At 44.7% G+C, this 288,358-nt stretch overlaps 3 protein-coding genes and 1 long non-coding RNA gene across 7 annotated transcripts; all 4 read left to right on the forward strand.

Annotated features, from left to right (window-relative positions):
- Positions 1-644: 644 nt before the first annotated feature.
- LOC141055789 (uncharacterized) lies at positions 645-123,871 on the forward strand. Of its 4 annotated transcripts, XR_012221534.1 has the most exons (10): positions 645-722; positions 6,409-6,558; positions 6,688-6,867; positions 6,950-7,073; positions 7,154-7,248; positions 7,443-7,533; positions 13,161-14,346; positions 22,949-23,071; positions 23,663-23,826; positions 24,172-24,901. XR_012221534.1 is itself a non-coding variant. In XM_073552494.1 (7 exons), the coding sequence occupies exons 1-7, from the start codon at positions 696-698 to the stop codon at positions 14,060-14,062; spliced, it is 1,569 nt and encodes a 522-aa protein (XP_073408595.1). In that variant the 5' UTR covers positions 645-695; the 3' UTR covers positions 14,063-14,586. The 4 variants fall into 4 exon arrangements, 2 of the variants coding, with proteins under 2 accessions (XP_073408595.1, XP_073408594.1); XM_073552494.1 differs by lacking the exons at positions 22,949-23,071; positions 23,663-23,826; positions 24,172-24,901 and having other exon boundaries at positions 13,161-14,586; XM_073552493.1 differs by lacking the exons at positions 6,950-7,073; positions 7,154-7,248; positions 7,443-7,533; ... (2 more) ...; positions 23,663-23,826; positions 24,172-24,901 and adding exons at positions 90,553-90,676; positions 90,758-90,855; positions 91,052-91,142; positions 110,331-123,871 and having other exon boundaries at positions 666-722.
- Positions 69,508-83,450, forward strand: LOC141055832 (uncharacterized). The gene is made up of 3 exons (XR_012221540.1): positions 69,508-77,410; positions 77,516-78,779; positions 79,496-83,450. It is a non-coding gene; the product is annotated as an uncharacterized lncRNA (long non-coding RNA).
- Positions 123,872-203,828: 79,957 nt separating the features above from the next.
- Positions 203,829-264,277, forward strand: LOC141055952 (uncharacterized). Its single transcript, XM_073552649.1, has 7 exons — positions 203,829-203,888; positions 216,027-216,176; positions 216,306-216,485; positions 216,568-216,691; positions 218,002-218,099; positions 221,594-221,684; positions 262,625-264,277. Exons 1-7 carry the CDS (start codon positions 203,829-203,831, stop codon positions 263,545-263,547), a joined length of 1,626 nt encoding a protein of 541 aa, XP_073408750.1. The 3' UTR covers positions 263,548-264,277.
- On the forward strand, positions 224,550-240,365 carry LOC141055919 (uncharacterized). Its single transcript, XM_073552634.1, has 3 exons — positions 224,550-224,858; positions 224,969-226,048; positions 240,362-240,365. The coding sequence occupies exons 2-3, from the start codon at positions 225,018-225,020 to the stop codon at positions 240,363-240,365; spliced, it is 1,035 nt and encodes a 344-aa protein (XP_073408735.1). The 5' UTR covers positions 224,550-224,858; positions 224,969-225,017.
- Positions 264,278-288,358: the final 24,081 nt, after the last annotated feature.

Consider the following 288,358-nt stretch of genomic DNA (forward strand, 5'->3'; position numbering starts at 1 on the left):
CGTAGACACACGGCTCTGCTCTGTACACCTCGTACACACGCAGCTCCGCTCTGTACACCTCGCACACACACAGCTCCGCTCCGTACACCTCGTACACACGGCTCCTCTCCGTACACCTCGTACACACGCGGCTCCTCTCCGTACACCTCATACACACGCGGCTCTGCTCCGTACACCTCGTACACACGCGGCTCTGCTCCGTACACCTCAGACACACGCGACTCCGCTCTGCACACCTCGCACACATGTGGCTCCTCTCCGTACACCTCATACACACGCGGCTCCGCTCCACACACCTTGTACACACGCGGCTCCGCTGCGTACACCTCATACACACGCGGCTCCGCCTTGCACACCTCGCACACATGCGGCTCCTCTCCGTACACCTCGCACACACGGCTCCGCTCCGTACACCTCGTACACACACGGCTCCGCTCCGTACACCTCGTACACGCGGCTCCGCTCCGTACACCTCGTACACACGCGGCTCCGCTCCGTACACCTCGTACACACACGGCTCTGCTACATCCCCCCTGTAAACCCCTCCTGACCCCACACAGAAACTTCCCCTCATCCAGCACCATGACAACCAGCACAGCAGAGTCCTGCATACACTGAGGCCCTGATCATGTGACCCCTGACTCCTCCCCTCCTGTGACCTCATCCCAGGTCCTGTGCGCACAGAGCAGCCATATATGTGGAGTGCGGCTCTGCAGGTGGAGGTAGGTGCTGGGGCCCCGTTATTCTCTCTCAGGATTAGCCGCTGGTCACACTCGGCCATTTTTCCTCCCCATATAATAAATGCTCTTTACCATCTCTGTGCTGTTCCGTTCTCCATGTTTCCCCCCTGAATACACACGTTCTCCCCCGTTGCTGGTCGCTGGGGTCTGACCTGTGACTTATATGACTACATGGAGGCCAATATTGCTGTAATTGTTAAGAACGTTCGCTCCTTAGTAACTTTCCCACACAAGGTCTCCTCGTCTCTCCCCGTTCAGATGTTCGGCACATGGAGAGGTCATTAGTGATAAGCACCGTCCATAGTAAAGGTCACCGTGACGTGGTTGGATGGATTTTTACTCCATCAAAAAATACTAGCAGCACCTTATGTTTTTACCATTTACAGTAATATTGGAGTTCATGTATTAATCGCTGTGTGCTGACACAACGCGTATGTATATGTTCTGATAGCAATGATAAGTCTCCGAGTACAGATAATGTAGTGGATGTTACCTGCAGTCCCATCTAACATTACAGATAGTGTAGTAGATTATTTCTGCAGTCCTATGTAACACCACAATGATAACTATTATTACAGACAATGTAGTGGCTGTTATCTGCAGTCCTATGTAATACCACAGATAATGTAGATGTCATCTTCAGTCCTATGTAACACCACAGGTAACACAGTGATACCTTTTAGAGTACAGATAATGTAGTGAGGGCCCTGTATGTGGGAATAGTACTGATTGGTCAGTATGGTGAGACACTTCCTAGCTGGGGCACAGTAGATGGGTAAGTCTCGGGCTTGGGCATTATTCATTGTCTATGGGACTGCAGGAATTATATGAGCGCTATACTCTGCTTTCTCTGGCAGTCCCATATACAGTGAATGATGAGAATGAGCCTGTGCACCTTTGCTTAATTTAATATAGAGTGCTGAAAGTCTTGTTTCAAGGGGCTTTACTCTCAGGATTCCTGGGGGGCTATCAACATAAGTTATTCACTATGCAATGGATATGGGATAAATTACTATAATTAAAATGGCCCTTTTTTGGGGTTTTCTAGTTATGGTAAACCTACACCCCAGTCTCAGGTTTTCCTCGAGGATTGCCCTGTTTTTAGCTCCATCCATTTTCCCATGAACTCTGACCAGCTTCCCTGCCCCTGCTGAAGAGAAGCCTCTCCACAGCATGATGCACCATGTGACAGTGGGGATGGTGTTTTCAGGATGAGGTGCATTGTAAGGATGTGTTTCCACGGTAAGTAAACACTGCGGGTTTGACGCTGCGTCCAGATGTTACAGCATAGTGGAGGGGATTTCATGAAATACCATCTCCACTGTGTTCAGAGATGCAGGCAGTAAACTTGCGTAACTGGAATTGCAGCACGTCTTTATAGACCGCAGCTTGTCTATTTACAGTGCGGAGACGCTCCGTCCCCGCAGCGTAAATTTCCCATAGACTATCATTAGATGTGGTAAAACCAGATCTAATGATTAGTCACATGCGTAATAACTGTGAAAACACAGCTTATTACGCATGTCTACTAATTTACATAAGGTCTTACCTGTCCCACCATCAGAAGTCTGTGTCCACTGCAGTTCTCGCAATAACTTAGCTTACCGCGAGAACTGCCGTGCACGTGACCGGGGGTTATCTCACGTCACCCTAGGCTAGTTCTCCTGGTCAGCTGACCGCGAGAAATAGAGTGTAGGTGATCGCCAGAGATCTTCGGTGGTCATCTACTACAAGCTCTGCTATGTCTGGATGTCAGGCATCCAGATCTAGCAGTGCTGGGACTCATCGTGGGACACTCATTATTAAGGACTACGTCGGAACAGGAAGTATTTGTCTTTATTTATTGTTTTTTTTATCAGGAGATCGAGGGCTTCACATGGATTAGGAGTATAATAAAATGGGAAAACTGTGGTGTTTTATTTCATTAAAATACTTTATTCTTACTGTGTGTGCGTTTATTTACCCCTTTACAAACTTTAGGATTAGTAATGGATAGGTGTCTTATTGACACCTCTCCATTACTAAGCCGGGCTTAATGCCACCTTACAATACAAAGGTGACATTAACCCCTTATTACCCCATATGCCACAGCTACACAGCAGTGGAAAGAGAGAGACTAAGTGCCGTAATTGGCGCATCTTAGAGATGCACCATTTCTGGGGCGGCTGTGTGCTGGTGTTTGTAGCCGGGGGGGCATTAACCATGGTCCCTTAATACGCTATGAATATCAGCCCGCAGCTGTCTGCATAGCCTTTTGGGCTATAAATTATAGGGGGACACCACATCATTTTTTTGGGGTGTCCTCCTATTTTAATAGCCAGTAAAGGTTAAGTATACCATTGCGGGCTGATATTCATAGCCTGGGAACATCCATGGTTATTAACCCCTTCCCAGATTATAAACATCGGCTCCCAGTCACCGTCTTTCCTTCTCTGGCAATGAAAATTGCACGGGAGTCCACACCAATTTTACAAAAAAATTAAACCGATATTGCATTTAAAGCCAGGATCACACTTGCAAGAAACTCACACAAGTCTCTCACCTCAATACCCGGTTAAGCTGCATAGAAATACATGCAGCTGCACACTCTGGTCCTGAGTGCCCGCGGCAGTGCCAGGTACTGAGGGGCGAGGCTCATGTGAGTTTCTTGCAAGTGTGATCCCGGCCTAACACAGATTTCGTGTGTGTCTTTATTTAATGCAGGGATCACTCATGTGAGAAACTCAGATGAGTCTTGCATCTTAATACGTGGCACTGCCGCCGACACTCGGGAGCGGAGCGTGCAGCTGCATAGAAATACCAGCCCCCGCAGTTCCATGGTTTCCTATACGGTGGACTCCAGGAAAATGACTGCCGGGGGGGCGCTTCATTCGCAGATGGAGATCTAGGCAGCCATTTTCCCGAAGCCCACCGCATAGGAAACCATGAAACTGCGGGGGCTTTGGCCTTTCACAAAATGTCGGCAGAGCCCCAGCAGCACCGCCGGACACCCCTGCAGCACCGCCGGACAACCGAAGTGGCGCGCTGCACATCCGAACACCCCCTCATCCCAGCCTGCAGCAACGCTTCAGTCTTGCCTCTTCCAGCAGCGAGCCTGGGACCCCACTTCACCACAGCCACCACCACAGGTAAGCAATTACACACATAGATTATAAGAAGCACCACCATTTTATTAAAAACAAAGGGTTTTTTTTCTTATTTTTCTCAAAATTTGGGGTGCGTCTCATAATCCAGAGCATCTTATAATCCGCAAAATACGGTAACTTCATCTTCGCCATTGTCTGTGTTCCTGGTAATCAGACTGACATCTGAGCGCAGTCCATTGTTTCATATTCACCCATAGACTTGTATGGGGGTGCATGATTCTGTTATCGGATGCACTTGCAGCATGCTGTGATTGTTTTCTTATGCCAAATCGTCATGAGAAAAAAATGCAGATCTGCATTGTCCCATATCAGTCGGCCGTGTTATACTCTCGTGTGGGCGATCCCTAATAGTTGTCTTTTGGACAGATTCTCCCTCATGAGTTGTGGATCTCTGTAGTTCCTCCTCCAGAGTGACCATGGGCCTCTTAGCTGCTTCTTTAATTAGTGCTCTCCTTGCTTGGGATGTATGTCATTTTAGGTGGACGGCCATGTCTTGGTAGTTGTCATGAGTGAACGTGCTCAGATAACGTGCATGCTCTGGTGTTATCCGAGTATCTTGGGCATGCTTGGATAATATGTTCGAGTCCCTGCGCTGCATGTTTTGCGGCTGTCAGATAGCTGAAACACATGCGGGGATTGCCTAACAACCACAAAACAAGCAGCCACAGGGACTCGAACATATTATCCGAGAATGTCCAAGATACGCGGATAACACTTGAGCATGCTCGGATAACATGCTATTCGAGCACGTTCACTCATTACTACTTGGTAGGTTTGCAGTTGTGCTATACTCCTTATAGGTTTTGGATCATGGATTTAACAGTGCTGCGTAAGATGTTCAGAGCTTGGGCTATTTTTTTTTATAACCTAACCCTTCTATACTCTTCTGCAACTTTATCCCTGACTTGTCGGGTGTGTTCCTTGGTTTTTATGATACTCTTTGATTTCCAATGTTCTCACCTCTGACGTCTTCACAGAACAATTGTAGTTATACCGAGTAGAAGTTACACACAGATGGACTTAATTTACTAATTCTGTGACTTATGGAGGCAATTGGTCACTCAGGATTTCATTTAGCAGTATCATACTACAAGGAGCTGAATACAAATGCATGGCACAATTGTTACATTTATATTGTTAAAATAATAATAAAACATGTATCATTTCCTTTACACTTCACAAATACTTGCTACTTTGTGTTGGGGGATCACATAAAATCCATTTAAGTTTGTGGGTGTAACATGAAAAAATATGAAAAATGTCAAGGGGTATGAATTCTTTTTCAAGACCCTGTATGTAGGGCTGCCTTATACAGTGTGTCCGTAAAGTCATGGTGCACTTTTGACCAGTCACAGGAAAGCAACAAAAGATAAAAATAGAAATGTGAAACTGGACCAAATAAAAGGAAAACCCTCCCAGTGTCTGCAGGATGATGTGGCAGCGTGTGCACCTGCCAGATGATGGCGTAACACCGAAATCAGGGGATCACAGACGTTATTCACTCTGTTACACCAGACGTCCTTACACGTGTGTGGCGAGAACTTCACTATCGTTGGGATGTGTGTAGGGCAACAAATGGAGCCCACATCAAACTGCTCTGAATAAGTATGAAACTGAGAGAGTTGTTCTTTTATTTGGAGCAGATTTCACATTTCTATCGTCTTTTGATGCTTTCCAGTGACTGTCAAAAATGCACCATGACTTTACGGACACACTGTATATTGCCAAGGGGATAAAAAGTCAGAGAAAAGAGGGAGACACAAAAGTGCAAATAGGGTCTTATCAAACGTTACACAGAGTTTCCCACCAAGAGAACTACTCACCTGGTGAGAGTGAAGGAAAGACATATATTAGTGGTGGCTGCTGCAGATCCACAGGTCAGTGCAGGACCTGGTTGAAGCATACACTTAGGTTGGAAGGAAGGATCATCCCCGCGCTGCCGCAAGAAGAATTACAAATATTGTAGTGGTTTATTCTACGCGTTTCAGGGTTCAGGTGACCCCTTTATCAGGACATACCACAAATATTGTTAATATTTGTGGTATGTCCTGATGATGGGGTCACCTGAACCCTGAAACGCGTAGAATAAACCACGTTGAAACCTCTACAATATTTGGATTTCTTCTTGCGGCAGCGCGGGGATGATCCTTCCTTCTTACCCAAGGGGATAAAAACACAGACATGCATTAGGCGGTTTCCCAAGCAATTCCCAGCAAGCAGTCTGTAAAGAAAAGACTATCACACAGATGCCATCTATATGCTGACTAGCTTTTTTCTCCAATCTATTCATTTGAATGACCGAATTTGGTCTCCAGACTGGCCAAGAGTAGAACATTTCTTACTTTTTTATGTGAACAGGGCATAACTAAATTGCTCTGGGTCTCAGGGTAACTTTTGGGCCTGGGTGCCATACATGTCAGCATCATTTCTTCTGCCAGTGATTGAATATAAAGTTTCTAGTAATTGTGTTATTACACCGGATTCTTTATGATGTTACATTAGCTCATCTTCTTCCTATTCAGGTCTCTACAATATCTTATCATCTCAGTGGAGATCTTCTATGTAAGAGAATTTTCCTGATTGACCCATCAAGAATGGAAAGGAAAAGTGACAAGATGGCAGAGAGGATATTACACCTCACCCTAGAGATCCTCTTCAGGCTTACTGGAGAGGTGAGAGATTCTGATGACATCACATTACATCATTCTTATCTATGGGAATAACAGATGGACAGAACTGGAGAGGTGAGGACTCTGGAAATGTCTGTAGTGAGATTTATTAATGTGTCTCTCCATAACCAGGATTACACAGTAGTGAAGAAGACCTCTAGTGAGCGCTGTAAGGACCCTGTGTCTGAGGGATGGGGAAGACCGCTGAGCCCAATCACGGGGCCTGCACCTCAGCCCCTGATACATGAGGACATCAATGACCAGAAGATCCTAGAACTCGCCTACAAGATGATTGAGCTGCTGACTGGAGAGGTGACACTGCTGGGAATGCTGGGACATTATACAGTAACGCTATAAAGGGATCGGGGCATGACTGTATCATTGTATGTGTCAGGTGCCTATAAGATGTCAGAACGTCACCATTTATTTCTCCATGGAGGAGTGGGAATATTTAGAAAGGCACAAATATCTGTACAAGGACGTCATGATGGAGGTTCCCCAGCCCCTCACATCACCAGGTAATATACAGCGACTGAATTAATTCTTTGCATACAGATAATTATGACCATGTGTATTTAGTCTTGTCTGTTTCCTCCAGTTCTATCCAGTAAGAGAACAGCAGCAGAGAGATGTCCCCATCCTCTTCTTCCACAGGACCGCAAAGAAAATCCCAATGTTCCTCAGGATCATCAGGTAAATGGAGAGATGTCATGAGATCTCCCCTATGATGTGTAGACGGCTGTGAAGGTCTTGTGCTCAGTCTTGTTTTATCCACAGTATTATATGTTTTATACTTGTGTAATGAGAATGGCGGAGATGGCAGGATTAGAGCTGATCATAGATGTGACTTCTCCATCTGTCTGTGACTTTTAAAATATTTGTTTCAGGGTGAAGATCTGACCCTTATTAATACTACAGAGACATATGTGAGGATTGATGAGGAGTGTAGAGAGGAGATTCTTTCAGACGAAAGGACAAGTGAGTAGTGGCCTCTATATTTTACTTATTCAATGATTGGTATAAATATATATTTGATTCTCTTGAACTCACACTATGTTCTGTACTGCTATGTATGCCAAATGACAAGTAATGCATAATTTTAGCTATGAGAAATAAATTTTGGGGGGCATCTGTTTAATGTCTTGCTAAATTTGTATTCTGAGCTGGGTAAGCATCCTTTCCAAGAGAAGGACATTGGGGGCTGTGAAAAAGCAATGACTTCTTTTAACCGTCCAAAAATTATCCCTTTTTGGGAGTTTTTTTCTTAGATCTACCCTGCACAGGGCAGGGTTCCATCTTCGGGGCAGCACAGTATGGAACATAATGGACAGGCGAAAGATTTCTGGTTGTTTAAGGGCATTAGCAGCAGCTGTAGTGCAATTTGAAACATAATGGACAGGCAGGAGATGTCTTTAGCACTGGCTGCCTTTTCAGTACAGGTTGGATCTTGATGAACAGGCAGGTAGCAGCAGTTTCATTATTGCATTGTTGATAAGGAGTCAGTCCCCCCTGTCCCCATTGATAGATCTAATCATTGGAGATAGCTCTGTTAATCACGTGTCCTATCCAGACTTGGTTACTTTTCCATACAACTGATGTTCTTTGCTGTGCTCCGTGCCAAGGTTTACAAGTTGCCTGATGCCTCTCTGTGACATCATCTTCTTAGGCCAGGTACCCTTGCCTTAGTGTTGAGACTTCAGAGTTTAGTTATTCAGAACGCTCCAACAATTCTTTTACATTGTGCTGCCATCTTGTATTTGTGTATAATTCTTGCATACCCTCACTCCTGTTGGATGATTCTCTGCTACCCAGTTTCTGGACTAACCCATCACTGGCAGTAAACATAACAAAATTTATAAGTTGAAAGATACCGCACTACAGTCCTGGATTTCAGGTATATGTTCTGTGTGCAAATAATCACAGGTCAAATAGATGGGTATACAGAGTGGTACAGGGCTCCCAACCATCCTGGATCCAGCGGAACAGTCCCAATTTTGAAAGTCTGCCCCGCTGTACCGGCCGGGAGCTTACTTTTCCCACAGGAGTACACAGCGGAGCCCCGAGGAGCACTTTAAATCTCGCACGTGACGTTTCACCAGAAGTGATGTGCTGGAAGCTGACTGGAATGCTTCAGATCCATCACCGTGTAATCCTCAGAGTGTAAGGTTGTGAGCAGGAACACAGGGTGCAGTGACGGTACACAGGCAGAGCAAGGGTTAACAGGTTTATCTACAGGGGAAATACTCCAGGCAGGGAGGTAAAGAATTAAACAGTATTGACAGAAACAGTATTAAAGGCACAGTACAATACAATGGTTCAAAAATTCGCAAACATATAAGTAAGTCAATACTGCAGCTCCTGCTGCGAAATCAATGGTGTCGGCAACGGCCGACGCAGTGTCCTCATTAATGGGTCAAGCAGACAATACCCCCTGTCAGGGTAAGGGGGTTATATGACCTTTGGCCGCACACGGCTATCACATGTGCAGGGGGCTTATCTTAGTTATCCCACCTCTGCCAATAATGTGATGAAAAACAGCAAGCTAGTCTTGCCCTACCAATTTACCGCAGGGGGCTTATTTTAGTTATCCCACCACTGCCACACCATATCACGAACTGCCGGGATTTATGTATATCCATAATCTGTCTTCAGAATATACCAGAGTGCTGATATAAGGAACTGAAGTCTAGCGACTTCAGGGTTTTTGTTATCAGAAAGTGTTGGACATTTTTTGGCAGGGCTTTGTGCGTGATTGCAGACAGCATCTTTCCTTTCCTGTCCTTTCTAGTTAGTGTGGGCCCCATCGTTTGCTCAGCCTATTTTTCTATCTTTATTTGTGTTTTCATCTTGTCTCACCGACAATACATGTTTGGGGGCTGTCTATTGCTTTGGGGTCTACTCTGGGGCAGTTTAGATTTCCCCTTTTCTTGCTTTAGGCTTATTTAGTTCTCCGGCTGTGACGAGGTGTCTAGGATCATCGTAGGTACGCTCCACGGCTACTGCTAGTTGTGTGGATAGGATCAGGGGTCTGCAATTCGCTTAGTTACCAACCTCTCTGGTTTTCTGTGGCTCAGCTTGTTTTTGTTTTTCCTCCTCGGTGACTCATTCATAACAGGGATCGCCTTGGAATCGGGGATGCTGGCCATGTGAGCAGATCATATGTCCCACATCGGGAGGTTCTGGTGGGCATTACAATGGGAGCCGGGCTGCTATAGTATCTTTATAGAATCTTTCTTTCTTTCTTTCTCTGTTTCTGTGTTTCTCTCTCTCCTTTCTTTCTTTTTTCTTTCCCCTCTCTCTCTGCTTTCTTTTTTCTCTCTGTTCTTTCTCTCTCTGTTCTTTCTTTCTCTCTCTGTTCTTTCTTTCCCCTTTCTTTCTCTCACTGTTCTTTCTTTCCCTTTTTTTCTTTCACTGTGCTTTCTTTACCATTTTTCTCTCTCTCAGTTCTTTCTTTCCCCTCTTTCTTTCTCTATTTCTGTTCTTTCTTTCACTCTCTAATCTTTCTTTCCGCTCTATTCTTTCTTTGCCTCTCTCCTTTCTTTCTTTCTCTTTTCTTTCTTTCTTTTCCTCAGTACCAGTGTGCCCATAGTACCAATAGTTCTCTCTCTCCTTTCTTTCTTTTTTCTTTCTTTCCCCTCTCTCTTTCTTTCTCACTCTTTCTTTAATTTTTCTCTCTCTTTCTGTTCTTTCTTTCTCTGTTCTTTCTTTCATTCCCCTTTTTCTTTCTCTCTCTGTTTTTTCTTTCCCCTTTTTCTTTCTCTCTCTGTTCTTTCTTTCCCCGCTTTCTTTCTTTCTCTCTGTTCTTTCCCCTTTCTTTCTCTTCTTCCTTTCTCTCTTTTCTTTCTTTTTGTTCTTCCTTTCTCTCTCTTTTTGTTCTTCCTTTCTCTCTCTCTCTCTTCTTTCTTTCCCCTTTCTTTCTTTCTCTCTTTCTCTCTTTCTTTCTTTCCCCTTTTTCTCTCTCTCTGTTCTTTCTTTCCCCTCTTTCTCTCTCTCTGTTCTTTCTTTCCCCTCTTTCTTTCTCTTTCTTTTCTTTCTTTCGCTCTCTGTTCTCTTTCTTTCACTCTCTAATCTTTCTTTCCCTCTCTAATCTTTCTTTCTGTCTCTCTCCTTTCTTTCTTTCTCTGTTCTTTCTTTTCCTCAGTACCAGTCAGTGTGCCCATAGTTCTATCTCTCCTTTTTCTTTTTTCTTTCTTTCCCCTCTTTCTTTCTTTCTCTACTTTCTTTCATTTTTCTTTCTTTCTGTTCTTTCTTTCTCTGTTCTTTCATTCCCTTTTTCTTTCTCTCTCTGTTCTTTCTTTCCCCTTTTTCTCTCTCTCTGTTCTTTCCCCCTTTCTTTCTCTCTGTTCTTTCCCCTCTTTCTTTCTGTTCTTCCTTTCTCTCTTTTCTTTCTTTTTGTTCTTCCTTTATCTCTCTCTGTTCTTCCTTTCTCTCTCTGTTCTTTCTTTCTATCTTCTTTCTGTCTTTCCCCTTTCTTTCTTTCTCCTTTCTTTCCCCTCTTTCTGTTCTTTCTTTCGCTCTCTCTGTTCTTTCTTTCACTCTCTAATCTTTCTTTCTTTCTGTCTCTCTCCTTTCTTTCTTTCTCTCTGTTCTTTCTTTCTTTTCCTCAGTACCAGTCAGTGTGTCCATAGTACCAACCACTGTGGCCCCAGTAGGAGTGATTATCAGTGCTAAATGGGTGCGATTGGGGTGTGGATATGGGTGTGACTAGTTGTGAAATGGGTGTGGTCAGGGGCATGACCTAAGCCCTTATACCTCTCTCTTCTTCAAAAGTTGGGAGGTATGGTGGTAGCATATAAGAATATAATCCCAGGCTCCAACCTTTCATCTCAGGATCATAGTGATGGACCCAGCTTTCATCCTGTGGGATCAGTCCATTTAAAAAGTCCTCCTGGTTTCCATGGCACATCATCAATAGTGCCTGAGAGCATTCGACTCGTTCCTGCTTCTGGAAAGGTGTGAGCAGTCGGGGAACCCAGCGAGCAGATACCTTTTGCAAGTGAAGATGGCCTTGGATGATTTTTATCATGGACTGCACACTAATCTTGACGTTTTGGGCTAGGTGGCGAATGGTTATGCGGTGATTTTCCAAAATGGCGACCTTCACTTGCTGAATGGTGTTTTCATCAATAGCAGAGTGGGGTTGCCCTGGAATTTGAGTGTTTGCACCAAAGTCCAACCACATTTAAATTTACGATACCAGTTCTTGACTACATCATATGATGGGCAATCATCACCATAAACCTCTTTCATCTCATCCCACATCTTCTTTGGTGTGCAGCCTTTCAAGTAAAAGGAAATTAAAAGTTGCAAAATTGCAAAAGCTGTAAAAAGTTTTTGCAAAAATTCAGAAATTTTCCCAGATAAACGCAAAAAATAGCCTATATTTACCACTAACGTGAAGAACAATGTGTTGCAAAAAACAGTCTCAGACGATATCTATAGGCTTCTATTGGATAGTGATCCGGATATACTTTCCCCTTTTTGTAAGGCGTGGGAAAGGGAGCTCCATCAACAATGGTACAAATGTTTCCATCTCTCTCATGAATCTAATATAGCCACTAAAGCTCAGAAAACTAGTTCTAAAATAGTATCTAGATGGTATTGTGTTCCTTCGGTTTTGCATAAATGGTTCGCAGGAGTATCCAACTTGTGCTGGCGGGTTCAATGTTGCATATATGGTGAGCGTGCCTGGCCTTGGTGAGCTTCTGGTAAGGTGTTCTTAAAATGATTAAAGAAATGATGGGGGAATCAATCTCTAAAAGCCCGGAAGCAATTCTACTATTTGTTTCCCATGGCTAAAAATGCTTTCAAGAAATCGCTATTGAGGCACCTTCTTCAGGCCAATAATGTGGTAATTCCATGACACTGGAAGTCCTTAGACACGCCTTCGCTAGAGGAATGGTTTGGGGAGGGGTGAAGGGGTTAATATGATTTTTTTTATAAGATTCAGTACTTAAAACAAAAATCGGAACTCATCTTGACGCAGAAATGGCCAAATTTTTCTGCAAGGAATATAAAATACATTTTATGTAGCTGAAGCTGGATAATAACCCCTAGGACCAGAGACTGGCAACCATGACAGGATAACAACACTGCTTCAAATTAATTTTCAGGTGCCCCAGTCCTTCCAAATAGGTCTTAAGTCAATGTTTCACTTGTCCTCCTTTTATTTCTCTTTGCTCCTTAATTTTGTAATGAAAATACATACAAAAATACATACAAATAAAGTCATGGCTTCTATGTACACGACTATCTTGCTCCTCCCCATTGCCTTTTTCTGTGCTATAATTCATGTATATGTCAGGGAGTGTATGAGACAGACACCACCTAATAGCACTGACTTACAGACCTCTTTATGATTCTCCACTGAATATTTTCATTACAAAAATGTATTGACAAGTACATTGAAACTTAAAGCTATAAAAAGGTAGCATTAGAAGAGGAACTAAAAATTATGCAACGTCTTGGCTTAAAATCATAAACTACTAGTCCTTGTATTGAAGTCTACAGATTGTACCCGTCTTCATCAGCTAGTAATTAAATATGAATACAATTTGTTGCTAAAAGCAGAATTTATGAAAAAATTGTTTTTTTTTTCTTGGCAGATGACTGTACATCAGAGGGACATCTCACAGTTACTGATTTTGAAGCAGCTGATTATAGTGTCAAACCATATATATATGAAGAGCATATTCCAGATAAACCGCCAGCCGTTCATAGCAAAAATATATCATCTATTCCTTATCAACAAGTCCAATCTTCTGATTTATTACAGACTGATAAGCAAAATAAAAACATCAAAAGGGATGCTGAACATCAAAAAGCTCATACAAGGAAGAAGCCATTTTCATGTTCAGAATGTGGGAAATGTTTTACCAAGAAAACAAATCTTACAGCACATCAGAGAACTCACACAGGGGAGAAGCCATTTTCCTGTGCAGAATGTGGGAAATGTTTTACCTCCAAAACAAGTCTTGTTGCACATAACAAAATTCACACAGGAGAGAAGCCTTTTTCTTGTTTGGAATGTGGGAAATGTTTTACCAGGAAAACGAATCTTGCTGTACATCAGAGAACTCACACTGGGGAAAGGCCATTTTCATGTCCCGAATGTGGGAAATGTTTTACTTGCAAAGGGGATCTCATTAAGCATAAAAGCACTCACACAGAGAAGCCATTTTCATGTTTAGACTGTGGAAAATATTTTACCTTTAAAACAAATCTTACTGTACATCAGAGAATTCATACTGGGGAAAAGCCATTTTTATGTCCAGAATGTGGGAAAAGATTTACCCAGAAAGCAAGTCTTACTGTACATCAGAGAATTCACACAGGAGAGAAGCCATTTTCATGTGCAGAATGTGGAAAATGTTTTAATTGCAAAGGGGATCTCATTAAGCATAAAAGTACTCACACAGGGGAGAAGCCATTTTCATGTTCAGAATGTGGAAAATGTTTTACCAAGAAAGCAAATCTTACTGTACATCTGAGAATTCACACAGGGTAGAAGCCATTTTTATGTCAAGAACGAGCCGAAGAGCCCGGCGTTGCCCGGGCATAGTAACTAACTGGTTAGTTATAACAAATTATAATGATTATATTGCACACAAAAACATTTCGCATCATATATTCAACACTGCCAGAAGAAAATTTACAGGACGGCTACCCTCACAAGCTACCCCCTCCTTTTCCCGATGGGTCAGATCTTTTTTTAATCATGTGTGTCGAGATATCCAGGCTTTGCATCTTGATAACCTCACAGATAGGAATCTCAGTAAGGAAGAACTTAAGGTATTATTGGATCTGCAAAATAACAATGAGTTTTTGGTCTGTGAAGCGGACAAAGGGGGCAACATTGTTTTATGGCCTAACTCCTTGTATTTTCTGGAAGTTGTATTGTAAGGGTTCCAATGGATTGTAATGTATAAGAAAATGTTTACACAAGAATTGAATTTACTAAATTGATTTACTTAATAAATGATAAGATCAAATAATAAACAGTATAAACAATAAATATACACGTGAATTAAACATACATTACATTATTCAGGTAGAATTCAGGTCCATCTCTTTCTCATCTCCGTGTCCTCGTCTGGTCCGATCATCTCCCCTCTGCCCTGTCTCTCTGTGTTTCCCTCTGCTAATCAGTCCCCTTTTTATATCCCCCAAAAGCATCCAAATGTGTCTTAGTTAAAAGCTTTGATCTATCCTTGAATGCTAATGAGAAAGTCCCCTGAAACCAAATAGATGAGAATTCACCAGATAACATCCTTGGGAACGTTTACACACCCAATTTAATTATGGCAACAAAGGTCCTTTGTTGGTAGATAAGTGTAAACCAGTTATTTGCTCTGCTTGGACAATTTGACCATCTGGTTGAACAAGTCAATTACCTTCTAGGAAGGATCAAAGAGATGAGACTATATATACATATATATACAGCAGATTGTAACCATATCAATAGTTGGTATTAATTAATTGGAGTGTTGAAACCATTAAAAACAACTCATAGTATACAGAAGTAAAAAGTTTTTCTGCTAATGTTCACACTTGATTTTGTTGGTCTATTCAGTTTTTTGTGAGATCAGCCAGCCCCGGCTGGTGGCTGTGCTGAATTTCCACTCTTATTTATCAGTATTTTGCCAATTGGCTTTTTGTCCCTTACTAGTTCGGTCTCTTTTTTGCTCTGTCTCAGAATATTTCAGAGTCCTGATATAGTGGGAGAAGTCTAGTGACTTCAGGGTTAATTTTGCTATCAAAAGTGTTGGACTTTATTTTTGTAGGGTTTTTTGCAGGTTGCAGACAGTGTCTTTTCTTTCCTTTCCTGTCTAGTTAGTTTGGGCCCCATCATTTGCTCAGCCTATTTTCCTGCCTGTGTTTGTGCCTTCATCTTGTTTCACCATCAATACATGTGTGGGGGCTATCTATTCCTTTGGGGTCTGCTGTGGGGCAGTTAGTTTTCCCTTTTCTTGCTTTAGGCTTATTAAGTCCTCCGGCCATGATGAGGCGTCTAGGTTCATCGTAGGCACGCTCCACGGCTACTGCAATCTGCATAGTTACCAACCTCTCTGGTTTTCTGTGACTTAGCTTGTTTTGTTTTTTTCTCCTCAGTGACCCATTCATAACAGAATCACCAGCCATACCGAAGATTCTAGGGTACTCAAAAGCAGGAAGAAGTTTAAAAAAAAAAGGAAAAAAAAGTGTCAGATTTTTTTTTTGTATTCTTTCCTCTTTTTTCTCTGGGGCCGTAGGAGGATTTTTTTTTTCTTTTTCCTAATGGAGATTAAGCAATTGTCTGATCGTGTGGAGCAGCTGGCTGCTGAAGTGCAGGGAATTTCTACCTACCTCATTCAGTCACATGCTGCTGAACCTAAGATCCCTACTCCTGATTTGTATTCTGGGGATCGGTCCAAATTTCTGAATTTTAAGAATAATTGTAAATTATTTCTGGCCTTGAAGCCTAGTTCATCGGGGAGCTCTGTGTAGCAGGTTAAAATTGTCATCTCCTTGCTGCGCGGCGATCCCCAGGATTGGGCTTTTTCTCTGACACCTGAAAATCCTATTCTGACTAATGTGGATGCATTTTTTCAAGCCTTGAGGTTGTTGTATGATGAACCTAATGCTGTTGATCAAGCTGAGAGAACCCTGTTGGCATTAAACCAGGGTCAGGATTCTGCAGAGTTATACTGTCAAAAATTCCAAAAGTGGTTGGTCCTTACTACATGGAATGATAGTGCATTGGCAGCTCTCTTTTGGAAGAGTTTATCAGAGACCATAAAAGATGTTATGGTGGGATTTCCTGTTCCCTCTGGTCTGGATGATTCTATGTCATTAGCCATTCAAGTTGATCGGCGTTTACGTGAACGTAGGACTACACGGGAGGCGCTGCCACCATTTGAACAAACGTCTGAACCTATGCAATGTGATGGGGTTTTGTCTTGGGCGCAACGTCAGGAGTTTAGAAGGCGTAATAAGCTGTGTTTTTTCTGTGGAGACATCTCATACTATTTCTGTCTGCCCAAAACGAGAGAAACGTTTTGCACACACATTTGCTGTGGACAGTGTACAACCTAAGTTTCTTTTGGCAATTACTCTGATCTACTCCTTATCCACATTTTCCACGAAGGCTTTTGTGGATTCAGGAGCAGCATTTAATCTGCTGGATTTGGACCTTGCTAAACGTTGTGGTTTTTCCATGATGCCTCTGCAGACGCCTTTTCCTTTGAGGGGTATTGATGCTACTCCTTTGGCGGAGAATAAACCTCAGTTTTGGACCCTGGTGACAATGCGAGTTGCCGCAGACCACCAAGAAAATTGTACATTTTTGGTGCTGCATAATTTGCATGATACTATTGTTCTGGGTTTTCCTTGGTTGCGAACTCATAATCCAGTTTTGGATTGGAAATCTGGGTCTGTGGTGAGTTGGGGTTGTCAGTGTGTTCTTAGGAACGCTCCTGTTTTCTCCACCTCTCCTCAGTCTCATGATATTCCTGATTATCTAGCCGATTTTTCTGATGTATTTAGTGAGAGCAAGTCTGCGTCTTTGCCTCCTCATAGGAGTTATGACTGTGCAATTGAGTTGATGCCTGGGTGTAAATTTCCCAAGGGTCGGCTTTTCAACTTATCAGTACCCGAACATGATGCTATGCGATCCTATATTAAGGAGTCATTGGAGAAGGGTCATATTAGACCATCCTCGTCACCTTTAGGTGCTGGGTTTTTTTTTGTGGCCAAGAAAGATGGTTCATTAAGACCGTGTATTGATTATCGTTCCCTTAACAAGATGACGGTTAAATATCAGTACCCGTTACCTCTGATGTCTGATTTATTCTCCAGAGTTAAGAGTGCCTGCTGGTTTACTAAGCTTGACCTCAGGGGGGCATATAATCTTATTCGCATCAAGCACGGGGATGAATGGAAGACGGCGTTTAATACTCCGGAGGGGCATTTTGAGTACCTGGTGATGCCTTTTGGGCTCACTAATGCCTCTTGTGTCTTCCAGTCCTTTATGAATGATATTTTCCGTGACTTTGTGGATAAGTTTTTGATCATCTATCTGGATGATATTTTGATCTTTTCTTGTGATTGGGATTCTCATGTGGAACACGTCCGGACTGTGTTCCGGATATTGAGGGAGAATTCCCTGTTTGTTAAGGGATCGAAATGCCTCTTTGGTGTACAGAGGATTTCATTTTTGGGATTTATCTTATCTCCATCGACTATTGAAATGGACCCGGCCAAGGTACAGGCCATTTATGATTGGGTTCAGCCTACTTCTTTGAAGGCCCTCCAGAAGTTTTTGGGTTTTGCTAATTTCTATCGTAAATTTATAGGTAATTTTTCTGGTATTGTCAAACCACTGACTGATCTGACCAAGAAGGGCGCTGATGTGCTGAATTGGTCTCCTGAGGCTATCTTAGCATTTCAGGAGCTTAAGCAGAGATTTACTTCAGCTCCAGTTTTACGGCAACCTGATGTCTCACTTCCATTTCAGGTGGAGGTAGATGCTTCTGAGATTGGTGCAGGAGCTGTTTTGTCCCAAAAAGACCCTGTGACTTCTAAGATGAATCCCTGTGCCTTCTTTTCTCGAAAGTTCTCCCCATCTGAACGGAAGTATGACGTGGGGAATCGGGAATTGTTGGCCATAAAGTGGGCATTTGAGGAGTGGAGACATTGGTTGGAGGGAGCTAGACATCAAGTTGTGGTCCTCACCGATCACAAGAATTTGATTTATCTGGAGTCGGCCAAACGCTTGAATCGTAGACAGGATAGATGGGCCTTGTTTTTCACGCGTTTTAATTTTGTGGTCTCTTTTCTTCTGGGCACTAAGAATGCTAAGGCAGATGCCCTTTCTAGGAGTTTCTTTGCCGACTCTCTTAGTGTGACCGAGCCTACTACCATCCTAGGTGAGGGGGTAGTTCTCTCTGCCATTTCGCCCGATTTGAGATGCGCCCTGGAGGAATTTGAGGAGGATAAACCTGAGCGTTGCCCTATGGGAAAATTGTATGTTCCTGACCAGTGGAGAAAGAGAGTGATGTCTGAAATCCATTGCTCCGCATTGGCTGGTCATCCAGGTATTTTTGGTACCAGAGATTTGGTGAGTCGGTCCTTTTGGTGGCCTGCCTTATCTCGTGACGTCAGGAATTTTATACAGTCCTGTGGGACTTGTTCTCGGTCTAAACCCTGTTCTCGTTCTAGTGGGTTGCTGATGCCCTTGCCGGTGCCCAAGAGGCCATGGACCCATATCTCAATGGATTTTATTTCTGATCTTCCTGTCTCTCAGAGAATGACTGTTATCTGGGTGATTTGTGATAGATTTTCGAAGATGGTCCATCTTGTACCACTCCCAAAGTTGCCATCTTCCGCTGAGTTGGTGCCACTGGCGTAGCGTGGGGGGGCGGGGGGGGGGCGGTTCGCCCCAGGCGGCATGTGTGTGGGGACGGCGCGGCAGCAGCAATTCCACCCTGCAGTGCAGTGCAGCGGCGGGCAGGGAGCGATGCGATCACGGCAGCTCCGCTGCCTGCAAGAGTGAATAGCAGGAACGGAGCGGCAAGGGTCCGTCCTGCTTCCTGCCCGGAGGCTGCGCTTCCTGTTTCACACAGAGGAGCGCCGCTGAATGACGTCATCATTCAGCGGCCGCTGCTGTGTGAGGGAGGAAGCGCTGGCGATGCTGCGGACAGGTGAGGAGAGAGGTGGTGTCTTGTGTGTATGTATGTGTGTATGTATGTATGTTTGTCTCTGTGTGTGTATGTCTGTGTGTATGATGGAGCAGGCAGTGATGGGAGTGATGGTCTAGAAGGCAGTGATGGGGTGAAGGAGCAGACAATGATGGGGGTGATGGAGAAGGCAGTGATGGGGTGATGGAGCAGGCAGTGATGGGGGTGATGGAGCAGGCAGTGATGGGGGTGATGGAGCAGGCAGTGATGGGGGTGATGGAGCAGGCAGTGATGGGGTGATGGAGCAGGCAGTGATGGGGTGATGGAGCAGACAATGATGGGGTGATGGAGCAGGCAGTGATGGGGTGATGGAGCAGACAATGATGGGGTGATGGAGCAGGCAGTGATGGGGTGATGGAGCAGACAATGATGGGGTGATGGAGCAGGCAGTGATGGGGTGATGGAGCAGGCAATGAGGTGAGTGATGGGGGTGATGGAGCAGGCAATGATGGGGTGATGGAGCAGACAATTATGGGAGTGATGGAGCAGGCAGTGATGGGGTGATGGAGCAGACAAAGATGGGAGTGATGGGGGTGATGGAGCAGGCAATGATGGGGGTGATGGAGCAGGCAGTGATGGGGTGATGGAGAAGGCAGTGATGGGGTGATGGAGAAGGCAGTGATGGGGTGATGGAGAAGGCAGTGATGGGGTGATGGAGAAGGCAATGATGGGAGTGATGGGGTGATGGAGCAGGCAATGATGGGGGTGATGGAGCAGGCAGTGATGGGGTGATGGAGAAGGCAGTGATGGGGTGATGGAGAAGGCAGTGATGGGGTGATGGAGAAGGCAATGATGGGAGTGATGGCGTGATGGAGCAGGCAATGATGGGGGTGATGGAGCAGGCAATGATGGGGTGATGGAGCAGACAATGATGGGAGTGATGGGGTGATGGAGCAGGCAATGATGGGAGTGATGGGGAGAAGGCAGTGATGGGGTGATGGAGAAGGCAGTGATGGGGAGAAGACAATGATGGGGTGATGGTCGAGAGGGCAATGATGGGGTTGTGGGTGAGAATGCAATGATGGTGGTGGTGGAAAGGGCAATAAATGGGGGTGGTGGAGGAGGAGGAAATGATGGAGGTGGTGGAATGGGCAATGATGGGAGTGGTGGGGGAGAAAGCAAAGATAGTGGTGGAGAAGAAAATGATGGAGGTGGGGGAGAGGACAATAATGGGATGCGAGGGGAGGAGGACAATGAGGGGTGTGGGGGATTGGGATATACATAATAAAGGAGACTATGTAATATATACCTGTATGTGTGTGTGTGTGGCTATATAACATCAATAATCTATATATATATATATGTATATATACACACATGTAGCTTTGACGCCATAAAAGGAGGGGGGCCCGGACACATTTCTTGCACAGGGACCCCAAGCTGTCAGTGTCCGCCCCCTGTCCGCCAAAATAATTTGTACTTTCTGTTTTTTTTTCTGTCACATTATTAAAAATTAGTATTAAAAAAAGCCATTAGGTCTTCATCCAGCATCATCAAGCTAATACATACATATAGAGAACTGCAAGAAGTTGAAAGTCTAGAAATTTAGAAATAATAGCAGAGTTAGTAGCAGACTAAAAATTAGATCTTTGAGTGTAGTGTGGGCTCTTCGGATGCTTCCGAATTATCAACGACCAAAGGGGCGGCAAATTTTTCGACCGCCCCGGGCGCCACAAACAGTTGCTACGCCACTGGTTGGTGCCCTTGTTTTTATAACAGGTGGTTTGGTTACATGGGATTCCTGAGAACATTGTGTCCGACAGAGGAGTCCAGTTTATTTCCAGATTCTGAAAAGCCTTTTGTTCCAATCTGGGAATTCAGTTATCCTTCTCCACGTTTCATCCCCAGACTAATGGACAGACTGAGAGAACAAACCAGACCTTGGAGTCTTATTTGAGATGTTTTATATCTGCTGATCAGGATGATTGGGTCTCATTTTTGCCCTTGGCCGAATTCGCACTAAACAATAGAGCTAGTTCTGCCACTTTGATGTCACCCTTTTTCTGTAATTTTGGGTCTCATCCTCGATTCTCTTCAGGGCAAGTGGAATCTTCGTCCTGCCCAGGTGTGGACACTGTGGTTAAGAGAATGCAGCAGCTATGGGACCAAGTGGTGGATAAGCTGTCACTCTCTCAGGAAAAGGCCCAGCGATTTTCCAACCGGCATAGGACCATTGGTCCCCGGTTTAAAGTGGGTGATATGGTTTGGTTGTCATTTAAGAATATTCCTATGAAGGTTGCATCTCCTAAATTTAAGCCAAGATTTTTTGGTCCTTATAAGATTTCGGAAATTCTTAATCCTGTTTCGTTTTGATTAGCTCTTCCAGTTACATTCAAGATCCATAACGTATTTCACAAATCTCTGTTGAAGAGGTTTCTTGAGCCAGTGGTTCCTATGGCAGCACCTCCTGACCCTGTGTTGGTCGAAGGCAATGTGGAATATGAGGTAGAGAAAATATTGGATTCTCGTTTGGTTAGACGGAGACTCCAGTATTTGGTCAAATGGAAGGGTTATGGTCAGGAGGATAATTCTTGGGTCTCTGCCTCCGATATTCATGCCAATAGATTTTTTTCGTGCTTTTCACCGGGCCCATCCTGATCGGCCTGGTGGCGTGGATGAGGGTTCGGTGACCCCTCCTCAAGGGGGGGTACTGTTGTGAGTTCATTCTCTGGTTCACCAGTTGTGAGTTCCCCTTCCAGACTCCCTCTGGTGGTAACAGAAGGTAGTGAGGCTGAATTGATCGGTGGAGGTCTGCCACCTGAGAATGAGGATGACGATTGGACCTCACGACTCTCAGATTGGATTTAAGACAGCCGACGCCCTATTCAGTTGCTGGTGATTCCTTCTGGCTTGTCAGCTCTTGGTTTTCAGTTCTGTTCCAGTTATCTAAAGCTAAGTTTTTCTGCTAATGTTCACACTTGATTTTGTTGGTCTATTCAGTTTTTTGTGAGATCAACCAGCCCCGGCTGGGGGCTGTGCTGAATTTCCACTCTTATTTATCAGTATTTTGCCAATTGGCTTTTTGTCCCTTGCTAGTTCGGTCTCTTTTTTGCTCTGTCTCAGAATATTTCAGAGTCCTGATATAGTGGGAGAAGTCTAGTGACTTCAGGGTTAGTTTTGCTATCAGAAGTGTTGGACTTTATTTTTGTAGGGTTTTTTGCAGGTTGCAGACAGTGTCTTTTCTTTCCTGTCTAGTTAGTTTGGGCCCCATCATTTGCTCAGCCTATTTGCCTGGCTGTGTTTGTGCCTTCATCTTGTTTCACCGTCAATACATGTGTGGGGGCTATCTATTCCTTTGGGGTCTGCTCTGGGGCAATTAGTTTTCCCTTTTCTTGCTTTAGGCTTATTAAGACCTCTGGCCGTGACGAGGCATCTAGGTTCATCGTAGGCACGCTCCATGGCTACTGCTAGTTGTGTGGTAAGATCAGGGATCTGCAATCTGCATAGATACCAACCTCTCTGGTTTTCTGTGACTTAGCTTGTTTTGTTTGTTTCTCCTCGGTGACCCATTCATAACACAGAGCACTGGCACCGCGATGGGGGAGCGGTGTGCGCCATCCTATGCAAAAATTTTTTGGGATGGTGGGAGGATCTGGTGGTATATCAACATCAAGAGTATGAGATACATTGCCACAAGTGGCTATGGTATATCGATGACATTGTCATGTTTTGGACAGGTACGGAAGAGGAATATAAGCAGTTCATTGCAGAGCTGAACATTAACTCTCTTAACATCGGACTTACCTCCAATATTTCACAAACCATGGCTGAATTTTTGGACCTCAAACTCATCCTTGAGGGTTCGTATATTTCGACAACTTTATACCGTAAACCAACTGCCACAAATAGTTTGTTACACTATTCTAGTTGTCATCCTAATCATTTGAAGAATGGCATCCCCACAGGCCAATTCCTCTGGCTGAAGTGCAACTGTAGTAAGCCATCAGATTTCCATACAGAAGCAAGTAAATTAACAATGCTTCAAACATCGTAGTTACCCAAAGGCCATCATTTCTCCTGCTTACCAGTGAGCCAACACCAGCACATGCTCAGAATTACTTCAGAGGCAAACATGTGAGTCTTCTAGACTTTTAGGTATCATCATCACATATAACAACCAGTGGCCAGAAGTGCACAAGATTTTGGACCGCAGTTGGGGGATCCTCCTGTCTGAATCCAAATTGGCACCACATATTTCTGTTAAGCCCAAATTAATAGCGAGACGGGCTAGAAATCTCAAAGATCCGTTGTGCCATAGCCATTATGTACGCCCAAGGACCAGGCTGAATAGGGGAATTAGGACCACGGGCACTTACCCATGTGGCAATTGCAATGTCTGCCAGTACACTATTGCACAGGAGGATTTTATGTTCACTGTTTCTCCTTTCCAGATAAAGCCTAAGAAGACTTTTTCAACTGCAGGACCCGATGCCTACTATACACTCTAATCTGCGATTGCCAAAGATCGACGTGGGTCAAACCACTCAAGAGCTGCGCAGAAGAACACAGCAGCATCTATCCAATATCTCAACTGTTCTTAGAGATCGCGAAACGGGTAAAAGCATTTCATCAGTGGCTACACATTTTTTAGATATCCATAATGGACGTACCACAGAATTGAAAATCATGGGCCTGGAGGAAATTCCAATGAACATTAGAGGAGGTGATGTAGTTAGGAAACTCCTGAGATGCGAATCCAAGTGGATTCATAATTTAAACAGTCTTGCCCCCCATGGGTTGAATGAGGAGCTGCTATTCACGGGGTTTTACAAACAGCTGTTACCTGTTATACTGCCTAAGGAGTGGAGTACTACTTATAATATCCTCCTATTTTACTAATTGTTCGATTTTTTTTATTTATTTTTTTTCTTTTAATTTTTTTTTCTATTTTTTCCTCCAGATTCCAATTGAGAACCTCCAAGTAACCATCTGGACACCATTACACTTTTTCCATGAGAAGCTTGGACATTCATAATGGAAAACTTGAGTCTAACTTGGAATATCAGACACACTTTATTTTTAATCTGGACCACTTTTCACTTGTACCCATATCTTAAATTTTCCATCTTTCCCCACTTCCAGGATTCCTTTTAGGACTAATCTCGTAATACAGCTTTGTACGATTTTTTGGTAGAATTTGCGTCCGTCTTTCAAATCATATACCGTATATGTCCCTCATCCTGGTATCAATATAACCCCTATCCTGGCACATTGCCCCCTTGTGCTGGCACATAGCCCCCCATCCCATCCTGGATATGGCCCCCGCCGGTCACTATATTGGCCCCCTTCTCTCTATATGCCCCCCTGCTGGCATGTACATGGCCCCCCTTTCTCTATATACCTCCCTGCAGGTACGCACATGGCCCCTGCGTCCCTATATTCCCCCATGTTGGCATTCACATGGTCCCCCAACCCTATATTGCTCCCTGCTGGCACACATCGTCCTGCCGTCCCTATATTCCCCCCTGCTGGCACACATGGCCCCTCATTCATATATTCCCCCCTGATGGCAAGCACATGATAAAATAATAAACAGTTAACTCACCTTCTGATGATGGCTTCTGCTTCCAGCTCCCCCCGTGGCTTTCCTGTGTCTGTGCTGAGTCTGCTGAGATCCTCCTCCTGCCAGGGCGCGTGCAGCTGCTGCTCATTCAGGCAGCTCATTGTAACTACAGGACCTTCCATGATGTGACCAATAGGACCTGCGGTCACGTGACTCGCAGGGCACACTGGGAGTCACGTGACCGCAGGTCCTATTGGTCACATCATGGAAGGTCCTGAAGCGATGAACTGCCTGAATGAGCAGCTGCTGCCACGCGCCCTGCAGGAGGAGGACAGACACAGCAGACACAGGAAAGCCACGGGGGGAGCTGGGAGCAGGAGCCATGATTGGTAGGTGATTATAGGGGTGGGGGAGGGGAGAGTGCAGGCACATGTAATAGGCACCGCTCCCCTGTCTACCAACTCGGCGCTGCTTCAGCACGGAGGTGATGGACAGCGCGTGCGTGAATATTACATGAGCCTAATGAGCGGGAGCACAGGAGCTCCCGCTGTCTCTGCAGCCAGCCCACCCCAGCCCCCTGACACCACGCCAGAGCCGCCCCCCCAATCTATAGCACAGCAGCACACAGATTCGCATTATAAGACGCACACCCCACTTTCCCCCAAAATTTGGGGGAACAAAAGTGCGTCTTATAATCCGAAAAATACAGTCGTTGTTGACATACTAACTACTATCATATTAACACAGTTTTGCTTTTCTGTATTTATATGTGGTATTCCCTTGGACCTTTTTTGATCATTATTTTTTTAGCAGGTACTTTGAGAGATCATTTGTTTAAGAGTAATCCATTTACATAACACGGATGAACTGCGTTCTATCCGGTGAAAACCATGGTTTTCAGTATAATAGCACATTACTTTTCTGTTTGGTTATAAAGCAATACATTTATCGTTTGTTTCAAAAGAAATTTTTTTCAATTTGCTCTTTTCATAACTGGTTTATATGTAGTCTAGGGTGCCAAGGTAAAAATTAAGTAGCAAGTTTTTGAAGGTCTTACCTCCTAATTTTGTTCCTTTTTGGTCATAGATATTTTATAATTATTTTTTTTTAAGATTAGTTATCATTTACTGGTTGCTCAATGGCACATCATATTGCAGTTTTAAATGTTTGTTTAGTATTTATCGTCATGCATATTCCGCGTTATGTATGGTATGTAATGCCGTTTACCGATCAGATTAATTGATTTTATATTTTGATAGATTAGGTGTTTCTGAACGCGGCAATACCAAATGTGTGTATATTTTTTCTAACCCTTTAATTTTAAATGGGGCGAAATGTGGGTGATTTGAACTTTTAGGTTTTTTTATTTTATTTTTTTTACATTTTTTTTTTTTTTTTTTTTTTACTAGTCCCCCTAGGGGGCTAAATGTATCAGCAGTCCGATCACTCTTCCATATCTGCAGATCACAGCTACATACACAGCTGAGATCTTCAGATATGTTGCTTTACTTTCAATGCATACTTACAAGCCAAGAGGAACAGAAACAATTTTTATTGCAGGTAGTGGAAAAACACAGATGTGAGTTTCCAGATCCGAACAAGTCAACACTGGTATGCAGTCCAGCTGCCGCAGGTTACGCAAAAATCTGAACGGATTGCTACACTGCTACTAAGTACTGATACATGTAAAATGTACATAATTGTGTAATGCATATTTTACTGTAATAGAATGCTTACTGCCATTCTAAAAGAATATTTAGAATTGAGAGTCCTCAGTGGTTGATACCTTTTAATGGCTAACTGAAAAGATGGTAACAAATTGCAAGCTTTCGAGACTACTCAGGTCTCTTCATCAGGCTAGACTAATACAAAATCTGAAGAGTCACCTTTATACACAAGACAGCACAGAAATAACGCAATAGCTAAGACAAGTGATTGAAGCGGAATAGTCATGTGAAGCGGAATAGTTTATAATGACCACAGACAAGATAAAGATCCCCAACTCACATCAGGACTACAAGATCCCAGGTACTTTCATCTGCATTACATCTAATGTGGTGTACTTAATTATTTGTACTAAATGTCCAACTGGGGGTCTGTATGTGGGGGAGACAGGGCAAAAACTGAGAACAAGGATGAATGCTCATCGCCACTCAATAAGAGAAAATGGATCAACCTGTAGCAAAACATTTTTGTATCCCTGGTCATAGCATGATGGACATTAAATTACTTGTATTAAAAGGTAACTTCAAATCTCAGAGAGAGAAAAGAATCGCGGAGTACAAATTTATGAAAACTTCCCCCACATTCAGTGTAGGAATGAATGTGTCTTATGGATTTATGTCTTTTTACATCAATTAAAGAATTTTCTCCTCAGACCTTCTGGCGTCATCACAACACAGAACCAGACCTCAATCAGAGGGCAATAAAACCTTCACACTGCTCATCTATGAACTGCTCCAATATTTACTGTATGTTTATCTCTCTCCCACAATGACTATTCCGCTTCACATCACTTGTCTTATCGTTTGCGTTATTTCTGTGCTGTCTTGTGTATAAATGTGTTTCTTCAGATGTTGTATTAGTCTATGCCTGATGAAGAGACCTTAGTAGTCACGAAAGTGTGCAATGTGTTACCATCTTTTCAGATAGCCATTAAAAGGTATCAACCACTGAGGACTCGCAATTCTAAATATTCTTCTATCTACTGGCTAACACGGTACAAAGATATATATCTTTCCTGTTACTGCCATTCTTTGTTTTTGAGTGGTTATTGTGTGTACAATATTGTGGAAAATGAGAAACATGGAATAATTCACATGCCTTGAGCAAGTGGTAAATCTAAATTTAATGTCAACATATTTTACATGGTGAATCCTTAAGGTACTGTCACACTTAGCGATGTACCAGCGATCCCGACCAGCGATATGACGCGGTCAGGATCGCTGGTACATCGCTAAGTGGTCGCTAGTGAGCTGCCACACAGGCAGATCTCACTAGCGACATCGCTGGGGACGGGGGTCGCTACTTACCTGTCACACCAGGCGATCCTGCGTCCTCCCGCCCGGCTCCACGCGTCGCTCGTCATCACAGCAGGAAGCGCCGCAGGAAGCTGACGACGAGAAACAGTCCTGAACGTTCTCGCGCGATCAGCGATAACCAGCGGGGGAGCCGGTCGTAGGTAAGTATCAGACACAGAGATATCGCTAGCAATATCGCTATAACGTCACTAGTTATAGCGATATTGCTAGCGATATCTCTTAGTGTGACAGGCCCTTTATGCCAAAAGGAACAAATTTGAGGGGTAAGACTTACCAATTTGCTAAGTTCATTTTTCCTTGGCACCCTAATGTAGTCCTTATGGATACTGGCACTGTATTTAATTTATAACTAGTATTTAATCTTGGTAAGTGGCTATCTTAATATAGTGAATTGGTATGGTTTATTACTTTCTCCGTGGTTCCATTGTGGATAATCCACATACAGTATGATGCAAAATCTATATGCTTCTCTATAATTGTTTTACTGGCGGCTGAACACTAGGCGCTGATTCTTTGAGTCAGCGCTGTATATTATGCCTTTATAAATTAAAAATTAAAGGGGCTTAGTCCATTTATAACGGCTAGCTTATAGAAGCAAACACATTCCTCTTTAATGGCTCTAGTTTAAGCTTGATTTCCAGAGCTAAAATCGTATTATCTGCGCAGGTGCTGAGTGCGATGTCACTTAGAGACGAGAACGCTCAGCTCACTCCGCTAGTTGGTGCGCATGCACCAATTGATACACATGTGATGTAGTTATTTCTGCTTAGAACATCGCCACTGCCTACTGCGCATGTACCGAATTGCGCAGATGCAGATCGTCTTATGTTGGCCATATTCATACACCACTGGATCGACTTCTTTTGCAGTACTGCACATAGTAACTACTTGCGGTGTGGCCAGCATTTCCTCTGTGATCATCTATGCCCGCGTTCTCCAGCTGTTTCTCAGCCAACATTTAATTTCAAGGTATTTAAGACCTGACTTTACACACTGCGTTTACCGCCCCTGAAGAAGCCAGGCTTTGTGGCGACACACCTCGGGCAAATTTGCGCCCTTGCCTACTCCACTTCGCCTAACTTCTACCATACCAGGATTTTTCCAGGCACTGCTCCATGAAGGTTACACTTGAGAGCTCAGGTCATATGAATTTCCTTCCCCTTTATCCTTAGGGGTTTATTATTTAGGCCATAGGGGTTCATTTTCACGGAAGATTTTTGTCCGTGCCCCATTGAAAATTAGCCTATACCATAGGCCCAAAAAGTGGCTTCTGTTTATAACCGCTACTCATACTTCTTGCGGCTCCCTGTTTGCTATCAGGGCTTCAGTTAAACTCCGCTTTTTACAGTTTCATCTTCATTGGATTCAGTCTAGTTGGGTCCCATTTTGGACTCATTTTCTGAGCACTAAGAACACTTCCTTGGTAATAATAATATCATGCATTGTTACAGTTGCCACGAGAGTGGTTTATTATTGTAAGGTGTTTTCTATAGAAAATTACACCAGGTATATGCTTACAGCTGTGGAGCAGTTGCCCCTTTCTGTGTGCATTTTGTTCTAAAAACTGGAATTCAGAACTGTATATTTATTTCTGCATGTTAATCTGACTTTCACTGGCCTTGTTAACAGTGCTTGTGTATATAGAGCGCTATTGTACTGTGGAGTGGCAAGGGCATGACCCTATTGTGGGCCATGGATAAAGTTCGCTTGCATTTTTGCAATTTTACTTGTTTTTAAATAAGTGTTTGCAGTGTTGTGTTATTGTAATAAAATTTATATATATTTTTTCACTATTATCTGGTGATCCCTTTGGCACATCCTGTTGCTGGTCTGTGTATCTAATCCTATCCTGTGTGATACCATCTGCTGAGCTGTGTATCTAATCCTGTACTGTGTGATACTGTTTGCTGAGCTCTGTATCTAACCTTATCCTGTGGGATGCTGTCTCCTGGGCTGTGTATCTAATCTTCTCCTGTGTTATACTGTCTGCTGAGCCGTGTATCTAATCCTATCCTGTGTGATACTGTCTGCTGAGTCGTGCATCTAATCCTATCCTGTGTGATACTGTCTGCTGAGTCATGCATCTAATCCTATCCTGTGTGATACTGTCTGCTGAGCTGTGTATCTAATCCTATCACCTATCCTGTGTGATACTGTCTGCTGCGCAGTGTATCTAATCCTATCCTGTGTGATACTGTCTGCTGAGCAGTATATCTATTCCTATCCTGTGTGATACTGTCTGCGGAGCAGTGTATCTAATCCTATCCTGTGTGATACTGACTGCTGAGCAGTGTATCTATTCCTATCCTGTGTGATACTGTCTGCTGAGCAGTGTATCGAATCCTATCCTGTGTGATACTGTCTGCTGAGTCGTGTATCTAATCCTATCCTGTGTGATACTGTCTGCTGAGCCGTGTATTTAATCCTATCCTTTGTGATACTGGGCTCCCCCTGGGCTCCCGCTGCAGTCTGTGTTAGTGGGTGGTCTGTGTTGGCACGGTAATAAATTGTGTTATTTCCGGCTTTACAGAAGGACGATAACACCATAGAAATGATAAGAATAATAGGCCTCAGTTACCACAACTGTCTACAAGGAAAACTGTTGCTCATAGCAACCAATCACAGCTCAGCTTCTTTTAAACAGCTCTAATCAAATGAAAGATGCTTAGTGATTGGTTGCTATGTGGAGTGCATGTGGCTGATACACTCATTGTTCTGCCCTCTGGATGAAGGGCAGTCTGTTGTGTTATGTGCTCTGAATAGGATAATATGTTTGTATTATGTGCTGGGTTAGTTATAGCACCATCTAGTGGTGGCTGAATTTATAGCAGTGTCTTTGATAACATTTACAGTCTGTGACTTTAACAGAAGCAATGCACTATGTTATTGAAGCAATGCTTTGTGGGAAGGAAGCAATGTATTCTGGGAAAAAGAAGGTGCCATTTTATTCTTGTATTTCATAAGGACACACATATTTATCTGTCCTCCTGTTCACCTTTGTTTTCCTGTAACTTGCTATCTGGGTAAAGCATATCTGATAAGAATCAGTGTTTTCTTGCAATGCAGTGATTTACAGAGGTGTTATTTACTATTTTAGCAGCCAGATGTCATTAACTGTTTAGATGCCAGTTCACAGTATATGTAATCAGAAACATGTATTCCTATGTAATGTTTGCATCACTGTACACTTCCTGTAATTGTGTTAGCTGTGTGATCATCTGCCCAATACTTACCCATGTCGTTTGTATTCCTTATAGTTTTACTGCGCATGTTCTATACTGTTCAGCAATAAACAAGTTAGACTACAGAACAGTGGTTTATGCTGTATGCTAGAGTGCACACCGTGTCAACGTGTATGAAGGCAGACCAGTAAAACAGATGCTAGACACCTGTGATAGTGAATACGACTTAAGGAGCCGCTTGTACCCACACCGCCATACAGTCACAAGTACCGAGAGTGTAGCCCGACAAGTGCTTCATCTTTCCCGCCATGCGGAATCCGCCGCACATAGACTGTTTCCCTCTAATATACTCAGCATTAATCGGCTAAATGCACAATGTCTCAAAACAGCACATCCTCACTGAAAATGAGGTCACGAGAAAGCTCCAGCAGGTCGTCATTAGCAGAGCTCGCTGCTGTCGCCCGTGCCGAAGCCGAGGCAGGCAAAGCAAGATCCTCCTTCGCTGAAAGAGAGATGCACTTAAAGCTGAGACAGGCGGAGCAAGATGCAGAAACCGCACGTTTGCAGGCAGCGAGAGAGACGGAAGCCGCACGTTTGCAGGCAGAGAGAGAAGCCGAAACTGCACGCCTGCAGGCACAGCTAGAAAAACTTGCGGCAGACAAGGAGACAGCAGCTGCAATAGCTAAGGCAGAGTATTTGGAAGCTATGAAGGATTCTGATTGTGACAGATGCAGCATCATTCCCGGACCAGATCTAGAGTAGCAAGATCCAGCGTAGCGCATCCCAGAGTACATCCATCAACATTCCAGCATGGTTGACAGCCCTAATGCACTACATCAACCAGCCTACGCCGATTACCAGTGATCCAACCCCGAACTTCACTACGATGAGCGAGGAGACGTCCATCGCAGAGATGTCTACCACAGCTACTGTTCCACAGAACAGAAGGTACAGCCTCCACCCAGACTGAAAGGAACAGCCTTTGCATCAGAACGGTATTATACAGACAATCCTAAGCCAGAAGCTCCTTACAGGTATGAGGATACACCACACACACAGCATGACAACAGCACACCAGCTCATGTTGGCGCTGACCCAGCCACTATGAACTTTGCGAGGTTCTTTGCTCGCCGGGACCTGGTGACCAAGGGACTTGTAAAGTTCACCAATCAAGCTGAGAGCTATAGATCATGGCGAGCCTCCTTCCGGAATGCCATTAGAGACTTAGATCTTTCTAGTAGTGAACAGTTAGATCTACTGGTAAAGTGGTTTGGGAATGAGTCCGATGAATACGAAACATTAACATAAATTACCCACACAGAGGCCTCTGTATGGTGTAGGAGAGTCTTGATGAATGTTTTGGGTCAGTAGAAGCTATTGAAAATGCTTTGTATAAAAGACTTGATGATTTTCCCAGAATAGAGAATAAGGGTTATCAAAAGCTCATGGAACTAAGTGACTTGTTAATGGAGGTACGGGTTGCTCAGATAGAAGGAGACCTGTCAGGGTTGGCATTCCTGGACACTGCCAACGGTGTCAACCCAATTGTTCAAAAACTCCCTTACAACCTACAAGAGAAGTGGATCGGTCATGGGTCCCATTACAAACAGACTCATAAGGTCTCATTTCCCCCTTTCAAGGTGTTCATAGACTTTGTTACTAAACAAGCAAGAGTTAGAAATGACCCCAATTTTGAATTTACTATGTCATGTAGCACTGCCCCTGGTGTCAAACCCTGTAAAACACCAGTGGTAGTTAACAAAACTAATGTTACTCCCACAGACTTTCCTTACAGGGCAAGCAAGACCTCCCTGGAGGAAGACAGGGTCCTCAGGATCTCAGCAAAAACTGACGACGACACATCCTCTGCAAAAATGCAGAGCCTTCAGGTAACGGTCTCTAGATGACCGCAAAAGTTTCCTCAAAGAAAACAAGATATGTTTCAGGTGCTGTGCGATGACCTCGTACTTGGCTAAGAACTGTGAAACCAGTGTGAAATGCGAGTTATGTGGTAGCATGGAACACAACCTAGCCTTACACTCTGGACCACCCTCAGGGGTATCATTGCAAGTAAAAGAGTGTGGCGAAAAGCCAGTGGTCACCAACGTAGACACTCCAGTAATCACTTCTCAGTGTACAGAGATCTGTAAGGAACTTGTGACAGGACGATCCTGCTCGAAGATCTGCCTTGTCAGAGTCTACCCAGCGAGCCACCGAGATAAGGCGATCAAGGTGTATGCAATCTTGGCTGATAAGAGCAACAGGTCTCTAGCCAAGTCCTTTCTCTTCGACACCTTCAACTTTGCTGGCCCTGGTTCTCCTTACTCCTTGAAAACATGTGCGGGTACTGTTGAGACGGCGGGGAGAAGAGCAACTGGGTTAAAGGTAGAGTCTATAGACGGTCAAACCTGCTTAGCCTTGCCATCAATACTGGAGTGCAACCAGATTCCTGACAATAGGTCAGAGATACCTACACCAGAGGTAGCAGGTCATCATCCTCATCTGAAGCGTATAGCCCATTTGTTACCGGAACTGGATCAAGAAGCTCCAATATGTGTCTTCCGAGGAGTAAGACAATTACGAGTCCATAAGGTTAGAGGACAGATTAACGGCCTACAGAATGTCCCATATGATCAGAGACTTGCCCTGGGATGGGTCATTGTAGGAGACATCTGTTCAGGTGGAGCACACAAACCGACCTCAGTCAGCAGTAAGTTCACTAATACTCTAGAAAATGGACGTCCGTCTCTCTTCCAGCCATGTAAGAGTAGCTTCCTGATAAAAGCGTTGCCACGCAATGCTCCTCTACCTTGTCCATCAGCTGATCCTTCCTGTGAAGACCACTCATGTGACGGCGATCCCTAATTTCGACCCTAGACCACCCTACGTATACAAAAAGGGACCCAAAAAGAAAACACTCACACCTATGGTACCGAAAAACAAAAGTGAAGAGACAATGGGTCTCATATAAAAGTGCTATAGTGCTGTAAACCTTATCTCGTAGATTAAATGCAGTCTTATCTCGAAGGTTTACAGCACTATAGCATTTTTATATGAGAGCCATTGTTTCTTCACTTTTGTTTTTCGGTACTATAGGTGTGTGTTTTCTTTTTGTGTCCCTTTTTGTATACGTAGGGTGGTCTAGGGCGTAATTAGGGACGCCGACGTTGAGCGAGGGTGCCATATCGTCTACAATTAGGGTGCCAACCTCCGCAGTTAGGCCTCTTTCACACATCCGGTTTTTGTCATCCAGCACGATGCGGCGAAATTTTTAATAACCGGATCCAGCACCGGATCCGGTTTTGTCCCATAAGCTTTCATGGGCGCCGCATCGTGCCGGATGGTTATGCGTCGTGTCCGGTTGTTGCCGGACACGGCATAAATTAGCCGTCCGGCATCTGCAAAAAACGTTCCCTGCAACGTTTTTTGTCAGCGCAGGACCGGCTTTTTCCACAGCGCATGCCCGGACTCTGTGAATGTTAACCCCACAAGTGCCCGGCGAGAGAGAGATCTCTCTCTGTCACCCGGACACTTGTGAGAGATCTCTCTCGCCGGGCACTTGTGGGGTTAACACTCACAGTGTCTGGGTGAGAGAGAGAGATCTCTCTGTGGGGTTAACCCCACAAGTGCCCGGCAAGAGAGAGAGATTCTCTTGCCTGGACACTAAGTGTTAACCCCCCATGTCTCTCTCTCTCCACCCCCTCCCCTCTCCTCCCCTCCCCTCTCCTCCCCTCACCTCCCTTTCAGCAGCTGTCTCATTGGCTGCCTCTGTCCACCTCATCCTGCGGCTCCTTTAATAATGTCCGAGCCGTATCGTCTCGCCGCACACACATCCGGTGTCACGGCTGCAGGTCGGATCCGGCGGCCCGGCTTTTCGCCGTACGCCGCCGGACCCCACACACCGGATGTGTGAAAGTAGCCTTAGGAAGGGTCATTTTAGGGCTTACTAGGGCATTATAGATTTTTCTGCCCTGTTATACATATATATCCCTGTCTATATTAGTGACTGACCTTTGACCCCCTGGTATCTAGATATGTCCAATTAAATGGGCTTTTTTAATGATTCTATTAAAAGTTAAATTTTAAAGGGTTTTTGTTTTGGTGCTCTCTGGTCTTCGTATTTGTTTCTCGAACCCTGAATATTCTCTTTTTGAGGTTTTTCTTCATTGCTTCCTTGTCAAGAACATAGAAACTATCTGAGGATTTTCTGGTACCGCGATAATGACCCCTTCAAAGTCATTGTGGAATATCGGATGAGAGTACACATCTTCGGGAACGGCCCTTCCCCTGCTGTCGCAATCTATGGTCTTAGACATTCAGCCAGAGAGGGCGAAGCAAAGTACGGGTTGGATGTTAGATTGTTTGTAGAGAAGGACTTCTATGTGGACGACTGCTTGAAATCCACACCCACAGATGAATAGGCAGTCTCCTAAAAAGGACACAAGAAATGTTCGCTTTGTACAATTTGAGACGCTCCAGATCATAAGACGCACCGGATCATAAGACCCACCCCAAATTTTGAGGAGAAAAATAGAAAAAAAAACTTTTTTTTAATAAAATGGTGGTGTGTCAGGACTCTGGATTCTCTATTCATCTGTGGTGCTTTATTGCCCTTTTTCAAGATGGCGTTTGCTGCCTCGCCTCTGCTCATGTGATCCACCTTCCCTGTCTTTATAACCCTGGTTTGCCTTCCAGTCCATGCTTGTGTATTCTGCTTGAATCCCTGGTTTTGTGCAGCAAGAGACTCTCCTCTCCAATAGATCCGATTCAGCCCTTCCAGCAAACCTCTCCAGTTCTCGGTAGGAAGCTGTGTGTGAGTTCCTCCGCATCGGCATCTGTTTCTAGCTTCCTGCTTAGGACACTTAAGCTTGGCCTACTTCAGCTAACCTAGCTGGTGTGCTGTGGCAGTATTTGTGACTGTTCTGGACTTCCTAAAGAGACTACAGCCCTGTTGTGAACTGTGACTTCTGCACGGCTTTCTCTAGTGTGTGCTTCACCCAAGAGACTTCGCCTGTAGCAGTGCTGCATATGAACTACTTCACTATCACCTGCAGCAACAAACACCTGCAGCGGTGCGCTGCATATCCGAACACCCTGTCATCCCAGCCTGTGGCCTGTAGCCATGCTCCACTCTTGCCTCCTCAAGCAGCGATCCTGGGGACCCTGCTTCGCCGCGGCCAGTAAGGTATATCCACATTATAAGATGGCCCCCATTTTCCCCAAAAAATTTTTGGGAAAAAAGTGCATCTTATAATCCGAAAAATACATTTATTAGAATAAAATAATAATAATAATATAATAATAAAATAATAATAATAATAAAAATAATAAAATAATAATAAAAATAATAATGCTGTAGATAAAGCCCCGGTCCGACCTGCAAGAGAAGAAAAATAAGTTTTATTATAGTCACCTGGGGGACAGTCCAATGCGGTCCGGTCTGATGGGTGTCGCAGGTCTGGGTCTGGGCAGCTCCCATCTTCTAGTGATGCCGCCCTCCTGTTATTTCATCGCTCCCTGGCATCGCGCTTCTGCACAGGCGCAATTCTCTGCCCTGTTGAAGGCAGAGCAACGTACTGCAGTGCGCAGGTGCTGGGAAAAGTAAGAGAGGCCCAGCGCCTGCGCACTGCATTACTTTACTCTGCCCTAAACAGAGTAAACAGGGCAGAGAAGTGCGTCTGCGCAGAGGCGCGATGCTGGGGAGAAACAAAGCAAGCAGGAAGACAGCGTCGCAAGAAGATGGGAGGCGCCGGACACGGACCTGCGACACCCATCGGACTGCCCCCCGGGTGAGTATAATAAAACTTATTTTTCTTCTCTTGCAGGTCGGACTGGGGGGCTTATCTACAGCATTATAGAATACTGTAGATAAGCCCTGAAAGGCAGTGGCCACATCTTATAGTGGCTAAACCTTTTGACAGGTTCCTATTAAAGACATGATACAAAAAATTACAAGACCTCTAGTGTGAGGGATGGGAAGGATTAAGACCTCATTTACATTAACAAATCATAGAATTGTAAGATTACATATGTAGATAGAAGGCAGGATTATACATCACTCAAAAGAAGGCACCAATACAATACTGCATTGTATATTAAAATTAATTATGTATATATAAAATAGATCCAATTCTCTACCAACGCTGTATTGATGTCTTTTAAAGTGCAAGTGCTTATGCCTCTAATAAGAACTAATTTATAGCAATGATAAAGATTCTTTATTGCACAAAAACCCTATTGCAGCCATTCAATATTTCACATGAATCCTAAATCAATGTTTGTGCAAAGTAATGGATAATCTTGTTTTACGTCATCTAAAAGTACATATGAGGAGAGTAATGCCTGCAGGGTTTTTTGATTATTACAAGTTCATAGAAATAACATAAAGCCCTGCTGGGTGTACTTACAAGTAATGTATGGTAAAGCGGTCTCTCCTCTGTCCCGACGCTCGTTTCATCCCACACTTCCTCAGGGGGCGTGTCGGGGATGAGGGACGCAGGACCTTTGAATGATGATGTCCCAATGGGAGCTTGTATGTTGCGATCACGTGGGTCCAGTAAATTGCAAGGAACATGACGCATTTTCATTGGCTGTAAGCCATAATCATTAACATTAACAGAAATAAACACTTGAAATAGATCATTCTGTTTGTATTGAAAAACTGAAATAAATTAACTTTTTGATGATATTCTAATTTTCTGAGAAGTGCCAGAATATGTGTGTGTGTGTATATATATATATATATATATATATATATATATATATATATATATATATATATACATAGTGTGAGGTAGCACTGTTATTCAGTTAGGGGATCCTCGCTAGGCGGCGAACAAAACCAGATCCAGCACAGGTTTTCATCAACCAAACATAGTCCATGCGGTTTATTTCTCCATCATAAACCCACAGAAGCAACATAAACAGCATATAACAGCATAGCATCCATTATAGCTTCACTCTGGTAGCAATGTCCAGCATACACAGGCTCTTCAGCCTCATAATTATCTCACCCACGTCAGGGTTCTCTCATGGCTGTTGCTCCACACTGCAGACATCCACTCTCTCCTCTGGGACTCTCAGACGCTGGCAGCCATTACACCCAGCCACACACAGGCTGTTAGTGAGGAGACAACTCTCCTCACGGGACCTTCCGCTCTGGACCAACCAGGTCCCTGCATTATAGAATCATAGAATCGTAGAGTTGGAAGGGACCTCCTGGGCCATCTGGTCCAACCCCCTGCTCAAAGCAGGATTCCCTAAATCATCCCAGCCAGATGTCTGTCCAGCCTCTGTTTGAAGACTTCCATTGAAGGAGAACTCACCACTTCTCGTGGCAGCCTGTTCCACTCATTGATCACTCTGTCAAAAAGTTTTTTCTAATATCTAATCTGTGTCTCCTCCCATTCAGTTTCATCCCATTGCTTCTAGTCTTTCCTTGTGCAAATGAGAATAAAGTTGATCCTTCTACAATGTGACAGCCCTTTAGATATTTGTAGACAGCTATTAAGTCTCCTCTCAGTCTTCTCTTTTGCAAACTAAACATTCCCAAATCCTGCAACCTTTCCTCATAAGACAGGGTTTGCAGACCGGTCACCATTCTGGTCGCTCTTTTCTGAACTTGCTCCAGTTTGTTGAGGTCTTTTTTAAAATGTGGTGCCCAAAACTGGACACAATATTCCAGATGAGGTCTGACCAAAGAGGAGTAGAGGGAAATAATGACTTCACGTGATCTAGACTGTATGCTTCTGTTAATACATCCTAGAATTGCATTTGCCTTTTTTGCTGCTGCATCACACTGTTGACTCATATTCAGTCTGTGATCTATTAGTATACCCAAGTCTTTTTCACATGTGCTGTCACTTAGCCCTATTCCTCCAATTCTATATATGCTTTTTTCATTTTTATTGCCCAGATGTAGTACTTTGCATTTCTCCCTGTTAAAAACCATTCTGTTAGTTGCTGCCCACTTCTCCAGTTTATTTAAATCTTTTTGAATCCTCTCTCTCTCTTCTCTAGTATTAGCTATCCCTCCTAGCTTTGTGTCATCAGCAAATTTAATCAGTTTACCCTCAATTCCTTCATCTAAATCGTTGATAAAGATGTTGAACAATACAGGGCCCAGGACAGAGCCCTGTGGTACCCCATATGAGACATTCTTCCAACTGGATGTGCAGCCATTTACGACCACTCTTTGGGTCCGATCACTAAGCCAGTTATGAATCCACCTAACAGTTGCCTTGTCCATTCCATACTTAGTCATTTTTTCAATAAGGATTGTATGAGAGACTTTGTCAAATGCTTTGCTGAAGTCAAGATATACTATATCTACAGCATTTCCTTGATCCACCCAATCAGTGATACCGTCATAGAAGGAAATTAAGTTAGTCTGACATGACTTATTAGTTACAAACCCATGCTGACTCTGTTTGATCACTTCATTCTTATCCAGGTATTGACATACATGTTGTTTAATAATTTGTTCAAAGATCTTTCCTGGTATAGAAGTCAGACTCACCGGCCTATAGTTGCCTGGGTCCACCTTCTTCCCCTTTTTGAAGATAGGAACAACATTTGCTCTTCTCCAGTCTTCTGGCACTTCTCCTGTTCTCCATGAATTTTCAAAGATTATGGAGAGGGGTTCAAAAATTTCTTCTGCTATCTCCTTCAGTACTCTGGGGTGTAATTCATCTGGACCTGGAGACTTGAATTCATTTAGGTTAGCTAAGTGTTTCCTCACTATCTTTCTGTTTATAGATATTCTGGATTCTTGTATTCCCTTAATAGGACAGTGAATAACAGTTGATGTTACATTTCCTTTCTGAGAGAAAACAGATGCAAAATAGGAATTTAAAAGTTCAGCCTTCTCAACATCCTGTCTTACCATTTCATCATTTTCATCCTGTAAAAATCCTATAGCATCTTTGACTTTTCTTTTACTTTTGACATATCCCCAACATCCTTTATTATTGCTTTTGACATCTCTTGCAAGCCTCAATTCATTTTCAGCTTTAGCTAATCTGATTTGTGCCCTGCAGGTTCTGCAGACAGCATTATATTCTTCTTTAGATATGCCTCCCTCTTTCCATTTTATAAACATTTTTTTCTTCCTTTTTAGCATGTGCTTAAGTTCTGTGTTCATCCATCCTGGTTTCCTTAAATGCTTCCTATTCTTCCCTCTTTTCGGAATTGTTAACAACTGTGCTTTGAGAATTTCATTTTTCAAGATTTCCCATCCTTCCTGGACATTTTTGTCTTTAAGGATATCCAGCCATTGGATCCCTCCAATTATCTTTCTGAATCCCTTAAAATCTGCCTTTCTGAAATCTAACCTTGACGTCTGAGTCTTCACAGGTCTTCCGCCTCTAGTTATCCAAAATTCTAAAATAGCATGGTCGCTACCTCCTAGGGTTCCAGCCACTTTTACCTCCTCAACCATTTCCTCCCTGTTTATAAGGATTAGATCCAAGGTAGCAGTTCCCCTTGTTTTCTCCCCTACCTTTTGGAAGATAAAGTTGTCAGCAAGAGAGGATAAGAATTTCCTTGACCTGTTAGTTTTGCCTGAGAGAGATTCCCAACAAATGTCTGGATAGTTGAAATCTCCCATGACAACTATGTCATATTTTTTGGAGAACTTGGCCATTTGATGCATAAAGAGTTCATCCATATCTTCAGCTTGCACAGGCGGCCTGTAGTAAATGCCTACAATGGTGTCCTTTCCATTGTTCTGTCCTTGTATTCTTACCCAAACAGTTTCCACAGAACTCCCAGTCTCTGAAGCTTCAATCTCTGTGCAGATATACGCGTTTCTAACATACAATGCGACACCCCCTCCTCGTTTATCAAGTCTGTTTCTTGCAAATAAGTTGTATCCTTCTAGTCTTGTATTCCAATCATGTGTATTGTCCCACCAAGTTTCAGTGATTCCAATGACATCATATTTCTTTTCCTGTGTTAGTAGTTCCAATTCTCCTTGTTTGTTGCCCATGCTTTGTGCATTAGTATAGAAACATTTTAGTTTGTGATTGGTTTCTCTTTCTCCAATATTTTTATTAATTAGATTCTTTCGTCTTTGTTCTTCCTTTCCACTTCTAATAGCAGAGTTCTCAATAGCATTTGTCAGGTGTATGGCTTTTTCTGGTCTTTTGCTTCCCTTCCCATATTGTTCTAGTTTAAAGCTCTCCTTACAAGTGTAGCAAGGCGACTTCCAAATACTTGCTTTCCAGTCTTCGTAAGGTGCACCCCATCTCTAGCAAGTAGTCCATCGTATAAGTAGTTCACTCCGTGATCCAGAAATCAAAATCGTTGCTGACGGCACCATCGACGTAGCCAGTTGTTCACCTGCAGAATCTTATTCCACCTCCTTGTTCCATGGCCATCCACTGGGAGGATGGAAGAGAAGACCACCTGCGCTCCCAGTTCTTTCACTTTCTTGCCTAAGTCTTTAAAGTCTCTGCAGATGGTTTCCAGGTCGTTTCTTGCGGTGTCATTTGTCCCCACATGTAGTAGCAGGAATGGGTAGTCATCTGTAGGTCTGAAGAGTCCTGATATTCTGTTAGACACATCTTTAATTTTTGCACCTGGAAGACAGCACATTTCTCTTGAAGTTATATCCGGTCTTCAGATAGCGGCCTCTGTTCCTCTCAACAGGGAATCCCCCATGACCACCACTCTCCGTTTCTTCTTCACAACATTTTTCTTTCTCCATTCAGGAGGACTCTGAAGGCGTACAAGGTTGCTGTTTGTTGGCAAAGTCTTATCCTGATGTATTTCTTCCTCGTTTTCCTGCGTGAGAGCCTGGTACTGGTTTCTGAGCAGTATGGGTGCTGACTGGGTCCTGATCCTCCTGCTTCTCTGGGTCACATGTCTCCATTCCTCTGTTTCTTCAGGTGCACTTCGAATTTCTTCTCTTTCTGTAACATGAAGAGATAATTCTGCTCTGTCCAAGAACTCTTCACCTTCCTTAATGATCTTCAACGTAGCTAACCTCTCTTCGAGATTTTGCAACTTTTTCTCCAACAGTGACAAGAAGCTTGCATTTGTGGCATGTGAAGTTTGGCTTTTCCACTGGTAAATCTGTGAACATGTAGCAAGAAATGCAGCTCACCAAATGGCTCCTGGCCTCTTCCATCTTGAGATTTCTTAAAGACGATGAAAGATGAGCCAAAATTCGAGCGCCGATTCGTGGAGACTCTTCACTTATCCCAGAAGGCACTGGGAATATGCAAATGATCTCCTCAAGACTCTTCCCCTGGTTTTCCGATTTCCTCTTTTCAGCTGCAACGGCCAAAACCCAGTGATCGTTGAGCTCGCGGAGACTCTTCACTTATCCCAGAAGGCACTGGGAATATGCAAATGATCTCCTCAAGACTCTTCCCCTGGTTTTCCGATTTCCTCTTTTCAGCTGCAACGGCCAAAACCCAGTGATCGTTGAGCTCGCGGAGACTCTTCACTTATCCCAGAAGGCACTGGGAATATGCAAATGATCTCCTCAAGACTCTTCCCCTGGTTTTCCGATTTCCTCTTTTCAGCTGCAACGGCCAAAACCCAGCGATCGTTGAGCTCGCGGAGACTCTTCACTTATCCCAGAAGGCACTGGGAATATGCAAATGATCTCCTCAAGACTCTTCCCCTGGTTTTCCGATTTCCTCTTTTCAGCTGCAACGGCCAAAACCCAGTGATCGTTGAGCTCGCGGAGACTCTTCACTTATCCCAGAAGGCACTGGGAATATGCAAATGATCTCCTCAAGACTCTTCCCCTGGTTTTCCGATTTCCTCTTTTCAGCTGCAACGGCCAAAACCCAGTGATCGTTGAGCTCGCGGAGACTCTTCACTTATCCCAGAAGGCACTGGGAATATGCAAATGATCTCCTCAAGACTCTTCCCCTGGTTTTCCGATTTCCTCTTTTCAGCTGCAACGGCCAAAACCCAGTGATCGTTGAGCTCGCGGAGACTCTTCACTTATCCCAGAAGGCACTGGGAATATGCAAATGATCTCCTCAAGACTCTTCCCCTGGTTTTCCGATTTCCTCTTTTCAGCTGCAACGGCCAAAACCCAGTGATCGTTGAGCTCGCGGAGACTCTTCACTTATCCCAGAAGGCACTGGGAATATGCAAATGATCTCAAGACTCTTCCCCTGGTTTTCCGATTTCCTCTTTTCAGCTGCAACGGCCAAAACCCAGTGATCGTTGAGCTCGCGGAGACTCTTCACTTATCCCAGAAGGCACTGGGAATATGCAAATGATCTCCTCAAGACTCTTCCCCTGGTTTTCCGATTTCCTCTTTTCAGCTGCAACGGCCAAAACCCAGTGATCGTTGAGCTCGCGGAGACTCTTCACTTATCCCAGAAGGCACTGGGAATATGCAAATGATCTCAAGACTCTTCCCCTGGTTTTCCGATTTCCTCTTTTCAGCTGCAACGGCCAAAACCCAGTGATCGTTGAGCTCGCGGAGACTCTTCACTTATCCCAGAAGGCACTGGGAATATGCAAATGATCTCCTCAAGACTCTTCCCCTGGTTTTCCGATTTCCTCTTTTCAGCTGCAACGGCCAAAACCCAGTGATCGTTGAGCTCGCGGAGACTCTTCACTTATCCCAGAAGGCACTGGGAATATGCAAATGATCTCCTCAAGACTCTTCCCCTCGTTTTCCGATTTCCTCTTTTCAGCTGCAACGGCCAAAACCCAGTGATCGTTGAGCTCGCGGAGACTCTTCACTTATCCCAGAAGGCACTGGGAATATGCAAATGATCTCCTCAAGACTCTTCCCCTGGTTTTCCGATTTCCTCTTTTCAGCTGCAACGGCCAAAATCCAGTGATCGTTGAGCTCGCGGAGACTCTTCACTTATCCCAGAAGGCACTGGGAATATGCAAATGATCTCCTCAAGACTCTTCCCCTGGTTTTCCAATTTCCTCTTTTCAGCTGCAACGGCCAAAACCCAGTGATCGTTGAGCTCGCGGAGACTCTTCACTTATCCCAGAAGGCACTGGGAATATGCAAATGATCTCCTCAAGACTCTTCCCCTGGTATAGAACCTCAGGTTGCTTTGATAGCAGCCTTCAGTTTGTCTACATTGTTGGGTCTGGTCCCTTCATCTTCCTCTTGACAATACTCCATAGATTCGCTATGGGGTTAAGGTCAGGCGAGTTTGCTGGCCAATCAAGCACAGCAATACTGTTGTTTTTAAACCAGGTATTGGTACTTCTGGCAGTGTGGACAGGTGCCAAGTCCTGCTGGAGAATGAAATTTCCATTTCCAAAAAGCTTGTCGGCAGAGGGAAGCATGAAATGCTCTAAAACTTCCTGGTATACGGCTGTGCTGACTTTGGCCTTGATAAAACACAATGGACCTACACCAGCAGATGACATGGCTCCCGAAACCATCACTGATTGTGGAAACTTCACACTAGACCTCAAGCAGCTTGGATTGTGTGCCTCTCCACTCTTCCTCCAGACTCTGGGACCTTGATTTCCAAATTAAATGCAAAATTTACTTTACTCTGCAAACAACACCTTGGACCACTGAACAGCAGTCCAGTTCTTTTTCTCCTTGGCCCAGGCTTCTGGTGTTGTCTATTGGTCATGAGTGGCTTGACACAAGGAATGCGACACTTGTCAAAGATCTCACTTGCTTCTTACATTACATGAGTGATATCTAGTGAAAATTCTACAATAGCTTAGAAACCAGACAGTATAATACTCTATACAGTGTTATGGGCACCACATAGTGCTCCATACAGAAAAATAAGCCCCATATATTGCTCCTTACAGTATTATAGGCACCACATAGTGCTCCATACGGAATAATGAGCCCTATATATTGCTCTTTACAGTATTATGGGAACCACATAGTGTTTCATACAGAATAATGGACCCCATATAATGCTTCATACAGTATAATAAGCCTCATATACTTCTCCATTTATTATAATGGACACCATATATTTCTCCACACAGTATAATGAACCACATGTATTGCTCCATACAGTATAATGGGCCCCATATATTGCTCCATACTGAATAATGAGCCCCATATATTGCTCCATACAGTATTAGCCCCATATATTGCTCCATACCGAATAATAAGCCCCATATATTGCTCCATACAGTATTAGCCCCATATATTGCTCCATACCGAATAATGAGCCCCATATATTGCTCCATACAGTATTAGCCCCATATATTGCTCCATACCGAATAATGAGCCCCATATATTGCTCTGTACAGAATGAGCCCTATATATTGCTCTATATAGCTTCATATATTACTCCATTCAGTATAATACATCTGTGACCTAGTCCCCTGGTGCTTACCTGCACGCAAACTCTGATCTTCACGAGATCTCCTTCTTTCCTCCCCTCTTTATCTCCTATAATAATAATAATCTTTATTTATATAGCGCCAACATATTCCGCAGTGCTTTACAGTTTAACAGTTTCAAAACACAAGTCAGAAGTAACAACGTTAACAATACAGTAATTAAAGTAAAATAAGACGACCCTGCTCGTGAGAGCTTACAATCTACAATGAGGTGGGGGAGATACAAAGTACAGGTGTGTATTTACAATGATGTATTTACAATGATGATCCAGCCTTCTTGAGAAGGTGGGGGACAGAGATAGTGAATGGGCTACATACTCACACTTGCACATAAAATGACTGATTAGTGAACGTGATAGGCTGCTCTGAATAGATGTGTTTTGAGAGAGCGCCTAAAACTGTGCAAAGTGTGGATAGTCCTAATTTCTTGTGGTAGAGCATTCCAGAGGATTGGCGCAGCGTGGGAAAAGTCTTGGAGTCGGGAGTGGGAGGTGTGGATTAGTGCAGAGGTTAGTCGAAAGTCTTTTGCAGAGCGCAGCGGTCGGCTAGGCCGATAGACAGAAATGAGGGAGGAGATGTAGGGGGGGTGCTGCACTGTGGAGAGCTTTGTGGGTGAGAACAAGTACTTTGAATTGGACCCTATAATGAATGGGCAGCCAATGTAAGGACTGGCGAAGAGCGGACGCGTCCGAGTACTGATTAGCCAGGTATATGACCCTGGCTGCTGCATTAAGTATGGACTGGAAAGGTGATGAGTCTGTGATTTGATCTTTATCTCTCAATGGGAGATTGATATGCTGGAGGGTTGCCAGATGATTGGTTTGAGGCCTACTCGAGTAGTGGTGAACAAACACACACAGAGACAGGGTATGTATCTGTAGGATGTCACCAACACCTAATTTAAATAGGTAGCTTATATATTCATTTGAGTAGGCGGTTACATTACATCATCGTATTTCATTGGACAATTGATTATTCAACAGTAAGCATAAATGGTTTCAACCAATCATATTCATTAACCAATCAGATTGTATTCGGCCGTTAATTATTAGATACATTCGGGAATTTCCAGAAAAAGGTTAATACAGGTGTTTGTTATACAATACTCTAATATTACCCTCATTAACCTGTCTTACTAAGGGTTCATAGCCCCTTTATCTGTAGTTCTAAGACTCTGTACCCATTAGAGGTACGTGGAATTACTGATATATCCTTCAGCTACATGAATCATAAGTGTCATAGAGGTGAGAGCACAGAATAACAAGATTAGGGTGAGAGTTGATTTCTGCAGTCAGCTAATATTATAGGAATATGAAAAATATGGAGTATGAGTATGAGGGTATGAGACCCTAGAGTGTATGAAGGGACCCCATAGTATCATGGTTTCCCTATCAATCCCCCCTTTTGAGAACAGATATGACTCTACCACTCACATATAGGTACATTCAAAGGCCTAATGCCAGTGTCGGACTTCCTAACCCTTCTTCTGCCGAATTCCCCATATGGAAAGGGAGATCATATCTAATTCTCAACCTCATACCATTTGCTCATATTCATCACTACTGGGTTACAATGTAATGTACATAGTTTTTGCAATAGATGCATCAATCAATCTTTGAAGTAGTCCTCTGATACATGGTATGCAGCAGCATCCACAGGTCACAAGTACTGCTGCTACTACTGCGAGAGAGATGAGAAGGCTGGACACAAGATGACTCCATCTACCGAACCAGGATTCCAACCAGTCCATGAACGGATTGTTGATACCCGAATTTTCTGCCAATTCTTCGGACAGGGATGTAAGACCCTCCAACGCCTTTGTGATACTGCCATCTGGTGAAGTATTGTTGGGGATAAACGTGCAACAAAACGTTCCAAACATTTTACATACGCCCCCCTTTTCCGCTAGCAACATAGCTAAAGCCATTCTATTCTGATGTGTCATTAAAGAAGTTGGACCTAATTGTTCAGCTATCCCTTTTACTGCATCCCTTGTATAATTTATAAACCTTTGCTGATTATAATAAATATAATTTATCCAATCCACATTTTTATTAACTGTCACCCACCAGAAGAAAATTGATTCAAAACCTGCTGCTATCTGGTTTCTTGCCTTGTACTCATCAGGTACCCCTCTGGGTACTCCTATATTGTCTATATAAACTCTAGGATCAAAGGTCCCAGCAGGTACTGATCTTCTATTTCTGTGCAGGGTTTCAACATTCATTCCACCTCCTTTAATCTCTTCTGATGAAATTATTTTAAATGGCATGAGCACCTGAACTAGAGCACAGCTGCCAACCCAACTTGGTGGCAACCTAGGCCTTAATTTCATATCTCCACATAACCACCATATGTCACTCCTTGCTATAGTTTGGTTTTGAAACCAACTGGCTTTAAAACCTCCTGTATCTGTATTTATGGGGATGGTGATGTGACAAAACTCTGAAGTTAGATTTCCTACCCATCTCCCTGGTCCTGTCCTCAGGAAACAAGTGTAGTCACCTGGATTTGCATAAACTCTAGGTGGCACTTGATCAATTTTTGCTATTGGATACCGGACTGATAGAGATTGACACAAAACATTATCACTAGGGTCATATGTGGCGTTATACAAAGCTAGAATACACTGTAAATCTACTTGATCCTGTTCTGAATATCTGAGGGGAATAGTCGCTAAATGGGGCCTAGCGGTTGCACATGCAATACAATCAGTTTTGTTATTTTGCTCTGTAGTATACTTCATCCATAGCAGCCATTCATTCCTCTCTGTGTAGCCTGTTTCTATGGCTAACTTCTCCTCATAGCCTAATTCCCCAATTCCATCAACATCCAACATTTCTCCTGACCTTTGGGGTTTGTCCTCCCCTTGTTCCTTGTCCTGTGCAGGGACAGTTTTTAACCAAAATGTTCCCTGTTGAACCTGTCTACCTGGGATATACAGTCCCAATACATAGAGACCTTCATCTCCAAGAGAGGGTTCATCCAGGGTTGTAAGGAGAGGATTGCAAGAGAATCTCCAGTCCAAAACCTCTGGATCACAACCCCATTTTGGAATGGGTACAGCAATATTCATCCTTTTGAGAAGAGGCTTTCCTGATGAACTAACACGAGTCATGGCTTCCTCTGGCTTATACCCCCATGAAGTTCCCGTGTTCCAAGCTGCATCTGACCAAGAATTACAGTTCTCATTCCCAGGTCTAGTTACACAGATATATATCACCGCCCCTTCAGCTCCTGTTAGATATTTATAATTGGGGTTGCTACTTTTCTTCCCAAATTTAAGATTCCATTGACACTTCACTATCTGACACAAGTCCACCCTAAATGTAGCTGTTGCTACCTTGGTGCCAAACCACAAGGTTACTGATGTGTTATTTTGAGGTGTCTCGTCCATTTGTCCTTCTTGCAGTAAAGCTGCCAGCATTATCAGGGGAAGGACCCTCATTTTTCCGCTCCAGGACCTCATAGTAGCTTGTATGGACCGGTCTTCCTTTAAGCTCTACGGACATGGCTTAGCGGGTACCATCAACCAGTGGCTCCAGTGGTCTTCGTGTCTTTTGGTCAGCAACCAATGTCTGGATTAACTAGAATAGAATCAAAAACTTATTTATACACAAATGGGAGTCCCTTTTGGACTCCGGACCTGCTGCAGGGGTTGTCAAATAGTTACAACATCTGTGTAGACAAAAGAGTACCTCAGTTGTGGTAGTTTCTGACATCAGGAAGGCTTCCAGTCCCCTGAAAAGAGATCAACACACACGAGCACATACTTCATACATCTTACCTTGGGCAGCCTGTATGAAGTCAATCTGCAGTCATTGAAACGGATAGGAGGGCCCAGGTGCACGTGTGTGTTTATGGCATCTTTCTAGTCTATCTGTGTTGTGCGCATTTAATCTATGTTAATGTAAAACTAAGCAGGTGGACCTAACATCTTTCTTCAGAGCACATAGTTTTGTCTTCACTCACATGCATTGAGTCATGAGCCATCACATGGTGCAAGGATTTTGGCAAACATACCTGCTGTCCCGCCATCCATGGTTCTGAGCTCCAGCTTCCGACCAGACTTCAGTCTCTTCCCCGGTTGGTGACCGAGTCAGAGCCTGTAAGATACTTAAGTCTAACTGGTTATTTTTAATGCTCACAATGACCAGTGGAGGCGCCTCAGGGGTCTTCCAGTACTTTGGTCTTCTGGCTGATTCCCAGCCACCTTGTTTGCTTCATGCTCCATGGGTTCTTTTTCTCATGTGTACCCTCACCTTCACTATGGCAACCTCTTTCAGGGCCTGTTGGTGTAAGAAAAGACCTTTCCTCCCCACATGGGGCCGTAGTTGTGGGTTCACCTGAAAACAATGACTTGTATATGTAGTATCTTGCTTACCTTAAGGCCCCCTAAACGCCTCAATGAGTGCTGTCATCTCCACCTCCCCCGTAGAGTTATGAGGGAGGAGTGGTTCTGCTTTCTACTATCTCATATTGTGTGATCGCCATACAACCAGGTTCTTGGACCTTCCGGAAAGAAAAACTCAACATCCAGATTAGTGAGAGATACCCTTATGGATTAGCATATTTTTAAAAATAGTGGATTCTCCTCTCTTCGGAAATCACCATGCTAGTACCGAATAGGGGGCAGAGTGGTGGATTTCCATTACACATATAACGGGATTTTTTTTTTTTTTTTTATAAACACACTAAAAGCATTCCTTATCTTTGCTACCTGACAATTGCCTTCCATGGATATCTGACACTGCTTCAAGTCAAAGGCAAAGTTGTACTTTGAACCATCTGCCTCTACTGTCCTTATCAACATGCATTACACACTCTAAACACAACAACTTAACCAGCAAGACAAATCCAGCTGTATACCTTTTTCAAATACGTATTATGCTACAGTGTGAATCCAGTGAGGAGAGCTGCAAGCTGCGCTTGCACCAGGTAAGATTCTGGCTCTCCATTATTTAAAGGACATCTGACAAGATTATAATTCCCTATGTCACTTAGCAAAATTCCATTGACCCAGGGAATTGCAGGAATTCCATGTACATTAAGCCAGAATACTTTATACTCTGGAAATCTGTCTGACAGAAATCCAAAACCAGTGAGCTGTTGGCCGTACCCTCCTGGCACAATTTTGACAGTTCTCCAACCTTCAGGAGATATAATCAACATTAACCCAAATGTGCAATTAAGGCACGACATTTTCTCATGGAATACTTGGCACACACACACAAGGCAAGCTCAGACCACCAAACAGAACTTTCCTATACAATGCAACCCACAATATACACCATACACTCAACGGGGGGGCTCTATTCCTAACGCGGAAACGTCTATTGTGGAAAACTTGTCCGTCTGGGCTTAGCAATATAAACTGTTCATTAAACCTCAGGTCTTGTAAAGTGTGTCCCTTCAGTGCATTACTTAAATGGATATGCGCGTTTAATGCTAACAGCGCCCACCAATCATCTCCTCGCTGTATGTAATGAAATTTCTTCACATTCGTGCCTGGGAGTGTCCCAGCAAATATCCATCTATCATACAAAACATGATTTGCATCTGATTTTCTTTTGAAAATCGCAGTCTGCAGACAAAACCTGCAGTGGCCTCTCATTCACACAGAATTTCTTTTACACATGAGATCATGCACTTTCACTTTATCAGCAGAGAGTCTTAAAGGTCATTAACATTATTTCACACAGATTCAGTAAACTTTTAACTCATTAGCTTGTTACATCTGTCTTCTGCTTCTAATCACTGCAGCCCCTCCTTTCTATTTCCTGGTGCTTGCTTCCTAAAGTCCTATCTTTGTTTTCTGGTTGATACTTGACTATATTGGGGGCTAAAAATTCTCCTGGCCTATCCTAAAATGCCTAAATGTCTGTGGCTTGCGGACCCATACTGACTGCACTTCGCTAACTCAATGTACAGGCCGCACCTAGGCCGTATCTCTCTATCTATTTTCCTCTCTGTCTGCCTCTTTCTCTGGTTGCTATTCACTATTCTCTTAATATGCGCTGTTATTTTGTGCCCCCCTCCCTACTTCCTTATCACTTTGCTAGCAATTTCTTGACCTATGCCGACTGCACTTCGCTAATTCGATGCATAGGCTTGCATGCCGTTGTTATAAGGGGTTCCTGCTCAGTGTCTGAACTTGCGTGTCCTAAACTGACGTCATCAGTTAATAGGCATCAAAAACCCATAGGAACCCTGATAAGAAGTTTAATTATTTAGTGGTTTGGCCAACGTGACCCACCCGGTCACCTAACACTAAATCTCCACGTGCTCAGTATGAGATGGCACTTCTCTGCAGTTATTCCTAGTATCTTCAATAAAACTATATATATACAGTATATATATATATATATATATACCAGAGAGCAAATCCAATTAACTATAGGCAGACTAATATGACCCAAATTTTCTCATTAGCCCAGTAAGAATCTTTCCCCTCAGCTAGACCTGCTAGGCCTTGTATACTCAGAGATCTTATTTATCAACCAGAAGACGAGAGCTATCAATATGCAGGCTAATGTAATCCCTACTACCTCAAAGTTCTTTAGCACCATTAGGGGGCAGTTTGTGCGTATCAGACAGGATAGAAGGTAGATAGACCTATCCTGTCTCAACGGCGTTGTAACACCGTAACAGTACCTCTAGCACTCCCCAAGAGGACGTACGCAGCCTTCTTTATGCATATGCCGCCAGAGACGTGTCCTCACATGAATCCTGGCAAGCCAGTTATCATGGAGGGACGCTCCCAAGGGGCAAAAACACAGTAAAGAATTCTTAGTACCCTCAAGGTTGGGTCATTCATTCATGTTGCAATCATACGTAGCAGCTTTTAGGTTTCTCCCTCCAGTATACGGTTTGCGTATCACAAGGATATTCTACGGTTCTTGGCACTGGTATGTAAGAAGACAAGACTATACTGTACCCCAAGAGCCGGCTTCAGAACATGTAGCAAAGGGGAGACACAGAATTGTAAGAAACAATGGCTCTTACCTTCACCGGTGATTTTAGTCTGTGTGTCTTCTAGGCCTCAGTCTGCGGGTGTCGGATCTCAGGATACTGGGGTCTTCTGTTGTGACCAGCCCGCCCAATGGGATGCCACTGATGAGTCTGTGATTTGATCTTTATCTCTCAATGGGAGATCGATATGCTGGAGGGTTGCCAGATGATTGGTTTGAGGCCTACTCGAGTAGTGGTGAACAAACACACACAGAGACAGGGTATGTATCTGTAGGATGTCACCAACACCTAATTTAATTAGGTAGCTTATATATTCATTTGAGTAGGCGGTTACATTACATCATCGTATTTCATTGGACAATTGATTATTCAACAGTAAGCATAAATGGTTTCAACCAATCATATTCATATTCGTTAACCAATCAGATTGTATTCGGCCGTTAATTATTAGATACATTCGGGAATTTCCAGAAAAAGGTTAATACAGGTGTTTGTTATACAATACTCTAATATTACCCTCATTAACCTGTCTTACTAAGGGTTCATAGCCCCTTTATCTGTAGTTCTAAGACTCTGTACCCATTAGAGGTACGTGGAATTACTGATATATCCTTCAGCTACATGAATCATAAGTGTCATAGAGGTGAGAGCACAGAATAACAAGATTAGGGTGAGAGTTGATTTCTGCAGTCAGCTAATATTATAGGAATATGAAAAATATGGAGTATGAGTATGAGGGTATGAGACCCTAGAGTGTATGAAGGGACCACATAGTATCATGGTTTCCCTATCAGAGGGGAAAGTCGAGTAGCGGGGAGGCCAATTAATAGAGCGTTGCAGTAATCCAGGCGGGAGTGGATCAATGCTACAGTGAGGGTTTTTGTTGTTTCCATGGTGAGAAAAGGGTGAATTCTGGAGATGTTCTTTAGGTGTAGGCGGCAAGAGCGGGCAAGACATTGTATATGGGATGTGAAGGAGAGGTTGGTGTCAAACATAACACCCAGACAGCGTGACTGCTGCCGGGGTGTTATTATGGTGCCACCCACAGAGAGGGAAATGTCAGATTTAGGGAGGTTAGTAGATGGCGGGAGCAGAAGTTCAGTTTTTGAGAGGTTAAGTTTCAGATAGAGAGCGGACATGACGTTGGAGACTGCGGACAGACAGTCACTGGCGTTCTGTAGTACAGCGGGGGTAAGGTCGGGGGATGACGTATATAGTTGTGTATCATCAGCATAAAGATGGTACTGAAAGCCAAATCTGCTGATGGTCTGTCCAATTGGGGCCGTGTAGAGAGAGAAGAGAAGGGGGCCAAGGACTGAGCCCTGAGGTACCCCGACAGCGAGAGGAAGAGGAGATGACGTGGAGCCAGCAAACAAAACACTGAAGGAGCAGTCAGAGAGATAGGAAGAGAACCAGCAGAGAGCAGTGTCCTTAATGCCTAGTGACTGGAGCCTATGGAGTAGGAGACGGTGGTCAACAGTGTCAAAAGCTGCAGAAAGGTCGAGAAGAATGAGCAGAGAGGGTTCACAGATACATTTTGCTGTCAGAAGGTCATTGGTCACTTTGATGAGTGCAGTTTCAGTCGAATGTAGGGGTCGGAAGCCAGACTGACGGGTCTAGGAGGGAGTGAGTGGAGAGGTAACGGGTCAGGCAGCAGTAGACTAGGCGCTCCAAGAGTTTAGAGATGAAGGGGAGATTGGAGACTGGTCTGTAGTTGTTTGTGCAGGATGGGTCGAGAGCAGGTTTCTTTAATAATGGAGTAATGATAGAGTGTTTGAAGGAGGATGGGAAAATGCCAGAGGAGAGGGAGAGATTAAAGAATGTAGTTAGGTGAGTTGTGATGACTGGAGAGAGAGACTGGAGGAGTTGTGAGGGAATGGGGTCGGTAGTGCATGTAGTTGGGCGAGAAGAAGAGAGGAGTCTGGAGACGACTTCTTCTGTGATGGGATCAAATGTGGAAAGTGAGCCAGGGGAGATGCAGAAAGGGATGTGAGTCACAGCACTTGGTGGTTGGGAGCGGATTTCCTGACGGATATTATCTATTTTCTCTATAAAATGGGAGGCCAGGTCATTTGCACAAATGTCTGAGATAGGAGCTTGTGTTTTTGGCCTGAGGAGGGAGTGAAAGGTGTCAAAAAGTTTCTTGGGGTTGTTGGCTAGTGAGATCAGGGTGGTGAAGTAGGTCTGTTTGGCGAGGTGAAGGGCAGAGTTGTAGGTTCTTAGCATAAATTTGAAGTAGATGAAGTCTTCTGGTGTGTGGGTTTTTCTCCATTGGCGTTCAGCACTCATAGAGCATCTTTGGAGAAATTGAGTTTGCGATGTGAGCCAGGGCTGTTTTAATCTGTGTTTGGAGGATCTGAGGGTGAGGGGCGCTACCTGGTCAAGGGTGGTTGTAAGAGTGTTGGTGTAGTGATGAAGAGCCAGATCAGGACAGGAAAAAGAGATTGGGGACAGGGAAGATTGTAGGGAGTCTGAAAGTGTTTGAGGGTTAATGGCTTGTAGATTTCTGAATGTGTGATAGGTAGGAGTGTGCTGGGGTGGGCGAGAATTTGTGAGCGTGAAGGAGAGAATGTTGTGGTCAGAGAGGGGAAGCGGTGAGTTATTTAAGTAGGACATTGAGCAAAGCCGGACAAAGACCAGGTCAATGTTTACTGTCTTTGTGTGTTGCAGAGGTTGAGAGCTGTGAGAGGCCAAGAGAGGTGGTTAGTGATAGAAGCTGGGATGCAGATGTGGAAGTAGGGCTGTTAATGAGGATGTTGAAGTCTCCCAGGATAAGAGTTGGTAGTTCTGAGGACATGAAGTGCGGCAGCCAGGCTGAAAAGTGGTCAAGGAAGTGAGTGGGTGAGCCTGGGGGCCGGTATATGACCGCTACTTTGAGGGAGAGGGGACGGAAGAGCCTGATGGTATGGACCTCAAAAGAAGGGAATGAGAGTGATGGAACTGGGGGGATGACCTGGAAAGTCCATTGTGGGGACAGGAGTATGCCGACTCCACCACCAGGTCTGTTTGTGGATCTCGGGGAATGAGTGAATTGTAAGCCACAATAGGAAATGGCAGCAGGAGAGACAGTGTCAGAATCCTGAATCCAGGTTTCAGTGAGGGCCAACAGATTAAGAGAGTTGTTCAGAAAGTAGTTATGCAGGAAAGGAAGCTTGTTACATACAGACCGTGGATTCCAGAGGGCACAATTGGAAGATGGAGATGAAGGAGTGCAAGTAATATTAATTAGATTATTTTGGTTTTGATATGGGGTAGGGTAGGGGTTGGAGGATGGTGGACCAGGGTTGGGGGAGTTGTCCCCTGAAATCAGTAGGAGTAAGAACATAAAGAGCAGGTAGTTATTTGAAATGTTAGCAGTTTTTGTTGAATGTGTTTGGGCAAGATGGACTGAGGTTTTTCAGGAAGGTGAGAAGTGCATGGGAGCTGTACATGGGAGAGGAAAGTATACAGGGGCTGATGTGTATGAGTGGTGATGGGGGAGGGATGAGGCGGTGAATGTGGATGGCAAGGGAACACAGGAGGATAAAAATAAAGCACATGGCTAAAATTACAGCAAAGTGTGGGTTACCTGACTCCTTTACTAACTGTCATGGAGTAATTGTCTTGCAAGATGCTTAGCTAATGCGATGCTTTGCTTATTACATGCTGACCCCTCACTTGCATGCCCATTAGAGTTAGTCTACATTTATACACCCCACTACAGGGCCAAGAGAGAGGGATTGTGGGAGCTGCCTAGTTATAAATTTGCAACAGCTGCTCTGCACCTCTTGGTGTGCAAAAGAAGATCAAAGAGTCAGTCCTGATTCCATCTCTATGGTAAAACACTTCTCCTGAGATAACATCTCCAGTGATTCCACCCCATTGATATACAGCAGTAAGTCCTGAGAACAATGCAACAGATGAATTATAGCAAAGAAGTTGGATAATATGGTTACCATTCACACTGCTTGCTAACATTGAATGGAGATACATGCAGGCTGGTGCAGATCAGAAGTTGAATAATATGGTTACCAATATGGTTACTCCGCTTTCCACAATCGCATACAAGATTCCTCCTGCGCATTCCCCCACTCTGCACCTCTCTACCCCAACATATCAGACTCTTGCCTACCAAGGAAGCCTTCAAAATAATCCTGAAGACCTACCTCTTCCAACAAGCCTACAACCTGCAGTAACCACTGATTCACCAAACCACTGCATGACCAGCTCTACCCTCACCTACTGTATCCTCACCCATCCCTTGTAGATTGTGAGCCCTCGCGGGCAGGGTCCTATCTCATCCTGTACCAGTAGTGACTTCTATTGTTTAAGATTACTGTACTTGTTTTTATTATGTATACCCCTCCTCACATGTAAAGTGCCATGGAATAAATGGCGCTATAATAATAATAAATATTAATGGACCCCATATAGTGCTCCATACAGAATAATGAGCACCATATATTGCTCCATACATAGTGGTTAACCAAATAACAATAACAGGCCTATATTGGCCACACTTCCACTTCCAACAATTCCAGTATCCAAAGAAGAAAGGAAGCAAAAAGCAGCTATAGATAAAAGGTGTACTTTATGAAATTCAGACAGAAAACAGGTTTTTAAAATTCATAAAAAAGTGGTAAAGTGAGTGACAAGGAGGCCCCATATATAAAGGTCAGCAGTGAGTTAATACTGCAATAGTATAATGTCTGGAGACACCAACCTATAGGGCAATCATATCTCTATGTGGAATATCCTTGCATATTGGAGGTGCACTCCTATCCAATGCACAGTACTAAGTAAGAATTACATCAGTGTATAGCAATAATCAAGGAATCCATGTTTAATCCCATAAAGTAATAATAGATTTGATTACCTATCATGTAGAGAGATTAGGAACCACAAATGGAAAAGTACAATATGCCTGAATAAGTACAATCATATGTCCATGTCAAGATGGGTGGTACTCGCATGTGCCAAAAAAGTAAACTCTTAAAGTAGAAAATAAGGAAGAAGACTCCTAGGCATGTGACAATATAAATAATCAAAAGTCCTGTAAGCCCCACACATCCTGACCACTCTAGTAGGCATGACAAATGGAAAAGACACCTGGGCCATAGGCATAAAGAGAAATCAGATACTCATCTGTAACCACCTTAATATATATATGTACAAGTACAGTATATCAGAGGGCAATACAGAGATCTTTCCAATGAACTGTTTGCACCGAGGACTGTGACAAGAACAAGGGGGCATTCTCTTCGTTTGGAGGAAAGACAATTTCTGCCCCAGCATAGAAGAGGGTTCTTCACGGTAAGAGCAGTGAGGCTCTGGAATTCTCTTCCTGAGGAAGTGGTGATGGCCAACTCACTGAATGAATTTAAGAAAGGAATGGATGCTTTTCTTGTGAGTAACAGTATAGAAGGTTACGAATAACAGAATATTATAGGTAGATGGTTGACCAAGCTTAGGGAAAGGAATTTTTTTCCCTATGGAGAAAATTGGCTTCTACTCTGTGGGTTTTTGCCTTCCCCAGGATCAACAATGCAGAACAGCTGCACTAAAAATAGGCTGAACTAGATGGACATAAGGTCTTCCTTCAGCCTTCAAAACTATGTTACTATGTGTTACTATGTATGTTAATGGAGTGGGGTATGGGTTCCGTTACCTACTGTACAAAAGTGGCTCCGTTCCATATGCTCCATACACATGGCTCTGCTACATACGCTCTGTACACACATCTCCGCTCTGTACACACGGCTCCACTACACACGCTCCGCTACATACGCTCCATACACACGGCTCCACTACATACGCTCCATACACACGCTCCGCTACATACGTTCCATACACACGGCTCCACTACACACGCTCCGCTACATACGTTCCATACACACGGCTCCACTACACACGCTCCGCTACATACGCTCCATACACACGGCTCCACTACATACGCTCCATACACACGCTCCGCTACATACGTTCCATACACACGGCTCCACTACACACGCTCCGCTACATACGTTCCATACACACGGCTCCACTACATACGCTCCATACACACGGCTCCGCTACACACGCTCCGCTACATACGTTCCATACACACGGCTCCACTACACACGCTCCGCTACATACGCTCCATACACACGGCTCCACTACACACGCTCCGACACATACGTTCCATACACACGGCTCCACTACATACGCTCCATACACATGCTCCGCTACATACGTTCCATACACACGGCTCCACTACACACGCTCCGCTACATACGCTCCATACACACGGCTCCACTACACACGCTCCGCTACATACGTTCCATACACACGGCTCCACTACATACGCTCCATACACACGGCTCTGCTACATACGCTCTGTACACACATCTCCGCTCCGTACACACGGCTCCGCTACATACGTTCCATACACACGGCTCCACTACACACGCTCCGCTACATACGCTCCATACACATGGCTCCACTACACACGCTCCGCTACATATGTTCCATACACACGGCTCCACTACACACGCTCCATACACACGGCTCTGCTACATACGCTCCATACACACGGCTCTGCTACACATGCTCCGCTAAATACGCTTCGTACACACGGCTCCACTACATACGCTTCATTCACACATCTCCCATTCACACGCGGCTCTGCTCTATACACCTCGTACACACGCGGCTCCGCTCCGTACACCTCGTACACACGCGGCTCCGCTCCGTACACCTCGTACACACGCGGCTCCGCTCCGTACACCTCGTACACACGCGCGGCTCTGCTCCGTACACACGCGGCTCCGCTCCGTACACCTCGTACACACGCGGCTCCGCTCCGTACACCTCGTACACACGCGGCTCCGCTCCGTACACCTCGTACACACGCGGCTCCGCTCCGTACACCTCGTACACAAACAGCTCCGCTCCGTACACCTCGTACACACGCTGCTCTGCTCCGTACACCTCGTACACACACGGCTCCGCTCCGTACACCTCGTGCACACGCGGCTCTGCTACATCCCCCCTGTAAACCCCTCCTGACCCCACACAGAAACTTCCCCTCATCCAGCACCATGACAACCAGCACAGCAGAGTCCTGCATACACTGAGGCCCCTGATCATGTGACCCCTGACTCCTCCCCTCCTGTGACCTCATCCCAGGTCCTGTGCGCACAGAGCAGCCATATATGTGGAGTGCGGCTCTGCAGGTGGAGGTAGGTGCTGGGGCCCCGTTATTCTCTCTCAGGATTAGCCGCTGCTCACACTCGGCCATTTTTCCTCCCCATATAATAAATGCTCTTTACCATCTCTGTGCTGTTCCGTTCTCCATGTTTCCCCCCTGAATACACACGTTCTCCCCCGTTGCTGGTCGCTGGGGTCTGACCTGTGACTTATATGACTACATGGAGGCCAATATTGCTGTAAACATTAACTCCTTAATGACCGGGCCAATTTTTACAATTCTGACCACTTTATGAGGTAATAACTCTGGAATGCTTCCATGGATCCCGCTGATTCTGAGATTGTTTTTTTCCTGACATATTGTACTTCGTGATCGATATACAAAAACCCAGACTCATAGTAAAGCCTTAGCCAGGAAACCTAAACTTGGCCGCTCACAGACAACTCCAAAAAAAACCATATTCAAAAAGGGGGACGATCGAGTGTGTAAAAGACCTGCAGAGTGCAGGATGAGGACACGATAGGTGGCATCCACTACTGCACCAGTCACAGAAATCACGTGCCAACCAGTGATGGGCGAGCACTAAAACGCTCGGGTCGAGGAAACTGGAATACTCGGGTACTCGGACAGAACAACGAGCCCAATGTAAGCCTATGGGAGACCCGAGCATTTTTACCGCGATCCCCCCCCAGGGTCCTTATAAGATCTAAAAACGTCTGAAAATGATGGAAACACTGCTCAAATGACACAGAAACATCATGGGGATCGCCCCTGGAAGCAGTCCTGACTCCTAGGTCACAGCTGTAAACAATGTTGTCAGGGTTTCATGCCATTTTTACCGATGCACCAAAAAACATACCAAAACGAAACCAAATCGGATTTTGCTGGGAAATATGTTACGGTGCATCCTTTCCAGGTTAATTACTTGTATATAAGGCAAAATAAATAACCCCAGACCAAAATGTTCCTCCCCCACTTGGGCTATGTTCAGACGCAGCGTTTTTGAAGTCTTTTTCAACTTTAACATTTATTTCAACCAATACAAATGCATTCACTGGGAAATATCATTGTAAGGGTATGTGCACACAGTTTTTAGGTGCTGTGCATTTCTCCCCGCGGATTTTGTAAAATCCGTAGGTAAATTTCAGGTCAAAAGATCTGCGGATTAGGCTGCGGTTTATCACCTCTACAATGGAGGAGATGGTAAACAGCAGCGGAATCCGCAGAAAAGAAGTGACATGTCATTTCTTTTTGCGGATTTGAAACCACAGCAACACCGCGCGGAAAATTCCGCAGCACGGCGGAGTAAAATGGTACTGTACAACGCAGCAGATTCCCAGAAGTGACACCATTCTAAAAACTTCACCCCTCAAGGTGTTCAAAACCACATTCAAGAAGTTTATTAACCCTTTAGGTACTTCACAAGAATTGAAGCAACGTGGAAGGACAAAAATGAACATTTAACTTTTTTTTTCCCCAAAATTTTTCTTTGGACACCATTTTTTTTTATTTTGTCAAGGGTTTCAGGAGAAAATGAATCAAAATATTTGTTGTGCAATTTCTCCTGAGTACACCGATACCTCATGTGTGGAGGAAGACCAATCTTTAGGCAGACAGCAGTGCTCAAAGGGAAGGAGCATCATTTGAGATTTTGAGATTCCCAGCAATAACACCAACATACCCCTAACACACCCTAATCCCAACCCTAACTTTATCCCAACTCTAATCCTGATGGAAAAATAGAAATAAATGATTTTTCTTTTCTTTTTATTTAACTAAGGGTGTGATAAAGGGGAGATCTCGGTAGGCGCACTGCGTATGCGCCCGCCATTTTCTTCCCAGAAAAAGATGCCGGTGGCAAAGTGACTTCACGTGGGGATGCAGAGACTCTGGAGGTACCGAGGGGAATTGGGTGATCCCATTTCTCTCTCCTCTGATGTGTGATCACATCAGAGGACAGAGAAATTAAATGGGGAAATAGGACATTTTTTAATTTTTTTGCAGTCGCCGTTATTCTGTGCTATATGTGTTTTCAACTATGCAAGCTTATATCTGGTAACCAGCTCTTTCAATCTCTGCTCTGAATCAACTCCTGTGTGTCTCCACTCCATTCAATGTCAGCAAGCAGTTAATCCTGAATGCTACATATGTGTTTTCAACTATGCAAGCTTATATCTGGTATATAGTTATTTCAACTTACTCTGCTTGCCCCCTTATGTTGTGAGGTCAAGAAACTTTTCAAAGTGCTTTATGATCCATGTAGTGCTGGACATTTGTTTATCTGACCACAACATTTATTGGGTTGTGCTGTCTCCATTTAGTTTGCTTGATTAACGAGAAGAGAGAGAGCAAAAAAAAAAAGATCTAAGCCTTAGCCTCCTATATATTTAGACATACAGTTAGGTCCATATATATTTGGACAGAAACAACATTTTTCTAATTTTGGTTCACATGTTAAGGAGCTGAAACTCCTAAACCCTTCATCCAATTTTAATGCGGATACCCTCAAATGAAAGCTGAAAGTCTGAACTTCAACTGCATCTGAATTGTTTTGTTAAAAATTCATTGTGGTAATTAGAGTTGAGCGACTTTTGGTTTTTTAGGGTCGCGTTTCGTTTCGTGAAACCCGACTTTTCCAAAAGTCGGGTCGAGCAAGATCGTCCGATTATAGGGAAAAGTCGGGGTCGTCCCGAAACACGAAACCCAATGTAAGTCAATGGGGAATAAAAGTCGGCAGTGAGAGGATGACAGGAAACACACCTACAGTGCCCATTTGAATGCCAAAAGCATCAATTCTTCTTACTTAAGCTTGTCAACCTTAATTAACTTCATAATATAAGTTACGCACTGAAAAATGGGGGTTATTTGGCTAAAGTTGTGGGGGGGGGGAGGGCTGGCTGCAGGTTTTCATGTGCCCTGGGCGAAAGAGCGCCCCTTTAACACATACCACAACTCATCATGCTCCGATACGGCAGATAAATAGCGGTATAGTACAATGAAAAATACCTCAATTTTTACATCTCATGACGAGGCCCATCTATTTCTCCATACAGAATCATTGGTCCCATATAATGTTTGAAACAGTATATGATGAGCTCCACATAATGCTACAGTATATGTTGGTCCCCATGGATGAAGCTCCACTGTCTTATGGGCCCAAATAATGCTCCAAACATAATGGGCCCCATTTCTAATGCTCTAGTGTATAATGGGCCCTGTAAATGCTGCTCCAGTGTCTGATGTCCACCTTTGGAATGTTCCAGTGTATGGTGGGCCCCATCTATCATTCTCCAGAGTATAGTGCTCCCCAAAAATTGCTGTCCCAACATTGAAAACAATCAAATAAGTCTCCTCGCTAGGGAATCCCTGTACTTGTCTGGACAGGTGCTGTAGCTTGCTTAACAGCTCGCCAGCCGTTCTCACGCCCAGTATGGATTGCACGTGATTGCACAAAGGTTAGAAAGGGTACCGTATCCCTGGATAACATGTATGGATAGCGTACACATTCAAAATATATGTCTATACAGCATGAGGCAGGCTCAGACGGTGTTAGGCCCAGTATGGATTGCACGTCATTGCACAAAGGTTAGAAAGGGTACCGTATCCCTGGATAACATGTATGGATAGCGTACACATTCAAAATATATGTCTATACAGCATGAGGCAGGCTCAGACGGTGTTAGGCCCAGTATGGATTGCACGTGATTGCACAAAGGTTAGAAAGGGTACCGTATCCCTGGATAACATGTATGGATAGCGTACACATTCAAAATATATGTCTATACAGCATGAGGAAGGCTCAGACGGTGTTAGGCCCAGTATGGATTGCACGTCATTGCACAAAGGTTAGAAAGGGTACCGTATCCCTGGATAACATGTATGGATAGCGTACACATTCAAAATATATGTCTATACAGCATGAGGCAGGCTCAGACGGTGTTAGGCCCAGTATGGATTGCACGTCATTGCACAAAGGTTAGAAAGGGTACCGTATCCCCGGATAACATGTATGGATAGCGTACACATTCAAAATATATGTCTATACAGCATGAGGCAGGCTCAGACGGTGTTAGGCCCAGTATGGATTGCACGTGATTGCACAAAGGTTAGAAAGGGTACCGTATCCCCGGATAACATGTATGGATAGCGTACACATTCAAAATATATGTCTATACAGCATGAGGCAGGCTCAGACGGTGTTAGGCCCAGTATGGATTGCACGTGATTGCACAAAGGTTAGAAAGGGTACCGTATCCCTGGATAACATGTATGGATAGCGTACACATTCAAAATATATGTATATACAGCATGAGGCAGGCTCAGACGGTGTTAGGCCCAGTATGGATTGCACGTCATTGCACAAAGGTTAGAAAGGGTACCGTATCCCCGGATAACATGTATGGATAGCGTACACATTCAAAATATATGTCTATACAGCATGAGGCAGGCTCAGACGGTGTTAGGCCCAGTATGGATTGCACGTGATTGCACAAAGGTTAGAAAGGGTACCGTATTCCTGGATAACATGTATGGATAGCGTACACATTCAAAATATATGTCTCAGGAGGCAGGCTCAGACGGTGTCAGGCACAGTATGGATTTGACGGCCCAGATTACACAGCGGAGGAGCAGGGAGAGGTAAAGATTGCAAATGCTGGGGCCCTGCCCAAGCAAGGGGGGCCCACTCGTGGGCGTCGGTACTGGCACTGGGCCCCTCATAGTACAGCGGTGTGTCTGACGGCGGGTGTGCACCACCACCGTCAGAGACACTTGATTGCACTATGAGGGACCCTGTGCCAGTGCCCGCGCCCAAGAGTCGGCCTACCCACCTGTCCAGGGCAACGGCACTCGCACGGTGTCGTGTGCTAGGTGGTTACCCTGGCCATGGGGGGGGGAGGCAGCACAGTTAGGGAGTTTTAGAAAGTGGCATATGTTGATGTTGGACATTCAGCTGATGCAAAAGGCGAAATAGGTGAAGTACCAGGAAGAGGTGGACCAAAGCAAGCCATTTTTCTGTCACCCTATGTGTCATCAGGGGAAGGTGGGACAAAATCCTTGGAAACCCATGCGTGGTTCATTTTAATGAAGGTTAGATCATCCACATTTTGGGTTGACAGACGGGTCCTTTTTTCTGTCAGGATTGATCCAGCTGCACTGAAGACTCTTTCCGATAGCACACTTGCAGCTGGGCAAGCGAGCTCCTGTAAGGCATATTGGGCCAATTCAGGCCAGGTGTCCAGTTTAGCGGCCCAATAGTCAAAGGGGAATGACCTGTGTGGGAGAACATCGATATGGGAGGAAAAGTAGTTTGTAACCATAGTTGACAACTGCTGTCTCCTGTCACTTTCCATCGATGCAGTATTACCAGTTGTGTGAGCGGTATTTGAAAAATCAGTCCACAACATTGTCATGAAACCCCTGTCTCCAACGCCACTTCTGCTGTGTGCACCACGAACACCTCTGCCAAGCTGCCCCCGGCCCGTACGGCTCGTGTGAGAACCATCACCGCTGCTGTGTGCTGGGAATGCCTCAAGCAACCGATTTACCAGAGTTGCTTGTTTATTAGCCAATATTAGGTCAAGGTTCTCCTGTGGCATGATGTTTTGTAATTTGCCTTTATAGCGTGGATGCAGGATGCTGGCCAACCAGTAGTCGTCATCGTTCATCATTTTGGCAATGCGGGGGTCCCTTTTTAGGATCCGCAAGGCATAATCTGACATGTGGGCCAATGTTCCCGGTGTCAATGATGCACTGCGAGTGCTGGGTGGAGGAGCACTTTCTGGCAAATCCACATCCCTCCAGTCACGCACAAACCCTGTACCAGACCTTGCCACGCCAACGTTTTCACTTTCCCCACGAGATGCATCCTCCTCCCCTAAGTAATCATCCCCATCATCCTCCTCCTCCTCCTCCTCCTCTTCTTCCTCCACCTCGTCCAGGAGAGGTCCCTGAGCAGACAATGGCTGAATGTCATCAAGGATTCCCTCCTCCTCTTCCTCCTCATCAACATTGGCTGCAGACGCCTGCTCCTTAAGGTGCGTCAAAGTTTGCATGAGCAGACGCATAAGTGGGATGCTCATGCTTAGGATGGCGTCGTCTGCGCTTACCAGCCGTGTGCATTCCTCAAAACACTGAAGGACTTTACAAAGGTCTTTCAGCTTCGACCACTGCACGCCTGTCAACTCCATGTCTGCTCTCAAAGTGCCTGGCCGTGTATCCTCCCACAAATGCAATATGGCCTGCCTCTGCTCGCACAGCCGCTCCACCATGTGCAGGGTGGAGTTCCACCTTGTTGCAATGTCGATAATGAGGCGGTGGTTGGGAAGGTGGAGCAATCGCTGCAGCTTCTGCATACGAACGGAGTGTACAGGTGACCGGCGGATGTGCGCGCACAGTCTTCGCACCTTCTGGAGCAGGGCTGTTAACTCCGGATAATTTTTGAGGAAGCACTGCACCACCAGGTTCAAGGTGTGAGCCAAGCAAGGTATGTGGCTGAGTTTTGAAAGGGCTATGGCTGCCACAAAATTACGGCCGTTATCACTAACTACCTTGCCTGCCTCAAGATGTACACTGCCCAGCCATGACTCAGTTTGTCGCTTCAAGTACTCGGCCAGCACCTCGGCGGTGTGTCTGTCGCCCAAACACATCATCTGCAACACAGCCTGCTGACGCTTTCCACTAGCTGCTCGATAGGGGGACACATCGTGTGCAACAGTGGCAGCTGCAGATGGAGTGCTCGTACGACTGCGCTCTGTGGACGAGCTTTCGCTTCTGGAGGAGGAGGAGGAGGGTCGAACGCCTACAGCCAACTGTTTCCTATACCGTGGGCTAGGCAGCACTGTCCCACCACCGCTGTCCCCTGTGGACCCTGCATACACCACATTAACCCAGTGCGCAGTGATGGACACGTAACGGCCCTGGCCATGCCGACTGGACCATGCATCAGTTGTGAGGTGCACCTTTCCGCTCACTGACTGCTTGAGTGCATGGACAATGCGGTCTTTCACATGATGGTGGAGGGCTGGGATGGCTTTGCGAGAGAAGAAGTGGCGACTGGGTAGGTCATAGCGTGGTACTGCATAGGCCATGAGTTCGCGGAAAGCTGTGCTTTCCACCAACCGAAAGGGCATCATCTCAAACGAGATTAGTTTGGCAATGTGGGCGTTCAAACCCAGTGTACGCGGATGAGAGACTGAGTACTTTCTTGACCTACTCATAGTGTCTGGGAGGGTGAGCTGGACTTGAGAGCTGCATATGGTGGAAGTAGCGGTGGACAGGGCGGACTGAGAGAGGGTTGATGATGGTGATGGAGTTGGTGTTCTTTCTGATGGCCTAGAATCAGTCTTTCGTTGATATAACAGTGGGATTCCCTGACTGCTGTGGCCTTGCAACGACACCTCAACATTTGCTGCTGTGCTAACCGGTGGGCTTACAGTGGGGGAAACAATGTAGCGTTGCTGACTACCTTCGTTGTGATCAGTTGCACATGTGGCACTTGAGGTTTGGTGTTGTGTCCACGCTTGCAAGTGCATGCTGGTTAAATGTCTAAGCATGCAACTGGTATTCAAATTTTTCAGATTTTTCCCTCGGCTAAAGGTCTTTGCGCACTTCTTACAGATAACCTTGGCCTGATCATGAGGATTTTGTTCAAAAAAGTGCCACACTGCACTCTTCCTACTTTAAAAACACACATGTGACATGCACAATGTGAACAAGTCTGTTGGACCATGTTCACTCCACCCTGACTGAAACACAAACAAAAAGCACAGAATGACAAATGTGCAAAAATACCTTGCAATAAGATATAACAGTAGTCAGCAAGTGCTGATAAAAGGTAATAACAAACACAGGGTATTTAGTCTATACGTTTTTTTGCAAAAAAATGTATACATTTTTTCATGCTTATGCATGATTTGAGAGACCCCACCCCTCTCTTGTGTGACATGCACATAAGGAGCTGTCTTGCATCACGTGCCCATACCAGAAAGCGCCTATCTTAATCCTGCTCATTTAGACACAGTTCATATGTTCAGGTATTAAATACATTAGATAGGGACTGCTTCAATACGGGTTACCTTGACGTTGGTGAGGCAGCTTGGTATACATTTTTTTGCAAAAAAACGTATAGACTAAATACCCTGTGTTTGTTATTACCTTTTATCAGCACTTGCTGACTACTGTTATGTCTTATTGCAAGGTATTTTTGCACATTTGTCATTCTGTGCTTTTTGTTTGTGACTCTTCCTACTTTGGCAGACATTTTGTGGCCTAGCACGCTGTGATCTTTTGACCCTCTGGACAAGCTGTCCAGCAACTCTTTTGATGTTTGGAACCTGTCTTTGGAGTGCTCCGGGCCTGCCAGATAACAGCTGTTGCGATGTCGATGTCTGCTGTGGATGCTCCTCATCTGAGCTATTGGAAGCAGCACCCTCTTCCCCCAATGGATGCCAATCTGGGTCAACAACTGGGTCATCCATCACCTCCTCTTCTATGTCATGTGCACCTTTCTCTGTGTCACCGTGTATGGTGGTATAGTGTGCGGGAAGGGGCACCTGAGTCTCATCAAGGTCAAAATCTGGCTCTGTACACTGCGAGGACAATGTAGTGCTCTGAGTGAATGTACCAGCAGAATCATCCATCAGCGGCTGTGCATCAGTGCACTCCATGTCAGATTCATCTTGGCCTGGGTAATTCACCATTTCACTTGATAATCCAGGCATGGTATGTGAAAACAGCTCCATGGAGTAATCAGTAGTATGGCCTGCGTCATCCTTCAATCTTGGTTGGGGTGAAGGACACAAGGAAAGGTGTGGTTCATGAACATGAGCCTCCAATGACGACTCAGTGCTTTTACTTTTTACAAATGAAGAAGAGGAGGCGATAGAGCTGGAGGCTGAGTCAGCAATGTAAGACAAAACGTTTTCCTGATGCTCTGCCTTTAAAAGCGGTTTGCCAACTCCTAGAAAACTAAGCGTTCGAGGCCTTATGTAGCCAGACGATGACGCAGGGTCAGCACCTCCTGCATTCGGTCCTATTTTGCTCTTGCCACTACCATCAGATCCACCACCAACACCATCATTACCAGCTGCCAACCCCCGCCCAATTCCACGGCCTCTTCCACCAGCCTTCCTCATTTTTGGTAGAAATGTAGACAAAATCCAACAAACTATATAGTAATGTAAAACAAGGTACAAGGTGTCTATAGGACAGGGGAGATTTAGAATTTCTGCACACACTTGTGGACAGTGGACACTTTTGGATTGTGTGAGGCCCACTGATATCTGAGCGCTATGTGACACGCTCGATGGCACAGCTGCCTGTGACCAAAGTGACGAGAGGATAATGGAGATTTTGAATCTCTGCGTACACTTTTGGACACTGGACACTTGTGGATTGTGTGAGGCCCACTGATATCTGAGCGCTATGTGACACGCTCGATGGCACAGCTGCCTGTGACCAAAGTGACGAGAGGATAATGGAGATTTTGAATCTCTGCGTACACTTTTGGACACTGGACACTTGTGGATTGTGTGAGGCCCACTGATATCTGAGCGCTATGTGACACGCTCGATGGCACAGCTGCCTGTGACCAAAGTGACGAGAGGATAATGGAGATTTTGAATCTCTGCGTACACTTTTGGACACTGGACACTTGTGGATTGTGTGAGGCCCACTGATATCTGAGCGCTATGTGACACGCTCGATGGCACAGCTGCCTGTGACCAAAGTGACGAGAGGATAATGGAGATTTTGAATCTCTGCGTACACTTTTGGACACTGGACACTTGTGGATTGTGTGAGGCCCACTGATATCTGAGCGCTATGTGACACGCTCGATGGCACAGCTGCCTGTGACCAAAGTGACGAGAGGATAATGGAGATTTTGAATCTCTGCGTACACTTTTGGACACTGGACACTTGTGGATTGTGTGAGGCCCACTGATATCTGAGCGCTATGTGACACGCTCGATGGCACAGCTGTGACAAAAGTGACTAGAGGATAAGGGAGATTGGATTGCTTTTAAAAAAGCAGTTTGCGGAGCAGTGGGTAAACAGCAATGCCAGCGTGTCAGGAAGCCTTAAAAGGCAGCCCAACAACCAACACCACTGATACACCACAATATAGCCTCCCCTTGCTTTGCACACACAGTGACTTGTGTGTTGTGCAGGCCAAATCGCTAGCAGCAGAAGCAGTTTTTTTGTCTTCTTCCCTGCCTAACGCTCTCCCTACAGAATCAGCAGCAAACTCTCCCTATACTAAGATCGGCAGAAGTAAGATGGCGGTCGGCGTGCACGCCCTTTTATACCCCCTGTGACGCCCACCAAAGCAAGCCAATCACTTGCATGCCCTTCTGAAAGATGGTGGTGACCCGTGCCTAGGTCATCACGTTGCCCACAGTGTCCGTGGATCCTGATTGGCTGAAAAAGAGCGCAAAACAAACTTTTGAAACGCGACTTTGGCGCGTAAGTCGCCGACCTCGTGGCCGACCTCATCCTAGGGTCGGGTTTCGTTTCATGAAACCCGACTTTGCCAAAAGTCGGCGACTTTTGAATTTTTTCGACCCGTTTCGCTCAACTCTAGTGGTAATGTCTAGAACCAAAATTAGAAAAATGTTGTTTCTGTCCAAATATATATGGACCTAACTGTAGCTTGGGGAAGGCATTTATGCAGGGGGCATTTATGCACATTTAATCGAAGTATGAGGCAGTTATAACATGGCAGTTAGACAGGGCAGGAGACAGGCAAGACATTTATATACATCTACTCCCTGTACATTTGGATTACAACAAATATATACCTTATGCATTTGTGTAATTTATATCCTGGCCGCTGCATTCACACACATCCACTGCCCTGGCATTAACTCTCTACACTCCATCTATATTGGCCCCTCACTCCTTTCCTCTCCAATGTATAGCACTCACGCACTTTTCACATTGCTACACAGCACAGATCCATTCAGTTCCACCATTCAACATCAGAGACACTCTCACAAATCACTTAACCATATGCTCACTCTTTCTATTCTCCTTCTCCTAGTCGCAGGACCAAATCTGGTCCCCCATGTTATAGAAAGTCAAACCGCCCAACTGCTACACTCAGAAACCCCTCAAATCTTATTAATATTCCCTGCATGCCATCTGTCTCTCTTAATTGTGCCCTTTGGAATTCTCGCTCAGTGTGTAACAAACTCTCCTTCATTCATGACTTTTTCCTTTCTAATTCTCTTAACCTCCTGGCTCTTACTGAAACCTGGATCCAGCAGTCAGTCACTACCGCTGCTGCTGCTCTTTCATATGGTGGACTACAATTCTCTCATACCCCAAGATCAGACAATAGAGCAAGTGGAGGCGTTGGTCTGCTCCTATCACCAAAATGTACCTTTCAGGTTATCCCTCAACTACCCTCACTTGTGTTCCCTTCTTTTGAGGTCCATGCCATCAGACTCTACACTCCCTTCTCCATGCGAGTGGCGGTGGTGTATCGTCCTCCCGGCCACTCCCATCAGTTCCTGGATCATTTTGTCACCTGGCTTCCACATTTTCTCTCCTGTGACATCCCTACCCTCAGGGAAGAGAAAACAGCTGCACTCTGGGAAATTTTGATTTTCAATGCAAAAAAATGTTTTATTGAAGACACCACAGGGGAATAGTGTGTTGAGGTAATGCTTTGACCCTATGTCGGGTCATTTTTAAACCGCACTAGAAAAGACACATACAAAGATAGACATTAGGCTATATACAGTGATAATCACAAAAATGTACAAACTCTGTAGACGTTTAAACAGATATACATATTTACACAATTACATATTTACACTATGTACAAAACCATCATGTACAGGATCGCTGTGTGCAAAATCATTGTAGAACAAAATTGTACAAATCAATGAGTTAGCCCATAGGATGTTGGAGTTAGATCCAGTAAATATTGATGGAAGCAGCCGTGGAGCTGGGTTACGGCGAGGCCGGCATACTAGAGCAAATAACATAAATGCAACATAATCAGGCAGTGCAAGCATGGAGACTGACCTTAAAGCACAAGAGAAAAATAAGCAATCACAGCAGTATGAACGTGCAGGAGGGGATGAAAAAGGAGGAAACAAACAAGAGGTTTGGACCAGTATAGGACACTGCAGTAAGGAAAAGAAAGGGGGTAGGAGGGACAGAGGAGAGGCATACCTAAAGTGCCATATGTAGAAGTCCGGTCTGGCAGGGACCAGGCAGAGGTCCTGAGATGAGCTGAGGGGACAGGTAATGCGAGAGTTAACAGCATGAAAGCTTTCTAAAGTAGCTCACAGTGCAGCAATGCTGCAGGACATACCTGGAAGCGTGGGGCAGCAAGCGCCGTCTGTGGTGTAGTGTGCAGGCATTGGTGGTAAGTGGGTTAAAGTACCCTGAAGACCGGAAGTCAGTGGTAGTGTCTGAGGTGTGCTACTGTGTGGGAAACATAAGTGGTGTGTACTGAAGCTAAGGCTTGTAGCGCTGTTGGTGGGGGCGCCTGTGCTGTGTGCTCCAGGTAGAAACTACAAGGAGAAGACGAGACATAAAAGTGTGCCTGGCGTCTGCGTAGTAGCACTGGGGGAAGGGAGGGGGGAGAGAGAGAGGAAGGAGTGTCAGACTGAGCCCTGAAGCAAGAGAGAGAGGAGAGAGTGAGGGCACAACACAAGGAGGGAGAAGAGGTAGGGAGATAGAGCAGAAGTGATAGAGGAGTGGGAGGAGAACATAAAAGGAAGGAATTAATGAATGAGGTGAAAAAAAATGAGTATAATGAGAGAAATGGATGAAATGGATCAAAGGGATTGAAGAGGACAAGTAAATAAAATAGAATGAAATAAATCTGGAGTAAAAATGATGAATGAAAAATGGGAAATAAAAATGAAAAAAAATGCTGAAGAAAATGAAAGAATGAAAAGAAACAAATGAAAAGAAAAAAAAAATGAAGAAAAAAATAGTAGAAAAATATAAAATAAATAAATATATAAAAAAATGAAAAATGAAATGGAAAAAAGGACAAATGGAAAAAAAGGACAAATGGAAAAAAAAGGAGTGAATAAATGAAAGAAATGAAGTACAAATATTGATAATAAAAATAAAAGAATGACAAAATAAAAATAATAAAAATTGAAATAAAATAATAATGATGAAAAAATGAAATGATGAAGATGAAAAAAATGGAAAAAAATATTAAAGTAAATGGGAAAAATGGAAAAAAAATGAAAAAGGAAAAAGATAAAAATTGAAAAACAGGAATAGAAAAATACCAGTACTTACCCTGATGGGTGTAAAATGTAAGGGTCAAGGAGCCTGAAAAATTAGGAAGAGTTAGTTGTTACACCTGGTCCCCGTCCTGGCGCTGTGCCCAGGCCTGCCGTTGTTACACCTGTCCCCCGTGTCCTGGTGCTGCGTTCCATTCTGGGCACTCACCTCGAGCCTCTCATGCTGCTGCTCAGCATTCTGTCCTCCCTCCTGCCTCCTCCTGCCATCCTGTGAGGAGATCTGTAGCTAAGGCTATTAGGGCACGCCCACCCGCTCTCTTGCCTTCTTAAAGGGGCGGTGTGCATTATTCAAAAAATGCAATCAATCAATGGCAGCGCACTGGCTGCTATTTCTGGCCCCTCCTCCATAGGGAGAGCGCCGGAGCAATGAGTATTTCTCATTGCTACAGCCGATTCTCATGCTAACCTGTCTGCGCTGCATCTGCAGTTTCTGTGTATTGTCTAATGCTTTCTGTTTCCACAGCATATCAGTATCCTGTGTTACCTGGTTATATCAGCAACCATCTGGGCCTAAGCCATCCCGTTCCGCCTACAGCCATCCGAGTCCAAGGACTGTGTGAAGGTCACTGGAACCGACTACCAACTAACCGGATCCAGGACCCAGCGCATTACGGACTCTGCTGTAACTTTTGTTATACCTTTTGGTCCCACTGGGACAGCTGCCATGTGTTCGGGGTCTAACTGGAGGTAGCACCTGTGTCCTCCGGGTATTCCATTCTGGCCCTACCTGAGGGGTGTTACTACGGGTGCCTGGGGCTCACTAGTCACGCCCCCTTCGGAGCCCCCCGGACCGTGGTCCCGACGTTCCACTTAAAAAATAAAAACGAATGTGAACTTCACCATCTCTGCCTCCGCTTCCATTCGTTACAGATTTCTCCGGCCATGGAATCCGCTGGACCCCAGAGGACTCCGACGTTGGAGTTGTGCCAAGAGGTGACCCGTTTAAGAGATCAACAGGATAAGATCACGATGTATCTACGTAACCTGTCCACCCGCATGGATTCTCTGCAGAACCCGGCTGCTCCTGATTCACCTAGCAACGCCCAGGCACCTGCTGCCACGACAAGCAAGGGCCCCCGCCTGGCGGCTCCTACCCGCTTCCATGGTGATCCCACTCAGTGTCAGGGTTTTCTCAATCAGTGTACCCTACACTTCAAAATCTTGGGGCATACGTTTGCTTATGACCGTGCCAAAGTGGGCTTCATTATGTCACATCTAGCAGGAGAGGCTCTCGCCTGGCTGAATCCGTTATGGGAGAGAGGAGACCCGCTGGTTAATGATCTTCCATCTTTCCTAGAAACTTTTCGCAGGACCTTTGATGAACCTGGCCGGGTCACGTCGATCGCTTCTGCCCTGCTTCGCTTACGCCAAGGAACCCTCACAGTGGCTCAGTATGCTGTTCAGTTCCGCACCCTCTCATCTGAGTTATCCTGGAACAATGAGGCCTTGCTGGCTACCTTCTGGGAGGGCCTATCTGGAAAAATTAAGGATGAGCTGACGGGACAGGCCTACCACTTTGGATGACCTGATTTCCTTGGTGACCCGGATTGACCTGCGTTTTCAGGAGCGTTCCATGGAGATTAAGCGTGACAGGAGGTCCTACCACATGGACTCTAATTCTTCCAAGACGTCTACCTCATCCTCTTCTCCCGAAGCTATGGAGGTAGATCGTCTGGCCAGCCAGCCACAAAAACGGAAGCTGTCTGTACTGTGGTAGTTCCGAACACCTGATCCGCTCCTGTCCAAAGAAGTCGGAAAACTACTGTGCCTAGGCTCGGTAGGAGAGGCCACCCTAGGTAGAGAACGTTCCTCTCCTTCTTGGCAGATCTCAGTCTCCATGACCTGCGGAGCAATAAAATTTTCTCGACTCTGTTGGACTCCGGAGCTGGCGGAAGCTTTATCCAGCAGACGCTTGTGGATCGCTAACACTTACCAGTTCAGGCTCTTCCCAACCCGTTGCTGGTAACCACTGTCGATGGCCAGCTGCTGATCGAATCCGTCCAGTTCCAGACTGAGCCAGTGGAACTCCGGGTAGGTCTTATGAATTCTGAAAGAATCCGTTTTTATGTGTACCCTGGTTTGTCTCACCCCTTGCTTCTAGGTTTGCCTTGGTTTCAGAAACATGAACCAGTCTGTGGTGTAATGACCACTGTGTCCACTAGGGGGCGCTGTGTGGATGTCCCAAGAGAACGAATGAGTGGCAGAATCCTGAAGGATAGTTATGTATCTCAAAGTGGGTGGCTTTGAGATGGAGACTTGTGAATGTGTGATCAGCAATATCATTGCTGAGGTGTTGTTTCTAAGTGTAAGGGAGAAGTCTTCAGGTAACTAGAGAGATGGGCGGGTTCTGGTTACCTACAAATCCACCCAGGGGTGTGTCTGAAAACGCCTATCGTAAAAGGCTGTGTAAGTGTGTGACGGACCTGTGATGAGGTCATAGCCATGTGACCCAGTTGGCGTGGCTACGGACCATATAAGGTGGCCAGGGTAGGTCACAAGGTGTGAATGCTGGGATCTGATTGGTTCAGTTTGGAAGGTCCTGTGAGGAGAAGGATCTCCTGGCTAACAGCTTGTGGAGCGGCTGTGTGTGTAATGGCGTCTAGTGTCTGAGAGTCCCTGAGGAGTGAGTGGATGTCTGCAGCCTGGAGAAACAGCCATATGGGAACCCTGACGAGGGTGAGATAACACTGGGGCTGAATAGCTTGTTTAATGGACGCTATGCTGTAATGTGAAGCTATATAATGGACGCTAAGCTGTTGTATAATGCTGCTGTGGTTTATGATGGTGAATAAACCTCACGGACTGATATGGTTTTATGGAAAACCCATACCGGATGTGATTGATTTGCTGCCAAGCGAGTGTCCCCCCAACCTGGAATGACAGCGCTACCTCACAAGTCCTTAATTGGAGAACAGACGAAATTCTATGTTGGGAAGATTCCTGCTCGGACCGTTTAACCCGGATTGAACCAGCTTCACCCCCGGTCCAACCTGCTACCCTGCCTGGATTACCATCCGCTTACTGGTCCTTCTTGGATGTCTTCGGGGAAAAAGGAGGCTGGAAAACTTCCTCCCCACAGGTCGTATGACTGTCCAATAGACCTTCTTCCTGGAACATCTCTTCCCCGTGGGAGAGTTTACCCTCTTTCCCAGGCAGAGACTCGGGCTATGTCGGACTACATCCAGGAGAACTTGGCCAGATGGTTTATCCGAAAATCATCGTCACCGGCAGAAGCAGGCTTCTTCTTCGTGAAGAAAAAGGACGGATCCCTGCGGCCCTGTATCGACTACCGAGGACTGAACCAAATCATGGTAAAAAACAGGTACCCTTTGCCTCTAATTTCAGAACTGTTTGACCATCTCCGAGGGGCCAGGATCTTCACCAAGCTGGATCTCAGAGGGGCTTACAATTTGATCCGAATCAGAGATGGAGACGAATGGAAAACAGCCTTCAACACCCGTGATGGCCACTACGAGTACCTGGTAATGCCGTTTGGTCTAAGCAATGCTCCCGCTGTTTTCCAGGAGTTTGTCAATGACATTTTCAGGGATCTGCTTTACACCTGTGCTGTTGTCTGCCTAGACAACATTCTGACTTTTTCTCTACTGACTTGGTCTTGCATCGCAGACAAGTGCGCCTGGTCTTACAGAGGCTCAGGGAGAACAGACTGTACGCCAAGTTGGAAAAGTGCCTCTTTGAACAATCCTTTTTGCCTTTCCTCGGTTACATTGTTTCCTCCACAGGATTAAAAATGGATCCAGAGAAGTTATCGGCTGTACTCAAGTGGCCTCGTCTGTCTGGTTTGAAGGCCATACAGCGATTCCTGGGCTTCGCCAACTACTACAGGCAATTCATCCCTAACTTCTCCACTCGAGTGGCGCCCATCTCATCTCTAACCCGGAAAGGTACAAATCCGAAGGATTGGCCTCCTGAGGCTGAGGAGGCCTTTGTTTCTCCCAAAAAGGCCTTTGCTGTCGCACCTGTTCTTCATCGTCCTAACTCCAATGAAAAAATTTTTCTTGAGGTCGATGCCTCTTCAGTAGGTGCGGGAGCTGTACTAACCCAGAAATCGTCCTCCGGGCGAATGCATTCCTGCGTTTTTTTTTTCCAAGGTTTTTTTCTTCCGCAGAGAGGAATTATTCTGTTGGAGATCGGGAATTGTTGGCTATCAAATTGGCTCTGCAGGAGTGGAGGCATCTTCTAGAAGGAGCCCTTCATCAGGTAATCGTATACACCGATCACAAAAACCTTGCTTACCTCCAAACTGCACAAAGGCTAAATCCTCGTCAAGCCCGCTGGGCTTTGTTTTTTGCTCGTTTTAACTTTGTTCTTCATTTTCGCCCAGCTGACAAAAATGTCAAAGCAGACGCACTTTCCACCTCCTGATCAAGAAGAAGAACCGCAGCACATCATTGAACCCTCAAGGTTAGTCGCGGTCGCTTCTACTGATCTTGCCCGGCTGCCTCCCAGGAAGACTTTTGTGTCAGCTACTGAGCGTACTCGTGTCCTTCGGTAGGGTCACTCGTCCAAGTTGGCTGGTCACGTCGGCCAGAGAGACTCTGCAACTCATCTCCCGGTACTACTGGTGGCCTGCCATGGCTAAGGACATTCTGGAGTACGTCACAGCCTGTCCTTCCTGTGCTCGTAACAAGACGTCCAAGCATCTACCCACAGGTAGGCTTCAGCCTCTTCCAATTCCGTCTGCTCCCTGGCAACATATCGCGATGGACTTCATCACAGATCTCCCTATCTCATCTGGCTGTTCTGTGGTGTGGGTAGTGTTGGATCGCTTCTCTAAAATGGCTCACTTCGTTCCACTACCTGGTCTTCCAACGGCTCCTGAGTTGGCGGACCTGTTCATCCGGCACATCTTCGGTCTCCATGGTTTCCCTCTCCACATCGTGTCCGACAGAGGAGTCCAGTTCACCTCAAGATTCTGGAGAGCAGTTTGTAAACTGGTAAGAATTGAACTGGATTTTTCCTCAGCGTACCATCCCCAGTCCAATGGACAAGTGTAGAGGACACATCAAATCCTGGCTGGATTCCTGCGTCACTTTGTCAACGCCCATCATGACGAGTGGGTAGACTTACTGTCCTGGGCCGAATTTTCTTACAACAAGTAAGTGAATCTTTTGGAAAGTCTCCCTTTCAGATTGACTTCGGATTGCAGCCCGGAATACCTCTTCCCATCTCCGGATCATCTGGCGTTCCAGCTGCCGATACTTTCTCCGAAGATTTTTCTAAGGTCTGGAGGGATACCAAAACTGCTCTGGAGAAAGCCTCCTAGCGTATGAAAAGACATGCGGACAAGAGACGTTTGGATTCGCCTATCTTTCGTCCCGGAGACAAGGTATGGCTCTCTTCTAAGTACATTCGGTTAAAGATGCCATCCTACAAATTGGGTCCCCGGTTCATCGGACCATTTGAGATCTTGAGCCTAAGTCCTTTCATGTTTCTCTCCTCAAACCAGTAGTTTTGAGTCCCTTCTTTAAGGATCCGGGTACCACTCCTGACCCTGTCTCGGAGGATGATGTTTTTGAGGTAAAACATATCCTGGCCGTAAAAAAGTAAGGGGTAAGACCTACTACCTGGTGGACATTTCATCGAAACGTTCCGTCAGAAGCTGTGGGTTTGATACTATGCGCGTCACATGTTTAAACTGTGAGTGGGGCAAGCTATGTTTGATGGAAGTAGGATGGCAACTGTCAGTTTCTCAATTACGCTTCCAAATATTGGAACAGGTCGAAAAACCACGACGGGGTGGTGACCACATTAAACGCTTACGAGAAAGGGAATCCTTTTGGATTTACACCTTACAGACCTTATCTCTCATGGGCCTTAACAGGGAACTAGATATGGTTTTTAGATAAGTAATAGCACTGGTTTCTTGCTTGCCTGCTTGTTATCTGATTCTGTTGCATACGTAAAATGTGAACTTTATATTTGCAGGTATGTGTATAGCATGCTGACTTTCACTTCTTCTGTATACTAACTCTTCCTAATTTTTCAGGCGCCTTGACCCTTACATTTTACACCCAACAGGGTAAGTACTGGTATTTTTCTATTCTTATTTTTTATTTTTTTATTTTTCTTTTCTCCTTTTTCATTTTTCCCCATTTACTTTAATATATTTTTTTCCATTTTTTTCATCTTCATCATTGTATTTTTTCATTATTTTATTTCAATTTTTATTTTATCAATATTTGTACTTCATTTCTTTCATTTTTTCACTCCTTTTTTTTTCCATTTGTCCTTTTTTTCCATATGTCCTATTACCATTTCATTTTTCATTTTTTTTATTTATTTTTTTTATATTTATTTATTTTATATTTTTCTACTATTTTTTTCTTCATTTTTTTTTCTTTTCATTTGTTTCTTTTCATTCTTTCATTTTCTTCAGCATTTTTTTTCATTTTTATTTCCGTTTTTCATTCATCATTTTTACTCCAGATTTATTTCATTCTATTTTATTTACTTGTCCTCTTCAATCCCTTTGATCCATTTCTCTCATTATACTCATTTTTTTTCACCTCATTCATTAATTCCTTCCTTTTATGTTCTCCTCCCACTCCTCTATCACTTCTGCTCTATCTCCCTACCTCTTCTCCCTCCTTGTGTTGTGCCCTCACTCTCTCCTCTCTCTCTTGCTTCAGGGCTCAGTCTGACACTCCTTCCTCTCTCTCTCCCCCCTCCCTTCCCCCAGTGCTACTACGCAGACGCCAGACACACTTTTGTTTATGTCTCGTCTTCTCCTTGTAGTTTCTACCTGGAGCACACAGCGCAGGCGCCCCCACCAACAGCGCTACAAGCCTCGGCTTCAGTACACATCACTGATGTTTCCCACACAGTAGCACACCTCAGACACTCCCACTGACTTCCGGTCTTCAGGGTACTTTAACCCACTTACCACCAATGCCTGCACACTACACCACAGACGGCGCTTGCTGCCCCACGCTTCCAGGTATGTCCTGCAGCATTGCTGCACTGTGAGCTACTTTAGAAAGCTTTCATGCTGTTAACTCTCGCATTACCTGTCCCATCAGCTCATCTCAGGACCTCTGCCTGGTCCCTGCCAGACCGGACTTCTACATATGGCACTTTAGGTATGCCTCTCCTCTGTCCCTCCTATCCCCTTTCTTTTTCTTACTGCAGTTCCCTATACTGGTCCAAACCTCTTCTTTTTTTTCATCCTTTTTCATCCCCTCCTGCATATTCATACTGCTGTGATTGCTTCTTTTTCTCTTGTGCTTTAAGGTTAGTCTCCATGCTTGCACTGCCTGATTATGTTGCATTTATGTTATTTGCTCTAGTATGCCGGCCTCGCCGTAACCCAGCTCCACAGCTGCTTCCATCAATATTTACTGGATCTAACGCCAATATCCTAACTGATTTGTACAATTTTGTTCTACAATGATTTTGCACACAACGATCCTGTACATGATGGTTTTGTACATAGTGTAAATATGTAATTGTGTAAATATGTATATCTGTTTAAACGTTTACAGAGTTTGTACATTTTTGTGATTATCACTGTATATAGCCTAATGTCTATCTTTGTATGTGTCTTTTCTAGTGAGGTTTGAAAAAGACCCGACATAGGGTCGAAACATTACCTCAGCGCACTATTCCCCTGTGGTGTCTTCAATAAAGAAAATTTTTTGCATTGAAAATCAAAATTTCCCAGAGTGCAGCTGTTTTCTCTTCACTGGATGACCGTCTGGACTAAGTTCCAGGTTCAGCTTGCACCTACCTCATATCCACAGAGTGCACGCCTTGTCTGTATCACCACACATCCCTACCCTCATCATGGGCGATTTCAACATCCCCTTTGCTCTTCCCCTCTCCCCATCTGCTACTCATCTTTTATCTCTAACCTCCTCGTTTGGCCTTTTGCAGCTTACTAATTCTCCAATACATGAAGACGGAAACTCCCTCGACTTGGTCTTCTCCCGGCTTTGTGCAGTGGATGATTTCACAAACTCCCCTCTCCCGCTCTCTGACCACAACCTTCTTTCATTCTCTATCAAGAACTGCCAATCCGCTCTGGTCACCCCCACTGTCCATACTTATAGACACATACAGGCCATTAACACCCAGAAACTTATGAAGAACTTGCAGTCTTCATTGGCCCCTATCTCCTCCCTCTCATGTCCTGATTCTGCATTGAAGCATTACAATGAAACACTTCACAGTGCCCTGGATGAATTTGCACCTCCTATAAATAGAACACCACAACACAGACGGCGACAACCCTGGCACACCCTGCGAACACGTTTCCCGCAGCGGTGCTACAGGTGCGCCGAACGTCTGTGGAGAAAATCCAATCTACACGAAGATTTCATCCATTATAAGTTTATGCTTAGAAAATACAACCTCACTATCCAATAACCCTAAACGTCTCTTTGACACTTTTCATTCTCTACTCAGCCCAAAAGTACAGGCCCCAACTTCGAGCTGACGATCTGGCCAATTACTTCAAAGAAAAATTGACCAGATCTGACAGGAAATTATCTCCCAATCACCTCATACCATGCACTGTCCTCCCTCCCCCACTGCATCTAATTCACTCTCTGATTTTGAACCAGTCACAGAAGAAGAAGTAAGCAGGCTCCTTGCACCTTCTCGCCCAACCACTTGCACCAGTGACCCATTTCTGTCACATCTCCTCCAGTCCCTTTCCCCTGCTGTCACCCCTCACCTAACTAAAATATTTAACCTCTCTTCTTTCCCTCCTCATTTAAGCATGCCATCATACATCCACTACTTAAAAAACCATCCCTCGACCAAAACTGTGCCGCTAACTATAGACTTGTCTCTAATCTTCCCTTCATCTCTAAACTCCTGGAACGCCTGGTCCACTCCCGTCTTATCCGCTATCTCTCAGATAACTCTCTTCTCGACCCTCTCCAATCCGGTTTCCGCTCTTTACACTCTAATGAAACTGCCCTTACTAAAGTCTCTAATGATCTACTAACAGCTAAATCAAATGGTCATTACTCCATGCTAATTCTCTTGGATCCATCTGCAGCATTCAACACTGTGGATCATCAGCTCCTCCTCCTCACTATGCTCCGTTCCATTGGCCTCAAGGACACCATTCTCTCCTGGTTCTCCTATCTCTCTGACCACTCTTTTGCTGGTTCCTCCTCCTCTCATCTTCCCCTTACTGTTGGGGTTCCTCAAGGATCAGTCCTAGGCCCCCTCCTCTTCTCCTTGTACACTGCCCCTATTGGTCAAACAATCTGTAGATTTGGTTTCCAGTATCATCTCTATGCTGATGACACCCAATTATACGCTTCATCTCCTGACATCATGCCAGCCTTTCTAGAAAATACCAGCGATTGTCTAAACGCTGCGTCTAACATCATGTTCTCACTATATCTGTAACTGAACCTGTCAAAGACTGAACTCCTTGTGCTTCCTCCCGCTACTAATGTACTTATACCGACTTTGCCATTTCGTGTGTGGTTCCACTATTACTCCCCAGCAACATGCCCGCTGTCTAGGGTTCATACTTGACTCCGAGCTTTCCTTTGCCCCCACATCCGATCACTGGCTCGCTCTTGTTATCTGCACCTCAAAAACATTTCTAGAATTCGACCTTTTCTTACTTTTGACTCCGCAAAAACTCTTACTGTTTCTCTTATTCATTCTCGTCTCGACTATTGTAACTCTCTTCTAATCAGTTTCTTACCAAACTCTCCCTCCTCCAATCTGCCTTGAATGCTGCAGCCAGGATCATATTCCTCGCCAATCATTACACCGATGCCTCTACCTTGTGCCAGTCATTACACTGGCTACCCATCCACTCCAGAATTCAGTGTAAACTTATTACCCTCACCCACAAAGCTCTCCATGGCTCAGCACCACCCTACATCTCCTCCCTTGCCCTCCGTTCTGCTGATGACCTGAGGTTAGCATCCTCAATAATCAGAACCTCCCACTCCCGTCTCCAAGACTTTACACGTGCTGCACCAATTCTATGGAATGCACTTCCCAGGTCAATACGATTAGTCCTCAGTCCCCACAATTTTAAGCGTGCCCTGAAAATGCATTTATTCAGACTGGCCTACTGCCTCAACACATTAGCCTAATCTATCCCGGTGTGGCACAGCCAAAAGTTTTACCATAACCAGGTTCCCTGCATCATGCTCCCACATGCTTTATGCATCCATTAGCCCTCTGTGTCCGTACTGTTACACACTTATTATGGCTGGTTCATACAATCAGGGCAATTGTTACATCCACCTTTCGTGTCTACCTTTTTCCTCATAGGTTGTAAGCTTACGAGCAGGGCCCTCATACCTCTTGGTATCTGTTATGATCTATGTGATTGTTATGCTGTAATGTCTATCGTCTGTAGAAGTCCCCTCTGAAATGTAAAGTGCTGCGGAATATGTTGGCGCTACAGAAATAAAATGTATTATTATTATTCCGTAAGTAACAGCGATCGCAACACTGGGGTAGGAAAAACCAACCTGAATCATGTTCTCTGGGGTCTCAGCTACCCCTGGTAACCGAGACTCCGGAGAAATTCCGACTCTGGAGAGCGCTATACACTTATTTCTCAGCGCCGTTATAAAGCTGTGCTGAGGCACAAGTACCCTTAACTGCCACCGTTAAAAGGTGCATCGGCAGTCGTTAATGGGTTAAGAACTTTCGGTCCTTAGTATCTTTCCCAGGCAAGGTCTCCTTGTCTCACCCCATTCAGATGTTTGGCACATGGAGAGGTCATTAGTGATAGGCATCGTCCATATTAAAGGTCACCGTGACGTGGTTGGATGGATTTGCACTCCACTCCATCAAAAGATACTAGCAGTATCTTTGTTTTTACCATTTGCAGTAATACTGAAGTTCGTGTATTTATTAATCACAGTGTGCTGACACAATATGTATGTACACTGCTCAAAAAAATAAAGGGAACACTCAAATAACACATCCTAGATCTGAATGACTGAAATATTCTCATTGAATACTTTGTTCTGTACAAAGTTGAATGTGCTGACAACAAAATCACCCAAAAATCATCAATGGAAATCAAATTATTAACCAATGGAGGCCTGGATTTGGGGTCACCCACAAAATTAAAGGGGAATGTAATGTCCTTAAAACAAGTCAAAATGAGACTCAGTAGTGTGTGTGGCTTCCACGTGCCTGTATGACCTCCCTACTGTACAACGCCTGGGCATGCTCCTGATGAGGTTGCGGATGGTCTCCGGAGGGATCTCCTCCCAGACCTGGACTAAAGCATCCGCCAACTCCTAGACAGTCTGTGGTGCAACGTGACTTTGGTGGATGGAGCGAGACATGATGCCCCAGATGTGCTCAATCAGTTTCAGGTCTGGAAAACGGACGGGCCAGTTCATAGCTTCAATGCCTTCATCTTGCAGGAACTGCTGACACACTCCAGCCACATGAGGTCTGGCATTGTCCTGCATTAGGAGGAACCCAGGGCCAACCGCAGCAGCATATGGTCTCACAAGGGGTCTGAGGATCTCATCTCGGTACCTAATGGCAGTCAGGCTACCTCTGGCGAGCACATGGAGGACTGTACGGCTCTCCAAAGAAATGCCACCCCACACCATTACTGACCAACTGCCAAACAGGTCATGCTGAAGGATTTTGCAGGCAGCAGAACGTTCTCCACAGCGTCTCCAGACTCTGTCACGTCTGTCACCTGTGCTCAGTATGAACCTGCTTTCATCTATAAAGTGCACAGGGCGCCAGTGGCGAATTTGCCAATCCTGGTGTTCTGTGGCAAATGCCAAGCATCCTGCATGGTGTTGGGCTGTGAGCACAACCCCCATCTGTGGACGTCGGGCCCTCATACTGTACCATCCTCATGGAGTTGGTTTCTACTGTAACCGTTTGTGCAGACACATGCACATTTGTGGCCTGCTGGAGGTCATGTTGCAGGGCTCTGGCAGTGCTCCTCCTGTTCCTCCTTGCACAAAGGCAGATAGCGGTCCTGCTACTGGGCTGTTGCCTTCCTACGACCCCATCCACGTCTCCTGGTGTACTGGCCTGTCTCCTGGTCGCTCCTCCAGCCTCAAGACACTACGCTGACAGACACAGCAAACCTTGCCACAGCTCGCATTGATGTGCCATCCTGGATGAGCTGTATACCTGAGCCACTTGTGTGGGTTGTAGAGTCCGTCTCATGCTTCCACGAGTGTGAAAGCACAACCAACACTCAAAAGTGACCAAAACATCAGCCAGAAAGCATTGGTACTGAGATGTGGTCTGTGGTCCCCATCTGCAGAACCACTCCTTTATTGAGGGTGTCTTGATAATTGCCAATAATTTCCATCTATTGTTTTTTTCCATTTGCACAACAGCATGTGAAATTGATTGTCAATCAGTGTTGCTTTCTAAGGGTACCGTTACACCTAGCGACTCACCAGCGATCCCGACCAGCGATATGACGCGGTCAGGATCGCTGGTGAATCGCTAGGTGGTCGCTAGTGAGCTGCCACACAGGCAGATCTCACCAGCGACATAGCGGTGGTCGGGGATCGCTACTTACCTGTCAGACGCGGCGATCCTGCGTCCTCCCGCCCGGCTCCACGCGTCGCTCGTCGTCACAGCAGGAAGCGCCGCAGGAAGTGGCCGACGAGGAATGGTCCAGGAGCTTCTCGCGCGATCAGCGATAACCAGCGGGAGAGCCGGTCGGAGGTAAGTATCACATGTAGCGATATCGCTAGCAATATCGCTGCAACGTCACAAAATCGGTGACTTTACAGCGATATTGCTAGCGATATCGAAGTGTGTAACGGGGGCTTAAGAGGACAGTTTGTTTTCACAGAAGTGTGATTGACTTGGAGTTACATTGTGTAGATTAAGTGTTAAAGATAAATGTCCAGCTCCACGATATAGTGAAAATGCAATTCTTTATTCACTTAATCCATACACGTGAGGTTAAAAGCCAGCATGAGGTTACAAGGCTAGCGTTCATCATTGATTAAGTGTTCCCCTTTATTTTTTGAGCAGTGTATATGTTCTGATAACAATAAGTGTCCGAGTACAGATAATGTAATCGATTTTACTTGCAGTCCTATGTAACATCACAGATAATGTAGTAAATTTTACCTGCAGTCCTATGTAACACCACAGATAGCATGGTGATACCTCTTAAAGTACAGGTAATGTAGTGAGGGCCCTGAATGTGGGAATAGTATTGATAGGTCACGGTATGGTGAGACACTTCCTAGCTGTGGCACAGTAGATGGGTAAGTCTCGGGCTTGGGCATTATTCATTGTCTATGGGACTGCAGGAATTATATGAGCATTATACTCTCCTTTCTCTGGCAGTCCCATCAGTGAATGATGAGGAGATTGAGCCTGTGCACCTTCACTTTATTTAGTATAGAGTGCTGAAGGTCTTGTTTCCAGGGGCTTTACTCTCAGGATTCCTGGGGGCCATCAACATAAATCACTATACAATGGATATGGGACACATTACTATAATTAATAATTTACACTTCACAAATACTTGCTACTTTGCGTTAGGGGGTCACAGAAAATCTAAAATCCCAATAAAATCCATTTAAGTTTGTGGGTGTAACATGAAAAAAAATGTCAAGGGGTATGAATTCTTTTTCAAGGCCCTGTATGTAGCGCTGCCTTTTATATTGGCAAGAGGATAAAAACCCTGCTAATCTTATTAACATTCAGTGCATGCCTTCTCCTATCACTTTCCAATGTGCTCTCTGGAATGCACGGTCTGTGTGTAACAAACTGACTTACATTCACAATCTTTTTCTCTCTAATTCCCTTAACCTTCTGGCTATTACAGAAACCTGGATCCAGCATTCAGACACCACCGCTGCTGCCGCTCTCTCGTTTGGTGGGCTGAAATTTTCACATACCACCAGACCTGAGAACAGACAGGGTGGAGGTGTTGGTTTGCTCCTGTCATCACAATGTGCTTTCCAGGTCATCCCCCCGGTTTCCTCACTTACATTTCCTTCCTTTGAAGTCCATACCGTCAGACTCTTTAAGCCCTTCTCCTTACGAGTGGCGGTTGTTTATCGCCCTCCAGGCTCCTCCCGCCAGTTTCTAGACCACTTCGCCACCTGGCTTACTCACTTTCTATCCTGTGACATCCCCACCCTCATCATGGGAGACTTTAACATCCCCATCAATGATCCGCTCTCCCAGTCTGCCTCTCATCTTCTTTCTCTAACTTCTTCATTCGGCCTCTCACAGTTTACTAATTCTCCTACACATGAGGACGGGAATACTCTGGACCTGGTTTTCTCCCGTCCTGGCTCACTGCACGACTTTACTAACTCACCTCTCCCGCTCTTGGACCACAACCTTCTTTCCTTCTCAGTCAAGAATTGTCTCCTCACTTGGGACACCCCCACTTACCACACTTATCGGAATACACGTACCATTAATACCCAACAGGTTATGGACAATCTCCACACATCTTTAGCCCCCATCTCCACCCTCTCCTGTCCAGACATAGCATTGTCACACTTCAATCATACACTGAAGAATGCCCTAGATGAAGCAGCACCTTCTATACGCAGAAAGACCCGACACAGACAACGGCAGCCCTGGCACACAATGCAAACACGCTTTCTTCAGCGCTGCTCAAGGTGTGCAGAGCGGCAGTGTAGAAAATCTCTCTTGGCAGAAGACTTCACCCACTATAAGTTCATGCTCAAAACCTATAACTCTGCCCTTCATCTGGCCAAACAATCCTATTTCACCACCCTCATCACCTCACTATCCAACAACCCAAGACGACTTTTTGAAACCTTAAACTCCCTCCTGAAACCTAAAGTACAGGCCCCCATCACCAACCTCAGCGGTGAGGATCTGGCCACTTATTTCCTAGAAAAAATCAACCACATCCATCAGGATATCTCAGCCCAATCTCCTCAGTGCCTGGATCCCCTTCCCTGCCGCACCTCAAGCTCACTAGACATCTTTGAGCCTGTTTCAGAAGAAGAAGTTTCCAAGCTCCTCGCTTCTGCTCAGCCTACAACCTGCAACAGTGACCCCATTCCTTCACAGCTACTGCAGTCTCTCTCACCAGTGGTCACCACTAACCTGACTAAAATATTTAACCTCTCTCTTTCTTCAGGTATATTTCCCTCCTCATTTAAACATGCCATCATAACCCCTTTACTTAAAAAGCCATCCCTGGACCAGAACTGCACTGCTAACTACAGACCTGTCTCTAACCTTTCCTTCATCTCTAAACTCCTGGAACGCTTGGTCCACTCCCGTCTAATCCGCTATCTCTCGGATAACTCTCTTCTCGACCCCTTACAATCTGGTTTCCGCTCTTTACACTCTACTGAAACTGCCCTCACTAAAGTCTCTAATGATCTAATAACAGCTAAATCGAAAGGTCATTGCTCCCTGCTGATTCTCCTGGATCTCTCTGCCGCATTTGACACTGTGGATCACCAGCTCCTCCTCACTATGCTCCGCTCTATAGGCCTCAAGGACACAGCCCTCTCCTGGTTCTCCTCCTACCTCTCTGACCGCTCCTTCACTGTATCTTTTTCCGGCTCCTCTTCCTCTCCTCGTCCCCTTACTATTGGGGTCCCGCAGGGCTCAGTCCTAGGCCCCCTCCTCTTCTCTTTATACACTGCCCCTATTGGACAAACAATCAGCAGATTTGGGTTCCAGTATCATCTCTATGCCGATGACACCCAATTATACACTTCTTCCCCTGACATCACCCTTACCCTAATTCAAAATACCAAGGATTGTCTGTCTGCTGTCTCTAGCATCATGTCCTCCCTCTATCTGAAACTAAATCTCTCCAAAACTGAACTTCTTGTGTTTCTCCCCTCTACTAACCTCACTCTACCTAACATCGAAATAACCCTGGAGGGTTCAACCATAACTCCCAAGCAGCATGCCCGCTGTCTTGGGGTCATATTCGACACTGAACTTTCCTTTACTCCCTACATCCGATCACTCGGTCGCTCTTGTCACCTGCATCTTAAAAACATCTCCAGAATCCGACCTTTTCTCACCTTTGAAACTGCTAAGACTCTTACTGTCGCTCTTATTCATTCTCGTCTGGACTACTGCAACTCTCTTCTGATCGGTCTCCCTCTTACCAAACTTTCTCCTCTCCAATCCATCTTGAACGCGGCAGCCAGGGTCATATTTCTGTCCAGCCGCTTCACCGATGCCTCCATCTTGTGCCAGTCATTACACTGGCTACCTATTCGCTACAGGGTCCAGTATAAACTCATCTCTCTCACCCACAAAGCTCTCCACTGTTCTGCACCGCCTTATATCTCCTCTCTCATCTCTGTCTATCGCCCTACACGTGCCCTCCGTCCTACAAATGACCTAAGACTAACATCCCCCGTAATCCGAACCTCGCACCTCCGTCTCCAAGACTTCTCTCGTGCTGCTCCAGCTCTCTGGAATGCACTTCCCCAGACGATCAGACTGATACCTAGCCCTGACCTATTCAAGCGCGCTTTGAAAACCCATCTCTTCAAACAAGCCTACCACATCAACTACTCAGCAAACTAACTTTGCCCTGTTCCCTCCTTCCAAATATTATTCTGAATCTGCACCCTACTATTCATCTGTCTCCACACCCTCCATGCACACGATAACTGCACTTGATACTTGTCTATTGCACTTAAACACACGGGCTGATGACCGGATCATGCAGCTTTATATGAAAATCCCTATTTATTATAATTGCCAGACCTGAATTAACAAGCACTTCTCACCTACTGTGTCCCCCCATTTCCTTGTAGATTGTAAGCTTGCGAGCAGGGACCTCACTCCTAATGTCACTGTTTGAATTGTCTTAACTTGTATTGAATTTATTGTCTGTACATGTCCCTGCTTAATTGTAAAGTGCTGCGGAATATGTTGGCGCTATATAAATAAAAAAATATTATTATTATTAAAAACACAGAGGTGCATTAGGCGGTTTCCCAAGCAATTCCCAGCAAGCAGTCTGTAAAGAAAGACTATCACACAGATGCCATCTATATGCTGACCATATTTTTTCTCCAATCCATTCATTTGAATGACCGAATTTGGTCTCCAGACTGGCCCAGAGAAGAACATTTCTTACTTTTTTATGTGAACAGGGCATAACTAATTTGCTCTGGGTCTCAGGGTAACTTTTAGACCTGGGTGCCATACATGTCAGCATCATTTCTGCTGCCAGTGTTTGAATATAAAGTTTCTAGTAATTGTGTTATTACACCGGATTCTTTATGATGTTACTGATGATTATATTATTATGTTTATGATCTAGCTCCCATTAAGGTCTCTACAATATCTTATCCTCTCAGTGGAGATCTTCTGTATAAGAGAATTTTCCTGATTGACCGATCAAGGATGGAAAGGAATAGTGAGAAGATTGCGGAGAGGATATTACACCTCACCCTAGAGATCCTCTTCCGGCTTACTGGAGAGGTGAGAGGTTCTGATGACGTCACATTACATCATTCTTATCTATGGGAATAACAGATGAACAGAACTGGAGAGGTGAGGACTCTGGAAATGTCTGTAGTGAGATTTATTAATGTGTCTCTCCATAACCAGGATTACACAGTAGTGGAGAAGACCTCTAGTGAGCGCTGTCAGGACCATGTGTCTGAGGGATGTGGAAGACCCCTGAGCCCAATCACAGGGCCTCCACCTCACCACCTGATACATGAGGACATCAATGACCAGAAGATCCTAGAACTCACCTACAAGATGATTGAGCTGCTGACTGGAGAGGTGACACTGCTGGGAATGTTGGGACATTATAGAGTAATGCTGTGAAGGAATCGGGGTGATGACGGTATTATTGTATGTGTCAGGTTCCTATAAGGTGTCAGGATGTCACCATTTATTTCTCCATGGAGGAGTGGGAGTATTTAGAAAGACACAAAGATCTGTACAAGGACGTCATGATGGAGGTTCCCCAGCCCCTCACATCACCAGGTAATATACAGCGACTGAATTAATTCTTTACATACAGATAATTATACACCGTGTGTATTTAGTCTTGTCTGTTTCCTCCAGATCGATCCAGTAAAAGGACAACACCAGAGAGATGTCCCCATCCCCTTCTTCCACAGGACCGCAAAGAAGAAGATCCCAATGCTCCTCAGGGAGATCAGGTAGATGGAGAGAAGGTGTCATGAGATCTCATCTATGATGTGTAGACGGTTATGAAGATCTGGTGCCCAGACAGTTTTATCCACATTATTATATGGTTTATACTTGTGTAATGAGAACGGAGGAGATGGCAGGATTAGAGCTGATCATAGATGTGACTTCTCCATCTGTCTGTGACTTTTACAATATTTGTTTCAGGGTGAAGATCTGACCCATATTAGTACCACAGAGACATATGTAAGGGATGGTGAGGAGTGTAAACAAGAGATTCTTTCAGATGACAGGACAAGTGAGTAGTGGCCTCTATATTTTACTTCATATATTCTTATATTTCACTGATTGGTATACATATATGTTTGATTCAGTTGAATTCGCACTATGTTCTGTACTGCTATGTATGCCAAATGACAAGCAATGCATAATTTTAGCTATAAGAAATTAATTTTTAGGGGGCATCTGTTTAATGTCTTGCTAAATTTGTATTCTGAGCTGGGTAGGTATCCCTTCCAAGAGAAGGACATTGGGGGCTGTGAAAAAGCAATGACTCCTTTTAGCCAGGGCTGTGGAATCGGTAAGCCAAACCTGCGACTCCGACTCCTCAATTTCCCTTACACCGACAATGACTCCGACTCCACGACTCCCACATATATTGCTTATATTTAAGTGAAAAATTTATTGTAGTACAATGTGAACATCAGACATTTAATCATTTCTATGATCCAATAATCAAGATATTTAGAACAGAATATATATTTATTGGAATACAACTTTAGAACACAAAAAACTGTAATAAATTGTAAATATGTAATACACTATGTAATATCGATTACATATATACAGTACAGACCCAAAGTTTGGACACACCTTCTCATTCAAAGAGTTTTCTTTATTTTCATGACTATGAAAATTGTAGATTCACTCTGAAGGCATCAAAACTATGAATTAACACATGTGTAATTATATAATTAACAAAAAAGTGTGAAACAACTGAAAATATGTCTTATATTCTAGGTTCTTCAAAGTAGCCACCTTTTGCTTTGATTACTGCTTTGCACACTCTTGGCATTCTCTTGATGAGCTTCAAGAGGTAGTCACCGGAAATGGTCTTCCAACAGTCTTGAAGGAGTTCCCAGAGATGCTTAGCAATTGTTGGCCCCTTTGCCTTCACTCTGCTGTCCAGCTCACCCAAAACCATCTCGATTGGGTTCAGGTCTGGTGACTGTGGATTCCAGGTCATCTGGTGTAGCACCCCATCACTCTCCTTCTTGGTCAAATAGCCCTTACACAGCCTGGAGGTGTGTTTGGGGTCATTGTCCTGTTGAAAAATAAATGATGGTCCAACTAAATGCAAACCGGATGGAATAGCATGCCGCTGCAAGATGCTGTGGTAGCCATGCTGGTTCAGTATGCCTTCAATTTTGAATAAATCCCCAACAGTGTCACCAGCAAAGCACCCCCACACCATCACACCTCCTCCTCCATGCTTCACGGTGGGAACCAGGCATGTAGAGTCCATCAGTTCACCTTTTCTGCGTTGCACAAAGACACGGTGGTTGGAACCAAAGATCTCAAATTTGGACTCATCAGACCAAAGCACAGATTTCCACTAGTCTAAGGTCCATTCCTTGTGTTCTTTAACCCAAACAAGTCTCTTCTGCTTGTTGCCTGTCCTTACAAGTGGTTTCCTAGCAGCTATTTTACCATGAAGGCCTGCTGCACAAAGTCTCCTCTTAACAGTTGTGGTAGAGATGTGTCTGCTGCTAGAACTCTGTGTGACATTGACCTGGTCTCTAATCTGAGCTACGATTAACCTGCAATTTCTGAGGCTGGTGACTCGGATGAACTTATCCTCCGCAGCAGAGGTGACTCTTGGTCTTCCTTTCCTGGGGCGGTCCTCATGTGAACCAGTTTCTTTGTAGCGCTTGATGGTTTTTGCCACTGCACTTGGGGACACTTTCAAAGTTTTCCCAATTTTTCGGACTGACCAACCTTCATTTCTTAAAGTAATGATGGCCACTCGTTTTTCTTTACTTAGCTGCTTTTTTCTTGCCATAATACAAATTCTAACAGTTTATTCAGTAGGACTATCAGCTGTGTATCCACCAGACTTCTGCACAACACAACTGATGGTCCCAACCCCATTTATAAGGCATGAAATCCCACTTATTAAACCTGACAGGGCACACCTGTGAAGTGAAAACCATTTCCGGTGACTACCTCTTGAAGCTCATCAAGAGAATGCCAAGAGTGTGCAAAACAGTAATCAAAGCAAAAGGTGGCTACTTTGAAGAACCTAGAATATAAGACATATTTTCATTTGTTTCACACTTTTTTGTTAATTCCACATGTGTTAATTCATAGTTTTGATGCCTTCAGAGTGAATCTACAATTTTCATAGTCATGAAAATAAAGAAAACTCTTTGAATGAGAAGGTGTGTCCAAACTTTTGGTCTGTACTGTGTATATTGTGTGTGTGTGTGTGTATGTGTGTGTGTGTGTGTGTGTGTGTGTATACCTAGATCCTCAGGCTACATTCACACCATGGGCGTAGCCAGGCTCAAACCTAGGGGGGGGGCAGAACCTCATACTGCACACCTCAGCTGCTGCAGAACCTCATACTGCACACCCCTACACTTAAAAATAAAGCCTGCACCTTAAGAAGATGTGGTGATGAATGCAGTCTATTTATTCCAACTATCAGTTGATGTTGATGTGTTACTGAAGATGAGCAATGCCTGTCCTGGGCATCCTTATGGGTAGCTATGAGGTGTACCTGGCTGGTGCTAAAAAAAAAAAGTGTTAGTCTGTGTGCTACCCGGCTATTATTCTTTTAGGTACAGACAAGATATGGATAGACAGATATGGATAAATGGATAGATAGAGCAAATTTCTAATCTGCTTTTGCTATTGAAATTATCTATGAGCTCAAAAACCTTTCAGGTGATGCGGTTTTTTAAAAAGCTGATCTGCTTTTGCAGCTGAAAAGCGTATCCTCAAAAAACGCAGGAAAAACGCTGTGTGTGAATGTAGCCTTAGATCAGGAATAGAACAGTCATTTATAGGACATTTTATAACTTTCCCAAATTCCTATGAAAAAAATATTCAGCACATTCTGCATTGAACTACTGTACCCAATTTATTATATATTTTAGGAGTTGGTCCATTTTATTCCAACTCCGACTCCACCAAAATGAGCACCGACTCCGACTCCACAGCCCTGCTTTTAGCCGTCCAAAAATTATCTCTTTTTGGGAGTTTTTTTTCTTAGAACTACAGGTTGGATCTTGATGAACAGGAAGGTAGCGGCAGTTTCATTACTGCATTGTTGGTAAGGAGCCAGTCCCCCCTGTCCCCATTGATAGATCTAATCATTGGAGATATCTGTGTTAATCAGTGCCCTAGCCAGGCTTGGTTACTTTTCCATACAACTGCTGTTCTTTGCTGTGCTCCGTGTCGAGGTTTACAAGTTGCCTGATGCATCTCTGTGACATCATCTTCTTAGGCCAGGTACCCTTGTCTTAGTATATAACACAAATCCCATGAAAAATAACATGGAACAAAGAAGAGATCCCAATAATATTAAAAAATCATTTTAAAATGATTTTTTAATATTATTGGGATCTCTTCTTTGTTCCATGTTATTTTTCATGGGATTTGTGTTATATGATTGCATGAAGTGCCCTTCTTACTAGGTTTTGGACATTGTGACCCTTGTCTTAGTGTTGAGACTTCAGAGTTTAGTTATGCAGGATGCTCCAACAATTCTTTTACATTGTGCTGCCATCTTGTATTTGTGTATAATTCCTGCATACCCTCACTCCTGGTGGTTAATTCTCTGCTACCCAGTTTCTGGACTAACCCATCACTGGCAGTAAGCATAACACACTTTATAAGATGAAAGATACCGCGCTACAGTCCTGGATTTCAGGTGTATGTTCTGTGTGCAAATAATCACAGGTCAAATAAATGGGCTTACAGAATGGTAGCATATAAGAATATAATCCCAGGCTCCAACCCTGGGCATATATGATAATCCTGTGTGTGAGCGGTCACCAACAATATATAAGAATAAGGGATAATCAAGAACTACTTACTGGGATAGCGGTGAGCGCGATGCACATGCTGGGAGTCCAGTGAAGGTACAGGATCCGTGTGGAGGGTGAGAGGTCTGAGGAGCGTCCTTCCATGGCTGCAGGTTCCCTACCAATACCGGAGTTGAAAAGCCGGCAGTGTATTCTGTCTGGAAGCACAACCGTGCAGTGGCGAGGTTGGGGTGTGGTGTGGTGTGGGTGACATCACCAGAACTGAGCGACGGGTGCGCGAGAGGGCCAAAGAAACGATGCGCTTCAAAGGACTCCGAGCTTCTTCATCAGGGTTGCTGTCTGCACCAAGATGGCTTCGGGGTCCTGCAGGGAGGTGGCTTCTCAGCACCTGCTGACAGCAGGACCTGAGAAGCCTCCTTCCCTATCTGTCAGATGGCTGATCTGATACATTGTAGTGCTAAGTGTCATATCAGCGATCTGACATTATATAGTAATGTTCCATACTGGGACAATGTAATAAAGTTTAAAAAAAAAAATATTGTGTAAAAATATATATTTTTAAAATCTCCAAATAAATAAAAAAAAATTAAAATAAATGTATTTATTGGTAAAATATGTATGTAAATAAAAAAAAATAAAAGTACACATATTTGGTATTAATGCGTCAGTAACAACCCGCTATAAAACTGTCTCACTAGTTAACCCCTTCAGTGAACACCGTAAAAAAAATAAAAAAACGAGGCAATGAACAATGGGTTTATCATTATAGCGCCGAATAGAAAGTGCAATAAAACGAGATAAAAAAGATGGATGTAAATTCAGATGGTACAGCTGAAACCGTCATCTTGTCCCGCCATAGGACTTGTGATCCGGCTGTGTCCATCTTTTTAGGATTGCATAAAAGTGCCGTCAGCCACAGTATTGTGCACTTCTGAAAAAAAGGAAACCGCGGAACAAAGGCCAGACGGAGTCCAGAGTAACTCTGCTGCCTCAGTATTGTGATTGGATCCATCGGGGATTTCATCTGAATCATGTCACTCAGAGATTTAGATGGAAACCCCAAAGTAAGTGGTCAGTGTAGAGCGCTGGATAACTGTGATCCCAATAAAAGCTTCCTCTCAATCCACAAAAAAGCAAGTCCCCACTCAGATCTGCCATCTGTTACTGGAAATATAGGGGGCTTCCATGTTAGTGGTAGGACAAAGCCTCTGGAAAAGCTAAATGGCTCCTCACCCGCCAAAAGAAATTCAGCAAATTCTCTGTTCCCAAATCCAAACGCTCCCTCCCTTCTGAGCCCCATTGTGCGTAAACAACATTTAGCGCCCACATATTTGGCATTTCTGTAGTGATGAGAGCTAGCCTAATTTACAGGTGCGTGTCTCCAGAAGCATGAGCTGGGCATACTGTACTGGTCACTTCAGCGTACTGGTCTCTACAACGGGAGTTTACAATTTTCACTCAGCAACATCCACTGCTGTTGGTTTCTGGAAACCACCCATGGAGTCAAAATCGTCACTACATCTGTAGATAAATTCCCAATGGGTTATACCTTATTTTATGGATTATAAGACGCATTTTTTTCCTCCAAATTTGGGGGGAAAATGGGTGTGTGTCTTATAATGCGTATACCGATTCCGATGATGCAGGCTAGCAACCGCCGGGCACCCGGAGACACTGGGCACTGCAGCAGCACAAGACACCCGCTGCACATCGGAACACCTCCTTATCTCAGCCTGCGGCATCACCCCACTCCTTCACCGCAGCCACCACACCCGGTAAGCAATAAGACGCATGGATTATAAGAAGCACCACCATTAAAAAATATTTTTTTCCATTGCATACCTCTGGACAGCATCATGGAGGTAGACCTTCCTTGACCTATAGCGGGACAGGATCACAGAGAGGTTAAAAGGCCCCTCCCACCTCCACCCTCCAGTGTTTTTTCTATCCCAACAGGGGACAGTTGTATGAGAGCTTGCTCCTAGAGTGAAGATAGACTGTGAACGTTTTGCGGAGCTCAGGGGGATCTTTCCCACTGTCAAGCAGCGGGAGTCCCTCAGCAACAGAGACCAATGAGTGGAAGAGGCTCCTGGGTAGAGCCGCTTCCTCCTGCAGTGGAAGCTCCGACGCCGGCAGGCAAGCCACCACTATTTCCGGAAGTCGCTCAGTGAAGAAGGCCATTGCACTTACGGTGAAGTCCAAGCAGGCACACAGTCAGCATGCATTCCACGTTGAAACGCAGAAGTGCAGAACGAGACAGGCATCAGGCTGGTTTCCTGGATCTCATGGGGCACAGGAGAGGAAATCATTGGCAGTAATGCAACATTCATGACATAATGCCGCTTCCCTTCATGGTGGGCTCTCGGTTTTCCCAGCAGGTATGTGTTGATGGCCTAGGCCTCTAGGCAGATGTTAGTCCCATGCCTTTGTGCCAAAGCTGGACCTAGAGCCTCATGTGATGAGGTGGGCTTTCCCATATACGCAGCTAGGCCTTGGACATCTAGGCAATAGTTAGGCTATATGTCCCGGCTACATCTCATGATTTGACTTCAGTTAGTTGTCTGCGCAGAGCCTTATGATCGGGCTTCAGAGTGACTTTGTAAGGCATGTTTTCCATTTTTTGGTTCAGTAAAGAGGTGATTCACTTGTCTTTGCAACTTAACTACTCCATGTGATTAACATGGTGTTAATACAGCACATTGTCTCCATGAAGACTGCCCTTCAGCTATGGCTCATTAATTGGCTCCTTACAGTGGAGTCAGTCTGACAATTGAGATGTAATATTCAGAGTGGAGGTTTATCCTGAACTCGCTGAGAGATTGCTCACTTGAATGTAACTGTGCATCATATTGCATCACAGTGCTTCATAGTGCCTCTATGCATCATATTGCATCACAGTGCTTCATAGTGCCTCTATGCATCATAGTGCTTCATAGTGCCTCTATGCATCATACTGCATCATAGTGCCTCTGTGCATCATATGGCATCATAGTGCTTCATAGTTCCTCTATGCATGATATTGCATCATAGTGCCTCTATGCATCACATGACATCATAGTGCTTCATTTTGCCTTTTGCATCATATTGTATTATAGTGCTTCATAGTGCCTCTGTGCATCATAGTGCTTCTGTGCCTCATGGTGTATCATTAGTGTGTCATAGTGCCTCTGTGCTGCATAGTACCTCGGGCGTTGTGGCTTTGTGCCTTTTTGCCTCTGGTGGTGGCCCTCTGGCTTAGACCTTCTGACTTGTGCCTTGTTGTGTGTCTGCACCTTGTATTATTGGCATACCACTTTACATTTTGTCTCGGGCCCCAACTCTGGTTATAGAGTCCTTGTGTTTATGGTCCCAGATCCAGCTTCTGTTGCTTCATTCTTTGCATCATAGTGCAAAGAATAAAGCACTAGCTTAGCCAGATGAACAGCTGTGCTTGATTTGGCCTAGTAATTTAGCATTTCTTCTGTTTGGAATGGAACGCTCAGGTGAGCTACTGCCTTGAGTGCTAAAGTCAGGTCTCTTTCACAGTTAACTTTAACCCCTTAACGACCACCGATAAGCCTTTTAATGGCGGTAGTTAAGGGTACCGTATTTTTTGGACCATAAAACGCACTTTTTTCCCCAAACATTTTGGAGGAAAATGGGGGTGCGTCTTATGGTCGCAATATACTTAAAAATCCTGCGGCTGTGGCGGTGCGGCCGGGGCTCTGTGGTGTTGTGGTGGCGGGCTGTGCTTCGGGGCAGTGGCAGCAGCTCTCTGTGCTCTGGGGGGGGCTCTGCCGGCATTTCCCGGCGGCCACTGCAACATGGCAGCAACGAATGTGCGGGGGCCTCAGGGCTTTGACGAAATGCCAGCGGAGCCCCCCATGGAGCACAGAGTACCTCTGCCCCGGAGCACAGCCCCCATGCCCCGGAGCACAGAGCCCCTGCGCTAGCACAGAGCTTCAGCCACCGCACCAACTTGGGATGGGATTTACCGGAGGCCACCGCACCAGCCTGGACCACCGAACGATCCCTGTGAACACTCCTCCACCTGTGCCGATCCCTTTCCTGGTAAGCTGAATTCGGACTGTAAGACTGACCCCCATTTGACACATTATTTTTTTTCCCCTATTTTCCTTCTGAAACTTTGGGGTGCGTCTTATGGTCCGGTGCGTCTTATAATCCGAAAAATACGGTACTTAAACCACAGCGCCGTAGATTCACGGCTCTATGGAAAAAGTGTATAGCGCCCCCCAGAGCCGGATTTTCTCCAGGGTCTCGGAGAACTTGGCTCGGGTCGGTTTTTACCGACCTTGGTTTTGCGATCGCCGTTATTAACTGTATAAGTCGACTGCAAAAAAAATAATGTGTGATGGGCACCCGGCAACAATAGAAAGATTTTTCCTAATGGTTAATTTTGGTCAAAATAAAAAAAAAAATAGTAAATAACCCCCCATCCCCCTTTATCACCCCCCATAGTTAGGGAAAAATAATGAAATAAAGAAAATATATTTATTTTCATTTTCCTATTAGGTTAGGGTTGGAATTAGGGTTAGGGTTGGGATTAGGGATAGAGGTGATTTTATAGTTAGGTTTGTGGTTAGGGTTGGTATTAGGGTTACGGTTGTGGTAAGGGTTATTGTTAGGTTTGGGATTAGGGTTAGGGGTGTGTTGGGGGTTAGGGTTGGAGTTAGAATTGAGGGGTTTCCAACATCAGGGGGATTCCAAATGCGACAAGGCGCCACCATTGATTACAGCCAATTTTGCTTTCAAAAAGTCAACGGTGCCCCCTCCCTTCCGAATCCCGACGTGTGCCCAAGCAGTGGTTTACCCCAACCTATGGAGCATCAGCATACTCAGGACAAATTTGCATACCAACATTGGGGTCTAATTTCTCCTGTTACCCTTGGGAAAATAAAAAATTGTGGGCTAAAAAATCATTTTGTGGGAAAAAATGATTTTTTTTCATGGCTCTGCGTTATAAATTTCAGTGAAGCACTTAGAGGTTAAAAGTTCTCACAACACATCTAGATAAGTTCCTAGGGGTGTGTTGGGGTTAGAGTTGTGATTAGGGGTGTGTTGGGGTTAGGATTGGAGTTAGAATTGAGGGGTTTCCACTGTTTAGGCACATCAGGGGGTCTCCAAACGTGACTTAGCGCCACCATTGATTCCAGCCAATTTTGCATTCAAAAAGTCAAACGGTGCTCCCTCCCTTCCAAGCCCCGACGTGTGCCGAAACAGTGGTTTACCCCAACATATGGGGTATCAGCGTACTCAGGAATAATTGCACAACAACGTTGGGGGTTTAATTTCTCCTGGTACCCTTGAGAAAATAAAAAAATGGGGGCTAAAAAATTATTTTTGTGGAAAAAAAATGATTTTTAATTTTCACAGCTCTGCATTATAAACTTCTGTGAAACACTTGGGGATCAAAGTGCTCACCAGACATCTAGATAAGTCCTTGGGAGGTCTAGTTTCCAAAATGGGGTCACTTTTGGGGAGTTTCTACTGTTTAGGCACATCAGGGGCTCTACAAACATAACGATGCCCGCAGACCATTCCATCAAAGTCTGCATTTCAGAACGTCACTACTTCCATTCCGAGCCCCGACGTGTGCCCAAACAATGGTTCCCCCCACATATGGGGTACCAGCGTACTCAGCACAAACTGTACAACAACTTTTGGGGTCCAATTTCTCCTGTTATCCTTGCGAAAATAAAAATTGCGGGCTAAAAAAATCATTTTTTGAGGAAAAAAAAGATTTTTTATTTTCACGGCTCTGCGTTATAAACTTCTATGAAGCACCTAGGGGTTCAAAGTGCTCACACATCTAGATAAGTTCCTTAGGGGGTCTAGTTTCCAAAATGGGGTCATTTGTGGGGGAGCTCCACAGTTTAGAAACACAGGGGCTCTCCAAACACGACATGGTGTTCACTAGCGATTTGAGCTAATTTTCCATTCAAAAAGTCAAATGACGCTCCTTCCCTTCTGAGCCCTGCCTTGCCCCAAACAGTGGTTCCCCCCACATATGGGGTACCAGCATCCTCAGTACAAACTGGACAACATTTGGGGTCCAATTTCTTCTGTTACCCTTGGGAAAATAAAAAATAGCGGGCTAAAAAATCATTTTTGAGGAAAAAAAGTGATTTTTTTTATTTTCACGGCTCTGCGTTTATGAACTTCTGTGAAGCACTTGGGGGTTCAAAGTGCTCACTACACATCTAGATAAGCTCCTTGGGAGGTCTAGTTTCCAAAATGGGGGGATTCTCCTGTTTAGGCACATCAGGGACTCTGCAAACGCAACATGGCGCCCACAGAACATTCCATCAAAGTTTGCATTCCAAAATGGCGCTCCTTCCCTTCCGAGCTCTCCCATTCACCCAAACAGTGATTCCCCCCACACATGGGGTATCTGTGTACTCAGGACAAATTGCACAACAACTTTTGTGGTCCAATTTCTCCTGATAGCCTTGTGAAAATAAAAAATAGTGGGCTAAAAAATCATTTTTGAAGAAAATGATTTTTTATTTTCACTGCTCTGAGTTTTAAACTTCTGTGAAGCACTTGGGGGTTCAAAGTGCTCACCACACATCTAGATAAGTTCATTGGGGGGGGGTCTAGTTTCCAAAGTGGTGTCACTTGTGGGGGGTTTTCACTGTTTAGGCACACAGGGGCTCTCCAAACGCGACATGGTGTCCGCTAATAATTGGAGCTAATTTTCCATTCAAAAAGTCAAATGGCGCTCCTTCCCTTCCAGGCCCTGCTGTGCGCCCAAACAGTGGTTTATGACCACATATGAGGTATCCGTGTATTTAGGAGAAATTACCCAACAAATTTTAGGATCCATTTTATCCTGTTGCCCATGTGAAAATGAAAAAACTGAGGCTAAAAGAAAATTTTTGTGAAAAAAAGTACTTTTTATTTACGGATCAATTTGTGAAGCACCTGGGGGTTCAAAGTGCTCACTATGCATCTAGATAAGTTCCTTGGTGGGTCTAGTTTCCAAAATGGGGTCACTTGTGGGGGAGCTCCAATGTTTAGGCACACAGGGGCTCTCCAAACACGACATGGCAACCGCTAAATATTCCAGCATATTTTCCCTTCACCCATGACAGCACACCTGAGAGAGGCATCCGCCCCGCCAGGTCAGGAACCTACTGAGACATAAGGGGCGGCACCTCTCCCCCGCTTCAGTTGGGTTCCTGTCCTGGAAGGAATCCCACTGTGGCGGTGCCTGTCATGGGCGAAGAAAAAAAAAAAAAAGGAAGAGAAAGAGACCCAGGCTGGTCCCGGCGCAGGAAGAACAGGTAACTTACCTGTAGTGCCGGCCGTCGGGTCCTGGAAGCACAGTCCCCGAGCCTATAGGCCCCGGGTTCGTGTGGGCGCGGGTGGGAACCCGGTGGCTCTGGGGAGCCCCCACCGCGCCGCCCTCCCCTTGCGCGCACTGCATCTCGCAGGCTTCTTCCGGCCGCTGATGTCAGCGGCGCTATGGATTCTGGGTGCGCTGGCTGATGTCAGCACAGGGCGACAGTGTCATGGCGCCGGGTGCGACGCCGGCCGGCTTTTCTGAAGCGGTCCGCCGGCGGTCGCAGGGGGGAAGGGAGGAGACACCACCGGCAGAGGCTGCATATAATCAAGGACCAGCGGCGGGGGTGGAAAGTGGAGTCGGAGCAGTAGTGATCGCTGTCTCTGCCTCCCTCACAACCCTCAGGCAAACATGGAAGTCGCTCAAGCAGCAGCTGCCTCAGCCGCAGATCGGGAGAATCCTCAAGGTCCAGAGAGCACAGGTCATGTGCTCCGACGCAGCCTCCGAGTCCGGTACCCTTGATTATGGGTGGTGAGTGATCTTCGTGAATGCTAGCATTTATGTTAATAGGGATTCTCTGTTGTATGCTTTACCCTGTAGGAAAGGCCCAAAAAAGCAGGAAGCAATAAGAATAATAGGGACTGTGCTATATGTAAAACTCCCCTAGCAAGAGACTGGCAGAAAGATCTCTGCGCCTCTTGCATTCAGCGAACCATGGCGGAAGAAGCGCCTAGTTTCGCAGCCAATTTGATATCCGCCCTTAGGTCAGAAATGGAGGGTTCAATTAAGACCCTATTGAAAAAAGGGAAGAAAAGTAGGAAGAACCCCCTTAGTTCTCCCACAGATTCCTCATCAGCCTCGTCTCATGTGGAACAGGCATCCTCCTCAGACAGTGACACGGGGGTAAGCCATGTTTCCCTGTAGAAGACACAGATGCTCTCCTAAAGGCCATTAGAACCACAATGGGCCTACAGGAAGAGAAGGCGGCTAAAACCATAGAGGATGTCATGTTTGGGGGGCTTCAAGAGAGGAAAAAATGGACCTTTCCAGTGAATGAGAAGGTCCAAGCGCTTATTGACAGAGAGTGGAGGAAACCCGAAATATAAGGGGCCCTTCCGTCCACCTCTAAGAGACGATACCCCTTTGAGCACAAGGATGCGGAGATATGGGACAAAGTCCCAAAAATAGACGCAGCAGTATCCAGGTCTTCTAAAAAGTCAGCCCTGCCCTTGGAAGACTCAGGGATCCTTAGAGACCCGCTGGACAAAAAGGCGGACTCATATTTGAGGCACGCGTGGGAAGCGACAGCAGGAGGACTAAAGCCGGTGATAGCAGGCACCTGCACGGCACGCTCCCTCATGATCTGGCTGCAGCAGTTAGAAGACAAGCTAGCATCAAAGGTCCCAAGAGAGAAGATATTAGCAGATATGTATCTCTTGCACAGGGCAGCAGCATTTTTGGCAGATACCTTGGCGGACTCTGAGGTTGACAGCTAGGGCAGCGGGATTATCAAATGCTGCCAGACACGCGTTATGGATAAGGGCTGCCCAGGTGACCTACAGTCTAAAGTTAAATTGTGCTCTCTCCCCTGCGATAGTCAGTTCTTATTCGACAAGAACTTGGACGATATCCTGGAGAAGGCAAGCGATAGGTAAAAAGACTTCCCCAGTTTCCCGGCGGAACAGAGAAGACAGCCCTTTTGGAGGGGAAGATTCAATAGAGGGCGTCCTACGGCTGACAGGAGAAGATGGGAGGCTAAAAGGAAAAAAGAGTCGGGATTTATGTTTGGTGGAGGCACCTCCACCTCAAAGAAATCGCCACAATGACGCCAGTATTCCAGTGGGGGGGGGGGATTGACACTCTTTTTCCAGGCCTGGGAAAAGATCTCCTCCAATACCTGGATCCTGGGTATCTTAAGAGAAGGCCTGAGAATCCCCTTTGTGCGCCAGCCAAAACCCGTGGTCGTCATTACACCCATCAGGAAGGTGACCGAAGAACAGTTGGCCTTAGAAGCGGAGATCTTGAGCCTGATAGACAAGCGGGTACTTTACGAAGTCCCAAACACACAGGAAGGAAGGGGGTTCTATTCACCCCTTTTTCTGATTAAAAAAAAACCGGATCAATCATTCAGGACGATTATAAACCTCAGATGGCTCAATTGGTGGATAAGAAACCAGACCTTCAAGATGGAGTCAGTGACTACGGCTGTAAAGCTACTACATCAAGATTGTTTTATGGCCGTAGTCGATTTAAAGGATGCATATTATCACATCCCTATCCATCCAGATTACCAAAAATACTTGAGGGTAGCGCTTTATATCCAAGGCGTACTGAAGCATTTCCAATTCAGAGCTCTTCCATTTGGCATATCCATAGCCCCGAGGATTTTCACCAAGGTCATAGCGGAGGTGACAGCCTTTCTCCGGATTCACGATACGGTCATAATACCATACTTGGACGATTTCCTTATAGTGGGCAGCTCAGAGGACCACTGCACGGCACAGTTGAGCCGGGTGACCGACACCTTGCAAGAATTAGGGTGGATAATCAATTTCAAAAAATCAAAACTACAACCCCTAAAAAACAGACCTTCCTGGGATTTATACTAGATTCGGAACGGCAGGCGTGTCTGCTCCCAGAGACCAAAATAGAGAAGGTACAGAATCTGGCTTTGGCGGCCCGAAATCAACCATGTATGACATTGAGAAAGGCGATGTCCCTACTAGGTACCCTAACGTCCTGTATTCCGGCGGTCAGGTGGGCTCAATTTCACACCCGACAACTCCAGGGGAGATATTATCAGCACAAAGATCGCTAAAAGGGCGTTTAGAAGGAAAGCTGGAGCTTTCCTTAAAAACCAGAGACTCTCTCAACTGGTGGCTGGATGGTACAAATCTGACCTCAGGAATACCTTGGGACAGACAGACGACAGATGTGATTTTAACAGATGAAAGCTCCTCGGGGTGGGGGGCACACCTAAGGGGCCTCGTGGGCCAGGGCTCCTGGACACCTCAAGAAATGGGGGCATCTTCCAACCTAAGAGAACTGTGGGCAGTTAACAAGGCCCTAAGCCACTTCATTCCGCTACTCAAGGGTCGCAATGTACGCATCATGTCGGACAACAAGGTAACAGTGGCGTACATCAACCACCAAGGAGGGAAAAGATCACACTCCCTAATGAAAGCGGCGAGCGACATTCTGAGCAGAGCAGAACAACACCTACACTCCTTGACAGCCTTACACATAAAAGGGACAGAAAACCATAGAAGCAGATTTTCTGAGCAGCAATGCCCTGAGGCAAGGAGAATGGGTGCTAAATCGGTCCATTTTTCAAAAAATAACGCAGCTTTGGGGGAAACCAGTAATAGGCCTCTTTGCCAACAAGCGCAACAGGCAAACAAAGGTTTTGCTCTCTAAACCCGAGGGAAAAGCCATGGGCAGTGGACTCATTGCACATTCAGTGGAACTTCAGGCTAGCTTATGCGTTCCCCCAGTGGCTCTGATTCCAACAGTTGTCAAGAAGATCAGAAACGATCGAGCCAGGGTGATCCCTCTCCGATCCATGGGCTCTGCCAGAAATCCCGGACCTACTAGCTCAAGGCCCAATATTCCACGCGCAGGTCAAAGGATTCCATCTGACGGCGTGGAATTTGAAAGGTCGCTTTTAATGGATAGAGGGTTCTCCCCCGGGTTGGTGGCCACCCTGCTAAAGAGTAGGAAACCGGTGACGACTAACATCTACGGCAGAACATGGACTAAGTTCCTACAGTTCCTAGGTAAGCCGTTAGAAAAAGAACCCCCGATTAGTGCCATCTTGGAGTTTTTACAATCAGGGTTGCAGCTGGGGTTAGCGGTGAACACGCTTAAAGTTCAGGTGTCTGCACTGGGGGCGCTCTACAACTTGGCATCAAATAGATGGGTTGCCAGATTCATTAAATCCTGCCATAGAGCTAGGCCTATCCCAATACCCAGAATAGCCCCCTGGGATTTATACCTAGTGCTAGAGTCCCTTACAAAGGAACCGTATGAGCCATTACACCAGCTACCCCTAAAGGTTCTGACCCTAAAAACAATCATTTTAGTGGCCCTTACGTCGGCCCGCAGAATAAGCGACTTACAGGCTCTCTCGGTAAATCCACCTTATACACAAGTTTTTCAGGATAGGGTGGTGTTAAGAACAGACCCCGCTTATCTACCTAAGGTAGCATCAGATTTCCATCGGGGTCAGGAGATTGTCCTCCCATCCTTCTGCGAGAATCCAAAAAATTTGGGGGAGGAAAAATTCCATAGTTTGGATGTTAAGAGAGCTCTATTGGAATACATATCTGTCACTAGCCAGTGGAGGAGGTCCCAGTCCCTATTCGTAGCTTTTCAGGGTGCCAGGAAAGGCTATGGGGTTTCGAAAGGGACTATTGCTAGATGGATTAGGGAGGCCATTAGTGTAGCCTACTCAGCTAGTGGTATCCCGATTCCTGACGGCATCAAGGCTCATTCCACCAGAGCCGTGGCGACCTCCTGGGCTGAAAAGGCAGAGGTATCGATTGAACAGATTTGTAAGTCCGCTACCTGGGCCTCACCTTCAACCTTCTTTAAGCACTGTAGATGAAATCTATCCTCCTCTGCTGACTTAACCTTTGGTAGAAGGGTGATGCAAGTGGTGGTCCCTCCCTAAGGTGTTTCGAAGTCTCCAAAAATCTCTCAGGTGTGCTGTCTTGGGTGAAGGGAAAACCACCATGGTTACTTACCAGTAGCCGGTTTTTCTGGAACCCATGACAACACCCGTATCTTCCCCCCCTTTTTCACCGTATGGGTGTGCACAATTAGTAGGGTGCTTTTGAGTGATGTGGTGTTGGATTAAACATGTAACTAACCGGGAAGTCCTCTCAATGCTCTGTAACCCAACTGAAGCGGGGGGTGAGGTGCCGCCCCTTATGTCTCAGTAGGTTCTTGTCCTGGCAGGGAGGATCCCTCTCTCAGGTGTGCTGTCATGGGTTCCGGAAAAACCGGCTACCGGTAAGTAACCATGGTGGTTTTCCATTCAAAAAGTCAAATGGCGCTCCTTCCCTTTTGAGCCCTGCCGTGCACACAAACAGTGGTTTATGACCAACAAATTTTACAATCCATTTTATCTTGTTGCCCATGTGAAAATGAAAACATTGATGCTAAAAGAAAATTTTTGTTGGAAAAATTAAAATGTCCATTTTTTCCTTCCACGTTGCTTTAGTTCCTGTGAAGCACTTGAAGGGTTAATAATCTTCTTGAATGTAGTTTTGAGTACCGTGAGGGGTGCAGTTTTTAGAATGGTGTCACTTTTGGGTATTTTCTGCCATATAGACCCCTCAAAGTGACTTTAAATGTGAGGTGGTCCCTAAAAAAATGGTTTTGTAAATTTTGTTGTAAAAATGAGAAATCGCTGGTCAACTTTTAACCCTCATAACTTCCTAACAAAAAAAAATTTTGTTTCCAAAATTGTGCTGATATAAAGTAGACATGTGGGAAATCTTATTTATTAACTATTTTGTGTCACATAACTCTCTGGTTTAACAGAATAAAAATTCAAAATTTGAACATTTCGCCAAATTTCCATTTTTTTCACTAATAAACGCAAAAATTATCGACCTAAATTTACCACTAGCATGAAGCCCAATACGTCACGAAAAAACAATCAGAATCGCTGAGTTATTACCTCATAAAGGAACACTGGTCAGAATTGCAAAAAATGGCCAGGTCATTAAGGTCAAAATAGGCTGGGTCATGAAGGGGTTAAGGGCATACAAACTAAAAGATTTGCAAAAATTTTTACATTTTTTGCCAAAACTCAGATATTTTCCAAAATAAACGCAATAAAAATCAGCCTATATTTACCACTAACATGAAGAACAATGTTTTGTCGTCTCAGACGATATCTATAAGCTTCTATTGGATAGTGATCTGGATATGCTTCCCCCTTTTTGTAAGGCATGGGAAAGGGAACTCCATCAAACCTTTACAAGAGAACAATGGTATAAATGTTTTCTTCTCTCTCATAAATCTAATATAGCCACTAAAGCTCAGGAAACTAGTTATAAAATAGTATCTTTCATAAATGGTTCCCGGGAGTATCCAACTTGTGCTGGCGATGTGGGGCCCATGTGTGTTCGATGTCGCATATATGGTGGGCGTGCCCGGCCCTGGTGGGCTTCTGGTAAGGTGTTCTTAAAGCGATTAAAGAAATGACGGAGGTATCAATCCCTAAAAGCCCGGAAGCAATTCTACTATTTGTTTCCCATGGCTAAAAATGCTTTCAAGAAATTGTTATTGAGGCACTTTCTTCAGGCCACTAAGGTGGTAATTCCACAACACTGGAAGTCCTTAGACACACTTTCACTAGAGGAATGGTTTGGGGAGGTGGCTAGACTTCTCCGGATGAAATCCCTGATAGCTGCCGCTTGTGTATGGGCTAACAAAGTGGCTGCAAAATGATTTAATTGGGAGTCCCTCTTTCCCTCATTGATGTACCAGAGAAAGCTAAGATAATTGCTACCTTATCCTTTTACGATATTTGATATGCCGGTATCTTAACATTTCATAAATACGGAGGGCACCATCAAATTATGGAACTCATTAAGTGGGATCCAACCACAGTATGTCTTAGAAATAACCAACATGACAAATTGAGAGGCAAAAGAAGACATACATTTCAAGTAGGGATCACCGTAAAAAATATACTATCAGGGCTTTTCTACATAGACTGTGGTATTATTTCATAATTGGGAATCTACCTATTACTGTATTATAAAGCTATTATGAATTTTTTACACTGTCTTTGTAGTTATGCTGCATGTGGGATTTATGTACACCTAGTGGATTTATTATAGGATGTGTTTGCTGCTCTCATCTATACAGATATTGGTTCAAAAACCTCTGTATATTTTAAATGGTTTTATATTCTTGTGCTTTTTGGTGTTAAGTATTGCCTTTGAAATAAAAATGATATATTTTTTACGGTGATCCCTACTTGAAATGTATGTCTTCTTTTGCCTCTCAATTTGCCATATGCTGGTATCATAGTTCATACTCCGTCTGCCTTTGTGATTTGTCCTCATGGTCCCTATAAACATTTCTTCTCTTTTCTCTTCTCCTTCTTGTTATTTAGTTTAACAGGTTGTCAGTTGTCTTTTGCAAACTACTGTTGATATCTTATGGAGTTGTTGGTTTTGATGTAGCTAAACAACTCTATTTTAGTAGCTAGTATGCCATATGGTGTGTTTGTGTGAACCGGTTGATATGAGTGCTTTTTGTTGTGTTTTATAAAGCAATTAAATTTTGAATAAGAAAAAAACAGTCTCAGAATCACTGGTATCCGTTGAAGCTCTCCAGAGTTATTAATACATAAAGTGACACTGGTCAGAATAGTAAAATTTGGCCTGGTAAGGAAGGTTAAAACAGTCTGAGGGGTGAAGGGGTTAATATGATATTTTTGTATAAGCTTCAGTACTTTGAACAAAAAAAAGGAACTCATCTTGATGCAGGAATTGCCAACCTTTTCTGTAAGGAGTATACAATACATTTTATGTAGCTGAAGCTCAGTAATAACCCAAGGACCAGAGACTGGAAACCAAGAAAGAATAACGACACTGCTTCAAATTAATTTTCAGGTGTCCCAGTCCTTCCGTAGAGGTGTCAAAAGCCAATGTTTCACGTGTCCTCCTCTTATTTCTCTTTGCTTCTTAATTTTGTAATGAAAATACATACAAAAATACATGTACTAGTCAAACCTTACACCTGCTCTAAAGTCATGACTTCTATGTACACGACCATCCCGCTCCTCCCCTTTGCCCTGTTTTGTGCTATAATTCATGTAGATGTCAGGGAGTGTATGAGACGGACACCATCTAATAGAACTGACATACAGGCCTCTTTATGATTCTCCACTGAATATTTCATTACAAAAATGTATTTACAAGCACCTTGAAACATAAAACTATAAAAGGTAGCATTAGAAGAGGAACTAAAAATTGTGCAACCTCTTGGCTTAATATCATAAACTACTAGTCCTCGCATTGAAGTCTACAGTTTGTACCCGTCTTTGTCCGCTAGTAATTGAATTTTAATACAATTTGTTGCTAAAGGCAGAATTTATGAAAAAATTGTTTCTATTTCTTGGCAGATGACTGTGCATCAGAGGGACATTTCGCAGTTACTGATTTTGAAGCAGCTGATTATGGTGTCAAACCATATATATATGAAGAGCATGACATTATTCCAGATAAACCACCAGCCCTTCACAACAAAAATCTGTCAGCTATTCCTTATCAACAGGTCCTATCTTCTGATTTATTACATACTGATAAGCAAAATAATAACAACAACAAAAGGGATGCTAAACATCAAAAAGCTCATACAGGGAAGAAGCCATTTTCATGTTCAGAATGTGGAAAATGTTTTACCAAGAAAACAAATCTAACTGCACATCAGAGAACTCACACAGGGGAGAAGCCATTTTTATGTCCAGAATGTGGGAAAGGTTTTGCCCTGAATTCAAATCTTATTGTACATCAGAGAATTCACACAAGGGAGAAGCCATTTTCATGTCAAGATTGTGGGAAAGGTTTTACCCAGAAAGCAAATCTTATTGTACATCAGAGAATTCACACAGGGGAGAAGCCATTTTCATGTTCAGAATATGGAAAATTTTTTACCAAGAAAGCAAGTATTATTGTACATCCGAGAATTGACACAGGGGAGAAGTCATTTTCATGTGCAGAATGTGGAAAATGTTTTATCAAGAAAGCAAGTATTATTGTACATCAGAGAACTCACACAGGGGAGAAGCCATTTTCATGTCCAGAATGTGGGAAAGGTTTTGCCCACAATTCAAATCTTATTGTACATCAGAGAATTCACACAGGGGAGAAGCCATTTTCATGTGCAGAATGTGAGAAATGTTTTACTTACAAAGAGGATCTCATTAAACATAAAAGAACTCATACAGGGGAGAAGCCATTTTCATGTTCAGAATGTGGAAAATATTTTACCTACAAAGCAAATCTTGTTGCACATAAGAAAATTCACACAGGAGAGAAGCCTTTTTCTTGTTCGGAATGTGAGAAATGTTTTACCAAGAAAGAAAATCTTAGCATACATCAGAGATCTCACACAGGGGAGAAACCATTTTCATGTCCTGAATGTGGAAAACATTTTACCACCAAAGCATATCTTATTGTACATAAGAAAATTCACACAGGGGAGAAGCCTTTTTCTTGTTCAGAATGTGGGAAATGTTTTATCAAGAAACAACATTTATGTGTACATCAGAGAATTCACACAGGGGAGAAGCCATTTTCATGTCAAGAATGTGGAAAATGTTTTACCTACAAAGCAAATCTTGTTACACATAACAAGACTCACAAAGATAAGAGGCCATTTTCATGTTCATAATTTGGGAAATGTTTTACCAACAAATTAAATCTTGCTGCACATCTGAGAACTCACACTGGGGAGAAGCCATTTTCATTTCCAGAATGTGGGAATGGTTCTTGTAAATCTACTCGTTTTATAAATCAATGCATACACACAGAGGAGAAGCCATTTTCAGATTGGGAATTGGAAAATGTTTAACCCCTTTCCTACATTGGACGTAATATTCCATCGGTGTCACCTGGGACCTAAGTCCCAAGGATGGAATATTATGACACACGCGATCAGCGACGCTCACAGGGGGAGCGCCGCTGATCGCGGCTGGGTGTCAGCTGATTATCACAGCTGACACCCGGCACTATGTGTCAGGGGCAGTCACGGACTTCCCCCAGCACATTAACCCCTGGCACACTGCGATCAAACATTATCGGAGTGTACCGGGGGCATAGGAGAGAAGCACGCAGGGAGGGGGCTCCCTCCGTGCTTCCTTGCGACCCCCGGAGCGACGCGTTGTGCTGCGTCGCTCCGAGAGTCCTCCTCCCTGCAGGCCCCCCGGATCCAATATGGCTGCAGGGACCTTCGGGGTCCTGCAGGGAGGTGGCTTCCTCACTGCTGAAGAAGCCTGCAGTAGCGCCTGTCAGATCGCTGATCTGACACAGCGCTGTTCTAAGGGTCAAATCAGCGATCTGACACAAGACAGTGATGTTCCCCCCGGGACAATATAATAAAGTTAAAAAAAAAATACTTGTAAAAATAATTTTAAAAAAATCCCTAAATATAAATAAAAATATTCCTAATAATTTTTTTTCTAAATGAAAAAAAATAAACAATAAAAGTACACATATTTAGTATCGCCACATCTGTAACGACCCGCAATATAAAACTGTCCCATTAGTTAACCCCTTTGGTGAACCCCTTAAAGAAAAAAAAAGCAAAAAACAATGCTTTATCATCATACCGCCGAAAAAAAGTGCAATAACGCTCAATCAAAAAGACGTAGATAAATAACCATGGTACCGTTGAAAACGTTATCTTGTCCCGCAAAAAACGAGCCACCACACAGCATCATCAGCAAAAAAATAAAAGTTATAGCTTGTAGAATAAAGCGATGCAAAAATTATTTCTTATATAAAACTGATTTTATTGTATAAAAGCGCCAAAACATAAAAAAAAGACATAAATGAGGTATTGCTATAATCGTACTGACCTGAAGAATAAAGCTGCTTTATCAGTTTTACCACACGCGGAATGTTGTAAACGTCCCCCCCAAAAAGAAATTCATAAAATGCTGGTTTTTGGCCATCCTGCGTCCCAAAAATTGGAATAAAAAGCGATCAAAAAATGTCATGTGCCCGAAAATGGTACCAATAAAAACGTCAACTCGTCCTGCAAAAGGTAACACCTCACATGACTCTGTGGATCAAAATACGGAAAAATTATAGCTCTCAAAATGTGGTGATGCAAAAACAATTTTTACAATAAAAAGCATCTTTTAGCATGTGACAGCTGCCAAACATAAAAACCCGCCATAAGTAGTAAATCAAACCCCCTTTATCACTCCCTTAGTTAGGGAAAAATAATAAAATTTAAAAAAATGTATTTATTTCCATTTTCCCATTAGGGTTAGGGCTAGGGTAAGGGTTAGGTCTAGGGCTGAGATTAGGGTTAGGGTTGGCATTAGAATTGGGGGTTTCCACTGTTTGGGCACATCAGGGGCATCTGATCTCAACTCCAGCCAAAAAAGTCAAATGGCACTGCTTCCCTTCCGAGCTCTGCCATGCGCCCAAATTGTGGTTTACCCCTACATAATAACTTTTGGTGTCCTGTTTCTTTTGGGAAAATAAGAATTGGTGTGAAAAGATCATTTTTGTGGAAAAAACATGATTTTTTTAATTGTACGGCTCTGCGTTATAAACTTCTGTGAAGCCCTTGGGGGTTCAAAGTTCTCACCACACATCTAGATAAGTTCCTTGGGGGGGGTCTAGTTTCCAAAATGGGGTCACTTGTGGGGAGTTTCCACTGTTTAGGCACATCAGGGGCTCTCCAAAGGTGACATGGCACCTAGTCTCAATTCCAGTCAATTTTGCGATGAAAAAGTCAAACGGCACTCGTTCCCTACCGAGCTCCGCGCCGAAACAGTGGTCCCCCCCCACATATCAGGTATCAGCGTACTCACGACAAATTGCACAATAACTTTTGCAGTCCAATTTCTCCTGTTACCCTTGGTAAAATAAAAAAATTGGACCTGAAGTAATTTTTTTTGTGAAAAAAGTTAACTGTTAATTTTTTTTAACCCCTTCACGACCAATGACGCCACATAGGCTTCATGAAAACTGGTACCAATCTGACCAGTGACGCCTATGTGGCATCATGACTTTAAAGCCCCCCTGCGGGTTGGGTGACCTAGGTCACGGAAAGGTTACCCGACCCGCAGATACAGGGGGCTTTGTACTTCACCACGGGGGGGCGTGGCTTCACCCCCACATGGCTACGATCGCTCTGATTGGCTGTTAAAAGTGAAACAGCCAATCAGAGCGATAGTAATATTTCATCAATGAAAATTGATGAAATATTACAATCCAGCCATGTCCGACGCTGCTGTAGCATCGGACATGGCTGGTGACAACGATCCGCCCCCCCCACCGGTTAACGGGGGCAATCTGTCCCCCGCCACTGAATGACAGCGGCGATGTGCCGCCGCTGTCATCATCTGCCCCCCTGCCTTCCCTCCACTCCCCCCCACCTTCCGATCGCCCCCCCTCCCACCCCCGGTACTCACCGAGTGCCGCTATGGCTCCCGGTGTCCCGCGGTCCCGGATCATGGGCGCCGCCATATTGGAAAATGGCGGGCGCATGCGCAGTGCGCCTGCCGGCTGCAATTTCCTTTCATTCATTTTGATCACTGTGATAAACTCTCACAGTGATCAAAATAGAATGAAAAGTAAATAAACCCCCCGTTTATCACCCCCATAGGCAGGAACATCTAATAAAATAAAGAAATTATTTTTATTTTTCCATTAGGGTTGGAAAGAGGGTTAGGGTTGGAACGAGGGTTAGGGTTGGAAAGAGGGTTAGGGTTGGAAATAGGGTTAGGGTTGGAGTTAGGGTTAGGGTGGAATTAGGGTTAGGGTTGGAATTAGGGTTAGGCTTGTGGTTAGGATTATGGTTATGGTTGGGATTAGGGTTAGGCATGTGTTGTGGTTAAGGTTATGGTTAGGGTTGGGATAGGGTTAGGGATGTGTTGGGGTTAGGGGTGTGTTGGGGTTAGGGTTGAAGTTAGAATTGAGGGGTTTCCACTGTTTAGGCACATCAGCGGGTCATCCAAACGCGACATGGTGCCACCTTTGATTCCAGCCAATTTTGCGTTCAAAAAGTCAAACGGTGCTCCCTCCCTTCCAAGCCCCGACGTGTGCCCAAACAGTGGTTTACCCCAACATATGGGGGATCAGCGTACTCAGGAAAAATTGCACAACAACTTTGGTGGGTCTAATTTCTCCTGTTACCCTTGGGAAAATAAAATATTGGGGGCTAAAAAATTATTTTTGTGGAAAAAAAATTTTTTTTCACGTCTCTGCGTTATAAACTTCTGTTAAGCACTTGGGGGTTCGAAGTGCTCACCAGGCATCTAGATAAGTTCCTTGGGGGGTCTAGTTTCCAAAATGGGGTCACTTGTGAGGAGTTTCTATTGTTTAGGCACATCAGGGGCTCTGCAAACGTAACAACGACCGCAGACCATTCCATCAAAGACTGGATTTCAAAACGTCACTACTTCCATTCCGAGCCCTTACGTGTGCCCAAACAATGGTTCCCCCCATATATGGGGTACTAGCGTACTCAGGACAAACTGGACAACAACATTTGGGGTCCAATTTATCCTGGTACCCTTGTGAAAAAAAAATTGCTAGCTAAAAAATTTTTTTGAGGAAAAAAAAATTATTTTTTATTTTCACGTCTCTGCGTTATAAACTTCTGTGAAGCACTCGGGGGTTCAAGGTGCTCACCACACATCTAGATAAGTTCCTTGGGGGGTCTAGTTTCCAAAATGGGGTCACATGTGGGGGGGTTCCACAGTGGTCCCCACCCACGTATGGGGTACCAGCGAACTCAGGACAAACTGGACAACAACTTTTGGGGTCCAATTTATCCTGGTACCCTTGTGAAAATAAAAAATTGCGCACTGAAAAATTTTTGAGGAAAAAAAATATTTTTTATTTTCACGGCTCTGCGTTATAAACTTTTGTGAAGCACTTGGGGGTTCAAAGAGCTCACTATGCATCTAGATAAGTTCCTTAGGGGGTCTAGTTTCAAAATGGGGTCATTTGTGGGGGAGCTCCAATGTTTAGGTACACAGGGGCTCTCCAAACATGACATGGTGTCCATTAACGATTAGAAGTAATTTGCATTTCAAAAAGTCAAATGGCGCTCCTTCCCTTCTAAGCCGTGCCATGCACCCATACAGTGGTTCCCTCCCACATATGGGGTACCAGCGTACTCAGGACAAACTGAACAACAACTTTTGGGGTCCAATTTCTCCTGTTAGGCCTCTTTCACACTTCACTTATTTGCATCAGTTAAAATCCGACAAAAAGGCAGACAAGCGGATCCGTTCTGAACTGATGTGAACGGATGGCACAGGATCCGTTTTTAGACGGATCCTGAAAATGAGGAAATTTAAAGGAACCGCTGGCCGGGAAGGGGAGAGAGAGAGATTTTTTTTTTGTCCGGCACCCAGAGAGATTTTGGGGTTAATTCAGTGTCTGGAGGATCCGCCGGCCAAAACAACGTTGCAAGCTCCGTTAGGAAATCTTTGAGGATGTTGACGGGCACTAACATTGTGGCGGATCCTCAAAACAACGGATGCAACGGATGGCGATCAGTCACGATCCGCCAATAATGAAAGTCAATGGGGAAAAAAACGGATCCGCAAAGAAAAATGGCGGATCCGTTTTTTTTCAAAATTGGCGGATCTTGACTGATTGTCAAAAACGGAAGTGTGAAAGAGGCCTTAGCCTTGTGAAAATTAAAAATAACGCGCTAAAAAATCATTTTTGAGGAAAAACAATTATTTTTTATTTTCACTGCTCTGTGTTATAAACTTTTGTGAAGCACTTGGGGGTTCAAAGTGCTCACCACACATCTAGATAAGTTCCATAAGGGGTCTAGTTTCCAAAATGGGGTCACTTGTGGGGGAGCTCCAATGTTTAGGTGCACAGGAACTCTCCAAACGTGACATGGTGTCCAATAACGATTGGAGCTAATTTTCCATTCAAAAAGTCAAATGGTGCTCCTTCCCTTCCGGACCCTGCCGTACGCCCAAACAGTGGTTTATGACCACATATGAGGTATCGGTGTACTCAGGAGAAATTGCTCAACAAATTTTAGGATCCATTTTATCCTGTTGCCCATGTGAAAATGAAAAAACTGAGGCTAAAAGAAAATTTTTGTGAAAAAAAAGTACTTTTTTTTTTACAGATCAATTTGTGAAGCACCTGGGGTTTCAAAGTGATCATTATGCATCTAGATAAGTTCCTTGGGGGGTCTAGTTTCCAAAATGGGGTCACTTGAGGGGGAGCTCCAATGTTTAGGCACACAGGGGCTCTCCAAACGCGACATAGCAACCGCTAAAAATTCCAGCATATTTTCCATTCAAAAAGTCAAATGGCGCTCCTTCCCTTCTGAGCCCTGCCATGCGCCCATACAGTGGTTTATGACCACATATGAGGTATCAGTGTACTCAGGAGAAATTGCCCAACAAATTTTAGGATATATTTTATCCTGTTACCCATGTGAAAATGAAAAAATTGATGCTAAAAAAAATTTTTGTTGGAAAAATTAAAATGTCCATTTTTTCTTTCCACGTTGCTTTAGTTCCTGTGAAACACCTGAAGGGGTAATCATCTTCTTGAATGTAGTTTTGAGTAGCTTGAGGGGTGCAGTTTTTAGAATGGTGTCACTTTTGGGTATTTTCTGCCATATAGACCTTAAGTGGTTCCTAAAAAAATGGTTTTGTAAATTTTGTTGTAAAAATGAGAAATCGCTGGTCAACTTTTAACCCTTATAACTTCCTAACAAAAAAATATGTTGTTTCCAAAATTGTGCTGATGTAAAATAGACATGTGGGAAATGTTATTTAGTAACTATTTTGTGTCGCATAACTCTCTGGTTTAACAGAATAAAAATTCAAAATTTGAAAATTGCAACATTTTCTAAATTTTTGCCAAATTTCTGATTTTTTTCACAAATAAGTGCAAAAATTATCAACCTAAATTTACCACTAACATGAAGCCCAATATGTCCCGAAAAAACAGTCTCAGAATCGCTAGGATCCGTTGAAGTGTTCCTGAGTTATTACCTCATTAAGGGACACTGGTCAGAATTGCAAAAAATGGCCTGGTCATTAAGGTCAAAATAGGCTGGATCATGAAGGGGTTAAACATTCAAAAATTTCCTGTGAAGCACCTGAAGGGTTAATAAACTTCTTGAATGTGGTTTTGAGCACCTTGAGGGGTGCAGTTTTTAGAGTGGTGTCACTTTTGGGTATTTTCCATCATATAGACGCCTCAAAGTGACTTCAAATGTGATGTGGTCCCGAAAAATAAAATGGTGTTGTAAAATTGAGAAATCGCTGGTCAACTTTTAACCCTTATAACTTCCTAGCAAAAAAAAATTGGTTCCAGAATTGTGCTGATGTAAAGTAAACATGTGGGAAATGTTACTTTTTAAGTATTTTATGTGCCATATCTCTGTGATTTCAATGCCAGAGCACACTGTCATGATCCAGTGTTGGATCTGGCGGTATTAAAAGCACAAAGTGAACTTTTTTTACTTTGGTTGAGTTCAAAGGTGTTTTGACTGTCCCCGGTGGTGCTTAGCGGTATCGCACCTTAGGTTTAGGTTAATGTTCACTTAATTAGGGATCAGGTGTGACTCCCTATAAAGGTGTGCTTAGGGGGTTCACTCACGGCTGGTGATATTTCTTTCTGAGTTGTTGGAGAGCCTGGTGGAATGATGGAGCTGGATAGGAGTCCTGCGCAGTCGGCCAGAGAGAATGAGTGCCAGCTAATGGTGTCTGCAGGAAGGACTGGCATGGCTTGGTGGAGTCGCAGTTTATGGTGTCGGCGGGAAGTGCGGGCATGGCTTAGAGGAGTGGCGACTAGGAAGAGAGTTGCACTCAGCATGTTCGACTTGGTTGCTGAGAACTGGACTCGAGCATGCTCGGATTCTTGGCAGAGGCTGGACTCATCTTGGGACTCTGTGTACTGGACTGCTGCAAGTGGTGATGGACTCTACTCCCAGGCTGCACGATGGTGACGGATCCAGTTATGGTGATGGATCCAGGTGGAGGAGAAGATGCACACAGGTGGTGGGCTCTGTTGCTAGGAGCACACGCAACAGAGCAAAGATAAGTGGTGTTTCCCCTGTATTGTCTCTTTCCTCATGTGTGTTGTTAGTGCGGTGGTGGGATTAGTCTCCGCACCGACCTATTCCCTAGTGAGGGTTTAGGCTCAGGGCAAGCAAGGGCGTTAAGGTACGCGTGCGGCGACAGGTGCGGAGCCTGTTTAGGGAATGTAAGGAGTGCAGGGACACTGGCTCAGGGGAGCTTAGGAGGTCTCCATATCCCCCATTCCCTATCGCAGGGCCCACCATTGTTAAAGTTACCCAGGTTCCCCCCTTTATTATTTAAATGCGCCTTACTGGAGGCGGTGTTTCCAGATATTGTATGTATAACGTGTAATACCTAAATTCGCCAGGTGGAGGCAGCGTATCCACCTGCACGTTTTATTATTTAAATGCGCCCCACTGGAGGCGGTGTATCCAGGATCATGTGTGTTATGGGTCCGCCTTGCGGAAACATCTGCGTCCTGACACACGTGATCATGACATTATCACAGGCCCTACAGTTTTTTTTTCTGGTGAGCTTTGGCCATGTGGAGACCGCTGAGTAATTGCTGCCGGGCCTCACTGATGTGAGTGGGGAGCGGCAAGGTGTTTAGAGCCGCTGCAGCAGCAGTTATCACGGTCTGGGGCCTCTGCTCAGATAACCAGAGAAAAAAAAAATGGCGGCTGCGGTCTGGCAAAAGCCCCTAGAGTCGCTGCTGGGGAGCGGGACTTGCTCTCGCACGGGGAGGTACCCAGGCAGGTGGGAGGAATGGTGCCCCACGGAGCTGCCTGGTATTCCCCGAGGTGAAGGGGTACATCCCTGTGGTGAGCAGACTAGGTGTGTAGTCGCTGCTGGGGAGCGGGACTTGCTCTTACAAGGGACGCACCCAGGCAGGTGGGAGGAATGGTGCCCCACGGAGCTGCCTGGTATTCCCCGAGGTGAAGGGGTACGTCCCTGTAGTGAGCAGATTGGTGAATAGTCCGCGGGGCTCGTGCCAAATCTTCGATGCCGCCCCTCCTGGTCGTGTGGAGGCGACCAGCGAGTATATATATTTTCCTCCATATTCCTGCGGCTATGGTACTAAAACCCCCTAGAGTCGCTGCTGGGGAGCAGGACTGGTTCATGCAGGCGGGCGCACCCAGGCAGGTGGGAGGAATGGTGCCCCACGGAGCTGCCTGGTATTCCCCGAGGTGAAGGGGTACGCCCCTGTGTTGAGCTGACTGGTGTGATAGTCCTCGGGGTTTACGCCATATCTTCTATGCCATCGAAGAAGCCGCCCTCCTGGTCGTGTGGAGGCGACCAGCGAGAGTATATTTCCTCCATTTCCCAGTCCCCTTCTCCTCCTGGTGTGTGCAGCAGGTGTGCTGCGGGGGAGTAGGGACAAATCTCTACCCTCGCCATTAACCAACCCTAGGAGGCGCAGTCCTCATGGTGAAAGGGTTGGAGGGTGTGTCCCTTGGTGAATAGTGGGGGTGTGAGTGTGGTGACACGGGGACGCCTCTGTTGAGTCCAGAGTGAGTTCACCAAGTTATGACATATGTATGTGTGCAATAAACGTTCAGGTCCGGACCTGTGTGTGAACGAGCATGTATGGGTTCCACCAAAAAACATCTTGTGGAAATGTGTTGTGGAGTCTGATCAGCTCTTAGCATACATACACATACATAATCTCGTTCCCCAGGTCGGCGCTGTGGAGATGAGTGGTGCCTCCAAAATGAACATGTATTGCCAATATCAGCGGTGTTTGTCATAAACCTGAAGTGTCAGGGAATGGTGGGGTGAACTCAGGGTCTGGGCGTCCCCGCTGTAGGTGTTTCCCTAATGAGGGGTGGTCTTGAGGGTCCAGAGGCCCCTCATTAAGGAGGGGGTACTGTCATGATCCAGTGTTGGATCTGGCGGTATTAAAAGCACAAAGTGAACTTTTTTTACTTTGGTTGAGTTCAAAGGTGTTTTGACTGTCCCCGGTGGTGGTTAGCGGTATCGCACCTTAGGTTTAGGTTAATGTTCACTTAATTAGGGATCAGGTGTGACTCCCTATAAAGGTGTGCTTAGGGGGTTCACTCACGGCTGGTGATATTTCTTTCTGAGTTGTTGGAGAGCCTGGTGGAATGATGGAGCTGGATAGGAGTCCTGCGCAGTCGGCCAGAGAGAATGAGTGCCAGCTAATGGTGTCTGCAGGAAGGACTGGCATGGCTTGGTGGAGTCGCAGTTTATGGTGTCGGCGGGAAGTGCGGGCATGGCTTAGAGGAGTGGCGACTAGGAAGAGAGTTGCACTCAGCATGTTCGACTTGGTTGCTGAGAACTGGACTCGAGCATGCTCGGATTCTTGGCATAGGCTGGACTCATCTTGGGACTCTGTGTACTGGACTGCTGCAAGTGGTGATGGACTCTGCTCCCAGGCTGCACGATGGTGACGGATCCAGTTATGGTGATGGATCCAGGTGGAGGAGAAGATGCACACAGGTGGTGGGCTCTGTTGCTAGGAGCGCACGCAACAGAGCAAAGATAAGTGGTGTTTCCCCTGTATTGTCTCTTTCCTCATGTGTGTTGTTAGTGCAGTGGTGGGATTAGTCTCCGCACCGACCCATTCCCTAGTGAGGGTTTAGGCTCAGGGCGAGCAAGGGCGTTAAGGTACGCGTGCGGCGACAGGTGCGGAGCCTGTTTAGGGAATGTAAGGAGTGCAGGGACACTGGCTCAGGGGAGCTTAGGAGGTCTCCATATCCCCCATTCCCTATCGCAGGGCCCACCATTGTTAAAGTTTCCCAGGTTCCCCCTTTATTATTTGATTATTGTATAACGTGTAATACCTAAATTCTCCAGGTGGAGGCGGCGTATCCACCTGCACGTTTTATTATTTAAATGCGCCCCACTGGAGGCGGTGTATCCAGGGTCACGTGTGTTATGGGTCCGCCTTGCGTTAACATCTGCGTCCTGACACACTTGACCATGACACACCCCCCCCCCCCCGGACGTTTCTCTTACAAGCAAGAGCTGATATCTAGCAAACCCTGCAAACTGGCCACAGAAGGTAAATTACTTATTGTCAGCATTCTGCAGCGCACTGAGATTATGTGACAAGCCCGGACAACCCCTTTAAGGGCATAAAAATTCAAAGTTGGAAAATTGTGAAATTTTCAAAATTTTCGCCAAATTTCTGTTTTTTTTTCACAAATAAATGCATATATATATATGAATGAAATTTTACCACTCACATGAAGTACAATATGTCACAAGAAAACAATGTCAGAATCACTGGGATCCATGGAAGCGTTTCAGAGTTATAACCTCATAAAGGGACAGTGGTCAGAATTGTAAAAATTGGCCCAGTCATTAACATGCAAACCACCCTTGGGAGTAAAGGGGTTAACAAAGAAATTATATTTTCTATTCATCAGAGAAATTACACAGGGAAGTAGCCACTTCATAATTTATACATTTATTTTGTTGATGAAGAGTACCAGAAAATGTACAGTAAAAGTTAAGTCACAAGCCTGAAAGGGAAAGCAATTTAGATCACTAAATGATAATGATTAGGATATATGCTGTATGCAATGACCAATAACCATCAGCAAATAGAATGGATATAACAATCCGAAATATTTCACCATGTATATAGAATACTTTATTTTTTTGTGAACACTACAACTGTATCTTAAAGAGGTTGACCAGCACTTCTCTTGTATACATGATCGGGACAGTTGCTGAGGCAAACATCAGACAATAAACATCTAATAATTATGGTGTCTTATTAATCAGATGAGACCAACTGGATGGTTCCCTTTCCTAATCAAGTTCAACAGCATCTACCCATACCTGATACCAGACTACATTGAAGAGAGAGGTGTTGGAAGGCTCCTTTAAAACTTGTAACCAAGGGTTAATTAACAACTGTTTCTAATACTAATATCAAGGGTAGGACCTGTGTAGTTGAGGGACAGCTGGTATGGCTTGTTTAGAAGTACTGAAGGCAGAATTACATGAAGGAGCTCAAGTTTGTTAAGACACTTTTCCATTTTTGAAATTATCCTTTTATAGGAAACAAGTATAATTACCCAGATTTGCATTGCTCTATAAGATTTTCAGAGGACCTTTCACCAGTTTAGGCATTTTAACTGGCCACATCATGGAATGTTGACTATAGAGCTGAGTAAAACTTGGCTTTTATTTTTTAATTTTTCCTTTCTGTTGCAGAGATAATAGCTTATAAAGTTTAGGCCAATATTTGTTATATTTCAACTGGGTGCTACGAGAGATTTATCTGTGGGGACTTGTACTTCTTCCCTTTCATGGGGTTAACAATCATAAGTAGGCATCATCATGCAGGAGAAAAAAAAAGAATACACCCTTCTTTTATCACTGATGTCTACAGCTACTATTTAGATATACCGCAGAGCTATGTATCATTATAAACTCTTCCAGAACTTATCGAGCGGCAGTCAGTGTGGGGGGAGGATTAGAACTAAGAGCATTGTGAGATAAGATCTGGAAGTGTTTGATACTGTTTTGTCTCAGGTGGTGAGGTGAATCCTCCAAGCCTTAGGACCGGGTGAGCATGGGCCATGGGCATTTGGGAAATGGGTATTGGAAACACTGGAGACTACTGGGAGACAGTACATCAGTAGGCAGATACCGGAAACACTGGAAGTCGTAGGACATATGACGAAGGTGCTGGAGTGCCTGGTAACACATACCAGACAAGTCACCATTTACCCTCAGACACGCTTCCTGTTTTCAACAATTGAATTTGTCAGCCATTTGTCTCCAGCGACAGTATGAATAAGACCCTGGCAAGGTCGAAACATTAAGTTTTTTGTCGCTATTTTTTGTCAATTAATTTTCTGCACCTTCTTCCATATCAGTTCTTTTATCTTATTTGATATATGTGAAATAAACTTTCTGCAAATGTTCAAGAGTGTGCGATGATTCATTACTACTCCTGTCAGGTGTATAATTGTACTCCTTTCCCCCTCTTACGGCTCCTTCCAAATGGGTCCATAACTGCCAAAATAGGATAAAATCAAATTGTGAGAAAAAGAGTGAACATCGAGCTTGACGGCGATTAAGCTTACAAGCAGACTGAAGATACTCCAGGTTTTTGTGGCATAGATAGTCACTAGGAAATAAGCTTGTTCAAATAGAAGTCGCCAATCCTTAGTGCCCAATTTTATGACTAAGAGTTCATGGTCACTAATGGAATAATTGTTCTGGAGAAAATTTAGTGGAGAAAAATCCACAGGTATGATTTCTTGCTCTAGAGATATTTTTAGAGAAGTGCTCCTACTCAAATACTCAAATAGCAGAGACATCCACTTCAAGGAGGAAAGGTCTGTACCAGGGGTGAACTTAGCCTCTGTGCTGCCTGAGGAGAAGTGCAGAACGGCACCCCCCATAGTAAGTTTTTTTTTAAATCTAGGAATAAATTGGGTTCATACAGATTTATATCTATCCTGTAAAAATGAGGACAATAGTGGACATTTTAATTTAGAGTGACTATACACACTGAATATGGGGGAAAAAAACCGGCAAGGTAACAAATGGATGTAAATAAAATGTATGCAACAACACGCAAAAATAATTAAAATACCCTTTATTAAAATATGGGTGTACACATTAGACAATTAAAAAGAAAGGCATCCCAAATGTATACATGGTATAATAATGTGATATGCTATAGCATAGAGCTTAATAATAACCATGTAAAAACAGGCTCAATAATGAACAGGTAATAATTGTATATTTGTATTGAGACCCCCAAAGAATTAAATAAAGTGATGTGCAACATGAAAAGAAAAAGAGAAAGAAAAATAAAAAATATTTAATAATGCACAAATAATGTGACAGAAGATGTCAATGCATGACAAAAATATGTGGAAAAACGAGTGCACAAATAATGAAAACAAAAAATGCCAAAATGTGTCCAACAGAAACCACACTGGATGTGTGGAAACCACAAAGAGTGAGGATCAGGGAATAAAACAACTACCTGGTGAGCCGTTAATGGTGCCTGTAACGCGCCCCGACGCGCGTTTCGGAGTAAGTCTCCTTCGTCAGGGGGTGGAGATGCTAATGGCCGGCACATACATTTATAATGAGTTCAATATCGGGCAGGTCACAAAACGGCGCATGCGCCGCCGCCGCAACCCGGAAGACCCATCGCGCGCGGCGTCACATGACAAAACACCGCCGGGTGAACCCGGCGTGTCAGGGCATGAAGAGACGCCGTCGCCATGTGAACCCCCGGCGCCGAGGCGGCGCACGCGCACAGGTGCCTGTCCAGGAACAAAATGAGAAGGAGTGTAAATGCAGCAACAGCTGCAAGAGGACCGCTTGCCCAGCGTATCGCCACAATATATGTATGGTTCATGGGGACACAAATATATTTTTATCTGGCCAAGTTGAACAGATGGAGCGTGTCCTTTTCTGGACACGCTATATTGACGACATATTTTTTATTTGGCAGGATCCCATCGGTATGTTGCCTGATTTTATTGATGTATTGAATTCCAATAACATCAACGTACATCTTACATATCACAGTGATTTTAAAACCATTGAATTTCTTGATGTTCTAGTTATGAGGGATTCTGACAATCATCTTCAGACAGATTTATTTAGAAAACATACCTCCGTTAATGCCCTTCTCCATGCTTCATCTTCCCACCCCCGTACGCTTATCAATTCAATACCCATTGGGCAATTTTTACGTTTAAGACGTATTTGCTCTACAGACACCGATTTCTTTAAACAGGCCGATCTCCTAAAGGAAAGATTTCTTGAACGTGGCTATAGCAGGCGATCACTGAAGAGAGCCTTTAACAGGGCCAAGCACACGTCACGTCACAATTCACTTTATACGAACACGAATAGATCCGAATCTAAGGAAGTGGTAAGATTTATCACTACGTTTAATGGTCACAATGAACAAATGAGATTTTATTTTAAAAAAATTTGGCCCATTTTAAAAAATGACCCGATAATCTCTAAATACATTGGTGACTGTCCTAACATCGCTTTTCGTAGATCACCCAACCTTGGTGACTGGTTAGTGAAAAGTCACTACATTTCCAAACCAGTCAATAATTTCATGTCTCAACACACACGACCCGCAGGATGCAAACCTTGCGGCTCTTGTGTTGCTTGCTGTAACATTGCCAGAGCCTGCACTTTTGCTAGTTCAGATGGATCGTGTGTCTTTAATATCAAACAATCCATCACCTGTTCATCAACAGCTGTGATCTATTATGCCACGTGCCCATGTTCCCTCATCTATGTTGGCCTCACCACTCGCCAGCTCAAGGTGAGGGTTCGTGAGCACGTTTTGGGCATAAAGGCAGCGAGAGAGGTTGAGGATATTGCTTCCCTTAAAACCTTGCCAAAACACTTTAAAATGCATCACAATTGTGATCCTACTCTATTAAAAGTGTTTGGCATTGATATGATCCGTAAAGGGATTAGGGGAGGCAACGTCAGCAAACGTCTTGCACAGTTAGAAACCCAGTGGATCTTTTATTCCGTTTTTATAAAATACCTTTGTACTCTTTTTAATTTTCTTTGTGCTTATTTTAGATTCTTTGGTCGGCACTCTGTATCCTTGTGGACCGTTTATATCTGAGAAAGAAGAAACAGTGACAAGATTTTCTCGCTTGTATATATTATGATATTGAATATGGAAGGAGATATATATATATATTTTTTCAGTAATATGTATATATATATATACTATTATGTAGAATATGCAATTCCCCCTTTTTCTGCACCTCACACATTTATCACCTTGTTACAATGGTGCACCTTGAGTTTTAACAATATCTAGATATATACTATTATGTGAAATGTGCACCTCCCTCCTTTTTGCACTATATATACTTATTATTTTGCAACAGTGATATACAGTGGGGGAAAAAAAGTATTTAGTCAGTCAGCAATAGTGCAAGTTCCACCACTTAAAAAGATGAGAGGCGTCTGTAATTTACATCATAGGTAGACCTCAACTATGGGAGACAAACTGAGAAAAAAAAATCCAGAAAATCACATTGTCTGTTTTTTTTTCATTTTATTTGCATATTATGGTGGAAAATAAGTGTTTGGTCAGAAACAAGCAATCAAGATTTCTGGCTCTCACAGACCTGTAACTTCTTCTTTAAGAGTCTCCTCTTTCCTCCACTCATTACCTGTAGTAATAGCACCTGTTTAAACTTGTTATCAGTATAAAAAGACACCTGTGCACACCCTCAAACAGTCTGACTCCAAACTCCACTATGGTGAAGACCAAAGAGCTGTCAAAGGACACCAGAAACAAAATTGTAGCCCTGCACCAGGCTGGGAAGACTGAATCTGCAACAGCCAACCAGCTTGGAGTGAAGAAATCAACTGTGGGAGCAATAATTAGAAAATGGAAGACATACAAGACCACTGATAATCTCCCTCGATCTGGTGCTCCACGCAAAATCCCACCCCGTGGGGTCAGAATGATCACAAGAACGGTGAGCAAAAATCCCAGAACCACGCGGGGGGACCTAGTGAATGAACTGCAGAGAGCTGGGACCAATGTAACAAGGCCTACCATAAGTAACACACTACGCCACCATGGACTCAGATCCTGCAGTGCCAGACGTGTCCCACTGCTTAAGCCTGTACATGTCCGGGCCCGTCTGAAGTTTGCTAGAGAGCATTTGGATGATCCAGAGGAGTTTTGGGAGAATGTCCTATGGTCTGATGAAACCAAACTGGAACTGTTTGGTAGAAACACAACTTGTCGTGTTTGGAGGAAAAAGAATACTGAGTTGCATCCATCAAACACCATACCTACTGTAAAGCATGGTGGTGGAAACATCATGCTTTGGGGCTGTTTCACTGCAAAGGGGCCAGGACGACTGATCCGGGTACATGAAAGAATGAATGGGGCCATTTATTGTGAGATTTTGAGTGCAAACCTCCTTCCATCAGCAAGGGCATTGAAGATGAAACGTGGCTGGGTCTTTCAACATGACAATGATCCAAAGCACACCGCCAGGGCAACGAAGGAGTGGCTTCGTAAGAAGCATTTCAAGGTTCTGGAGTGGCCTAGCCAGTCTCCAGATCTCAACCCTATAGAAAACCTTTGGAGGGAGTTGAAAGTCCGTGTTGCCAAGCGAAAAGCCAAAAACAGCACTGCTCTAGAGGAGATCTGCATGGAGGAATGGGCCAACATACCAACAACAGTGTGTGGCAACCTTGTGAAGACTTACAGAAAACGTTTGACCTCTGTCATTGCCAACAAAGGATATATCACAAAGTATTGAGATGAAATTTTGTTTCTGACCAAATACTTATTTTCCACCATAATATGCAAATAAAATGAAAAAAAACAGACAATGTGATTTTCTGGATTTTTTTTTCTCAGTTTGTCTCCCATAGTTGAGGTCTACCTATGATGTAAATTACAGACGCCTCTCATCTTTTTAAGTGGGAGAACTTGCACTATTGCTGACTGACTAAATACTTTTTTTCCCCACTGTATCTTGAGCCTTGCAATATGGATGGAGATATATATAATTTTTATTATTTTTTTTTTTTTAGCATTATTTATTCATATATCATTTTGTGTAATGTACACTTTCCCTTTTTGCACTATTTTTATTCATCACTTTGTAATTTGTTGTCACATATAGTGTCATTTTCTCTTTTCTCTCACATGTCATATGTGAATTGCTCATCATGTATTTATATACAGTATTGCGTTCTTCATCCATTATTATTATTATCATTCCTATTTTTCACCATGTCCCTTTTTTTCATATTATTGGATTCTATATTAGTGTCCCCATAAACCATACATATATTGTGGCGATACGCTGGGCAAGCGGTCCTCTTGCAGCTGTTGCTGCATTTACACTCCTTCTCATTTTGTTCCTGGACAGGCACCTGTGCGCGTGCGCCACCTCGGCGCCGGGGGTTCACATGGAGACTTACTCCGAAACGCGCGTCGGGGCGCGTTACAGGCACCATTAACGGCTCACCAGGTAGTTGTTTTATTCCCTGATCCTCACTCTTTGTGGTTTCCACACATCCAGTGTGGTTTCTGTTGGACACATTTTGGCATTTTTTGTTTTCATTATTTGTGCACTCATTTTTCCACATATTTTTGTCATGCATTGACATCTTCTGTCACATTATTTGTGCATTATTAAATATTTTTTATTTTTTATTTTTCTTTCTCTTTTTCTTTTCATGTTGCACATCACTTTATTTAATTCTTTGGGGGTCTCAATACAAATATACAATTATTACCTGTTCATTATTGAGCCTGTTTTTACATGGTTATTATTAAGCTCTATGCTATAGCATATTACATTATTATACCATGTATACATTTGGGATGCCTTTCTTTTTAATTGTCTAATGTGTACACCCATATTTTAATAAAGGGTATTTTAATTATTTTTGTGTGTTGTTGCATACATTTTATTTACATCCATTTGTTACCTTGCCGGTTTTTTTCCCCCATATTCAGTGTGTATAGTCACTTTTCCCGGATGGTCTGCCATCCATTGTTTCAGAGGGGTGGTTCCAATTTGTATTTTATTATATTCTACTATATTGCTTTATTAACTATTAAATTCATCTAGGTTATCACCCTCACTGTTTTAATTTTAATTTAGAGAAATAGAAAAAAATATGTCCAAATACAAGGATGTCAGCGTCATCACACACACAAGAACCTCACAGAAGAATCCAGAACAAGGGTCATTAGTGGCAATGGCAGGCCTGGCACAAGCATACAGACACACAATGATGGCTGGCAGTGCTGTGGCCCTGTAGCAGACACAGTCCAGCATCTTTATAGCACAGGAGGCAGCATTGATTACAAACCTATTATCTCTGGCACACGCCTACAAAACTGGGAGCTCCAATGTGGCCGCTGCATAGCACTAACTAGTCAGACATGTCCAAAATGCAGCACCGTCCACACACCACATGCAACAACCTGCAGTCTGAGCATCAACAAGCCGCTACTGCACTAAGCTGGTAAAATGGCGCATCTTCCTCAACAGACCATGCCTCCTCCTGGCATGCACCACACATGGGGCTGTCCGGAGGCAGGGGCCTTCCTATTGGGGTGAGTAAGGGATGTGAGAGCGGGAAGGAGGACAAGTGCAACTGACCAACTGATGATCAGGGAAAACATGACTGAATGCCTGCATGTACTGAGGGGCAGCACTGGATGTGGTGTGTAAGTTATGGGCAATCAGTCCTGCAGCAGAGACATGTGAAAGGGACAATGCATCCTGCACCAGGGCATACAAAGAGATCATGGGGACGCAAAGCAGAAGTTCTTATTGCTCCCCACAAAAAAAATTGGGTCACATAAGTACATATCTCACAACTTTGCTGCCGTTACAAAGTAATTTTGCTCCTATTGAAGCCCCCAGATTCCTCTTTCATTGCCCCCATAAAGTATGATGCCAACAAAGGTGCCCCACAAACACTATGACCCCCATAGTGAGTCCTCCACATGCAGAGCATGATGACCTTACTGTAATGCCTCAACTATCCCGCCACAGTATTATCCCAATTGTAAACCAGATACAGCCCTCCATACTGTATAAAGGACCTACGTATAGTGTAATAGCCCCCAACAGAGACCTCCATAAAGTATAAAAGCTTCCTCATAGCCCTTCAAGTATTATCAGGTCCCCCACAGAGCCCTCCAAATATATTAATTATTTGCATATGTAATGGTGTGTGCGACAGAGCATGAAGGGACACCAGGCCGAAGATCAATCCAACGGGATTTATTGAGACAGCATAGAACATAAAATATCAATAGCGTCTCTTAAAGTCCACAATGAGTCCACACCAAGTGAGCAGATCCGGGGGCGCCACGGTAATCTGGCGCCAGGGAAAAGACAATAATCCTGGGATGAGTTCAATGGATCCAACAGATGAGGGACATAATACCATTCCATGTGGCAGCTTTTAACTCTCCACACACGGGCACTAGGATCTTGCCTCAGCATAAGATCCTAGCCCCTGACCAGTCAACACCCAACTGCCTGGGCCAAACATGTGTCTATTGTTCTGTGTCCTGGGATCCACCCCTCCATGGGGAAGGGCGCCCACCTACTTTTGACTATGTGGCTACCTTAAGAAGTTTCAAGAAGCTACACACTTGTTTTGGATAAGTCCTATGCTGAGGAGAACAAAGACAGACTCCCCCACTGGTTGTTGATTCGGGCCTGATTACATTGCAGTTCAGGGACACAGGCCGGGGGAGGGACACGCTTTTACAACCACTTCCCCCCTCAATTTGTGTATGGACTAGTGACCTCAACAGGTCACTTGTCAAGTACATGTAGACCACTTGTCAAGTACATGTAGACATGGCTGACATGACTCATGGCTCCTGTCTGGACAATCCATCAGCATTTGTGTTGACTGCCTCATCTTTATTGCATGGGGAAGTTATAGGGTTGAAGGCCGAGTTCCATTTTACCTCCTATTTGACTTAAACTCAGCTTCCTGCACCTACAAATCGACATTGTAGCTCTCCCACATCATTTCCTAGGACAATATCTGTAGACAGGATCCTCATCACCCCAACCACGCATTGCTTGACCCTTTAGCCAAAATCCAGTTCTACACTTGCTTTTGGGATACTTGTGATGAATGAGCGGCCGCCATCTTAGATGTGGGGCCACATATCTGAGCTTGGCATCCATTTTGGTCTAAGTTCAGAAATTATAGGCAGCTAAAGGCTTCTATGCCCCCAGGCACTGTGTACTTAGTGAATACAAGCAGGATATAGTGTTCCAATGCTAAATAGCCAGGGCATTGGTGTGATAATGAGGATAGGCCCAAAACAGAGCTTCAAAGCCAAGGTACGGAGCCGTGCCAGCAGGGGGCCAGATAAAGCCTGAGGGCTTCAATTAGAATGTGCCTGCTAGCAGACACAGGAATATGCATCCTTTGTGTGTCCCAGACACACTGGCTCCATCCTATGAACACGAATTATGAACTCATCTTTCGAGTTATGGACACATGAAAATATCCGAGTGACCCTGAGGGAATCGTGCATCTGGCAGTGTGACTCCCGAGTCGATGAGAGCACTGATTCCTGAGATATAGAGATTGGCCCTCTACAGTGACCCAATAGGGCCATGTTTGCACTCCACATGACCGGCAAAGCAGACCGCATTTACTGGTACCTCTCATGTTCTGATTCGATCATGCTGTAGAAAGTTATCCCCTTTCTTAGATATTGGAAATAAGTTCTGCAAAGAGCTAAAGGGTGGAGATTATTATCCCACCCTCTGACACAGGGGGAGGAACCCAGCGTGTTTAAGGGCTGGCAGCCCCTGGCATTCAGTCATTCATAAAGAAGATCCAGACGATGATGATGTAAGAAGGACCTGGGAACAGACCTGCCGAGGGGAGCAGCGGCCCATGCTTTGGGGGTCTGTCCAGCAACTAAGATTCTTGTACCTGTGGTCTGCAGAGCTCCCCCGCAACCGCATGCACCCTACAATACAATCTGGTAAATTGACCTCCAGCTTAATATCTCTAAGTCTTGTACCCTTATTGTTATATCTTTTCTCTGACTGCAAGTTTACTGTATATTTCTGTAATTATCTAGTTCACCCTTAAGGCAATTAAACTATAAACTTAATCTTGGGCTGATGCTTTTACTCTGATCACGAAACTTAGAACCCCCAGCGGGTAACAGGACCTCCTCCCCGGCGACCATTTGCTCTAGGTGCAGTTCCCTTACTGACCTGAGAGACAAAGGGAGGCGCCGGAGAGCTGTGCCTGTGTAGTTACGTCACGGTGGTGACGTGGGAGGAACGGGTCCGTGTGTGTGTTCCTCCACAATACTCTTCCATTGGCCTCCAGCTAATTTAATGGTAATCGCAGGTCCATGCTGTATTGCCTCTGGCTGTACCACTCTGGGATCAGTTATGGTGAGAAATGTCCCAGAGTCACAAAAATCTAAAACACTCTGACTGTCCAGCACGACCTCTTGTAAGTGCTTTCCTTGAGGGTTAAAGGAACTCGTAGCTGTGGCCCGCACCCCATAAACCCCTAATGGTTGACCATGGGTATCTGAGCCATTAGGCAAGTCAATTTGTGGCGGTGGCACCTCTTCATTCATTGTATTTGGCTGTACATAATTGATAGGCCGATTTGGTGTAGGGTCACTCCTCAATTGACCCTGAGGGCAGGTGTCTTGCAGATTCCAGGCTGCCCACATCGGTAACATCTGCGCTGTGTCGCACCTCTTCTCATTTGCCATCTGGGGATAGAGGTAAGGGAACCTGGAGGCTGATATCCATGTGAATGTGCAGGAGTTAGTTGTTGGGTTTGAGAACGATTTCTCCACTTGATAGCTGGGCATGTGGCCTGCAGATGCCTGGGATGCCCACATCCATTACACCTTTGTTCTACAATTTTTCCTCCACGTCGTATTCCCAAAGATGAGGCAGGAGTAATGGGAGGCACATTCACACAGGCTTCCCATGAGTTGGTAGTCTGATGGGACGGTGAACATTGGAGGCTGCCAAGGTTGGGGATGTTAGGAGTCTGATTTCTTCCTTCCCTATGATGAAATCTTGACCCTTACATGCTGCAGTCTCCTGCGTTTTATCTGCGGTAGAGGAGATTGCAGAGGAGACTGCCTTGCGGAAACTCTCTCCAGAGGCTAAGTCCTCTGTTCCCTCCACTGAGCATGCTCATGGGACGAGCTCCCATTGGAGTTCGGGAGTCACATGCTCAGGTCCTGTGTCTAATCCTATTGGCTCCTCCTGGAGCCTTGGAGACTTCCGGAAGGTCCTGTTTGGTATTAAAAGCGCGCATGGCTGTTCTGCCATGCCCTAGTATTTCATACTTGCTGCTGTATGTATGGTGATGGATGCTTGGACTGGTGACTGACTTATTAAGAAACCCCTCTGATAATACGATTGTGTCCATCTTGCTCAGCAGCTTAGCATCTGCATTGCGCCAGCGTTATTGCAGCGCCTTGCCAGCGGCTCAGTTCTTGCCGCGTTGCAGTTGCAGCTTTCTCTGCGTCCACAGTTGCGACGCTTCGCACCTTATTTGACGGTAGGTCTAGACGGAGTAGTCCTGGTGGACCCCGGGTGGCGAAGGCACTTTATTTTTTTATTTAGTGTCTTCTGCCACTCCTAACATAATACTATCGCCAGGGTCTGGCTAGAGATGGCAGATCAGCAGCAGCTGGTGCAGTGTGTGCGACAGCTCGAGGCTCGCTTGGCAACCCTTGAGAGGTCTCTCGCAGCTCCGCAGGCCACAGATGCTGCTGTTCAGGCACTCACAGATGCCGTGGGGCGTATGTCTGTGTCCTCCATTGTGCCGACAGTTACCCGCCTCCCGTTGCCGAAAAATTCTCTGGGGATGGCGCCTCCTGCAGGGGTTTCATCAGCCAGTGCTCTATACACCTGGAGCTGCTGGCTGCACAATTCCCTACAGAGCGGGTTAAGGTGGCCTTCATTATCTCCCTACTGTCGGGCAAGGCTCTGGAATGGGCTACGCCTCTATGGGAACATGGTGACCTCGAGATTCGGACTGCTGCCAACTTGCTAACAGCCATCAAGCAAGTATTTCTCGGTCCTCGAGTCACTCACAATACGTCTCTGCAGCTGCTCGCTCTTACTCAGGGGTCGCTCTCGGTTAGCCAGTATGCCGTCTGTTTTCGGACACTGGCGTCCGAGTTGGAATGGTCCGACAGAGCGCTTATCCCCATTTTTTGGTGAGGTCTAGCAGAGCACGTGAAGGATGCTCTCTCCACTAGAGAGATCCCCACCAGTTTGGAAGAGCTAATTTCCGTCTCCTCACGTATCGACCTCCGTTTTTCGGAGCGCGGTATGGAGAGGGCTCACTCCAAGTGAAGAGCTGCCTCAGCTCCTAAATTTTTTGTACCTCCTGAGCTGTCTGAGCCAGAGGTTATACCCCCTGAGCCCATGGAGATGTCTCGTACCGATCTCAACACAGACTCTGATCAGGAATCCATTTGCGGTTGTCCCCATGTATGTGCGGTTTCTCCGGAAGCCAGCTCCTCGCAATGGTCAGAATCTGAACCGGTCACCGAGACTTTTGTCCCTCCTCATCTTAGGGCTCAAGTTCTCGCATGGGCGCATGCCACCCATGCGCCTCAACATCGATGTTACATGCAAATCTCGAAGCTCTTGGCCGGAGCATATTGGTGGCCTCATAGAGCTAGGGATATTAAAAAATTTATCCAGGCTTGCACTTCATGTGCCCAGGTTAACCTTCCTAAACGGAGAGTCGTGACGGTCGCTGATTCGCGGCGTCGTGCAGTTGCATTGCCAGCTCCTGCCAGCTCCCAGGTGTCTCTGTTGAAACCTGGTGACTTTACTTCCACTGATGCCTTCCAGGTGTCCCGGTTTACTGTAACACCTACCAGGACATCAAGCTCGCCTTCGGGTGAGTTTGAGCCCAGGTTGATGGCTCGGAAGGCTCAGGGAGGAGGGGGCCCTAGGAGGGGGGGTAATGTTAGGAGTCTGATTTCTTCCTTCCCTATGATGAAATCTAGACCCTTACATGCTGCAGTCTCCTGCGTTTCATCTGCGGTAGAGGAGATTGCAGATGAGAGTGCCTTGCGGCAACTCTCTCCAGGGGCTAAGTGCTCTGTTCCCTCCACTGAGCATGCTCATGGGACGAGCTTCCATTGGAGTTCGGGAGTCACATGCTCAGGTCCTGTTTCTAATCCTATTGGCTCCTCCTGGTGCCTTGGAGACTTCCGGAAGGTCGGGTTTGGTATAAAAAGCGCACATGGATGTTCCGCCATGCGCTAGTATTTCATACTTGCTGCTGCATGTATGGTGATGGATGCTTGGACTGGTGACTGACTTATTAAGAAACCCCTTCCCTCTGATAATACGATTGTGTGTGTTTGGGTTCAGCCAGTAGCAGCGCTAGCGCCAGCGCGCATATGCTCCATCTTGCTCAGAAGCTTAGCGTCTGCATTGCGCCAGCGTTATTGCAGCGCCTTGCCAGCGGCTCAGTTCTTTCCGCGTTGCAGTTGCAGCTTTCTCTGCGTCCGCAGTTGCGACGCTTCACACCTTATTTGACGGGAGGTCTAGACGGAGTAATCCTGCTGTTTAAGGCTACTCCTGTGACCGCGAATACCGCGACTGTATCGCTGTGTGTCTGTGACTCTGAACAGACTCAGCGTTTAATTTGAGCTTATTTGCCTGCAGCTCTGTGAGTATAACAGAGCTTGCTTTTGTGCACTGGGTGCCATCTAACCCTTGTGCACATTACCGCCTTGTGCTCTGCCTCTCTAGCAGCGGTTTTTCCATCCACCGCACGGTGGACCCCGGGTGGCGAAGGTACTTTATTTATTTTTTATTTAGTGTCTTCCGCCACTCCTAACAGGGGAGCTGGTTTGGTTGTTTTTTTCTCACCGACAAGTAGATTTTTCCACTGAGGTTTGATGATGAGAACCTCATCAGCTAGAGCAGCAGCTTGCTCCACTGTCGATGGTTTCCTCTCACGCACCCATTCCCAGATCTCAGCAGGGCATTTGGCGTAGAAACTGTTCTTTTAGGATGACCTGGAGGAACGTATCCAAAGTTAAGGCCCCCTCTCCCTCCAGCCAGTGGTGACATACAGTACAGACCAAAAGTTTGGACACACCTTCTCATTCAAAGAGTTTTCTTTTCATGACTATGAAAATTGTAGATTCACTCTGAAAGCATCAAAACCATGAATTAACACATGTGGAATTATATAATTAACAAAAAAGTCTGAAACAACTGAAAATATGTCTTATATTCTAGGTTCTTCAAAGTAGCCACCTTTTGCTTTGATTACTGCTTTGCACACTCTTGGCATTCTCTTGATGAGCTTCAAGAGGTAGTCACCGGAAATGGTTTTCACTTCACAGGATTTATTGAGACAGGGAGTATAGAACATAAAATATCAATAGCGTCTCTTAGAGTCCACAATGAGTCCACACCAAGAGAGCAGAGAAAAGACGAAATAATCCTGGAATAAGTTCAATTGATCCAACAGATGAGGGACATAGCACCATTCCACGTGGCAGCTTTTATATTTCCACATAGGGTTGCTAGGATCTCGCCTCAGCATAAGATCTTAGCCCCTGGCCTGTCAACACCCAACTGCCTGGGCCAAACATGTGTCTATTGTTCTGTGTCCTGGGATCCACCCCTCCATGGGGAAGGGCGTCCACCTACTTTTGACAATGTGGCTAACTTAAGAAGTTTCCAGAAGCTACATGCTTGTATTGGATAAGTCCTATGCTGAGGAGAACAAAGACAGACTCCCCCCACTGATTGTTGACTCAGGCCTGATTACTTTGCAGTCCAGGGACACAGGCCGGGGTAGGGACATGCTGTTACACTATATAGTATAATGGGCTTCATATAGTCCTCCATATATTATAATGCACCCCCATAGTCCTCCATATATTATAATGTACGATCCATAGCCTTCCATATAACATAATGCACCCCCTATAGTATTCCATAGAGTATAATGCCCCCCTAAAGTCTTCCATATAGTATATTGCCAGCGTGCGGAATTGTATCAAAGGCAAGGATACAACCTTTGATGTATATGTACATTACATTATATATTTGTATGCAGCACACATACACTAGACAACACATGCTAATAACATACACATCATACAGTTACACAGACACATCATATATGTCCTTAGTACACACATGCTATATATCAGATGCACAAAAGGTACACATCATATACACAGAGCATGCATGCAGGACCAGCATATATACACACACTTCAGTATACTCAAAAGATATCCAAACACACGCTCACAGAGACAACCCACACACACAGACACATAGACACAACCCACACACAGTCAACACAGAGACACAACCCACACCGACACAATAGACAACCCACAAACCACACATAGACACAACCCACACACCACATAACACAGAGATGCAACTCACACACAGACACAATACACACACACAGACACAACCCACAAACAGAAACAACCCATGCTACACAAACTCACAACAGACACAACCAATGCTACACAAACTCACAACAGACACAACCCACACAACACACAGAGTCACAACCTACACACAAAGACAGAGACACAACACAGACATAACCCATACAGAGAGACACAACCCACACACACAGAGACACATGGAGACACGCACATCTCTGTGCTATAGGGGTGGGGACTGGTATACATGTGCACCTTCCCCTGCTCACAGCAGCTGAGCCTCACACCCACTCTCTCTGCCGGGACTGCCCAGCACGAGATCTGTCACCTTGTGGATTGGAGATGCTTCTTGGTATCTTCCAGCACAAATCCAAAGAAAAATAAGAGTTGTGCTGGATCTTTGAATTAAAAATATCCTTGTTTATATTAGAAAATCATTTTAAAAAATCACATCAGGGTAGACAGTAACTGGTTGACGCGTTTTGGCGGAAGCCTTAGTCGTAACAAATTACGGAATCTGGTGCAATCGCTTAAAAACACAATACCACTCCCATTTAGTGAGATCATACATATAATTATTTATAAGGAACCTATGTGAGAAGCCATGCAATTGAGAGGAAGCAGCCTTAAGCCACAATGGCATAACAAATGAAACAGAATAAATATAAAAATATACACATCTTAGTAACATGAATGGAGAGAACAATTATTTCACCAAAAAAAAAACACAAAACAGACACAAAACTGATGGTAACTTTTTTCACTTGTGACATAGTAAATCTTTATTCGTGTATGCCCCATATTTTTGCACTTGAAGCAGTGTTTTTTTTTTTCAGAGATATACTGATGCCACAGGGGAAACTCGAGAATTTGCATTGACTTCCATCAAATATTTATTAGAACATAATTAATTTTTTTATGTTTAATGGAAGATACTATAAGCAGCTAGTGGGAGCCCCAATGGGCTCGAAATTCCCTCCTTCTCTGGCAATTCTTTTTGTAGCTCGGTGAGAGAGAAAATACATTTATAACATTAACAACCCCTTTAATCAGTATTTGAGATGGTACGGACATTTTCTGGATGACATTCTGATTGCTGATCAGGTGAGGAAGCAGCTGCCCACGAATTTGTTGGTTAAATTAACAACAACAACTTAAATCTTAAATTTACCTTCTTTAAAATTTGGACCATCAATTTCTTTTTTGGACATTTTATTAATAGCAGATTCTCGTACAGGAAGGGTTAATACAATGATTTACCGCAAGCCTAATGCCGGTAATACCATACTCAGGGAAAATAGCTGCCATCTAGTGATGAGCCAGTATGCTCGTCGCTCAGGTTTTCCCGAGCTTGCTCGGGTGTCCTCCGAGCATTTTGGCGTGCTCGGAGATTTAGTGTAAAATGCCTGTTTGCTAGGGAATTCCCACATGTATTCAGCTTGTCCAGCAGCCGTAAATCATGCAGCTGAGACGACGTCACCTGTCCGTCATTCATTTGCCGCGCTTGCGCATTCAAAAAGGCCTGCGCAGTATGCTTTGCCCAACTGTGGGCAAAGCGTATAAGCGGTACTGCGCATGCGCCGGTATTTTCCAGCGCAGTCTATGCCCCGGAAGTGTGTCCTGCATGTGAAGACTTCCGGGGCATAGACCGCGCTGGAAAATACCAGTGCATGCGCAGTACCGCTTATATGCTTCGCCCACAGTTGGGCAAAGCATACTGCACAGGCGCCGGAGGCCTTTTTGAATGCTCAAGCGCGGCAAACAACGTTATCTGTGATATGCACAGATGAAGATTACGCTCAGCAAGCCGAGGAGGAGGAGAAAGAAGCCGACTAAGCCACTCTCATCGGACCGGACCGCGGCAATTTGCATGCCTCTTCACCAAGATAACAACGGTATTTCTGCATCAAAGGTGCGAGGTCGGGGGGAATAAAAAATCCTAAAAGAATCCTTATGGGACGCACAATTGGGTGATATCATTACATGATATCACTAAAAAGGTGACAGATTCCCTTTAATGCCCTTCCTAGTTAGGATTGTCAGCAGAGCAACCACTTCAGAGTAGTTTTTATTAAACTGGTGGTAATAATTATCAAAGTCAAGGAATCTTTGAGAAGCCTTGAGACCGACTTGCTGTGGACAATCCAGCATGATGGAAATTTTCTCTGCGCCTATAAACTGTGTTCCAAATTATTATGCAAAAAGTGTTTAGGAGTGATAAGGTTAGAATTTGTTTGTTTGTCATTTAAACTCATTGATGGAGATGTGTGTCAGGGATCTTTATATCACTGAAAGCAATTGCAGATACCTGTGCAAATTAGTTTGGCAGGTGTGTCCAAATAAAGGAAAGACTACTTAAGAAGGCTGTTCCACATTATTAAGCAGCCTACATTTTTTGCCAAAATGGGAAAGAAAAAGGATGTGTCGGCTGCTGAGAAGCAACAAATCGTGGAGTATTTAGGTCAAGGCATGACTACAATCAACATTGCCAAGACACTTCATTGTGATCATCGCACAATCAAGAAGTATGTAGCTGATTCCCAGCACACACGTGTGCGTGCTGATAAGGAAAATTTGAGGACTCTTTCCTGCAGGCAATTGCGTCAGGTTAAAAGAGCAGCTGCAAAAATGCCTTGTCATAGCAGCAGACAAGTTTTTGAAGCTTCAAACAAGGAGAAACAACGAGTATATGTAGCCAAAAATTCAGAGAAAAGTTGTATCTATCAAAAGTTATGCTTTAATAAATATATATGGTACAAACATTATGTAATAACAAACATGCATGGCATATATCAATGTCATGTAACTAACTCCATGGGTCAGTATAATGACCAGGAAAAGCGGGACCCAAAAATATAATAACACATGCACCATTCAAAAAAGGTCACATAAAAGGTTAGAAGTTATTAAAGGACACATGTTATTTAGCGATAAGGAAAGAGTAAATGAATAAAATTAAACAATACTATGTTCCCTAAAGCATATCAATCACTATACCGCTAGGTGAACATTATATAGTGAGGGTAAATAGACATACCAATACTGTGAATACCTCCCATTGACACAAAATAGCGCCTTTACATGTGTATAAACCAGTGCATGGTAAAGCAGGAATTAATGAAAGATTGGTAAAAAATAGTTACCCATAGTGGTGTATATAACGTCCCGTCTGGACCTTGGTCATATACCCCGACGCGCATTTCGCGTACACAGGATGTCGCGCGTCGGTGTACATGACCAAGGTCCAGGCGGGACTCTTTCCTTATCGCTAAATAACATGTGTCCTTTAATAACTTCTAACTAAAAGGTGACCTTTTTTGAATGTGCATGTGTTATTATATTTTTGGGTCCCGCTTTTCCTGGTCATTATATTGACCCATGGAGTTAGTTACATGACATGGATATATGCCCATGCATGTTTGTTATTACATAATGTTTGTACCATATATATTGATTAAAGCATAACTTTTGATAGATACAACTTTTCTCTGAATTTTTGGCTACATATACTCGTTGTTTCTCCTTGTTTGAAGTATGATATTGAGTCGCCTTGTAGCATGGACATTTGAAATTTTTTGCTGGTGTTTCTATTTGCAAGTTTTTGAAGCTGCTGGTGCCTCCAACGTCCCCCAAACAACAAGATGCAGGGACCTTCAGAGGTTTGCAGCTGTGCATAAGCCATCCTGTGGACCACCTCTATCCACTGCACACAAGCAGAAACGGCTCCAGTGGGCCAAACGATACATGAAGACTGACTTCCAAACTGTTTTGTTCACCAATGAGTGCCGTGCAACGCTCGATGGTCCAGATGGATGGAGTGGAGGATTGCTGGTTGATGGACACCCCATGAAAACACAGCTAAGGCGCCAACAAGGAGGAGGTGGAGTAATGTTTTGGGCTGGAATCATGGGGAGAGAGATTGTCAGCCCCTTTAGGATCCCTGAAGGGGTAAAGATGAACTCCATAATCTGTGTGGAGTTTCTAAAACAGCATTTCCTGCCATGGTTCAAGAGGAAGAACCGTGCTTTCCGCAGCAAGATCATTTTCATGCATGATAATGCACCGTCTCATGCTGCAAATAACACATCTGCATCTCTGGCTGCTATGGACGTAAAAGAGGACAAACTTATGGTGTGGCCACCATCTTCCCCTGACCTCATCCCCATTGAGAACCTCTGGAGCATCATCAAAAGGAGTGTCTATGATGGCGGGAGGCAGTTCACATCTAAGCAACAGCTCTGGGAGGGTATTCTGTCCACATGCAAAACAATTGAAACACAAAACATCCAAAAACTGACAAATTCAATGGACGAGAGAGTTCAGAAGCTTCTTTCGAACAAGGGGTCCTATGTGCAAATGTAACATCACCTAGAATAAAGTTTTGACTTGAAAACTGTTTGATTTCATTTTGTAATAAGCTGATAATGCTTATAATTTCACAATTGACCATTTTTTTGTTCAAAAAAGGTTGAAAACTCTGCTGTGCATAATAATTTGGAACATGCATTTTGAGTGTTTCTTATTTTAAAAAATATACTGTTTTCATAGGCAGTTTGTTCAAAAACATTTCAATTATACTAGAATAGTAGATGACTGGAAAATAACAATGACTGCAATTCATATGGGTAATTTAGAGAAAATATGAGGAAATATTTTTTGCATAATAATTTGGAACACAGTGTATAAAGACCACCAGAAGAAATGATGGAGCCAAGGAATGGTAATTCTTGTTGCTCAAACAGACATTGCTTTATCTTGGCATAGAGGAGGTTTTGTCGTAATGGAATGAAAAGGAAATGAAGGCAATTAGAATCCAAGTCTCTAGAAGATTAGGATGTTGTACAGATAGACAAAGATATATTGATGAATAATAGCACCGTATATACTCATGTATAAGCTGAGTTTTTCAGGCCCTTTTTGGGCTGAAAAAGACTCTCTCGGCTTATACACGAGTCATACGCCAGAAAGCCGGCAGGGGAGGGGGAGTGGGGGAGCAGAAGACATGATACTCACCCTCCTGGCGGCTGCATATCATGCTCTACTACATCTCAGTCCCGGCGTCTGCATGTCCATTCCTGTCTTCCTGTGCTGGTCACATGGTATCACTAATTACAGTAATGAATATGGACGCGTCCATAGGGGTGGAGAGCATATTCATTACTTTACTGAGTGGTACCATGTGACCAGCACAGAAAGAAGACAGGAATGGACATGCAGACGCCGGGACTGAGATATAGCAGAGCCTGATATGCAGACGCCAGGAGTGTGAGTTTCACTGGGGGAGGGTGAGCCATGCCATATTCACCTGTCCCCGATCCACCGCTGCGCTGTCTCCCGGGTCCTCTGGCAGTGACTTCAGGTCAGAGCGCGATGACATGATTAGAGCACACCCTCTACCTGAACAGTCACTGCAGAGAGCCGGCGACACTGAGGAGCAGCTGGCAGCGACGAAAGGTGAGTATGTCATTTTTTTTTTAAATCGCAGCAGCATTATATGGGGCATATATTAATATGGAGCATGTTATGGGGCCACCATTAACCTTTGTGCAGCATTATATGGGGCATATATTAATATGGAGCATCTTATGGGGCCACCATTAACCTTTATGCAGCATTATATGGAGCATATATTAATATGGAGCATCTTATGGGGCCACATTAATCTTTCTGCAGCATTATATAGGGTGCATTTTAATATGGAGCATCTTATGGGGCCACCATTAATCTTTGTGCAGCATTATATGGGGCATAAATTAATATGGAGCATCTTACGGGGCTACCATTAACCTTTGTGCAGCATTATATGGGGCATATATTAATATGGAGCATCTGTTGGGGCCACAATTTTACTTTTATTAGTATCTATTTTTATTTTTGAAATCGTAGAGTTGGAAGCGACCTCCTGGGCCATCTGGTCCAACCCCCTGCTCAAAGCAGGATTCGCTAAATCATCCCAGACAGATGTCTGTCCAGCCTCTGTTTGAAGACTTCTATTGAAGGAGAGCTCACCACCTCTCGTGGCAGCCTGTTCCACTCATTGATCACTCTAACTGTCAAAAAGTTTTTTCTAATATCTAATCTGTGTCTCCTCCCATTCAGTTTCATCCCATTGCTTCTAGTCTTTCCTTGTGCAAATGAGAATAAAGATGATCCTTCTACAATGGGACAGCCCTTGAGATATTTATAGACAGCTATTAAGTATCCTCTCAGTCTTCTCTTCTGCAAGCTAAACATTCCCAAATCCTGCAACCTTTCTTTATAAGACAGGGTTTGTAGACCGGTCACCATTCTGGTCGCTCTTTTTTGAACTTGCTCCAGTTTGTTGATGTCTTTTTTAAAATGTGGTGCCCAAAACTGGACACAGCATTCCAGATGAGGTCTGACCAAAGATGAGTAGAGGGCAATAATGACTTCACGTGATCTAGACTGTATGCTTCTGTTAAGACATCCTAGAATTGCATTTGCCTTTTTTGCTGCTGCATCACATTGTTGACTCATATTCAGTCTGTGATCTATTAGTATACCCAAGTCTTTTTCACATGTGCTGTTGCTTAGCCCTATTCTTCCCATTCTGTATATGTGTTTTTCATTTTTATTGCCCCAATTTAGTACTTTGCATTTTTCCCTGTTAAAAACCATTCTGTTAGTTGCTGCCCACTGCTCCAGTTTATTTATATCTTTTTGAATCCTCTCTCTCTCTTCTCTAGTATTAGCTATCCCTCCTAACTTTGTCATCAGCAAATTTAATCAGTTTACCCTTAATTCCTTCATCTAAATCGTTGATAAAGATGTTGAACAATACAGGGCCCAGGACAGAGCCCTTTGGTACCCCACTTGAGACATTCTTCCAACTGGGTGTGCAGCCATTTACGACCATTCTTTGGGTCCGATCACTAAGCCAGTTATGAATCCACCAAACAGTTGCCTTGTCCATTTCATACTTAGCCATTTTTTCAATAAGGATTGTGTAAGATACTTTGTCAAATGCTTTGCTGAAGTCAAGATATACAATATCTACAGTATTTTCTTGATCCACCCAATCAGTGATCCTATCATAGAAGGAAATTAAGTTAGTCTGACATGACTTATTAGTTACAAACCCATGCTGACTCTGTTTAATCACTTCATTCTTATCCAGGTACTGACATACATGTTGTTTAATAATTTGTTCAAAGATCTTTCCTGGTATAGAAGTCAGACTCACCGGCCTATAGTTGCCTGGGTCCACCTTCTTCCCCTTTTTGAAGATAGGAACAACATTTGCTCTTCTCCAGTCTTCTGGGATTTCTCCTGTTCTCCAAGAATTTTAAAAGATTATGGAGAGGGGTTCAAAAATTTCTTCTGCTATCTCCTTCAGTACTCTGTGGTGTAATTCATCTGGACCCGGAGACTTGAATTCATTTAGGTTAGCTAAGTGTTTCCTCACTATCTTTCTGTTTATAGATATCCTGGATTCTGCCGTTCCCTTAATCAGACAGTGAAAAACAGTTGATGCTACATTTCCTTTCTAAGAGAAAACAGATGCAAAATAGGAAATTAAAAGTTCGGCCTTCTCAACATCCTGTCTTACCATTTCATCATTTTCATCCTGTAAAAATCCTATAGCATCTTTGACTTTTCTTTTACTTTTGACACATCCCCAAAATCCTTTATTATTGCTTTTGACGTCTCTTGCAAGCCTCAATTCATTGTCAGCTTTAGTAATCTGATTTGTGCCCTGCAAGTTCTGCAGACAGCATTATATTCTTCTTTAGATATGCCTCCCTCTTTCCATTTTATAAACATTTCTTTCTTCCTTTTTAGCATGTGCTGAAGTTCTGTGTTCATCCATTCTGGTTTCCTTAAATGCTTCCTATTCTTCCCTCTTTTCAGAATTGTTAATAACTGTACTTTGAGAATTTCATTTTTCAAGATTTCCCATCCTTCCTGTACATTTTTGTCCTTAAGGAAATCCAGCCATTGGATCCCTCCAATTCTCTTTCTGAGTCCCTTAAAATCTGCCTTTCTGAAATCTAACCTTGACGTCTGAGTCTTCACAGGTCTTCCTCCTCTAGTTATCCAAAATTCTAAAATAACCCTACCTCCTTAGGATTCCAGCCACTTTTACCTCCTCAACCATTTCCTCCCTGTTTATGAGGATTAGATCCAAGGTAGCAGTTCCCCTTGTTTTCTCCCCTACCTTTTGGAAGCTAAAGTTGTCAGCAAGAGAGGATAAGAATTTCCTTGACCTGTTAGTTTTGCGTGAGAGAGATTCCCAACAAATGTCAGGATAGTTGTAATCTCCCAAGACAACTATGTCATATGCTTTGGAGAACTTGGCCATTTGATGCATAAAAAGTTCATCCATATCTTCAGCTTGCACAGGCGGCCTGTAGTAAATGCCTACAATGGTGTCCTTTCCATTGTTCTGTCCTTGTATTCTTACTCAAAGAGTTTCCTCAGAACTCCCAGTCTCTGAAGCTTCAATCTCTGTGCAGATATACGCGTTTCTAACATACTATGCGACACTTCCTCCTCGTTTATCAAGTCTGTCTGTTTCTTGCAAATAAGTTGTATCCTTCTAGCCTTGTATTCCAATCATGTGTATTGTCCCACCAAGTTTCAGTGATTCCAATGACATCATATTTCTTTTCCTGCGTTAGTAGTTCCAATTCTCCTTGTTTGTTGCCCATGCTTTGTGCATTAGTATAGAAACATTTTAGTTTGTGATTGGTTTCTCTTTCTCCAATATTTTTATTATTTAGATTTTTTTGTATTTGTTCTTTCCTCCCACTTCTAATAGCAGAGTTCCCACATTGTTCTAGTTTAAAGCTCTCCCGATGAGTGTAGCAAGGCGACTTCCAAATACATGTTTTCCAGTCTTCGTAAGGTGCACCCCATCTCTAGCAAGTAGTCCATCGTATAGGTAATTTACTCCGTGATCCAGAATTCCAAATCCTTGCTGATGGCACCATCAATGTAGCCAGTTGTTCGCCTGCAGAATCTTATTCCACCTCCTTGTTCCATAGCTATCCACTGGGAGAATGGAAGAGAAGACCACCTGCGCTCCCAATTTACCAGTAGCTGCTGCATTTCCCACACTCGGCTTATACTTGAGTCAATAAGTTTTCCCAGTTTTTTGTGGCAAAATTAGGGGCCTCGCCTTATACTCGGGTTGGTTTATACTCAAGTACATACGGTAAATGTCCACAATCCACACTAATTCATACTGATGAGTGGCACTTCTATATTGCCTTAGATTCACATACAAAATATTTGCCATAGAGACCACGAATAGGTACCTATGAGCAAAAAATGAGAAGTGACAAGTAAAATTAAAATAAACTAGATGGGCATTTCCTGAAGTAAATACATGGTGCTTGAACAGCGCTGCCAGCTTTACAGCAGTGTATCAGGTGTCGACTGTAAGAAAGTAAAGTTAGAATATGAATGTTGTGTATAGCGATGGCACAACCTGGGATGGGTTGTATATGAAGCCAATGGGGGTGATGTAGTGATGTCACCATCATATAATATTGGGTGCAGGCTAAAGCACCTGTGATGTCACCACCATTTGCTTCAAGGTGATGCTGGGACCCACAATGATGAAATGAACGGGGTCCGGATACTTGTGAAGAACAGGCAGACTGTCCTAGGCAGAGTCTGTATATCTCAACTCACAACACTCAGGGATTCAACAACTTGAATCTTACTGGTAAGGGTTAAAGGAAGGATCCAATACACTCAGCGAAGTAACTAGCAAGAAGACGCTCAAACAAAGGTAGATAAGGCCTCTTTCACACTTACGTTTTTTACAATCAGTCAAAATCCGCCAGGTTTTGAAAAAAACGGATCCGCAATTTTTTTTGCGGATCCGTTTTTTTCCCCATTGACTATCATTATTGGCGGATCTTGACGGATTGCCGTCCGTTGCATCCGTTTTCATGCGGATCCGCCATAAAGTTGCTGTCCGTCAACATCCTCAAAGATTTCCAAACGGAGCTTGCAACGTTTTTTTGACCGGCGGATCCTCCAGACACTGATTTAACCCGAAATTCTGTCTGGGTGCCGGACAAAAAAAAAATTCTCTCTCTCTCTCCCCCTCTCTCTCTCTCTCTCCTTCCTGGCCAGCGGTTCCTTTAAATTTCCTCATTTTGCGGATCCGTCAAACAAACGGATCCTGTGGCATCCGTCCACATCAGTTAAGAATGGATCTGCTTGTCCGCCTTTTTGGCGGATTTTAACTGACACAAAAAACTGAAGTGTGAAAGAGGCCTAGTCCACATGTACACATTACCTAGATCACAGCAGCATGCAACACAGTGGGCAGGAGCCTTGTCACCCGACCCCGACGTGCACGTTTCGCCCTGCTTCTTCTGGGGCCGTGCACATTGGGGTCGGGTGACAAGGCTCCGTGTGTAGTCCTGGTGGGGGTCCGGCGGCGGCATCCCTCACATTACTCCCCCCTCATTACACCCTCTCATTATACCCCCTTCATTACATCCCTCTCGTTATACCCCCTTGTTACTACACTTTCACAGCCTCGTGATCGGAGCGGCGGCCTGGATCCAAGCGGCAGCTGGGATCCGAGCGGTGGCTGGGATCCAAGCAGCAGCCGGGATCCCAGCGGCGGCCGGGATCGCAGTGGCAGCCTGGATCCGAGCGACAGCTGGGATCGCAGCAGTGGCCTGGGTCCGAGCAGCAGCTGGGATCCGAGCGGTGGCTGGGATCCAAGCAGTGGCCGGCAGCTGTGATCCCAGCGGCGTTCGGGATCACAGCAGCGACCTGGATCCGAGCAGCCGTCGGGATTGCAGCTGCGTGGTGGTGGTCGAGATCGCAGCTGCATCCTGGATCCAAGCGGCATCACTTGGGTGTTCCAAAATAGCGGTTAGCGTATTTCCGGTCAGCGCGGTGGATTGTGGGATTTGGGGACATCAAAATAAGTATACCATAATTTGTGGATTATAAGATGCTCCGGATTATAAGACGCACCCAAATTTTGAGGAGAAAAATAGGAAAAAAGCCTTTTTTATATAAAATGGTGGTGCTTTTTATATAACCATGCATCTTGTTGCTTACCAGGGGTGGTGGCTGCGATGAAGCGGGGTCCCATGGTCGATGCTGGAGGAGAAATGAGTGGAGCATTTCTGCAGGCCGCAGGCTGGTATGAGGGGGTGTTTGGATGTGCGGCACACCGCTGTGGGTGTTCGGTGCTGCAGGTGTTTGGATGTGCAGCGCGCCGCTGCGGGTGTTCGGTGCTACGGGTGTTAGTTGCTGCGGGGGCTCTGCTGACATTTTGTAAAAGGCCCAAGCCCCCACGGTTGCATTGTTTGTTGTGTGATGGACTCCAGGAAAATGGCTGCCGGGGCGGCGCATGCGCAGATGGAGATCTCGGGAGATGAGATCTCAGCGCTGAAATGTCATCTCCCAAGATATTGGTGCCGAGATCTCCATCTGCGCATGCACCGCCCCTGGCAGCCACTTTCCTGGAGTCCATCCCATGGGAAACCATGCAACTGCCCGGGGAGCCATTTTCCCGGCGTCCACCCCAGAGGAAACCATGCAACTGCGGGGGCTCTGGTCTTTCACTAAATGTTGGCAGAGCCCCGTAGCACTGAACACCCGCAGCAGCGCACTGCACATCCGAACCCCCCTTGATCCCAGCCTGCAGCCTGCAGCAACGCTCCACTATTGCCTCCTACAGCAGCAGTGCTGGGACCCTGTTACACCACGGCCGGTAAGGTATATCTGCATTATAAGACACCCCCCCATTTTTCCCCTCATATTTTGTGGAAAAAGTGCATCTTATAATTTGAAAAATACGGTACTATATTAGAATAAAATTAAACACATATACAAAAAACTACAAGACCTCTAGTGTGAGGGATGGGAAGGATTAAGACCTCATTTACATTAACAAATCATAGAATTGTATGATTACATATGTAGATAGAAGGCAGGATTATACACCGCTCAAAAGAAGGCACCAATACAATACTGTATTGTATATTAAAATTAATTTTGTATATCTAAAATAGATCCAATTCTCTACCAACGCTGTATTGGTGTCTTTTAAAGTGCAAGTGCTTATCCCTCTAATAATAATTGATATATAGCGATGATAAAGATTGTTTATTGCACAAAAACCTCTATTGCAGCCATATGATGTTGCACATGAATCCTAAATCAATGTTTGTGCAAAGTAATGGATAATTTTGATTTATGGCATCTAAAAGTACATATGAGGAGAGTAATGCCTGCAGGGTTTTTTATTATCACAAGTTCATAGAAATAACATAAAGCCCTGTTGGGTTTACTTACAAGTAATGTATGGTAAAGCGGTCTCTCCTCCGTCCCTCTGCCCCGACGCTCGTTTCATCCCACACTTCCTCAGGGGGCGTGTCGGGGATGAGGGACGCAGGACCTTTAAATGAAGATGTGCCAATGGGAGCCTGTATGCCACGATCACATGGGTCCTGTAAATTGCAAGGAGCATGACGCATTTTCATTGGCTGTAAACCATAATCATCATCATTAACAGAAATAAACACTTGAAATAGATCACTCTGTTTGTAATGACGCTATATAATATAGGAGTTTCACTTCTTGTATTGAAGAACTGAAATAAATAAAACTTTTTAATGATATTCTAATTTTGTGAGAAGCACCAGAATGTGTGTGTGTGTGTGTATATATACAGTGCCTTGCGAAAGTATTCTGCCCCTGGAACTTTTCAACCTTTTCCCACATATCATGCTTCAAACATACAGTCATGGCCAAAAGTTTAGAGAATGACACAAATATTATATTTTCACATGATCTGCTGGCCTCTGGTTTCTATGTGTGTTTGTCAGATGTTTTTATCACATACAGAAATATAATTGCAATCATATTATGAGTAACAAAAGGTTATATTGACAGTTAGAATGAGTTAATGCAGCAAGTCAATATTTGCAGTGTTGACCCTTCTTCTTCAGGACCTCAGCAATTCTCCCTGGCATGCTCTCAATCAACTTCTGGATCAAATCCTGACTGATAGCAGTCCATTCTTGCAAAATCAATGCTTTTATTTTGTCTGAATTTGAAGGTTTTTGTTTGTCCACCCGTCTCTTGATGATTGACCACAAGTTCTCAATGGGATTAAGATCTGGGGAGTTTCCAGGCCATTGTCCCAAAATCTCTATGTTTTGTTCCCTGAGCCATTTAGTTATCACCTTTGCTTTATGGCAAGGTGCTCCATCATGTTGAAAAAGGCATTGTTGATCGCCAAACTGCTCTTGGACGGTTGGGAGAAGTTGCTCTTGGAGGACATTCTGGTACCATTCATTATTCATGGCTGTGTTTTTAGGCAAGACTGAGAGAGAGCCCATTCCCTTGGCTGAGAAGCAACCCCACACATGAATGGTTTCAGGATGCTTGACAGTTGCCATGAGACAAGACTGGTGGTAGTGCTCACCTGGTCTTCTCCGAATAAGCCGTTTTCCAGATGTCCCAAACAATCGAAAAGGGGATTCATCAGAGAAAATGACTTTAGCCCAGTCCTCAGCAGTCCACTCCCTGTACCTCTTGCAGAATATCAGTCTGTCCATGATGTTTTTTCTGGAGAGAAGTGGCTTCTTTGCTGCCCTCCTTGAGACCAGGCCTTGCTCCAAGAGTCTCCACCTCACAGTGCGCGCATATGCACTCACACCTGCCTGCTGCCATTCCTGAGCAAGCTCTGCACTGCTGGTAGCCCGATCGCGCAGCTGAAACACTTTTAAGAGACGGTCCTGGCGATTGCTGGTCTTTCTTGGGCGCCCTGGAGCCTTTTTGGCAAAAAGGGAACCTCTCTCCTTGAAGTTCTTGATGATGCGATAGATTGTTGACTGAGGTGCAATCTTTCTAGCTGCGATACTCTTCCCTGTTAGGCCATTTTTGTGCAGTGCAATGATGACTGCACATGTTTCTTTAGAGATAACCATGGTTAACAGAAGAGAAACAATGATGCCAAGCACCAGCCTCCTTTTAAAGTGTCCAGTGGTGTCATTCTTACTTAATCATGACAGATTGATCTCCAGCCCTGTCCTCATCAACACCCACACCTGTGTTAATGGAGCAATCACTGAAACGATGTTACCTGGTCCTTTTAAGGCAGTGTTGCAATGATGTTGAAATGTGTTTTGGGGATAAAGTTCATTTTCTAGGCAAATATTGACTTTGCAAGTAATTGCTGTTAAGCTGATCACTCTTTATAACATTCTGGAGTATATGCAAATTGCCATTAGAAAAAATGAAGCAGTAGACTGTAAAAATTAATATTTGTGTCATTCTCTAAACTTTTGGCCATGACTGTAAAGATACCAAATGTAAATTTTTGGTGAAGAATCAACAACAAGTGGGACACAATTGTGAAGTTGAATGAAATGTATTGGTTACTTTAAATTTGTGTTGAAATTCAAAAACTGAAAAGTGGGGTGTGCAATATTATTCAGCCCCTTTAACTTAATACTTTGTTGCACCACCTTTTGCTGCGATCACAGCTGCAAGTCGCTTGGGGTATGTCTCTATCAGTTTTGTACATCGAGAGACTGAAATTCTTGCCCATTCTTGCTTGGCAAACAGCTCAAGCTCAGTGATGTTTGATGGAGATCGTTTGTGAACAGCAGTTTTCAGCTCTTTCCACAGATTCTCGATTGGATTCAGGTCTGGACTTTGACTTGGCCATTCTAACACCTGGATACGTTTATTTGTGATCCACTCCATTGTAGATTTTGCTTTATGTTTGGGATCATTGTCTTGTTGGAAGACAAATCTCCGTCCCAGTCTCAGGTCTTTTGCAGACTCCAACAGGTTTTCTTCAAGAATGGTCCTGTATTTGGCTCCATCCATCTTCCCATCAATTTTAACCTTCTTCCCTGTCCCTGCTGAAGAAAAGCAGGCCCAAACCATGATGCTGCCACCACCATGTTTGACAGTGGGGATGGTGTGTTCAGGGTGATGAGCTGTGTTGCCTTTATGCCAAATATATCATTTGGCATTGTTGCCAAAAAGTTCGATTTTGGTTTCATCTGACCAGAGCACCTTCTTCCACATATTTGGTGTGTCTCCCAGGTGGCTTGTTGCAAACTTTAAACACCATTTTTTATGGATATCTTTGAGAAATGGCTACCTTCTTGCCACTCTTCCATAAAGGCCAGATTTGTGCAGTGTACAGCTGATTGTTGTCCTATGGACAGACTGTCCCACCTCAGCTGTAGATCTCTGCAGTTCATCCAGAGTGATCATTGGCCTCTTGGCTGCATCTCTGATCAGTCTTCTCCTTGTTTGAGATGAAATTTTAGAGGGACGGCCGGGTCTTGGTAGATTTGCAGTGGTATGATACTCCTTCTATTTCAATATGATTGCTTGCACAGTGCTCCTTGGGATGTTTAAAGTTTTGCAAATCATTTTGTATCCAAATCCAGCTTTAAACTTTTCCACAACAGTATCACGGACCTGCCTGTTGTGTTCCTTGGTCTTCATGATGCTCTCTGTGCTTGAAACAGAACCCTGAGACTATCACAGAGCAGGTGCATTTATACGGAGACTTCATTACACACAGGTGGATTATATTTATCATCATTAGTCATTTAGGACAACATTGGATTATTCAGAGATCCACAATGAACTTCTGGAGTGAGTTTGCTGCACTGAAAGTAATAATAATATTGCACGCGCCACTTTTCAGTTTCTGAATTTCCACAAAAATTTTAAATAACCAATAAATTTTGTTCAACTTCACAATTGTGTCCCACTTGTTGTTGATTCTTCACCAAAAATTTACATTTGGTATCTTTATGTTTGAAGCATGATATGTAGGAAAAGGTTGAAAAGTTCCAGGGAGCCGAATACTTTCACAAGGCACTGTATATGAGAGAACAAGAGAGAGGTTTATACACACACACATATATAGATGTGGAATTAATCACCTTACACCACTGGGCCAGGATAGGGGGCAGCTATAGATCCATCTAATCTAGTAAAATGTTTCACATATCAATATACCAGTATGATGAAGCCACTTCTCATGACCAAGAAGACCAAGCAGGCTTATCTCAGTAGTAACTAGGACTCGAGGTCGGACCACCTCAGACAGGTCCGTCATTTTTCAGTCTAAAAGGTATATATTTATAATATCAGTAATAATAATATCACATATTCAGGAGCAGTTTGATATTTTTTAGAAAAACACGAGGGTAATTTGGATAGCTTCAGGTTGAAGAAAGTAACTAAGCCGACTCAAGGTGGTAGCTGGTTGTCTTTCCCATATTATATTAATGGTCTGTGTTTGGTAATCACTAGTACATGTCGGTGTATATACCATATGCCAACAAGCAGGACTTGAGAAAGAGTCAGTGGATGCAAAATGGTTATCACCCCTCATACACTTTGCTACTCTCCCCTGTGAGGAAATATTATGATTTATGAATTCAGAAATTAAAGTAGATTTTTTTTGTCATTTGCTGAGTGCTTCATTATCTCTCTACTATTGTTGGATCCTTAACTAATGATCTTTTACATAGTTTTCATAGTTATTAAGGTTGAAGGAAGACTTTAAAGGGAATCTGTCACCTCAGTTTGGTGCTATATGTAAATGAGTTGTGTCTGGTCCGATGGGCGGAGTTTTGGCTTCTTCCCTCCACCCCTCCTTGGCCGCTGTACGCAATCTTTCAGGTAATTTCCGTAGTTGTCATCCATATTACGCCCGTGCGCATTGCAATCTCCAATCGCGCATGCGCAGTATGCTTTGCCCAACTGCGGGCAAAGCTGAAAAGCATTAGTGCACATGCACCGGTAAACTATGTCCCGGAACACAGAAATGGCAGCAAAATACTTCTGCATGCGCGTAATATGGATGACAACTACGGAATTTACCTGAAAGATTGCGTACAGCAGCCAAGGAGGGGTGGAGGGAAGGAGCCAAAACACCGCCCATGCGACCGGACACAACTCATTTTCATACAGCGCTAAATTGATGTGACAGATTCCCTTTAAGTCCATCTAGTTCCACCCATATCCTTTCCTAACCTGCCCTAACATGTTGATCCAGAGGAAGGCAAAAAAAAAAACCCGTGTGACAAACAGTAAGCTTCACATTGGGGAAAAAAATTCCTTCCCGACTCCACATACGGCAATCAGACTAGCTCCCTGGATCAACGTAATATCAAGGAAACTAGTGTATATATCCTCTAATATTATACTTTTCAAGAAAGGCATCCAGTCCCTTCTTAAATTTTAGTAGAGAATCACTCATTACAACATCATATGGCGGAGAGTTCCATAGTCTCACTGCTCTTACAGTAAAGAATCCGCATCTGTGAGTATGCATAAGCCTTCTTTCCTCCAGACGTAGAGGGTGCCCCCTTGTCCCCGTCACAGGTCTAAGAGTAAAAAGATCATCAGAAAGGTCTTTGTATTGTCCCCGCATATATTTATACATTGTAATAAGATCACCCCTAAGCCTTCGAATTTCCAAACTAAATAACCCCAAGTGTAATAACCTGTCTTGGTATTGCAGACCCTTAGTTCCCTAATAACCTTGGTCGCTCTTCTCTGCACCCGCTCCAGTTCAGCTATGTCTTTCTTATACACTGGAGACCAGAACTGTACACAGTATTCTAAGTGTGGTCGCACTAGTGACTTATATAGAGGTAAAATTATGTTCTCATGAGCATCTATGCCTCTTTTAATGCATCCCATTATTTTATTTGCCTTTGCAGCAGCTGCCTGACACTGGCCACTAAATGTGAGTTTGTCATCCACACATACACCCAGGTCTTTTTCATTGACTGTTTTGCCCAGTGTTTTACAATTAAGCACATAATTATACATCTTATTTGCTCTACTCAAATGCATGACCTTACATTTATCCCCATTAAAGCTCATTTGCCATTTATCAGCCCAAGCTTCTAGCTTACATAAATCCTCCTGTAATATAAAATTGTCCTCCTCTGTATTGATTACCCTGCAGAGTTTAGCGTCATCTGCAAATATTTATATTCTATATACCCTTTAAGGCTGGAACTATCGGGGCTGTCACCACTGCTAGCAGGGAGAAACCATTCAGTCAGACTGTAGGGGGCTCAGGGTACTTAAGGGGGCCTGAGTGCGGGAATGGGGCAGACTTGGTGGGAAGGCGACAGGAAATGGTTGACTCCCTCTCCCCAGCTCCTATGGACAAATCCTTTGCTCCTGAACCTCTGTACACTGACGTGGAAGTCACCCCTAACGTTACCGAGTTGCCGTCCGTGAAAAGACTGCTTCATACTGCTTCCTCACCTGAAATATTGTTACCATTGTATAGAGACTGCTCTGAGAGGCCGCGAACTGCTGCGGCCAGTGTACGTGCTTGTGACCCGTGCCCAGTGCCATTTTTGGGACATTCGTCTGGAGGATTGTTTCCATCGATCAGCGTGATCAAGACAAAGAGGACTGCATCCTTCGGTACTGTCAAGCAACAGTATTGTTCTTTCCTGCAGAATAGAGCCAGAGACTTTGTGCACATTTGCGACACCGCCGTGAGATATTCCAGCTTCCTCCTTGCCAGAACGTCTACCGATAAGTGCACTGTCTATTTTGCCTTTCTTGTTCTTGCCTTTGCCTCCCTGCGAGGAGTATTGCTGTTATTAACTGTCTAGTAAAAGTTGTTAACCATTCTCTGTCTCCGGTTGCCCACTGCATCACACGAACTGCTTGTTATTCTTACACTATGACAAGCCCTTCACAAGGAATCCTTACCCAACATGATGGGAGTAAACTCTTTGGATATTACTTTTACGTCTGTCTGAGGCTGTAGGCTCAAAAAGGCTACCTTCGCTAGCCACGCCATCTGCCAGATTCCAAAGCAATCCCAGCCTTCGCCAATTAACCCCTAAACAGGGATCTGGTGTTACAACGGAGTCCAGTGGATTTCTTCCATGGAAGAGCTGCAGTTAGACCGGTCAGAACAAGGAAGGCAGTCAATGCACAAAATCAGAAGAAAAGAATGGTCAGGAGAAAGGTTGTGGTCAGACAACAAGAATTTAATAAGTAAAGCAGGAAGAGATAGTACAATACAGAGTCTTAGAAGAGAAGCTTTAACTGGCAATGAGAGTCAGAGGATCAGGGGTTTGAACAGATGACAGCTTCCCCCAGAGCTCACAGAAAGGAGCCAAGAATTAACCCCATAGCAGCTTGACTAGGCAGCACCAACAGATACAAGAATTGAACAAGACCATCGCTCAACATCATCCGCAACAAAGGCACGGCACTTCTTTGCGACCAAAGTGGAAATAGGGGGACGATGTCACGCTGCAGCTATGCAGGTAGATGCACACTCCACTAGATGGCAGTAGAGTGAAAGGAGGATTGCAACACTGCCAGAGCAGACCTGCAGCGCTGCAGCGAGGCTACCACCAGGTGGCAATAGGATAGTCAAAGAAGCCGGGTCAAAACCTAGAAAGTCACATAGTGCAAAGGAAAATAGCAAACTCAGAGTCAGAGGCATGCTAGAGGGTCATTACCGGTCAGAAGCAGAAATACCAGAAGCAAGAGACAGAGTCAGGTCAGAGTCAAAGCCGAGTCGAACACCGGGAAATCCATATCCGAAGGGAAACACAGAGTCAGGGCAAGAAGGGAGGAAGGAACAGACACGGTCAAGGTCAGATAAACACAGCAGGAAAAATCAGGGTATCACAAGAGTCAGATACTCACACCGTAGGCAGGAAATATAACTGACACCGTCTGCAGGATGCAGCGGTGATAAATAGCAAGCCTGAAACCAGACTGAGGCCGAGAAAAAATAACCCCTAACATAACCAGACAGGGAAAAGGGGAAGACAGGACTCAAAACCTGGTCTGGATCATGACAGTAACCTCTTCTCAAGGGAGGGCCACCGGACCCCCAGGTTTCCCAGGATAATGTGCATGAAACGCCCGAACCAATCGATCAGCATGAACAGACTGCGTCGGGACCCAAGATTGATCCTCAAGACCGTAACCCCTCCAAAGGACCAAGTACTGAAGTGAACTGCAAACAATCCAAGAATCAACAATCCATTCAACTTCATACTCAGTTTGAACATTCACAGAGACAGGAGGCAGAGGGGATTTAGACCCAGCAGAGGAAGGTACACATGACTTAAGAAGGGACTTATGGAACACACTGGGTATCCGAAGCGATGGAGGTATGCGTAAACGAAAGGCACCTTTCAGACGCAGCGATCCTGACGTCCACCCGCCCGCGTCCACGCATTGCTCGTCGGCGCCAGCAGGAAGCGCCCGACGAGAAATGGACGTGGACGATCTCGTGCGATCAGCGATAGCCAGCGGGGGAGCCGGTCGGGGTAAGTATCACACATAGCGATATCGCTAGCGATATCGCTGCTGCGTCACAAAATCTAGCAATATCGCTATGTGTAAAACCCACTTAACTGTGATGTTTTGGTTCATTTTTTTCTATAGAGGCTTCTTCTAAGGCCGGTTTCACAAGTCAGTGGCTCCGTTACGTGTGGTGACATTTTTCTCACGTACTGGAGACACTGACACATGTAGACCCATTAAAATGAATGGGTCTATGCAGATGTCAGCCTGTTTTCACGGACCGTGTAACCATGAGCAAAACTCAGAGACGTGTCAGTGTTTGTGGGCGCGCATGGTTCGCAAAACGTGCTGAACACGTGCACATGAAGAACAGTTCACACAAACCAACAATATCCATACCTGTCCGGCGCTCAGTTACGTCCCACGGCGTAAATCCATCTCGGGGGTTAATCAGTTTACAGGCGGAGCGCTGCTAATACAGCCGCTCCAACTGTAAACTACTGGTGAATAAATGGAAGCAGCCGGCGCATGCTCAGTAACTAGCGGTGACGTCACAGAGCCTATGCACGCTTTCCCTCTGCTGGTTATGAAAATTACGCAGGAGCCCACACAATTTTTTTTTATTTTTTGAAAAATAAACAGATAATTGCGTTTCACGCAGATTTCATGTGTGTGTGTGTCTTTATTTATCTCTTTATGTACTGTTTTATTAATGACGGTAACTGACTGACACCTGTTTATTACTAAACCTGGGGCTTGGTATAGCATGTATAAAAAAAAACTTGCTGGGCGTGGTCGTTGTTGTCCTTTCTCATTCTTGAGTCCTCTACCAGAGGCCTATGAGTTTGAGGGTTCTACGCAGGATCTTAGTTATTCCCAGCATTGTGCTTTTCTGGACAGAGAGCTCAGATGTTGCTCCTGGTATCTGTTGTAGCCATTCTTCCAACTTAGGGTTCACTGCTCCAAGTGCTCCTATCACCACTGTAATCACTGTTACCTTCACCTTCCACATCTCCAGTTCTCCTTTGAGGCCCTGGTATTTCTCCAGCTTCTCATATTCCTTCTTTTTGATGTTGCTATCACTTGGCACTGCCACATCTATTATCATTGCTGTCTTCTGATCCTTGTCTACTATGACAATGTCTGGTTGGTTAGCCAACACCTGCTTATCTGTCTGGATCTTGAAGTCCCACAGGATTTTAGCCTACCACTTTTTCTGGGGTCTCCCACCTGGACTTAGGGGGACTTAGCCCATATGCTATGCAGATGTCCCTGTACACAATTCCTGCTACTTGGTTGTGGCATTCAGTATACGCTGTTCCTGCTTACATTTTGCATACGAAAAAAGACATTTGTGCATCCATTTCAGTCTATGTGTTGGACGGTTTCTGAGGTTTCTTTGCATAGTCTGCACGTTGGGTCTTGTCTTGTGTGGTAGATTCCTGCTTTTATGGATCTGGCACTTAGTGCTTGCTCTTGTGCTGCTATGATTAGTGCCTCTGTGCTGTCTCGGGGTCCAGCTTTCTCCAGCCATTGGTAAGATTTCTCTATGTCGGCCACCTCCATTATCTGTCAATTATACATTCCATGCAGCGGCTTGTCTTGTCATGTCGCTTCTTGTTCATGCTCTTATTTCCAGATCTGTTGTAGTTGCTGCCTTAGGCTGGGGTCAGACTTGCGAGCGTGATGCGAGAAACTCGCACAAGTCACTTGCATGAACACCTGGTACTGCCGCCGACACTAGGACCAGAGTGTGCGGCTGCATAGAAATACACACAGCCGCACATTCCTAACTCGTGCGAGTTTCTTGCATCACAATCGTAAGTCTGACCCCGGCCTTAGGCTTTCTCTCAGCATCTCATCTTTTGGTGCCATTTTTCTGATGTATTCCTGGATACTCCTTGTTTCATCCGTGATGGTGGCTTGGTTGTGTCACGGAGTGACTGACCAGTGTGACACAACACAACGGTTGGTCAGTCACCAAATCAGGGAACACCAAGAAACCTATAACAATGGTGGGCCCTGTCGATAGGGAATAGGGGAATGGACACCTCCTGCACTCACCTGAGGATGTGCCCTGATCTCACTATTGTCCCTATACTGGTTCTTTCACCCCATCGCGGAGCAGGATACCTAATCCCTCACTTGCCCTGCTCTTATCCCTAAGTAGGGAACTGGCAGGTGAAAGCACTGGTGCCACCGCTGCACTAATACAACAAAAGGAATGGAAAGACAGACACCTAAAGGGACAACGTAACAAAAAATGCAACACTTAGCTTTCTACTGCAAAGCACCGCACAGCAGGATAAAGACACCAGATCAAAGTATTCAGCTGAAGCACCACTGCACCCAGCCAGCTCCTTCCTCCAGTGTTATAACTTTATATACTCTGTGTAATGGAGGTCAGTGACGTGGATCAGAAAAGAGGCCTGAGCTCATAGGTTTTCAGTTCTGTAGTATTTATCAGAATCAAGCAGGTTTACAGATAAGACACAGCAGGGTAAAAGCAGATGAAGATAATAACGCAGTGAGCAAACGTACAGACCGTGGAGACGTATGAAGTCCAAGTTGCCAGATCCAGAGACCTGGAGAGCAGGCCAGGCCTGCTAGCAGGAAACAGTCCTTGAAGTGGAGGTGGGTGCAGAGCTGATCCTGAAGAAACAAGTCTTTACAATGAGACCAAAATTCACAGGCAGGCGGGGTATCCCAAGGTAACGAAGAGACGAGCTAGGTAACAGTCCTTCCAGCTTGATAACAAGTCCAAGAACAAGTATACTCAAGCAATGAGTAATCATACAGAGCCTCCCTATATACAGAGCAGACAGGAACAAGAGAGATCAACACAGGAAATAAGATGGCCCCCGTTGAGGCTCGTGACTCCATCTTGGATGAGGGCAAAAATGAACTAAACTAAGGGCAAAGCAGAAACTGAGTGACAGACATAAGGCAAGGATTTCAGAGAAACGGATATGCAGGCCAAGTCCTTACATTACTCACCCCTTAAAAGACGTCTTCTAGACGATCTTAATTCCGGCTTATTGGGATATCTGCTGTGGAACAGTCTGATTAAGTGAGGAGCATGGACGTTCTCCACTGGTTCCCAGGAATTCTCTTCAGCCGAATAGCCTTGCCATTTTACCAAGTATTGGAGACGTCTCCTATGAACCCGTGAATCCAAGATCCTTTCCACGATGAATTCCTCTTGCCCGTCAACGAGTACTGGGTCAGGAGGAGCAGCGGTGCGTCCGGGAAAAGGGTTAGGCACTGCCGGCTTTAACAAAGAGACATGAAAGACAGGATGAATTTTCAATGAGTTAGGCAACTTGAGTCGACAGGCTACAGAATTCACTATCCTGCTGATCTTATATGGGCCGACATATTTTTGCCACAGTTTAGACGTTGGGATCCTGAGCTTCAAATTCTTAGTTGAGAGCCAAACCATGTCTCCTACCTTGTACATTGGAGCTGGCTTACGGAATTTGACTGCTGCCTTCTTGTATCTTTCCTGTGCTGAACCTAAAGTGTCTTTAAGAACTTCCAAATTGCGTTGCAAGGATGAAATGCGGTCAGCTACCGCAGGCACAGACATGTCTATTGGAAGTCGAGGAAGAATACTGGGGTGGTATCCCTTGTTGGCAAAGAATGGAGACAATTTGGTGGAAGCATTCTGAGAATTATTATATGTGAATTCAGCCAACGGAAGCAAACTCACCCAATCGTCCTGTAGGTGGCACACATAGCAACGCAGATATTGTTCCAAGGTCTGATTGGTCTGTTCAGTTTGACCGTTAGACTGTGGATGAAAAGCAGATGACAATTTTACTTTGATGTCCAGAGCAGCACAGAAGCTTTGCCAAAACCGTGAGGTAAATTGAACCCCACGATCCGATATTACTTTATCCGGAGCTCCGTGCAAACGAAAAACATTTTGTACAACAAGATCTGCTGTTTGTTTAGCCGTTGGTACACCAGCACAGGGAATGAAATGAGCAGCTTTAGTCAGCCGGTCAACTACTACTAGAATTGTGTTTTTCCCTTGTGACAGAGGCAACTCAACAATAAAGTCCATTGAAATAGACCCCCAAGGACGAGATGGAACAGGCAGAAGTTGCAAGAGTCCTGTCGGTGAGGAGCGAGGAACTTTTGACCTGGCACATACCTCACATGACGACACATACTGAAGCTTATCTTTCCGAAAGGTTGGCCACCAAAAAAAACGAGACAGAAATTCCTGAGTCTTCTGAACTCCCCTATGGCCGGCAAACTTTGAGTCATGCATTAGTTTTAAGACACTCAGTTTTACTGTTTCTGGAACATACAAACGCTGTCCTTGAAACCAAAGTCCATTCTTGAAAGTTAGATTTACCTGGGTGGGGGGTAGCCCCAAAAGCGAATCTGCAGCATAAGCCTCCTTAATCTCTGTTAAAAGATCTTGATTATGTAGGACACTTACAAAGTTCTTCTCAGATAGAATGGTCCTTGGAGGCAAAGCTGGAGTTGCTTCATCTGAATGAATCCTGGACAGTGCATCAGCCTTTCCATTGCGAGAGCCCAGCCTATAGGAGATGACAAAATCAAACTGGTTAAGGAAAAGATTCCACCGGGCCTGTCTGGGTTTTAGACATCTTGCCGACCTCATAAATTCGAGATTCCGGTGATCTGTGAGTATAACAATCTGTTGGGATGCTCCTTGTAACAGATGTCTCCATTCTTTAAATGCGGTTATAATGGCTAACAGTTCATTGTTGCCAACGTCGTAATTCCTTTCGGCAGGTGATAACTTTTGAGAGAGAAAGGCACATGGATGCAAGAGATCTTTCTCACCTGTCCTTTGCGAGAGTATGGCCCCTACCGCACAGTCCGAGGCGTCCACTTCCACTATGAAGGCCTTTTCTGGGTCAGGATGTACGAGAACGGGAGCTGTCGTAAATTTAGCCTTTAATGTGGAAAATGATGTTTGAGCTTGAGGTGACCAGACAAATGGTGTCTTCTTTCGGGTTAAATGAGTGATGGGTGCAATGATTGCTGAAAAAATTTTAATGAATCGTCTGTAGAAATTAGCGAATCCGATGAATCGCTGTACCTCCTTCACTGATTTGGGAGTTGGCCACTCCTGAATGGCTTGCGTCTTGCTTACATCCATGCTGAGACCCTGGGGAGAAATAACATATCCCAAAAATTGAATTTCTGTTTTGTGAAACTCACATTTCTCCAGTTTAATGTATAAATGATTTTGCCGTAGACGATCCAAAACCATTTTCACGTGTCGCTGATGATCCTCGATATTGCTGGAAAAAATTAAAATGTCATCCAAGTAAATCACAACAAAAATATCAAGTATGTCTCTGAAAACATCATTTGCCAAGTGCTGGAACGTAGCTGGTGCATTACGGAGGCCAAAAGACATAACTAGGTACTCAAAATGTCCATAACGTGATCGAAATGCCGTTTTCCACTCGTCGCCAGGACGAATCCGTACTAAATTGTATGCTCCACGAAGATCTAATTTAGTGAAGATTTTGGCGTGTCGAACTCTCTCAAGTAACTCGGGAATTAGTGGAAGTGGGTAAGAGTTCCTGATTGTGATTTTGTTGAGCTCCCGGTAGTCAATGCATGGACGAAGTGAACCATCTTTCTTTTTGACAAAGAAGATTGGGGCACCCGCTGGGGAGGAAGATGGTCGTATAAACCCTTTAGCTAAATTTTCGTCAATATACTCTTTAAGAGCTTTTAATTCCGGACCAGACAGTGGATAAATACTCCCGAATGGAATTGCGGCACCAGGCAATAATTCTACGGGGCAGTCATATGGCCGATGTGGCGGTAATTTATCCGCATTTTTCTTGTCACACACATCACTAAAATCCCGATACTCTACTGGTAGGGTCGAGTCGACCGCGGCTGCTGTTTTCACTGGAGCCAGCTCTCTGGAAGCTGCTGATTCATTTGGAAATTTTAACTCCTTTGTTGTCCAATTGATCGTAGGATTACGCAGCCGTAACCAAGGCAGACCTAAAATAATAGGAAAATTAGGAGAGGAAATCAGTAAAAAAGACATTTTTTCTGAATGATCTGCCCCCATATGGATCTTTAGTGGGACTGTTTTGAGTTTCACAGGCCCAGATATCAATGGAGACCCGTCCACGGTCTCCATAAACACCGGAGAGTCCCTCTTTCGTGAAAGAATGCCATGTTTCTCAGCAAAGGAAGTGTCCATGAGATTGCTGCAAGCTCCAGAGTCTATCATGGCGGAGCACGTGATCCAGCGGGAATGTACCCAGATCTTGATAGAAATGCAACAGAGCGAATCTCTCCTGGCTGTGGTAGAACTTGCAGAAAGTAAGGCGATATCCACAGGTGATGAGGCCTCCGATGAATCATCAGGGAAATCAAAATTTGCAGCCGTTATTTCCTGACTGTGTGAATGAGAACCTACCGAAGAAATATCTGAAAAGTCAAGTTCGGTCACTGCAGCTGCGGACTTGCGATTTTTCCCAGGGCACTCCGATATATAATGACCCGACTTTCCGCAATAGAAACACAAGTTCTCCTTGAAACGATGTTCCTTACGTGTATCAATGACTTTTCTCCGTACTGCGTCGACCTGCATAGGTTCAGACTCTGTCTGGGATAAAGTCTTGCTCGACGCCTCCCTGGTGGAGGAAGGGAAAGACAAGAGGTTATTACGATTAGCCTCAGCCCATTTTTCCTGTCGACGTTCAGTGAGACGAATGTCAATCCGAATACAATGATGTATAAAGTCAGCTAGATTAGTAGGTGATTCTCCTCGAGCCAGTTCGTCCTTAATTGAAGCAGACAAACCTCTCCTGAACACTGCATACTTTGAAGAATCGCACCATGTCGTATCCAGCACCCACCTCCGGAACTCCATTGCATATTCCACCACCGGACGCTTCCCTTGACGAAGTGTCAGTAATGCGGTTTCTGCTGTTAAACTTCGGTTGGGGTCATCAAACATTTGAGACATTGCTGCAGTAAAGTCATTCAAAGAATTCAGGCATACATCATTAGTCTCAATTAATGGATTAGCCCAGGCTAACGCTTAGTTTGTTAGCAACATAATCATAGTCAATACTTTATCTCGATCAGTTAAAAACTTGGCCGCATGTGCAGAGAAATACAGCTGACATTGATTCAAAAATCCTGGAAATTTCTCTCTTTCACCACCAAACCTGAATGGTGGGAGTTTAGGAAAACCCGGACCCGGAGCTGGAATTGGAGCCGGGGCAGCAACCACAGCAGCAGTCTCTACATTTGAAAGTCGAGACGCTAAGGCCTGAATAGACGTATCAGCCACATTCGCGTTATGATTGGTTTGCGATTCTAAGGTCCCCAGCTTGGTTTTAATAGCCTGCAGCTCCCCATGAAGTCCAGAAACAAATGAGCAAAGTTTCTTCATTCGTACCTCCATAGAATCTGACCCAGAGATCTCCATATTTGATGGCTTGAGTATTCTGTTATAACTTTATATACTCTGTGTAATGGAGGTCAGTGACGTGGATCAGAAAAGAGGCCTGAGCTCATAGGTTTTCAGTTCTGTAGTATTTATCATAATCAAGCAGGTTTACAGATAAGACACAGCAGGGTAAAAGCAGATGAAGATAATAACGCAGTGAGCAAACGTACAGACCGTGGAGATGTATGAAGTCCAAGTTGCCAGATCCAGAGACCTGGAGAGCAGGCCAGGCCTGCTAGCAGGAAACAGTCCTTGAAGTGGAGGTGGGTGCAGAGCTGATCCTGAAGAAACAAGTCTTTACAATGAGACCAAGATTCACAGGCAGGCGGGGTATCCCAAGGTAACGAAGAGACGAGCTAGGTAGCAGTCCTTCCAGCTTGATAACAAGTCCAAGAACAAGTATACTCAAGCAATGAGTAATCATACAGAGCCTCCCTATATACAGAGCAGACAGGAACAAGAGAGATCAACACAGGAAATAAGATGGCCCTCGTTGAGGCTCGTGACTCCATCTTGGATGAGGGCAAAAATGAACTAAACTAAGGGCAAAGCAGAAACTGAGCAACAGACATAAGGCAAGGATTTCAGAGAAACGGATATGCAGGCCAAGTCCTTACATCCAGTTTGGTCACTGTAGAATACTCTAACACCGACCGTCAGCTGATGCCTTAGGTGACCTCTTGACAGATGGTGGGAGTGGTCACCACCCACATCAGCAGACCCAGCAGCAATGCAATTACACCAGCAGGCCAGTGGGGAAAAATCGACATTAACCCCCTGATGGCCTGAAACGAAAAAAAGTTTTAATCTGAGAAGCCAGATCTACCACAGATCCAAAAATGTATCATGACATGATGCTTATCAAGCCTCGACCACCCTCCTTTCTGTTGGTATACAATCTTTGGGTGCTAGACATAGGGTGGAGACCTCCATGCAATGTGAGGAGCTTTCGTGTCTTCACATCTGCAGCTTCCATCTCTTCTTTTGGCCAGCACACTATGCCAGCAGGGTATTTGATAACTGGCAGGGCACATGTATTGATGGCACAGATTTTATTTTTCCCTTTGAGCTGGCTGTTTAGTACCTATCTTACCCTTTGATGGTATTTGGATGTTGCTGCTTTCCTTGCCTCCACATCATGGTTACCGTATCCCTGTGGGATGCCGAGATACTTGTAGTATGTCTGTACATCTGCTATGTGCCCTGCTGGTAATTCCACTCCATCAGTCTTGACTACCTTGACTCTCTTTATTACCAACCGGCCGCACTTCTCCAATCCGAAAGACATTCCGATGTCTTCACTGTAGATCCTTGTCAGATGGATCAGTGAATTGATGTCTCATTCATTTTTTGCATACAGCTTGATGTCATCCATGTAAAGGAGGTGGCTGATGGTGCTTCCACTGTTGAACTTGTATTCATAGCCAGACTCTGTAATTATCTAACTGAGGGGGCTCAAACCTATGCAGTACAGTAATGGGCGCTGCATCACCTTGGTATATGCCTCATTTGATGGTCACTTGTGCTAGTTATCTTGAGTTGACTTCCAATGTTGTTCTCCATTGCCCCATTGATTTTCCGAGGAAGGTTCTTAATTTCCTGTTGACATTGTAGAGAGCCAAGTATTCACAGATCCATGTGGGTGGCATTGAGTCATAGGCTTTCCTGTAGTCAATGCAGGCTGTCCTGAGATTGGTCTGTCTGGTTCTTGAGCCTTGAGCGACTGCTCTCTCTACTAGGAGCTGGTGCTTAGAGCCTCTGGTGTTGGTCCCAATGCCATTCTGAGCTGGATTCATGTACTGGTTTATATGATTCTGTAGCTTGGTGGCTATGATGCCTGACAGGAGTTTCCATGTTGTTGTAAGGCAGGTTTTTGGGAGGTAGTTAGATGGAACTGTTCCTTTGAGTGGATCCTTCAAGATCAGCACTGTTTTACCTTGTATTAGCCAAGCTGGGTGGTGTCCTGCTTCTAGCAGTTGGTTCATCTGCTTTGCCATGCGTTCATGTACTGCTGTTAATTCCTTTAGCCAGTAGGTGTGGATCATGTCTGGGCCAGGTGCTGTCCGGCTCTTCATGATCTTGACACGCTGTTGGATGTCTGCTTCTGTAATGGTGACTGGTTCTTGCTGTGTTTAATTCTCAGATCTTGCAGCCACAATGCACTGGTGTTATGTGTTTTTTCCTTCTCCCATATGTTCCTCCAGTATTGTTCAGTTTCTGCTATTGGTGGAGTTGCTGTATTTGTGCTGTTAAGGGCATGTCACACTAAGAGATATCGCTAGCAATATCGCTATAACTAGTGACGTTATAGCGATATTGCTAGCGATATCGCTATGTCTGATACTTACCTACGACCGGCTCCCCCGCTGGTTATCGCTGATCGCGCGAGAACGTCCTGGACTGTTTCTCGTCGTCAGCTTCCTGCGGCGCTTCCTGCTGTGACGACGAGCGATGCGTGGAGCCGGGCAGGAGGACGCAGGATCGCCTGGTGTGACAGGTAAGTAGCGATCCCCGTCCCCAGCGATGTCGCTAGTGAGATCTGCCTGTGTGGCAGCTCACTAGCGACCACTTAGCGATGTACCAGCGATCCTGACCATGTCATATCGCTGGTCGGGATCGCTGGTACATCGCTAAGTGTGACAGTACCTTTACTCTGTAGTTTGGAGTATACCTTGGATGGTTGTTTGGAGATCAGGGCAGTTATCTTCTTGGCATCAGCTTCTCTAGTGTATCTCTAGTCTTGCAGAGAGTGTTGTGAGCCTTTGTTTAGCAGTCTCTAGGGATTCAGTTGGGGGTCAGGCCTTTGTACTTGTCCAGCTTGATCTTTACACCCTTCTGTATTTCTGTTAGTTGGCTGACTTCCCTTCGTGTCACCTTCATCTGTGTCTCCAGTCTCCTTTTCCAAAGGGGCACGTACTTCTGTTGTTTTTGCTGGTTGTATAGCCAAGCATTTCCATGATTGCTGAGGCAGTAGCATAGATCAGTTTATTAGGTTGAGTTATTGTGGTGGTAGGTATTGATGCAAGTGCTCTATTGGCATCTTCTAGCATACTGTCTGATGGTGTTTCTTTGCTGAGCCTTGGCGGTCAATCTCTGGTATTGATGGTATTTAGTTTATCTAAGAACTTCTGTTTCAGATCAGCTGCAGAGCTCTCTCGTTGCAGGATTGAATCAGGATTTTCAGGGAGTTGCACTTACATTCACGTATGTTTGTTTTGTGTGTGTAAACATTATATTTGAACATGGTATTTAATGATATTATAGTCTTCAATGGAGACTGAAAAAGAAGAGGTTGAACAAGGAAATTACATCACAATTCTTTTTTTTTTAATAATATATCTTTATTTAGCTTACAAAAACACATACAAATCTGCATAAAAAAACGCATCACAGTTCCTGCAGAACTGGGCCGACTTCTCAGTTGGCTACAGGTTCTACGCTAGGGACGGGTTGCACCTCAATGGGGAGGGTGCAGCTGTGCTGGGGGAGAAAATGGCTAGAAGGTTGGAGGAGTGTTTAAACTAGGGATGGGGGGAGGGTATTCCTTTTATAGGAGGGGAAAACAGTGCAGTTAGAGACCTGGGCACAAATAATGAAATTGGGGGTGGGGGTGGCATGGGGGGTGGGGTTAGAACAGTTAATAATTTAAGAAAGAATAGAGGTACAGAGAGATACATAAAGTGCATGTATACTAATGCCAGAAGCCTCGCCAACAAAATGGAGGAATTGGAGTTAATGTTGTTGGAACATAATTATGACATGGTGGGGATATCTGAGACATGGCTGGATGAGAGCCACGACTGGGCGGTTAATTTACAGGGCTATAGTCTGTTCAGAAATGACCGTACAAATAAGCGAGGGGGAGGCGTGTGTTTATATGTAAAATCATCCTTAAAACCCATCCTTCGTGATAATATATATGAATCTAATGAAAATGTAGAGTCCCTGTGGGTAGAGATAAGGGGAGGGGGGAAAAATAATAAATTACTTTGTTACTTTGGGGTTTGTTATAAGTCTCCAAAAATAATGGAAGCAACAGAGAATATCCTCATAAAGCAAATAGATGAAGCTGCGACTCAAGGAGAAGTCATTATTATGGGGGACTTCAACTACCCTGAAATACATTGGGGAACTGAAATCTGCAGTTCCAGCAAAGGTAATAGGTTTTTGACTACTATGAGAGACAATTACTTTTCACAACTGGTTCAGGACCCAACAAGAGGGAGGGCACTGCTAGACCTAATATTAACCAACAGGCCAGACCGCATATCAAATGTAAGGGTTGGGGGTCACTTGGGTAATAGTGATCACAAATTAATAAGTTTTCATGTATCCTTTAATAAGATGTGTAGTAGAGGGGTTACAAGGACACTAAACTTCAGGAAAGCAAATTTCCAACGGATGAGAGATGATCTTGGTGCAATTAACTTGGACGATATCCTGAGACATAAAAATACACAAAGAAAATGGGAGACGTTTATTAGCATCCTGAATAGGACCTGTGCACAATATATACCGTACGGGAATAAACATGCGAGAAAAAGGAAGAAACCACTATGGCTAAATAGAGCTGTAAGGGGCACAATAAGGGACAAACATAAAGCATTTAGAGAATTAAAGCAAGTAGGTAGTGACGAGGCATTAAATAAATACAGAAGAGTAAATAAATTCTGTAAAAAGCAAATCAAGACTGCAAAGATTGAGACAGAGAGACTCATTGCCAGAGAAAGTAAAAATAATCCCAAAATATTCTTTAACTACATAAATAGTAAGAAACTAAAAAATGATAGTGTTGGCCCCCTTAAAAATAGTCTGGGTGAAATGGTGGAGGAGGATGAGGAAAAAGCCAATATGCTAAATGACTTTTTCTCAACAGTATTTACACAAGAAAATCCCATGACGGATAACATGATCAGGGATAAAAATTCTCCATTAAATATCACCTGCTTAACCCAGCAGGAAGTACGGCGGTGTCTAAAAATCACTAAAATTGACAAATCCCCGGGCCCGGATGGGATACACCCTCGAGTACTGCAGGAATTAAGCACAGTCATAGATAGACCATTATTTTTAATCTTTAAAGATTCCATAATAACAGGGTCTGTACCACAGGACTGGCGTATAGCAAATGTGGTGCCAATATTCAAAAAGGGGACAAAAACTGAACTTGGAAATTATAGGCCAGTAAGTTTAACCTCAACTGTGGGTAAGATCCTGGAGGGTTTCCTAAGAGATACTATACTGGAGTATCTGGAGAAGAATAACCTCATGACCCAATATCAACATGGGTTTACAAGGGACCGTTCCTGTCAGACTAATCTGATAAGATTTTATGAAGAGGTAAGTTCCGGACTGGACCAAGGGAATGCAGTGGACGTGGTGTACATGGACTTTTCAAAAGCTTTTGATACGGTGCCACACAAAAGGTTGATACATAAAATGAGAACAATGGGGATAGGGGAAAATATGTGTAGGTGGGTTAAGAGCTGGCTCAGGGATAGGAAACAAAGGGTGGTTATTAATGGAGCACACTCGGACTGGGTCACGGTTAGCAGTGGGGTACCACAGGGGTAAGTTTTGGGCCCGCTTCTTTTTAACATATTTATTAATGACCTTGTAGGGGGCATAGAGAATAGAATTTCAATATTTGCAGATGACACTAAACTCTGCAGGGTAATCAATACAGAGGAGGACAATTTTATATTACAGGAGGATTTATGTAAACTAGAAGCTTGGGCTGATAAATGGCAAATGAGCTTTAATGGGGATAAATGTAAGGTCATGCACTTAGGTAGAACGAACAAGATGTATAATTATGTGCTTAATTGTAAAACACTGGGCAAAACAGTCACTGAAAAAGACCTGGGTGTATGGGTGGACGACAAACTCACATTTAGTGGCCAGTGTCAGGCAGCTGCTGCAAAGGCAAATAAAATAATGGGATGCATTAAAAGAGGCATAGATGCTCATGAGGAGAACATAATTTTACCTCTATATAAGTCACTAGTGCGACCACACTTAGAATACTGTGTACAGTTCTGGTCTACGGTGTATAAGAAAGACATAATAATAATAATAATAATAATAATAAATTTTATTTTTATAGCGCCGACATATTCCGCAGCACTTTACATTTCAGAGGGGATTTGTACAGACAATAGACATTACAGCATAACAATAATCACATACAGTAGATTATAACAAATACCAAGAGGAGTGAGGGCCCTGCTCGCAAGCTTACAGTCTATGAGGAAAGAGGTAGACACAAAAGGTGGGTGGTAACAGTTGCCCTGATTGTATGGACCATCCATAATGTTAAGTGTGTGACAGTACAGACACAGAGGGCTAATGGATGCATAAAGCATGTGGGAACATGATGCTGGGAACCTGGTTATGGTAAAATTTTTGGCTCTGCCACACAGGGATAGGTTAGGTTAATGTGTTGAGGCGATAGGCCAGTCTGAATAAATGCGTTTTCAGGACACGCTTAAAATTGTGGGGATTGGGGACTAATCGTATTGACCTGGGAAGTGCATTCCAAAGAATTGGCGCGGCACATGTAAAGTCTTGGAGACGGGAGTGGGAGGTTCTGACTATTGAGGATACTAACCTCAGGTCATCAGCAGAACGGAGGGCGCGGGTAGGGTGGTATACTGAAACAAGGGAGGAGATGTAGGGTGGTGCTGAGCCATGGAGGGCTTTGTGGGTGAGGGTAATAAGTTTATACTGAATTCTGGAGTGGATGGGTAGCCAGTGTAATGACTGGCACAAGGTAGAGGCATCGGTGTAACGATTGGTGAGGAATATGATCCTGGCTGCAGCATTCAAGACAGATTGGAGAGGGGAGAGTTTTGTAAGAGGGAGACCGATTAGAAGAGAGTTACAATAGTCGAGACGAGAATGAATAAGAGAAACAGTAAGAGTTTTTGCAGAGTCAAAAGTAAGAAAAGGTCGAATTCTAGAAATGTTTTTGAGGTGCAGATGACAAGAGCGAGCCAGTGATCGAATGTGGGGGGCAAAGGAAAGCTCGGAATCAAGTATGACCCCAAGACAGCGGGCATGTTGCTGGGGAGTAATAGTGGAACCACAGACGGAAATGGCAATGTCGGGTGTAGGTACATTAGTAGCGGGAGGAAACACAAGGAGTTCAGTCTTTGACAGGTTCAGTTTCAGATATAGTGAGGACATGATATTAGACACAGCGTTTAGACAATCGCCAGTGTTTTCTAGAAAGGCTGGCGTGATGTCAGGAGAAGAAGCGTATAATTGGGTGTCATCAGCATAGAGATGGTACTGGAAACCAAATCTACTGATTGTTTGACCAATAGGGGCAGTGTACAAGGAGAAGAGGAGGGGGCCTAGAACCGATCCTTGAGGAACCCCAACAGTAAGGGGAAGGTGAGAGGAGGAGGAACCGGCAAAAGAAACAGTAAAGGAGCGGTCGGAGAGATAGGAGGAGAACCAGGAGAGAACGGTGTCCTTGAGGCCAATGGAATGGAGCATAGTGAGGAGGAGCTGATGATCCACAGTGTCGAATGCTGCAGAGAGATCCAAGAGAATTAGCATGGAGTAATGACCATTTGATTTAGCTGTTAGCAGATCATTAGAGACTTTAGTGAGGGCAGTTTCAGTGGAGTGTAAAGAGCGGAAACCGGATTGGAGAGGGTCGAGAACAGAGTTTTCTGAGAGATAGCGGATAAGACGGGAGTGGACCAGGCGTTCCAGGAGTTTAGAGATGAAGGGAAGATTAGAGACAGGTCTATAGTTAGCGGCACAATTTTGGTCGAGGGATGGTTTTTTAAGTAGTGGATGTATGATGGCATGCTTAAATGAGGAGGGAAAAATACCAGAAGAGAGAGAGAGGTTAAATATTTTAGTTAGGTGAGGGGTGACAGCAGGGGAAAGGGACTGGAGGAGATGTGACGGAAATGGGTCACTGGTGCAAGTAGTTGGGCGAGAAGATGTAAGGAGCCTGCTTACTTCTTCTTCTGTGACTGGTTCAAAATCAGAGAGTGAGTTAGATGCAGTGGGGGAGGGAGGACAGTGCATGGTATGAGGGGATTTGGAGATAATTTCCTGTCGGATCTGGTCAATTTTTTCTTTGAAGTAATTGGCCAGATCGTCAGCTCGGAGCTCAGTGGTTGGGGCCTGTACTCTTGGATTGAGTAGAGAATGAAAAGTGTCAAAGAGACGTTTCGGGTTATTGGACAGTGAGATGATGAGGGTGTTGAAATAGGTTTGTTTGGAGAGGTGAAGGGCAGTGTTGTATGTTCTAAGCATAAACTTAAAATGGATGAAATCTTCGTGTAGATTGGATTTTCTCCACAGACGTTCGGCGCACCTGGAGCACCGCTGCAGGAAACGTGTTTGCACCGTGTGCCAGGGTTGTCGCCGTCTGCGTTGTGGTGTTCTATTTATAGGGGGTGCAAATTCATCCAGGGCAGTTTGAAGTGTTTCATTGTAATGCTTCAATGCAGAATCAGGACATGAGAGGGAGGAGATAGGGGCCAATGAAGACTGCAAGTTCTTCAGAAGTTTCTGGGTGTTAATGGCCTGTGTGTTTCTATAAGTCTGGACAGTGGGGGTGACCTGAGCAGCCTGGCAGTTCTTTATAGAGAATGAAAGAAGATTGTGGTCAGAGAGCGGGAGAGGGGAGTTTGCAAAATCATCCACTGCACAAAGCCTTGAGAAGACCAAGTCGAGGGAGTTTCCGTCTTCATGCGTTGGAGAATTAGTAAGCTGCGAAAGGCCAAATGAGGAGGTTAGAGATAAAAGGTGAGTAGCAGATGGGGAGAGGGGAAGAGCAATGGGGATGTTGAAATCTCCCATGAGGAGGGTAGGGATGTCACAGGAGAGAAAATGTGGAAGCCAAGTGGCAAAATGATCCAGGAACTGATGGGAGGGGCCGGGAGGACGATATACCACCGCCACTCGCATGGAGAAGGGGGTGTAGAGTCTGACGGCATGGACCTCAAAAGAAGGGAAGACAAGTGAGGGTACTTGAGGGATAACCTGAAAGGTACATTTTGGTGATAGGAGCAGACCAACGCCTCCACCAGCTCTATTGTCTGATCTTGGGGTATGAGAGAAGTGTAGCCCCCCGTATGAAAGAGCAGCAGCAGCGGTAGTATCTGACTGCTGGATCCAGGTTTCAGTAAGAGCCAGAAGGTTAAGAGAATTAGAAAGGAAGAAGTCATGAATGAAGGAGAGTTTGTTACACACTGAGCGAGAATTCCAAAGTGCACAATTAAGAGAGACAGATGGCATGCAGGGAATATTAATAAGATTAGAGGGGTTTCTGAGTGTAGCAGTGGGGGGGTTTGACTTTCTATAACATAACTGAACTGGAGCCGGTGCAGAGAAGAGCGACCAAGGTTATTAGGGAACTAGGGGGTCTGCAATACCATGACAGGTTATTACATTTGGGGTTATTTAGTTTGGAGAATCGAAGGCTTAGGGGTGATCTTATTACAATGTATAAATATATGCGGGGACAATACCAAGACCTTTCTAATGATCTTTTTACTCTTAGACCTGTGACGGGGACAAGGGGGCATCCTCTACGTCTGGAGGAAAGAAGGTTTAAGCATACTCACAGACGCGGATTCTTTACTGTAAGAGCAGCGAGACTATGGAACTCTCTGCCATATGATGTTGTAATGAGTGATTACCTACTAAAATTTAAGAAGGGACTGGATGCCTTTCTTGAAAACTATAATATTACAGGGTATATACATTAGTTTCCTTAATATTGCGTTGATCCAGGGAGCTAGTCTGATTGCCGTATGTGGAGTCGGGAAGGAATTTTTTTCCCCAATGTGAAGCTTACTGTTTGCCACATGGGGTTTTTTTTGCCTTCCTCTGGATCAACATGTTAGGGCAAGTTAGGATAGGATATGGGTTGAACTAGATGGACTTAAAGTCTCCCTTCAACCTTAATAACTATGTTACTATGTTACAACCGTTCGGAATTTCAACTGCACAGAAATTTCCACAAGCAAATCCGCAATGTGCGCACATAGCCTTAAAGTAGAAAATAATAAGAAGACTCCTAGGCATGTAAAAATATAAATCATTAAAAGTCCTGTATAGCCAGGTAAGCCCCCACATCCTGAGCACTCTAGTAGGCATGACAAATGGAAAAGACACCTGGGCCACAGGTATAAAGAGAAATCAGATACTCATCTGTAACCACCTTGATAGAGTGGGGTGTGGGTTCCGCTACATAAGATCTGTACAAAAGCGGCTTCGCTACATACGCTCTGTACACACATCTCCGTTACATACGATCCGTACACACGGCTACGCTACATACGCGCTGCTCTGCAAGCCTCATACACACATCTCCGTAAACATACGCTCCGTACACATGGCTCCGCTACATATGCAAAGTATACATGGCTTTGCTACATACACTCCATACACAAGGCTCCGCTACATACGCACATCTCTGCTACATACGATCCTTACACATGGCTCCGCTCCGTACACACACGGCTCCGCTCCGTACACCTCGTACACACGCGGCTCAGCTCCGTACACCTCGTATACACGCGGCTCCACTCCGTACACCTCGTACACACACGGCTCCGCTCCGTACACACACGGCTCCGCTCCGTACACACACGACTCCGCTCCGTACACCTCGTACACACGCGGCTCCGCTCCGTACACCTCATACACACACGGCTCCGCTCCGTACACCTCGTACACACACGACTCCGCTCCGTACACCACGTACACACGCGGCTCCGCTCCGTACACCTCGTACACACGCGGCTCCGCTCCGTACACCTCGAACACACGCGGCTCCGCTCCGTGCACCTCGAACACACGCAGCTCCGCTCCGTACACCTCGCACACACGCGGCTCTGCTCCGTACATCTCGTACACACACAACTCCGCTCCGTACACCTCGTACACACGCGGCTCGGCTCCGTACACCTCGTACACACACGACTCCGCTCCGTACACCTCGTACACACACGGCTCCGCTCCGTACACCTCGTACACATGCGGCTCCGCTCCGCACCCCTCATACACGCACAGCTCCGCTCCTTACGCCTCGTACACACACGGCTCCGCTCCGTACACCTCGTACACACACAGCTCCGCTCCGTACACCTCGTACACACGCGGCTCGGCTCCGTACACCTCGTACACACACGACTCCGCTCCGTACACCTCGTACACACACGGCTCCGCTCCGTACACCTCGTACACATGCGGCTCCACTCCGCACCCCTCGTACACGCACAGCTCCGCTCCTTACACCTCGTACACACACGGCTCCGCTCCGTACACCTCGTACACACACGGCTCCGCTCCGTACACCTCGTACACACACGGCTCCGCTCTGTACACCTCGTACACACACGGCTCCGCTCCGTACACCTCGCACACACGCGGCTCTGCTCCGTACACCTCGTACATACACGGCTCCACTCCGTACACCTCGTACACACACGGCTCCGCTCCGTACACACACGGCTCTGCTCCGTACACCTCGTACACACGCGGCTCCGCTCCGTACACCTCGTACACACGGCTCCGCTCCGTACACCTCGTACACACACGGCTCCGCTCCGTACACCTCGTACACACGCGGCTCTGCTCCGTACACCTCGTACACACGCGGCTCCGCTCCGTACACCTCGTACACACGCGGCTCCGTACACCTCGTACACACACGGCTCTGCTCCGTACACCTTGCACACACACGGCTCTGCTCCGTACACCTTGTACACACACGGCTCCACTCCGTACACCTCGTACACACACGGCTCCGCTCCGTACACCTTGTACACACACGGCTCTGCTCCGTACACCTTGTACACACACGGCTCCTCTCCGTACACCTTGTACACACACGGCACCGCTCCGTACACCTCGTACACACACGGCTCTGCTACATCCCCCCTGTAAACCCCTCCTGACCCCACACAGAAACTTCCCCTCATCCAGCACCATGACACTCAGCACAGCAGAGTCCTGCATACACTGAGGCCCCTGATCATGTGACCCCTGACTCCTCCCCTCCTGTGACCTCATCCCAGGTCCTGTGCGCACAGAGCAGCCATATATGTGGAGTGCGGCTCTGCAGGTGGAGGTAGGTGCTGGAGCCCCATTATTCTCTCTCAGGATTAGCCGCTGGTCACACTCGGCCATTTTTCCTCCCCATATAATAAATGCTTTTTACCATCTCTGTGCTGTTCCGTTATCCATGTCTCCACCCTGAATACACACGTTCTCCCCCAGTTGCTGATTGCTGGGGTCTGACCTATGACTTATATGATAATAATAATCTTTATATAGTGCCAACATATTCCGCAGCGCTTTACAGTTTCAGACACAACAGTCATAAGTAACAATGTTAACAATAATGCAATGATTAAAGTAAAATAAGACGCCCCTGCTCGTGAGAGCTTACAATCTACAATGAGGTGGGGGAGACAAAGTACAGGTGTGTATTTACAGTGATGTATTTACAGTGATGGTTCAGCCATCTTGAGGGTGTGGGGGATAGAGAGAGATAGTGAATGGGCTACATATAATGACTTTGATTAGGGAACATGATAGGCCGCTCTGAAAGATTGTGTTTTGAGGGAGTGCCTAAAACTATGCAAGTTGTGTCTGGTCCTATTTTCTTGGGGTAGAACATTCCAGAGGCTTGGCGTAGCACGGGAAAAGTCTTGGAGTCGAGAGTGGGAGGTGCGGATTAGTGCAGAGATTAGTCGAAAGTTGTTTGCAGAGCGCAGCGGTCAGTTAGGCTGCTAGACAGAAATGAGGGAGGAGATGTAAGGGGGTGCCACACTGTGGAGAGCTTTGTGGGTGAGAACAAGTACTTTGAATTCGATCCTATAATGAATGGGCAGCCAGTGTAACGATTGGCGAAGAGCGGACGCGTCCGAGTACTGATTATCCAGATGTATGACCCTGGGAGCTGCATTCAAGTATGGACTGGAGAGGGGAACGTCGAGTGAGGGGGAGGCCAATTAATAGAGCGTTACAGTAGTCCAGGTGGGAGTGTATCAGGGCGACAGTGAGGGTTTTTGTTGTTTCCATGGTGAGAAAAGGATGCCAATGTAAGGCTGGGGTCAGACTTGCGAGAAACTCGCACAAGTCTCGCAAGTCAATAACCGGCAATGCCGCCGCACTCTGATCAGAGCGTTCAGCTGCATGTATTTCTATGCAGCTGAGCGCTCCGGTCCCAAGTGCCAGCAGCAGTGCCAGGTATTAACATGCGAGACTTGTGCGAGTTTCTAGCAAGTCTGACCCCTGCGTAAATGTTAAGAATGTTTGGTCCTTAGTAACTTTCCCACACAAGGTCTCCTTGTCTCTCCCCATTCATATGTTTGGCACATGGAGAGGTCATTAGTGATAGGCACCGTCCATATTAGAGGTCACCGTGACGTGGTTGGATGGATTTGAACTCCTTCATCAAAAAATACTAGCAGCATCTTATGTTTTTACTGTTTACAGTAATATTGGAGTTCATGTTTTTATTAGTCGCTGTGTGCTGACACAATTTGTATGTATATGTTCTGATAACAATAAGTCTTCGAGTACAGATAATGTAGTGGATGTTACCTGCAGTCCTATGTAACACCACAGATAACACAGTGATAACTCTGAATACAGATAATGTAGTAGATGTCACCTGCAGTCCTAAGTAAACCCAAAGATAACACAGTGATACCTCTGAATACAGATAATGTAGTAGATGTCACCTGCAGTCCTATGTAACACCACAGATAACACAGTGATAACTCTGAATACAGATAATGTAGTAGATGTCACCTGCAGTCCTAAGTAACACCACAGATTACACAGTGATACCTCTTAGAGTACAGATAATGTAGTGAGGGCCCTGAATGTGGGAATAATATTGATAGGTCAGTATGGTGAGACACTTCCTAGCTGGGGCACAGTAGATGTGTAAGTCTCGGGCTTGGGCATTATTCATTGTCTATGGGACTGCAGGAATTATATGAGCGCTATACTCTGCTTTCTCTACAGTGAATGATGAGGCGATTGAGCCTAAGCTCCTTCACTTAATTCAGTATAGAGTGCTGAAGGTCTTGTTTCCAGGGGCTTCACTCTCAGGATTCCTATGGGTCCATCAACGTGTCATTCACTATACAATGGATAGGGGATACATTACTTTAATTACAATGACCCTTTCTTGGGGTTTTCTAGTTATGGTAAACCTACACCCCAGTCTCAAGTTTTTCTCAGCCTATAACAGGTTTTCCTCAAGAATTGCCCTGTATTTAGCTCTATCCATTTTCCCATGAACTCTGACCAGCTTCCCTGCCCCTGCTGAAGAGAAGCCTCCCCACAGCATGATGCTTAGTGTGACGGTGGGGATGGTGTTTTCAGGATGAGGTGCATTGTGAGTGTTCCACCACACATAGCATTTTGCCTTTAGCCCTGTAAGTTCTGCTTTTTGTTCATTTGTCCAGGGATCCTTCTTCCTCTTGCTGGCTGTGCGCCCTACATGGCTTTTTGCAAACTGAAAATGGGACTTCTTATTTCTTGCATTTAAAAATGGCTTTTTTCTTGTCGTTTTTTGATCATGGCCAGATTTGTTGTGTATTCGACTAAGACTGGGGTCACACAGCCATCAGTTCTCTCATGCGAGAGAGTCGGATTGATTATGATAATGTCACTTTAATCAAACTTAAAGGGAACCTGTCAGCAGGATTGTGGACAGTAACCTACACACAGTGTCAGGTCGGCGCCGTTACACTGAATAAAATGATACCTTGGTTGATAAAATCCGTCTTGTTGTTTTTTGTATAAATCAAGTTTATTAGTTTGAGTATACCATGTATAAATACAATCATTTGTAATAAACAAAAATATTAGATTATTACTTAATCGCTGTCGGCTATTTAGTAATACATCATTTCCATAAATTTGTACTTAAACGAATGTTGTCACAATTTCCGCTTGATATTGATTGCTAATAACAATAAATCAATAAAGAGGTTTATGCGAAAACATTACAGCAATATTGTATGATATTGCCTTCTCTTTATATTGACTTCACTATTGCCTTCTCTTTCCTATCTAGACTGCGGCACGGTGGTCAGTGGATAGCACTGCAGCCTTGCAGCGCTGGGGTCCTGGGTTCAAATCAGACCAAGGGCAACATCTGCAAGGAGTTTGCGTGGTGTTTGCGTGGTTTTCCTCCGGGCACTCCCACATTCCAAAGACATACTGATAGGGAAAACTGTAAAGGGAAAAAGTGCAAACTGTAAAGCGCTGCGGAATATGTTAGCGCTATATAAAAATAAAGATTATTATTATTTATCTTCTTTACTTCTAATGCAATAATAAATTGCATTATAAGTAAAGAAGATAGAGACTAGATAGGAAAGTATTCTGACTCATGGATATGTAGAACGTATGGTACCTGGATAGACCTCTCTTTCTGGGCCCTTTCCGTATCGACCTGTACTCACGTTCATACCGATTAATCAGACAGCTTAACTCAGCCACGATCTCATGTAAGAAGACTCCAGGAAAAGAGGGATGCTTTAACTGAAATTCTTGTATTATGATGAAAGCAGCAGGTAAAAAGGAATATTCTTCAGAGGACATGTAACAGGATGCATACAGATGGAGGGACGATCACAAAATGGAGAATGAAGGAGGGAACAAACATACATCACAGGACTACAGGGAGAGAGTTGGAACAAAATACAGGGAAAGGCAAACTTCTGCCTAGCAACAGATGATGCAACACAAACAATGCAAATATTAAATGATTTCCCAAGTCGTGGGACATGACACTCCCCGTCTGAAATCCTTGGATTTCACGATGTCCGTAATTCTTCGAAGTCGTTCGAACCTGAAAAACAAAAGAAAAGAGAAAAACATGTATGCAATAATAAACATCAAACATTTTTAAAGTCCAACTCGTTGTTGTTGACCCGTAGATCACACCGGAAGATAAGTCCAAGACTATAAACCCATCTTCGGATTGGGGAAGCCGGAAACATGCCAACTCTTCCACCAACCCAGCAATCCAATGGAAAATGTCAATGTTCAATAAAAAACTGGGGAATGAGGAGGAATGCTCCCCGCTGTGAGCAACATCCAGGAGCAATGTTCAGTTCATGTGACGTCCTCCTTTGGCAGTAGCAGCACGAGATCGGTGACCGGACGGAGGAAGGTTCGGGTAGAGCCCCCTTTTGTCACCTTAACTTCTGTCTTACGAGTCTTTCCGTCCTCGCTGGGCATGACCTTGGTGATAAGACCCATTGGCCAGTCGTTACGATGAGCCACTTTGTCTTTTAAGAGAACAAGGTCTCCTTCTTGGAGATTGGGACTGGGTGTCTGCCATTTGTGACAGTTTTGAAGCAGGTGCAAGTATTCGGTCTTCCAACGGTGCCAAAACACGTTGGCTATGTGTTGTACTTGCTTCCACTGACGTTTGTAAATGTCCTTGTTATCGAAATTCCCGGGAGGAACTGTAGCAGCTCCAATCTTCTGTGTAAGAAGTGTAGCTGGGGTAAGAATCATTGGAGAATAACAACGTGGGACTTGGAGTTGCTCTAAGAACTTCAAGGACTTCTTCCATGTCTCCCACCTTTGCTGTTTCTGAGTCGGAAGCGGGGTGTCCCAATCAGTGTTCTCGGCAGTGAGCTGTCTTAACAGTATCTTGCCTTGAATAGTGATGGATGCTACAAACCCGAGAGGATCGTAGATGCTGTTTATGACAGATAGGACTCCTCGTTTGGTAAAGGGTTTGTCACAGGGCGACACTTGGAAGGTGAAGGTGTCCTGTTTGATATCCCACAGTAGACCAAGGCTGCGCTGTGTAGGAGGAACATCAGAACCTAGGTTGAGGTCCTTTAGGTTCGTGGCATGGTCCTCAGATGGAAATGCGCTCATTACTTCTTGACTGTTAGAGATGATCTTGTGGAGTCTGAGGTTTGATGTGGATAGCATTTCCTGTGTCCTGGAGAGTAGGTCAATTGCCTCTTCACTTGTAGGCAAGGACTTGAGCCCGTCGTCTACGTAGAAGTTCTTCTCTACGAATTGACGAGCATCGGATCCGTACTCTCTCTCACCTTCCTGGGCTGTCCGTCTCAGTCCGTAGATCGCCACAGCAGGTGAAGGACTGTTGCCGAAGACATGGACCTTCATCCGGTAGTCTATGACTTGATTGTTGACATTGTTGTGTTTGTGCCATAGGAACCTAAGATAGTTTCTGCTGTCTTCCTTCATGATGAAGCAATGAAACATCTACTGGATGTCGGCCATTATAGCAACAGGTTCTTGTCTGAAGCGGATCTATACTCCAAGGAGGCTGTTGTTCAGGTTGGGTCCAGTTAGTAGCAGGTTGTTGAGAGAGAGGCCTTCATACTGAGCACTGGAGTCAAACACCACTCTGATCTGGTTAGGCTTGCGAGGGTGATAGACACCAAAGGATGGAAGGTACCAACATTCTTCTCCTTCCTTCAGTGGTGGCGCAGGTTCAGCATGATCTTTGTCAAAGATGTTCTGCATAAAGTCAATGAAATGCTTCTCCATCTCTGGTTTCCTCTTTAGGGTACATTTTAAGGATGAGAACCTTGCAGTTGCTTGCTGCAGGTTGTTTGGCAACCTCGCTCTTGGGAAACGAAAGGGTAAAGGAGCTACCCAACTGTTGGAGTCATCTTGAACAAATTCTTTGTCCATAACCTTTATGAATTCTTTATCTTCCCTTGTGGGTGCTAACTTGTTGTCTTCACTTGTGGAATCGAACACTGTTGACCCAAGGTTTTCGTCCCAGGGCTGGAGCATGTTCATGTTGTTGAAGGATTCCTGTTGCCTCTTGGTGTTGCTCACTTTCTCTTTCACCCAGTAATGATGTGGGCATGGCTGAAAATGAGTGCTGCGACCATTTGGCAAGATGTGTGTTTTGTAAGAGGAGATGTTATTAGGTCTCTTCATCTTGTGTATGCAAACATCGCCTATAATTACCCAGCCTAGATCAAAGCGTTGGGCAAATGGTGCGTCGTGTGGTCCGTTAATTTGCTGACGTACCTTGTGCAGCCGGAGAATGTCTCTGCCAAGCAGAATCAGGATATCTGCGCTGTTGTTGAGGGCTGGTATCTTGTTTGCTATCCCCTTGAGATGTGGGTGATGAAGAGCAGCCTCTGGCGTTGGGATCTCTTCTCGATTGGATGGAATCTGGTTGCACTCGACAAGTGTGGGTAAGGGTATCTCCACGGTGTTGTCGAGGGATGTCGCTAAAGACCACTGGCCCTTCTCCCAGAGACCTCTGTAACACCGCTGCAGGTACCTAAGGTGTAAGGGTAAGCATTTCCCTTTAAGTTAAACATATCAAAGAGTTCTGACCTTGCAAGTGATCGGTTGCTCTGATCATCCAAGAGGACGTACACCTTCGCGGCTTTCTCTGGGTAACCGTTGGGATATACGTTCACCAGGCAAATCTTCACACTGGACTTGTCCCAAAGACCTTCTCCGCAGACTTCTGTGCATGAAGAAGATATTGTGGTATGACTTGCAGTTTGAGCTGCGTCCTCCCCGCCATGGTTCGTGGTGGGGGAAGGAGTACGTGTAGAGTCAGGACGGTATGGGTGGAGTGCTTGTACGTGATCCTCACTGTCACACTCCATACACTTAATTGTAGTTTTACAGTCTTTAGCAAGGTGTTCAGTAGAAGCACAACATCTGTAGCATACCCCGAACTTCTTTAGAAGTTCCTTGCGTTCTTGGAGCGGTTTCTTCCTGAAGCCGATGCACTTTTTTAAGGGATGTGGCTTCTTGTGGATGGGACATTCACGATTTGGGTTCTCTATCTTTTCACCCTTGTTGCTCTTGCCTGGGGTTGATGTTGGTAAGGGAAGAATATCCGTCTTCTTCACTGACACTGGGCCCCTGCGGTTTCTGTCATTCGAGCGTGTGCTCACGTATTTAGAGGGAGGTGAAGCTGGGCCACTGGATTCTCCGTAGGAAAAGCTTGGGTCGTTCTTACGCTCTGCAATGTCTTTTATAAACTCACAGAAGTAGGAGAACGGAGGAAATGACACTTGATGGTCTTTCTTGTATTTTGACCCTATTGCAGTCCACTTCTCTTGTACATTGTATGGTAGCTTGGAGATAATGGGGTTTACTCCACGAGCAGTGTCCAGGTAGCTAAGGCCAGGTAGGTGGGTGTCTGCCTTGGCCAGCTGGAGCTCTAACAGCAGGTCACTGAGCTCTAGGAACTTTGAACTGTCCTTGCTGGATATCTTTGGAAAACTCTGTAGTCGCTTGAACAGTGCATCCTCTATGGCTTCTGGACTGCCAAAGTTTCTCTCTAGTCTTTCCCATGCAGCCATGAGACCAGCCGTTGGATTACTGATATGTACAGACCTGAGTCTCTTGACACTCTCTGTGGATTGTGGTTCTAACCATTTGATCAGCAGGTCCAGCTCTTCCGCAGCAGTGATGCTGAAGTCACCAGTTACGGTTCTAAAGGCACTTTTCCAACCTCTGTAATTTTCAGGTTGGTCGTCGAACCTTGTGAGACCGGTTTTAGTAAGTTCACGGCGAATCATGTACCTTGCGAAGTCGGACATGTCTGTTCTTTCTGACTTAGGATGCACAATTGTAGGCTGAGCGGTGTTGTACATAGAGGTGGAGACGTCTTGGCCTTGAAACATGGGGAAGTATGGAGTGGCATATGCATTTAGTCCAGCAACTGGTTTGGTGGGTATAGTTTCTGCTACATGTGGAGGTGGCACTGTGTGGTTGTCGACGGTATAATGACCTTGAATGCAGGATTCTGTAAGTGGATCGGCATCCTGGTGCTCTAGAGAAGCGTCAACACCATCAAGAGTGTTAGTGATGAGCTGCGGTTCGCCATCTTGGCTTAGCACGTAGCCTCTTGTGCGTTCAATAGGGTCTTCTGCCTCCATTTCACACAAACTGACGCTGTCTCTTTGACTCCCACTGACAGCCTGCTCGAGTACCTTTAATTCTGCCATGGCTGTTGCATGCTCACATTCCTTCTCTAGAGCTTCCTTTTCCGCTTTCACGCGTGCCGCTTCTGCATCCATTTCTGCTCTATTTTGTGCAGCAGCTGCATCCATTTCTGCTCTCTTTTGTGCAACAGCTGCGTCCATTCCTGCTCTCTTTTGTGCAACAGCTGCGTCCATTTCTGCTCTCTTTTGTGCAAAGGCAGCTTGTACCTTAGTAGTTTCAGCCTTAGCACGAGCTCTTATAAGCTGCTCAGTAAGAGTAGAATATTTTGATGAACTTGACCTAGATGAACGTTTTGAGTGCTTACACGATTTGGATGAGCGAGTTGATGCATCTGGTGTTCGTGCGATTCTAGCCTCTATCTTGGCTTTAATGTCACGTACAGTGCAGTCTCTTTCAGAATTAAGCTGCTGGAAACCTTGCAATTCGTTTAAAGTCTCTGGGAGATTCAGTTTCTTCAGGAGAATAATGTATTGGTCACTCTTCTCCATATACATTTGGTATGCTGTGCATAATTGTTCTAGGACTCCCACTGGTGGTAACTCATGAGAAGCAGGCCTTGATGCAATGTCTATATGACTCAGCACTTTCTTCCATACTGAAGACACATCACTATATAATTCACATTTTGCAGTCTCTAAATTCTCCATGACTTTCCATGTGGGTTTGACTGTACGTTTTCCCCTTTCGCTAGATGGTGGATGGGGGTCTGGGTCTCTTTCCTGTGCTTGTAAGTCTGGTAGGGACATTGTATTCCTTGCTTCAGACATGATTAGATTGCAGGCAGGAAGAGTTGATGATGAGGGTTATACTTCCCACTGTTCAGCAACAGGAAATACACAGAGACTCTGCACAGAGTTGATACTTTGTATCTAATGCTGGAGCAGCTGCAGGGTCCTGTGTAATGATGGGAGTTATATTCCTCTCTGTTCAGCTGCAGTGTGTGGCTTCTATGCACGCTGGGGTCAGGCTGGAACTGTCCTTTTCCACTGAGATTTAGCACAGACCTTGAGTTACTGTCTCTGAAGGCAGGTTATTCCTTTTTACTATTCTGACTCATGGATATGTAGAACGTATGGTGCCTGGATAGACCTCTCTTTCTGGGCCCTTTCCGTATCGACCTGTACTCACGTTCATACCGATTAATCAGACAGCTTAACTCAGCCACGATCTCATGTAAGAAGACTCCAGGAAAAGAGGGATGCTTTAACTGAAATTCTTGTATTATGATGAAAGCAGCAGGTAAAAAGGAATATTCTTCAGAGGACATGTAACAGGATGCATACAGATGGAGGGACGATCACAAAATGGAGAATGAAGGAGGGAACAAACATACATCACAGGACTACAGGGAGAGAGTTGGAACAAAATACAGGGAAAGGCAAACTTCTGCCTAGCAACAGATGATGCAACACAAACAATGCAAATATTAAATGATTTCCCAAGTCGTGGGACATGACAGAAAGAGAAGGCAGGCGAGAATAGGGAGGAAGCAAAAAAGGGGGAAGAGAGTAGGGTAGAGGAATGGGTTGGGTGGAGCAGGAAACACGGATGTCATATCTCTCCATCGAGCAGGCCCATGCCTCTTAGCCAGCAGGAGGGGGGAGTGAAGATCTAGTTTAATGTTTCTGAACTCTAAAAAGACAGAACGGTCCAGAAGTATATTGTTCACGTTGTGGGCGCTGCTAGTTTAATCATTGGAGTATGTTAAGATCTTGACAGCCAGGGAGCTAATTCTGGAGTATCCCTAAATAAAATCCAGGGAGCCCATGTGCTGTAGGTTTTATCAGGATCTACCGTTACTTGGCCTATCATTTGTCCCATTCTGTATATGTCGTTGAGTTCTGCAACAAATTCAGAGCGTGAAGGGAATTTGTCATATTTCCAAAATCGAGGAATCAAATTCCTGGTGGCAGTGAGGAAATGCCTGAGAAGGTTTTTCTTGAACCAAGATATTGATAGATCATTTAAGGACAGTAGAGCTAATTCTACTGTGGGTCGGATCTTGGAGATGGATAATTTATTGTAAAGATCGAAAATTGCTAGCCACAGTTATTTTATACGTGGACAGTCCCACCAAATATGAGTACATGAGCCTTTTTCTTTTAAGCATCTCCAACAGGTGTCCGGGGATGTTGAGAACATGGAATGCACCATAGAGAGCCATCTGTACCACCTCGACAAAATCTTATAGCTCCTTTCCTGTGACACTGCACGTAATGATGACCTAAATGTGAATAAGAGGATCTTTGCTCTATCTCTGAGTGGCAAGGATTTCCCCAGATCATTTTCCCACTTTGAAAAAATTCTGGGAAGTCGTGTAGGGGAGTTTGTTCCTCTTGGAAAAGTTTGTATAGCAAAGAGACAGTGTGGTCCGGAGGGCTCGTTGATGTGCAAAGTGCTTCGAAGGGCTTCGCTGATGTATTTATGCAACTTTTCATTTGTTCGTAAAAGAACCCCGCCCGAGGGTGGCTCCCCATCCTGAAATATTTCTTGTAGGGATTTTATTCAAGTTTGATTCAAATGGTCATGTATGATAGGTCTCGAGCTTCTACACTTCTTCCCTATCTATCCCTGCGGGGACGGCTGGGTTATCATATATTGGAATCAACGGTCCGGGAGATGTTGAGATTTGGAGGCCCCTATTTCCCTGTTTGATAAATGATGCCATGTTTCTAGATAGAAAGGGTAGGGAAGCGTTTCTTCCCTCTTCTCTTTTTATGGACCAAAGGATTATTTGGGAATTGCGGCCATTAAGATCATTTTCTAAATTGACCCATTTCTTGTTATTTCTGCTATGGAAAACGTCTAGGATACATGTTCCTATTGATGCATAGCTATAGACCGCGAAGTCCGGAAGGCCAACTCCACCCGCCTGCTTGGATCGGCTTAGTAAGAGATATGAGATGCATGCTCTGTTGTGTGACCAAGCAAATCGAGTGATCGCTTTTTTGAGGCGGGAGAAAAAGGAGGCAGGTAGATATAAAAGTATTGTTTGAAAATAGTATAGAAGAAGATCCATTTTGATTACATTAACTGTGCCCAGCCATGATAGCTGGAGTTTATGCCATTTCTCTAGGTCAGATTCAGGTTTTTGTAGGGCTATTTTGAAGTTTGCTTCATATCGCTGAGATATTTTGGCTGTTAGTTTTAATCCCAGGTAGGTGAGTCGGAGCGCCATTTAAAGGGGAAAGAGGCACTTAGTTGACCCACCATGGATGGTTGTAATGATATATATAGAATCTCAGATTTGCTGGAATTCATTTTAAAATTAGTCAAAAGGCCAAATTTGTGTAACTCTGAAATAATATTTGGTAAGTTTGTCGTTGGGGAGGTGATATATAAGAGGATATCATCTGCGAAAAGTGCCAATTTATGTTCTTCTGACGGTAATTTTATTCCTTTGATTGAGGGGTTACTGCGTATTGCGGTAGCTAGGTGTTCCTTTGTTATTATATACAGAAGGAGAGAAAGTGGGCAGCCCTGTCTTGTGCCATTTCTGATTGGGAAGATATTTGAAAGTGCGCCGTTAACCTTAACTTGCGCACTGGGGGAGGCGTATAGAGCTGAAATCCTATGTAGCATGTTCTCCTTTAGGTGGATTCCCTCTAGAGTCTAGAAAATGAATTCCCGGTGTACCCTGTTGAAGGCTTCTTCAGCATCTATCGACATGATACACATGGGATCCCCCTCTCTCTTCCTGCTCTATCTGTTAGTAAAATGGTTCGTATTGTGTTGTCTCTTGCCTCCCATCCTGGAACGAAACCAACTTGACCTTGGTTTATCAGTTTTGGAAGGAGGGGACATAATCTTTTTGCTATCAACTTTGCGTATATTTTGATATCTAGATTTATCAAGGATATTGGATGATATTTATTTCATATGGAGGGATCTTTGCCAGGTTTGGGGAATACCATGATGAGAGCGGTTTGGCCTTCGGGGGAAAGCACCTCCCAGTGAAATAAAGTTACATACTGCCAGGAGTCTTGGGCTTAGCAATGTGTTAAACCTCTTGTAAAAACCTGCTGAATACCCATCAGGACCAGGGCTTTTCCCCTGTTTTAGGCTACTTTCACACTAGCGTTTTTTAGCGCTGCGAATCGTGCGCAATAGAAATGCATGTAAAAAACGCATCATGCGTTTTGTATGCGTTTGCTTATTTTAGGTGCATGCGTTTTAACCAGTTTCTAGCCATGTTAACTCTTAAAACGCATGCGATTTTAAACGCAGGCGTGCGCATGTGCATGCGCACGCCAGCTCTCCCATAGACTGTAATGTGATTTTTTTTTTTTGCGCATTTGTGCGCATGCGTTTTTTTGACACAGGTTGGACGCACAAAAAATGCAACCGGGTGCGTCCGGCGCGCCTGGGCGCACTCTACAAAAAAAGGCATGTTAAAGATAGGGGCTCAGGACGCATGCGCATGTACGCGCACGATGCGCTGCGCTAAAAAACGCTAGTGTGAAACCAGCCTTAGATCATTTATTGTTTCAGAGATCTCCTCCAATGTAAATGTCTGTTTCTAAATCAAGCAAATTGTCTTCTGGTATTGGGGGTATTTTATTCTGTTGTAGGTATGTTTTAATTTTGTTGCCGAGTGACTGTATTGCTGTATCTTTATAAAGTCCTTCTATGTTATATAAGGAGTTGTAATAATCACTAAATCTTGAGAAGGTATCTTTAGTGTTGTGTTCGTTCCTCCCCTTTTTGTTTTTAATGAAGGGTATGTGTTTGGGTTGCGTGAGTTAATAGCTCTTGCCAATAGTTTACCGCTTTTGTTTCCGAATTGGTAAAAGCGATTTCTGAATTGTTCTCTCAGGCATCTTGATTTTTGGTCCATTAGAGCGAGCAGTTTTTGCCTTGCTGTGGAAAGCTGTGCAAATGTATTGGCATCAAAATCTCGTTTGTGCTTTCGAATTTATGAATTAGGTCTGATAGTCTAGCTATTTCTGCGACTCTATCTTTCTTCAAACGTGCCCCAAGAGAGATGAGCACACCCTTCACAACACCTTTTAGGATTTCCCATTTAATAGAGGGAGACGTGGGGTCCCCTCCATGATCCACCATAAAATTGGTTATTGTTCATTCTACCTCAGATCTACACAAGGAGTCCTGAAGTAAATTCTTGTTCAGGCACCATGAGAAGCCTGATTTCATGTTTGGGTGTAGTACAATTGAAAAGTATATGGGGGCATGATCTGACCACAGTATCGACCCCACGTCAGCCTCTAATGGCAATTCGAGCAATTTATGTGAAGTGAAAAAATAACCTATTCTGCTGTAAATGTGTGTTTGTGAGAAGAAGCTATAGTCCCTGGTGTCAGGGTTGAGAACCCTCCAGACATCTGCCAGTCTCAGGCCACACATCTGGTTTCTTATTGGAAGACGGCGGGTATGAGGACTTACCCGAGGAAACGTTCACTGTGGGGTTCATTGGAACATTGAAGTCGCCCCCGAGTATCACAGGAGAGGAGCCAGCGAATACCTCAAGACGTCTTTTGCATTCTGCTCCGAACTTCTGTTGCCCTTGGTTTGGAAAATACACATTAGCTATAACAAGTTTGCGACCTGCCCATGAGATTTGCAAAAAGATATATCAACCCTCTATATCTATCAAAGAATCCAGAATCTCACCCATAAAAAATTTTTGGAAAGCTATTGAGACTCCTTTGGATTTAGAATACGGGTTTTAACTATGGTACCACTTGAGGTAGTGTTTCGAAATGCACTGTGGTATTGCTCCGGTTTTGAAGTGAGTCTCCTGGAGCATTAACACCGAGACTTGTTGTTTGTGGTTGGAAAAAAGAACCTGTCTTCTTTTTTTCTGGAATATTTAGCCCCCCTTTACATTAAAGGAGCAGAATTTAATTTTATCCATAATCTAGAAAATTCTAGCATCTTCAGTTCTCAATTATCCACCCGACAGAGAGATTTGCGGCATTGTGAAGTGGTTGGGTAGGGTGGGGTTTAAAAAGCAAAGGGACAGAGAAATTAGGAGAAGGAAATAAGGATAGAGAATAGAAAACATAACAAAAGTTGTATTAGAGCATGTTTCTTGTTTCATTAGTTCTAACAATGGTAGTCAACTACCTATGCACCTTACAGAGAGGAAGGAAGCCTAGAACGGGCAAGGACCCCCCCAAGCCCACCCCCAGCTTGAAAGGTCCTTTACTGCAACCAAATATTTAACTTTCCGCACATGAAGAAAAACATTCCCGTACAGAAGCAAGAATTATCATTTAAGCTAAAAATATTAGTGATGTAGACATCTCTCAGGGGGATGTTATTGGAGATAGAGAAGGGTTCCACTGTTATTGTGGATTCCGTCACTAGATGTCACCAAAATTCTTATATTAGTTAAATCACAAGTCATTTAGTTAATTTCTTCTGTTATATTCACTTTCCTGGGACTTTGTTAGGGGAATCGTACTTATATCTAGAAATATAATTGTTATTTTAATATTTTTCCCCTTGCCGCTCAGAAAAGCCGCTGAGTATTCTTCGAGTGTCCCAGTCCCAGTCTTGGTCACATAAATATGCCTCCCCTTCATGTATCAATTCCCCAAGATGGCGGCGTCTCTCTTGTGGCAGGAAAACTCCGGTAGGAGACACAATGGTGGGCGCTCCTGTATTTACCAACTTCCCTCCGTCCGGCCTCCTCTATCTTCCCTTTGTGTCAGGCTCCCATGGATGCTTCCTCGGCACGAAGCCCAGCTAGGTGGTATGGAGCGTGCTACACAGTGGGGGCTAGGAGGTGGGCAGGGTCTCCTCTTACCTCCACTCCGCGGTCCTCTTGGGGCCAGGGAGGATCCAGGTCTGGGGCCCTCCCAGCGCCTCTGGGCTCTCCTCGGCGTGTCCCTCACTATCCCGCGCCACCAGTGAAGTCTGGGACCTCCCTGCCAAGTCGGCCTGTGCTCTCCTGAGCTGTGCTGCAGGTCAATTAAGGAGATTGCGGCTTCTGAATCACCTGTGGTCTGGGATGTTGGAGCCAGTGTCTCCGCCTCAATAGCCCCTGGTTGAGGATCCTCTTCATCCCGGGGCTCTTTTGGGATACTTTCCGGCGATTTGTGGTCCGGGGAAGGGTAGTGGAATGCCTCAGTCTCCTCTTGCCTTGAGGAGCTCTCCACCATGCGTTCTTCTTCCTTGGATGTTGTACACGCCCTCCCCTTGTTGTTGTTTTTTAATCTTTATTTTCAGTTTTGTGTTATCCAGTGCACGTCTTGCCGCATGTATGAAATCCTTGAACAGCCGGTCGAGGGTGCATACTGCTGTGCGAGATGTGAGCATGTTGTGCATTTGGAAGCCCAGACACTGGATCTAAATGTTCAGCTGACAACACTGAGACAAATAGACAATATGGAAAGGAGTCTTCTGCTCACTGAGCAGACGCTCAATGGGATAGATGAGGGGGGGGATGCTAGGTTGGAGCTGCAGGACAGTGAAGCAGCTAGCTGGGTGACAGTTAGAAGGCGGGGTAGAGGGAAGAGCACCAGGGAGGCTAGTCATGATCTGTCACACCCCAATAAGTTTGCTAAGTTGGCAGATGAGGGGAGTGTTAGTGCAGGAATAGCACTGCTGCAGCAAGGCATGTCCTCTGAAAGCCGGAGGAGTGTCTGCTACAGTAAGGGGGGAAATAGGAGAGTAGGGCAGGCCAGACAGGTTCTGGTAGTGGGAGACTCAATTTTAGGGGAACAGATAGGGCAATCTGTCACAAAGACAGGGATCGTCGAACGGTGTGCTGCCTACCTGGCGCTCGAGTCCGACACATCGCTGATCTGGTTGACAGATTACTGGGAGGGGCCGGTGAGGATCCAGCGGTCATGGCGCACATTGGCACAAATGACAAAGTTAGAGGTAGGTGGAAGGTCCTTAAAGATGATTTCAGGGAATTAGGCTGTAAGCTTAAAGCAAGGACCTCCAAGGTGGTGTTTTCGGAAATACTTCCTGTACCACGTGCCACGCCAGAGAGGCAATGGGAGATTAGGGAGGTTAATAAGTGGCTCATGAATTGGTGTAGGAAGGAGGGGTGTGGGTTCCTGGAGAACTGGGCCGACTTCTCAGTTGTCTACAGGTTCTACGCTAGGGACGGGCTGCACCTCAATGGGGAGGGTGCACCTGTGCTGGGGGAGAAAATGGCTAGAAGGTGGGAGGAGTGTTTAAACTAGGGATGGGGGGGGAGGGTATTCCTTTTATAGGAGGGGAAGATAGTGCAGATAGAGACCTGGGCACAAAAATGAAATTGGGGGTGGCATGGGGGTTGGGGTTAGAACAGTTAATAATTTAAGAAAGAATAGAGGTACAGAGAGATACATAAAGTGCATGTATACTAATGCCAGGAGCCTCGCCAACAAAATGGAGGAATTGGAGTTAATGTTGTTGGAACATAATTATGACATGGTGAGGATATCTGAGACATGGCTGGACGAGAGCCATGACTGGGCGGTTAATTTACAGGGCTATAGTCTGTTCAGAAATGACCAAACAAATAAGCGAGGGGGAGGTGTGTGTTTATATGTAAAATCATCCTTAAAACCCATCCTTCGTGATAATAAATATGAATCTAATGAAAATGTAGAGTCCCTGTGGGTAGAGATAAGGGGAGGGGGGAAAAATAATAAATTACTGATAGGGGTTTGTTATAAGTCTCCAAAAATAATGGAAGCAACAAAGGATATCCTCATAAAGCAAATAGATGAAGCTGCGACTCAAGGAGAAGTCATTATTATGGGGGACTGCAACTACCCTGAAATACATTGGGGAACCGAAACCTGCAGTTCCAGCAAAGGTAATAGGTTTTTGACAACTATGAGAGACAATTACCTTTCACAACTGGTTCAGGACCCAAAAAGAGGGGGGGGCACTGCTAGACCTAATATTAACCAACAGGCCAGACCGCATATCAAATGTAAGGGTTGGGGGACACTTGGGTAATAGTGATCACAAATTTATAAGTTTTCATGTATCCTTTAATAAGATGTGTAGTAGAGGGGTTACAAGGACACTAAACTTCAGGAAAGCAAATTTCCAACGGATGAGAGATGATCTTGGTGCAATTAACTGGGACAATATCCTGAGAAATAAAAATACGCAAAGAGAATGGGAGACGTTTATTAGCATCCTGAATAGGACCTGTGCACAATATATACCGTATGGGAATAAACATGCGAGAAATAGGAGGAAACCACTATGGCTAAATAGAGCTGTAAGGGGTGCAATAAGTGACAAAAATAAAGCATTTAGAGAATTATAGCAAGTAGGTAGTAGTGAGGCATTAACTAAATACAGAAGATTAAATAAATTCTGTAAAAAGCAAATCAAAACAGCAAAGATTGAGACAGAGAGACTCATTGCCAGAGAAAGTAAAAATAATCCCAAAATATTCTTTAACTACATAAATAGTAAGAAGCTAAAAAATGATAGTGTTGGCCCCCTTAAAAATAGTCTGGGTGAAATGGTGAATGAGGATGAGGAAAAAGCCAATATGCTAAATGACTTTTTTTCAACACTATTTACACAAGAAAATCCCATGACTGATAACATGATAAGGGATTAAAATTCTCCATTAAATGTCACCTGCTTAACCCAGCAAGAAGTACGGCGGCGTCTAAAAATCACTAAAATTGACAAATCCCCGGGGCCCGGATGGGATACACCCCCGACCACTGCAGGAATTAAGCACAGTCATAGATAGACCATTATTTTTAATCTTTAAAGATTCCATAATACCAGGGTCTGTACCACAGGACTGGCGTATAGCAAATGTGGTGCCAATATTCAAAAAGGGGACAAAAACTGAACTTGGAAATTATAGGCCAGTAAGTTTAACCTCAGCTGTGGGTAAAATCCTGGAGGGTTTTCTAAGAGATACTATACTGGAGTATCTGAAGAAGAATAACCTCATGACCCAATATCAACATGGGTTTACAAGGGACCGTTCCTGTCAGACTAATCTGATAAACTTTTATGAAGAGGTAAATTCTGGACTGGACCAAGGGAATGCAATGGACGTGGTGTACATGGACTTTTCAAAAGCTTTTGATACGGTGCCACACAAAAGGTTGATACATAAAATGAGAACAATGGGGATAGGGGAAAATATGTGTAGGTGTGTTAAGAGCTGGCTCAGGGATAGGAAACAAATGGTGGTTATTAATGGAGCACACTCGGACTGGGTCACGGTTAGCAGTGGGGTACCACAGGGGTCAGTTTTGGGCCCGCTTCTTTTTAACATATTTATTAATGACCTTGTAGGGGGCATAGAGAGTAGAATTTCAATATTTGCAGATGACAATAAACTCTGCAGGGTAATCAATACAGAGGAGGACAATTTTATATTACAAGAGGATTTATGTAAACTAGAAGCTTGGGCTGATAAATGGCAAATGAGCTTTAATGGGGATAAATGTAAGGTCATGCACTTGGGTAGAGCGAACAAGATGTATAATTATGTGCTTAATTGTAAAACACTGGGCAAAACTGTTAATACACTTGGGGTTATTTAGTTTGGAGAATCGAAGGCTTAGGGGTGATCTTATTACAATGTATAAATATATGCGGGGACAGTACAAAGACCTTTCTAATGATCTTTTTACTCTTAGACCTGTGACGAGGACAAGGGGGCATGCTCTACATCTGGAGGAAAGAAGGTTTAAGCATACTCACAGACGCGGATTCTTTACTGTAAGAGCAGTGAGACTATGGAACACTCTGCCATATGATGCTGTAATGAGTGATTCCCTACTAAAATTTAAGAAGGGACTGGATGCCCTTCTTGAAAAGTATAATATTACAGGGTATATACACTAGTTTCTGTAATATTGTGTTGATCCAGGGAGCTAGTCTGATTGCCGTATGTGGAGTCGGGAAGGAATTTTTTCCCCAATGTGAAGCTTACTGTTTGCCACATGGGTTTTTTTTTGCCTTCCTCTGGATCAACATGTTAGGGCAAGTTAGGACAGGATATGGGTTGAACTAGATGGCCTTAAAGTCTCAATTCAACCTTAATAACTATGTTACTATGTTACTATGTTAATGATATGTTCGTGTCATAAGGCGAGGTTCATGTATGTGGTGCTCTGATTAGCTATTCATAATGCAAATTGCTGACAGATCACGGCTCCCTCACTGACCTGCCCCCTAGTTTGCATAACGAATATACTGATGTATGTATTTGAAAAAAAGCATGTCACTTAATCAAAATGGCGGCTCCGTTGGGTGCGCCTGCACATTAGCATCTATCTTCTTCCGATAGATGCTACTGCGCAAGCGCTGCCACCGACTCCTTGTTGCTGCAGCCCAAAAAAAATGTATAATACAACAAAATGGCATCGCATCAGAGCTTGCGCAGTATCATCTCTTGGTAGGAGATAGATGCTACTGCGCAAGCACCTCCGCTGGCTCCTTGTTGCAGCAAAAACTTACACTACAACAAAATGGCGCCAGATGCGGCGCATGCACAGTAGCATCTTTCGCGTGCCGAGAGATGCTACTGTGCAAGCACCAGCACCATTTTGTTGTAGTGTACATTTTTTTGACTGCAACAACAAAGAGTCGACGGCGGCGCTTGCGCAGTAGCATCTATCGGAACACGATAAATGCTAATACGCAGGCACACCCATATTGATGGTGATTTTTTTTCTCTGAAACACAGTAAGATAATAGGCACTAGCCGATAAGAGAAAGTGCGCAGCCGCTGCCATTTTGATGAAGTGACATGCTTTTTTCAAATACATATGTGGTGCCATATTGATGGTGATTTTTTTTTTTTGAAACAAAGGAAGATAATAGGCGCTAACCGATAAGAGAAAGTGTGCAGGCTCCCCAGGCGCCAACATTATGATTAAGTGATTAAGTAACAACCACAATACGGATTTTATCAACCAAGGTATAATTTTATTCAGTATAACAGCATCGACCTGACACTGTATGTAGGTTACTATGCACAATCCTGCTGACAGGTTCCCTTTAACTTCATCTTCGCCATTGTCTGTGTTCCTGGTAATCAAACTGACAACCGAGCGCAGTCCAATGTTTCATATTCACCTATAAACTTGTATGGGTGTGCATGATTCTGTTATCGGATGCACTTGCAGCATGCTGTGATTGTTTTCTTATACCAAATTGTCATGAGAAAAAAAATCACAGATCTGCATTGTCCCATATCAGTCGGCCGTGTTATACTCTCGTGTGGGCGATCCCTAATAGTTGCTTGTGGACAGATTCTCCCTCCTGAATTGTGGATCTCTGCAGTTCCTCCAGAGTGACCATGGGCCTCTTAGCTGCTTCTCTAATTAGTTCTCTCCTTGCTTGGAATGTATGTCAGTTTAGGTGGACGGCCATGTCTTGGTAGTTGTCATGAGCGAACATGCTCAGATAACGTGCATGCTCTGGTGTTATCCGAGTATCTTGGACATGCTCGGATAATATGTTCGAGTCCCTGCAGCTGCATGTTTTACGGCTGGTAGACAGTTGAAACACATCTGGGGATTGCTTGACAGCCTGAAAACATGCAACCGCAGGGACTCAAATATATATGGGCATACCCAAGATACGCGGATAACACTTGAGCATGCTCGGATAACATGTTATCTGCGCACTTTCGCTCATCAATACTTGGTAGGTGTGCAGTTGTGCCATACTCCTTCCAGTTTTAGATGATGGATTTAACAGTGCTGCGTGAGATGTTCAGAGTTTGGCCAATTTTTTTTTATAACCTAACCCTACTTTACTCTTCTGCAACTTTATCCCTGACCTGTCGGGTGGGTTCCTTGGTTTTCATGATACTCTTTGATCCCCAATGTTCTCACACAGACCTCTGACGCCTTCACAGAACAATTGTAGTTATATACTCGCGTATAAGCCAAGATATTCAGCCCATTTTTGGGGGCTGAAAGTCCCCCTCTCGGCTTATACGCGAGTCATATACCGGGGGTCGGCCGGGTGGCGGTGTAGGAGATCATACTCACCTCTCCTAGCATGTCTCTTGCAGCCCCCCATGCTTATTCCATCTTCTCGGCGCTGTTTTTTCCTGCTTTCAGCGGTCACGTGGTGCCGCTCATTACATATGTAATGAGCGGCTCATTACATATGTGCATATGTAATGACGGCACCACGTGACCGCTGAGAAGATGGAATAAGCACGAGGGCTGCAAGAGACATGCTAGGAGAGGTGAGTATAGCGGAGGGAGCCATATTCACCTGTCCCCCGTTCCACCGCTGCGCGTCGCTCTGCTGTCTTGCTTCCTCTGGCAGTGACGTTCAGGTCAGAGGGCGCCATGACGTAGTTAGCAGGCGCCCTCTGCCTGAACAGTCACTGTGCAGAGCCCGCAACACTGAGGAGCAGCAGCAGGGACGAGGTGAGTATATAGGTTTTTTTTTTTTAATTGAGGCAGCAGCAGCATTATAAGGGACCACTAATAACTGTGCATCATTGTAATGGGCCGCTCACTGTGCAGCATTATAAGGGGCCACTAATAACTGTGCATCATTGTAAGGGGCCGCTCACTGTGCAGCATTATAAGGGGCCACTAATAACTGTGCATCATTGTAAGGGGCCGCTCACTGTGCAGCATTATAAGGGGCCACTAATAACTGTGCATCATTGTAAGGGGCCGCTCACTGTGCAGCATTGAAGGGGCCACTCACTGTGCAGCATTATAAGGGGCCGCTCACTGTGCAGCATTATAAGGGGCCACTAATAACTGTGCAGCATTGTAATGGGCCGCTCACTGTGCAGCATTATAAGGGGCCACTAATAACTGTGCATCATTGTAAGGGGCCGCTCACTGTGCAGCATTGAAGGGGCCACTCACTGTGCAGCATTATAAGGGGCCGCTCACTGTGCAGCATTGAAGGGGCCACTCACTGTGCAGCATTATAAGGGCAGTAGCTTTGGCATTTTCCACCCTCGGCTTATACGCTAGTCAATAAGTTTTCCCAGTTTTTTTGTGACAAAATTAGGGGTCGGCTTATATACGGTATACAGAATAGAAATTACACACAGATGGACTCAATTTACTGATTCTGTGACTTCTGGAGGCAATTGGTCACTCAGGATTTTATTTAGCAGTATCAGACTACAAGGGGCTGAATACAAATGCATGGCACAATTGTTAATTTTTTTTAAACCTTGCTTTTATTGAACAGAAAGATTGTTTTTCCTTTCATACATCAATGCAAACATTACCTGAGGCATATATGTCAAAACATCTATTTCAGAAATTGCATTGGTTCAAAGGAGAAAAAAACAAAAAAGAAAACGGGAAAGGGGAGGGAAGGAAGGGGGAAGAAAGTATGTCAGAAACAGGTAAAATTTTTACATATCGAACACCCAACATAGGTGCTTAACTTTAAGCTCAGGACCCAACGACACTGAAGTAGACCCCAACACTCAGAAGTGTCTACATGCAGCGGTTCTCCCAGAGATATCACTATGTAGGTGTCTCTCCTAATAGTAGCTGCTCTTGATACCAGACTGTTGGTTGAAAACAAGTCTTAATGTCAGCCTGGATGCGTTGTGGAAGCAGAGAGATTAAACTTTCCCAAGTTTCAAAAAAGGACTGCACCCTTCCCTCTTTATGCAAGGAGGCTTCAACCCAATCCATCTGAAGCAGAAACAACAGTTTTTCTAGAAAAATTTTGAAAGGAGGGGTAGGGTTGTGGATCTATGTCTGTAGAATGGCCTTAGTACCTTCTGCCAGGGCTGTGGAGTCAGAGCCCATTTTGGTGGAGTTGGAATTGGAGTCTGTATAAAATGGGCTGGCTCCGACTCCTAAAATATATAATAAATTGGGTACAGTAGTTCAATGCAGTTTGCATTTTTTTCATAAGAATAGAATTTGGGAAAGTTATGAAATGTCCTATAAATGTCTGTCCTATTCCTGATCTAAGGTGTAGACTTTTAGCTGAGCTGAATCTGTGCTGCAATTTATGTTCATGATAAGTAGTGAAGCTCCTCCTCTACAGATAAGGGGAGAAATAACACACAAGGAAGGAATGCCTACATTCATCTCAGAACTTCTGGAGTGAACAGGAAAGCAGGATTAAGGTAAGTACTTCTTAAAGCATATCTAAACTTTCAATAAACTGTGCATAAATCAATAGTCCGGTATATGTTGTCTGTGTATGCTTGATGTTTTAGTTTGTTTTTCCTCTTAGCTCATATTTGGAAAAATTAGTTGCACTAATGACTTATGAACACTATACATAGAATACAGCTCTGGCGAAAATTAAGAGACCACTGCATCAACACCCTGTCATGGGAAGCCCATTCTCCAGACCTGAACCCCATTGAAAACCTCTGGAATGTAGTCAAGAGGATGATGGATAGTCACAAGCCATCACACAAAGAACTGCTTAAATTTTTGCACCAGGAGCAGTGAGAATGACTGGTGGAAAGCATGCCAAGACACATGAAAGCTGTTTTTAAAAATCATCATTATTCCACAAAATATTGATTTCTGAACTCTTCCTGAGTTAAAACAGTATTGTTGTTTCTAAATGAATATGAACTTGTTTTCTTTGCATTATTTAAGGACTGAAAGCACTGTTTTTTACATTCTGACCATTTCTCCTTTTCAGAAAAAAAAACCCAAAATTTATTGCTTGGAAATTCGAAGACATGTTGTCAGAACTTTGTAGACTAAAATAACAATTTACATTTTACTCAAAAATATACTTATAAAGAGAAAAATCAGACAAACTGAACATTTGGAAGAGGAGTCTTAATTTTTGCCAGAGCTGTATAAGGGGAAAAAATGTTTTCCAACATCTAAAAATCAGAAATACAGTAACAGGATCGATGAGAGCATATATATTTGTGTGTGTGTGTTCTGGAATGTGATTCAGCACAAACATGCTCCCTCCCTCCCTCCACTCCTCTTCATAGCCTGTGAAGAAATATGATTTGAAGCATTTAGTGAGCTGTACCCTCCTGAGACAAGGCTTGTCATTGAAAGTTCAGAGTAAAGCTATTTAGCAACACATTTTGCAAACTTTATACTTATCATCTGTCCTATTGATTTATGCAAAGATTGTTTTATTTCTATCCCAAATTATAGAGAGCATGATTCCCTATTCTTGCAATAATTACAATATACTTTATTTTTTTACAGGACAAAATTATTTTGAGAGCGAATTTACAGAATTGCAAAATGTCTAAAAAGCATCTTATGAAGTCAGCTGTATTTGACCATTTCACATTATTCAAGATAATAAACATTTTGTGTGTCAGTGTATAAGTGACCCAGATGAAAACAAATGCTGTGATGCCAAAATCAGTGCATACTTAGGCAGTGGTAAAAATGCTCCTTCAAGAGGTTCCAATCTAAAAAGGCATTTACAACGCTGCCACACAGAAGTTTACAAAGCTGTGATTGAAAAAGATCACAGCAGCACCAAGAAACCAGAGACCAGCACTTCCCGCCAGGCAAAGGAGGAGGAAAGAGCTCAACGAGCTTGTTGTGAAGGACTGTGTACCATTATCATTATTTGCACGACCAGCTTTTACAGCTTTTAATGGAGAAATGGCTCACAAACTTGATGTTTCTCTGGAAAGAGAAAGTATTAGAAAACCAGTGATTGAAGAAGCCCTTAACCAAAAGGAAGATCTTTAAAAGACTCTTGAGACGCTTTGTATTTCTTAAAATGGATGCCTGCACACGTCACAGAGTGAACTATTTTGCTATCAACGTTTGATATGTTTGTGACAACAAAAAAATTGTTACTAAGACGCTGGCAGTATAAGATACTAAAGCTCATCACAGCAGCCAGTTTCTCCAGACCATAGTGGAAAAAGTCCTGTCAGATTATGAACTCAAAAAAGAACATGTCCTTTCTATTGTAACTGATAATGCTTCAAACATGATAAGTACAATTAAACTGATGAATGAGAATAATGAAGGTGAACAGCAGCTAAAAGAACATTTCACATTCAGTATGTTGGAGATGGAAGGCTACAGTCATGTTCCCTAATGGAGGAACAAACAGATATTACTACAGAAGAACATCAAAATAATTCTTTACAATTAGATGATCTTGTTGAAGCTGCTTCACACCTCTTTCCTATTCATCACATGTGCTGCGATTGAGCGATTGCTTGAGCTGAAACCCTTCCTTGTAGATATGGCCAACCCTCAGGTAACACTACATGAAGGACAATGGACACAGGTGGCTGAATTGAAAGAATTGCTTTATCACCCATTTACAGTGACTAAACAGTTACAAGCTGAGGATTTATCTCCTGGCATTTTTATAAAGAAGTGGAAGAACTTGTTGTTTTGCCTGTCCCAAAGAGGAGGTTTAATTGCAGATGGCATTGCTGCTTCAATGAAATGGAGAGAGACACTGCTATTAGACAATAAAATTCTTCTGGCAGCTGTTTATGTGGATCCGAGTCATCGTATATTGCTGGATGTTCAACAGCTTACTAAAGGAAAAGAAGCTCTGATTGAGGTAGCAGTTAGGATGAGTGGCCTACAGGACGGCCAAGAGCAAGAGGACTTGGGTCCTGCCAGTGCTGCTGCTGTTCCTTCATCTTCATCAGATGAGGAGTTTGATTTCGACAATTATTTGGACAACATGGAGCAGGCAAAGCGTTGCTGCAAGGAAAAAGATTCTACTCCCGTAGAAAACAGATTGACCATATTTCAGCAAAATTTTTCACTTGCTCTCAAAGAAGTAGATGAGTTCAATCGTTCATCAAAACTGACTGTGCACGAGGCAGTTCCCTTAAACTCTGAAAATGTTAGAGATGTTGCCCATGTGGTTACTGCTTTGCCACCAACACAAGTTAGTGTAGAGAGGTTGTTCTCTGGCCTTAAAATAATCAGGTCAGATTTGAGGCCACCTACGAATGAGGATCTGATGGAGGCGATACTATTTCTCAGAACAAATTCATAGACTGCACAAATGCTATTCAGTAGGTTTTTGTTGAAAACTTTTTTTCCACATACTGCATAGTGTATAATAAATTGTAAATATGCAAAAGTTTTTTTTTTCGTTCTAAAGTTGTATTCCAATAAATATATTTTATGTTCTATCTAAATGGCTTGATTATTGTATCATAATAAAGATTAAAAGCCTGATGTTACCATTTTACTACAATAAATTTATCACTTAATCTTAAACATGAGCCATGTATGAGAGAGGTGGAGTCGTAGTCGGTGTCCTGGGAATTGAGGAGTCGGAGTTGCAGGTTTGGCTTACCGACTCCACAGCCCTGCCTGCTGCCACCACTAAATGTAGTAGCTTATGGGCCCCTGGACAACAGGTGTATTTATCTGGTTTTAAATATCCAAAAATGGCCCACAGAGGTTCGTCAGGAGCAAAGTTTGTCAGATGTGTGAATTGTTGTACTCTCACCCAAAATGATCTGATGACCGGGCATGCACACAGGCAATGGAACAAGTTGGCCTCTGCTGAGTGGCATTTGAAACATTTGGAGATTGTGTACAGCCCCATTCTATGACTTTTTTGCGGAGTTAGGTAGGATCTATGACAGTTTTTCAGTGTAATTTCTAGGAAACGAGCTGAAGGGAGGAATTTGTAGGCTTGATCTAGAGCCGTGATGGCAAAGCTATGACACGAGTGTCAACACTGACACATGTAGTCATTTTTGAAGACACGCAGCCGCATACCGAGAAGGACGTTTCATCCTCGGCTCCTGCACGGCCAGGTGCAGTAGCTGAGGATAGAAATGGGCAAACCCCTAACAGTAAAGTTCGGCGTCCGTACAGAACACCTACTGTTCGGGCACGGACACAGAACACGGACTTCTCCAGGAAATCTGTAATACTATTCTGATTAGGCTGCCCGAACACCGAGTGTTTGTTGCGCTGTCATGTGCTTGGCAGTGCGGCAAACACAGCTTCTGATCGGCAGTGAAATCATCCCCGCTGGTGAGAGATCCGCAGTTCCCATGCTATCAAAAGACAGTGTGAGCGCTCAGCTGTGATCGGACGTATAAAGTTTACCTCCAGTCACTGGGGTCAGCTGATGCCATTATCCGGCACCTGCTGCCACTAATAACAGTGAGAGCAGGAGCGGTGGATGGTAGTATTCATCAGCCGCTCCTGCGCTGGAAATAAATTAAAAAAACAGCGTGGGTTCACCTGTTTTTTTTTATAACCAGCCAGGCAAAACTCACAGCTGGGAGTTGCAACCCTCAGCTGTCAGCTTCAACAAGGCTGGTTATCAAGAGTAGAGGGGTCCCCATACTGTTTTTTTAAAATTGTTTAAATAAATAATTTTAAAAAACCGGCGTGGGGTCCCCCCATTTCTACAACGAGCCTTGCTAAAGTAGACATCTGGGGGCTGGTATTCTCAAGCTGGTAAGGGGCCATGGATATTGGGCCTCCAGCCTAAAAATAGCCTGCAGCTGCCGAGAAAAGGCACATCTATTAGATGCGCCAATTCTGGCGCTTTGCCCGGCTCTTCCCACTTACTGTGTAGTGATGGCAAGTGGGGTTAATATTTGTGGGGTTGATGTCACCTTTGTATTGTCAGGTGACATCAAGCCCACGGCTTAGTCATGGAGAGGCATCTATAAGACACCTATCCATGACTAATCCTATAGTTGTATGGTAAATAAAGACACAGCCAGAATAAAGTCTTTTATTTGAAATAAGACTAAGCACAGTTTTCCATTTTTATTTAAACACCTATTCCACCGAAGCCCTGTAATAAAACTAAAATAAAAAAACAACAATATGCCATACCCGCCTGTCGTTCTGTCCCACGCCGTAATCCATGTCTGGGGGATAAACAGTTTTCAACCTGGATAGTGCCAAGATGCAACTGTCCAGGCTGAAAACCACTGATGACTGAACTGCTGCGAGCACAGCCTCAGAGATAGGTGGTGATGTCATCGAGATCCCCGCTAGCACCGTGAGAAAAACTCTCACAGTGCTAGCGGGGATGTCACCGAGGTCACGGCAGTTCAGCCCAGCTAGGAATGGAGCCTCACTGGCCAGAGGAAACCTCGATGACATCACCACCGGTAGTTCAGTATGAGGGAGGTGTAAAAGGGCAGGGAGAGCCGGTGACACAGCACTCCAAGTCGTATTGGGTGTAACAGGATGTCCCTCCCAGCCAGTCCACCAGCACCCGTAATAGGGATGCTAGGTTATAGAGTCTAATATCAGGGAAGTTTATCCCCCCATTTCCTTTCAACTGTATAATTTGACTGGGTGTCGTATCACCTGTATTCCCAAGTATTTTAATGAGCCAGTAGTAACTGACATGGGAACCTCGATACCCCTAAAGAACTGGAGGGGCCAGTCAGCATCATCACCTCTGTTTTATCCCAATTAATACTATAGCCCAATAAGCCTCCCACATCTTCTAACTCTCATATAAGGGAGGGCAGGACCTGTTTGGGGTTAGTTACCACCAGCAGAATAATATCTGCAAATTCTGTGACCTTTAATTCTCTAGAGCCTCATCGTAAGCCCCCTAAAAATAGGGGTCTGCAATAGGTGGCATAGTAAGGGGTCTATAGAGAGGTTGAATAGGAGGGGTGACAAAAGGCATCCCTCTTTGACCCCCAGAAAGAGATCTATTGTTGGTGCACTATATCCATTAATCGTCACTCAAGTATTTGCATTTGTAAGAAGGCATTGTATATACTTGTAGGAACCTCAGGCTGAAATTTCCGCTGCCCAGGACTTCATGTAAGAAAGGCCATGCCACTTTATCAAAGGCCTTTTCAGCATCCACACTCATCAGCATTGCAGTTGGTCTTGAGGCATCTTGGGCCAGGACCATGGCTATGACCGCCATGCGTATATTTGCCACACTGCTCCGTCCCTTGGTAAACCCTGTCTGAGCCTCACATAGAAGGCCAGGCAGCAACGTTTGTAGATGGTTTGCTAGGATCTTCGCCAGGAGTTTATAATCATAGTTGAGGAGTGAGATTGGGCGGTAAGATTGTGGCAATAATGGGTCTCTATTAGATTTAGGGATAACTATTGTGCGTGAGTCTGTAAATTGGTCGATAGAAGCTACGTGAAGAAAAGCTTCATTTAAAGGGTTAGTCAAAATGGGCACTAAGTCAGGGGAGAGAATCTTATAATATTTCGCAGAGAGACCATCAGTACCTGGGGTCTTAGGGCCCTGTTACATTTAGCGATGCACCAGCGATCCCTACCACGATATGACCCGGTCAGGATCGCTGGTGCATCGCTAAATGGTCGCTAGCGAGCTGTCAAACAGGCTGATCTCTCCAGCGACGCAGCAATGCTCATCGGTCGTTACTTACCTGTCAGACGGCAGCGATGATGACGTCCTCTGCCCGGGTCCACGCATCGCTCGTTGGCGCCAGCAGGAAGCCCAGCAAGAAGCCGCTGATGAGAAATGGACCAGGCCGATCTCACGCGATCACCGATAACCAGCGGGGGAGCCAGTCGGAGGTAAGTGTCACATGTAGCGATATCGCTGCTGTGTCACAAAATCGGTGACGCTTTAGCGATATTGCTAGCGATATCGCTGTGTGTAAAAGGCCCTTTACTGTTAGATGTGTCTGCTATAGCTTATCTCACTTTGTCCTCTGTTATCTTTGAGTCTAACATCATTTGTTGTTCAGTTGTCAGAGATGGTAGGTTAATAAAGCTCAAAAAGGAGTTAATTGTGAGGAGATTGGCAGGGAAGTCTCTGTATAGGTCCTCATAGTAGACACTGAAAATTTGCATGATCTCTTCGTGGTCAGTTGGGGTTCTGCAGTTTAATAACTGGTTTGTAGGGTTGTTTGCTTTTAGTTAGGGTAGCTAGCAATTTGCCCATCTTATTTCCCCAGCAGTAAAATTTATTTCGGGTTAGTTGGATTTGCTATTGTGATTGGGAATGTATAAAAGAGTCCAGGAGATGTTTGGCCATAAAATAAGCTTCTTGTGCATCAGGGGATGGGGAGAGGGCAAGCTTTGTTTGAGTCTGAAGAAGTGAGGCATGTAAGGCGTCAAATTTCTTTCTATGTGTTTTCCTTCTGACAGATAACCGATGATGTGGCCTCTCATGACATCCTTAGAAGTGGCCCAGAGTAGAGGGATATTGTCAGTATGGATGACGTTGTCTTAGAGGAAGACATTCCAGTGTAATTTTAGAAAGGTTTTGAAATCATCTGATTCTGCCAAGTAGGATGGAAATCTCCAATGCCGTGTCTGGGGGCTTCCGTCTGTTAAAGTCAGGGATAATGAAATGGGAGCATGATCTGAGATCAGTATTGGGTGGATGAAAGAATCATTATGTTGGGTAAATAGTTGTGTGGAGATGAGGAAGTAGTCAATACCGGAGAAGGACTGGTGCGTAAGGGAGTGATGTATATTTTCTAGCTGCAGAATCCGTCACCCTCCACGGGTCACAGAGTGTGAGCTGTTCCATAAAGTGTAGGAGAGAAGCGGTGGCTACTGAGGTCTGTGGGGAGGGTGAAGAACGGTCCAAGGCAGGACATTGTACTAAGTTAAAATCTCCTCCTACTATTAGATTGTTAGGCCCAAGTCTGGAGAATTGATGTGTAGAAGTGGTGTTGGTCATGGTTGGGAGCATAGAGAATGACCAAAAAATATATTTTACTGCCTATTTCCACTTTCAGAATCAGATATCTACCCTGGCTGTCGCTGTTAGTCTTGGAAAATGGCAGGCACTTTTTAATAAGGATGGCTACTGCGCATGATGATAAAGTGTGTGAGGCAGCATAACTATCACCTATCCAAGGTGCTGAAAAATTTACCAGGCTTATTAGCTCACCAATGTATCTCTTGAAGAAAGATCACATCTGGCAAGAATCGTTTCATGTGTGTTAAAACTTTTTTGCGTTTGAGGGGAGTGATAAGGCCCACCACATTCCATGACAAAAAACGCAAGTGTGGTGAGGTGTAGGTGGTATTGTAGTCTGGTGTCTGAGGCATATTCATCCTGGGTCCCAGGGCAAGGTCTGCGCAGTGTACAGCAACAAGGTGTGTAGATCTCTTTCGGTCCCAGCGAGCCGCAGGCATGAACAGATATTAACCCCTTCCTGACATGAGACGTACTATCCCGTCCATGGGACCCGGGCCCCTATGCCCATGGACGGGATAGTACGTCTACCGCGATCAGCGGCGCCCACGTGGTGAGCGCCGCTGATTGCGGCCGGGTGTCAGCTGATTATCACAGCTGACACCCGGCACAATGTGTCAGGGGCGGTCACGGACCGCCCCCGACACGTTAACCCCTTGCACACCGCGATCAAACATGATCGCGGTGTACCGGGGGTTAAAGGGAAGCATCGGCAGGGAGGGGGCTCCCTCCTTGCTTCCCTGAGCCCCCCACGGCAGCGCAATGTGCAGCGCTGCTGCGGGGGGCTCCTTTCCTGCAGGCCCCCGAATCCAAGATGGCGACGGGGGCCTTCGGGGGCCTGCAGGAAGCTGGCTTCCTCAGTGCCTGCAAAGCGCAGGCATGAGGAAGCCTTCTGCAGTGCCTGTGACAGATTGCTGATCTGTCACAGTGATCTGTGATGTGACAGATCAGCGATCTGTCACAGGACAGTGATGTCCCACCTGGGACTATTTAATAAAGTAAAAAAAAAAATTAAAAAAAATGTTAAAATAAATTAAAAAAAATCGCCAAATAAATTAGAAAAAAAAAAAAAATATCCCCCCAAATAAATCCATTTTTTAGAAATAAAAAAACCCAAAACAATAAAAGTACACATATTAGGTATCGCCGCGTCCGTAACGACCCGTCCTATAAAACTGTCCCATTAGTTAACCCCTTTAGCGAACCCCTTAAAAAATAAAACTAAAAAAAACGAAGCAAAAAATAATGATTTATTATCATACCGCCAAACAAAAAGTGTAATAATGCGCGATCAAAAAGACGCATATAAATATCCATGGTACCGCTGAAAACGTCATCTTGTCCCGCAAAAAACGAGCCACCACACAGCATCATCAGCGAAAAAATTAAAAAGTTATAGCTCGCAGAATAAAGCGATGCAAAAATAATTATTTTTTATATAAAATAGTTTTCATTGCATAAAACCGACAAAACATAAAAAAGACCTAAATAAGGTATCTCTGTAAGCGTACTGACCCGAAGAATAAAAGGGCTTTATCAATTTTATCGCACGCGGAACGGTGTAAACGCACCCCCCCAAAAGAAATTCATGAAACGCTGGTTTTTGTTCATTCTGCGTCCCAAAAATCGGAATAAAAAGTGATCAAAAAATGTCACGTGCCCGAAAATGGTACCAATAAAAACGTCAACTCGTCCCGCAAAAAATAAGACCTCACATGACTCGGTGGGTCAAAATACGGAAAAATTAGAGCTCTCAATATGTGGTGATGCAAAAACTATTTTTACAATAAAAAGCGTCTTTTAGCGTGTGACAGCTGCCAAACATAAAAACCGCCATAAATAGTAAATCAAACCCCCCGTTATCACCCCCTTAGTTAGGGAAAAATAATAAAATAAAAAAAATTTATTTATTTCCATTTTTCCATTAGGGTTAGGGTTAGGGCTGAGATTAGGGTTAGGGATGTGTTGGGGTTCGGGTTGGAGTTAGAATTGGGGGTTTCCACTGTTTGGGCACATCAGGGGCTCTCCAAATGCAACATGGCGTCTGATCTCAATTCCAGCCAATTCTGAGTTGAAAAAGTCAAATGGTGCTCCTTCCCTTCCAAGCTCTGCCATGCGCCCAAACAGTGTTTTACCCCCACATGTAGGGTGTCAGCCTACTCAGGTCAAATTGCAAAACAATTTTTGGGGTCCAATTTCTCCTGTTACCCTTAGGAAAATAAAAAATTGGGGGCAAAAATATCATTTTTGTGGAAAAAAATGATTTTTTTATTTTCACGTCCGAGCGTTATAAACTTCTGTGAAGCACTTGGGGGTTCAAAGTGCTCACCACACATCTAGATAAGTTCCGTGGGGGGCCTAGTGTCCAAAATGGGGTCACTTGTGGGGAGTTTCAATAGTTTAGGTACATCAGGGGCTCTCCAAATGCACATGACACCCGCAGACCATTCCATCAAAGTCTGCATTCCAAAATGTCACTGCTTCCCTTCCGAGCCCCGACGTGTGTCCATACAGTAGTTTTCTCCCACATATGGGGTGTCAGCGTACTCATGACAAATTGGACAACAACTTTTGGGGTCCAATTTCTCCTGTTACCCTTGGGAAAATAAAAAAAATTGGGGACTAATTGATCATGTTTGTGGAAAAAATACGATTTTTTTTATTTTCATGCCCGGGCATTATAAACTTCTGTGAAGCCCTTGGGGGTTAAAAGTGCTCACAACACATCTAGATAAGTTCCTTAGGGGGTCTCGTTTCCAAAATGGGGTCATTTGTGGGGGTTTCCACTGTTTAGGTACATTAGGGGCTCTCCAAAGGCAACATGACACCCGCAGACCATTCCATCAAAGTCTGCATTCCAAAACGTCACTACTTCCCTTCCGAGCCCTGACGTGTGTCCATACAGTAGTTTTCTCCCACATATGGGGTGTCAGCGTACTCATGACAAATTGGACAACAACTTTTGGGGTCAAATTTCTCCTGTTACCCTTGGGAAAATGAAAAAATTTGGGACTAATTTATCATGTTTGTGGAAAAAATACGATTTTTTTATTTTCATGCCCGGGCATTATAAACTTCTGTGAAGCCCTTGGGGGTTCAAAGTGCTCACCACACATCTAGATAAGTTCCTTAGGGGGTCTCGTTTCCAAAATGGGGTCATTTGTGGGGGGTTTCCACTGTTTAGGTACATTAGGGGCTCTCCAAAGCCAACATGACACCCGCAGAACATTCCCTCAAAGTCTGCATTCCAAAACGTCACTACTTCCCTTCCGAGCCCCGACGTGTGTCCATACAGTAGTTTTCTCCCACATATGGGGTGTCAGCGTACTCAGGACAAATTGGACAACAACTTTTGGGGTTCAATTTCTCCTGTTACCCTTGGGAAAATAAAAAAATTGGGGACTAATTGATCATGTTTGTGGAAAAAATACAAATTTTTTATTTTCACGCCCGGGCATTATAAACTTCTGTGAAGCACTGGGGGGTTTAAAGTGCTCACCACACATCTAGATAAGTTCCTTGGGGGGGGTCTAGTTTACAAAATGGTGTGATTTGTGGGGGGTTTCCACTGTTTAGGTACATCAGGGGTTTTCCAATCGCGACATGGTGTCCGATCTCAAATTCCAGCCAAAAACGTCAAATGGCGCTGCTTCCCTTCCGAGCTCTGCCATGCGCCCAAATAGTGGTTTACCCCCACATGTGTGGTATCAGCGTACTCAGGACAAATTGCACAATAACTTTTAGGGTCCTGTTACCCTTGGAAAAATAAGAATTGAGGGTGAAAAGATCATTTTTGTGGAAAAAATATGATTTTTTAATTGTACGGCTTTATGTTATAAACTTCTGTGAAGCCCTTGGGGGTTCAAAGTTCTCACCACACATTTAGATAAGTTCCTTAGGGGGTCTAGTTTCCAAAATGGTGTCATTTGTGGGGGGTTTCCACTGTTTTGGTACATCAGGGGTTTTCCAATCGCGACATGATGTCCTATCTCAATTCCAGCCAAAAACGTCAAATGGCGCTGCTTCCCTTCCGAGCTCTGCCATGCACCCAAATAGTGGTTTACCCCCACATGTGGGGTATCAGCGTACTCAGGACAAATTGCACAATAACTTTTAGGGTCCTGTTACCCTTGGGAAAATAAAAATTGGGGTGAAAAGATCATTTTTGTGGAAAAAATATGATTTTTTAATTGTACCGCTGTACGTTATAAACTTCTGTAAAGCCCTTGTGGGTTCAAAGTTCTCACCACATATCTAGATAAGTTCCTTGGGGCGTCTAGTCACCAAAATGGGGTCACTTGTAGGGGGTTTCAATTTTGCATTGAAAAGGTCAAACGGCACGCCTTCCATTCTGAGCTCTGCCATGCGCCGAAACAGTCGTTCCCCCCCACATATCAGGTATCAGCGTACTCAGGACAAATTGCACAATAACTTTTGCAGTCCAATTTCTCCTGTTACCCTTGGTAAAATAAAAAAAATTGAACCTGAAGTATTTTTTTTGTGAAAAAAAGTTAGATGTTCATTTTTTTTTAAATATTCAAAAAAATTCCTGTGATGCACCTAAAGGGTTAATAAACTTCTTGAATGTGGTTTTGAGCACCTTAAGGGGTGCAGTTTTTAGAATGGTGTCACTTTTGGGTATTTTCTATCATATAGACCCCTCATAGTGACCTCAAATGTGATGTGGTCCTAAAAATAAAATGGTGTTGTAAAAATGAGAAATCGCTGGTCAACTTTTAACCCTCAGTTAAAGGTGTCATCGAGAGTGGGTCCCGTATATATTAGTACCTGATCTGAGAAGACGGTAGCAAAGAAGGGTAAAGGCAATAGAAAACAACAAAGTAAACAACATAGTTAACTTTACGGATCGGTGATAGAAGCTCGCTGGGAGTGTACCAGGAGATCCATGCCATCACCAAAGAGAATATTCCAAAACGGAAACAACAGTCCTCCTAGAATGAAAGATAACATGTATAATGAGCTTTGTAGATCATCCCACTGCGACATCTCCAGTACGACGGAATCTTCTTTTTGCCACCTCTGGATCTTTGTAAATAGTTACACGGTCTCCATCTTGGACTTTCAGTTCAGCCCTGTAGAGCAGTTGAAACCTAATGTTTTCTTCGATCAGTAGACAACAGATGGGTACAAATGCCTTGCGTTTCTGAGCTACAGTCGCAGAGAAGTCCTGGAAGATTAGAACCTTAGAATTGTGGATAGTCAGTTCTTGTTGTTGACGATATGCTTTTAAGACCCTTTCTTTCACGGCTCAATTAAGGTATTTTGCTATAAGCCTGATATTTCTGCCGTTTTGGGTAGGCCTTGGGGGCCTATTCTGTGTGCTCGTTCTATCATCATTAAGTCTTTGCCAAGGTCCAATTCAAGGGCAGCATGTAGATCTTTGGCAAGGTATTCCATAAGACGTTCACCACCCACTGATTCCGGGACGCCCACAAAACGCAGATTGATACAGCGGTCTCTGTTTTCCAACTCCTCTAACTTATCGGGCAGTTCTCGCTCTGAGACCTGACTTTGCTGGAGAGAGGTCCGTAGCCCTGCAAACTCCGTTTCATTGAATTGAACTCTATTTTCCAGTTCCGTAATTTTTTGAGAGTTAGTGGTAATTTGAGCCATAACTGTATTGATGGAGGCATGAAGAACTTCAAACCATTTGTCGAATAGTGGCATCAGTAGCTTGGAGACCTCTTGGACCATCAAAGTTGCCTGTGCAGAGTCTTGTATAGAGGATTCAGAGCAGCTGGACAACGGAGAGAGTTGCGGTCGAGGCAAATTGTCATTCATCTGCATTTAGCAGGTTGTTTAGGTGGTTGTAAGGTGGGTTTGCTTTTGTGCATTGTAGAGGGCGATTATGCACTGAGCAATGAAGGCACCTGTAAATGGGTAAATCTCTCTGCTTGGGTTTTTATTAGATATCTGTCCATTACAACTCCCTGCAATTAAGGGGAGGAAGCCGGTCAGTGGGCAGCAGAAGAGGTTATCGGATTAACAGGTTACAGGCTGCAGTGGGTTGGGGAGTAGGAAAACTGTTGTAGTTCGATTACAATATCATAGTATTGGTTGGCGGTGTCTAAACGGGTAAGGAGTAGTGTATATTTGCCACATATATCCCCAGATAGCAAGCTAGAGGAGAGCTGTAGAGTCGGCAGGCAGTGTGTTTGGCTTTCACCTTAATGTCCCTTTTATGGCCAGCAGATATGGCCGTCAGGAAAACTACACCAGCACTTTAGCGCTGTCCACAAGCTCCTCATTTTTAATGTCGTGTGATCCACACACAGGGCTTCCGTAAAGAAGTTAAAAAGGCTACAGTTCCCGAAAGTCAGCAGTGCTGGGGGGAAATCCCATACACAGTCTATCAAATTCTTTGCTGACAGTGGTGGTATCTAGCAGAGTGGGCTGTATAGGCAGGAGCTGGTTTAAAAGGCGGTCACGCCGGATGTCCCGCTTCTGGAAGCCCATCTGGAATCCTTTATTTAAGAGAAATATACATCAAGAATACTTGCACTTGTAGTACAAAAGACGGTCAGAAGATGGCAGCAGAGTTCAACCCTTTTCTTTTCCCAAAAATTCTGTCCAAGTGGATTGTTTGTTACCTCTCTGTTCAGTATTCTCCCTTTTCCTTTATCCCCTCTCCTCTAATACGGCACAGTTTCTTCTCACCCCCCGGGGACACCGCCCCGAGTGTTATCAGCCTATCCTGCAGATTCCTGTCAGATAGCTGTTCTCTATGCCCCGGTCTCCAGCGTCCCAGCACACCACAGCACACAGCCCCAAGATGGTACCAGCTAAAAGAGAGAGACCCTGGATGCTGCAGCCTCAGTCCTAATGTGACAGGGTTTCGCCCTGGGGAGAGAAGCCAAGGGAGCACACTGCGCTCCACAGCGGTGAGCAGGTCTGACAAGTCTCCTGATGAAGCACCTCTCCGCCTGCTCAACGAGGGGAGGGGGGACCGGAGGCGCGCAGGGAGATCCCTGCACTGCGGGTATGTAAGCGCCAGAATCCAGAGGGGAGACGGGGGGAGGGATATTATCTCGGGTAGGAGCTGGGAGTCAGAACTGCTGTGTGGTAGCCGCACTCTCAGTACCCCTCGGTGGTAGTCACTCCAACCTCCAAAACACCGTCCACTCTATTCAGTTTATATTGCTGACAGATGATCCAACAGTTGCAGAAGATCATCTAGTCTTCATGAAATGTAATTGTTAAATTTATATTGTTAAAATAATAATAATTAAAAAAAATATATAATTTCCTTTACACTTCACAAATACTTGCTACTTTTTGTGTTAGGGGGTCACATAAAATCCATTTAAGTTTGTGGGTGTAACATGAAAAAATATGAAAAATGTCAAGGGGTATGAATTCTTTTTCAAGGCCCTCTATGTAGTGCTGCCTTATATATTGCCAAGAGGATAAAAACACAGAGGTGCATTAGGTGGTTTCCCAAGCAATTCCAAGCAAGCAGTCTGTAAAGAAAAGACTATCACACAGATGCCATCTATATGCTGACCATATTTTTTTTTTCTCCAATCCATTCATTGGAATGACCGAATTTGGTCTCCAGACTGGCCCAGAGTAGAACATTTCTTACTTTTTTATGTGAACAGGGCATAACTAAATTGCTCTGTGTCTCAGGGTAACTTTTGGGCCTGGGTGCCATACATGTCAGCATCATTTCTGCTGTCAGTGATTGGATATAAAGTTTCTAGTAATTGTGTTATTACACAGGATTCTTTATGATGTTACATTAGCTCATCTTCTTCCAATTCAGGTCCCTACAATATCGGATCCTCTCAGTGGAGATCTTCTATGTAAGAGAATTTTCATGATTTACCCATCAAGGATGGATATGGACAGAGACAAGATGGCGGAGAGGCTCTTACACCTCACCCTAGAGATCCTCTTCCGGCTTACTGGAGAGGTGAGAGATTCTGATGACGTCACATTACATCATTCTTATCTATGGGAATAACAGATGGACAGAACTGGAGAGGTGAGGACTCTGGAAATGTCTGTAGTGAGATGTATTAATGTGTCTCTCCATAACCAGGATTACACAGTAGTGAAGAAGACCTCTAGTGAGCGCTGTCAGGCCCCTGTGTCTGAGGGATGGGGAAGACCGCTGAGCCCAATCACGGGGCCTCCACCTCACCCCCTGATACATGAGGACATCAATGACCAGAAGATCCTAGATCTCACCTACAAGATGATTGAGCTGCTGACTGGAGAGGTGACACTGCTGGGAATGCTGGGACATTATACAGTAACGCTATGAAAGGATCGGGGGATGACTGTATCATTGTATGTATCAGGTTCCTATAAGATGTCAGGATGTCACTGTCTATTTCTCCATGGAGGAGTGGGAGTATTTAGAAAGACACAAAGATCTGTACAAGGACATCATGATGGAATTTCCCCAGCCCCTCACATCACCAGGTAATGTACAGGGACTGAATTAATTCTTTACATACAGATACCGTATATACTTGTGTATAAGCCGAGATTTTCAGCACATTTTTTGTGTGCTGAAAATGCCCCCGAGTCATTGTCCAGAAAGCCGGCGGGTCAGGGGGAGCGGCGGAGCAGTTTCAGGAGCCGGTGGCTGTGGCACAGTGACAGCTGCAGCCGCCAGCTTCCAGAACACATCAATACTCGCCCTCCTCGCGTCATCGCTGCATCTCCGTCCCTGCATCTCTGTCCCGGTGCCGTTAGCTCTTCCTGTGCTGAGCAGTCACGTGGTACCGCTCATTAAGGTAATGAATAAGCATGCGTCTCCACTCCCATAGGTGTGGAGCGCATATTCATTACCTTAATGAGCGGTACCTTGTGATCGCTCAGCACAGGAAGCGCTGCCATGCCGGGACAACGGAGATGCAGCGACAGCGCAAGGAGGGTGAGTAGGACGGGGGAGGGTGAGCCATGCGGGACTGGAGAGCCGAGACATGCAGGACCGGGGACCCATGCGGGACCATGGAGCCATGCATGCAACATATCTAGGATGGCGTTTCACTCTGCACTTGATTGTACTGCCAATTGGATTCGTACCCCCTCGGTTAGAATATGTAATATTGCAGCATGTGCATTTTCAGGTGGCTGCTATACAGCAATACTGAGCAATTGCACGGCAGAGAAATGGTGTAAAGCCTAACATTAGAACTGCAATTTACTGCCAGGAGACAGAAGTTTATTACATTCAAATTTCTAGGTTTTAGATAAGTAGATAGTTCTAGATATTTCTAGCTTTTCAAAAACCTTCTCGAGCGAGTTCACCCACAACAGTTTACTAGTCCTCATGAACCACCTCATCATATGTCAGAAGATGACCATTAGCACACATAGCAGGACAGGATGGGGGGAGGCACACATAGCTGGTTAGGATGGGGGAGCCACACATAGCAGGACAGGACAGGGAGAGCCACACATAGGACAGTACGGGGCATGCAACACATAGCAGGGCATGATGGGGGAGTCACACATACCAGGACAAAACAGGGGAGCCACATACCATGACAGGACGGGGGGAGTCACGCATAACAGGACAGGCATGAGGTGACAATACATACCCAGCTTATACTCGAGTCAATAAATTAGGTGCCTCGGCTTATACTCGGGGTCAGCGTATACTCGAGTATATACAGTAATTATAGACCCTATAGATAATTATGACCCTGTGTATTTATTATTATTTGTTATTATAGCGCCATTTATTCCATGGCTGTGTATTTAGTCCTGTCTGCTTCCCCTAGATGTATCCAGTAAGACGACAACACCAGAGAGATGTCCCAGTCGTCCTCTTCCACAGGACTGTAAACAAGAAGATCCCAATGTTCCTCAGGATCATCAGGTAGATGGAGAGAAGGTGTCATGAGATTTCCCCTATGATGTGTGGACGGCTGTGAAGGTCTTGTGCTCAGTCTTGTTTTATCCACCAGTATTATATGTTTTATACTTGTGTAATGAGAACGGTGGAGATGGCAGGATTAGAGCTGATCATAATGTGACTTCTCAGGAATTGGTGTAGGAAGGAGGGGTTTGGGTTCCTGCAGAACTGGGCCGACTTCTCAGTTGGCTACAGATTCTACGCTAGGGATGGGCTGTACCTCAATGGGGAGGGTGCAGCTGTGCTGGGGGAGAAAATGGCTAGAAGGTTGGATGAGTGTTTAAACTAGGGACTGGGGGGAGGGTATTCCTTTTATAGGAGGGGAAGACAGTGCAGATAGAGACCTGGGCACAAATAAAGAAATTGGGGGTGGGGTTAGAACAGTTAATAATTTAAGAAAGAATAGAGGTACAGAGAGATACATAAAGTGCATGTATACTAATGCCAGAAGCCTCGCCAACAAAATGGAGGAATTGGAGTTAATGTTGTTGGAACATAATTATGACATGGTGGGGATATCTGAGACATGGCTAGACGAGAGCCATGATTGGGCGGTTAATTTACAGGGCTATAGTCTGTTCAGAAATGACCGAACAAATAAGCGAGGGGGAGGTGTGTGTTTAAATGTAAAATCATCCTTAAAACCCATCCTTCGTGATAATATATATGAATCTAATGAAAATGTAGAGTCCCTGTGGGTGGAGATAAGGGGAGGGGGGAAAAATTATAAATTACTGATAGGGGTTTGTTATAAGTCTCCAAAAATAATGGAAGTAACGGAGAATATCCTCATAAAGCAAATAGATGAAGCAGCGACTCAAGGAGAAGTCATTATTATGGGGGCTTCAACTACCCAGAAATATATTGGGGAACCGAAACCTGCAGTTCCAGCAAAGGTAATGGGTTTTTGACAACTATGAGAGACAATTACCTTTCACAACTGGTTCAGGACCCAACAAGAGGGGGGGCACTGCTAGACCTAATATTAACCAACAGGCCAGACCTCATATCAAATGTAAGGGTTGGGGGTCACTTGGGTAATTGTGATCACAAATTAATAAGTTTTCATGTATCCTTTAATAAGATGTGTAGTGGAGGGGTTACAAGGACACTAAACTTCAGGAAAGCAAATTTCCAACGGATGAGAGATGATCTTGGTGCAATTAACTGGGACGATATCCTGAGACATAAAAATACACAAAGAAAATGGGAGACGTTTATTAGCATCCTGAATAGGACCTGTGCACAATATATACCGTATGGGAATAAACATGCGAGAAATAGGAGGAAACCACTATGGCTAAATAGAGCTGTAAGGGGAGCAATAAGAGATAAAAAGAAAGCATTTAGAGAATTAAAGCAAGTAGGTAGTGATGAGGCATTAACTAAATACAGAAGATTAAATAAATTCTGTAAAAAGCAAATCAAAACAGCAAAGATTGAGACAAAGAGACTCATTGCCAGAGAAAGTAAAAATAATCCCAAAATATTCTTTAACTACATAAATAGTAAGAAACTAAAAAATGATAGTGTTGGTCCCCTTAAAAATAGTCTGGGTGAAATGGTGGATGAGGATGAGGAAAAAGCCAATATGCTAAATGACTTTTTTTCAACAGTATTTACACAAGAAAATCCCATGACGGATAACATGATCAGGGATAAAAATTCTCCATTAAATGTCACCTGCTTAACCCAGCAGGAAGTACGGCGGCGTCTAAAAATCACTAAAATTGACAAATCCCCGGGCCCGGATGGGATTCACTCCCGATTACTGCAGGAATTAAGCACAGTCATAGATAGACCATTATTTTTAATCTTTAAAGATTCCATAATAACAGGATCTGTACCACAGGACTGGCGTATAGCAAATGTGGTGCCAATATTCAAAAAGGGGACAAAAACTGAACTTGGAAATTATAGGCCAGTAAGTTTAACCTCAACTGTGAGTAAAATCCTGGAGGGTTTTCTAAGAGATACTATACTGGAGTATCTGGAGAAGAATAACCTCATGACCCAATATCAAAATGGGTTTACGAGGAACCGTTCCTGTCAGACTAATCTGATAAGCTTTTATGAAGAGGTAAGTTCAGGACTGGACCAAGGGAATGCAGTGGACGTGGTGTACATGGACTTTTCAAAAGCTTTTGATATGGTGCCACACAAAAGGTTGATACATAAAATGAGAACAATGGGGAAAATATGTGTAGGTGGGTTAAGAGCTGGCTCAGGGATAGGAAACAAAGGGTGGTTATTAATGGAGCACACTCGGACTGGGTCACGGTTAGCAGTGGGGTACCACAGGGGTCAGTTTTGGGCCCGCTTCTTTTTAACATATTTATTAATGACCTTGCAGGGGACATAGAGAGTAGAATTTCAATATTTGCAGATGACACTAAACTCTGCAGGGTAATCAATACAGAGGAGGACAATTTTATATTACAAGAGGATTTATGTAAACTAGAAGCTTGGGCTGATAAATGGCAAATGAGCTTTAATGGGGATAAATGTAAGGTCATGCACTTGGGTAGAACGAACAAGATGTATAATTATGTGCTTAATTGTAAAACACTGGGCAAAACTGTCACTGAAAAAGACCTGGGTGTATGGGTGGACGACAAACTCATATTTAGTGGCCAGTGTCAGGCAGCTGCTGCAAAGGCAAATAAAATAATGGGATGCATTAAAAGAGGCATAGATGCTCATGAGGAGAACATAATTTTACCTCTCTATAAGTCACTAGTGCGACCACACTTAGAATACTTTGTACAGTTCTAGTCTCCGGTGTATAAGAAAGACATAGCTGAACTGGAGCGGGTGCAGAGAAGAGCGACCAAGGTTATTACGGAACTAGGGGGTCTACAATACCAAAACAGGTTATTACACTTGGGGTTATTTAGTTTGGAGAATCGAAGGCTTAGGGGTGATCTTATTACAATGTATAAATATATGCGGGGAGTCGGGGACAATACCAAGACCTTTCTAATGATCTTTTTACTCTTAGACCTGTGACGGGGACAAGGGGGCATCCTCTACGTCTGGAGGAAAGGTTTAAGCATACTCACAGATGCGGATTCTTTACTGTAAGAGCAGTGAGACTATGGAACTCTCTGCCATATGATGTTGTAATGAGTGATTCCCTACTAAAATTTAAGAAGGGACTGGATGCCCTTCTTGTAAAGTATAATATTACAGCGTATATACACTAGTTTCCTTAATATTGTGTTGATCCAGGGAGCTAGTCTGATTGCCGTCTGTGGAGTCGGGAAGGAATTTTTTTCCCCAATGTGAAGCTTACTGTTTGTCACATGGTTTTTTTTGCCTTCCTCTGGATCAACATGTTAGGGCAGGTTAGGATAGGATATGGGTTGAACTAGATGGACTTAAAGTCTTCTTTCAACCTTAATAACTATGTTACTATGTTCTCCATCTGTCTGTGACTTTTACAATATTTGTTTCAGGGTGAAGATCTGACCCATATTAATACTACAGAGACATATGTGAGGGGTGATGAGCGGTGTAAAGAGGAGATTCTTTCAGATGACAGGACAAGTGAGTAGTGGCCTCTATATTTTACTTATTCAATGATTGGTATAAATATATGTTTGATTCTGTTGAATTCGCAGTATGTTCTGTACTGCTATGTATGCCAAATGACAAGCAATGCATAATTTTAGCTATGAGAAATTAATTTTTAGGGGGCATCTGTTTAATGTCTTGCTAAATTTGTATTTTGAGCTGGGTAGGTATCCCTTACAAGAGAAGGACTTTGAGGGCTGTGAAAAAGCAATGACTCCTTTTAACCGTCCAAAAATTATCCCTTTTTGGGAGTTTTTTCTTAGCTCTACCCTGTGCAGGACAGGGTTCCATCTCTGGAGCAGCACAGTATGGAACATAATGGACAGGCAAAACATTTCTGGCTGTTTAAGGGCATTAGCAGCAGCTGTAGTGCAGTTTGAAACATAATGGACAGGCAGGAGATGTCTTTAGTAGTGATGAGCGAGTATACTCATTGCTCGGGTGTCCTCCGATTATTTTGGTGTGCTCGGAGATTTAGTTTGTGTCGACGTAATTGCGTGATTTGCGGCTGCTGGACAGTCTGAATACATGTGGGGTTGCCTGTTTGTTAGGGAATTCCCACATCTGTTCAGTCTGTCCAGCAGCTGCAAATCATGAGGCTACGTTAAGACAAACTAAATCTCCGAGCATGCCAAAATACTTGGAGGACACCCGAGGATGCTTGGTAAAACCTGAGCAACGAGTATACTCACTCATCACTAGTCTTTAGCACTGGCAGCCTTTTCAGTACAGGTTGGATCTTGATGAACAGACAGGTAGCGGCAGTGTCATTATTGCATTGTTGATAAGGAGCCAGTCCCCCCTGTCCCCATTGATAGATCTAATCATTGGAGAAAGCTCTGTTAATCACGTGTCCTGGCCAGGCTTGGTTACTTCCATACAACTGCTGTCCTTTGCTGTGCTCCGCGTCGAGGTTTACAAGTTGCCTGATGCCTCTCTGTGACATCATCTTCTTAGGCCAGGTACCCTTGTCTTAGTGTTGAGACTTAAGAGTTTAGTTATTCAGGATGCTCCAAAAATTCTTTTACATTGTGCTGCCATCTTGTATTTGTGTATAATTCCTGCATACTCTCACTCCTGGTGGTTAATTCTCTGCTGCCCAGTTTCTGGACTAACCCATCACTGGCAGTAAACATAACAAACTTTGTAAGTTGAAAGATACCGCTCTACAGTCCTGGATTTCAGGTATATGTTCTGTGTGCAAATAATCACAGGTCAATTAAATCCTAGAATCATAGAATGGTAGAGTTGGAAGGGACCTCCTGGGCCATCTGGTCCAACCCCCTTCTCAAAGCAGGATTCGCTAAATCATCCCAGTCAGATGTCTGTCCAGCCTGTGTTTGAAGACTTCCATTGAAGGAGAACTCACCACTTCTCGTGGCAACTTGTTCCACTCATTGATCACTCTAACTGTCAAAAAGTTTTTTCTAATATCTAAGGCTGGTTTCACATTTGCGTTTTTTTGCGCTTGAAAAAAACACATACGTGCGCATGCGTTTTTTTCCCCTATATTTAACATGGGCGCGCATACGTGCGCGCTGGCATGCGCACGTATGCGTTTTTCATGCGCTGCGTTTTTTTGGGGTGTGCGTTTGTATTTTACAGACGCTACATGTTGCATTTTTTGGTCCGCCCAAGCACTGCAAAAAAGCGCATGCGCACGTATGCGCACGTTTTGCGCTAAAAATGGCCATTATGGCCTATGGATGCGCATACGTGCGCACTGGCATGCGCATGTATGCGTTTTTTTAGCGCTGCGTTTTTTTGGTGATGTCCACTAGTTGCACTAGTTAGAAAATTCTAAAGTAAAAAAAAAAAAGTCTATATAAAGGAGGTGCCTGCCAAAACTCTGCCACTACTACACTGACAGATTGGAGAGCAGACAGTCACCAAGGAACCCATCTTCTATCAGCGTCAAGAATGTGAGTATATTACATTATATGCCTGTCCTTTTAAATTATGTATGTACTAATGATTTTTATTATTTTTACATGCAGTATGTCTTCAGAATCAGAATATTCCCCATCGCGGCAGGAATTGGCGCAAGCAGACCGTGAGGTGATTATTTTCGTGCATCTGGTAAGTATATCTGCTGCTACTCCAAATCTCTTACGTTTTTTTCAACTTTTTTAAGACATCATCATCATCTTCTGCGGACGGGACTACTGAGGGCGAAGAGCAGGAGCAGCGAAGCCAAGTCCCGGTGGTGATACGGAATGTATGTATCAAATGATTTGTAATGTTCTTTATTTTTTATCTTCTATTTTTACTCTTTTTTATGTTTCTTTTTTTTGTAACTTTTTATTCAATTTAAATTTGATTATTCTAATGAATGTGTTTTGTCTAGGTTCCACAACGGGATGAAGACGTCTATCTGGATAATGAGCAGCTCATCAGCCTGGTCCAGGAGCGTGCGCCGTTGTGGGACAGCCGTGACCGGCTGTACAAGGACAATGTGGTGACCCGGCGGCTATGGAATGAGGTGGCCGCAGCGTTGATGGATGGCTGGGACAGCGCCACAGCATCCTCCAAAAAGGCGTTTAGTGAGTATTTCCCTGCTCTGTATTGTGCCGCAGTGACTGTTGTCCTTGACGGCACTGTTGGGTTTCGTGCTAGGTATATTCTAGCAGGAAACCCAACAGTGTCATCGGGCTCTACAGTGACTGCTTTGAGTATTGTATTGCTGTATTGTGCCGCAGTGACTGTTGTCCTTGACGGCACTGTTGGGTTTCGTGCTAGGTATATTCTAGCAGGAAACCCAACAGTGTCATCGGGCTCTACAGTGACTGCTTTGAGTATTGTATTGCTGTATTGTGCCGCAGTGACTGTTGTCCTTGACGGCACTGTTGGGTTTCGTGCTAGGTATATTCTAGCAGGAAACCCAACAGTGTCATCGGGCTCTACAGTGACTGCTTTGAGTATTGTATTGCTGTATTGTGCCGCAGTGACTGTTGTCCTTGATGGCACTGTTTTTTTTTTCCCAACAGTGGACAAAGTCCGAACACGTTGGCGTTCGATCAAGGACCGCTTCAACAGTGATGTTCGTGCTGAGGGCCAGGTTCGCAGTGGATCTGCGTCAAGGACCAGAACTAGATACCGTCACTATCACGCGTTGCAGTTCCTAAGACCGGTCCTTGCCACGAGATCGTAAGTATTATAAATTTTGGGGTTTTAGTTTTATTAATCTGTGTTTTTCTAATCCACAGCTGATGCTTCTTGTAAAGGCATGGTAGTAATGATTTTCCTTTCTTCCACAGCACCTGTAGCAGCACCCTGCAACCTGGCCCTAGAGCGGTCCTTCCTCGGATGTCCTCTGACCCGTCCCAGCCATCCGACAGCCAGGAAGCACCTTGCAGGTCAGCCACACACACAGCTGGTGACCAGGAAGCTGGGCCATCAGGTGTTCCCCTGTCCCAGGTCTCTGCCACTGGTTATGCGGGCACTACCCGCCAGCGGCAGAGGGCCTTGGACAGGAATGTCTTGCCCGAGTTTATGCATTTGAGCGAGGCCTTTAATTCCAGCCTCAAGTCGCTGTCCGACAGAGTTGAAAGCGGTTTTGCACTCATGGAACGTGGTTTTAACCACTTTGAACACCGCTTCAATTCTGTAGAACAGCGCCTTGACCGTCTGGAGGCCGACCTCAAAAGACCAGCACACCATTTTTTTAGTAAGATTGAAAAGGGCATGGCGGAACACCTTAGTCCTGAGCAACAGCTGAATGTGCTGCAGGCCTGCAACAATGCTTTCTTGCAGGCTATGCAGCATAATCGGTACGGTCAGCAGTCAGTGGTGTCATTTCCACCTGTGCCACCATTGACTCGCTTCACCTCACTACCGACTTGTGCTGCATACCACTGCACGGACACCTCTATTCAAAGCCAGGACACCCACCGTTACACCACCACAAGTCTGAGTGCAGCTGGTCACTTCACCGACACCACCATGGCAAGTGCTGCTCCTGTCTGGAGCACCACCGCCACTCCCATGCATGCGTGGAGCTCAGCCACCACTAGGCAAACATGGAACAGCCCTGCCGCTACAACAACATGTAGTAGCCCTGCCACCACCACTCCGCAAACCTGGACCATCACTGCCGCCACCAGTCCTCCTGCAAGGACGAGCACTGCCAACCAAGAGCAGCAGCAGCAGCCACCTCAGCAGCAGCAGCCACCTCAGCAGCAGCAGCAGCCACCTCAGCAGCAGCAGCCACCTCAGCAGCAGCAGCAGCCACCTCAGCAGCAGCAGCCACCTCAGCAGCAGCAGCAGCCACCTCAGCAGCAGCAGCAGCCACCCCAGCAGACGGGGGACCTACACTCAATATTTGCCCCAAGTTCAAGGCGAAATCAATCAAGGCGGGCATTGGGCCAAAGTCGGTCCAGGCACACAAGCCTACGGCGACATGCCTTTACAACAAATGTACCTGAACAGATTTCCTCTCCTCCAAGTGTTCCTAGTTTAATTCCCTTAACTGGACTACCTTCCCCCACAAGTTTTGTTGCCCCTTCCCTTCAAACACCGTCTTCAACTGCAAGTGTTGCATATTCCCTGCACACCCCCAAATTGAAACCATCTGCCCCCAAACGCCGAAAAAAATAATTTTTTTGTTTATTTTTGTGGTTAAAAATAAATTTACATTTGTGGTTCACCATTACAAAGTTTGATTAATGTTGTTTGCGCCGCTCACACACACTGATGGGTAAATACATGTTAAAAACCAACCCAAGGCCTAGTATAGTCATATGTGAAATAACACGGACTAGTATAGTCATACCAAGGCCTAGTGTAATAACTCGAGTTTTACCAACTATAATCTGGTTTCATGAAAAACAAACTGTTGAAACTTGTCTAAAAAAATAAGTTTCTTTCTTAAAAAATGTTTCAATTTTTTTAGTCAAGTTTCACCAGTTTGTTTTTCGTGAAACAAGATCCTAGTTGGTAAAAATCGAGTTATTACAGTAGGCCTTGGTATGACTATACTAGGCCGTGGTATTTCACATATGACTATACTAGTAGGCCCAAGGCCTACTATACTCATATGTGAAATACCACGGCCAAATATAGTCATACCAAGGCCTACTGTAATAACTCAAGTTTTACCAACTAGAATCTGGTTTCATGAAAAACAAACTGTTGAAACTTGTCTAAAAAAATAAGTTTCTTTCTTAAAAAATGTTTATTTCTACACTACCACAATTTTAAATAAAAGTTGGAATTGAGCTGATTACATTCATCCACTCAATGCTGACTTGTATTCCCCATTGACTTTCATTGGGGTTGGGTTTTGAAAAAATCACATACTTTTTTTTCAACTAGTTGGACAATTTTCTCTTGAAAAAAATTGGTTTCCTGATTCATGGCCTGGTTAATACGGATCAGATTTAACATGCAGCTTTGCTTACGTTCCAATATATTTCACGCAGACTAGCAATGCTGCATTTTAACTCATATGTGTATTTACCTGCCCAGGTGTGTGAACATCAAAAACTTCACAGTTATACATGGGAAGTTTTTTATTTAATTGGAGTTTAAAAAATATAGTGCACTCAGTAATGGTATCAAATAAGGTTTTTCATTAACATAAACAAACAAAAACATTACACCATTTCATCTTGCCAGTGCACCCGTCCTACATCAGAAATAAAGTAGGCCGCAAATTGGTCCCTCATTTGGCCAACTTCAACGGATGACCTGAGAGGGTGCTGAGTGAATTCAGGCAATGGGTTAGGAGCATCATCGTCCAGTTCAAAGGTCGGGTGCTCTTTAGCCATCACAAAGTTATGTAGAACCACACAGGCCTTTACCACCTCATCGACTGTTTCAAGTTTAAGATTAATGGCCGTGCCGAGAATTCGCCATCTGGAGACAAGAATCCCAAAAGCACACTCGACAGTTCTTCTGGCCCTGGTCAGCCTGTAATTAAATATTTTTTTGGTGTGGTCCAAGTCCCGGCTGGAGTAGGGATTCAGTAAGTTTCCGCACATTTGAAAAGCCTCATCGCCAACCATTACAAAGGGCAGTGGCGGAGCTTCGGTGTGAGGAAGAGGCCGTGGCATAGGGAAATTAAATTGGTTGTCATACAACCTCCGGCCCATGTCTGAGTTTTTAAAAGCCTGTGAGTCATTACCACGGCAAAATGCTCCAATGTCCACTGCTACAAACATAAATCCGGCATCCGCAATGGCCATGAGTACTATTGAAAAGTACTTTTTGTTAGAGTTGAGCGACTTTTGGTTTTTTAGGGTCGCGTTTCGTTTCGTGAAACCCGACTTTTCCAAAAGTCGGGTCGAGCAAGATCGTCCGATTATAGGGAAAAGTCGGGGTCGTCCCGAAACACGAAACCCAATGTAAGTCAATGGGGAATAAAAGTCGGCAGTGAGAGGAGGACAGGAAACACACCTACAGTGCCCATTTGAATGCCAAAAGCATCAATTCTTCTTACTTAAGCTTGTCAACCTTAATTAACTTCATAATACAAGTTACGCACTGAAAAATGGGGGTTATTTGGCTAAAGTTGTGGGGGGGGGGAGGGCTGGCTGCAGGTTTTCATGTGCCCTGGGCGAAAGAGCGCCCCTTTAACACATACCACAACTCATCATTCTCCGATACGGCAGATAAATAGCGGTATAGTACAATGAAAAATACCTCACTTTTTACATCTCATGACGAGGCCCATCTATTTCTCCATACAGAATCATTGGTCCCATATAATGTTTGAAACAGTATATTATGAGCTCCACATAATGCTACAGTATATGTTGGTCCCCATGGATGAAGCTCCACTGTCTTATGGGCCCAAATAATGCTCCAAACATAATGGGCCCCATTTCTAATGCTCTAGTGTATAATGGGCCCTGTAAATGCTGCTCCAGTGTCTGATGTCCACCTTTGGAATGTTCCAGTGTATGGTGGGCCCCATCTATCATTCTCCAGAGTATAGTGCTCCCCAAAAATTGCTGTCCCAACATTGAAAACAATCAAATAAGTCTCCTCGCTAGGGAATCCCTGTACTTGTCTGGACAGGTGCTGTAGCTTGCTTAACAGCTCGCCAGCCGTTCTCACGCCCAGTATGGATTGCACGTGATTGCACAAAGGTTAGAAAGGGTACCGTATCCCTGGATAACATGTATGGATAGCGTACACATTCAAAATATATGTCTCAGGAGGCAGGCTCAGACGGTGTTAGGCCCAGTATGGATTGCACGTGATTGCACAAAGGTTAGAAAGGGTACCGTATCCCTGGATAACATGTATGGATAGCGTACACATTCAAAATATATGTCACAGGAAGCAGGCTCAGACGGTGTCAGGCCCAGTATGGATTGCACGTGATTGCACAAAGGTTAGAAAGGGTACCGTATCCCTGGATAACATGTATGGATAGCGTACACATTCAAAATATATGTCTCAGGAGGCAGGCTCAGACGGTGTTAGGCCCAGTATGGATTGCACGTGATTGCACAAAGGTTAGAAAGGGTACCGTATCCCTGGATAACATGTATGGATAGCGTACACATTCAAAATATATGTCTCAGGAAGCAGGCTCAGACGGTGTCAGGCCCAGTATGGATTGCACGTGATTGCACAAAGGTTAGAAAGGGTACCGTATCCCCGGATAACATGTATGGATAGCGTACACATTCAAAATATATGTCTCAGGAGGCAGGCTCAGACGGTGTTAGGCACAGTATGGATTGCACGTGATTGCACAAAGGTTAGAAAGGGTACCGTATCCCTGGATAACATGTATGGATAGCGTACACATTCAAAATATATGTCTCAGGAGGCAGGCTCAGACGGTGTCAGGCCCAGTATGGATTGCACGTGATTGCACAAAGGTTAGAAAGGGTACCGTATCCCCGGATAACATGTATGGATAGCGTACACATTCAAAATATATGTCTCAGGAGGCAGGCTCAGACGGTGTTAGGCCCAGTATGGATTGCACGTGATTGCACAAAGGTTAGAAAGGGTACCGTATCCCCGGATAACATGTATGGATAGCGTAAACATTCAAAATATATGTCTCAGGAGGCAGGCTCAGACGGTGTCAGGCCCAGTATGGATTGCACGTGATTGCACAAAGGTTAGAAAGGGTACCGTATCCCTGGATAACATGTATGGATAGCGTACACATTCAAAATATATGTCTCAGGAGGCAGGCTCAGACGGTGTTAGGCCCAGTATGGATTGCACGTGATTGCACAAAGGTTAGAAAGGGTACTGTATCCCCGGATAACATGTATGGATAGCGTACACATTCAAAATATATGTCTCAGGAGGCAGGCTCAGACGGTGTCAGGCACAGTATGGATTTGACGGCCCAGATTACACAGCGGAGGAGCAGGGAGAGGTAAAGATTGCAAATGCTGGGGCCCTGCCCAAGCAAGGGGGGCCCACTCGTGGGCGTCGGTACTGGCACTGGGCCCCTCATAGTACAGCGGTGTGTCTGACGGCGGGTGTGCACCACCACCGTCGGAGACACTTGATTGCACAATGAGGGACCCTGTGCCAGTGCCCGCGCCCAAGAGTCGGCCTACCCACGTGTCCAGGGCAACAGCACTTGCACGGTGTCGTGCGGTAGGTGGTGACCCCGGCCATGGGGGGGGAGGCAGCACAGTTAGGGAGTTTTAGAAAGTGGCATATGTTGATGTTGGACATTCAGCTGATGCAAAAGGCGAAATAGGTGAAGTACCAGGAAGAGGTGGACCAAAGCAAGCCATTTTTCTGTCACCCTATGTGTCATCAGGGGAAGGTGGGACAAAATCCTTGGAAACCCATGCGTGGTTCATTTTAATGAAGGTTAGATCATCCACATTTTGGGTTGACAGACGGGTCCTTTTTTCTGTCAGGATTGATCCAGCTGCACTGAAGACTCTTTCCGATAGCACACTTGCAGCTGGGCAAGAGAGCTCCTGTAAGGCATATTGGGCCAATTCAGACCAGGTGTCCAGTTTAGCGGCCCAATAGTCAAAGGGGAATGACCTGTGTGGGAGAACATCGATATGGGAGGAAAAGTAGTTTGTAACCATAGTTGACAACTGCTGTCTCCTGTCACTTTCCATCGATGCAGTATTACCAGTTGTGTGAGCGGTATTTGAAAAATCAGTCCACAACATTGTCATGAAACCCCTGTCTCCAACGCCACTTCTGCTGTGTGCACCACGAACACCTCTGCCAAGCTGCCCCCGGCCCGTACGGCTCGTGTGAGAACCATCACCGCTGCTGTGTGCTGGGAATGCCTCAAGCAACCGATTTACCAGAGTTGCTTGTTTATTAGCCAATATTAGGTCAAGGTTCTCCTGTTGCATGATGTTTTGTAATTTGCCTTTATAGCGTGGATCCAGGATGCTGGCCAACCAGTAGTCGTCATCGTTCATCATTTTGGCAATGCGGGGGTCCCTTTTTAGGATCCGCAAGGCATAATCTGACATGTGGGCCAATGTTCCCGGTGTCAATGATGCACTGCGAGTGCTGGGTGGAGGAGCACTTTCTGGCAAATCCACATCCCTCCAGTCACGCACAAACCCTGTACCAGACCTTGCCACGCCAACATTTTCACTTGCCCCACGAGATGCATCCTCCTCCCCTAAGTAATCATCCCCATCATCCTCCTCCTCCTCCTCTTCTTCCTCCACCTCGTCCAGGAGAGGTCCCTGAGCAGACAATGGCTGAATGTCATCAAGGATTCCCTCCTCCTCTTCCTCCTCATCAACATTGGCTGCAGACGCCTGCTCCTTAAGGTGCGTCAAAGTTTGCATGAGCAGACGCATAAGTGGGATGCTCATGCTTAGGATGGCGTCGTCTGCGCTTACCAGCCGTGTGCATTCCTCAAAACACTGAAGGACTTTACAAAGGTCTTTCAGCTTCGACCACTGCACGCCTGTCAACTCCATGTCTGCTCTCAAAGTGCCTGGCCGTGTATCCTCCCACAAATGCATTATGGCCTGCCTCTGCTCGCACAGCCGCTCCACCATGTGCAGGGTGGAGTTCCACCTTGTTGCAATGTCGATAATGAGGCGGTGGTTGGGAAGGTGGAGCAATCGCTGCAGCTTCTGCATACGAACGGAGTGTACAGGCGACCGGCGGATGTGCGCGCACAGTCTTCGCACCTTCTGGAGCAGGGCTGTTAACTCCAGATAATTTTTGAGGAAGCACTGCACCACCAGGTTCAAGGTGTGAGCCAAGCAAGGTATGTGGCTGAGTTTTGAAAGGGCTATGGCTGCCACAAAATTACGGCCGTTATCACTAACTACCTTGCCTGCCTCAAGATGTACACTGCCCAGCCATGACTCAGTTTGTCGCTTCAAGTACTCGGCCAGCACCTCGGCGGTGTGTCTGTCACCCAAACACATCATCTGCAACACAGCCTGCTGACGCTTTCCACTAGCTGCTCGATAGGGGGACACATCGTGTGCAACAGTGGCAGCTGCAGATGGAGTGCTCGTACGACTGCGCTCTGTGGACGAGCTTTCGCTTCTGGAGGAGGAGGAGGAGGGTGGAACGCCTACAGCCAACTGTTTCCTATACCGTGGGCTAGGCAGCACTGTCCCACCACCGCTGTCCCCTGTGGACCCTGCATCCACCACATTAACCCAGTGCGCAGTGATGGACACGTAACGGCCCTGGCCATGCCGACTGGACCATGCATCAGTTGTGAGGTGCACCTTTCCGCTCACTGACTGCTTGAGTGCATGGACAATGCGGTCTTTCACATGATGGTGGAGGGCTGGGATGGCTTTGCGAGAGAAGAAGTGGCGACTGGGTAGGTCATAGCGTGGTACTGCATAGGCCATGAGTTCGCGGAAAGCTATGCTTTCCACCAACCGAAAGGGCATCATCTCAAACGAGATTAGTTTGGCAATGTGGGCGTTCAAACCCAGTGTGCGCGGATGAGAGACTGAGTACTTTCTTGACCTACTCATAGTGTCTGGGAGGGTGAGCTGGACTTGAGAGCTGCATATGGTGGAAGTAGCGGTGGACAGGGCGGACTGAGAGAGGGTTGATGATGGTGATGGAGTTGGTGTTCTTTCTGATGGCCTAGAATCAGTCTTTCGTTGATATAACAGTGGGATTCCCTGACTGCTGTGGTCTTGCAACGACACCTCAACATTTGCTGCTGTGCTAACCGGTGGGCTTACAGTGGGGGAAACAATGTAGCGTTGCTGACTACCTTCGTTGTGATCAGTTGCACATGTGGCACTTGAGGTTTGGTGTTGTGTCCACGCTTGCAAGTGCATGCTGGTTAAATGTCTAAGCATGCAACTGGTATTCAAATTTTTCAGATTTTTCCCTCGGCTAAAGGTCTTTGCGCACTTCTTACAGATAACCTTGGCCTGATCATGAGGATTTTGTTCAAAAAAGTGCCACACTGCACTCTTCCTACTTTGGCAGACATTTTGCGGCCTAGCACGCTGTGATCTTTTGACCCTCTGGACAAGCTGTCCAGCAACTCTTTTGATGTTTGGAACCTGTCTTTGGAGTGCTCCGGGCCTGCCAGATAACAGCTGTTGCGATGTCGATGTCTGCTGTGGATGCTCCTCATCTGAGCTATTGGAAGCAGCACCCTCTTCCCCCAATGGATGCCAATCTGGGTCAACAACTGGGTCATCCATCACCTCCTCTTCTATGTCATGTGCACCTTTCTCTGTGTCACCGTGTATGGTGGTATAGTGTGCGGGAAGGGGCACCTGAGTCTCATCAGGGTCAAAATCTGGCTCTGTACACTGCAAGGACAATGTAGTGCTCTGAGTGAATGTACCAGCAGAATCATCCATCAGCGGCTGTGCATCAGTGCACTCCATGTCAGATTCATCTTGGCCTGGGTAATTCACCATTTCACTTGATAATCCAGGCATGGTATGTGAAAACAGCTCCATGGAGTAATCAGTAGTATGGCCTGCGTCATCCTTCAATCTTGGTTGGGGTGAAGGACACAAGGAAAGGTGTGGTTCATGAACATGAGCCTCCAATGACGACTCAGTGCTTTTACTTTTTACAACTGAAGAAGAGGAGGCGATAGAGCTGGAGGCTGAGTCAGCAATGTAAGACAAAACTTTTTCCTGATGCTCTGCCTTTAAAAGCGGTTTGCCAACTCCTAGAAAACTAAGCGTTCGAGGCCTTATGTAGCCAGACGATGACGCAGGGTCAGCACCTCCTGCATTCGGTCCTATTTTGCTCTTGCCACTACCATCAGATCCACCACCAACACCATCATTACCAGCTGCCAACCCCCGCCCAATTCCACGGCCTCTTCCACCAGCCTTCCTCATTTTTGGTAGAAATGTAGACAAAATCCAACAAACTATATAGTAATGTAAAACAAGGTACAAGGTGTCTATAGGACAGGGGAGATTTAGAATTTCTGCACACACTTGTGGACAGTGGACACTTTTGGATTGTGTGAGGCCCACTGATATGTGAGCGCTATGTGACAGGCTCGATGGCACAGCTGCCTGTGACCAAAGTGACGAGAGGATAATGGAGATTTTGAATCTCTGCGCACACTTTTGGACACTGGACACTTGTGGATTGTGTGAGGCCCACTGATATCTGAGCGCTATGTGACAGGCTCGATGGCACAGCTGCCTGTGACCAAAGTGACGAGAGGATAATGGAGATTTTGAATCTCTGCGCACACTTTTGGACACTGGACACTTGTGGATTGTGTGAGGCCCACTGATATCTGAGCGCTATGTGACACGCTCGATGGCACAGCTGCCTGTGACCAAAGTGACGAGAGGATAATGGAGATTTTGTATCTCTGCGCACACTTTTGGACACTGGACACTTGTGGATTGTGTGAGGCCCACTGATATCTGAGCGCTATGTGACACGCTCGATGGCACAGCTGCCTGTGACCAAAGTGACGAGAGGATAATGGAGATTTTGAATCTCTGCGCACACTTTTGGACACTGGACACTTGTGGATTGTGTGAGGCCCACTGATATCTGAGCGCTATGTGACAGGCTCGATGGCACAGCTGCCTGTGACCAAAGTGACGAGAGGATAATGGAGATTTTGAATCTCTGCGCACACTTTTGGACACTGGACACTTGTGGATTGTGTGAGGCCCACTGATATCTGAGCGCTATGTGACACGCTCGATGGCACAGCTGCCTGTGACCAAAGTGACGAGAGGATAATGGAGATTTTGAATCTCTGCGCACACTTTTGGACACTGGACACTTGTGGATTGTGTGAGGCCCACTGATATCTGAGCGCTATGTGACACGCTCGATGGCACAGCTGCCTGTGACCAAAGTGACGAGAGGATAATGGAGATTTTGAATCTCTGCGCACACTTTTGGACACTGGACACTTGTGGATTGTGTGAGGCCCACTGATATCTGAGCGCTATGTGACACGCTCGATGGCACAGCTGCCTGTGACCAAAGTGACGAGAGGATAATGGAGATTTTGAATCTCTGCGCACACTTTTGGACACTTGTGGATTGTGTGAGGCCCACTGATATCTGAGCGCTATGTGACAGGCTCGATGGCACAGCTGCCTGTGACCAAAGTGACGAGAGGATAATGGAGATTTTGAATCTCTGCGCACACTTTTGGACACTTGTGGATTGTGTGAGGCCCACTGATATCTGAGCGCTATGTGACACGCTCGATGGCACAGCTGCCTGTGACCAAAGTGACGAGAGGATAATGGAGATTTTGAATCTCTGCGCACACTTTTGGACACTGGACACTTGTGGATTGTGTGAGGCCCACTGATATCTGAGCGTTATGTGACAGGCTCGATGGCACAGCTGTGACAAAAGTGACTAGAGGATAAGGGAGATTGGATTGCTTTTAAAAAAGCAGTTTGCGGAGCAGTGGGTAAACAGCAATGCCAGCGTGTCAGGAAGCCTTAAAAGGCAGCCCAACAACCAACACCACTGATACACCACAATATAGCCTCCCCTTGCACTGCACACACAGTGACTTGTGTGTTGTGCAGGCCAAATCGCTAGCAGCAGAAGCAGTTTTTTTGTCTTCTTCCCTGCCTAACGCTCTCCCTACAGAATCAGCAGCAACCTCTCCCTATACTAAGATCGGCAGAAGTAAGATGGCGGTCAGCGTGCACGCCCTTTTATACCCCCTGTGACGCCCACCAAAGCAAGCCAATCACTTGCATGCCCTTCTGAAAGATGGTGGTGACCCGTGCCTATGTCATCACGTTGCCCACAGTGTCCGTGGATCCTGATTGGCTGAAAAAGAGCGCAAAACAAACTTTTGAAAAGCGACTTTGGCGCGTAAGTCGCCGACCTCGTGGCCGACCTCATCCTAGGGTCGGGTTTCGTTTCATGAAATCCGACTTTGCCAAAAGTCGGCGACTTTTGAATTTTTTCGACCCGTTTCGCTCAACTCTACTTTTTGTAATTATAGTACTCAGATCCCGTTCTTTTGGGTTTGATGATCCCTATGTGTTTACCATCAACAGCTCCCAAACAGTTGGGGAAATTGCATACTGTCCAGAATTTGTCAGCAATTTCCATCCACTTTTCAGCGGTGGGCAGGGGCATAAATTCTGGACAAAGAACATTCCAGAGAGCCCGGCAGGTCTCCGCAACAATTCCAGACAAGGTAGAGATTCCAATACGGTACTGGAAGTGTAGTGAAGATAGGGTTTCTCCAGTTGCCAGGAATCTGTGAACAGAGAAAGAAGTTAAATTAATATTTATGTATATTATTTTAAAAAACTATAAAATAAAATATTAGTACATTCACGAAAACTAATTACCCAAGGTTTTGAATATTAAATTTTAAAAAAAAGCAATCAGACCGCACCCCTTGGTTTTTAAATATTACGTACCGTAATGTCACCAGTAGCCGTTCCTCAGGAGGAATCGCACGACGGAGCTGTGTGTCCTGTCTCCGGATGGATTGTTGGACACGAGCAAGCAAATCCCTGAAACTTTCTTGGGACATCCGGATATAATCTGTAAATTTCTCCGGGTTTGCCTGGAGCTCGCTGTAGAGGGTGTGGTATGCCCCACGGCTCTCCCGGAGTTCAACAATCGGATGTATCCACATACGCCGCCGCTGCCGTCTTCGCTGCCTCTCTCTCTTCCTTTGTTCATGGCAAGCAGCTGCATACGCCTGAGCCATCGCGATGTCCAAATCCAAGTTGAAGTGAAAACTCTTCCAGCGCAGATCCATGGTCACGAGAAGAATCAAGCAAATGGGAAGAATACTGGAGACAGGGTATATATATATTAACATACCACACCCACAATGAAGTCCCATTGGTCTTGTGTGTTGTTGAATGGTTTTTTTCTTTTTTGGGGGGTTGTCCAAAAATCTGTAAAAAAACTCAAACGCACAAAAAACGCATACAAACGCACAAAAACGCTGCGTTTTTTTCCTGCATGCGCATAAAAATGCTTGAAAAAAACGCAGCGTTTGTATGCATTTGTATGCGTTTTTTCTATGCGTTTTTTTGCGCTAAAAACGCGCTGGAAAAAAAAGCAAGTGTGAAATTAGCCTAATCTGTGTCTCCTTCCTTTCAGTTTCATCCCATTGCTTCTAGTCTTTCCTTGTGCAAATGAGAATAAAGTTGATCCTTCTACAATGTGACAGCCCTTTAGATATTTGTAGACAGCTATTAAGTCTCCTCTCAGTCTTCTCTTTTGCAAACTAAACAATCCCAAATCCTGCAACCTTTCCTCATAAGACAGGGTTTGCAGACCGGTCACCATTCTGGTTGCTCTTTTCTGAACTTGCTCCAGTTTGTTGATGTCTTTTTTAAAAATGTGGTGCCCAAAACTGGACACAATATTCCAGATGATGTCTGACCAAAGAGGAGTAGAGGGAAATAATGACTTCACGTGATCTAGACTGTATGCTTCTGTTAATACATCCTAGAATTGCATTTGCCTTTTTTGCTGCTGCATCACACTGTTGACTCATATTCAGTCTGTGATCTATTAGTATACCCAAGTCTTTTTCACATGTGCTGTTGCTTAGCCCTATTCCTCCCATTCTGTATATGCTTTTTACATTTTTATTGCCCAGATGTAGTACTTTGCATTTTTCCCTGTTAAAAACCATTCTGTTAGTTGCTGCCCACTTCTCCAGTTTATTTATATCTTTATGAATCCTCTCTCTCTCTTCTCTAGTATTAGCTATCCCTCCTAGCTTTCTGTCATCAGGAAATTTAATCAGTTTACCCTCAATTCCTTCATCTAAAGCGTTGATAAAGATGTTGAACAATACAGGGCCCAGGACAGAGCCCTGTGGTACCCCACTTGAGAAATTCTTCCAACTGGATGTGCAGCCATTTACGACCACTCTTTGGGTCCGATCACTAAGCCAGTTATGATTCCTCCTAACAGTTGCCTTGTCCATTCCATACTTAGTCATTTTTTCAATAAGGATTGCATGAGATACTTTGTCAAATGCTTTGCTGAAGTCAAGATATACTATATCTACAGCATTTCCTTGATCCACCCAATCAGTGATTCTGTCATAGAAGGAAATTAAGTTAGTCTGACATGACTTATTAGTTACAAACCCATGCTGACTCTGTTTAATCACTTCATTCTTATCCAGGTACTGACATACATGTTGTTTATTAATTTGTTCAAAGATCTTTCCTGGTATAGAAGTCAGACTCACCGGCCTATAGTTGCCTGGGTCCACCTTCTTCCCCTTTTTGAAGATAGGAACAACATTTGCTCTTCTCCAGTCTTCTGGGACTTCTCCTGTTCTCCAAGAATTTTCAAAGATTATGGAGAGGGGTTCAAAAATTTCTTCTGTTATCTCCTTCAGTACTCTGGGGTGTAATTCATCTGGACCTGGAGACTTGAATTCATTTAGGTTAGCTAAGTGTTTCCTCACTATCTTTCTGTTTATAGATATCCTGGTTTCTTCTATTCCCTTAATAGGACAGTGAAGAACAGTTGATGTTACATTTCCTTTCTGAGAGAAAACAGATGCAAAATAGGAATTTAAAAGTTCGGCCTTCTCAACATCCTTTCTTACCATTTCATCATTTTCATCCTGTAAAAATCCTATAGCATCTTTGACTTTTCTTTTACTTTTGACATATCCCCAAAATCCTTTATTATTGCTTTTGACATCTCTTCCAAGCCTCAATTCATTGTCAGCTTTAGATAATCTGATTTGTGCCCCGCAGGTTCTGCAGACAGCATTATATTCTTCTTTAGATATGCCTCCCTCTTTCCATTTTATAAACATTTTTTTCTTCCTTTTTAGCATGTGCTTAAGTTCTGTGTTCATCCATCCTGGCTTCCTTAAATGCTTCCTATTCTTCCCTCTTTTCGGAATTGTTAACAATTGTGCTTTGAGAATTTCATTTTTCAAGATTTCCCATCCTTCCTGGACATTTTTGTCTTTAAGGATATCCAGCCATTGGATCCCTCCAATTCTCTTTCTGAATCCCTTATAATCTGCCTTTCTGAAATCTAACCTTGACGTCTGAGCCTTCACAGGTCTTCCTCCTCTAGTTATCCAAAATTCTAAAATAGCATGGTCGCTACCTCCTAAAGTCCCAGCCACTTTTACCTCCTCAACCATTTCCTCCCTGTTTATAAGGATAAGATCCAAGGTAGCAGTTCCCCTTGTTTTCTCCCCTACCTTTTGGAAGATAAAGTTGTCAGCAAGAGAGGATAAGAATTTCCTTGACCTGTTAGTTTTGCCTGAGAGAGATTCCCAACAAATGTCTGGATAGTTGAAATCTCCCATGACAACTATGTCATATTTTTTGGAGAACTTGGCCATTTGATGCATAAAGAGTTCATCCATATCTTCAGCTTGCACAGGCGGCCTGTAGTAAATGCCTACAATGGTGTCCTTTCCATAGTTCTGTCCTTGTATTCTTACCCAAACAGTTTCCACAGAACTCCCAGTCTCTGAAGCTTCAATCTCTGTGCAGACATTGAAGCTTACAGAATGGCAGCGTATAAGAATATAATCCCAGGCTCCAACTCTGGGCATATATGATAATCCTGTGTGTGAGCGGTCACCAAAAATATATATGAATAAGGGATAATCACGAACTAGTTACTGGGATAACGGTGAGCGCAATGCACATGCTGGGAGTCCAGTGAAGGTACAGGCTCCGTGTGGAGGGTGAGTCCTGGGGAGCGTCCTCCCGTGCCTGCAGGTTCCCTGCGGGTACAATAAAAGCATAACAAACTGTTATTGGACTGTTCAGATTGTGCAGTCATTTTTCAGCTCTCCTGTGATTTCTGTAGCCTCTTAGTCCCGACAGTTAACACTCTACTAGCTACCAGGATTATCGCACTGGTTGCATTAACCATATGAACAATGATTGTTCATATTGTGCATTTATCCTTGAACAATGCTGGTGGTTCTTCTGCCTCCCTGTGTGCTACTTTGGAGTAGCAGTTTCCCTCTGTTCTGGCCCTATGGTCTACACTGTGCACTCCACCCGACTGTGCTAACACTTTTTGCTTGTGCACCCACCTTGACCTGCAACTTCATGAATCTACCTCAGTGAGTGGAACAAGCTGTAGGAGTGTGAATGTAGATGTATGATATGCTTGATTCAGTATAAGGTAAGGTTCTCCACACCTGTGGAGGAGAATCTTCTCCACTTCAGTGTGACATTGCCATCTGCTGCACTTATTACTCTTTTTTTTTAAATCAGATAATTTTTATTCAACAGGTAAAGCAAGTACAACTTACACCAAAAAAACATACAATTAGGCATTTATAAGTTTTTTTTTTTTTTTTTTTTTAATATTTTATCCAATGCTTCCTGGGCTCCCTTTAGGCGCCTCTGCATCTCTGGGGTGGGCCGACTGACTGCCTCACTCTCTGCAGTCCTCAAGTACTCCAATGCCTGTCTCTTCTCCCGTATAGATTCGTTTTTACATCTGGAAATATCCTTAATAAACAGACCTCTGAGAAAGGCCTTCATGGCATCCCATACAATTCCCTCAGGCGCACTTCCTTCATTATCCTGAAAAAACAATTCCACCTCCCCCTTAATTTTCTTCAAATCAATAGATTTTAGCCAGGCTGGATGAACTTTCCATTCCCCTCTTTGTCCCACACTACTCGACCCAATCTGTATTACCACCTCCACCGGTTTATGATCTGAGGCCACTCTAGGTAAATAGTCCACCTTCCTAACCCACGCATCTATAAGTCTATCTCCAAACGCCAAATCAATTCGGGACATACTGTTATGAGAGGCTGAAAACCACAAGTAACATCTCACTTAAAATTCCTAACTCTCCACAAATCCACCAATCCAACTTCTTTTATATGTTTTGCAAAAGGTGTTTCAACATCCCCTCCCGTGCCTCTCATACCGCCCCCATGCCTATCCAACTCCCAATGCAGAATATTGTTTTGGAAGAATGTTCTCTGGTCAGATGAGACAAAAGTAGAGCTTTTTGGACAAAGGCATCAACATAGAGTTTACAGGAGAAAAAAAAGAGGCGTTCAAAGAAAAGAACACGGTCCCTACAGTCAAACATGGCGGAGGTTCCCTGATGTTTTGGGGTTGCTTTGCTGCCTCTGGCACTGGACTGCTTGACCGTGTGCATGGCATTATGAAGTCTGAAGACTACCAACAAATTTTGCAGCATAATGTAGGGCCCAGTGTGAGAAAGCTGGGTCTCCCTCAGAGGTCATGGGTCTTCCAGCAGGACAATGACCCAAAACACACTTCAAAAAGCACTAGAAAATGGTTTGAGAGAAAGCACTGGAGACTTCTAAGGTGGCCAGCAATGAGTCTAGACCTGAATCCCATAGAACACCTGTGGAGAGATCTAAAAATGGCAGTTTGGAGAAGGCACCCTTCAAATATCAGGGACCTGGAGCAGTTTGTCAAAGAAGAATGGTCTAAAATTCCAGCAGAGCATTGTAAGAAACTCACTGATGGTTACCGGAAGCGGTTGGTCGCAGTTATTTTGGCTAAAGGTTGTGCAACCAAGTATTAGGCTGAGGGTGCCAATACTTTTGTCTGGCACATTTTTTGAGTTTTGTGTGAAATGATCAATGTTTTGCTTTTTGCTTCATTCTCTTTTGTGTTTTTTCATTTAAGACAAATTAAATGAAGATAATACAAAAAAATTTGTGATTGCAATCATTTTCAGGAAGAAACTGAGTATTATCTGACAGAATTGCAGGGGTGTCAATACTTTTGGCCACAACTCTATGGTGGCGGAAAATACACTGCAGCCAGACACAACAAATACCCATACACACGACACACTAAATACACATACTGTCCATCCTTATCCAATCGCACTTCCACCTCCTCATACGGCACCAAAGTATGAACCAAAACCGAGACCCCCTTGCGTAGTTAGAGTACGTAGCGTGATATGAATGATGAATCCATCTCCTGGCCAAAATCCCAATCTTCTCCTTGACCAGGTGTGTTTCCATCAGACACAGAATAGACGGTTTAAAAGAAAGAACATGTCGCAGTACAGCCGCTCTCTTAGTCCTGCCAGCAAGGCCCTGATTATTCCAGCCAATTACCCTTACTTGTCTTGCCATCTTACATACGACAGTTATACCAAGCATTATTACCCAAAAGAGCTCCAATTCTCGCAGCCTACTCTCCCACCCCTCTCCAATCTCCACCCCCTTGTCCCCCACCCTCCCCGCCAAACAATCCCCCCATACAAACCTCCACTACCAACTCCCAACCTCCTTTACCCAAAGATTAGCGTCTCTCTATCTGAGAGTGGGTAAAAGTGACTAAACCAACCCCTCTGCTCTCCTCTCCGATTTAAACAGACCCACAAGTCGCCCTCTTATATAAACTATAAAATAACAGTCAAATCGCCCCTCCTCCCCCTCCCACCTTTAGTAAACAGTTCAAATAATAACAACTCTCACTGTAAGATATAATAACTCGCCACATTGTCACAGCTCAACAGGTGACAGCCCATGATGCTCGTCCAAAAAGAACATTCTCTCTTGAAGTGTTCGGAAACACGAAAACATATGAATCATTCAAAACTGACACCGCTCAACCAGCTCCCAAGTCGCTCAGCTCAGTTCCTCCAGGGACTGAAAAAAATTTACTTTTTCAAACACCACCACTCTCAGCTTTGCAGGGTGCAGCATAGAATATGAGACGCAAAAACTTCTCAGTCTCTTTTTCACTTTGCCAAACCTCATTCTCATTTTCTGTACCGCTGCAGAATTATCAGAATAGATTGAGACGTTCTGACCATCAATCATCATGTCTTTAATATTCTTGGCTTTCCCCAGAATACTGTCTTTATCCCGATTATTCAAGATCTTCGTCAAAATAGTACGGGGAGCTGCGCTAGGGGGTAGGCATCTTAGTAGTACTCTGTGGCCTCTCTCAACCACAAACACTTCGGAGAGTGCGTCAGCGCCAATTTTTTGTAATAACCACTTCTCTGTAAATTGAGTGGGATTTGAGCCTTCAGCTTTCTCTAGTACTCCCACTATCCTAATATTGTTCCGCCATGAGTAGTTCTCCAGATCATCCTTTTTAGCAATCAAGTCAACCAATTGTTTGGCACATTGTACATGACCCTTTTGCAATTTAACTATTTGATCCTCTGCAGTAACAACTCTTTCCTCCACCTCTCCATTCCTGGCATCTGCTTTTTGCATAGCAGACATCCAATTCAGCATCTCAGCTTGAATGCCATTAACCTGCTGAGTCAGCGCGGTAAGGGTCTCTTTACAAAGATTTACAACAGCAAAGGCATCCTTTAAAGTGGATTCAGTAATAGCAGTGGCAGCCAACTCTCCTGAACCACCAGCTCCTTCACTCACGTGGCCTTCCAGTCACGCTTCCATCCCCCACCATGGGCTCTTTCCTGCCCTGCTCCTGATCTTCCTCATCCTCTTCAACCCCTGCCTCCAACTCCCCCTTCTCCTCCACTGACCGCTCCTCCACCTCCACTCTCGCAAACCTTTCCAGGCATGCGGTCACCGACATCCTCCTGGCACATGCTGCGTTCTCCTTAGCCGCGTCCTCCAGCGCCATCTTGGATCCTGCAGCCCTGAGCATTGCCGGCATTTTTCTGCCATCTGTGGGTCATGATGTCGTCCCGCTCAGCTCCGGGTACACCCTCGGGGTCCAGGGGTATTCCTCATCAGCTCCGGTACTTACTGGGCCCTGTAGCGCAGTGGTCTGAGCTCACCAGCAAAGTTACAGGAGGGAAAGCTCCAAGCTGCGACCGCTCGTCTTCGCAGATTAAGCCACGCCCCCCACTTATTACTCTTTCTGAGGCTGTGAAGCGATGGTCGGGGGACCACCACAATGCAGGGAGACTACAGTATGCAAGATGAGGTGCGAGCAACAAAGGATTCATTTATTTAGGAAAGTATTAGGAAAGTGTTAACAGGAGTATGCAAAGACATAAAACAATTTACAAAAGTGATATTCTCTAGCTGGGCCATACAAATGGCACGGTGCACTAACTATTACAGATCAGTGTATTTTACAAAAGGCAAAACAGTACAATAAAGTACAGTATGCTGCTACACTAACCATAACCTATCTGGCCGCTGCTACTCTGGCCGCACGGCTACCGTGCTCTGTCTATTGCAGCCTATCCTAAGCCCTAAACATGTGCGCGCACGGGGTTAACACTCACAGTAGTTGGTATCTCAGTCCATTCCCGAGGGCCCCTGAAGCTTTGCAAGATGGTGCGCACTTCTTCCAGGAAGCTCTGTGCAATGTGATCTTTTCCTTGTGTGCAAGTTCAATGATGCTCCTAGAAAAAGTGGATTCCTCCTCTGGGTTCCTTTCTTGTCTTTTCTTCGTGGCTACTCACGGCAAGACAGGAAAGCCACCTTTTAATCCCCAGAATAGTTTACAAAGTCACAGTCGCAGACTAAACATTCTTTTCCACACAGCTCTGGCAGGCACACCTGCTTCCTGCAGAAATCTCGTGTCTCTTCTACGCACAGAAAAGCAGTCCCTCCCCTCTGTAATCTGGCAGATGAAACCAAACAGCCTTTACAGCAGGGAAGCGCAGAATGTGCCACTGCTCTAACCAAGGGTGGTGTTGTCTCTTAAAGGGGCAGCTTGTCTCTACTGTCCAGCAATGCCACACCCTTACAGCTGGACAGGGCAGTAAGTACACTAATGGCAAAATGGGCCAAATCCTGCTATTGGTCCAGCTTTTTAACATTGTAGTTCATTGAGTCAGATCTCAGGATATTTTCTCGAGAAAGGACACAGTCCAGATATGACTGATCCTGGCTGGGGAGGTGGAGCATCTACTTAAAATGATGTGTAAAAACCAAATACAGAAACATAATGATTAAATACCCTGCAGGCAATAAATAAATAGCATAGTGCATGAAAATAATATATGGTGCTAAGTTAACATGTTTTTAATAAAAAAAAATGCAAAAACCATCCCACCTCTTCACGGTCACCGTGACGAGGCGGGATGACTTTTGCATTTTTTTATTAAAAAACATGCTAACCATTAAGAGTTAATAAAAAGTTTGTTAATAAGATATAGGAAGGGCGCTCATTAAAGATTACCCCTGACCTACTTCCTGTGAACTGAGAGCAGTGAAACTTGGCACAGTTAATAATTCATCCTCTACATGGGTGCAACCTAGGGACACACATTTCTCCCATCTCTTTAAGCAACTGTAAACACCTCACTTGTAGAAGTCAACAGACTGCTCCAGAAGCCACGCTGTGACTTTGGAAATCAAAGTCTCATCATGTGGAAAATGCTTGCCCTTCAAAAATAACTTCATGGCTGGAAAGAGGTGGAAGTCCGATGGGGCGAGGTCAGGTGAATTAGGGGGATGTGGTAGAATTTCAAAGCCACAGCAGCATGCTTCCATTTGAGCATCATGTGAGTTGTGAACTGGTGTATTCTCTTGCAGAAGGTGGACACCTTTGGTGAGCATGCCACGTCTCTTGGTGTTGATGGCCTCCTACAATTTTCGCAACAGTGAAGCATAGTATGGCCCAGTGATCATGGTACCCTTTGCTAGTATGTGCCCAAAAATTATGCCACTGACAACTCATTCTGAAAAAACAGCCCTCATGTGACTGTCACTTAAAATAGTAATAGCTCCTAGAACGTGGTAATAGGAAGGTACAAAAAAGAAGAAAAGATCAGTTATTAAGGTCAAAATTGGTTGTGATATGATATGTTCCACGCAGTGAGATTATGACAGATTACATGTGGAGAAGGTGGATAATTGCTGCCTGGTAGGCGGGGTTTTACCCTTGAGGGCCGAAACTAAGTTACTAACTGGTCTTCACTAGAGTCTCTGATGGTGAGGATAGGCTTGGGTCGTTAGGATAGTCAACAGTTGACACTCCAGGGCAGTGCCCGGACCTGCAGCAGCTGACGTATGGTTCAAAGGCACAAAACGAAGCACAGAGAGCGAATACAGAGGCGTGGTCAGAAAGTCCGAGGTCAGGGTGGGCAGTACAAATTCAGTGTACGAAGCCCACATCCAGAGAGGAGAGATCAGACAGAGTAAGTAAACAAGCCGGGGCAATAACAGAAGAAACAAAACAATAAAGCACCTAGACAGGGAACTGGAGACAAACTGTAAGTACAACTTTAGCTCAGGCAAGGTGTGGAGGTAGGAGCTGCCTAATATATCCACTGCTGGCAGGGGAGAGTGTTGTAAATTCCCTTGCTCGGACTTCAGAGCCGGAGCTCCCTCTGGTGGTTACTGGGAGTAGTGGAGCTGGCCAGGTTGATGGAAGTTTGCCACCTGATGACAATGATTGGAAATCTGGGACCGACTGGAGCATATAAGTGAGCTGGCTTCCCTTAGTGGTTGCTGGTGATTTCCTCCTTGTGCATTTGGAGTTCTTTTGCCTTCTGCTTTGCTACTAGGGTTCAGCGTACTCCCTGCTGGGGGCAGCACTGGGCCCCACTCCATATGTTACAGCCACAGTTTAGATTTCACCTTTCTGGCTTTAGGCTTAGTTACTGTAGTTCTCCGGCTGTGCCGAGGCGTCTAGGGCTTTGTAGGAACGCTCCACGGCTACTGCTAGTTGTGTTGATAGGATCAGGGGTCTGCAATCCGCTCAGTTACCAACCTCTTTGGTTTCCTGGTGGCTTAGCCTGTTCCTGCCATCCTCCTCTGTGACCCGTTCATAACAGAATCACCAGCCAATTCTTTGCTCTGCATTGGCTGGTCATCCAGGTATCTTTGGTACCAGAGATCTGGTGAGTCGGTCTTTTTTGGTGGCCTGCCTTATCTCATGATGTCAGGAATTTTGTGCAGTCCTGTGGGACTTGTTCTCGGTCTAAGCCCTGTTCTCATGCTAGTGGTTTGTTGATGCCCCTGCCGGTGCCCAGGAGGCCATGGACCCATATCTCAATGGATTTTATCTCTGAAATCCCTGTCTCTCAGAGAATGACTGTGATTTGGGTGATCTGTGATAGATTTTCTAAGATGGTCCATCTTGTACCACTCCCAAAGTTGCCATCTTCTTCTGAGTTGGTGCCCTTGTTTTTACAACAAGTGGTTTGTCTGCACGGGATTCCTGAGAACATTGTGTCGGACAGAGGAGTCCAGTTTGTTTCCAGATTTTGGAGAGCTTTTTGTTTCAGACTGGGAATTCAGTTGACCTTCTCCTCTGCATTTCATCCTCAGACCAATGGGCAGACTGAGAGAACAAACCAGACTTTGGAGTCCTATTTGAGATGTTTCATATCTGCTGATCAGGATGATTGGGTTTCATTTTTGCCTTTGGCCGAATTCGCGCTAAACAATAGGGCTAGTTCTGCCACTTTGATGACGCCTTTCTTTTGTAATTTTGGGTTTCATCCTCAATTTTCTTCGGGGTTGGTGGAAGCTTCTGCCTGCTAAAGTGTGGATTCTGTGGTAGAGAGAATGCAGCAGATTTGGGACCAAGTAGTGGATAAGTTGTCCCACTCTCAGGAAAAGGCCCAACGGTTTTCCAACCGGCATAGGACCATTGGTCCCCGGTTTAAAGTGGGTGATATGGTTTGATTGTCCTCAAAAAATATTCCCATGAAGGTTGCATCTCCAAAATTCAAGCCAAGGTTTATTGGACCTAATAAGATTTTGGAAATCCTTAACCCTGTTTCTTTCCGTTTGGCTCTTCCAGTTACATTTAAGATCCATAACATTTTTCATAAATCTTTGTTGAAAAGGTTTGTGGAGCCAGTAGTTCCCATGGCAGCGCCCCCTGACCCTGTACTAGTTAAGGGTAATTTGGAGTATGAAGTAGAGAAGATTTTGGATTCTCACCTGGCTAGACGGAGACTTCAGTACTTGGTCAAGTGGAAAGGTTATGACCAGGAGGATAATTCTTGGGTCTTTGCTTCTGACATCCATGCCAAGAGATTGATTCGTACCTTTCATCGGGCCTATACTGATCGGCCTGGTGGCGTGGATGAGGGTTCGGTGACCCCTCCTCAAGGGGGGGTACTGTTGTGAATTCCCTTGCTCGGACTTCTGAGCCGGAGCTCCCTCTGGTGGTTACTGGGAATAGTGGAGCTGGCCAGATTGATGGAAGTTTGCCACCTGACGACGATGATTGGGAATCTGGAACTGACTGGAGCATATAAGTGAGCTGGCTTCCCTTAGTGGTTGCTGGTGATTACCTCCTTGTGCATTTGAAGTTCTTTTGTCTCCTGCCTGATCTGCATGGTTCAGTTAAGTGATTCTTTTGCTAATCCTTTGCATCTAATCTGATTGTGCCTTTGTTTGCTTTCTGCTTTGCTGCTAGGGTTCAGCGTACTCCCTGCTGGGGGCAGCGCTGGGCCCCACTCCATATGTTACAGCTTATGTCAGTTTGTTCAGTCCCCTGTTATATTAGTATCTTTTACTTTGCTTCCAGTTTACACCAGAGTGCTGATCTAGCGGGTGTGAGGTTGTGTTGCCTCAGGTTTTTTGTATATCAGATGTGTTGGATTTTTTAGGGTTTTTGCGTGATTGCAGACAGTATCTTTCTGTCCTGTCCTATCTAGACAGCTTGGGCCCCACCATTTGCTCAGTCTAGTTCTCTGCCTATGTTTGTGCTTCATCTTGTCTCACCGACAATGTATGTTTGGGGGCTGTCTATTCCTTTGGGGATCTGCTCCGGGGCAGTTTAGATTTCACCTTTCTGGCTTTAGGCATAGTTCGTTCTCCAGCTGTGCCGAGGCATCTAGGGCTTCGTAGGAACGCTCCACGGCTACTGCTAGTTGTGTTGATAGGATCAGGGGTCTGCAATCCGCTCAGTTACCAACCTCTCTGGTTTCCTGGTGGCTTAGCCTGTTCCTGCCATCCTCCTCAGTGGCTCATTCATAACAGGAGAGGCCAAGGAAGCAATACTCTGCAGGATACAGTTGTTTTAAATTCCTCTAGAATCTGGCCGTATATCACAGTAGCTGGGTGGAGACTCTCCAGCATAAGAAGGATGTAGAGATGCTGAACGTGTTTGTACGAGGCAGCTCAGCGAGATGGTGTGATATTGGGAGGAGCAGAGCAGTGTACAATATAGTGCTTATATACCATGCGAATCGCCAGCATAACAGTCAAACACTATCTGTATAAGGAGCATTTTGTGTATAATGTCTCTTTTTGTCTATCTCTCTGACTGAGATAGTTAGAGACAATTTCAACATTCTAGTAACATTCAATTAAACTGAACAAACATAGCAATAAAATATTGAATAAATCAAGAAAACATCCATTCATCTAGGTAGATTCCCCTAAAGTCACCAAGAAGAAATTGACATCAAATTCCAATTACACTGTCTGAACAAACTCATGCTCTTAGCCCCAGTGACCTGGATTCTGTCGGGTTAGTCCTATATCAGACCTATACTAACAAAAAAGACGTCAATAGAAAACCACTCTGGTGCTTGTATTGACAAGGAAAATGCCCAGGTCTGAGGACCTCCTCTCAGCAGGGACATGATTATTCCCACCCGCTGGAACTCCTCCCCTGACAACCAGGGGTACAGAGTAAAAAAAAATAATCTACAGCTCTCCTGAATAATTTGAACTAGTCTTTCTCTCCCTAAAATGTATCAAGGAGGACCATTACAAGTTCGGGAGCAACCAGCTGTACATCAGTACATCAGAGGTTACTGACGTCACATCCACTGCCGGCAGTGGAGGGCTATAGGAGGTATTCATCAAATTAGTTATCTGACCCTGCATCTGTGATGATTCCAGGCTCTGGCATTTCTTAGCCAGATCCTGACTCATCTGCGTCAAATTCGACATCTGGTTACAGAGCGTGTGAACAGGCTCTAAACCGGCGAAAAAGAAAAACATATTGGCCATACTTGATGTGACACTAGTCACTACTCAAGGACTGGCCATGAGGTAGAGTGGTCAAGAGGTCCAAGGTAAAAAGGCAGGAAGGTACGTCAGAAACAGAAGGAAGAGACAAAGGTGTAGTCAGGTAAAGTTCTGAGGTCAGAATAACAGGAGGAGAGTAGATCAGAGCAGAAGGAGTTATATAGACGGAGGTCAGAACTAGGTCCAAGGTCAGACAATGAAAGATCTACAAACAAAACGTAAGGTACGGTGACATAGAGTGACAAAATACACAATAGCTGAATATACGTCTGGCAGTAACAGCTCAGGTAAGTATCCTGGCAATCACCTGACATAATGAACACCTGAAGACAGCCAGCGCTTCATAGTCTCAGATTGGATGGTGGAGCTGTTAATCATCACAATAACAGCTCAGTACGTCCCTGCATCAGACTGGATGACTATTCTGTCAGAATACTGATTGAATCAGTATTAGATTGAGCGGCTGAGCCAGACACATTGAGGGATGGAACCGTGACATGTAGTTTGTAAAATTGGGTCACTTATGGGGGGTTTCAGCTGTTCTGGCACCTCCACAGCTCTGCCAATGTGAGACGGAACCCTCAAACCATTGCAGTAAAATCTGAACTCCATTATGGTGATTCTTCTCTTCTAAGCATTGCACTGTACCTCAAAAGTAGTTTTGACCACATATGGGGGTATTAGCGTACAGAGGAGAAAATGTGCAACAAATTGTACTGTTCCTTTTTTTCCTACTATACCTGTTGAAAATTAAAAAAATTGGGGGCAAAGCAAAATTATAGTGGAAAAAAATTGAATTTTCCATTTACTCAGCCTAATGTTATACAATTCTGTGAATCGATTGAAGGCTAAAACTGCTTACTGCACCCCTAGATAATTCCTCAAGAGATTTAGTTTCCAAAATAGGTTACTTGTGGGGGGGGGGGTTCTGCTGTTTTGGCATGTTTTGGCATGTCAGGGACTCTTCAAATATGACATGGTGTCCGCAATCTATTCCAGCCAAAATTAACCTCTAGAATTCAGTTGGCATTCCTCCCATTCTAAGAAATGCTATGTGACCAAACATTAGTTTTCCGCCAAATATGAGGTATAGGTGTAGTTAGCCGAAATTGCACATCAAATTGTAGTGTTCTTTTTCCTCTGCTACCCTTGAGAAAATGAAAAATTTGGGCAAAACCAACATTTGACAGAAAAATTTGTTTTTTTTCATTTTCTTGGCTCAACGTTATAAAGTTCTGTAAAGCATCTGTGGGTTCAAGGTGCTCACCACTCTAGATATGTTCCTTTAGGGGTGTAGTTTTCAAAATAGGGGGGTTTCCACTGTTTAGGCACATCAGGGTCTGTGTAAATGCAAAATCGTGTCCGCTATCTATTCCAGCCAATTTTGCTCTCCAAATGTTAAATGCTGCTCCTTTCCTTACAACTTCCAAGTTTTGTTATGTGCCCAAACAGTCGTTTTCCACCACACATAGGGTATCAGCGTACACAGGAGAAATTGCACAACAAATTTTGGGGTCAATTTACTTCTGTTACCCTTGTTAAAAATAAAAAAATTGGGGCAAAAGCAACATTTTTGAGGGAAAAATTTATTTTTTCATTTTCATAGCTCAACATTATAAAATTCCTCATCCCTGTTGATAAAATATCCCGCGAAACGCGCGTCCAGGGTTTCTCCTCTGGGAATTGTTCAGCACTTGCGTTCACTAATATGGGTAAGCGTGCTTAAATGGCTGTGACTATTATTTCTGCACTATGCACTTTATGCTCACCCTTTATACTTTTTCATGGTTAATGTTTTAACTTTGTACTTCATTTGGGTGGTGCAGTAATTACTGATACAGCCTCAATTTTTTGCTTCACTTTCCCATGTCATCAATCTCCCGAGGAGTATTTTTGTGGAATCTTCCCTTGTTATATGTATTGTGTGTTATATATGTGGATTTTTTCAATAAAATTTGTGTTTTTTATGATATTGAAGTCAGCACTCCATCTTCTACTTTTCATTATAAAATTTTGTGAAGCACCTGTGGGTTGAAGGTGCTCATCACATCTCTAGATAAGTTCCCTGAGGGGTGTCATTTCCAAAATAGGGATCATTTGTGGGGCTTTCCACTGTTACGGCACATCAGTAGCTCTGCAAATGCGACATGGTGTCCGTTATCTATTCCAGCCAATTTTACGCTATGTCCCTTCCGAGCCCTGCCGTGCACCCAAATAGTAGTTTTCTACCACATATGATGTATCAGCGTACTCAGGAGAAGTTGCACAACAAATTGCAATGTCCATTTTCTCCTGTTATCCTTGTTAAAATGCAAACTTTGAGGCTAAATCAACATTTTTGAGGGAAAAGGATAAATTTTTATTTTGTCCTTCCACATTGCTTTAATTCCTGGGAAGCCCTTAAAGCGAATCTGTCACCCCTTTTTTGAGATATCATATAATGATATCATTCAATTGTGTGTCACATAAGGATTCTCTTAGTACTTTTGCTTCCTCATGACCCCTCACTTTTCATGCATAAATACCTTTTTTATATCGGTTCAGATGTATGTAAACTCCCGCGGTCCGGTCCGCTGGGCGGTGTTTATTCACCTGCTCCCCCCTCCCTGTCTTGCTCTATGCATTTCTTCGGGTATTTTCTCTCTCTTTTGGCCCGTCAAAGTGATTTCAAATGTGATGTGGTCTTTACAAAAATTGGTTTTGTAAATTTTGTTAGAAAATTGAGAAATTACTGATCAAATTTTAAACTCTTCTAATTTCCTAGCAAAAAAAGGTTCAAAAATTGTGCTGATGTAAAGTAGACGTGGTAAATGTTGTCTATTAACTATTCTGTGTGATATAACTATCTGGTTTAAGGGCATACAAATTAAAAGTTTAAAAATTGCAAAAATTGTTCATTTTTTTTGTTTGCCAAAATTCAGATATTTTCCCAAATAAATGCAAAAAAAATCAGCCTATATTTACCACTAACATGAAGAACAATGTGTTGCAAAAAACAGTCTCAGACAATATCTATAAACTTCTATTGAATAGTGATCCGGATATGCTTTCCCCTTTTTGTAAGGCGTGGGAAAGGGAACTCCATCAAACCTTTACAAGAGACCAATGGTATAAATGTTTCCATCTCTCTCATAAATCTAATACGTACAGCCACTAAAGCTCAGGAAACTAGGTATAAAATAGTATCAAGATGGTATTGTGTTCCTTCGGTCTTGCATAAATGGTTCCCGGTAGTATCCAACTTGTGTTGGCGATGTGGTGCCCATGTGGGTTCAATGTCGCATTTATGGTGGGCGTGCCCGGCCTTGGTGGGCTTCTGGTAAGGTGTTCTTAAAGTGATTAAAGAAATGACAGGGCTATCAATCCCTAAAATCCCGGAAGCAATTCTACTATTTATGTTTTCCATGACTAAAAATGCTTTCAAGAAATCTTTGTTGAGGCACCTTCTTCAGGCCTAAGGTGGTAATTCCACAACACTGGAAGTCCTTAGACCCGCCTTCGCCAGAGGAATGGTTTGGGGAGGTGGCTAGAGTTTGTTGAATGGAATCCTGTTATGATTGAGTCACCGTAGGAGGCAAAAACAGAAATGCTAGCTAAGTCCAGAAAACCAGAGAAGTTGGCAACTATCAGATTGCAGACCCCTGAACCTATCAACACAACTAGAAGTGGCCGTGGGGGGTTCCTACGATGACCTAGACCCCTCGTTCACAGCCGGAGAGATACATAGGCCTAAAGAAGGAAAGGGGAAATCTAACTGCCCCAGAGCAGACCCCAAAGCAATAGGCAGCCCCCCACATATAATGACGGTGAAGCAAGATGAAAACACTTACACAGACAGAAAGACAGGCTGAGCAAAGACGGGGCCCAAAAACTACCTAGATAGGAACGGATAGGAAGGCTGCTGTCTGCAATCTGCCAAAACCCTATCAGAGACAAAAGTCAACAATCTGATATAAAAATGGTCCTGAAGCAACTAAGCTTCAAAAACTAAATCAGCACTCAGGTACTTTCAGAAGACAGAGCTAACAGAACACTGCACACTCCAGCAGGGAGTGGCAGAATCCAAAAAGCAAGAAAAACAAAAACAAATCTTAAATGCAAAAAGGCAAAACAGAAAACTTAGCTTTAGGAGAGCAGGAATCAGACTGGTGTCCAAGAGTCCACAGAGAAATCACCCGCAGGGCAGAAAGGGCGTAGGCTGCCTTAAATCCAGTCAGTGACTCCACTCAGCCAATCGTCTTCATTAGTACCAGGTGCCTGATAGTCAGGCTCACTACCTTCCTTCACTAGAATAGGGAGTTCACCAGGCCTCAGTGACGGAGGGGAGAATGAACTCACAACAGTACCCCCCCCTTGAGGAGGGGTCACCGAACCCTCAACAACGCTACCAGGGCAATCAGGGTGAGCCCGATGAAAGGCACGCACCAATCTTTTGGCATGAATATCAGAGGCAGAGACCCAGGAATTATCCTCCTGACCTTAACCCTTCCACTTAACCAAATACTGGAGTCTCCGTCTAGCCAGACGGGAGTCCAGAATTTTCTCTACCTCATATTCCAAGTTACCTTCAACCAATACAGGGTCCGGAGGTGCCACCTCAGGCACAACTGGCTCAACAAACCTCTTCAACAAGGACTTATGGAACACATTATGGATCTTAAATGTGACAGGAAGAGCCAAACGAAAAGAGACCGGATTAATAATCTCCAAAATCTTGTAAGGTCCAATAAATCTAGGCTTAAACTTAGGAGAAGCCACCTTCATAGCAATATTTTTTGATGATAACCACACCATATCACCAATCTTAAACTGGGGACCAATGGTCCTATGTCGATTGGAAAACCGCTGGGCCTTTTCCTGGGAGAGAGATAACTTATCCACCACTTGGTCCCAGATCTGGTGCATTCTCTCCACCACAGTGTTAACACCTGGGCAGGCAGAGGGCTCCACCTGCCCTGAAGAAAATCGAGGATGAAACCTAAAGTTACAAAAAAAAGGTGACATCAAAGTGGCAGAACTAGCTCTATTATTTAAAGCAAATTCGGCCAAGGGCAAAAATGAAACCCAATCATCCTGATCAGCGGAAATAAAACATCTCAAATACGACTCCAAGGTCTGGTTTGTTCTCTCTGTCTGCCCATTGGTCTGAGGGTGAAAATCAGAGGAGAAGGACAACTGAATTCCCAACTTGCAACAGAACGTCCTCCAAACTTTAGACACAAATTGAACTCCTCTGTCAGATACAATGTTCTCAGGAATCCCGTGCAAGCGAACCACCTGTTGCAAAAACAGGGGCACCAACTCAGAGGAAGATGGCAACTTAGGGAGTGGTACAAGATGAACCATCTTAGAGAACCTATCACAAATCACCCAAATAACAGTCATTCTTTGAGAGACCGGCATATCAGAGATGAAATCCATTGAAATATGGGTCCATGGCCTCCTGGGGACCGGCAAAGGGATCAACAACCCACTAGAGCGAGAACAAGATTTAGAATGGGAGCAAGTCCCACAGGACTGCACAAAATTCCTGACATCATGAGACAAGGTGGGCCACCAAAAAGAGCGACTCACCAGATCTCTAGTACCAAAAATACCCGGATGACCAGCCAATGCAGAGCAATGAACTTCAGATATCACTCTCTTCTTCCACTGGTCAGGAACATACAACTTTCCACTGGGACAACGCTCAGGTTTGTCCTCCTGGAACTCTTGCAGAGCAAGTCTCAAATCGGGCGAGATGGCAGAAAGAACTACCCCTTCGCCTAAGATGGTAGCAGGCTTGGTCACCACAGGAGAATCAGCCAAGAAACTCCTAGAGAGGGCGTCTGCCTTAACATTCTTAGTTCCAGGAAGGAAAGAGACCACAAAATCAAAACGTGTAAAAAACAAGGCCCACCTAGCCTGTCTAGGGTTCAAGCGTTTAGCCGACTCTAGGTAAATCAAATTTTTGTGGTCAGTGAGGACCACAACTTGATGTTTGGCTCCCTCCAACCAATGTCTCCACTCCTCAAATGCCCATTTCATGGCCAACAGTTCCCGATTCCCCACATCATAGTTACGTTCAGATGGAGAGAACTTTCGGGAAAAGAAAGCACAGGGATTCATTTTAGATGTTACCGGATCCTTTTGGGACAACACTGCTCCTGCACCAATCTCAGAAGCATCCACCTCTACCTGAAACGGGAGTGAGACATCAGGTTGCCGCAGAACCGGGGCGGAGGTAAATCTACGCTTCAGCTCCTGAAAGGAAGCAACCGCCTCCGGAGACCAATTCAGCACATCCTCACCCTTCCTGGTGAGGTCAGTCAATGGTTTGGCAATACTAGAAAATTTAGCTATAAATTTCCGATAAAAATTAGCAAAACCCAAAAACTTCTGGAGGGCCTTCAAAGAAGTGGGCTGAACCCAATCATAAATGGCCTGTACCTTGGCCGGGTCCATTTCAATAGTTGACGGAGACAAAATAAATCCCAAAAAAGAAATCCTCTGTACTCCAAAAAGGCATTTTGATCCTTTGACATACAGAGAATTCTCTCTCAAGATCCGGAACACAGTCCGAATATGTTCCACATGAGCATCCCAATCCTTGGAGAAGATCAAAATATCGTCCAGATAGATAATCAAAAATTTATCGACAAAGTCTCGGAAAATATCATTCATGAAGCACTGGAAGACAGAAGGGGCATTAGTGAGCCCAAAAGGCATCACCAGGTACTCAAAATGTCCCTCCGGAGTATTAAACGCCGTCTTCCATTCATCCCCCTGCTTAATGCGGATAAGATTATACGCCCCCCTGAGGTCAAGCTTGGTAAACCAGCAAGCACCTCTGACTCTAGAGAATAGATCCGAAATCAGGGGTAACGGATACTGATATTTAATAGTAATTTTATTGAGGGCACGATAATCAATACAAGGCCTTAAAGAACCATCCTTTTTGGCCACAAAAAAAAAACCGGCACCTAAGGGTGAAGAGGATGGTCTAATATGACCCTTCTCCAACGCCTCCTTAATATAGGACCGCATAGCCTCGTGCTCGGGTACAGATAAATTGAAGAGCCGACCCTTAGGAAATTTACACCCCGGGCTTAGTTCAATTGCACAGTCATAACTCCTATGAGGAGGCAAGGACGCAGACTCCTTCTCACTAAATACATCATAGAAGTCCGCCAAATAGTCAGGAACCTCATGCGACTGAGGAGAGGTGGAAAAAACCGGAGCCTCACTAAAGGTACACCGGCAACCCCAACTCACCACAGACACAGACTTCCAATCCAAAACTGGATTATGAATCTGCAACCAGGGAAACCCCAGAACAACGGCATCATGCAGACCATGCAACACCAAAAATCTGCAATTTTCTTGATGGTCTGGGGCGACCCGCATGACCAACTGGGTCCAAAACTGAGGTTTATTTTTAGCCAGAGGGGTAGCATCAATCCCCCTCAAAGGGATAGGCGTCTGCAGAGGTGTCAACGGAAATCCACAACGTTTAGCAAAATCCAAGTCCATTAGGTTTAGTGCTGCTCCCGAATCCACAAAAGCCTTGGCGGAAAATGTGGACAGGGAACAGATCAGAGTAATCGCCAAAAGAAACTTAGGCTGAACCCCACCAACAGAAAACGTGTGTGCAAAGTGTTTCTCACGTTTAGGACAAACAGAAATAATATGTGAGGCATCTCCACAGAAAAAACACAGCTTATTGCGCCTTCTGAATTCCTGACGTTGCGCCTTAGACAAAACTCTATCACATTGCATAGGTTCAGACGTCTGTTCAACCGGTGGCAACACCTGTCGTGTAATCCTGCGTTCACGTAAACGCCAATCAACCTGAATGGCTAAAGACATAGAATCATCCAGACCAGAGGGAACAGGAAATCCCACCATAGTATCTTTTACGGCTTCTGACAAACCCTTCCGAAAGAGAGCAGCCAAGGCACTATCATTCCAGGTAGTAAGGACCGCCCACTTTCGGAACTTTTGACAGTACAACTCTGCAGATTCTCGACCCTGGTTCAATGCTAACAGGGTCTTTTCAGCCTGATCAATAGCATTAGGTTCGTCGTACAGCAACCCCAAGGCTTGAAAAAATGCGTTCACATTAGTCAGAACAGGGTCATCTGGTTTCAAAGAAAACGCCCAATCCTGGGGATCGCCGCGCAGCAAAGATATGACAATTTTAACCTGCTGCACAGGGCTCCCTGACGAGTTAGGCTTCAAAGCAAAATATAATTTACAATTATTTTTGAAACTCAAAAATTTAGATCGATCCCCAAAAAATACATCAGGTGTGGGGATCTTTGGTTCAACAGCATGTGAACGAGCAAGATAGGCGGAAATTCCTCGCACTTCAGCAGCGAGCTGCTCCACGCGATCAGACACTTGCTTTATCTCCATTGAGAGAAAAAAAAAATTCCCCCTACGGCCTCAGAGATATAGTGGAAAGAATATACAAACTCCACTTTTTTTTTTTTGAACACAATTCTTTCCTGCTATTGAGTTCCCCAGGATCTGCGGTTTGGCGGGTGATTCTATTATGATTGAGTCACCGTAGGAGGCAAAAACAGAAATGCTAGCTAAGTCCAGAAAACCAGAGAAGTTGGCAACTATCAGATTGCAGACCCCTGAACCTATCAACACAACTAGAAGTGGCCGTGGGGGGTTCCTACGATGACCTAGACCCCTCATTCACAGCCGGAGAGATACATAGGCCTAAAGAAGGAAAGGGGAAATCTAACTGCCCCAGAGCAGACCCCAAAGCAATAGGCAGCCCCCCACATATAATGACGGTGAAGCAAGATGAAAACACTTACACAGACAGAAAGACAGGCTGAGCAAAGACGGGGCCCAAAAACTACCTAGATAGGAATGGATAGGAAGGCTGCTGTCTGCAATCTGCCAAAACCCTATCAGAGACAAAAGCCAACAAGCTGATATAAAAATGGCCCTGAAGCAACTAAGCTTCAAAAACTAAATCAGCACTCAGGTACTTTCAGAAGACAGAGCTAACGGAACACTGCACACTCCAGCAGGGAGTGGCAGAATCCAAAAAGCAAGAAAAACAAAAACAAATCTTAAATGCAAAAAGGCAAAACAGAAAACTTAGCTTTAGGAGAGCAGGAATCAGACTGGTGCCAAAAGTCCACAGAGAAATCACCCGCAGGGCAGAAAGGGCGTAGGCTGCCTTAAATCCAGTCAGTGACTCCACTCAGCCAATCGTCTTCATTAGTACCAGGTGCCTGATAATCAGGCTCACTACCTTCCTTCACTAGAATAGGGAGTTCACCAGGCCTCAGTGACGGAGGGGAGAATGAACTCACAACAGAATCCCTGATAGCCCATACACAAGCAGCATCTAACAAAGTGGCTGCAAAATGGTTTCATTGGGAGACTGGCAACCATGACAGGATAACGACACTGCTTCAAATAAATTTTCAGGTGTCCCAGTGCTTCCATATAGGTCTTAAAAGCCCATGTTTCACTTGTCCTCCTTTTATTTCTCTTAGCTCCTTAATTTTGTAATGAAAATACATAAAAAATACATGTACTAGTACATGACCATCCTGCTCCTCCCCATTGCCTTGTTCTGTGCTATAATGTAGATGTCAGGGAGTGTATGAGACAGAAACCACCTAATAGCACTGACTTACAGGCTTCTTTATGATTCTCCACTGAACATTTTATTTTAAAAATTTATTTACAAGCACATTGAAACATAAAGCTATAAAAAAAAGGTAGCATTAGAAGAGGAACTAAAAATTGTACAACCTAGGGGCACCTAAAGGGAGCCCAAGAATTAGTTTACAAGATCCATTTAAAAAATGCTAAAAAGAGGCAGGCGTTCCAGAGGGTGTCATTCTGTGAGGACAGTGAAAAAGTTGGTCATCTCTTGTCGTTGATAGCAGCTACCCAGAGGGAGTCGTCTTATGTGTATAGTCTGTATGATGAGGAAGACAGACTGGTAGTGGAGAAAAAGGACATTCTGGGAGTATTTGGGAGGTTTTATGGAGAGTTGTATAGTTCTAAGCTATCTGCTTCTAGGGAAGAGATTTTAAGCTTTCTGGAGGGGGTGCGCCTGTTCCAGCTCAGTGTGGAGGATAGGTACAGTTTGAAAAAACCCTTAACAGTAGAAGAGATGGAGGAGGTGTTAGCTTCCATAGCAAATGATAAGGCTCCTGGGGCAGATGGCATACCAGTTGAAGTATACAAGCAGCTTAAGAATGTGTTGATACTTAGATTGTGCGAAGTATTTCAGGGGGCATTTGGGGAGGGACGGCTGCCAGAGTCCATGAGGGAGACAACGATTGTGGTTTTGCCCAAGGAGGATAAGGATGCTCGGAGACCGGAGTCGTATAGGCCCATCACACTTCTGTCGGTGGACACCAAATTATTGGCTAAACTTCTGTCTGGCAGGCTGGCGAGGGCGGTTTCTGGTGTGATTCACCTGGACCAGTCTGGTTTTATGCCTAATAAATCAACAGCCATTAATCTGAGGAGGCTCTACTTGAATATTCAATTGCCCACGGACAATGCGGGATGCAGGGCGGGGGCATCTTTAGATGCTCATAAGGCGTTCGACAGTGTGGAGTAGGATTATTTGTGGATGGTGCTTGGGCAAATGGGTTTTGATCAGATAAATTTGATCTTATCAGAGGGACTCGGCAGGGATGTCCTCTCTCTCCATTATTGTTCGCCCTCACGATTGAGCCACTTGCTGCACATATTCAGAGAGCAGCGAAGGTTTAAAGCTTTAAGTATGGCCCGGTGGAGGAAAAGATCGCACTATATGCAGACGATGTTCTCTTGTTTCTGCAGGATAGGTAGGGAGAGTTTGGATGTACTAGACCCAAGGCCAACATATAAGAGGATGGGTATCAAGGGGTGGTGGGAGTTCAGTGCAGGCTATGCTTGAGTATGTCATTCGGAGGGCCCCTCTGGTGCAAGGGCTGGATGATGGGAGTTTTGGTTGGTTGGATAAGAGGTTCCCCACTCTGGGTCTGGTGCAGAAGAAGTGGTCCAGGATCAAAAATATTAGAGAGATCTTTGAAATGAAGATCTATACCCCCATTTGGATGAACGGAAATTTTGGGCGAATTTCTATAAATTGGGGAAACAGAAGGCTTGGTCGCTATCTATCGCAGCTTCTTGTGAATCAGGAGTTGAATCATTTGAGTCCTTGCAAGAAGAATTTCAGGTGCCTGATTCAGATCGATTTCTCTATATTAGGGTCCAGCATGCCTACAGGCAGAAGAAGCGGGTAACATAGTTTTGAAGGCTGAAGGAAGACCTTATGTCCATCTAGTTCAGCCTATTTTTAGTGCAGCTGTTCTGCATTGTTGATCCTGGGGAAGGCAAAAAACCCACAGAGTAGAAGCCAATTTTCTCCATAGGGAAAAAATTCCTTCCCCTAAGCTGGGTCAACAATCTACCTATAATATTATGTTATTCGTAACCTTCTATACGAATAACCCTCTGTACCCTTAAGTGGTCTAAGGGTACATAAATATATTTTGTTAAATTATATTTGTATGGAGGGGACCACGATAAGGGTTATTTCAACAAAATATGAGGACCCGTTGCATACTTTTTTGCTACGGCACCCTGTACATGCGCGGGACAAATGGGAGGAAAAATTAGGTGTATTGGATGATTAAGAGTGGGAGTCTATATTAGAATACGTTCCGAAATTGTCATTACGTGAACCTGGTTGATTGTCGCAACTGTATACCATTCATAGAGCTTACAGATTTCCTGACTTTCTACATAGGGTTGGTGTGAGAAGCACCTCTGAGGGTCCGAGATGTATGAATGAGGGCGCAGGTATTTTGCATATGTTGTGGGAATGTTTTCGACTACAAGTTTTTTGAGTGGGTGGTGATTAGTCTGATTGAAGGAAGGTATTAATGTGTAGCGCCTAGGACACCATCAGTGTGTATGTTTGGGTATGTTGAAGAAATTGGAATTAATAACTCAAAGAAGGTGGCCAAGGCTAGGCTGCTGTTCATGGCCAGAAAGTTAATTGCCAGATGTTGGGTCAGGGCTGAGCCGTCCTCTAGAAAGGAATACATTCAGCAAGTGGATTATACAGTTCGTACGGAAGAAAGTATGTATTGGAGAAGGAATGCTGTAAAAAAAATTTGAACAAATTTGTGCATCTTGGTTGAAGATAAAGTAAGGGAGGTATATGGACACTAAAGCTATATTAGAGGTTGCCTAAAGACTGCTGGGCGAGATTCCTGTTTCAGCTATATATTATGGTGTTAGTATGTTTTGCAAAATTTGTTTTTGGGGTACCCAAAGGGAGGTGGAAAATGTGATTGCTGTCTACAAGATGGGGGTGGGGTGGACCGGGGGGGTGGTTTGTGGGCCAGTTGTTCCTTTAACACAATTTTTTTTGGAGGGGGGAAAAACAAAATTTTCTAAATACCTAATTGTATGCTATTTGGTACAAGATGTAAGTGTTATTTTTGTTGAATAAAAATCATCTGATTAAAAGTATAAAAAAATTGTACAACCTCTTGGCTTAATATCATAAACTACTAGTCCTCGCATTGAAGTCTACAGTTTGTACCCATCTTCGTCAGCTAGTAATTGAGCTTTAATACAATTTGTTGCTAAAGGCAGAATTTCTGAAAAAATTGTTTTTATTTCTTGGCAGATGACGCGCCAGAAGGACATCTCACAGTTACTTATTTTGAAGCAGCTGATTATGGTATCACACCATATATATATGAAGAGCAAGACATTATTCCAGATAAACCGCCAGCCCTTCACAGCAAAAATCTATCATCTATTCCTTATCAACAGGTCCAATCTTCTGATTTATTACAGACTGATAAGCAAAATAAAAACAACAAAAGGGATGCTGAACATCAAAAAGCTCATTCAGGGAAGAGTCCATTTTCATGTTCAGAATGTGGGAAATGTTTTACCAAAAAAACAAGGCTTACTGTACATGAGATAATTCACACAGGGGAGAAGCCATTTTCATGTTCATTATGTGGGAAATGTTTTAACAGGAAGGAAAGTCTTACTGCACATCAGAGAACTCACACAGGGGAGAAGCCGTTTTCATGTCCAGAATGTGGGAAATGTTTTACCAAGAAATTTAGTCTTACTGTGCATCAGAGAATTCACACAGGAGAGAAGCCATTTTCATGTGCAGAATGTGGGAAATGTTTTACTTGCAAAGGGGATCTCCATAGACATAAAAGTACTCACACAGGGAAGAAGCCATTTTCATGTTCAGAATGTGGAACATGTTTTACCAAAAAAGCAAGTATTATTGTACATCAGAGAATTCACACAGGGGAGAAGCCATTTTCATGTTCGGAATGTGGGAAATATTTTACCTCCAAAACAAATCTTACTGCACATCTGAAAATTCACACAGGGGAGAAGCCTTTTTCTTGTTCGGAATGTGGGAAATGTTTTATCAAGAAAGCAAATTTTTCTGCACATCAGAGAATTCACACAGGGGAGAAGCCATTTTTATGTCAAGAATGTGGAAAATGTTTTACTGACAAAACAAATCTTGTTAGACATAACAAGACTCACAAAGATGAGAAGCCATTCTCATGATCATAATGTGGGAAATGTTTTACCAACAAACTAAATCTTGCTGCACCTCTGAGAACTCACACTGGGGAGAAGCCATTTTCGTGTCCAGAATGTGGGAATTGTTCTTCTTGTAAATTTACTCTTTTTATAAATCAATGAATACACACAGAGGAGAAGCCATTTTCAGATTGGGAATTGGAAAATTTTAACAAAGAAATTATATTTTCTTACACATCAGAGAAATTACACAGGGAAGTAGCCGCTTCATAAATAATACATTTATTTTATTGATGAAGAGTACCAGAAAATTTACAGTAAAAGTTAAGTCACAAGCCTGAAAGGGAAAGCAATTTAGATCACTAAACGATAATAATTAGGATATATGCTGTATGCAATGACCAATAAACATCAGCAAGTAGAATGGATATAACAATCCGAAATATTTCACCATGTATATAGAATACTTTACTTTTTTGTGAACACTACAACTGCATCTTAAAGAGGTTGACCGGCCCTTGTCTGGTATACATGATCGGGACAGTTGCTGAGGCAAACGTCAGACAGCAAGCATCTAATCATTATGGTGTCTTTCTAATCTGATGACACCAACTGGATGGTTTCCTTTCAACTGTCCTAATTAAGTACAACAACATCTACCCGCACCTGATACCAGACTACATAGAAGAGAGAGGTGTCAGACCACCCCTTTAAAACTTTTAACCAAGGATTAATAAACTGCTTTTAATACTAATATCCATCTCTTTGTGTCTATTGTTTGTGTTGTCTATGGGTTAAGAATTTGCCGTATGACCTGTGTAGTTGAGGGACAGCTGGTATGGATTGTATAGAAGTAGAGTTGAGCGAAACGGGTCGAAAAAATTCAAAAGTCGCCGACTTTTGGCAAAGTCGGGTTTCATGAAACGAAACCCGACCCTAGGATGAGGTCGGCCACGAGGTCGGCGACTTACGCGCCAAAGTCGCGTTTCAAAAGTTTGTTTTGCGCTCTTTTTCAGCCAATCAGGATCCACGGACACTGTGGGCAACGTGATGACATAGGCACGGGTCACCACCATCTTTCAGAAGGGCATGCAAGTGATTGGCTTGCTTTGGTGGGCGTCACAGGGGGTATAAAAGGGCGTGCACGCCGACCGCCATCTTACTTCTGCCGATCTTAGTATAGGGAGAGGTTGCTGCTGATTCTGTAGGGAGAGCGTTAGGCAGGGAAGAAGACAAAAAAACTGCTTCTGCTGCTAGCGATTTGGCCTGCACAACACACCAGTCACTGTGTGTGCAGTGCAAGGGGAGGCTATATAGTGGTGTATCAGTGGTGTTGGTTGTTGGGCTGCCTTCTAAGGCTTCCTGACATTCCTGCATTGCTGTTTACCCACTGCTCCGCAAACTGCTTTTTTAAAAGCAATCCCATTTTTTTTTTTTGTCCTGCTGAGAAGAAAAAAAAACTGCTTCTGCTGCTAGCAATTTGGCCTGCACAACACACCAGTCACTGTGTGTGCAGTGCAAGGGGAGGCTATATATTGGTGTATCAGTGGTGTTGGTTGTTGGGCTGCCTTCTAAGGCTTCCTGACATTCCTGCATTGCTGTTTACCCACTGCTCCGCAAACTGCTTTTTTAAAAGCAATCCAATCTCCCTTATCCTCTAGTCACTTTTGTCACAGCTGTGCCATCGAGCCTGTCACATAGCGCTCAGATATTCATTGGGCCTCACACAATCCAAAAGTGTCCAGTGTCCAAAAGTGTGTGCAGAGATTCAAAATCTCCCTTATCCTCTAGTCACTTTTGTCACAGCTGTGCCATCGAGCCTGTCACATAGCGCTCAGATATCAGTGGGCCGCACACAATCCAAAAGTGTCCACTGTCCACAAGTGTGTGCAGAAATTCAAAATCTCCCTTATCCTCTAGTCACTTTTGTCACAGCTGTGCCATCGAGCCTGTCACATAGCACTCAGATATCAGTGGGCCTCACACAATCCAAAAGTGTCCACTGTCCACAAGTGTGTGCAGAAATTCAAAATCTCCCTTATCCTCTAGTCACTTTTGTCACAGCTGTGCCATCGAGCCTGTCACATAGCGCTCAGATATCAGTGGGCCTCACACAATCCAAAAGTGTCCACTGTCCACAAGTGTGTACAGAAATTCAAAATCTCCCTTATCCTCTAGTCACTTTTGTCACAGCTGTGCCATCGAGCCTGTCACATAGCGCTCAGATATTCATTGGGCCTCACACAATCCAAAAGTGTCCAGTGTCCAAAAGTGTGTGCAGAGATTCAAAATCTCCCTTATCCTCTAGTCAATTTTGTCACAGCTCTGCCATCGAGCCTGTCACATAGCGCTCAGATATTCATTGGGCCTCACACAATCCAAAAGTGTCCAGTGTCCAAAAGTGTGTGCAGAGATTCAAAATCTCCCTTATCCTCTAGTCACTTTTGTCACAGCTGTGCCATCGAGCCTGTCACATAGCGCTCAGATATCAGTGGGCCTCACAGAATCCAAAAGTGTCCACTGTCCACAAGTGTGTGCAGAAATTCAAAATCTCCCTTATCCTCTAGTCACTTTTGTCACAGCTGTGCCATCGAGCCTGTCACATAGCGCTCAGATATTCATTGGGCCTCACACAATCCAAAAGTGTCCAGTGTCCAAAAGTGTGTGCAGAGATTCAAAATCTCCCTTATCCTCTAGTCACTTTTGTCACAGCTGTGCCATCGAGCCTGTCACATAGCGCTCAGATATTCATTGGGCCTCACACAATCCAAAAGTGTCCAATGTCCAAAAGTGTGTGCAGAGATTCAAAATCTCCCTTATCCTCTAGTCACTTTTGTCACAGCTGTGCCATCGAGCCTGTCACATAGCGCTCAGATATCAGTGGGCCTCACACAATCCAAAAGTGTCCACTGTCCACAAGTGTGTGCAGAAATTCAAAATCTCCCTTATCCTCTAGTCACTTTTGTCACAGCTGTGCCATCGAGCCTGTCACATAGCGCTCAGATATTCATTGGGCCTCACACAATCCAAAAGTGTCCAGTGTCCAAAAGTGTGTGCAGAGATTCAAAATCTCCCTTATCCTCTAGTCACTTTTGTCACAGCTGTGCCATCGAGCCTGTCACATAGCGCTCAGATATCAGTGGGCCTCACACAATCCAAAAGTGTCCACTGTCCACAAGTGTGTGCAGAAATTCAAAATCTCCCTTATCCTCTAGTCACTTTTGTCACAGCTGTGCCATCGAGCCTGTCACATAGCGCTCAGATATTCATTGGGCCTCACACAATCCAAAAGTGTCCAGTGTCCAAAAGTGTGTGCAGAGATTCAAAATCTCCCTTATCCTCTAGTCACTTTTGTCACAGCTGTGCCATCGAGCCTGTCACATAGCGCTCAGATATCAGTGGGCCTCACACAATCCAAAAGTGTCCAGTGTCCAAAAGTGTGTGCAGAGATTCAAAATCTCCCTTATCCTCTAGTCACTTTTGTCACAGCTGTGCCATCGAGCCTGTCACATAGCGCTCAGATATTCATTGGGCCTCACACAATCCAAAAGTGTCCAGTGTCCAAAAGTGTGTGCAGAGATTCAAAATCTCCCTTATCCTCTAGTCACTTTTGTCACAGCTGTGCCATCGAGCCTGTCACATAGCGCTCAGATATCAGTGGGCCTCACACAATCCAAAAGTGTCCACTGTCCACAAGTGTGCGCAGAAATTCAAAATCTCCCTTATCCTCTAGTCACTTTTGTCACAGCTGTGCCATCGAGCCTGTCACATAGCGCTCAGATATTCATTGGGCCTCACACAATCCAAAAGTGTCCAGTGTCCAAAAGTGTGTGCAGAGATTCAAAATCTCCCTTATCCTCTAGTCACTTTTGTCACAGCTGTGCCATCGAGACTGTCACATAGCGCTCAGATATCAGTGGGCCTCACACAATCCAAAAGTGTCCACTGTCCACAAGTGTGTGCAGAAATTCAAAATCTCCCTTATCCTCTAGTCACTTTTGTCACAGCTGTGCCATCGAGCCTGTCACATAGCGCTCAGATATCAGTGGGCCTCACACAATCCAAAAGTGTCCAGTGTCCAAAAGTGTGTGCAGAGATTCAAAATCTCCCTTATCCTCTAGTCACTTTTGTCACAGCTGTGCCATCGAGCCTGTCACATAGCGCTCAGATATTCATTGGGCCTCACACAATCCAAAAGTGTCCAGTGTCCAAAAGTGTGTGCAGAGATTCAAAATCTCCCTTATCCTCTAGTCACTTTTGTCACAGCTGTGCCATCGAGCCTGTCACATAGCGCTCAGATATCAGTGGGCCTCACACAATCCAAAAGTGTCCACTGTCCACAAGTGTGTGCAGAAATTCAAAATCTCCCCTGTTCTATAGACACCTTGTACCTTGTTTTACATTACTATATAGTTTGTTGGATTTTTTGTCTACATTTCTACCAAAAATGAGGAAGGCTGGTGGAAGAGGCCGTGGAATTGGGCGGGGGTTGGCAGCTGGTAATGATGGTGTTGGTGGTGGATCTGATGGTAGTGGCAAGAGCAAAATAGGACCGAATGCAGGAGGTGCTGACCCTGCGTCATCGTCTGGCTACATAAGGCCTCGAACGCTTAGTTTTCTAGGAGTTGGCAAACCGCTTTTACAGCCAGAGCATCAGGAAAAAGTTTTGTCTTACATTGCCGACTCAGCCTCCAGCTTTATCGCCTCCTCTTCTTCAGTTGTAAAAAGTAAAAGCACTGAGTCGTCATTGGAGGCTCATGTTCATGAACCACACCTTTCCTTGTGTCCTTCACCCCAACCAAGATTGAAGGATGACGCAGGCCATACTACTGATTACTCCATGGAGCTGTTTTCACATACCATGCCTGGATTATCAAGTGAAATGGTGAATTACCCAGGCCAAGATGAATCTGACATGGAGTGCACTGATGCACAGCCGCTGATGGATGATTCTGCTGGTACATTCACTCAGAGCACTACATTGTCATCGCAGTGTACAGAGCCAGATTCTGACCCTGATGAGACTCAGGTGCCCCTTCCCGCACACTATACCACCATACACGGTGACACAGAGGAAGGTGCACATGACATAGAAGAGGAGGTAATGGATGACCCAGTTGTTGACCCAGATTGGCATCCATTGGGGGAAGAGGGTGCTGCTTCCAATAGCTCAGATGAGGAGCATCCACAGCAGACATCGACATCGCAACAGCTGTTATCTGGCAGGCCCGGAGCACTCCAAAGACAGGTTCCAAACATCAAAAGAGTTGCTGGACAGCTTGTCCAGAGGGTCAAAAGATCACAGCGTGCTAGGCCGCAAAATGTCTGCCAAAGTAGGAAGAGTGCAGTGTGGCACTTTTTTGAACAAAATCCTCATGATCAGGCCAAGGTTATCTGTAAGAAGTCCGCAAAGACCTTTAGCCGAGGGAAAAATCTGAAAAATTTGAATACCAGTTGCATGCTTAGACATTTAACCAGCATGCACTTGCAAGCGTGGACACAACACCAAACCTCAAGTGCCACATGTGCAACTGATCACAACGAAGGTAGTCAGCAACGCTACATTGTTTCCCCCACTGTAAGCCCACCGGTTAGCACAGCAGCAAATGTTGAGGTGTCGTTGCAAGACCACAGCAGTCAGGGAATCCCACTGTTATATCAACGAAAGACTGATTCTAGGCCATCAGAAAGAACACCAACTCCATCACCATCATCAACCCTCTCTCAATCCGCCCTGTCCACTAATCACGTTTGAGATGATGCCCTTTCGGTTGGTGGAAAGCACAGCTTTCCGTGAACTCATGGCCTATGCAGTACCACGCTATGACCTACCCAGTCGCCACTTCTTCTCTCGCAAAGCCATCCCAGCCCTCCACCATCATGTGAAAGACCGCATTGTCCATGCACTCAAGCAGTCAGTGAGCGGAAAGGTGCACCTCACAACTGATGCATGGTCCAGTCGGCATGGCCAGGGCCGTTACGTGTCCATCACTGCGCACTGGGTTAATGTGGTGGATGCAGGGTCCACAGGGGACAGCGGTGGTGGGACAGTGCTGCCTAGCCCACGGTATAGGAAACAGTTGGCTGTAGGCGTTCGACCCTCCTCCTCCTCCTCCAGAAGCGAAAGCTCGTCCACAGAGCGCAGTCGTACGAGCACTCCATCTGCAGCTGCCACTGTTGCACACGATGTGTCCCCCTATCGAGCAGCTAGTGGAAAGCGTCAGCAGGCTGTGTTGCAGATGATGTGTTTGGGCGACAGACACACCGCCGAGGTGCTGGCCGAGTACTTGAAGCGACAAACTGAGTCATGGCTGGGCAGTGTACATCTTGAGGCAGGCAAGGTAGTTAGTGATAACGGCCGTAATTTTGTGGCAGCCATAGCCCTTTCAAAACTCAGCCACATACCTTGCTTGGCTCACACCTTGAACCTGGTGGTGCAGTGCTTCCTCAAAAATTATCCGGAGTTAACAGCCCTGCTCCAGAAGGTGCGAAGACTGTGCGCGCACATCCGCCGGTCGCCTGTACACTCTGTTCGTATGCAGAAGCTGCAGCGATTGCTCCACCTTCCCAACCACCGCCTCATTATCGACATTGCAACAAGGTGGAACTCCACCCTGCACATGGTGGAGCGGCTGTGCGAGCAGAGGCAGGCCATAATGCATTTGTGGGAGGATACACGGCCAGGCACTTTGAGAGCAGACATGGAGTTGACAGGTGTGCAGTGGTCGAAGCTGAAAGACCTTTGTAAAGTCCTTCAGTGTTTTGAGGAATGCACACAGCTGGTAAGCGCAGACGACGCCATCCTAAGCATGAGCATCCCACTTATGCGTCTGCTCATGCAAACTTTGACGCACCTTAAGGAGCAGGCGTCTGCAGCCAATGTTGATGAGGAGGAAGAGGAGGAGGGAATCCTTGATGACATTCAGCCATTGTCTGCTCAGGGACCTCTCCTGGACGAGGTGGAGGAAGAAGAGGAGGAGGATGATGGGGATGATTACTTAGGGGAGGAGGATGCATCTCGTGGGGCAAGTGAAAATGTTGGCGTGGCAAGGTCTGGTACAGGGTTTGTGCGTGACTGGAGGGATGTGGATTTGCCAGAAAGTGCTCCTCCAACCAGCACTCGCAGTGCATCATTGACACCGGGAACATTGGCCCACATGTCAGATTATGTCTTGCGGATCCTAAAAAGGGACCCCCGCATTGCCAAAATGATGAACGATGACGACTACTGGTTGGCCAGCATCCTGGATCCACGCTATAAAGGCAAATTACAAAACATCATGCCACAGGAGAACCTTGACCTAATATTGGCTAATAAACAAGCAACTCTGGTAAATCGGTTGCTTGAAGCATTCCCAGCACACAGCAGCGGTGATGGTTCTCACACGAGACGTACGGGCCGGGGGCAGCTTGGCAGAGGTGTTCGTGGTGCACACAGCAGAAGTGGCGTTGGAGACAGGGGTTTCATGACAATGTTGTGGACTGATTTTTCAAATACCGCTCACACAACTGGTAATACTGCATCGATGGAAAGTGACAGGAGACAGCAGTTGTCAACTATGGTTACAAACTACTTTTCCTCCCATATCGATGTTCTCCCACACAGGTCATTCCCCTTTGACTATTGGGCCGCTAAACTGGACACCTGGCCTGAATTGGCACAATATGCTTTACAGGAGCTCGCTTGCCCAGCTGCAAGTGTGCTATCGGAAAGAGTCTTCAGTGCAGCTGGATCAATCCTGACAGAAAAAAGGACCCGTCTGTCAACCCAAAATGTGGATGATCTAACCTTCATTAAAATGAACCACGCATGGGTTTCCAAGGATTTTGTCCCACCTTCCCCTGATGACACATAGGGTGACAGAAAAATGGCTTGCTTTGGTCCACCTCTTCCTGGTACTTCACCTATTTCGCCTTTTGCATCAGCTGAATGTCCAACATCAACATATGCCACTTTCTAAAACTCCCTAACTGTGCTGCCTCCCCCCCCATGGCCGGGGTCACCACCTACCGCACGACACCGTGCGAGTGCCGTTGCCCTGGACAGGTGGGTAGGCCGACTCTTGGGCGCGGGCACTGGCACAGGGTCCCTCATAGTGCAATCAAGTGTCTCTGACGGTGGTGGTGCACACCCGCTGTCAGACACACCGCTGTACTATGAGGGGCCCAGTGCCAGTACCGACGCCCACGAGTGGGCCCCCCTTGCTTGGGCAGGGCCCCAGCATTTGCAATCTTTACCTCTCCCTGCTCCTCCGCTGTGTAATCTGGGCCGTCAAATCCATACTGTGCCTGACACCGTCTGAGCCTGCCTCCTGAGACATATATTTTGAATATGTACGCTATCCATACATGTTATCCAGGGATACGGTACCCTTTCTAACCTTTGTGCAATTACGTGCAATCCATACTGGGCCTAACACCGTCTGAGCCTGCCTCCTGAGACATATATTTTGAATGTGTACGCTATCCATACATGTTATCCAGGGATACGGTACCCTTTCTAACCTTTGTGCAATCACGTGCAATCCATACTGGGCCTAACACCGTCTGAGCCTGCCTCATGCTGTATAGACATACAGTGGGGCAAAAAAGTATTTAGTCAGTCAGCAATAGTGCAAGTTCCACCACTTAAAAAGATGAGAGGCATCTGTAATTTACATCATAGGTAGACCTCAACTATGGGAGACAAACTGAGAAAAAAAAATCCAGAAAATCACATTGTCTGTTTTTTTTTCATTTTATTTGCATATTATGGTGGAAAATAAGTATTTGGTCAGAAACAAAATTTCATCTCAATACTTTGTGATATATCCTTTGTTGGCAATGACAGAGGTCAAACGTTTTCTGTAAGTCTTCACAAGGTTGCCACACACTGTTGTTGGTATGTTGGCCCATTCCTCCATGCAGATCTCCTCTAGAGCAGTGATGTTTTTGGCTTTTCGCTTGGCAACACGGACTTTCAACTCCCTCCAAAGGTTTTCTATAGGGTTGAGATCTGGAGACTGGCTAGGCCACTCCAGGACCTTGAAATGCTTCTTACGAAGCCACTCCTTCGTTGCCCTGGCGGTGTGCTTTGGATCATTGTCATGTTGAAAGACCCAGCCACGTTTCATCTTCAATGCCCTTGCTGATGGAAGGAGGTTTTCACTCAAAATCTCACGATACATGGCCCCATTCATTCTTTCATGTACCCGGATCAGTCGTCCTGGCCCCTTTGCAGAGAAACAGCCCCAAAGCATGATGTTTCCACCACCATGCTTTACAGTAGGTATGGTGTTTGATGGATGCAACTCAGTATTCTTTTTCCTCCAAACACGACAAGTTGTGTTTCTACCAAACATTTCCAGTTTGGTTTCATCAGACCATAGGACATTCTCCCAAAACTCCTCTGGATCATCCAAATGCTCTCTAGCAAACTTCAGACGGGCCCGGACATGTACAGGCTTAAGCAGTGGGACACGTCTGGCACTGCAGGATCTGAGTCCATGGTGGCGTAGTGTGTTACTTATGGTAGGCCTTGTTACATTGGTCCCAGCTCTCTGCAGTTCATTCACTAGGTCCCTCTGCGTGGTTCTCGGATTTTTGCTCACCGTTCTTGTGATCATTCTGACCCCACGGGGTGGGATTTTGCATGGAGCACCAGATCGAGGGAGATTATCAGTGGTCTTGTATGTCTTCCATTTTCTAATTATTGCTCCCACAGTTGATTTCTTCACTCCAAGCTGGTTGGCTATTGCAGATTCAGTCTTCCCAGCCTGGTGCAGGGCTACAATTTTGTTTCTGGTGTCCTTTGACAGCTCTTTGATCTTCACCATAGTGGAGTTTGGAGTCAGACTGTTTGAGGGTGTGCACAGGTGTCTTTTTATACTGATAACAAGTTTAAACAGGTGCCATTACTACAGGTAATGAGTGGAGGAAAGAGGAGACTCTTAAAGAAGAAGTTACAGGTCTGTGAGAGCCAGAAATCTTGATTGCTTGTTTCTGACCAAATACTTATTTTCCACCATAATATGCAAATAAAATGAAAAAAAAACAGACAATGTAATTTTCTGGATTTTTTTTTCTCAGTTTGTCTCCCATAGTTGAGGTCTACCTATGATGTAAATTACAGACGCCTCTCATGTTTTTAAGTGGTGGAACTTGCACTATTGCTGACTGACTAAATACTTTTTTGCCCCACTGTATATTTTGAATGTGTACGCTGTCCATACATGTTATCCAGGGATACGGTACCCTTTCTAACCTTTGTGCAATCACGTGCAATCCATACTGGGCCTAACACCGTCTGAGCCTGCCTCCTGAGACATATATTTTGAATGTGTACGCTATCCATACATGTTATCCGGGGATACGGTACCCTTTCTAACCTTTGTGCAATCACGTGCAATCCATACTGGGCCTAACACCGTCTGAGCCTGCCTCCTGAGACATATATTTTGAATGTGTACGCTATCCATACATGTTATCCAGGGATACGGTACCCTTTCTAACCTTTGTGCAATCACGTGCAATCCATACTGTGCCTAACACCGTCTGAGCCTGCCTCATGCTGTATAGACATATATTTTGAATGTGTACGCTATCCATACATGTTATCCAGGGATACGGTACCCTTTCTAACCTTTGTGCAATCACGTGCAATCCATACTGGGCCTAACACCGTCTGAGCCTGCCTCCTGAGACATATATTTTGAATGTGTACGCTATCCATACATGTTATCCAGGGATACGGTACCCTTTCTAACCTTTGTGCAATCACGTGCAATCCATACTGGGCCTAACACCGTCTGAGCCTGCCTCATGCTGTATAGACATATATTTTGAATGTGTACGCTATCCATACATGTTATCCAGGGATACGGTACCCTTTCTAACCTTTGTGCAATCACGTGCAATCCATACTGGGCCTAACACCGTCTGAGCCTGCCTCATGCTGTATAGACATATATTTTGAATGTGTACGCTATCCATACATGTTATCCAGGGATACGGTACCCTTTCTAATCTTTGTGCAATCACGTGCAATCCATACTGGGCCTAACACCGTCTGAGCCTGCATCCTGAGACATATATTTTGAATATGTACGCTATCCATACATGTTATCCAGGGATACAGTACCCTTTCTAACCTTTGTGCAATCACGTGCAATCCATACTGGGCCTAACACCGTCTGAGCCTGCCTCCTGAGACATATATTTTGAATGTGTACGCTATCCATACATGTTATCCAGGGATACGGTACCCTTTCTAACCTTTGTGCAATCACGTGCAATCCATACTGGGCCTAACACCGTCTGAGCCTGCCTCCTGAGACATATATTTTGAATGTGTACGCTATCCATACATGTTATCCGGGGATACGGTACCCTTTCTAACCTTTGTGCAATCACGTGCAATCCATACTGTGCCTGACACCGTCTGAGCCTGCCTCCTGAGACATATATTTTGAATGTGTACGCTATCCATACATGTTATCCAGGGATACGGTACCCTTTCTAACCTTTGTGCAATCACGTGCAATCCATACTGGGCCTAACACCGTCTGAGCCTGCCTCATGTTGTATAGACATATATTTTGAATGTGTACGCTATCCATACATGTTATCCAGGGATACGGTACCCTTTCTAACCTTTGTGCAATCACGTGCAATCCATACTGGGCCTAACACCGTCTGAGCCTGCCTCCTGAGACATATATTTTGAATGTGTACGCTATCCATACATGTTATCCAGGGATACGGTACCCTTTCTAACCATTGCGCAATCACGAGCAATCCATACTGGGCCTAACACCGTCTGAGCCTGCCTCATGCTGTATAGACATATATTTTGAATGTGTACGCTATCCATACATGTTATCCAGGGATACGGTACCCTTTCTAACCTTTGTGCAATCACGTGCAATCCATACTGGGCCTAACACCGTCTGAGCCTGCCTCATGCTGTATAGACATATATTTTGAATGTGTACGCTATCCATACATGTTATCCAGGGATACGGTACCCTTTCTAATCTTTGTGCAATCACGTGCAATCCATACTGGGCCTAACACCGTCTGAGCCTGCATCCTGAGACATATATTTTGAATATGTACGCTATCCATACATGTTATCCAGGGATACAGTACCCTTTCTAACCTTTGTGCAATCACGTGCAATCCATACTGGGCCTAACACCGTCTGAGCCTGCCTCCTGAGACATATATTTTGAATGTGTACGCTATCCATACATGTTATCCAGGGATACGGTACCCTTTCTAACCTTTGTGCAATCACGTGCAATCCATACTGGGCCTAACACCGTCTGAGCCTGCCTCCTGAGACATATATTTTGAATGTGTACGCTATCCATACATGTTATCCGGGGATACGGTACCCTTTCTAACCTTTGTGCAATCACGTGCAATCCATACTGTGCCTGACACCGTCTGAGCCTGCCTCCTGAGACATATATTTTGAATGTGTATGCTATCCATACATGTTATCCAGGGATACGGTACCCTTTCTAACCTTTGTGCAATCACGTGCAATCCATACTGGGCCTAACACCGTCTGAGCCTGCCTCATGTTGTATAGACATATATTTTGAATGTGTACGCTATCCATACATGTTATCCAGGGATACGGTACCCTTTCTAACCTTTGTGCAATCACGTGCAATCCATACTGGGCCTAACACCGTCTGAGCCTGCCTCCTGAGACATATATTTTGAATGTGTACGCTATCCATACATGTTATCTGGGGATACGGTACCCTTTCTCACCTTTGTGCAATCACGTGTAATCCATACTGGGCGTGAGAACGGCTGGCGAGCTGTTAAGCAAGCTACAGCACCTGTCCAGACAAGTACAGGGATTCCCTAGCGAGGAGACTTATTTGATTGTTTTCAATGTTGGGACAGCAATTTTTGGGGAGCACTATACTCTGGAGAATGATAGATGGGGCCCACCATACACTGGAACATTCCAAAGGTGGACATCAGACACTGGAGCAGCATTTACAGGGCCCATTATACACTAGAGCATTAGAAATGGGGCCCATTATGTTTGGAGCATTATTTGGGCCCATAAGACAGTGGAGCTTCATCCATGGGGACCAACATATACTGTAGCATTATGTGGAGCTCATCATATACTGTTTCAAACATTATATGGGATCAATGATTCTGTATGGAGAAATAGATGGGCCTCGTCATGAGATGTAAAAAGTGAGGTATTTTTCATTGTACTATACCGCTATTTCTCTGCTGTATCGGAGCATGATGAGTTGTGGTATGTGTTAAAGGGGCGCTCTTTCACCCAGGGCACATGAAAACCTGCAGCCAGCCCTCCCCCCCACAACTTTAGCCAAATAACCCCCATTTTTCAGTGCGTAACTTGTATTATGAAGTTAATTAAGGTTTAAAAGCTTAAGAAAGAAGAATTGATGCTTTTGGCATTCAAATGGGCACTGTAGGTGTGTTTCCTGTCCTCTCACTGCCGACTTTTATTCCCCATTGACTTACATTGGGTTTCGTGTTTCGGGACGACCCCGACTTTTCCCTATAATCGGACGATCTTGCTCGACCCGACTTTTGGAAAAGTCGGGTTTCACGAAACGAAACGCGAGCCTAAAAAACCAAAAGTCGCTCAACTCTATATAGAAGTATTGAAGGCAGAATTACATTAAAGAGCTCAGGTTTGTTAAGACACTTTTCTGTTTTTGAAATTATCCTTTCATAGGAGACTAGTATAATTACCCAGCTTTGCATTGCTCTATTCGATTTTCAGAGGACCTTTCACCAGTTTAGGCATTTTAACTAGTCACATCATAAAATAGTGACTGCAGATCTGAATAAAACTTGGCTTTTGTTTTTTAATTTTTCCTCTCTGTTGCAGGGATATTAGCTTGTAAAGTTTAGGCCATTATTTATGTTACAGTTCAGCTGGGTGCTACGAGAGATTTATCTGTGGGGACTTGTACTTCTTCCCTTTCACGGGATTAACAATCATAAGTAGGCATCATCATGCAGGAGAAAAAAAATACACCCTCTAATCATCACTTATGTCTACAGCTACTGTTTAGAGATACCGCAGAGCTATGTATCATTATAAACTCTTCCAGATCTCGTCAAACGGCAGTCAGTGTGGGGGGAGGATCAGAACTGACAGCATTGTGAGATATGATTTGGAAGTGTTTGATACTGCTTTGTCTCACATGGTGAGGTAGATCCTCCAAGCCCTAGGACCGGGTGAGCATGGGCATGTGGGAAACTGGTAGTGGAAGCACTGGAGACTGCTGGCAGACAGTACATCGGGAGGCAGATACTGGAAGCCGCAGGACGCATATGACGAAGGTGCTGGAGTGCCTGGTAACACATACCAGACAAGGTACCATTTACCCTTAAACACGCTTCCTATTTTCAACAATTGAACTTGTCAGGCATTTGTCTCCAGAAACAGTATAAGACCCTGGCAGGGTCAAAACCTTAAAAGGTTTTTTCGCTATTTTTTGTCGATTAATTTATTGCACCTTCGTCCATATCAGTGCTTTTGTCTTATTCGCTGTCTGTGAAATAAACTTTCTGCAAGTGTTCATCAAGAGTATGCGGTGATCCATTCCTACTCCATGACAGGTGTGTAACTGTACCCTTCTCCCTATAAGCCTATAAGCAGACTGAAGATACTCCAGGTTTTTGTGGTATAGATAGTCACTGGGAAATAAGCTTGTTCAAGTAGATGTCGCCAATCCTTAGTGCACAGTTTTATGACTAAGAGTTCACGGTCACCAATGGAATAATTCTATTCTTCTGGAGAAAATTTTGTGGAGAAAAATCCACAGGTATGATTTCTTGCTCTAGAGATATTTTTCGAGACGTGCTCCTACTCCAATAGGAGAGACATCCACTTCAAGGAAGAAAGGTCTGGTTAGGGACGGCGGAACACACTAAATATTAAATAACAGAAAGTACGTTCGCCGCCCGGGGTCCACCCTGCAGAGGTGTTAAACTGCTGCTATATAATGGCAGAGGCGCTATATGGCGGTATAGCACACCCGGGTTATACATCACCCGATGTGCGCTGGCGAGCCCTGTTAATCTCACAGAGACGCCTAAGGTATAAACATAAATGCCGAGCCTGTTGACCTCACAGGTCTCAGCTGTGTGCACACACGGTATACGGTCACAGGACTAGGCCCAAGACTCAGGGTCAGTGTCCGTCTAGACCTACCATGCGTGTGGCGTCGCTACCGCGGATGCCAACAAGTGCTGCTGACTGCAGCGCGGCGACCAACCCAGCCGCCACATGACAATGCCCAAGAGGGGGCGCACTGTCGGACGCTAGTGCTGTAATATGTGAACTGTGGCTTGTAGAGCGCCACTGACTGGCACTGACTCTATGACTAAAGGCCCCCTTACATTTAGCGATGCACCAGCGATCCCAACAACGATACGACCCGGTCAGGATCGCTGGTGCATCGATAAATGGTCGCTAGTGAGCTGCCGAACAGGCAGATCTCACAGCGACATAGCAGCGATACAGAGGACGATACTTACCTTTCAAACGTTGCGATCCTGACGTCCTCCTGCCCGCCTCCACACGTCGTTCGTCGGCGCCACAGGAAGCGCCCGACGAGAAATGGAGCTGCGCGATCTCGTGCGATCAGCGATGGACAGCGGGGGAGCCGGCGGTCGGAGGTAAGTATCACACATAGCGATATCGCTGCTGCGTCACCAAATCGGTGATGCTTTAGCGATACTGTTAGCGATATCGCTATGTGTAAAACCCGCTTAAGTCCCTATCCACACACGTAATATCAGAGGAAGGGGATCTTAATGAGTCATTCGCAGGCACATGCATTCATCATCATACACACAGATAGCAATTAGAGTCTATACTAGCGCATGGCCGAGCGGCCATGCGGGCCTTTTATAGCCGTGCGCTTCCGGGACCTTCCAGATCTCTGAGATGGACCAATCAGATCCGGGGAAGGACCTGAGCATGTGACTCCCGATCTCCAATGAGATATCGTCTCGTAAGCATGCCCAGTAGCTTGATGAGAGGACAGCCTCTGGTGTGGCTTGCTGCAGGACAGCCTGCGTTGTTTTTGCTGACCCAGAGGTGGCAGCAACAACCAGTCCTACAGAGCTGGTCTGAGAAGAGCGTCTGGGACGCAGAGATTGCTGTGCAGACTCCTGAGTGGTCGGTGGAGAATGGGAGACCGCTGGATGCAAGGCTCTGGATTCCCGCTGTGCAGCTGCAGGAATCTGGCGCCTAACAGGTCTGTCCACATCAGGATGGGTCAGGACAGAAGCAGTATAGAAACCAGTCTTGAGTTATAGAAAGGTTTGAACAGCAGATTTGATCAGTTCTGGAAATTAATGCCCTTCTGATTTATGATCATCACCAGAGCAACCACTAGAGAGTAGTTTTTATTAAACTGATGGTAATAATTAGCAAAGTCAAGGAATCTTTGGGAAGCCTTGAGCCCGACTTGCTGTGGCCAATCCAGTATGATGGAAACTCTCTGCGCCTAAAAAAAGACCACCAGAAGAAATGATGAGCCAAGGAATGGCAATTCTTTTTGCTCAAACAGACATTTCTTCAACTTGAACACACGAGAAGTAGAAGACCACAAAAAGTACCAAATAAAAATATTCTAGTTTATTCAAAAAACATACGTTATAAAACGCAACATTGAAAAATAGTAATAATCAAATTGAGGACAAAGCTGAATAGTAAATATCACAGGTGTAAGACACAGAATCCACCTTTATTTAAGTGGAAGGGATGGACAAAGTATAGCCGCAAATAAAGTAAAGTGCAAGTGCAAAATATATTAAATAGAGGTTCTCAAATAAGTGCAATTCTCAATGAAGGCTCAAGCAATCACCGTCTCACACTACATAATATGATTACTTTATATTACGTAGTGAGACGGTGATTGGTTGAGCCTTCATTGAGAATTGCACTTTTTGGAGAACCTCTATTTATTATGTTTTGCACTTGCACTTTACCGGCTGCTATACTTTGCCCATCTCTTCCACTTACATAAAGGTGGATTCTGTGTCTTACACCTGTGATATTTAATATTCAGCTTTGTCCTCAATTTGATTATTACTATTTTTCAATGTTGCATTTTATATGTTTTTTGAATAAACTAGAATATATTTTTATTTGGGAATTTTTGAGCTCTTCTTCTTCTCGTGTGTTTATGTACTTTGGGAGCTTCCTTTGCTATTATAGCCCCCTCACCACTCGGTATAGGGTGTTGTGGATTGACAAATATGTTTACTGTTCTGATGATTTTGTTCATTTCTTCAACTTGGCATAGAGGAGGTTTTGTTGTAATGGAATGGAAAGGACATGAAGGCAATTAGACTCCAAGTCTCTGGAGAAGATTAGGATGTTGTACAGATAGACTAAGGTATATTGATGAATAATAGTAAATGTCCACAATCCACACTAATTCATACTGATGAGTAGCACTTCTATATTGCCTTAGATTCTCATACAAAAATATTTACCATAGAGACCACGAATGGGTACCTATGAGCAAAAAATGAGAAGTGACAAGTAAAATTAATATATTTTATTTATTTCATCAATTAAAACATTAATATTTATATAAAAATCAGGAATAGGTGCTAAGAAAAAGGGGTGTCTAGAAAAACTCATATAAATATATATTTAGCAGCAAGGATATTGATTATATTATGTTACTAATAGTTAATCATCAGGTGGCATTTTAATAATAGAGACTCTGAATTGCACAAGCTTAAATAGAAAAACGTTTATCAGTTATTTAAAGCTTTATCATAGATTTCTTGTCATTGTTGGCAACAAAAATAAGGCATTATCAACGTTAAAAAGCAAAATGAATAAATAGTTCCTATAGAGCCTCCACAGTGAAACAAGAATCACAAAAGGCACTTTAAGAGGAAAAAACTTTTGTATATTCATCGGTGTAATATTTATAATCGGACACTAGGTGGCGGTCAATCATCACCGTGAAAATTGATTGCGCATTAGACTAAAAACTATCAGCGTTTGCCAGTACACGCTGGTATAAAGTATCAGAGACCTGCTCTTATCCGGAAAGATATCCAACACATATAAGAGAGTGAAACCCCATGTCAGATACACCTTAAATTGCAGCTGCTATCTAGGAGAGTGTGAGAGAGATTCTGCCTCCGTGCCCCGACGCGCAAGTTTCGCCCTGCTTCTTCTTGGGCGTGTCTTTGGGCAGGAGGTATGTGTAGATTTAAATACTAAGTTCACCTAATGAACAATTATGGTGCCGATGACGTCAGTGGTTGCTGGCTACGAAGGAGCATGCACGAGCTAGATCTGGCGCATAATGAAGGTGAGGCATCCAAGCTCCGATCATGAGATCTGTGACGTCTCAAAGCTGCCGAAAAGGAGCCCAGAGACGTAGCAGACACATATAGATCACAGGCTGAGGACCCTAAATTCGTCGACTGGCCGCACATGCACACAGCCATGTATTACGATGTTCAGAAGATTAGAACGCCTAAGGAAAATAAAGGTGAATGTATCTAAAGTGAAATGTATGAGATCTGGGACGTAGCCTGATGTTTGAATGAGACAACCAGAGACTAAATGCACTTTAAGGCCTCTTTCACACATCCATGTGTCCAGTTTGTGTGGTGACAGTTTTCACACGTACCGGAGACACTGACACACATAGACCATTTCATATGAATGGGTCGGTGCACATGGGCAAAACAGGCTGACGTCCGTTTTTTACCATCAGCACGGCCCACAAAACGTCCTGCACACATGCAAATGAGAACACACATTGATGTCATTCATGAGACACACATCAGCACCGGGGAAGAAGCGCTACAGTAAGCGCTGTTCCCCGGTGCCAGGTGCTGAAGACAGCTCTGATCATTCTCCCCTGCTCTGCCGACGATTGGCGCGAGCAGGGGATAATGATGAGAGTTATATTCAAGTCAGAATGATGACAGCAGGTGGGGGCTTTTGAGATTATTACTCCCATCATCTGACACCTGCTGCCGCTAATAACAGTAATAGCAGGAGCGGATGATCGGGGCATTCCTCACCCACCGCCTGCACTATAACTAAATAAAAGAAAACCCCAGCATGGGTTCCCCCCTATCTTCTATAACCAGCCTGGCAAAACTCACAGCTAGAGGCGGCAACCCTCAGCTGTCAGCTTCAGCAACGCTAGTTATCAAGAATACAGGGGTCCCCATGCTGTTTTTTAATTATTTAAATAATTAAAAAAATGGCATGGGGTCCCCCCCATTTTGACAACCAACCTTGGTAAAGGTCACAGCTGGGGGCTGGTATTGTCAGGCTAGTAAGGGGCCATTGATGTAGGCTCCCCCCAGCCTAAAATAGCCAGCTGCTGCCCAGAAAGGGCACATCTATTAGATGCGCTAATTCTGGCGCTTTACCCGGCTCTTCCCACTTGCCCTGTAGTGGTGGCAAGTGGGGTTCATATTTGTGGGGTTGATGTCACCTTTGTATTGTCAGGTTACATCAAGCTCACGGCTTAGTAATGGAGAAGAGTCTACCAGACACCCATCCATTACTAATCCTATAGTTACATGGTAAATAAAGACACAGCCAGAATAAAGTCTTTTATTAGAAATAACACAAAACACACTTTTCTTTTTTTTATTTAATAATATCAAACACAGTCATGCTAACCTAACGCACATTCCACCGAAGCCCTCGATCTCCTGTAATAAAGCTAAAATTAAAAAATTTAAAAAAAATACCATACCTGTCCGTCGTCTTGTCCCACGCCGTAATCCAAGTCTGGGGGAGAAACAGTTTTCAACCTGGATGGTGCCAAGATGCGACCGTCCAAGCTGAGAACCACTAGTGAATGAGCTACTGCAAGCACAGCATCATTGATCAGTAGTGAAATCATCGAGGCCAGGCTGAACAGCAGTGACCTCATCACTGGCATTTTCCCACGGTCCTGAGGTCACCGCAGTTTAGCCTGGCCTGAATAACATCACCGCTGATCACTGATGCTTCTCTCGCAGCAGTGGTTCTCAGCCTGGACGGCTGCATCTTGGAACTGTTCAGGTTAAAAACTATTTAGCCCCCAGACATGGATTACTGCTTGGAACAGAACAAGAGACAGGTTGTTTTTTTATTTTAGTTTTATTACAGGAGATCGAGGGCTTAGGTGGAATTAGGAGTTAGGTGAGTATAACTGTGATTGTTATTTTTAAATTAAAAGGGAAAAGTGTGTTTTGTTTTATCTAATATATAAAGCTCAATGTGGGTGTGTATGTGTGTATGTATGTATGTCCGGGATTGGCATCTGCACCGTCGTAGCTACAGCCACAAAATTTGGTACAGTCACACGTCTGGACCCCGAGAGCGTCATAGGCTATGTTGTGAGGCTAAATTTAACCCTGCGCATTCCAATTCACCAAACAATTTTGCCCCTATCTACATAATGGGGAAAAAGTGAAAGGAAAAGTGTTGGAGGCAAATTAACAGCTGCCAGATGTGAACAAGGGGGACTTAAAGAATGAGAGCGATGGCGCCAAAGAGTATATACCGTACGGTTGCTAAGGTGGAGCCCTGACATGAGATACCACACACAGGGATATGAACACACACACAAAATGCGCCACACACTACCACGTGCTTCACCACATATACCACCCTCAGCACACATTTCACTACGCAAACACCAACCTCACCACATAAAAGTCAAAACACAAAAGTCGCCACTCAAAACTCGCCACGCTGTCCCAGAGCTGTTTAAAAGATGAAAAATGAGCTGTGATTGGTTGCTATCAGCAACAGTTTTCCTTGTAGACAGTTGTGGCAACTGAGGCCTATTATTATCATTTCTATGGTGCTATCGTCCTGTAAAGCTGGAAATAACACAATTTATTACCGTGCCAACACAGACCACCCTCTGACACAGATTGCAAGGGGAGCCCAGTATCACACAGGATAGGATTAGATACACGGCTCAGCAGTCAGTATCACACAGGATAGGATTTGATACACGGCTCAGCAGTCAGTATCACATAGGATAGGATTAGACACATGGCTCAGCAGACAGTATCACACAGGATAGGATTAGATACACAGCTCAGCAGTCAGTATCACACAGGATAGGATTAGATACACAGCTCAGCAGTCAGTATCACACAGGATAGGATTAGATACACAGCTCAGCAGTCAGTATCACACAAGATAGGAATAGATACATGGCTCAGCAGTCAGTATCACACAGGATAGGATTAGATACGCAGCTCAGCACACAGTATCACACAGAATAGTATTAGATACACGGCTCAACAGATAGTATCACAGAATAGGATTAGATACATGGCTCAGCAGTCAGTATCACACAGGATAGGAATAGATACACGGCTCAGCAGTCAGTATCACACAGGAGAGGATTAGATGCACAGCTCAGCAGACAGTATCACACAGGATAGGGTTAGATACACGGCTCAGCAGACAGTATCACACAGGATAGGATTAGACACACAGCTCAGCAGTCAGTATCACACAGGATAGGATTAGATACACGGCTCAGCAGTCAGTATCACACAGGATAGGATTAGATACACAGCTCAGCAGTCAGTATCACACAGGATAGGATTAGACACATGGCTCAGCAGTCAGTTTCAAACAGGATAGGATTAGATACACAGCTCAGCAGTCGGTATCACACAGGATAGGAATAGATACACGGCTCAGCAGACAGTATTACACAGGAGAGGATTAGACACACGGCTCAGCAGTCAGTATCACACAGGATAGGATTAGATACACAGCTCAGCAGTCAGTATCACACAGGATAGGATTAGAGATACACAGCTCAGCAGTCAGTATCACACAGGATAGGATTAGATACACGGCTCAGCAGTCAGTATCACACGATAGAATTAGATACACAGCTCAGCAGTCAGTATCACACAGGAGAGGATTAGACACATGGCTCAGCAGGCAGTATCACACAGGATAGGTTTAGATACACAGCTCAGCAGTCAGTATCACACAGGATATGATTAGATAGGCAGCTCAGCACACAGTATCGCACAGAATAGTATTAGATACACGGCTCAGCAGACAGTATCACACAGAATAGGATTAGATACACAGCTCAGCAGTCAGTATCACACAGGATAGGATTAGGTACACAGCTCAGCAGTCAGTATGGATTAGATTCATGGTTTTTATGTGCAATATAATCATTATAATTTGTTATAACTAACCACAGTTGGTTACTATGCCCAGGCAACGCCGGGCTCTTCAGCTAGTTTCTAATAAAATACTTTATTCTGGCTGTGCCTTTATTTACCATATGACTAGAGGATTGGTAATGGATAGGTGTCTTATAGACACCTCTCCTTTACTATGCCGTGGGCTTCATATCACCTGACAATACAAAGGTGACATCAACCCCCCCAAACATGAACCCCACTTGCCACTTCTACAGGGCAAGTGGGAAGAGCCGACCAAAGTGCCAGAATTGGCGCATCTAATAGATGAGCCTTTTCTGGGCAGCTGCAAGCTGATACTTTTATGCTGGGGGGGCCTATATCAATGGCCCCTTACCAGCCTGAGAATACCAGGCCCCAGCTGTCACCTTTAGCAAGGCTGGTTGTCAAAAATAGGGGGACCCCACGCCATTTTCAAAAATTATTTTTTGAAATAATGGAAAAAAAAACAACATGGGGACCCCTCTATTATTGATAACCAGCCTTGCTGAAGCTGACAGCTGCATGGCTTGTAACCAAACATAGGGGGGAAGCCACGCCGGGTTTTTCATTCATTTATTTAGTTATGGTGCAGACGGCGGGTGAGAAATACCCTCATCATCCGCTCCTGCTGTCACTGTTATTAGCCGCAGCAGGTGTCAGATGATGGGAGTAATAGTCCCAAAAGCCCCCACCTGCTGTCATTGTTCTGACTTTAATATAACCCTCATCATTCTCTTCTGCCCGCGTCGATCGCCGGCAGAGCAGGGGAGAATGATGAAAGCTGTCTTCAGCACCCGTGGCCGGGAACAGAGCTTACTGTAGCGCTTCTTCCCCGGCGGCTGTCCGTGTGGTACTGATGCGGCACACTGGTGGCACACAGTTGCCACACATGTGCCACAAGTATTACACACACGGACACGGATATCTTAGGTGCCGTTTTTTCCGGTACTGGAAATAAACGGATGTGTCAAAGAGGTCTAAGATGTGAGGTAAAAACCACACCAAGTAAATTACTTGTGATGTGAAGAAAAAAAAAATATATATCTGTCGCCCTCCCAGAGCTGTGGGGTACTCGGTACCGGGCCGGTATCAGCGGGATGTGTCACGGCAGCAGTGACCCGGTCCGTGGCCCTGGGCGCCCAATTAATAGGGGAGATTGAATGGTGGAATGTAGTAGACTAAATAAATAGTTTGTGACGCCACCTGTGGTGTTCGGCAATTGAGATGTTAAGCCGACACTGCATGCAGATCCTCTGTGACTAATGGTGTAGTGCAGCAAAGATGTTAAAGCTCCCTACAGGTGGAGCTGTAGTCCCAGGGCAGTGTAGTGGTGGTTGACACGAGGATGTAACGGTGCCGGCAGGGTAGGAAGCATACAAGACACAGTAGTGTGCAGTTTCTGTACCTTTACTTGATAAATGCAGTCCAGGGTCCTGGTTACAGATGGTACCGGAGCAGGTTAGCCTGGAAGCAACTCAGGGATTCTCACTCAGCAGCTGGGCTGTGCAGTCTCCTTCCTAGCGCTTATTTGAGTGAAGTTGTCATGATCTGAATTTGATCTGACAGTTTTAAAATCACAGAGTGAACTTTTTTTCCTTTTGGCAAGTTGCCAAGGTGACTTGACTGTCCCCGGTGGTGGTTAGTGGTATTGCACCTTAGGTTTTCAGTTTAAAGTTCTCTGTAATTATGATTCAAGTGTGGGGCTCTATAAATGAGTCTCAGGGTGTGTAATCACGGCTGGTGATACTGATTCATTCATTGATTCTGAGTTTGTGAGAGCCTGGTGGAAGGATGGAGCTGAGGAGGAGTCCTGCGCAGCTTAGCCAGGGGGGACGTGTGTCAGCTATGGTGTCTGCACGAAGGGCTGGCATGGTGTGGTGGGGTCGCAGTGATGGTGTCAGCGGGAAGTGTCTGCATGGACTGGTGGAGTGGCTACTATGGAGAGTGGCACTCACCATGAGGGACTTGGCTGCTGAGCTGGACTCAAGCATGCTTGACTTCGTGGCAGAAGCTGAACTCATCCTTGGGACTCTGTTACTAAGCAGCAGCAACTGGTGGTGGACTCTGCTCCAAGGCTGCACTATGGTGAAGGATCCTGTTATGGTGATGGATCCGGGTGGAGGAGAAGACGCACGCAGGTGGAGGGCTCTGTTGCAGGAGCATAAGCACAGAGCATAAAGCTAAGTGGTGTCCCCCTGTATTGTCTCTTTCCCTCATGTGTGTTATTAGTGCAGTGGTGGGATTAGTTTCCGCACCGGCCTACTCCCTAGTGAGGGTTTAGGATCAGGGCAAACAAGGGTTTAAGGTTCGCGTGCGGCGACAGGTGCGGAGCCTGTATAGGGAACGTAAGGAGTGCAGGGACACTGGCTCAGGGGAGCTCAGGAGGTCTCCACTTCCCTATTCCCTATCGCAGGGCCCACCATTGTTAATGTTTCCCAGGTTCCCCCTTATTATTTAAATTCGCCGTACTGGAGGCGGGGTTTCCAGAATTTATATTAACGTGTAATACCTAAATTCGCCAGGTGGAGGCGGTGTATCCATCTGCACATTTTATTATTTAAATTCGCCCCACTGGAGGCGCTGTATCCAGGGTCACGTGTGTTATGGGTTC

The sequence above is a fragment of the Dendrobates tinctorius genome, unplaced genomic scaffold (assembly GCF_039654945.1).
Source record: "Dendrobates tinctorius isolate UK_male_01 unplaced genomic scaffold, ASM3965494v1 ptg000192l, whole genome shotgun sequence".
Classification (NCBI taxonomy): Eukaryota; Metazoa; Chordata; class Amphibia; order Anura; family Dendrobatidae; genus Dendrobates; species Dendrobates tinctorius.

Bases quoted from the DNA above. Each gene is read 5' to 3' on its own strand.
- LOC141055789 (XM_073552493.1), top strand. From the start codon at position 696: ATGTGGAGTGCGGCTCTGCAGGTGGAG. The intron at 723-6,408 runs GTAGGTGCTGGG...CTTCCTATTCAG, and splicing joins GTGCGGCTCTGCAGGTGGAG to GTCTCTACAATATCTTATCA. The intron at 6,559-6,687 runs GTGAGAGATTCT...CTCCATAACCAG, and splicing joins TCTTCAGGCTTACTGGAGAG to GATTACACAGTAGTGAAGAA.
- LOC141055952 (XM_073552649.1), top strand. From the start codon at position 203,829: ATGTATGAGAGAGGTGGAGTCGTAGTCGGTGTCCTGGGAATTGAGGAG. The intron at 216,692-218,001 runs GTAATGTACAGG...TGCTTCCCCTAG, and splicing joins CCAGCCCCTCACATCACCAG to ATGTATCCAGTAAGACGACA. The intron at 218,100-221,593 runs GTAGATGGAGAG...TATTTGTTTCAG, and splicing joins ATGTTCCTCAGGATCATCAG to GGTGAAGATCTGACCCATAT.
- LOC141055919 (XM_073552634.1), top strand. From the start codon at position 225,018: ATGTCCTCTGACCCGTCCCAGCCATCCGACAGCCAGGAAGCACCTTGC.